General features: G+C 39.0%; 2 protein-coding genes across 3 annotated transcripts; both read left to right on the forward strand.

Moving 5' to 3' along the window:
* The first annotated feature begins 38,430 nt into the window (after nucleotides 1-38,430).
* Nucleotides 38,431-159,657, forward strand: MEGF10 (multiple EGF like domains 10). The gene is made up of 24 exons (XM_058539742.1): nucleotides 38,431-38,551; nucleotides 45,780-45,881; nucleotides 47,215-47,315; nucleotides 77,733-77,825; nucleotides 99,847-100,093; nucleotides 101,628-101,748; nucleotides 105,908-106,044; nucleotides 112,415-112,627; nucleotides 119,022-119,196; nucleotides 120,500-120,620; nucleotides 121,359-121,522; nucleotides 123,705-123,807; nucleotides 136,177-136,323; nucleotides 137,830-137,964; nucleotides 138,505-138,633; nucleotides 139,987-140,115; nucleotides 142,329-142,457; nucleotides 144,630-144,758; nucleotides 146,955-147,191; nucleotides 148,252-148,379; nucleotides 149,730-149,853; nucleotides 154,120-154,164; nucleotides 154,986-155,192; nucleotides 156,474-159,657. The coding sequence occupies exons 1-24, from the start codon at nucleotides 38,436-38,438 to the stop codon at nucleotides 156,656-156,658; spliced, it is 3,417 nt and encodes a 1,138-aa protein (XP_058395725.1). The 5' UTR covers nucleotides 38,431-38,435; the 3' UTR covers nucleotides 156,659-159,657.
* A 46,805-nt stretch (nucleotides 159,658-206,462) lies between these two features.
* PRRC1 (proline rich coiled-coil 1) lies at nucleotides 206,463-243,987 on the forward strand. Of its 2 annotated transcripts, none has more exons than XM_058539766.1 (9): nucleotides 206,463-206,586; nucleotides 211,345-211,467; nucleotides 212,354-212,743; nucleotides 214,437-214,597; nucleotides 217,691-217,793; nucleotides 221,521-221,684; nucleotides 227,769-227,872; nucleotides 233,361-233,463; nucleotides 243,455-243,987. In XM_058539766.1, exons 2-9 carry the CDS (start codon nucleotides 211,365-211,367, stop codon nucleotides 243,515-243,517), a joined length of 1,191 nt encoding a protein of 396 aa, XP_058395749.1. In that variant the 5' UTR covers nucleotides 206,463-206,586; nucleotides 211,345-211,364; the 3' UTR covers nucleotides 243,518-243,987. The 2 variants fall into 2 exon arrangements, with proteins under 2 accessions (XP_058395749.1, XP_058395743.1); XM_058539760.1 differs by lacking the exon at nucleotides 243,455-243,987 and adding an exon at nucleotides 240,588-241,158.
* The last annotated feature ends 44,371 nt before the right edge of the window (nucleotides 243,988-288,358 follow it).

Genomic DNA, 288,358 nt, shown 5'->3' on the forward strand with positions numbered 1-288,358 from the left:
ATGATAATAATGCTTACACCAGAGGGTGGTTCAAAGGATTAAATGAACTAATGCATATGGAGTGCCAACAAGCCTGGCAGATAGTTAGCTGTTACGATGATGCTGATGTAGCTAACATTATTAACTCTGGTTGTGTCACTGTTATATAGCGAAGTATTAGCTATTCTTCCTACTTAGATGGGTTTGAAGGCTGCGCTTATGTGGGCTTCACTCCCACCTGGGACGAGACGTATTGTCAAACTTAGCTCAGTCATGATCTTTGTTCTGCTTTCTGCTGGAGCCCTTTCGGAGGAAAGAAAGGTGCGTGTGCCAGGGCTGGGATTTGTGGAGGAGGGGTCATGGTTGGGTGCCAAAGGGTGCTTGGGACAGGCTAGTAGGTGGGAAATCTATACTCAGTTTACAACCTGTACCCTAACTTAGAAACTGCTTGCATTAATATACCTGCTTTAACCTGTTTTTTAGAGGTCAATCATTCGTTCAATAAATAAATATTTATTAAGCATCTATTACATTTCAAGCACTGATCTAGGTTCTATAGTAATTAGTTAATATGCATGAGTATTTGCTTTATGTCTCCTCCTCCCTCATTTCAAGCATTTTAGGGCTTCATGTGACACTAACACTCTGTAAATTAAATCCCAAATACTTTTCAGCTATCATGATTTTAATATCTGTTACAATGAAGAGTACTTATCATTGAGGAATTGAACAAAATATGCAGTGTAACCTCTAGCAGGTTACTTCTCCCATTGGCTTCATTGGGTATAAACTTATGTTGGGAGGTAGGGAAAGAGCTGGATAATCTCTGTGTTCCTTCTGTCTCTGCAATCCTTAAATTTGGTGCCTTACTTCATTGGTGGTTCTTTTTGAACTTCCTTTTTTTTTTTTTTTAAACATTTGTGTTAGGTACATAAATTATGTCACTTCCATCATTGCATATTAATCAAAGTGAGTGTTGACACCGATAATTAATAAAAAAGGAAAAGCATTTAGCTTGCTTGTATTTCATCAGCTGGTCTCAGCTTTGGTTAGATTGAACTGTGAGAAATTGCCAAAATTTGACCATTTTTGACCTAAATGGTCAATAAAATGGTGATTTCATATAGTTCAACCTGATGTAAATCCTCACCTGGTCCGCTTGATGCACATGCAGTAAGTCTTGGGTGAGGTGGGAAAAGTCTGCAGTGTTACAAGTTCCCCAGGGGATTCTGTTGCAAACACAAGTCACATGCCCATTTAGTAGCAGTGGATTTACCTTCAAGATTCTCTGCTTGGTCTAATAGCATATTTCTAAAATACAAATCTGATCATGTCTTTCCCTTGTTTAAAAATCTTCGGTGGCTCCCCAGATGGTGAGCATCAGAGTCACCCACGTACTCATTGAAAACACAGATTCCAGAGCTTCACCCCAGATGCAAGGGCCAGAAATCTGCGTTTGCGCAGATCTGGTGGAGGTGACTTCAGATCACAGGTGGAGAATCACTGGCGTATAGCATAAAGCCTGACCTCTTTACCAGAATTCACAATACTAGCCTTGTACTGTCTTTCCTGGGTCCTTTCTCTGCTTCCCTGTTCCCCAGGCCTAGCCCCTCCGATCTTGATCTTGTTACTGTTCCTCAGAGAATACATTGCCTGCTGCCTCTCCTCCCTGACCTAGCTGTGTGCTGTACCCTCTGCTGGAAGGATATGTCTTTGCTCCTCTTTTCAATCTAATCAACTACTTACTACTCATTCATCCTTCAAGATACAGTTCAGATAAGACCTCCCTTCTGAAGGTTTTCCTAATTCTCTCACATAAACTTGGTAATACCTCATGTGATTCATATTCTACTTTTTGGATAGCTTTAATATAGCATCTATCATATTGTATCAACTGCATTTGCTATCTGGATGTTTCTCCAACTGATTGGTGAGTTTGTCATTCCTTATTCTAAGCCTTTCTCCAAATGGCTGGCACATAGTAGTTACATAATAAATGCCTAAAGAACGTGGCAGTAGGGGGTTTCTGTGGTGTAGTGATTAAGTTCGGCACACTCTGCTTCGGTGGCCCAGGTTTGCAGGTTTGGATCTCGGGCGTGGACCTACACCACTGGTTAGCCGTGCTGTGGTGGTGACCTACATACAAAATAGAGGAAGACTGGCACAGATGTTAGATCAGGGCTAACCTTCCTCAAGGAAAGAAAGAGGAAGATTGGCAACAGGTGTTAGCTCAGGACGAATCTTCCTCAGCAAAAATTTAAAAAATAAAATAATAAAATAAAAAATAAAAGAATGTGGGGGAAGAACAAATGAATAAATGCGAATTGTTGTTTTCTTAGCACACCAAGTGTTTAGGACAGTCACTATGTATGTACTAAGGGTTGTGGTGAACCAGTCAAGAATTTGCAGTTTGGCTAGAAATAGTCTACAAAGTTAGTAACGTGGAGTGGAAAAACGACAAGATAGAATATCCTAAGAAGAATTATGAAACACAAATGCCACTGAATTAACGTTACATGTTCAACACTATGGCAGCACTATGATACGAGAGCTGAGTTTATCATACCTGGGATGGTTTGGGTTGTGAATGACAGTGTCAGGGCGCTGGAATGGAAGTGCCAATGCCAATAAAAACAAATAGATTTCCCCTTATGCTTTTCAGTTTATAAATACCTTTTTATTTGTTTTTGTATTTGATCAGAAAGACGGTGACTGGTTTGGTACTGTTTTTCCTACTTTAGTACAGAATGCATTTCTAAAAACAGGTCCAAAGGTTGATTGTGCAAAAGCCTACATGTTAAAAGGGATGCTGGCCCTAGAGAGCCAAATATATTGTAAAGTGTCTAATTATATCTTGCCATTTAGACACAGCATTCAGTGCTTACTCCTTTCTTTAATTTTTCTTTCTTTAAACTTTCCATAATTTTGGTTATTTCCTCCTCACTTGAACAACAGTTAACCTGTTCAAGTTCAATAAATGTCTGATTCATACTAAAGATTTGCTATTTTGGGCGTGTCTAATAACTTTCATTTTTGTCTCACTTATATTAAGTTTAGGAGACAAAACTTCTTGTAATTACTATTAGGTTTTTAATTTTTCCATTTCTCACTCATTATTTTTAATAATGGAAATATACAATAATATTTGAAAAAGTCAACAAATAAATCACAGAGTAATGACAAACATGGTGATGCTGCAAAAATTGAACTTTTAGCTCATGGACAGTGTCCACTGTGAAATAAACAACAAAAAATGTTCATTCATAGGCTGCTTTACGAGAGTTCCAGTGACATAGGGCAGGAAGATAGCGGCATCAATGCATGAAGTACAAACATCCAGATTGTTTGGACTTCAAACAAAGCAATATTAAGAACTGCCTGTGCTCTCAGTTTCTTAAGGATGTGTACCCAGTATTTCGTTTTAAAAATTAACTTAGTTTTACAAATTACCTAAGATTCATTGGGTTCTGTTGATTTGTCTTCTTTTTAGTTATGTTTACAAAATGAACGTTTTCTACCTTCATTTAAGCTTGCACTGGGCTGTACTTTTGTAAGTCTCTTAACTAGTCTCCTAATCTCTTTATTCATTCAGTCATGCACTCATTCTCTCTATCTGAATTTCCCAAGATTTTGTATTTATCTCTTATCTCTCTTTTCTTCACAATTTAAGATTATTTTTCACTGTGATCATTCTGACTCTTTTTAAAAATAGTTATTGCAGAGGATTAATTTATAGCACTTAATAAAAGGATTTCTCATACTATGAGGAAAAAAATAAGATACAAACTAGTGTTATTTTACTTTCTATAACTTTATTTGTAGAGCTGCAGGTTGTCGTGTGGATGTTATTTGACGATGCATACTCTGTGCCATTGGCCAGCCTGGAAAGTGTGAATGTGTTAATATATCCTGTTGTTATCAATGTTCATTTCTAGTGATTTCCTCTCTTGTTTCATTTCCAGTGATTTATACTCCTAGATAAAGAAACTATGTAAAACATTTTCCTACTCAGGGCAATAAATTGTACTCTTCCCCTCTTCTAAGACAAAGAAAACAGTGTTTCAGTATGGAAAGCCTCATCTGGATAGGTACAGGTGCAGGATATTGGCATCTGTTAAGGACATGTTATCTTTGGGAGCAAGGAGACACTATCCTAGAGGGTGACTAAGTGCCTTGTCGTTAACATCCTGGTCTACCTGGATGAGCTGCACAGATTTGGTTAGTTCTAAAACCTCACCACAGGTGATCCTTCCCATGATGGATCTTTTAAACACCTTCTGGTAAAGAATGATGTTTGTCTTTTTTAAAAAATAATTTTTGATGGCAAATTGAAAATCAAAACTCATAAATTTAACTTGTTCCTCATGGAACAAAATAGAACTATGAAATCTTTGTTTTGGGCCCAGGGGACTAATTTTACAGTCAAAATGAAAAATTTTAAATATCTACCTCTATTGATTTCTTCAGAAGGGTACCTTATTTTTTTTTGGACAAGGAATCAATGACAAGATGTGACTTTTGTGTTCTTTAAAAAAGCAATTGGTTTGAGTTTTATTTTTGCTTCTTCAGATATTTATTAGATGTATATGGCATAGGGATAAATACTATGTGGAATTACCAAGATGCTTGCCTTAAAAAAAAAAAAAAGATAAAAAAATACAACATACTTTGTGAGGTTGGGTGAAGTGAGGGCCAATTGGGCAGTTCTGAGAGCTGTTCTGAGAGCTCGCCCTGGAGAGAGGGCTCAGTGCTCACCAGAGGTGTCCTGGCAGAGGGGGGGTCTAATAGGAGAGAGGATTTGCGTGGATGGGGCATGTTAGGGGAATGAGCTCAGCAAACATGTGGCTGCAGGGATTTGCAAGACATCTTCAAGCAATAGTGACTAAACCATTCCATGGGTGTGGTGAGTTAACATTTGAGAATCGTTTGATGATAGCCACACATGGGGCTCTAGGCCTAGATTCTGCCTGCTCCCATAGCACTATGTGCGTTAAAGGAGCCCATCATAGTACACTGCCACTATCTTACTATATAAACCAGATGTGGTTTGAGGCACCCTATTGAGAGTCAAGTAAAAATTGAACTCCCGTTCCATGAGAAGGTATGAAATGAGAAAGCTGTTATTTCTTTCAACCACTATGGGGCATCTTGGGGTGGGGATGGGGCTCATGTTTCTTCTGGCATCATCTAGATTTGAATTCCTATTTTCCCTTAAGAAGTTTAATTTAAAGATTATCTTGCCACACTACTGTACTGTCTTTTTTTAGCATGAAGTCATCCACTCGACCATGGATATTGCTTCATATCTCCTTCACTTCATAAAATATCATCAAACATGTGGCTCTTATTGGCTGACTTATAAGACTTGGGGCTATGGAGGAAGTTCACATCTTAAAACTTTAAACATTAAGCATGCTTGTTTTTTAGAAGCCCTTTGTCCAGCTCCCTCCCCCCTTCCCCTCTGGTAACCACCAATCCAATCTCTGTCCCTATGTGTTTGTTTATTGTTGTTATTATCTACTACTTAATGAAGGAAATCATACGGTATTTGACCTTCTCCCTCTGACTTATTTCACTTTGCATTATACCCTCAATGTCCATCCATGATGTCACAAATGGCTGGATTTCATCGTTTCTTATGGCTGAGTAGTATTCCATTGTGTATATATACCACAGCTTCTTTATCCATTCGTCCCTCTTTATGCTCATTGCTGACCCCACCCCCAAATTCCTGTTATCTTCTGAACAGCTGTTATTGTTTGTTTTAATTTCCTGTCTCATTCCCCACATTCCTTGGCAACCTTGTCTTTCTCACCTGTCTTCTCCCCAGGGGTTTTCCCCCACACTAAGGTTTGATAACCATGGTATAAAGCATTGGCCCTTTCAGTATCCCCCCATCTCCTGCACATCCCTAGAACAGATCAATGTGCAAAATCAGGCCATTAGTGAGGTTAGAAATGTTTGAGACCTCTGTTTAGCCTCTGTTTTCAAGCGTCAGGGGCCTGAGAATCACTGGCAGATATTAGCTCCCTCTAATGATTTGGGCTCAGCAGGTGTGTAGTGGGGCCCAGGGATATGTATTTTTGAAAAGGTATGATGTAAGTGGCCTGTGGATACACTATAAACCTTCTTAGGCTATACTGCTCCATTCAGAAGGCATGACTTTTTCTTTTTTTTTTCTTTAATATTTTAGTGACTTGGTCAGAGGGAGTCACAGAGAATAGCTGATCTGTGAGAACCCGTGCCTCTCCATCTCTGCTTGAAGGGACAATGGCTGTAACACAACGCTGTTCATGTGACAGCCAGAGAAAGGGGCCCATTGTTTGGGGGTTGGCTGTTGCTCCATTCCGCTCTGGCCAGCCATCCAACTGAGCTTGGTAGCCCCAAGGAAACAGACACACTTGAATCAGAAAGACAAAGAAAGGAGGTCAAGGCCTTTCACAGTTAAACTACTTGCAGCAATGTGTCAGAGGTAGGATTTGGGGAGGAAAAAAGCAATTCTGTGGAAGCATCATTAATCTGCTGGTTTGGGAGCATGAGACATGGCGTTAGGGGAACACAAGTCTATTAGAATTCCCAGTTGATCTTTGCCAAGGAAGAACTGTTTCCTACTATGTCCCTCTGACTTATCTTATTGTAGGGTGTTACTATTGATTTTAAAAATAAAAAAGACCTCCCTCTGTCCATGGTAGGCAAAGGCACATTTCTCTGCCTCTTTTCCTCAAGCTCATCAAAGACAAGTATGTGATCTGAAAGCCCGCCTAATGGAGGCCTATGACCTCAGAGAATGATTCTTTGCTCTGGGGTATGGTGACTGTATATATGATGTATTAATAATTTCCTTCCAAATCTAGATTCAGATATCAGTTTTGAAGCTGAGAATTTTTTTGAGTTTGAAATACAGTTAAATCCATTGGAAAGTTATTGATGTATTTGGACAGTTATGAGATTGGGGGACTTCCCAGATGTCCTTTAGATACTACCCCTCACCCCTAGCTTCTAAACTGGATTCTAGCTTGGAGGGAAAGTGTTGCAGACTTCCTGTAAAGATCTAATCAAGACCATAACAATTGACTACATTCTTTGTGTCAGAAGAAGATTCAAATTCAAGGTCATAGCCTCAGCAAAGGTCGCAGACTTTTCACACAGGATTGTTCTTTTAGCCTGATTACTCCCTTTATGAAAAAGTATGTCATTCATTCTGCCTTTGCCTCTGGGTTTCTTTCAAAGGGAAACTTAGTCCCTAGTTCTTGTGCATATTTGTAGGCTATTTTTTTTTTTTTTTTAATTTAGGCCCCAAATACAGCCTTGACTGATGCAGAATGGGAAAAGCCTTTTCTGGATGTAATGGGTTGTGGAGAGCCCATTAACACAGAGTGTTCAGGCAGCTGGTGCTCATTGGCCAGTAGGAATCCTTTTGTCTCTGAGATAAGAGGTTTCCTGACTGGGAGTATTCGGCTTAACAGGTTTGTACCCCGGAGAGGGCAATATATGATTTGCTTGAGGTCACTTAGAGCTTCTCATAATTAAGTCCGTCATTGCACCGTGATTATAGACTATCATTGTAAATCCATTAAAGAAGGAGAAGCCAATGGATTGCAGAGAGGCAAGTGGCTTTATTTTCTCCATTATATTTCCACTCCCCCTCCCCCTCCCCTTGCAGCTTGTTTATACTTGACTAAGTGGATATTTGGTTTTACCAATGATATAGAGGCCTTTGAAGTGGAGAAGGGGAAGAAGAGACTATTCTTTGCAGGTGGCAAGAGGATTGTGTTAAACATGCTCCTGATTAGTTAATTAACTTTCAATTCATTGTCATTAGGCCTGTTCGTTTGGCTCCATTCCCATGATGCAGAGAGGTTCGCCCTTCAGTGCTGTGAGGGATGAGTACTGTGCTCAACTTGAAGTTCTGTGTAGTCATATGTTGCCTTTTATTGTGGTTGCATGTTTAATACCAAATGCTTTTATAGGCATAAGATGCTTGCAGGGACTTAGTTTTGTGTCAGAGTTAAAGCTGTGCCCAAGGAGGGCCTCTGGGATGCTAACGTTGTTCTGTTTAATCTGGGTGCTGATTATATGGGCGTGTTCATTTTGTGAAAATGTATTGAGCTGTTCCATTTTGATTTGTGTCCTTTTTTGGTTTGTATTTTATACTTCAATAAAAAGTTCAAAAAATTTTTAAAAGCATCATGTTTAATGTAGAATTAAAGCTGTAGCAGTGATGGAAAACAGTAAACTCTGGGAACCCCAACTGTCACATAATTTGGATCTTGGTGGGGCTGGGAGGGCCTAGAGCTTTAAATATCCATGGATTCGCCCTCACTTCCATAGCCGGAAGAGCTGTGTGTCAGAAAGTAGTGGAGCAGCACCATCAGAGTTGATTGTTTCACTTTTCTAGGCAGCAAATCCAGTGCCTAAGAGGTCAGCAGTGTTGGCAGAACCCCACTCTTTAGAATCTCAAGCAAAAGCACCCCTCCAAGTTGGCAAACTAGCAAATCTGATTCCCACTCTCTGCTCTCCTCCTGTTCATTGTAATTTGTCCAGAAAAATAAGAAAAGGACTCTATGGATCATGGATTTTTATCTGGATCTTAGATGACATCTCTCCTGAAGTCGAATATTGGAATGCTTTTATATTTTTCTCCCATTTTTCTAAGTGGGACAAAGTGATATGTGGTGTGGAATCTTTGGCTCATCTCTCTCACTTATTTCAGCCATCACTTCCTGAGCTCTACAATGAGCTCCAGGAGCAATACCTGTAAGGTGGGACAGTCCTATAAGCAAAATGTACACTTCCTTTGGGCATTGGACCTAAAGGTTAACTGTTGGTTTACACAAACACATGTGATTAAAGTCATGAGTTAAGAGCCAAGATTTTGATGGTCTGGGTCTACTCCTGGCTGGCCCTGTCATTTACTGCATGAAATGTGACAACTAAGTCAGGACCCATCTCTACCCTTAAACCTTAGTGATCTTGGACAGGCTACTTAAGCTCTCTAAGCCTCTTTTCATCACCTGTGAAATGATAATGGTATATACTTCAAAGAATGTTACATTTAGCATAGTGGTAGGCACATAGTGAGCTCTCAATAGTTTTATCATTATTTAACACCAAATAATGTTAAAATAGGGAAGAATAATTAACATGTCTAGGAATAAGGTTTGCTTATGCTTTTTGTGAAAGACTCATCCAAGTACTTAAGTAAGATCCTATTAATTAAATACAGAAATTAGAAAGTATAATCTCTGATATAAAATATAAGCTAAAAGGAATTTAAAATATTCTGGAGTACAGCAACAGTTAAATTTACTCATGGGCATGAATATTTTTTAATGAAGATAGTATTTTACTAAAAGAAAAGTTATTTATTTCTACTACAGAATCAGGATGAGACTTTTAATGATTTTGTTCTTCCCTAGTAAGATGTCAGCAGAATTGAAAAGAAGTGTTCAAACAAAAACTTGTGCACAAATGTTTATGGCAGCATTATTCACAATAACCAGAAGGTGAAAATAACCCAAATGTCCACCAACTGATGACTGGAGACTAGATAAACAAAATGTCATATAGCCATACAATGAAATATTATTTATCCGTAAAAGGCATGAAGTACGATATGTGTAGGACGTGGATGAACCTTGATAACATAATGCTAAGTGAAAGAAGCCAGACACAAAAGGCCACATATTATATGATTCCATTTATATGAAATATCCATAATAGGCAAATCCATAGAGACAGGAAGTAGATCAGTGGTTGCAAAGGGCTGGGGGGAGGGGGAAATGGGGAGTGATTGTGTTATGGGTATGGGGTTTCCTTTTGGGGTGATGAAAATGTTGTGGACCTAGATAGTGGTGATGGTTGCACAATGTGGTTAAAATTATGAATTTTATGTCTGTGAATTTTACCTCAATTAAATTTTTTTACCTTTATTTAAAAAAAAAACACATCAGCAGATATTTTGCATTTGGATGAGATGTATCTGCATCGGTCAGTCGATCTCTGTTAATGATGTTCCTGTTATGACCAAAGCCTTTACTGCATGTTGGGGAGAATACCAAAATTAACAAGGCCTGGCCCCTGCCCTCAGCACACTGCTTGTTTGTGAAGACAGGAAAGGATGAGGAAGCAGGTGATATGTTCCAGGTGAACCCATCTTAGAAGAGGGAGAGATCCCTGTGGATTTGGTGATTAGAGAAAGCTTCTTAGAAGAGATGGGACTTTGAAAGATTAGTGAGCTTCATGAAATCAGGGAAGAGGGAGAGAGCACCCCAGTTGGTAGAAATGTACACGGCTGGGGTCGGGGGGGGGGCGGGGTGTGGGAGAAGGCAGGGGCAGGCAGAGATGGCCAGAGTGGAGTGTTTGTATAATGGAATATCAAGAATATCAAGAAATAAGGTTGGAAGTGTAGATTGGAGCCAAGTTGGAAAATCTTTGAAATAGATAGATATATAGCAAAGAATTATCTATCTGTATAAATAGATAGCAAAGAATTATCATTGATGGTAGGAGTAGAAAATAAAGTAGAAATGGGGGAGACAATAAGAAGACTATTGCAATAATTTCACTAAATCTAACACAATCTGTTATTTATTGAATAAATATTTGTTGAGCACCTGTCATGCTCCATGGGATTTTGTATGATGGAGACAGGGCAATTCCTGAGATAAATAAGGTCCCTGCACTCTTGGATTTGCATTCTAGTAAACATTCTAGCATTGACTGCTATGTCCAGTGGACAAATGTAGTTGAAAAGTTAAAGCATAAGTGTGCTATAATGTAGTGGTTTGGAGTGTGGGTTCTGGAACCAGACTTCCTGGATTTGAATCTTGGTTTGCTCCATTGTTTACTAGATGTATGACCCTGAGCCAGTTACTCCAGACTCAGTTAAGTAGGGATAATAATGGTAGCTCTCTCATAGAGTTATGAGGATTAACTGAGATAATAAATAAAAAGGACTTAGGACACTATCTGGCATATAGTAAAGGCTCAGTAAGTTTTATTTATTTGTTTGTATCTGATTGATTAATTTCTACTCAAGGATTTGTCTAGGTCACTTCCATTTTTAGTTCCATAAGGCTATGGCAGAATCCTGATGTGTTGCATCTCAGGTCTAACCTCTCTTTAATATGCCATACTATTTTGGATATTTAAGTTGTTGAATTAATTAGCATAAAAACTCTGCCTTCATAACTCAGGAAAACCACAAAATTCCTCTCTCTGACAAACTATAGCCCTGATCTTGGCTTGGACAAAAGCTTCCAGATAACACTCCGTCTACGTTCTGAATCAAGAAGTCTTTTTAAACATCTTGGCCTGATAGGTACTGCCCTTTCAGTATTAGGAGTCTGGTGATAAGGAATATGGTTGATGCCCCAGAACTTAGCACATTCAGTCTCCCTCTAAAGACACAGCTTCAGTTTGAATTTAATTTCTTTGTGTTACCACGTCTCAAGTGTTACAGGCCACCTCAGCTCTCTGTGCCTGTGTCCCTTTCTGTGAATTAGCATGAAATAGCCAACTACCTCATCAGGAGGTACATTCTTAGAGTGTATCTAGAAGGAATCCTTGGAGCTTGTGGGAAGAGAGTACGTAAACTTTGAGGGCCCTTCTCCTTCTAGCATCAATTGATTCTAGTATGTAAGCTCTTTGAGCACATAAGATCTGTCTTATTTACCTTTCAGTCCCCAAATGGTCAAGCATAGTGCTATGGACTGAATTGTTTCCCCCAAGATCCATATGTTGAAGCACTACTCCCAATGTGATTGTATTTGGAGATGAGGCCTCTGAGGGAATGATAAAGGTTAAATGAGGTCATAATGTGGGGCTCTAATCCAATAGAGCTGTTGCCCTTATAAGAAGAGGAAGAGATACCAGAGATTTCTCTTTCCATCCTGTAAAGACACAGTGAAAAGGAGGCCATCTGCAAGCCAGGAAGGGAGCTCTCACCAGAAGCTGAATTGGCCACCACCTTGATCTAAGATTTCCCAGTCTCCCGAACTGTGAGAAATAAATTTCTGTTGTTTAAGTCACCCAGTCTGTGGTATTTTCTTATGGAAGTCTGAGCAGACCAAGACACGTATAATTTTTCTTTCAATAGAACAGGAACTTAAGTATTTGTGGACCTGACTAATTTCAAGATTATTCAGAACTATGGGGTCATAAGAATAATATGAAAAAGTGAACCTGACCAACAATCCTAATCCTCATTTAAATGGATAATCTTGACCTTGTCTCCCACTATACACCAATGAGGCCACAAGGTAGCATCATTGCTGGATTAAAACTTCCTCAAGACCCTATTTTTCCTCCAGTGGAGGTGCTAATGAGTGGTGAACCAATCAATAGTGAGTAAGAACCCTTGTCAGGAGGATATGAGGTAAGAGAAGAGCCTGGACAATTGATACTTTGGACTTTTGGGTTTTGAACAATTGACTCCTAGCTATTCTTTCATAGGATGCAGCAGAATTGAAGTGGTGAGAGTGTGAGGGAAGGGTAAGTAATGGAGGCTGTACCAGTGGGGCAACACTTCGCCTGGGCCAGGAGAGCTGAGGTGGTTCCTTCCACCAAGGAGAAGAAATCCTCCTTCAGGAAGGGTGATAACTGTGCCTGAGCCCAGCCAAGAATTCAGGGGCAGAGAGCCCCTGAGTATAGCTAGACAGAAGGTCTACTTTTGTTTTGGTGAAGACCAGCCTGGAGCAAAGGCACTTTTCTTCCGCCCTTCAAAAACAAAAATACAACCAAAAAAGCTTATAATGTAGAGCTCTGCCAAGCTAGGGCTGGAAAAAAGAACTCCTTGCCTTTCTTTCCAGGCAGTATGTAAATGATGCTTTGTAGTTTTATTTGTGCCGCCACTGGGAACTGTTCAGAGGGCCTCCCCGCAGCCCATCACTGCTGTAGAGTTTAATTCTAGCGATCATGATCAGCCTATAAGGTAAGCCTCTAAGTCCAGTTGTTACCTCCCAGCATAGTTGTCTTTGATTGAGGGTATTGTATTGTTATGAAATCCAGAGATCTTCTGAAAGCAATCCCCCAAATTTACTTTTAGAATTTCAAGTGTGTGCTTATGTGTAGCCCTCTCTCTACAGGACAAAACTCTGATCTTTTTGAATTTGTTGAGTTCAGGTGTGGCAGACAGAGACATTAATTCTCTCTATCTAAGAAGGATTTCTTACAGCTTGACCTAAGGAAACTCCTATCTAGCTGGAAAATTTGGAAGAGCATTTTTCATTTCTTGGCCGGGTTTTGCTATGTGTGAAAAGGAGGCAATGTAATTAGGGCCCCAATGGCATGTAGATTCATTCACTGGCACACAGAGGAGACCACAGTGGGTTAATGGCTGACATGTCCTCCCTATTTCCTTTGATGGTGAAAGTGTTGGCTCCACTGCTGAGAGAGATGGCAAGCGAGGCCTGACTTTCAGAACAAAGTGTCAGTGAGTAAAGAAAGGGCAGTAGAAGCCAGGCAGGTGTTGTCACTGAGTTCTAAGAACCAGTTCTGTAAGACAAAAGCAGCTTCCCTGTCTCTGTCTAGGAGTTGGATCCATCATAAGTAAGATCCCAGGCAGAGCAAACCCCCTTCAGTGTATACTGGGAAGCACAGTGCAGTTTCTTCCTTGGTGTGCTCCCTGAGACGTGAGGAGACGACCAGGCCTCTGCCTGGCTGTGGCCACTGTGCCCACAAAGAAAAAGCTGTGTGCAGTGGCCGTCCCACCCATTCTTTTTGGCCCAGCAGTTGTTGGCAGCTGAGCAGCTAGGGAAAGTGAAGATGCTTGGGAGAGGTCAGGATCAGGCCTCAGATTCGTTGTTGAAGGCCCAGTGGGGAACCCACGATTAGAGGAAGAAGTCCAGGTGAAGCGAAATTATTTAAGGAGAGATGTACTTTTAGGGAGTTTCTCTTCATTGACTCAGTTCAAGTTTTCTCTTAAATGTACTTTATGCTGAGTTGCGGGAGGGGGTGGAATCACCCAAGTTTGAAACTCCAGCATTACTCATGATTTTAGCTGCCTACTTGTAGAACTGCATCGATTAGAGGTAATTTTTTTGTTTTCTAACCATGGTGCTAATGGAAAGTATTGACAGTGACGCAGATCTCAAGGGCAATGTCACTAATCCCTTTTACTTTGTTGAATGAAACAAATAAATGCTTCTAGAGTGAAACAAATAATGCTTCTACAGTGAGGGAGCATACTTGTTCCCCTAGAGCTCTGTTGGGTAACCCAGAATGATGGAAAGAGCACTGTGTCTGGAGACACAAGACCTTGTCTTGAAATCCAGCTCTGCCACGGTTTGACCTCAGTCACCTAAAAACTCCTTTGTGCCTGTTTTCTTATCTCTAAGATGAAGAGATCAAAAAGGCCCTTTCCAACCCCATGAACCCCTCTGGGGTGTCTGGACTGTAGGGGTGCAGCTGAGTGGGCGGGCGAGAATAGGGTGGGTGAGGGCTCACTGCTGACAGCACCTGGAGCGGAGCCACAGCCTTGCCTGAGCCAGCCCCCTGGCATGGCCACGGACCTAGATGCCAAATGGAAGAAGCACAACTGTGTGACATAAAGAGCGTGCTTTTTCTGCTCCCCTCTGTGCCCTGGAGAAGCTGAGTGTGAGTTTCGGGACAGCTGTTTTCTTGGGGGCTCTTCCACTGTGTCAGCTCACAGTTAGCACACAGCCTAGCACCGACATGTGGAACTCTTTCCTCTTAAAGCATCGCTTTAGCTAAGTCTCAAAATTTAGCTAACTTCAGACCAAATCCAAACCTTCTTCTCTCTGTGATGGTTACATTTTCTTCCACTCCATTATAGCAGATCTTTGGGAAAATGTGTAAAAATGTATTGTTTTCTCTCTTTTTTAAATTTACACACAAAATTAAAAAGAAAATTGCTAGCTTTAAAAATTTTGTGAGGTCTGATATCTGCTTCTGTTCCCCAAGAGACCTTGAAAAGAGTGTCAGGTGATGGCGCCGAGCCTCGATTGGGGAGTGTGGTGTGTGAACCCCAGTCCTGCCCCACTGGGTAACAGAGAACCAGGACTCTCTAATCCACGCCACATGCAGTGACCCGAGCAGACCCTGCAGGACAACAGAAGTCTTGCTGTCTCCTCGCGGAGCAGTTGCTCAGAAGCCGTTGTACAGCTGTGGCCTGCTTTGTTGGGAAGTGCAGCCTGACTTGATCTTTTAATCTCTTTGCTCCCTGTAGGTATTATAAATAACAACTGGTCTGTAGGAGTACCTGCCAGAAGGGATTGAGATCTGCATTCTGTACTCAAAAAACCATTGTTTTGTGTAATCTTAACTTCATTAGCAATTGGGGGGGCAGGAATAAAACCCCAAAGCAAAGCAAAGCTACTTTGTTATGACCCAGAAGATCCAAATTGAGGAATTTAGAATTGAAATCGAGAAAGAGAATTTCCTCTAAAACCTCAAATTCCTTAGAACTTGTCTGAGAAAGTCAGAAGCACCCACAAGTCCAGATCCCTAAGTCTGTTTGTTCCAAGTTAAACAATCGAATCCAAGGTTTGAATTCCGGCAGGCAGCAGTGGAGAGCTGGAATTCTGAACGTTGCACGTGGCTTCAAAATGTTGGATGACCTGTGGTTTCCGTTTGCTTGAAGTTGAGAGATAGTTAAATTGCTCTATTTTGGTTTTTGTGTCTCGGTTCTGGAGGAATTGTCATCTGCTTTACAGTGCTCCTGGAGAGCAGAGAGGTAACATTCTGGCCGACTGTCCCACAGAGGAGGCAGTGATGGGACTGGGCTGCCACAGGATCCCACTGTTGTTACTACGTTTGCTGACATTTGCCTCCTTCACCCTCAAGTTCTAGTGATTAGATTAGAAGTCCATGCATGATCCATGGGAGAATATGTGAATGTTTGTTTTAATCATGCAGACGGGTAATAAAAACAAGCAAACCTACCTCATAGGGAGACATCTGTTACTTACTCTTTAGAACTAGGCTTACTTCTAGATATTTCTTTTTTTTTATTGTGGTAAAATAGACGTAACATAAAATTTACTATTTTAACCATTTTTAGGTATACAGTTCTGTGGCATTAAGTACATTCACATTGTTGTGCAACGAACACTGCCATCCAGCTCCAGAACTTTTTCATCCTCCCAAACTGAAACTCTGTACCCATTAAACAGTAACTCCCCATTCCCCTTTGTCCCCAGCCCCTGGCAACCACCCTTCTACTTTCCGACTCTGTGAATTTGACTACTCTAGATACTTCATATAAGTAAAATCATACATATTTGTCCTTTTGTGACTGACTTATTTCACTTAGCATAATATCTTCAAGGTTGGTCCATGTTTGTAACATGTGTCAGAAGTTCCTCCCTTCTTAAGGCTGAGTAATATTGCCTTGTATGTATGGACCATATTTTGTTTATCCATTTATCCATTATAGACATTTGTGTTGTTTCCACTTTTTGGGTGTTGTGAATAATGCTGCTATGAACATTGGTGTACAAATCTGTTTGAGTCCCTGCTTTCAGTTCTTTTTGAATGTATACCCAGAACTAGAATTGCTGTATCATATGTAATTCCGTGTCTAATCTTTGAGAAAGCCATACTGTCTTCCACAGCAGCTGCAGCATTTTACATTCTCACCAACAGCGCACAGGGTTCCAATTTCTCCACATCCTCACCAACACTTGTTATTTTCTGTTTTTTCTTTGTTTGTTTTGTGTTTTGGTAATGGCCATCCTAATGGGTGTGCAGGGCTCTCTCTTTGTGGTTTCGATTTGCATTTCCCTAATGATTAATGATGTTGAACATCATTACCTGTGCGTATCGGCCATTAGTATATCTTCTGTAAAGACATATCTATTCAAGTCCTTTGCCCATTTTTTAATAAGGTTGTTTTCTCTATTGTTGTTGAATTGTAGTTGTTTTTTTTATATTCTGAATTTTGACGCCTTATCAGATACTGTATGATTTGCAAATATTTTCTCCCATTGTGTGGATTGCCTTTTCACTCGGTTGATAGTTTCCTTTGATACATAAAAGTCTTTAATTTTTTGTGCGTGTGTGAGGAAGATGGCCCTGCCCATCTTCCTCTACTTTATATGGGACGCCGCCACAGCATGTCTTGACAAGCGGTGTGTCGGTGTGAACCCCGGGCTGTGGAAGCAGAGTGCGCGCACTTAACCGCTTGTGCCACCACGCCGGCCCAAAAGTTTTTAATTTTTGTGAAGTCTAATGTATCTATTTTTTCGTTTGTTGCCTGTGCTTTTGGTGTCATAGCCAAGAAATCATTGCTAATTTGCTTTTAGATATTCTAACATGTAGCTACTTTCTCTGTAACACCACAAAAACCATTAGTCGTGGAAGTTTCCCTTTTGAAGGAATTTTGCTTCGAAATGGCTCTTTTTTACTTGTGTGGGCAGTGGCCTTTATATAATTTCAGAATTGGTTGATTTCACGTTCGCCATGCTCTACCATCTTCCTTCTCTTCTCAAGGGATCACAAAGGCTCATTTGTGGATAAGAAAAAAGAGGGTGAGGGAAAGGCTGAGTTTGAAAAGAGCCTCAATCACTTATATTATAGAGGCTGAGGAGAGGAAGGCCAGATTTAAGAAGTCTGGGGAATGTGAGAGGGCCCTTTAGCAATCATGACTTGCAGGAAGCGTATGACACCAGACTGGACTGCCATTTGCCTGCAAAGGCTGAGATCTATTTCCTAAAGCCCTTTTTTCTCCCTTAGGCTGGAAAGATTGTTGAAAAATGGGCAGGCCCTAGGGACGCAAACCTCGAGGACACTGCCACTCAGTCTCCAGCCCAAGGACAGAAAGAGTTGTTCCACATACACTTCTCCAGTAGTGTATAGACAATGGCTTATATAAATGTTCATTCCTTTTTTAGAAAACACCACATATTTCTTTTATTTTTATTAAATGCTGGTAAGACTCTTCTAATATCTTAGAAAATCCTTTCCCTGCTTGCCAATTTCTCATACTTTACTCGTTACGTTATTATTTCTGGATTATATTCTGTGCACAAATCAACATTAATAGTAGCCACACATTCCAAACACCATGGATATTGCCTGGGATAAAAAAGAAACTGGAGAGTGCATCGTAAATTTATACAATCTCATCCTTGAAGAGCAAATTAAATACAAGAGAGAATGCCTCAAGGACATTCTGCTTTACACTTGATTGTTCGAGAAGAATATGTTTACAAGGTATCTATGTTTTAGTCTTTTCTCATTACTTACATTGCAACCATATGTCACCGGTTCCCTGGCCTTGTTCTGTTCTTTGCTTTAGACACCCAGAGTTGGGTGAGTATCTGTGTGTTTCCCTGCTGGGCATGTGTTCAGATACGAGACTGTTTGCTGCGGCTTTCCTGCTTATACATCTGGTCTGAAGAGTGGTCTTCTGTGCCAATGATTGTCCCCGAACTGCTGCCTGCACACTAATGTGACTTATGGATACAGAGAGCTGAGGGTGTCTGGATTTTTGCAGTTTTAAAAAGTTGAATGATGGCCTCCTTTATAAAAGCAGCCCTTTTCAAAAGAACTGCAGTTTAATTAGTAGATCCCCCCACTTACCTACATACACAGACTTGAAGGAATCAATGGACAGCTTCACTGGGGACAAGGAACAATGGCAATAAGTTTCTTTAATTTGTATGTCACAGAAGGAGACATTAAATTTCTAAAATCCAATTTCGTGGTTGGTTCATAAGGCCCAAGGCATCCGAGGAACTAGGTATCCTGAGAAACCGGCTTCCTGGTGTTGGGTGCTAGCTGCACTTTTTAAAGTCATAATTACCTCAGGAGCTAGAAAATGCTTTTCATCTGCAGCATCCCGTTATAACGCCTAATTTTAATGTCTGCAAGTAGGCATCACAACAAAACCACAGCTCACCCCCTCCTAGACTCCCTTGCTCCTTCCTCTCACCACTGTCTGTTTATGGTGGGCTGCGGGGAAGAGTGGGGGAGCCGGAAGGAGGGAGAGAAGCAGAGTCAGAGCAAGCAGCCCAGGCCCTGCTCCCAGCTTAACTGGCACCAGGAAAAAAGTGCCTTCAGCTGGCACCCGGGCTTGTGTCCACCAAGCTTGCTTGTTTGCCATGAAAATCTTAGTTGTAACAGAGACTGATGCCATTCAGACCTCGAGCGGGAAGCTGCTTTTATGGGGAGGCTTTCTTGGCACCATGTCCGACATACACTCCAGTCAATCACAGTAAAGTGCCTAATAACAGATGTGGTAATTAAGCCTGAAGAACTCTGTCTCTATTTTTTAATTTTTATTGCAGGGAATAACAAAGTGCCTCATTATACCTCCAATCACGCTGATTTTTGAATTGGGCATACCGATGTCGTAAAACATGACATCTCTGCAAGGGCTTTCTTCCTAAGCCCTTATCAGCCGTAGTTGCTGCCAGGGAAAGGTTGGATCTGTTTTGGGGAGAACAGTTCTGTTCTTTCTGGGCTGCCCTTTGCACTCCAATACCAAAGCACATGTAGCTTCCTGGGGGTACAGTCAGGTTCCTTTAAGTACTTTGGATATAAATAAACAATTTTAGCTTTTACGTGCTTGTGTGAATATAAAATGTACCCTGATTCTCTTAGGTTCAAATTATACTGCTTATAGCGAGAAATTAACTTCAGCTTTCTATTGTAGAAAGGTTTCAGATAACCCGAAACCATGGTAAATTACCATATTTTAATAGGATAAATCATCTTGGAAAAAAATTTAATTACGTCTGAAAAGGTCTGTCTTTGATTGTGGCAGTTTCTAAGGCAAATGTCTTCATTAAGGTTGTTTCTCTTTCTTTTTTAATGATGAACATGAGTCTGGCTCATCATTAAAGAAAATGAATCTAAGAATTTAATGACTTGGGACAGGTAGAAAAAGTGTATGTCCTCTATAGGAAGAGAACATGACTTGAAACTTTCTCTGGAGCTCTTCCGGATTGTCCAGAACTGGTTCTGTGTGACGGCGGTGCTCTCGGGAAAGACAGCCAAGTTTCCTGCCCGTTTCTGACATGTCTCTACATGGCTCCGCGGGATAGCATAGATGTGGAAGCTGCATTTGTATCATGGAGATGATTTTTTGTTTGTTTCTAATCCAGCGTGGCCATGAGCATAGAGATTTGGGGAGATATTTTGGAAAGGCCCTGGATCCCATTTTGTAAAATTATTGATTCATTTCCTTGTCTCCTAATGCATAATTTTGAGTATTTCAGGATATTTCCAAGAGAACTTCAAGTTGACTCTATTCTTAAATTTAGCTCTCTTAATCTCACCCAATGAAGCAGAGGATTCCTAGAGCATAATCAAGATTTAACTTTATTTCAGTTCTTGTATTAATAAAGCATAAACTTGACCTGCTCGTTTGATTAGCCCTGAACAAGTAATTTGTGTGTATTTAACATTTATTAAATGTTAACATTTAACACACACACACACACACACACACAATACATGAACGCGTACCAACCTTGATGGTACTCCATATTTGTTTACTCATCTAACACCTAATATTTATAATTCACTTTTTACCACCTTTATCCATTTAGACGTTTTCCGCCATTGCTGTCAAGCATATTTCTTGCCATATATGAAAGTAGGCGTGTGCAGACACAGATTTTACCACATTAAAATTTGTTTTAAGAAACTCTCTCTATATATACCTTGCATCAAAAAGTGAGACCTCCTCGGGGCTGGCCCAGTGGTTAAGTGCCCGCGCTCCGCTTCAGCGGCCTGAGGGTTCGCAGGTTCGGATGCACCGCTTGTCAAGCCATGCTGTGGCGGTGTCCCATATAAAGTAGAGGAAGATGGGCACGGATGTTAGCCCAGGGCCAATCTTCCTCGGCAAAAAGAGGAGGATTGGCATCAGATGTTAGCTCAGGGCTGATCTTCCTCACACACAAAAAAAGCGAGACCTCATAGATACGGTAGGAAAGACCCGTGGTTCAAGCAAAGACATTGTCATCAGGATTATTCAGTTGCTGGAAAAAGAAAGCTTTTATTTAAATAAGATTCAGATTAGTTTTCTTATATTTTCCCTAAGAATAGCAAGATCTTCTGGAATGATACAGCTTATGTTTTAGATCCAGTCCCAATGTTGGGAGAATATTTCTATAAATTCATAGAGATGCCTTTTAGATGAAGTGGAAACTTGGTCAACCAAGAACGGTCCTGAGTTAAAGCGCTATCTCCTGGCAGAACAGATCACTTCAGAGATCATTTCTCAAAGTTCCCCAGTCTCCAAGCTGAGTCATTTGTTTTTGCCAGATATGGATCCCATTTTCAGTTATTAATCTTTCACCTCAAGCCTCTGGACTCATATCAACTATCTGCGACTCACAGGATACGACCCCCTGACTGCCCTTCAACCTCTCAGATCACTGCCCAATACGATGTGAATGTTGTGTGCCCTGTAGCTACAAATTTTGATCTAGCTCAGTTAACAGCCATTTATTGAGCATCTGTTATATTCTTGGAGATGAGGAGAGAAGTAGAAATCAGGGAGAGTGGAGTGGAAGACAAGACCAAGACATGGGCTCTGCTTTCAAGGAGCTTCTAGCCTAGTTGAGGAGATGGGATTGGGTATGTCAAATGATGACCAGCAGCCCAAAGTAACATACACACGTCAGAGGAAGGATGTGAAGAGCTGCTTCCATCAGAGATTTCTATGCAGTTTTTAGTGAAGAGGCTAAAGAATATTTTTACTTATGTTCTCAACACTTCATTAACTAGATATAGAATGAAAGAATAAATTATTGCAAAGAGAGAAATAAGTTGACAGGAAGCTTATGTAATGGTTTTAATTTCAAACAATTAGGGAGGCTTACACGTTGACCCAAGGGAATCATAGAAATGAATCATAAACGCTTTTAAATTAGCAGGGCAGGAAAAATGTAATCCATGCAGGAAACTATTTTCATCCTACATAGATTCTTCAATTGAGATAATCTTCATGTATAGTTTAAATCCATTAGATTTTATTTTTCCTTTTTAAATTAAATGATTAGAGAGTTTAAAATCTTGAACAAATGACAGTAATATAGTTTATAGGAACTGTATCTTCTTAAGAAGGAAATTAATGTATTCAATGTGATGAGGTCAACTTAATTTTGAATGCTTTCTGCTACCTGTAGTTTCCAGTATTTATGATAAAGTGAAGATATTGCTATTAGAGATTTTGAAATTAAAAAAAAAAGAAGAGTCAAGGAAGAGAATTTATAATAAAGGCAAAGGGAAACGACATTTAAACAGAACAAGAATGGAAGAAGAAAAGAAATTAAAGAAAATATCGTGAGTTGCAAAGCCTATGGCCCTGCAGAATTCAGAACTCATGGCTTTAGTTTAAATACCTTTAGCTTCTTTGATTCAAATTGCCCTGAAAGAGTTATCAGAATCTGTTTAAAGGTAAAGGTGTTAGTCACCATGAAATCTGTAATTATTTTGATATTAATACTACAGTTTATTTATTCTTAACATTATACTTGGTATGCATTTATGCCCATGTGTGCTTTTCATTTCCTTGCCTTATTGGGTAATGTACAAACACTTATGTATATTTGGGGTCCATTAAGATGTTCCTTTACTTGTAGTCACAATGTGACCTTCATCAAAGACCATCAGACCTCAGTTACTTCTCAAAATTAAACCCTAAAAATATATGAATCCGTTTCTTTTCTTTTCTGTCTGTATTTCAGGCATATATTTTAAATCACTTTATAATATAATCTTTCCCTTTTCTAAACTGTATTTATATTACACTTCATGAACACGGAGCAGGGTGGTCCTTCAGTTACTGTAGACTGTAATAATCTTCTAATTATTGAGAGTTCATTCTGGGGTGTTCCCAGACATTGTTTTTCTAGTGATATTGGCTGATGGCTGAGATGGGTCCCTGTACCAACCCCCATAGGCATGCCTTAGGAATTGTGCTTTTCAGCCATGGGGACTCAACTCTTCCAAAGAGTTGTTAGCACAGCAAAAGGCTGCCAATGAGAGTTTGGTTCCGTCGCTCCTTTGCTCCTGACTCCTGTACCTTCTTTTGTTACTTCCGTTGCTTGACCCCCGGCCCATCCTGGACCCTCCTTTTGCTGCTCCCAAACGTGTGCTCATGACCACCTCACTTTGCCCACAGCTGAGATGAATACCAGGTCCACAAGAATCATGACCAAATGTAGCCATGTTTGAGCAGGGCCACTTACCGAGAATAAAGGAATGCCAAAGAAAAGAAAGCCTTAAGCTTTTACATGAATTTGCAGAATAACCAACTGTTAGTTAAGCCTTGAAAGCATCCATAGGTTCTATTCAGAAACAGTGTAATATTTTTCTCTAATTAAAGCAAATTTTTTTCTAGCAAAGCTTTCATTGTTTTCTATATTTATAATCACTAGTATTGCAATCATTTGGTTCAACTCTGGGATTTTCCTTTGCATTTGTATAATCTAGCAATTAAATGGGATAATCTTGACCTTCCATGTCTTCCTTTTTATATTGAGAAAAATATTTCAAGATCCAGAACAAATGATTTTCATATTCTGAGCGTTACTTTTCCTATGGGTCATTCATTCAGTCAGTCAGTCAGTGGTCAAGAAATATTATTGAACTCTCCATACGTGATAAGAACATGGAGAGATGAACAGTGTACTATTTTGACATTAAGGAGTTCACCAGCTGGTGGAAAGATGAGTGATAAAATGGTGAACAAAATAGTGTGTGTTACTCTGACAAAATCTGCATCATCTACTCCCAGGACGCCCCAGAGGATATGGGAGCAAAGAAAAAGGATGTTTAGATTGGCCTGGGACCTCATCTAAGAGGAAGTAACATTTGATTCTTGAAGAATGAGTGAAAATTAAGTTGACTGCATAGTTAAGGGCATTCCAAGAAGAAGGAACAGCATGGGGAAAGACATAGAGGAATGAGAACGTGTAATATTTTGGGAAATTCAAGTAGCAAGAATTGCTCAAGTGATATATAGATAGAAGTGATACATACCTGTGAGAACTTGCTGAGTGACAAGGCTGGACTCAGATCATCTTGAGTGAATGAAGGCCAGTTTGGACTTGACCGCAAAGGCAAACTCTCGAGAGCTTTTAAGTATAGAAGTATGATGTTCTGATTTGTGTTTTGAAAGAATTAGTGGCAGAGTAGAGGATGAATTGGAAGTTGATTGGTAAAAAGGATAAATTGATCAAACAGAAAAACTAGTCAAAAGTTAGTGTTTCTAGGCCTTGGTTTTAAAATTCGCTATCAGTAAAACTTACTTTACCTTTGCATTAGAAAGTCAAACTAAAGGATTGATACTACTTAACTGTTTATTGCTATAGTTAGAATGAGGAATAAAGCTAAATTAATGATAATGATATATTTCTCAATTCTTTGTTTCATATTCCAATGTTAAAATAAAATTTGAAAACTTAATGACTCTCTCAAGAATAGCCAACCAAAAATTGGCCATTTTCTCATTCCCGATAGAAGTCTTTGCTAAAATATAAAAGTGAGAAACAATTTAAAATGATAGGCCCATACTAAGTAGGTACAGTTGGCACCACTGGTTGAAAATGAATTTGAAAATACTTTGGAAAGCAGATAAAATTGCCAAATGATAGGTTAAATAAAAAGTTGTAAAATCATCCTAGAATATACAAAGCTTATGAATACATGAGGTAAGAGATGACAACTAGTGCAACAATTTTGCCATTGGAAAATTGACTTAAGACTGAAAAATAATGAAAAATAAATTAATGAAAAACATTTCCAATAAGCACATCAAACATATTGGCTGAGAATGAGACAGAAAAAGACTAAAATGCCCATAAAAGTTTTAAAACTATGCCCTATTTCGAACCAACAAACTCAATGTCGTCCCCTGGGACTTTTAAAAAATAAAAAAAGAGAAGTATTTTAAGATACTTTAAAGTACATAAGGGAAGCACAACTGCGTCATGGTACATAAAAATTATTAGTTCTTAAAAAACCTATGACTTGAAATATATATTTTTCAACAAATTTTTATTTGTCCAATTCACCAATTCCAAATCTTGCTGGAGAAGTCTTACTAGACCCAACCTTTTTCTTCTTTAAACTAGTTTTTATTTTCTTAAATTCTTCGTTCAAGTCCACATACTTGACTCCTCTCTATACATTTTATTCTTTAAATTCATTGATTCATGTATTCATTCACTCATTCATTCATTCATTCATTTGCCCTCCTCTCTGCCAGGTGCTGTTCTAGGTACTAAGGATACCACAGAGAACCAAAAAGACATCATTATACTGAGGAAATTGGGAGATGTCCATTTTTCTTTCATCAACTGCTTTGCCATAGCCATTAACAAAACTTTTATGAGGCCTGTGTCTAATCTGCCTCTTTGATGCACAGATTGAGTAGACATAACTCACTGTGAGCTCCTCCTCCTTGGAATGAAAAGAATTCACAAGTTGCTTTAGTAAAGTCCTGGCCATTTCATCATTATTTTAGTGTTAAACTTTTATAAAAACCCTATTGCCTATAATTTGTATATTTGTATTCTATTAAGACTGGCATCAGCCACAGGAAAAAAATGTAATTGCATCTTTATTATCTTTGTGTATAGCAATTCATAATATTGTGCAAGACAAACTGACAGGATCTTGAATTTTGGCCCAACATTAGCCTAAAGAGAAGCTATTTATGAAATAGCTTTGGGAACTTGGACATACACTTAATTTCTCTGAACCACAACATCATCATCTGTTAAATTAGATTATTGGGCCGGCTTTCTGCTAAAGGCTCTGTTCACACAAAAGTCGATGAATCTTAGGCATTCTGGAGGCTTGTAAGAAAGGCCAATGAAAAATACGACTCTCATTATAAGTTTGCTTGCCCTTAAAGCTGCTTTTCTGGCTGATATTTGTGAAAGGGAAATAAAACACAGAAAGAATAAATGACCTGTCAGTGATCAAAGTTTGATGCCAAGACAGACTAGAATTACCTCAGTCGCTATACCTTCCTGTCCCCACGGCGTCCAGACCCTAGATTTCCCTAAAAATGGCAGAGAAGGACAAGTAAGGAGACGCAGGGAAATCAGAAGAGAGAATTATGGATAATATGAATGAAGGAAATAGTATGGAGAATGACTCTTAATTTTCCTATCAATATGAGATTGTTCTCGAACTATTATTCAGGGTCAGACAGGGTCGCTGCTTGAATAAAAGATCTGTCTAGATACCACAGGAAGTGGTGTTGCTACTTCAGCATGTGGCGCTTTATTTACTAAAACAAAGCCCTATTTTAAGAGTCATAAAGTTGGGGTTTGGGTTGTGGCTTCTTATATTTGCATACATATGCGATTGGTGAGGAAGCGGGTGTGGGAGGGAAGGCTGCCCAAGCATTTTCTCCTTAATGTCCTGGCCAAATGCAACTTTGAATAATTAGGTTCTTTCGCCTACGTAGACTTCCTCAGCAGTTTCCTCACATTTTGCCTCAAATCTTCAAAGCTTTTGACCATGTGGGCTTCTAACTGTGAGGATAAAAGTGTCCAGACTCTTCTGTGGCAAGGCCTGCTGCAAGATGTCTGTGGTTGCTCTGCATCCTGGTCTGGGTTAGTGGTTCAGAACTAAGTAACTCTGGGAAGAATGGCAGCTGAGTCCCGATGTCACTGATTGTTTGAGACATCTGTACAGTATAAATGTGGAAATACCTTATGTACTTTCTATTTCACATTCTTAGTTTTGACCAGGCATTTTCTTAGCCACTTGGAGAATCTAACTTTTAATGAATTTGCATTTCAAGAAGCATTTATTGCTCCAAGACACAGCTGGTGTATTTTTTAGAAAGACTACGACTGTTTTACCTGATGGAGAGGTGATTTGACTGGAGTTAAGAGACCTGATTTCTGGGTTCTAGTGTTGGACCACCCACAAACTAACTGTGTGATCGTAGTCAAGTCATTGTAACTTGGAGCTTCAATTATTTCATCCATACAATGAAAAGATTTCTATTGGATCCCATAAGGCCTTAAACTATAACTTTCTGTTCTATTTTTTAGCACAAAAGCTCTGTGGAACCCAGGACATGTGTAGTTCTGGTGACTTTTGGAAGCCAAATGAATGTTAAAAACCTTCATTATATGGCCTGTTATAAAGTATTAAAAAATAGAGATATGCTGTGTGTGCATGTGTGTGTTCGCCTTGATAGAATCTGGATAGATGCAGTTGACAGGAAAATTTCTAAAACCTTGGTTCCGTAGAAATTCTTTTCCTCATAAGGTCTTTGTTCCTTTGTGTTTTCTTCTCTGAGAAATGACCTTTGAGGAAAGGAAGGGTGGACTTGGATTGCTCAATTGTGCACTAATAGTGGGTATCTCAGGAACTGAGGGTTAGTTAATGATCCAGAGTTAGGAGAGCAGGTGACATGTAGGTGCCCCTTGTCATGCCAATGATGGGGGCAGAATATGAGTGTTGTCATCCTTCTACTATAGTAGCATACATCACTGAGAAAGACCTTACTGAGAGAGGGACCATGCAAATACTTAGGCTTCCCATTATTGTCTCCATCCTCCCCCTACCCCTGTGTGCAAGGAAAGACCTAAGATTCTGATGACACTCAAGTATTCTGCTGCACATCAGAGAATTATATTTTCTCCTCTTTCCCTTTATTATAATTTGAATTTTCCTTTCTAAAGGAAATTGCCTTCTTTTGTCGCTTATTCTTTTGTAGTTGAATTTTTTTTCCTGTTTGTATTGTGTCGGGGGATTGGTTAAAGTGTTCAACTTCTTTAATCAGTATTGTTGGTTGAAAGAAAAAAAAAAAAGCAATAAGTCTCCCTTTGTTTCTGGGCTGATCAAATTCTATTTTCTAATTAATTTTTCTCAAACCCATTCACTGTTGGACTGCCTGAGGTCTGATGCGGTGTTTGAATACTTTACCATGAGTAAGTATTAAATCATGATCATTCCTGACCTGGCTCTAAAATTCCTCTTCCACTCACTCACTTTTCCACTGTGTGTTCCAGACAATCTTGCCCATTTGCCTTTCCATCTGGGAAGTTGCTTTCTCTTGCCTTTGCTCCTACTGGTTCCTCTGGGTGCAACCTCCACTGCTTTATCTACCCAGCAAAATCTTCAATAATGCTATCTCATATGCTCACTCACTGGTTGGAAATACTTTCTGAACTCCCATGCATGTTTTGTAACCCTCTTTCAACCCTAATCACATTTTACTTTGCCTTGGTATTACCATCTACACAATACTACTCTCACATTAGATTGTAAACTCTTTGAGGACAAAGATGGCCTTCACCAATGTTTGCTGATTGAAAGAACAAATGTTCTTTAGCAAAGGCTTTGAAAAATTTCTATGATGTGAAAGATTGTCAAAATAATTACATTATTAGAGCACTTGATGAAATTTGAATTAGGTCTATAGATTAGATGGTAGTATTGCATCAATGTTAAATTTCCTCATTTAGATAGTTCTACTATAATTATATAGGTGAATGTCCTTATTCTTAGGAAATGTACATTGGAGTATTTAGAGGTATAGGGGCATGATATGTACAAATTACTCTCAAAAGTTTAAAAAATATGTATATATTTTGCATATATATATGTGTATGTAGATAGTGATATAGTAAATGTGGCAAAATGTTAGCAACTGGTGAGTCTTGGTAAAGGTCATACTTTGTTCTATTTTTGTAGCTTTCAAATAAATTTGAAATTATTTCAAAGTAAAAAGTTAAAAAATGAAACAGTAATTAAGTTTTATATACCATCTAATCAGAGATAGTCATAGGAAACTAGTTCAAATGCAGGAACATAAAAGAAACATTTCTTTGTAGATGAAAAAGTAACCCAGAGAAGAGTTCAGAATCCATTCATTTAATATTTTATAAATGACCTGTAGCACAGAGCGCATGATGAACTCTCCAAGTTATTGCGAGGCAGGTCAATTCTTCTGGATGGTCAAATGCTAAATTGTTAAGAATAAATGGCAGGATAATCTGGGACAGTACTTTGTGTGGAAAAGCAGCAGATGCACCTCAAAAGGCAGGCATTGTGAGGTCATGCCTCTAGGAACAAAGCAACTCAAACTGTAATCGGAAGATCATGGGCTCTTGCCAAGAGCTCTAATGTAGGGAAAAGATTTCAGAATCATTGCAAGTGGTATCTTCTGTGTGCTATTCCTAGTGAAGATGCCAACAAAATGGTGGGCATTATTGAGAGCTATTTTGGAAGTCAAACAAAATATTTTTGGTATAGACATATTGAAATGTAGGCATATTGGTTATCTATTGCCATGTAACAAATTACCTCAAAACCAACAAACATATATTATCTCACAGTTTCTGTGGGTCAGGAATTTGGGAGAAACTTAGCTGGTGTTTCTGGCTCAGGGTGTCATGAGGTTGTAATCAGTATGTCAGCTGGGGCTACGGTCACCTGAAGGCTTGACAGGGGCTGCAGAGTCCATTCACACGGCAGTTGGCGGGAGGCCTCAGTTCCTCAGTGTGTCTATCTCTCCATAGGGCTGCTTGAGTGACATGGCACTTTAATGACATGGCAGCTGGCTTCCTGCAGAATGGTGGTCCAAAAAGCAAGATGGAAACTGTAATGCCTTTGATGACCTAGGTTTGAGAGTTATACTCTGTCATTGTCGCAACATCCTATTGGTTACACTAGTCCATTGTATTCATTGTGAGAAGTACTTACACAAGAGAGGGATCATTGGAGGCCATCCTGGAGACTGGCTACCACAATAGGGTGTAATTAGGGCTGCCAAAGCATGGTTGTTGAAAAAAGGAAAGAAAGAGTAAATTTTATGAAAGGGGTATGAGGGCTTTTTTATTTGGTGGACAGGCCAAAAAGATTAGCACTCTTCAGGTTGAGAAGAATGAGTAGGAAGGTTATTGAGGAATATTAAATCGTGAGACATTTAGCAAAATAAATATGATTTTATTCACCAAATTCTGGAATGAGAAGTAGCGTTTGAAGTTTCTATTTCTGATAAAAAAAGAGATGTATTGTTTTCCCAGTTGGAGGTAAATAGACTGAATAGAGAAAATATAACTGGGATTCAGAATGGTTTCAATTCAAAATAGCTTTCCCTGATATCAACCCTATTTTCTATTATTTCTCCTACTCCCGCCAATTCTTTCCTTCACTGGTTTCTCACATACTTCTCCTTCCTTAGGCTACCACCCTGGGACAGGGAGTTCCGCCACACACCTGAATGCACTAACCTCTACCCACTATCTTTACCTCCAGTCTCTGTTCCCTTGGTTAAATTTTGCACACCTTCTCTGTGTTAGTCTCCAAAACACCTCTTTCGTCAAATAATGCACCCTGCTTAAAGACTTAAGTGTATTCTACTGCAGGCAAGATAAAATCATTTGCACTCCTTAGCCTGGTGCTCAAGACCCTTCCTCTTGGAGCTCTGCCTACCTTTCTAGCACTGCTTCTCAGGCTTCCTTACAAGACCTCCTGCTCTTCACCTTCTAGGCTTGGCTCACACTTTACTTTTGCTTCCTGAGCCCTCCCCATGGTTTTCATTTACCTAAGCCTTCCTTTTATCCACTGTGATGCTGAGGGCAGATTGCAGACGTTGTAGTCATCAGCCAGACTTGTTCAAATCTCTGCTCTGTTTTAATTGTCTGATTTCAGATGAAGCATTTAATCTCAGCCAATGAGATTGCAAATATGAGGTATGAGGCATGAGGTAGGCGCTCAGCGATTTCTAGTTCTTTTTCCTTTGAAGGCTTCTGTTCAGATTTGACCTCTTTTATGAGCCTTCACTGCTCACATTGATTTTTCCCTCCTCTTAAAACTCTGGCAATTTATTTCTACATTAAATCATTTGGCAAATAATCATATTTTATTTATAATTTTCCTCCCTAGTAGATTTTGAACTATTGAGGGCAGAGACCATTCCTTATAAGTCACAAGAGTCCCCACAGTTGCTTGCACTTAGACCCTTAGTGAGTATTATTTGTGGGTTTTTTCCTTATGTTGTGGATGACGGATTCATAGGGATGTTGTAGAGTACTTCCCAAAGTTGATGAGAGGTGGGTGCAGGGTCTTTCCCAAATTACTCCATAATGCTACCTAGATAATGACTGTGGGGTTCGCTGGTTAGGTAGGTGAGGCTGTACCTCTGTCTTCCCACAGCAGCCTCTTCCCATCTTAATCATGGCTGCATCATGCTGTACTGGAATGCATGTTTGTGGCCATTCTCCATGTGGGCCAGTGAGCTCCCTCAGGGTAGCTCAGCCCCTGGCATCCTTAGGGCTGTGCCCACTTTTTTGCTTGATGTAAAGTACCCAGTGAATGCTAGAATCATTATTAAACATTCCATGCTAATGTTTAGGGATTTTTTTTTTTTGGTTGTTTATAAAACCATTGTAAGTGTATAAAATAGGATTTGAGGATTTTTTTTATTAATATTAATAGCCACACTCATTTAACATATTCTTAGAAGCTTCCAAGGAATGTTGTGTGACTGCCATTGCAACATGATTTAATTTGAGTTAGAAGAATATCCTTTTTGCGGTATTTGATGTTAGCAAAATGACATGAGGCTCCCCCAGAAAAAATATATATAGCAGTTGTACTGCTTCAAATGAATAGTTATACTTGCATAAAGTAATAATGCTATTATAATAACTAGCTTTGCATGGTGAAAATAGAAATCATGACAGTGCCTCAAAGATTTCTTTTATCAGCAAAGTAGTATTTCCGTGGAAGGCCTCATCTGAGGTTGTTCTCAGAGCAACCAGCGAGTGTTACTCTTTTGACATCTTTAATACCCTGAAGCTGGACCTTTGACGCTCTATTCACAGTCTCAGAGCTCCAGGAAGAACACAGCACACTACCTTCTGCCCGACCTGGGCAGCCTCTCTGAGTAGTTCAAGGGAAAGCTAGCATAGGCTTTATAGATAATATGATAGACGGATCAAGAGAAATAGGTGGCTCTTGGTATCTAGGGGAGAAATTGTGGAAATGTGGCTATTCTTTTTTTGCTTATTATTGAAATATAATTGACATAACATTATATTAATTTAAGGTGTACAACATGATGATTTGATGTTTGCATAGATTGCAAAATGATCAACACAATAAGTCTGGTTAACATCTCTTACCACACATAGTTACAATTTTTTTCTTGTGATGAGAACTTTTACGATCGACTCTCTTAGCAGCTATCAAATATACAGTGCAATATTATTAACTATAGTCACCATGTTGTACATTACATTTCTAGGACTTATTTATTTTATAACTGGACGTTGGTACCTTTTGACTGCCTTCACCCATCTCACCCACCCCTGTCTCTGGCAACCACCAATCTGTTCTCTGTATCTATGAGCTCATTTTTTTTAGATTCCATGTATGAGTGAAACCATACAGTATTTGTGTAACCACGGGCCTACTAGGACTAGTTCAACTGACCCCATCTTATCAATGGAGTAATTAAGAGTTGTTTTTCAGGATCTGAGAGACCCCTTTGTCCAGTTCAGGCCGGTCGAGATCACTAACCCATCAACTGGGCCTGTGCAAATGTCCAGTAAGTGACCCTCTTGACATCAAAGGACTGAAAACTCCACCCTCAGATCATGCTAACACCAGCGTTTTGTGAACATGCATCCTATGAAGAGCCATGAAGCTTGACTACGCTTGTGCAGATCATCAATTACCTCACTTCTCCTTACCTCCAATCATCTATCTCCACGCTTCAGACTGCCCTTCCCTTTATCCCATAAATTTTGCTGCAAGCCCTGGATGGGGGAGACAAATCTGAGAGCTGATGCCTCCTGTCTCCTTGCTGATTGATCTTGCAAAAAAGCTGTATGCTTTTCTCAAAAGCTGATGCCATAATAATTGGCTTTTTTTTATGCTCATCGGGTAGGAGAACCCCATCTTTGTGCAGTAACATTTGTCTTTCTCTGTCTGACTTATTTCACTTAGCATAATGCCCTCAAGTTCCATCCAATTTATTGCAAATGGCAAGATTTCCTTCTTTTTTATGGCTGAATAATATTCTATTGTATTTCTATCTATCTATCTATCTATCTATCTATCTATCTATCTATCTATCTATCATCTATCTGTCTGTCTATCTATCTATCCATCCATCCATCTATCTATCTATCTATCTATCTATCTATCTATCTATCTACCACATTTTCTTTATCCATTCATCCACAGATGGACAGTTAGGTTGTTTCCTTGGCTATTGTAAATAATACTGCAGTGAACATGGGGGTGCAGATATGTTTTCAAGTTAGTGTTTTATTTTTTTTTGTGTGTGAAGAAGAATGACCCTGAGTTAACATCATCTGTTGCCAATCTTACTCTTTTTTTTTTTTTTTTTGGTATGTGTGAGAGTCTGAGCTAACATCCATTGCCAATCCTCCTGTTTTTGCTGAGGAAAATTGGCCCTGGGCTAACATCCGTGCCCATCTTCCTCTACTTTATATGGGACGCCGCCACAGCATGGCTTGACAAGCAGTGTGTTGATCCACAGCTGGGATCTGAACCTGCAAACCCCAGGCCACCAAAGCAGAGCGTGCAAACTTAACTGCTAAGTCCCTGGGCCAGCCCCTCAATCTTACTCTTTTTGCTTGAGGAAGATTGTCCCTGAGCTAACATCTGTACCAATCTTCCTCTATTTTGTATGTGGGATGCTGCCACAGCATGGCTTGATGAGCAGTGTGTAGGTCCTTGCCTGGGATCTGAACCTGTGAACCCCGGGCCACCAAAGCAGAGCACGCAAACTTAACTACTATGCCACCGGGCCAGCCCCATCAAGTTAGTGTTTTTGTTTCCTTTAGATAAATACCCAGAAGTGGAATTGCTGGATTATATGGTAGTTCTATTTTTAATTTTTTGAGAAACCTCCATACAGTTTTCCATAATGGCTGCACCAATTTACATTCCACCAGTAGTGCACAGGGTTCTGAAACGTGGCTATTCTTCATCAAGAAATTAGTTTTCATTTAGAGAACTGTGAGAGGATTTTAAGGGTAGGAAATGAGCTTGAGAAAAAACTGGATGAGGGCACCCAAGTTATTTCTATGTGTGCACTTAATGATTTGAGGAAGAGAATAGATTTTAGAGCCAGAAAGAATTGTCTGGAATCATTTATCCCTCTGTTGTTGAAAAAATAAATTGAGTCAATGCTCCATTATTTATTTCTCCCTAATACATTGATAAAGAAACTACTCCCTATCATCAGAACCCAGACTCATCCACTGTAAGGATTTTATTCAACCTGATTATTTATTGAGGTTTTTGTGGTCGAATAAGCAAAGCCTGCCTTCCTAGTAGGCAGCAAGAGTTAACTCTGCCTGCTGTGTTTCCTCTTTCTAATAGGAGCGCTTTAGCAATGCTAATCAGGTGTACTGATTTTCTGTTTTGACTTTTCCATAATGATTAAGTGAATGATATGGAATGCAATCAGGTTTGGCACTAGGGGGTTCATGCAAATGACAGTTTATTTTTTTACCTTTTAAATTTCCTTAAATGGAACCGTACGGAAAGTTATTTGAAGAGGAAGACTGGGTGGGTGGGGGTAGCTTAACACTCAATTTAGTTTTGAGTATTTTCAAAATGTCTATTTTAATGAAGTAAATCAGCACTGTGTTGCCTTTTTTTCCAACTGAGATAACACTATTTTTTAAAGATTGTGTTTTGTTTTCATTTGTACTCTAAGTGGAAGATTATAATGTAAGACAAGATGACACAGCTTAAAAGACAAAAATGAGGAAGAAAAATGTATTGAACTTTCTTCCTTCAGGGTAGACACAAATGATAAAAGGTACCCACAGGTACTCATCAAAACCTGTAGAAGAAAGCAAATAAAATAGGGAATGAGTATGTGTAATGCCCTATCCACTTCTTATTTGGATTGCCTTTCAGTGCCTTTATTAAACAAGACAGAACAAAAGGAAGGGCCACCCATGTTTCTGAATATAGTGAAATGTTGCATTTCTGTAGTTCTGTCCAGCTCATTGGCATATTTCTGAAATATCTTCTCCCCCACCATATATAATATTTGAATTATTTTCTCAAACAGTTTTATCCAGTTTATGTGAGTTTGCATGATCCCTGCATCTGGATCTAGCAATTCTTTTTGCTTTTGACATTTTATACTTTAATGTAAATTATTCTAGAACTTAGTTAATTTCATAATTTTAATTTGGAAAATGCTTTGGGAATAAGAGACCAAGTGACGTATACATACATTTTTAAATGCACATCAGTACATATTTTTTGAATAGTATATATTTTGCCTTCCGTAAACACTGCCAGCAGCTTTGCAATGCAGTTTGATTTTTCTGTATGCTGAGTTTCAAAAGCAATAAGGAGGTGACCAAATTCTGCTTTTTTGCTTGCCATTTCCGAAAAGAGGTTAAAGTCCTCACAGTGCCATGTATCAAGTGTAAAGCAAGAAGGGACACCAAAAGATTAGTGGTACAATTTTTACATTAAAAGAGAACACACAGCCTCTTTCTTTTTCTTGGCAGTTTGAGTCGTTGCTTGCAGCAATTTCTAACCTTACAGACTAAACATTTCTAATTGCGAAACGGAGGGTTTGAGTCTGAGATGGTGACTCAGGATATAAACTTTCTAATTTGGGGTAGTAATTTTTTGTGAGTAGATGGCAAATTACTGCTGACCAGCACTCATTTTGTCTTTGAGGAAAGAATGAAAGTTAATATACATATTTCACACTTCACTGAAAGGACACAGTTAAAGATAACGATAGATAAAGCAATGAGACAGAGAGATATTTGCCATGCTTGTTTGCTACAACCAAATGTATTAAAGCTTTTCTTTTTTTGATGGATGAGGAAAACACTAGCAGTATATTCTACGTCTTCAACTGTGAAATGGGGATATTAAAAATACCTACTCCTTAGGTAAGTTACTGTGAGGATTAAATAGATGATTCACATAAAGCGTTCAGCACTGTGCCTGGCACGCAGTAATCAGTTAGGAAGTGTTAGCTGTTATTGTTCATCATCATCATCATCATCATCATTACTTTGTATTCATTTCTGTTAAGTGGAATAGCTTCTTTAGTTATATAAGATTAAGCTTCAGATTTTACAACTTCATGATAGTTAGCCTGTGAGAAACATCAATAATTTGAATTAATTTATAAGCCATATTTTGGTTCCCCATTTGTGCTTTATATGTTGGAATTATTTTGTAATGATTGAAATCCCCTTTTTTAAAGATTTCACAACCTCTGGTAGCGGCTTACACTACCTTTTAATTATCTTACAAATTTATGATATTTTTTCCTTATTCCAAATCAAACATTTTCTTTTGTTTTAGCCTTTGTAGAGATAGAGATAGTTAACTTGCCATAATATACTTAATATACTTGTCTTGAAAAACAATTTTGACTTTAAAGAATTTAATACTTCTTCATTTGATCTATTTTCTTGAATTTGAAGGATAAACTGTTTCCTAAGGTTAGGTTTTTGCTGGTATTGTTGTTTATTATTTGTTTTATGATAAACTGAACTTTTTAAACCACAATGTTATTATTCAATAAATTTAGTTCCCAAATACTAAAACTACTGGTAACCTCATGGTATGGAAAATCAATATAACTTATAAAAATGCCAGCTTTCACCCAGAAAATGCTTTGGTCACATAATTTGGCCTATTGTTCCTAGTTTCATGAGTTTACCAAGAAGCAGGTTAATGCTTATTTTCTTTATAATTAGTGAAAGGATCAGCTATTTCTAATTCCATGTCCGTTTTTATAATGATTACAGAAAATCATTTTATGTAACATGACAAACTTTTCCTTCTTACTAAGCACTAAGTTCCTGTAGGTGAAGAGAGGGGTATGATTTCCAGGCACATGCCATTACAGTTGTTACTCACCCAAGCTGACCAGTGCCTGGCACACAGTAGGTGTTCAATAAATGCCCACAGATGACTTTGTTAGAATGTCTCATAGGAGCCTCAAACTTGACATATCTGAAACTGAACTAAAGCTTCCTTGCCCCAGAGGAGGAGGGCTTCTGCGCTTCCCATCTCAGTGAGGGGCACGCTGTGAACCCAAGGGGCTATACCACAAGTCCCTCCTCTCTCTTACTCCCACATTCAATCACCAAGTCCTGTGGATTCCACCTCCTAAAAATCTCCCAGATCCACTCAGTTCCCTGCAACCCCAATGTTACTTCCTTAGTTCACCCAGAGTCATGTCTCACCTGAACTCCCTCGAATAGTCTCCACTGCAGGTCACTCTCCCCCTGCAGCCAGAATGATCTTTCAAATGTCACTGCACCCTTTACTAGCTCTGTTATCTTTGGATGAAGTTCACATACTTTGCAGTGGCTTATAAAACCCATTGTGATTTGCCCCCTGTCCCTTTCTCCATCTGAATTACAGTCATGGTTCACTTAACGACAGGGATATGTTCTGAGAAAGGCATTGTTAGATGATTTTGTCATTGTGCGAACATCATCGAGTGTACTTACACAAACCTAGATGGTATAGCCGACTACACACCTAGGCTGTATGGTACTAATCTTATGGGACCACCATCGTATATGTGGTCTGTCGTTGACCAAAACGTTGTTACGTGGCACGTGGCCATAATCTGAGCTCCCTAAATGTGCCTGACTCTCTCTGACCTCCAGTTCCTTTCGCCTGAAACATTCCTCCCTCTTCTTCTATCTCCTTTGCCAGCCTGTTTTGCAAATATGTTGCTATTTGTTTTTCCCTTATGGTCTGTCTTCCTCTCAAGAATACCAGGTTCATTTTCTTTATCACTGACCTCCAAACAGCTTTACACCTTTTTTTTATACACCTATGTAGAAACCTCTATAAGATAGCTGGTTTTGTTTCTACTCAGCAGATGGGGAAACTGAAGCACTAAATATAAGAAACATATGTCATGATTATTGAATTATAAACATCTTAATGGGCAGGGATAGAAACTAAATCTGTAGTTTATGGCCGGTTTTTGCAGTGCCTAGGATAGAGTGGGCTCTCAGTGCACACTGAGTGAATCTCAGTTTGATCCTGAGGTGCGTCCCTCTCGAGTCAATGGAGCTTCTGTTTCATCATTTATCCTCTAGGACAAATGAGGCCAGATTCCTCTGTGAGCCCTCTTCTTCCAGAAGGGAAATATGCCTGGTGAGAGAATCTGGAAGTCTGTGTTGTTCTGAGTTGGTCAGTAGATTCCTTTGATGTTGGCTGGCATGGATGAGAAGGGCTTTTGTTGTGGTGCAATTAATGACGATTTGCACATTTTAGGAATTTACAAAATGGTAGCCACCCTGCACAACAGAAGAAATACCTCTCTCTCCTGGACCATGAAATCTGGTGACCCGTCTATTTAAAACCATGACTTGTTATGCATGTTTCAGCCCTAGTGACAACTGGTACTGAATGGTTGCTGTATTAAAAAGAATTCTGTTTGGGTCATTTTAATTCATCTCTAATTTGGATTTTTTTTTCTTGTAGGTTGTTCTTCAGAAAAAATGGTTATTTCTTTGAACTCATGCCTGGGCTTTATTTGTTTATTGTTATGCCACTGGATCAGGACAGCATCATCTCTGAATCTTGAAGACCCTAATGTGTGTAGCCACTGGGAAAGGTAATAGTTCTGAAAGTAGTCTGAGAAATAATTTCTGATAAGTTTCTTTATATATCTTCATTATCAGTCTGATCTATAAAATTAGAATTTGAGAAGAGATTTGTAAAATTACTTTTATGTGAAAATCATTAGTTTTATGTAATAAATTAGATAGTATTATTCACCTTGGTCTTATAGAATATATATTATGTGATAAAAACTTGATTCTAACACAGGTTGATTCTAACACAGGTGCAATTGTAGGATCCAGGGAAAACGTTAATAGCTCAATTAAAATGATCTCCCTAAGGTCTTCTCCCTGCTCTTAATTTATTTGCAATAATTTGATAGAGCTGGGCTTATGTGTGGGAACCAATGAGTGAGCAGTGGAAGACAGTATGGAATAGTGTACTTAAGTGTTGAAATGTATGGCCTAAAAAGGTTGTGCTGTAGGTGGCCTGAAAAGGAAGACATGATTTCTGGAGGAACTGGCAAGACTGCATGGAAGTGGTGTCACCTGAGATGTTCTCGAAGACCTGAATCAGGGGAGTGGATGGCAGTGATTGGGAGGGGTTCTAGGAATGGAAGGTAGCTTGAAACCAGTGCCACACAGACCACTAAGGGCTGTGCCCAACAAGAGTAGAGTCAGCACAGGATTGGAGGAGGGCAAGATTGAATAGATTATATAAAAGCGGATGGTACAGTGTCCAGATCTGGGCAATTTGCAGTAGGAAATACAGAGGAAGTAGAAAACAATAGGTCATTCTCAGGGATCTTGTAGTCTTTTTTAGAACACAAAAATAGCACAAACCATCTAGTGATATTGTAGTACAATTAAATGCAGTCTGCACTGCTCTAATGTGCTATTTGCATTCTAGGAAAGTATCTTTATCCGAAAATAAGATTGCAAATACAAGTTTTTCAGACAAAGAGAAGATATCATCCTTCTAGTAGTCTCAAGTACTAGAGAGTAATATGTATTTTTAATAGTTATAAGGCAATGACGTCAAACTCTTGGTCTCTTTCTCCTGTCACCCTCAGCACCATGATTAGCACACCACGGAGTACACATTCTAATCACAGTTGTCACCCACTGGTAGGATGAGCAAAGCTCAGAGCCTTGTAAGCACAGTAGCTGTATTATTCTAGGGGCACACTGTTTCCTCACTCACAGCATTATTTTTCTGTGAGGGCTCTGCCCCATCTCCATTGGCAGTATTACAATCGGTAACAAAAACATATTTCCCTGATCAATCAATGGAGTTACATACCCTTATGAAATGTTTAACTGTAGAGGAAATATGTGTGTGTAATAAAGTTCTCTATATTTGTGGTATTACCTATATTATATAGAATTTAAGGAGAGGGACCTCCTATTAATTATTTTTATAATCTTCATAGTATCTCTTGTAAAACATTTCACCCACAAAGAAGTAAGTATTTATTTAAGTGATAAAAATGAACCAGTAAATACAAGAATGGGTACATATCAAATTTTAAATAGGGAGAGGCCATTGGTGTTTGGACTTCTTGGAGAGTGATAGCTTTGGAATGGGAGGAAAAAACCAAATTTGTAAGATACTGTGAGATAAGAATCAACGGGTCTTGGTAATACATTTACTGTAGGATGTGCAAGAGGCAGAAAAGGCTGAGATTTAGAACCTGCTGTGTGAAAGAGTGGAGGTGTCATTGCACATATGGAAAAATAAAAAGAAGAGAGTTGATTTGAGAGGGAGGAGATTAGTATGGTTTTGCCATGTTGTGTTCATAAGGTCAATTTGAAATAGGGGCCTGGAAGTGTTTGGGAATATAGATTTGGGAGTCTCCAGCATGATGAGATGTGAACAGATAAACTCTCTGAGGGAAAGGCTATAAAGAGAAAAAAATCCAAGACTTCAATAATCCAGCACCCACTCATACGTACACATTTTGTCCTGATTTCTTGTTCAATATTCGGCCAAACTTTCCCACACATAATTGCATCATTTTGTTCATCATTGATAATTTCCAGTATCTAAAACACTCCTTGCATATGGCATGTGCTCAAGAAATAATTGTTGACTAAGTTCACCTTCTGACAGGAAATGAAATGACTAAATACAGACATCAATGGGGGAGGTGGGAGACAGAAAGACAGACAAGGGGCACATTAGTATATAAACCTAATATAATTCCACTGCTGCACAAATGATTAGAGTAACCTCTAAAATACTCACTAACGGGGAGGAAAATTGAGTTTGAAAAAATAGGGAAATGGTGGAGGTTTTTATCCTGACTGTATTTTCTCTATGAACTGCTAGAAAGAAGAATTAACAGCTACAATCTTCTTATTGATAAGTTTCCTGTTATAAGGCTAGATTATAATTCTTCGAAGAAAGGTAAAAGAAAGTGGAATTGTTTTGACAAGAATGGGGAAAGGAGTGTGAATTAAAATGATCAAATAAAGGTGCAGGTGACAGATTCTCAGAAACTGAAATGGGCTTGAATTGAAATGGGGGAGAGGAAGATTAGCTTCAAGAACAAAGTTCTTGGTGGTAGGGCTGAGGAGAGCTCATTGTAGTCTTTCCTTATACTAAGACCCACTTGTACCCAAGGATTCCAAGCCATTTAATCAGCTGGATCCTTGCTTCTCAGAGTGTGGTATGTGGAGTTTTGGCATGAACATCACCTGGGAGCTTGTTAGAAATGCAGACTCTCAGGCCCTGCCTCAGACCTACTGCATCATTTCTTTTCAAATAAAAATATGCCTCATTTTAATGCAGTAATTGTGATTCTTAGAAGTTGTACATAAAATGAAATTAAGGAAAATTAAATCATTTAAAATACACAGGAGTGCTTGTTATTAAAAAAATTCTGCACAGCATCCTTTTGGAAAATGAATAATTCCATGAATCATTTATTCCTTCTCCCATCTCCTTTCCTTGTTCTGTGAGTTTAAGTGTTTCCATCTGTTGGGGTTTCTTCTACAGAAACCAAAAATGAAGAGAGGCCATTCTTTCCCCAACCCTTTGGGGGTGGAACACAGAAGTGGTAGTAATTGAAGCAGCAGTCCTGAAGCAGAGATGAGAAATGATGATTGTTACCATAGCTGGTGAAAGTAACAAGATAATTTTGGCAGATAAAATGTAATTAACCATTTTGGAAGGTGTCCAAGTTATGATGGCTTTTTACCCTCTGTTCTTTGACCTTAAATTAAATCTTGCTGGAGTTTCTCCCTGGATAATACTCAATAGGTTAAATCACAGTGATGATACATTTTCAGTGTGTTTGAGAAGATTAAACAAACAAGCAGGAGATAAAGAGTTTTGCATCTTGATGCTGAAAATAGTGTAGAATTGAGGTCTGATTCCTTTTATACCGCAGTTTGCCACTCACTGTCTGCTTTAGAAATTTTAGATGTTCTAGTGACATCTGAGAGGGGACAGAAGGGCAGGATGGTGTCTGAGGATCCTGGTGTTTGTGCTGGCTGTAGACTGACTCCTAGCACTGGGAGCTCAGTGTTGCTCATTTGTGATGAAAGCAGGATTGGACTAGACAGTCGAGAAGCTTCCTTCCCACTCTCTGTCTTTAAGAGCAGCTGCTGACGAAAATGCAGGTGTGGACTGTTAGCAGAGGGGCGGATTAAATTAAACAGTAGCCCTGGAACTGGCCAAAGAAGCAGTGATCAAGACCAGAGCAGGCCGGCCCATTCTCAGAGACATTTCCCTTCATGATGCAAGCATAAAGCTTCCATAAAGTGGCCCCTTGAAAAGTGACACCAACTTAATTGTCTACAGATAGGTGGGTATTGAGCAAATTAGGTGTAGTTGCTTATGGAGTATTTGGCAGTCATAATTTGAAGACTATTTATTACCAAAGAAAAAATGCTTATGATATACTTCTAAGTTAAAAAAGAAGGTTTCAAAATTATATGCTAGCATAATTATAATAATATAAAAACAAAAAAACTAAACTAAAACCCCCTAGAAACTGTAAAGAAGTACAGCAAAATGCTATTGGTGGTTATGTAAGAGTTATGGAATTCTCTCCCTTTTCTTAAAAATTTGTTTTCCAAATTTTGTACCATTTTATTATAATTTCTATCAAATTATAATATCATTAAAAATGGAAAAAAAAGAGAAAGATTGTATGGAAAAGAAAAATAGTATAAAAAAGAACAAAAGAAATTTGGTGTGAAAAGGCTTGGAACCCTTCTGTAAACTTAAGTAGAAGCCTCAGTTTCTGATCAACGTGAAAAGTAATTTATATTCAATCAGTTCTGAAATGAGTTTGAACTTCTAGATAATTTTAATAAGAGTCAAAGTTGAAGAGAAATGCTGAAAACATAGTGAATTCTATTCTTCTATTTTCCCAAAACTGTATAGATTTCTCCATTAAAGCCATACCACTTTATTTTTAGCATTTACCTGCTGGCCTCTCTTGAGAGCTCTTTTAGGGCAAGAATTGCATAGAAGTTGTCCCATAAATGTTTGTTCAATTGGAATCCTAAATGGTTTGATTACCCTTTTATAGAGTATAGCTTTTTTATTTCCTAAAACCAGAGAAGCATCTGCAGATGTATGCTATTGGTGAACAGCAAGTGACAAGAAGAGGAAATTCATGTACTTGAACATTTCCTCTTATTTAAGCAATCTTCCAGGCTGTTAGAAATTAGTGAAAACATTTTCATATTTGCTTGTGGAATCAGTTCCCCCATCCACATCAAATGTTTGTGTTTCGCCAAGATCCATTTGTTGATTATCACTTTTGCTCTCCGGGGCATATAGACCTTAACATCATATCATGGCCTTTGAAATTTTATGGGAATAGTTCATCAGGTCTAGTTCCAACAAACTAATTTAGTTCAGCTAAATTAGCGCTGTAGAGCCTGGTAGGACATATTTTCTTGCCCAATTGGCATTAATTTAGAGTGGTCTCTTTTTCATTCCTATAGCACATATGGAAACTTCTCTGTTTTGCTCCTGGGTCATGTAGGACTGCATCTACATGGCAGTTCCATACACAGAAGACATTCATTCGCTTTGCTCTCCACTAGGAATGGAGAAATAATGCTGTAGGCCTCAAGATTCAGCTATCTACAAGCAGCTGGATAGGAAGGAAAAAAAATTGGTGAGGAAATCTTAGAATTTGCATTGACTTGAACCTCAGGACACTGCTAGGGGTCTGAAGAAAATATTAATACCTTAATGTAATATTTCAGTCCAAGAACATGTATATTTTAACAGAGGCCCTTTGCTTTACTCAAAAGGAGTTACATCACAGATGTAGGCAATTGCATACTCTATGCTCATCTGAACCTGTTCTTGCAGGTAGCAGCAGCGTCATCTATTGGAGTAGAAGGAAATAGTTATCCTAAATATATGTTAGAAATTCAAGTGGGAGGGGATCTTCAAGGCCATCTCTGACCCTGGTTTTAAGATGTAATAATCAAAACCCAGGGAAGTGAGGTTATCTGCTGAAGGTCACCCAGTTTCTCAGTGTCAGATCAGGATTGTTAAACTCAACCATAAATGAAGACTAGACTTAAATTCCCTGAGCAGACAAAACTAGTTAGTCGAACAAGCAAATCTTAATTTAGCTTGTATTTCAAGATAAGCGAGATTAATTTAACTTGGGTCACTTGTTGCTTATGCCTCTAAAAATCATAGGTGAAACTTAAATAGTTCCCCAAAATTGATATGACCACTAACCAGTTCCCTTTTATTTAATAAAATTCTAATATTGTAAGCAGTCACTGTGAAGATAAACACTCCCAGCCTTTACACGATATAAGCTGCCTTATACCAATACACCTTGGAGCCTCATTCCATGTTTTGGTTTGAGCGCTCCCAGTTTGCAAACTGTCTTTTTGGCGTGTGCACAAAAAAACTTTTACTAATTTCTATTAAGTGATTCTTTGGTTTTACTTCTGTTTTTTATGAACTTTTGACAGGATTATAACCCTGTCTTCTAATCAGTGATCTTTTCAATAGGGCCTATTGCATCTGCCTAAGAGTTGTGGAGGATCCCTAAATTTACCTAGAAATCAAGTTGCAATGCCCCAAAGAATGAAATACACAAAAATGTGAATAGTATGATTATTTCATGGATGTCCTATTGAAGCTGAAGTACATAATGACTAACAGAGACCAGCTAGAGAAAGAAATCCCACTGTTTGTGAGGTCAGCACCGCACAGCTTTCCAAATGAGAAGGTCCTGCCCTGTATCTCACCTGAATTCTTCAGGCAGAAATTTCAACTTCGTTCCTTCTGTACCTTTTCTAGTTGATAGTTCCTATTAGTGAACTTGGGCTATTGATTTGCAGCGAGTCTGTGATTGTGGCCCATTTTGTTTGTTAATTTGAATTAAAGATTTTAGCAGAAATCTTTAAAAAACTGTTGATGAAAAGAGAATTGTTTGGAAGGGAGGGTTCTCCAGATTTTCCTGTAGGCAGGAACTCTAAGCTCTTGAGCATGTAATAGACTGCTTTAAAATGGAGAAGTATGGCATTGGACATTGAATGTTTTTTATGTTTCATGGATGTTTTTCACCCACATTCTTAGGGCCATAGGATTGCATGCTTTTATTTTAACAAGAAGCTGCTAGTGAAAATGCATTGGAAATGCAACAGCTGGCTGTTGGTATGATTATTTCAGGCTAATTGTCTCAGCCATATGTTTAGAACCAGGTTTAAAGACTTCTTTGTTGTTTTTATTTAGAGGTTGGATATATTCTTCCACTGTATGAGAAGTAGGGCAGGCACGCGAAAACAAATGATTCTAAATTCCAACTTGAGAAATATGCTCTTTCTGATTTTCCAGAATCAGTAGCAAAATGTACTCTGTAATGAATACTCAAATTGTCTCTTTGCTGATTACCCTTATTATTTGCATGCAGACTTAGACTGAAAACTTTTTGTGAAAGATCTTGGTTATCCCTAGACCCCTGGGGTGAGGAGATTTAAATACAGAAAAATACATGGTGATATGTTTTTATATTTAGGAATATCAGAGTTTACGGTGAATAATAAAAGATTTCTTTTGGAAATTTACAGCGTGAACTCTTCTCTTTTAAATATATTATTAATACTGGTCCTTTTGGGGTTCTGGTTCAAATAAAAATCTTTAAAAACATGGAGATTCTCTGTTAAAAGTCAGTGTGGCATTGCAAATGGAGATAATTTAGCCTACAATTGTTTTTTTTTGTGCATAGTATATCATTAATGTAAGAAAGAAAAATATTGATTCCTTATCTTTTCTCTTCTTTTCAGCTACTCAGTGACTGTGCAAGAGTCATACCCACATCCCTTTGATCAAATTTACTACACTAGCTGCACTGACATTCTGAACTGGTTTAAGTGTACACGGCACAGGTAAGGGAAGCTCAGATATATTTATGAGTTTGGATAACTGGGAAAGTCTGATACAGAGACAGTAAATATTTGAGAAGTTACCTCCATTCATCTAGTGAGGAGTTGTGGGGTGCAGGCTGTTGTCTTAGCCTTGTTCCAAATCACGGGAGATACAGAAAAGCAATAAGATTGTCTGTGCCCTTAAGGAGCTTACAGAGAAAATGTCTATTGGTTACCATTGTTTAGTTAGCAAGAATTCATCCAGCTTTTGTGTTGTGTGTAATTGGAGGAGACACTCAAATATGGATATCACCAGATATCAAGAAACTCATATCTCAGTATATGTTTCAATTTGAACATCTGACTCAATTTAGGCTGACTTAAATTTGACCTCTACTTAAGTAAAATAAGCCACATATTTTTTTTTTAAATATGAAAATAGAAAACAAACAACATATTAAATATTAATGTTAATATGGAAAGGAACCATGATACCTTAATTTTATTTATAAAATACTTACAGTAGTATGAGTCATGGGTCTAGTGTGGCACCTGCTGGTTTATGCTGCACTAAATGATGTCATGCTCCGTTTCATTTCTTCAGCTTTCCTTGGCCACTCCATCTCAACTAGCATCCCTTTCCTGTCACACTCTCTTCTCTTACTCAAGCTTTATTTTTCTTCACACCATTTAATCATTACCAGTCATGATATGATATATTTGTTTGTTCAATGTGTGTCTTTACTTAAATTCTACAGGTCTCTCTTCCCCAGTAGAATGTATGTTCCTTGAGAGCAAGACTATGTTTTTTTGCTCATGCTGAGCTATTTCCCCAGTGCCTAGATTATAGTGAATGTTCAATAAACATGTGTTATATAAATGAATTAGTGATTGAATGAAGCTTTAGTTAAATGTAAGGGTCTTTTGTCTATAAGCCTTCTATTTTATAGTGGGATGAGACTGCATTGTCATAGATTTTTAAAGGAATTCTTCGAATTTTTCCTTTAAAACACATGTAAGTGAATGATGATTAGGTAAGTATCATATATGATATTAATCAATACTTTTCAAAATATCTCAAAATAAGTGAAATAGAGAAGTCACGAAACTTCTGATCCCTTGAAGTAAAGTGTAGATTGGCTTAAATGGACAATCTTAATATATTCTTAGCAAATTGATAAGAGCATAATATTGGTCAAGACATATATTCTATGTTTCTTAAATATTTTGGAGTACTTTGCTTTTCATACCTTTATTATATGTAATAGCTCTATTGTATTAAAATATAAATTCTTTATTTCTAATCAAATTGCAGGTCAAAGAAGTAATAATGTGCTTTTTTCCCTCTGTATAGAATCAGTTATCGGACAGCCTATCGACATGGGGAAAAAACTATGTACAGGCGCAAATCCCAGTGTTGTCCTGGATTTTATGAAAGCAGAGAAATATGTGTCCGTAAGTAAGACCTTCATCCCTTTGAGGTTCATTTATTTTTCCCGGTGCTGGTTGGCCTCTGTTAATGGCAGCCGAGATGGAGGCCTGGGGAGATGGGACGTCTTGGATCATGCCCTTTCACTATCAGATGCCACTGTCTTGGTCTTTGTAATGAGGAAAGCATTAACTCGGTCCTTCTGTTCTATCAGAAATCTCCAAATGAATGTTGCTTGAGGAGAAAACAGATGTTATAGAAAGATGATTCAAGGCCAGATGCAGCAATGTTAATTCAGTTCTTCAATAAATGTCTTTTTGGAAATTGGTCAGGGAGTCATTAGACTTAGGGTTACAGAAGAGAACAGAGACAGAACTTTCCCACAGCAGCTGATCAGAGTCCTGAGTAAACTTCTGAGAGGCCAGCGTGTTCTTTCTGGTGCATAGAATGGTGAGGCTTATTAAAAGTTGAAGAGCTTTCACAATAAGAAATGGCTGTATGTCTGGGTCACAAAAATAGGCCTTCTTATTTTCTCTCTCGCCATCTCACCAATTCATTCTGAGATGTCTTGAGAGAAGTTTGATATTTTATGATACACTTCAGAAAATCCTAGAATATCATGTGGGATGCAGTTTGTAATTGAGGTTTCTTACTATTGTGTAAAGAACATGTAGAAGAGAGATCATTAACAACGATTTTATTCAAATATTTTGGTTCAACACATAGCCAAAGGGGCACCTTTGCTTTCTGAACTGAGACACTGATGTTGAGTAGCATGGGGAGAGACAAGGTTCTGCTCTAATTTATAGGGACTGGGAGTGATTGGACACATCTGGGCTTAAGAATCTGCAGAGCCAGGTGATAGCACTGGCTCTGCCGCTGCTCAGCTGGGTGACATCGGATAAGCCATTTATACCTCTTTGAGGCTCCTTTGCTCTTGAGTAGAGAAAAGGCTTGGACCAGTATGTGTCCTCTTCCTTCCAACCCCGTACTCTATTCTTTCTGTAGATAGGGGCGATTCCTCAACTTTGGTTCAGAACCAGGGCTATATATGATAATAAATGTTCACTGAAAAAATTAGAAAATGTAACTAAACAAAAAGAAGAAAATAAAAACACATGGTGAATTGTATTTTTGAATTACAATAGTGAATCACAATATTTTGAATTACATTGTCAGTAAATGTACTTCTGTAACATATTGCAAATGTTGGTGCGTTATTGCATTATAGATATTTATTTAACCAATTTCAACTGTTGAATATTTACGTAATTTACGTGTTTTACCTATTATGAGCTGCTGTAGAAGACATCATTGTGGTTAAATCTTTGTTCATACCCTTAATTAATAGATAAGGATATAGTCCTAGAAGTCAAATTGCTGGGTCAGAGGTATACACGTATTTCTGAGATGTTTGGTGTGTTTCCAGTTTCTACCCCCACCAGCAACATTTGAGAATGCCTTTTTGCTTATACCCTGTGTCAATTTTGCCTTTGCTAATTTTTTGTTAATTTGCATGTCTTTTAATAATGATGCTGAATAATAAAAATTACATGTTGATAATCAAAAATTTTAGAGAATAGTTGTGAACAGATCTCTGTGGCCCAGGCTGATGGGCAGATTTCAAAAGAAGGCACTGAATGCACACAGAGTGAGACTGGGGAGGCCGGGTTTTGGGGTGACATCATCTTGGTGCCCTTGCCAAGATTCAAACTTACAAGCACAATTGTCAGCACACTGAGAGAGTAGTTCTATCCCCCAGGATTCATTTCCTTTAACGCAGGTCATAGGAATGATGTGTAAAGCCAGGATGCTAATTCATTATGTTACACAGAGCCTGGAGAGCTTGGGCTGTGTTCTGGCTATAACTTCTTTCCTTGTAGGCCTGGCATGTGGGGATCGTGGATCCAACCAGTCAGAGAGTTTCAGTGCTTCATGGGCCCAGCCTTCCATAGGCCAACACCTCTCTCATTTTATTCAATAGTGCAGCCCATATCAGAAAGCTGGGCAATTCCGCTGGCGCCATCATACCTGAAAATTATAAGGGTGAAACTAACTTTTCCTTTATCTCACACTAGACAGGTTGCAAGGTATCCTCCTTCCTGACTGCTTGGATAGACATGTCTGGCATTTGCCTCTAAAATTCTCCTTTTTCTAAGCCTTCTTGGCTGACCAACTGCCCCTGGAGGCTGAAACATTTTTCTTTTAGATATGTTACTATATTTAATCAGCTTACTGTCTAGTCTCAGAGGCCTGGGGGCTGTTTGGTCTTGAAGGGTATTTTGCATCTCTCCACTCTGATGTCTTGATTTCATAGCTTATCCCCACAGGAGGATCACGCTTCCCTTACTTCCTTGTTCTTGGGGACGCCTCCCGTAAATCTTCTGTACTTTCAACAGCTGGCACTCGTGAGGCACCTTTGTGGATAGAGAAGGAAGACAGAACACGTGATTCGTGGTTCTGCTTTCATAATCTTTTTTAGCTAGGTTTTGCTGCCAGGAACATAGCACAGTCACCATTTTGAACTGTTTCCAGTTACCAAAAGGAATTGAAACACAGGAGTCAGTTATAATTTTAGTTTAATTTTTGGTAGTTTACCTAGAAGGCAAAACATGATGATTTCATGCAAATACCTGTATTTGAAAGAAGTTTCTTTTAGGTAGCTGGAGTAGATCCTTCTGGAGAGCAAGTCCCATCCTCCCATTCCTCCCCACCCCTGCTTCATCCTGCCCAAGATTATGCATTTCTGCTAAACTCTTAGGCTGTGGGGAAGCTGCTGGTCCACGGAGCACGCTTTGAATAACAAGGCTCTGTGTCCAGAGGACAAATGTATGTCGTCAGGCAGGAAGAACGAGAACAGGGTAGAGGGAATAGTGTGGTTAGAAGCCTTCGCTAAGAATCTGCTTGGAAAAAAAGAATGGATTGGAAAATTTTCCATAAAGAAAATATTACTAGACATGAAGATGTCCGTGATTCCTCCATGAGGTTTTAGCCTGTTCATAAAATTAATTAAACTTTTAAGTTTATTCATCGTTCAGCGTTACGATTCTTGCCTAATCTTGTGTTTTATTACTTTTGATTTGGAGAAATTCAAATATTAATGAAGAAATGCCAAGAGGAATGGTTTTAATGCGCGTGTGTACATTTATATCTGTCTATATGTATGTAGTGTGTGTGTTTGTGTGAGGAAGATTCACCCTGAGCTAACATCTGTGCCAATCTTCTTCTTTTTACTTGAGGAAGGTTCGCCCTGAGCTAACATCTGTGCCAGGCTTCCTCCATTTTGTATATGGGACACCACCACAGCATGGCTTAATGAGTGATGTGTGGGTCCACGCCTGGGATCTAAACCTGTGAACCCTGGGCTGCTGAAGCGGAGTGCGTGGACTTAACCACTATGCCACAGGGCTGGCCCGTATGTCTTTTTTTTTTTTTTAAGTTAAGAGATAATTGACATATAAGATATTAGTTTCAGATGTAGAACATAATGATTCAATATTTGTGTATATTGTGAAGTTAATTAACGTAAGTCTAGTTAACATTCACCACCTCACATAGTTACACATTTTTTTTTACTTGTGATGAGAACTTTTAAGATTTATTCTCTTAGCAGCTTACAAAATATACAATACAAAATTATTCACCATAGTCACCATGCTGTACATGACATCCCCAGGTCTTATTTCTTTTATAAAACAGAGTTCGCATGTTTTGACTACCTTCATCCATTTTGACCACCTCCTACCTCTGGCAACCACCAATCTGTTGTCTGTATCTATGAGTTCACTTTTTTGTTTGTTTTTTTGAGATTCCACATATAAATGAGGTCATATGGTATTTGTCTTTTTCTGTCTGACTTATTTCACTTAATCTATGTGCCCTCAAGTTTGATCCATGTTCTGCAAATGGCAAGATTTCCTTCTTTTTACAGTTGAATAGTATTCCATTTTCTGTATATATACCACATCTTCTTTATCCATTCATCCATCGATGAACCCTAAGGTTGTTTCTATGTCTTGGCTATTGTAAATAATGCTACAGTGAACATGGGGGTACAGATATCTTTTCAAGTTAGTGTTTTTGTTTCTTTCAGAAAAATACCCAGAAGTGGAATTGCTGGATCATATGGTAGTTCTGTTTTTAATTTTTTGAGGAACCTCCATACTGTCTTCCATAGTGGCTGTGCTAATTTACATTCCCTCCAACAGTGCACAAGGGTTCCCTTTTCTCCACATCCTCGCGAATACTTATGTCTTTTTGATAATAGCCATTCTAACAGGTGTGAGGTGATATCTCATTGTAGTTTTGATTTGCAATTCCCTGCTGATTAGAGATGTTGAGCATCTTTTCATCTGCCTGTCGGCCATCTGCGTGCCTTTTCTGGAAAAACGTCTATTCAAATCCTTTGCCCATTTTTTAATCAGGTTGTTTGTTTTTTTGTTTTTGAGTTGTGTGAGGTCTTTGTATATTTTGGATATTAACCCCTTTTCAGATAAATGATATGCAAATATTTTCTTCCATTTGGTAGGTTGCCTTTTCATTTTGTTGATGGTTTCTTTTGCTGTGCGGAAGCTTTTTAGTTTGATGGAGACCCATTTGTTTATTTTTGCTTTTGTTGCCTTTGCTTTTGGTGTCAAATCCAAAAAATCATCACCAATACCAATGTCAAGGAGCTTACTGACTATGTTTTCTTCTAGGAGTTTTATGGTTTCAGGTCTTAAATTCAAGTCTTTCATCTGTTTTGACTTGATTTTTGTGTATGGTGTAAAATAATGGTTCAGTTTCATTCTTTTGCGTGTGGCTGTCCAATTTTCACAGCACCATTTATTGAAGAGACTGTTCTTTCCCCATTGTATATTCTTGGCTGCTTTGTCATAAATTAATTGACTGTGTATGCGTGGGTTTATTTCTAGACTCTCTATTCTGTTCCACTGATCTATGTTTCTGTTTTGATGCCAATACCATGGCATTTTGATTACTATAACTTTGTAATGTAGTTTGAAATCAGAGAGTGTGATGCCTCCAGCTTTATTCTTCTTTATCAAGATTGCTTTGGCTATTTGGGGTATTTTGTGGTTCCATACAAATTTTAGGATTGATTGTTCTATTTCTGTGAAAAATGCCATGGGAATTTTGATAGGGTTTGCACTGAATTTGTAGATGGCTTTGAATAGTATGGTAATTTTAACAACATTAGTTCTTCCAGTCCATGAGCACGGAATATCTTTCCCTGTATTTGTGTCTTCAATTTCTTTCATTGATGTCTTATACTTTCAATGTATAGATCTTTTATTTCCTTGGTTAAATTTATTCCTAGGTATTTTATTCTTTTTGGTGCAATTTTAAATGGTATTTTTTTCTTAATTCTCTTTCTCATAGTTTGTTATTAATGGTAATAATTAATTTTTGATTTACTGAAGTTATAAATCCAAAAACCTAGGTGTTTCTTAAGCTAAATTCAGCATATAGATGTTTTATTCATTAGTCTAACAAACTTGAACAAACACAATAAAGGGCCTTTGACTAATGCTTTACAAGTTTAAACACTGTCAAGTTTTTAAAATGGAATTTATATATTTAATAAATTCAATTTCCATTTCAAGTAATCCAGCTTCCAGGCTGACAAACCCATGTGCTTAAATAATTTTTGTAAATCTAATAAGTTCAACTTCTTAATAATGTGAAATCTTAAGTTCCCTTAAATGTTCTAACATTGTCTTTCTAAGATTTCAACTTTAAAATAACGTTTCTCATCAATTATGCCACGATACATTTAAAAAATAGACTGTCCTCTTATTCTAACAGGACACATTCTTTTAAGTATTACAAATATCTTCTTAAAACTAAAATTATAAACACAATGGTTTTTGATTCTCTTACATGTTTCTATATTAAATTCAAAATATTCACAAGGCTGAAAGATAGTTACACTCTAAGCAAATAATTATGCCATCTCATGTCTTTTGGTTTACTTTTAAATGAAATTTAGGTGGTCTCTTTCCAGTTTGCCAAAGTTATTTATTTATTTATTTAATTGTAGTAAAAATATATATAACATTAAGTTTACCTTAATCATTTTTAAGTGTATGGCTCTGTGGTGTTAAGTATATTCACATTGCTGTGCAACAGATCTCTAGAATTTTTTCATCTTTTAAAACTGAAATTCTATACCATTAAATTCTAATTCCTCTCTTCCCATCCCCCCAGCCCTTGGCAATGACCTTTTCTTTTTTTTTTGGGAGGAGATCAGCCCTGTGCTAACATCCGCCAATCCTCCTCCTTTTTTGCTGAGGAAGACGGCCCTGGGCTAACATCTGTGCCCATCTTCCTCCACTTTATATGGGACGCCGCCACAGCATGGCCTGCCAAGCAGTGCGTCGGTGCGCGCCCGGGATCCGAACCAGCGAACCCCGGGCCGCTGCAGCGGAGCGCACGCACTTAACCGCTTGCGCCACCGGGCCGGCCCCGGCAATGACCTTTTTACTTCTACTTTCTGTTTCTAGGATTTTGACTCCTTTAGATACTTCCTATGAGTGAAATCATATAGTATTTGTCTTTTTATGGTGGACTTATTTCACTTAGTATAGTGTCCTCGAGCTTCATCCGTATTGTAGTCTGTGACAGGATTTCCTTTTTTTTTTTTTTGTGAGGAGATCAGCCCTGAGCTAACATCCGCCAATCCTCCTCTTTTTTCACTGAGGAAGACGGCCCTGGGCTAACATCGGTGCCTATCTTCCTCCACTTTATATGGGACGCCGCCACAGCATGGCTTACCAAGCAGTGCGTCGGTGCGCGCCCGGGATCCGAACCAGCGAACCCCGGGCCGCCGCAGCGGAGCGCGCGCACTTAACCGCTTGCGCCACCGGGCCGGCCCCAGGATTTCCTTTTTTAAAGCTACATAGTATTCCTTTGTATTGTTTTCTGATGTTTTTTAAATACTAGAGAACATGGTCCTTGATTACTACCTTCATGGAACATACTGAGCCCGTTGTCTATTGTAGATGTATCCTGTATCCCTTAGATTTAAGGCATATTATTTCCTAGTCCTAGTTTTCAAGTTAGGTTAGAAACCCTCAACCCAGTTGGCTACCCTAACTGATTGAATTTTGCCTATCTGTAGCTAGTAAGATATATAAATGTATTTTTTTTGGCCTAACTTTAACTGCCATGTTAATTGCTATAATTATGTCTTCTTTTTCATATAATTCTTATTTTTTATGACCACTTATCTCTTGTAAATATTAAAACAATATCCAATTGCCTTTTGCAAATCTCATGGCTATATTTGCTTGTGAAATGATAACCTCTAAGCTCATCTTGTTCACCCTCTTCCACTCTGCCTTGGTGCTGGTCCCACGTATAATCTGAAGTTACAAGAATGGCAGTGGTGTGGCTCTTCTTGCAGGGCACTAATTTTCTCTACAAGATCAGCGGTCTCCAGACACTTCCCATCTTCCATCTTCTCAAACTCCCTCCTCCCACCCACGATTCCACATAGTTCTTTAGTTTAGAATTTTGATCTTGTTCCTGAAATGAAAAGATACATAACACAAATTGACCTAAATGTAGTGTGTTCCAAGATTGTCTGTTAGCATCTGTTTCCTCCTTACCTTTTTGCCTACCTCACTTACCCTTCCTTCCCTCCTTCCTTCCTACCCTCCTTCCCTCGTTCCCTCCTTCCCTCCTTCCTTCCTTCCTACCCTCCTTCCCTTCTTCCTACCTACCTACTCTAAGGTTGGACAATTAAATAGTTTAGTGGCTACAGTGAGCATCATTTTATACCTCTCTTTGCACACGTGAGCAATTCATAAGTGGGATTTATGAGACAAAGGATATGCATGTTCTATCGGTAAGAATTAGGTTCGGCTGTGAGATAAAAGTTGTTTATTTCTCACCTAACAGTCCAGAGGTGGGTAAACCAATGAGGGACCCAGGCAATTTCCACCTTTCCGCTCCACCATCTCTAGGGTGCGGCCTTCATTTTCATGTACCATTATTGATCTCTACATGTCGATCTAGGTCCCAAGGAATGGATGGAAGATGTGGGAGAAAGAGGCAAATGGCAATGCCAGCTGTCTCCTAAGGAAAGTTCCTAGAAGTGATCACATTCCATTTCCACTTTGGCTAGAATTTAGTCACATGGCCTCACCAAGCAGCAAGGGCATCTTTATTCTGGGTGGTCAGGGGCCCAGTAAAAATATGTTTCTGTGGGAAGGGAATAAAGGATATTGGGAGCAGTCTGAGCCACATTTTAAGACTTTTGGGTACAAATTGCCAGATTGCTGTCCAGATTGGTTGTAACAACTTGCATGCCCACTCGTAGTGTATGAAGGTGCCCACTTCCCCATATCCTCACCAACACTGGGTATTACTATTGCTTTAGTTTGCATTTCCTTAATTAGTAGTGATGCTGTTCTCCTCCAAAATATATGTTTATCAGCCATTTGTATTTTGGTTTCAAGGACAGAAACAGACTAGGGGATAAAGTGAGACTACTTTGTTCTTTGGAGAGTCACAGAAATGCTGATTAGAAACAACAGGTGGCAGTGGAGAAAGTAACAGGATGATTTCAGGGCTGGTAAAAGAAACTGAGACTTGAATAACAGATGCCAGGGTCAAACCAGCAGAAGGCCCAGGCCCTTCAGAGCTCCTTACACTCACCAACATCACTGGAGTCCATTCTCGCGTCACCCCAAAATTCCATACGTCCCCCTTTCTCAAGACCTCAACTGTTTGCAGCTCCAGGGATGGTTTGGAGCCCGGACAGCCTCTTCTCTTCTCCCATGGCCCCCCGTCGTGAGCACTGAGGAGAGAGAAGTAATCTTTGGTCTCGTGGCAGTGACGGGAGCCCCAGGCAGCCCAAACTGAAATGCAAACACTCTGGTCCGTGGAAAGGAGTTGAGACCCAGACTCGTGATCTCCACAGTACTGGAGTTGTAGAGTAAATGAGCATTTGAGGCTGCCCTAGGCACCAAACCATTATTTACAACATTAGAACTCCAGGAAAATGTGTTTGGAGGTACACACAACTGATTTCCAAACACTGGTTTGGAACCTGGCCTCGTAGTAAGTGGGAATCACTTATAGATTTGATCTCATGGGACTAGGAAAACCTCACAGGAAAAGCAGCAGCAGGGTGGGAATTTGGCAGCTATCCCTCTGTGGGAAGGATTGGTTAATCCCAAGACGAGACTAGCCATACAGTCTCACTCCAACGTCCTTGGCTTGACCGTGGCAGATGACAGAGAAAGCAGATCATTGTAAGAAGGGCCACTTGCGGCAGAATGGTGAATGGACAAAGGGCATGGCCAGAGCTCCCTTCTCCAGTCCAGCTCCCATCCCTGCCCCAGATGCCCCGTCTTCTGCTGGATGCTTCTGCAAAGGAAGGGGCTGCTCTGGTGAATGTTTCCTTTGCGGTAGACTTAACTCTGTTACTCTATTTTTGTTAGATGGAGGAGGTCAAATGCTAACTTCAAATTAAAGCTGTAATGGGGGCGTTGCAGGCAGTGTGACTCGCAAGGAAAACATAGGAAGAGGTTTGGGGACTGGGTCACCCACTCTATTGCCTTGTAGGCCAGCTCTGATGGTAGAAGATCAGTTCCCATGGATGTGCCCTGCCTGTCTTTGGCATTCATTAAGAGAACTTTGGAACCGTAAATAAGAAGTTTTAACTCCCACACACTGAACTGTATATGATTTCCTGTTCTTAGCAGTGAGGAGTGTGACAATTGATTACCAGAGCAGTGAATGAATATTCACAGCTGATTTTTAACTTGGCCGGTTTTATGAAAAACTGAACTGGCTGTAGGCAAATAAGGAATTGGAACTGTGATTGGTGTTTATATAAAAAATAATTCCTGCAGATAAACTTTATTCTTCTTTGAAGGTCATGCTTCAGTAAGCAGTGGGTTTTAAACCCAAATTTTGGGATAAGGGCTTAAAAACATCACTTACCCAGGATTATTTTCCTCCCAGGAGAAAGCCACACAGGGGCACTTTAGGGGGCCACATTAGGCTATTTGCCATATGACCTATACATTTCCCCCTGTTTCTTCTTTTTGTATTGGAATATTGTTTTATTAAGCTGGAGTTAACAAAAAGCTTCCCTATTATGAGATAGGATACCATTTCTTGGAAGCGGCTACCTGGAACATTGTGCTTAGAAGGATTCTGAGGCTATCCATGTCTGTGCTAAGAGAGAGAACAGAGTGACTCATTAGTGATTTCTGTCACGGTCATTGGGTGGCCCAAGTGCCCCGCATTTGCCATCCCTGTATTGGACTCTTGCTGGCATCCTATGGCATTTTGGACCTCTTGAGTCATGGAGATATCCATCGAGGTTCCTGAGTCATGCACCTGGCCATGGGCTCCTGTTGTACCCAGCTTCTTCATTTAACTGGGAAGTCAAATGTACTTTTCCTGCTCTTGTCCCCAGAAAAAATGAGCTTCCTCTTCATGAGCTGGAGTATTTGCCAAGCTAACTCAGGATTATATTGTCAGCGGTTTTGTTTAGGGAATGGGAAAAGATTTTCACCAGCCACATTTTGCCTCAGTGTTGCCCATAGGAGGGTCTGATAGGAGGGCAATTGCAGGCTTGGGCAGATTGGCCAAATGGGCAAGACTTTTGGGAAGAGCTGCTCTGCAGGCACTTGTTTCCCCACCTGGAGATTATGGAAGGACACATCTAATTCTTTATCTAGGCTTCATGTCATTTTGGCCTTTGCTGCTGAAAAGTTTGGGCTCAGATTTTCCAGGGTGAGAAGAGCTGGAGTACAGGGCAAGATGCCTTGTTTGGGGCTATGATGATGCCGCCTTTGGTGGAGGGCTGTGTATGGGCGAGCTGAGCTTCTCTGGGGGATTTGGGGAGCGTGGTGAGAGCTTAAGGAGACAAGGAACACCTCTCTGAAGTTGAAGGCAGCCTGAGCCTTCTGCTCTGGATTTGTTTGACTCTCACAGGCTTGTTTAATAATAAAGTTGCGATCTTGTCAAATATTTCCAAACAACCTTAGTGTGTAGCCTCTTTTAAGCAGACCCTTTTGAGGACAGATAAAAGTGAGACAATCCTGTTAGGCTAACCAAAGAGACCCTGAACTGACAGCAGGCAAATGGTACGTTCCTAAGCATACCTACCCAGGATGCCCTTTCTGCCACTGGCAGTGGATTTTTTCATGTTTCCATAGGGACCCTGTATTCTGTTGCTATGGAGCCCGACTTGGTTCAGAGCAACCTACCAGTAAATACTGGGAAAGGCCCTTTGTCCACATACTGCACCAGCAGAAATTCCAATTTTCCCACACATCTCTTGGAACCTAAACTTCTCTTTTCCAGTTTTGGTCATTGGTCCCTGCTAGTAGGGAAAATAGGAAATCCGATAAACAGTATAGGAAACCTTTTTTGCTTTACTCATTGCCAATGCTTACTCACTACTTAGGATTTTATAAATAAAAACCATGAATTTAATAGTGATAGAAAAAACACTGTGAATTCAAGATAGCCCCAGTCTAATAGATGGAAATCATGTCTGCTGCCTGTTTTTTGCTTAAGAAAGCCTGACTTTAGACTCCCTTGGAGACAGGGCCAAAGGGAAACAATGCAAAATCCTTGCCTTATCTCTAGAAAATGAGTTCCTGCAATTTCCATCTTTGCAGGATAGGTAGAATTTTTACAGGCCTAATAATTTGTGCAGTCTCCTTGCAAGGATAGATAATAGCTAATATAAAAGCACAGAACTGAGAAGCAATTTTTATTGCACTATGGTTCAAATCTTTTTAGAACAAAGTAATTTAAAAGTAATGGAAAAAACACATTTTGATCTAAGTGACCAACCACAAAACATTGACATGACCAGATGGGGACGGAACTTGAATTTTTCAGTCTGGCTTAGTGACTGTCAGCACTTTTACAGATAATCCAGTGGTAAACCTGGCACGTCCCTCTGGGCCACACACAGAGATGCTAAAGGGAGAGGGAGACTGATGCACCGACACAGGCAGTGCTGCATTGACACTGTTCTTTCCTTAAGCTGCAGCCATGTCCCAAGTTCCAGATGTAGCTGTTTTCTTGATGAATAATTCTAAAAAAGGTTTGAAAGAAATCAGCTAGAGCTCCAAAAGAACCGCCACATAGAAAAGCAGTCTTCTTAGTTAGGTCACAGAGGGCGGCATGATCTGAAGGTGGACCTCCTTGGCCAGCTGGGCACATTGGAGGGGCAAAAGCTGTTATGGCAAGTCTAAAGATAGGGCACCCACACTGATGTTTAAGCTTAAAAGCAACTCAGTTAACTTATTGTACTTAGTGTACAATTGAGGGACAGAAAAGGAAATGTGCCACCTCAAATGAAATCTATTCGTTGATCCAGGGAGGAGAATAGGTCTCCAGAAACTTGGACTCTGGGCGTTATCTGTAGTTGTGTGCCCCTAATGTGAGCTACTGAATACTTGTCCTGCAGAATTCACTGTTGCATTATCCAGTAAGATTGAGAAATGCCTTGTGCTGGATCCCCTCTCTCAAAGATGTATGTTACTCTGGTAAAAGTTCAGGATGCTTGGAGTAAAGGCATGTCTCAAACTTATTTGACCATGGAATTCCCTATTGCCTCATCCCTTCTTTTTTTTTTTCCTCCCAAGAACATGACAGAACTAATAGTTGTCAGAGTCTACTTATTTGAGAAACAATGCTTTAAGGGATTCGGTTTGCCTTTATATAACCTTAGACTGGTAATTGTAAGTATTTAACTTCATTGGAGATTCTTTGGATCTTTAATGTCTTCTTTTTCTCAGCTTTATTGAGATATAATTGACATGTAACATTGTGTAAGTTTAGTGTACAACGTGATAATTTGATGTAATTATATATTGGAAAATGATCATCCCAATAGAGTTAGTTAATACTGCCATCATCTCACATAATTACCATTTCTTTTTTATGGTGAGAACATTTAAGATCTACTCTCTTAGCAACTTTCAAGTATACAATACAATATTGTTAACTATAGTTGCCATGCTGTACATTGGATCCCCATAACTTATTCGTCTTATAACTGGAAATTTGCACCCTTTGACAAACATCTCCTCATTTCCCCCACCCCCCAGCACGGACCATTCTACTCTCTGTTTCTATGGGTTCAGCTTTTTTAGATTCCACATATAAGTGATATCATACAGTATTTGTCTGTCTCTCTCTGACTTATTTCACTTAGGATAATGCCCTCAGACCATCCATGTTGTCACAAATGGCAGGATTTTCTTCTTTCTTATGGATGAATAATATTTCATCGTATGTATATACACCAAATTTTCTTTATCAGCTTATTTGCTGAAGGACATTTAGGTTGTTTCCATATCTTGACTATTATGAATACTACTGCAATGAACATAGGAGTGCAGATGTCTCTTTGAGATTCTGATTTCATTTCCTTTGGATATATACCCAGAAGTGGGATTGCTGGGTCATATGGTAGTTCTATTTTTAATCTTTTGTGGAGCATCCATACTGTTTTCCATAGTAGCTGTATCAACTTTCATTCCCACCAACAGTGCACAGAGGTTCTCTGTTCTGTACATCCTTGCCAACGCTTGTTATCTCTTCTCTTGTTGATGATAGCCATTCTAACAGGTGTGAGGTGATATCTCCTTGTGGTTTTGATTTGCATTTCCATGATGAGAAGTGATGTCAAGCACCTTTTCATATACCTGTTGGCCATCTGAATGTCTTCTGAAAAATGTCTATTCAGTTCTCTGCTTATTTTTTAATTGTTTGCTTGCTTTTTTGCTACTGAGTTGTATGAGTTTTTATGTATTTTAGATATTAACCCCTTGTCAGACATATGATTTGCAAATATTTTCTCCCATTCTGTAGGTTGACTTTTCATTTTGTTGATTGTTTCTTTTGCTGTGCAGAAGCTTTTTAGTTTGATGTAGTCCCACTTATTTATTTTTGCTTTTGTTGCTTGTGCTTTTGATGTTATATCAAAAAAATCACTGCTAAGACCAGTATCAAGGAGATTTTTCTCTATGCTTTCTTCAAGGAGTTTTATTGTTTCAGGTTTATGTTTAAGTCTAATCCATTTTGAGTTAATTTTTGTGAGTAGTGTATGATAAGGGTCCAATTTCATTCTTTTGCATGTGACCATCCAGTTTTCCCAGTACCATTTATTGAAGAGAGTATCCTTTCCCCATTGAGTATTCTTGGCTTTCTCATCAAAAATTAGTTGATGGTATATTCAAGGGTTTATTTCTGAGCTCTAGATTCTGTTCTATTGGTCTATGTGTCTGTTTTTATGCTGATGCTACACTGTTTTGATTACAATAGCTCTGTAATATAGTTTGCAAGCAAGAAGTGTAATGCCTCCAGGTTTGTTCTTCTTTCTCAGGGTTGCTTTGGCTATTTGGGGTCTTTTGTATTTCCATACAAATTTTAGAATTGTTTTTTCTATTTCTGTGAAAAATTCCATTGGAATTTTTATAGGAATTGCATTGAATCTATAGATGGCTTTGGGTAGTATGGACATTTTAGCAATATTAATACTTTGAATCCATGAACATGAGATATCTTTCCATTTAGTTGTATCTTCTTCAATTTCTTTCATCAAATTCCTAGAGTTTTCAGTGTACAGGCCTTTTAGCTCCTTGGTTAAATTTATTCCTAAGTATTTTATTGTTTTTGATGCTCTTGTGAATGGGATTGTTTTCTTTATTTCTTTTTCAGATATTTTGTTGTTAACGTATAGAAATGCAACTCATTTCACAATGTTGATTTTGAATCCTGCAACTTTACTGAATTTGTTGATTACTTCTAAGAGTTTTTGGTGGAGTCTTCATGATTTTTCATACAAAAGATCATATTACCAAGAAGCAGAGATAATTTTACTTCTTCTTTTCCGATTTTGGTGACTTTTATTTCTTTTTCTTACCTGATTGCTCTGAATAGGACTTCCACAACTATGTTGAAAAGAAGTGGTGAGAATGGGCCCCCTTGTGTTATTTCTGATCTTAGAGAAAAAGCTTTCAGGCTGTCACCAGTGCGTCTGATGTTAGCTGTGGGCTTGTCATACATGGCTTTTCTTATGCTTAGGCACATTTCTTATGTACCCAATTGTTGAGAGTTTTTATCATGAAAGGATGCTGTATTTTGTCAAGTGCTCTTTCTGCATCTATTGAGATAACGTATGATTTTTATCTGTCATTCCATTAATGTGGTATATCACATTTATTGATTTGTGTGTATTGAACCATCCTTGCATCCCAGGGATAAGTTCTGCTTGTTCAAGGTGGGTGATCCTTTTAATGTGCTGCTGAATTTGGTTTGCTAATATTTTGTTGAGAATATTTGCATCTATATTCATCAGGGATATTCACCTGTAATTTGCTTTTCTTATAGTGTCCTTATCTGGCATTCATATATGGGTAATGCTGGCCTTATAAGATGAGTTTGGGAATGTTCTCTCCTCTTGAGTTTTTGGGAAGAATTTGAGAAAGATTGGCGTTGATTCTTCTTTAAATGTTTGGTAAATTCACAAGGGAAGCCCTGGTCCGGGGCTTTTCTTTGTTGGTAAGTTTGATTTCCTTACTCGTCATTGATCTGTTCAGATTTTCTATTTCTTCATGATTCAGTGTTGGTGAGTTGTATGTTTCTAGGAATACATCCATTCCTTCTACGTTATCCAATTTGTTGGTGTATGATTGTCCATAGTAGTCTTTTCTGATCTTTTGTATTTCTGTGGTATCTGTTGTAACATCTCGTGTTGCATTTCTGATTTTATTCGAGTCTTCTCTCCTTTTTCTGTAGTTAGTCTAGCGAAAGGTTTGTCAATTTTGTTAATCTTTTCAAAAAATCAGCTCTTAGTTTCATTGACCTTTTTTATTGTTTTTATGGTCTCTGTTTCATTTATTTCTGCTCTGATATTTGTTATTTCCTTCCTTATGTTAACTTTGGGCTTAGTTTGTCCTTTTTTTCTAGTTCCTAGACATGTAGAGTTAGGTTGTTTATTTGAGATCTTTCTCTTTTCTTAATGTGGGCATTTATTACTATAAACTTCCCTCTTAGAATGCCTTTTGCTATGTTTGATAAATTTTGGTGTGTTGTGTTTCAATTTTTGTTTGTTTCAGGATATTTTTTTGATTTCCCTTTTGATTTTTTTTGACCCATTTGTTGTTCAGGAGTGTGTTATAGTTCTACATATTTGTGAATTTTCTAGTTTTTCTCCTGTTATTGGTTTCTAGTTTCATACCACTTCATTGTGGTTTGAAAAGATACTTGATATGATTTCAGTCTTCTTAAATTTGCCAAGATTTGTTTTGTGACCTATCATGTGATCCATCCTGGAGAGTGTTCTGTATGCACTTGAGAATAATATGTATTCTGCTGCTGTTGGATGAGAATATTCTGTATATGTCTGTTAGGTCCATTTGGTCTAAAGTACAGTTCTAGTCCAATATTTCCATATTGATTTTCTGTCTGGATGATGTATCCATTGTTGAAAGTGGGGTATTGAAGTCCTCTGCTATCATTGTATTGTTGTCTATTTCTCTCTTCAGATCTGTTAGTATTTGCTTAATATATTTTGGTGCTCCTATGTTGAGTGCATATGTATTTACAATTGTTATATCCTCTTAATGAATTGACCCCTTTATCATTATGTAATTACCTTCTTTGTCTCTTGTTACAGTTTTTGGCTTAAAGTCTATTTTGTCTGATATAAGTATGGGTACTCTGCTCTCTTTTGGTTTCTGCTTGCATGGGATATCTTTTTCCATCCCTTCACTTTGAGCCTATGTGTGTGCTTAAAGCTGAAGTGAGTTTTTTTTTTTAGGAAGCATATAATTGGATCTTGTTTTTTTAAATTCATCCAACCACTTTATGCCTTTTGATTGGAGAATTTAATCCTTTTCCATTTAGAGTAATTTTTCATAGGTAAGGACTTACTAATGCCATCTTATTAATTGTTTTCTCACTGTTTTGTAGTTCTCTTGTTCCTTTCTCCCTCTTTTGCTACCTTTCTTTGTGAATTGATGATTTTCCATGTGATATGCTTTGATTCCCTTCTCTTTTGTGTATCTGCTGAAAGTTTTTGCTTTGTGGTTACCCTGAGGCTTACATAAAACATCTTATAGATATAACAGTCAATTTTACACTGATATCAACTTAACTTTGATCACATATAAAAACTCTTTTACTCCCCCCCTTTTATGTTTTTGATGTCACAATTTACCTCTTTTTATTTTGTGTATTGATTAACAAATTATTGTAGCTATACTTATTTTTAAAACTTTCATTCTTTAACCTTTATACTAGAGTTAAGTGATTAACACACCCCACCATATTACATTATTAGAATATTCCTTCTTTTTATTGAATAAATTTGATATGTAGCATTCTATAAGTTTAAAGTGTACAGTATGTTACTTTGATATACTTATATATTATAATATGATTACCAATGTAGTGATTTTTATCGTATTACATAATTATAGTACAATATTATTCTCTATATTCATTATACGGCACATTAGATCTCTTTGGCTTATTTACTACTTGTTACAAGTTTTTAATCCTTAAACACCATCACTCTTATCCCCCCATTCCTAACCCCCATCCCCTGATAACCACCATTTTACTCTCTATTTTTTATAGGTTTAAATTTTTTAGATTCCACATATAAGTGATATCTATAGTACTTGTCTTTCTCTGTCTGACTTATCAAATTTAGCATAATATGGTCAGGGTCCGTCCCTGTTGTCACAAATGGGAGAATAGCTTCCTTTCTCATGACTAAATAATATTCCATTGTGTATACGTATCACATCTTTTTATCCATTCATCTATTGATGGTCATTTGGGTTGTTTCCATAGCTTGGCTAAAGTGAATAATGCTGCAATGAACATGGGAGTGCATATATCTTGTCGAAATCCTGTTTGTATTAAAGTATTCTGAATTTGACTATGTACTTACTTTTACCAGTGTGTTTTAGCATGAAAAAATATGAAAATATACTAATTAGCATCCTTTCATTTCAGCTTGAAGAATTCCTTTTAGCATTTCTTATAGGTAGGTCTAGTGGTGGTGAACTCCTTCAGCTTTTGTTTGTCTGGGAAAGTCTTTATCTTTCCTTCATTTTGAAGGCCAACTTTGCTGGATAGAGTATTCTTGGTTACCAATTTTTTCTTTCAGAACTTTTAATATATCATTCCACTTTCTCCTACCTGTAAGGTTTCTGCCAAGAAATTCGCTGATAGCCTTATGGAGGGTTCCCTTGTAAGTTACAGGTTTCTTTTCTCTTGCTGCTTTTAAGATTCTCTCTGTCTTTGGTTTTTGACGTGTTTTATTATAAAGTGTCCTTAAAATAGCTATTTTGGGGGCCGGCCCCGTGGCTTAGCGGTTAAGTGCGCTCCACTACTGGTGGCCCAGGTTTGGATCCCGGGCGTGCACCAACACATTGCTTCTCTGGCCATGCTGAGGCCGCGTCCCACATACAGCAACTAGAAGGATGTGCAACTATGAAGTACAACTATCTGTTAGGGGGCTTTGGGGGAAAAAAAGGAGGAGGATTAGGCAATGGATGTTAGCTCAGAGCCGGTCTTCCTCAGCAAAAAGAGGAGGATTAGCACGGATGTTAGCTCAAGGCTGATCTTCCTCACACACACACACAAAAATAGCTATTTTGAATTCTTTATTGGATAAATCACAGATCTCCATGTTTTTGAGGTCAGTTACTCTAAGATTATAGTGTTCCTTTGGTGGTGTCATGTATCGTTGATATTTAATCGAAGTCTTTTGCTGCTGTCTTCACATTTGCAGTAGCAATCACTTACTCCAGTCTTTACTAACTGACTTTGAGAGATAATACCTTCCATCACCTCTGCTAGGGATTCTGAGGCTTTCTCAGACCTTCTATTGATATTCCTGCTCCTCACTTCTTGCTCCCTCTTGTGGCAGAATTCTTAAATTGTACGCCTTCTCTCCATCCTGCAATGCACCAGGCAAGGTGATGACAGCCTCCCTTTTGCTGTCTCAAAGGTGGAGCTAAAGCTCAAGTTTGTGGTCTTTCCCTGTGCCACAGACTCAGGTGGCCTTCTGCACATGCTCACTAGCCATCTGCCAAAGCTTGCTCTCACCACTGTTGGGAGTGTACACAGACAGCTGGACACAGAGTGGGGGTGTATGTGGGTGAGGTACACAGAGTGTTGGGAGTGACCGTGGGTCATTTGGAAGTATCTACAGGCTAGGCATCCCCAGTGGCTTGTGGGTTGTGGGCTTTTTGATGGACTCTGCAACACGGGTAGTAGGATCCACGTTCCTTTAATGCCCTCTGAGATTCTTATCTGCTGTTCTCCAGCCTCTTCCCTCCCCCCAGTCATGCAGCTCACAACTCCATACTCTGGATGTGGCAAGAGAAATGGGCCTCTTTGACAAAGTCCTACACAGCTGGGGAAGCTGTGTGCTCACTCACATGCTCTCACTTTCCCCTGCATGAGAAATCACACGCCAAGAAGGGCTGTCTTGGCACTGAGTTGTGCTGCTTTAGGGGAGGGGTGATGTGGGTAAAGTCTAACTGTTCCTCTTACTTTCTCCATTGTGTCCAAACTTGTTTTTTTTTTGTTGGCTCCAGTGATGTACTGGAGCTTCTCTGCTGGAAACCTGGGCTTCCACAAAGGCTCTCTCATCCATGGGTGATTGTCTAAGACAGTGTATTCCAGAGGCTCCTGGACTGTGGCCGCGATGGACTGGAGACAACTCATGGGCCACTGCAGGGTCCACAGCTGGGACCAAGGACTGTATATCTATTACCTGATGCATGGGTGGGCAAGACTCCTTCTGGGTCCCTTGGCATATGGTGCTGGACCCCACAGCTCCCACAAAAGCACTTTGTCCATGGATGGATGCCAAATTGTTGTTGTTGGGGAGGATACCATAATGGATGTCTTTTTCAGACATGCTGCTGATGTCACTTCTCTTTAATTTCTCCTCTTTAATCTTCTAAGGACAAGCATAATGTCTATTTTAACAACTAAGAAAGGGAAATTTTTGGTTATCATGATAGGATATGGCAGACACTTCTTCCCTTCACCATGACAGAAGATGTGCCTATTTACTGATTTCACCAATTGGGACAGCATTTGCTGGGCCTCTCCTCAAGTTTTGAACTATTATTAACAGAGATATTTTATAGCAAACAGTTGTTCACCAAAAGTAAAGTTGTCAGTGACTATGTATATGAAGTAGATCTTGATATTAAATTCAAAACAACTGTATAAATAGATTTGCAGTTGATACAGAGGCAAAAGCTATAATTAAGAAAAAAGAACAGTTAAGTTTAAAGTGTGATCTGTGAAAGAACTTAAAAGCTCTTTATTCTGAACATTTTAGGACTTTCACTGATGTTTTCATAAAGCAGGCTAATAGTCTATGCCAGAGGTGGCAAACTAGCAGGCTGGATGATTTGATGGATAATCATGTTTTTTTGGACCACATGGCATTTTACATTAAAATTTTTTTTTGTGTGTGAGGAAGATCGGCCCTGAGCTAACATCTGCCAATCTTCCTCTTTTTTTTGCTGAGGAAGACTGGCCTTGGGCTAACATCCATGCCCATCTTCCTCCACTTTATATGGGACACCTGCCACAGCATGGCCTGACAAGCGGTGTGTAGGTGCACACCTGGGATCCGAACCGGCAAACCCCGGGCTGCCTTGGCGGAGCATGAGCACTTAACCGCTTGCACCACCGGGCCGGCCCCTAAAAAATTTTTAACGTAAAAATTAGGACTTTCATCTTCCTTGAAAAAATCAGGAGATTGGTAACACTGGCTTGACATTCTTATGTGGCAATAGACAGCAGATGGTGAAGGGGAGCTGTCCCTTTAATTTATTTATTTTTAATTGAGGAATAATTGACATATAACATTATATCAGTTTCAGGTGTACAACATAATGGTTTGATATTTGTATGTACTGTGAAATGATCACCACAACAAGTCTAGGTAACCTCTGTCACCATACACAGTTACAAAATTTTTTTTTTCTCATGATGAGGACTTTTATGACTTTTCTTAGCAACTTTCAAATATGCAATACAGTATTATTAACTATAGTCACCATGCTGTACATTACGTCTCCATGACTTACTTATTTTATAACTGGGAGTTTATGCCTTTTGACCCCCCGAAGCTGCCCCTTTTAGATGAGCAAGTGCTCTCTGAGTTTTCCCAGGCCTTAGCTGGCCTGCTTGCTCTTCTCGTTGATCCTATCTGGCTCCTGGAGGCATTTGAGTTTGTGTTTTTGTGGGGCGTTCTAGTAGCAGAAGTCCTGCTGCCAGCTTTCTGTTGGACCCTTGATCCTCTGCTTTGTGAAGAAATTCTACCACTTAATTTATACGTTTGGCTTAAGGCTTCAATACTGAAATGCAATGTCCCTGACAAGGGAAATAACCTTAGCTGTTATTATTAGTCACTGATGCTTGGGTATAAGAACTCCGTTTATTCTCAAGCTAATGTAGACAGGGAAGGAGAGTAGAAAGAACATGAGGGACCAGAGTTCAAAAGGAAATGTCCAGGGACCATCCCTGAGGAGGGAGGAGGGGTGAGGACACTGAATGTGAAAAATGGTAACCTTAACTATGACCACACTGCCCTCTTAACTTTCCCTAGGGCTGGCCTTTATTATTCACTTGTGATTCAGATGAATTGAATAACCGGAAACAAAGTGTCTGGAAACAAGTGTCAGCAAGATGAAATAGGGCAGACTGAGGGAAATGCCATGTGGTGGAAAACACGCTGTGGGAAAGAATATTTGTGAAAGAATTCTATGGCTCCATCGAGAGTGGTTGGACCAAGAGGAATGCCATTCTAAAAACAGAAGAGCCTGATATGGTACTTCCTGTAGAATCATCATGCTTTCCTTACAGACATAAACATGACAGGACCAGGAGGGAAATAATTTATCCCAAATGAAGGTATCATCCTTCTGGTTTTTTCTCTAAACCAGATGCTGACAATTTTGCAATCCTTCTCAAATTGAATCAGTTTTCAGTTGTATCATCAGAGCAGTTGTAGGCTGAGTTGTTAGGAATCTGTGCTTAGGATAACTGGAGTTTATTTCAGTGCTTGTTAACTTTTTGAAACTATGGTCCATTAGGATCATGCTACTTATATTACTTAAATCTGATTTAACCTAAAGGGACACAATGCGAGAGTTGTGGCCAAAATAGATAATGCCTGTATATTTGTGGAATTAAGCTAAAAACTTTCCATTTTCAAATAAATGAATAGGATTATGTGCTCCACGGATGGTATTTCAATCCCTTGTGTGGGATCCATTACAATAGTCTATTTCAACACAAACATTTTTTTTTTTTAATAAGTCATTCACTTTGTAGGGGAAAAGCTTAGTAGAATATTGCATTGTGAGTTTTTAGTATTAGCATTTCCTCAAATAAATATTTCTTCAGCGGGTCTAAAGCCAATGACTTCACAAGCATTTGGAAAGCCCATCTGTCAATGATTGCAGACTCTTTTTGAAATTGCCAAGTGTATACAGTATTTTAGTGTTAGCTCAGATTTTTTTTTTATCTGCCCTCTTTTGTATAGAGAGAGGTCTCTGCCTCTCTCTGGAAGTTCTCCTCACATTCTAGCTTTTTTGTTTCTTTTAACAGCTTTACTGAAGTAAAATTGATGTGAAATAACTGTACAAATTTAGGTGTACAATTTGATAGGTATTGGCATATGTATACAACCATGAGACCGTCACCTCAGTCATGGTAGTGAACCTGTTCATCACATACAAACATTTCCTCACACCCCTTTGTAATTTCTCCCATCCACTCCTCCTTGCCCCCAACTTCCCCAGGTAAACACTGATCTGCTTTCTGTCACTCTAGATTAGTTTGTATTTTCTAGGGCTTTATATAAATGCAATCATGCAGTGTGTTCTCCCTTATATCTGGTCTCTTTCACTCAGCATAATCATTTTGAGATTCATACATATTGTTGTGTGTATCATTAGTTCCTTTTTATTGCTGAGTAGTATTCTATTTGTATGGATATACCACAGTTTATTTATTTTTTCATGTGATTATGGACATTTGGATTGCTTCCATTTTTTGGCAATTATAAATAAAGCTGCTCTGGAAACTTGTGTACAAGTTTTTGTATGGACATAAGCTTTTATTTCTCTTGTGTAATACCTAGGAGTGGAACGGCTGAATCATTTGGTACTTGTACACAAGTGTTGAGAGATGCTTTATTTGTAATAGCCAAAAACTGGAAACAATCCAAAAGTCCATAAACATTTTAAGAACTGACAAACTTTTCCAAAATGGTTGTTCATTTTACATTCTCACTCACAATGTATGAGATTTGCAGTTTTTTCACATTTTTGCTACCACCTGATACAGTCAGTCTTTTTAATTTGTCATTTGAATGATATGTAGTATTTCTTATTGTAGTTTTAATTCATACTGTTCTAGTGACTAATGATTCTGAGCATCTTTTCATGAGCTTATTTGCCATTAGAACATCTTCCTCTGTGAAGTGTTCAAATCTTTTTCCTATTTATTTATTTAACTGTAATTGAGCTGTTTTCTTATTTAATATTCTTTATATAGTCCAGATACAGGTTCTTTATCAGATAATATTGAAAATATTTCTTCCATTCTGTGACTTATCTTTTCATTCTCTTAATGGTGTGTTTTTGAAGAGCAGAAGTTTTTAATTTTGATGGACAAATTTATTAATTTCTTCTTTTGCAGATTGTGTTTTTGGTGCCTTATTTAAGAAATCTTTGCCCAACTCACAGTCACAAAGGTTTTCTCCTATGTTTTCTTCTAGAGGTTTTGTACTTTTAGGTTTTACCTTTAGGTCTATGATTCATTTTGAGTTAATTTTTGTATGGTACGAGATTATGTATCCACATTTATTTATTTGCATATGGATATCCAATTTTTACAGCATTGTTGAAAAGACTGTGCTTTCTTCACTTAATTGTCTTTGTGCCTCTGTCAAAAGATACTTGTCCATATATGTGTGGACTTATTTCTGGACTCTTTTCTGTTCCATTGATCTGTTTATCTATATTTATACCAACATCACACTGTCTTGATTACTGTGGCTTTATAAGTCTTTAAATCAAGTACTATTGGTCCTCCAACTTTGTATTTCTTTTTCAAAGTTGTTTTGTATTGTAGGTACTTTGAATTTACATATGATTTTTAAAATCAGCTTGTCAATTTCTACCAAAAAAGTTGCTGGGATTTTGGTTGGTATTGTGTTGAATCTATAGATCTATTTGAGGGAGAATTGATATCTTAATAATATTGAGTTATCTGACTCATAAACAAGGTCTCTCTCTCTACTTAGAGAGAATATGTATATTCTGCTGTTGTTGGGTGGAGTGTTCTGTAAATGTCAAATAGGTGAAATTGGTTGATAGTTTTGTTCCATTCTTTAATTTCTCTCAGCAATGGTGCTAGTTTTTAGTGTAGAGGCCTTGCACATCTTTGGTCAGCTTTATCCCTAAGTGTTTCACATTTTTGATGCTATTGTAAATGGCTTTTAAAATTGCAATTTATCATTGTTCACTGCTAGCATATAGAAATATAATTAATTTTTGTATACTGGTTTTTATCTGCAACTTTGTTGAACTCTCTTATTATTTTTAGTGGCTTTTTTGTAGATTCCATCAGATTTTCTATGTACTTAGATATGTTTACATAATCTGTAAATAAAGGCAGTTTTACTTCTTCTTTCCAAATATGGATATCTTTTATTTCTTTTTTCTTGCCTTATTATACTTGCTAGAACCTCCAGCACAATGCTGAACAGGAGTTGTAAGAGCAGACATCCTTGTCTTGTTCCTAATCTTAGGGGGAAAGCATTCATTCTTTCACTATTGATAATATTAGTAGCAGGTTTTTCTTATTTGCCCTTTATAGAGTTAAGGAAGCTCCGTTTTATTCCTAGTTTGCAGAGAATTTTTATCAGGAATGGAAGTTGGATTTTGCCAAATGCTTTTTTGACATTTTTTGCAATAATCATTTTCTGCTATTATGGATTTTTTTTTTAATTTAGGAACCAACTTACCTGGAAGACCTCCCAAAGGGGCACCGTGTTAGTTAGGAATCATATTTGGCTGCAATAAATAATATCTGAAAAAAAGAAACATATACATACTAGAGGGTTATTATCTTTATGTAATGAGAAGTCTGGCGGTGGGTGGTTTATGGCATTCATTCATCCGTGCAAGGAATTCAGAGTGCAGGGTTCTGTGACTCCCGGGGCCCCACCCTCAGAGTTGTCTGATGGTATTTGCAGATTCAGCCATTTTGTCCACACACCAGGTATCAGGAAGAGGAAAGAGAAGGGGCATTGCACTTACCAATTAAGTCTGTCCCCCGGCACTGTTTTCCACATGGGCACTTCAATCCAGAAAGAGGGCTGGGAAATGTAGTTAATTGCTGGTCCCATTATTGTCCTTGGTGAAAGTGGGATTCTGTTACTAAGGATGGAGGGAAGGATAGACTTTAGCTATACAATCAGCAATGTCTGCTGAAGACACCTCTAGTAATTGCTCTTTGTACCTGTCCTTAAGAGCCGTGAAAAGCCCTATCAGGAATGGAGGGAAAGGAATTTTAGATATGGATTTTTTTTTTCATTACATTTACTAAACGCAAATTTCTAGGCTCCCAGTGTTTTCTCACTCTCCATGACTGATCAGCCATCTATGCAGATCACATATATGGTCCACTGGTGGCTGTGGGGCAAGAGCCCATGACCCCAGGCAGTGGGTTATGCAACTTTGGGGATGGGATGGACGAGAAAGGGGTATGAGGCAGCTGTTGTTGGCCGCTCTTTCTCGCAACTTGGTTACAAAGGTGTCCACTTCCTCAGTTCAGATGTTCTCTTTCATAAGACTCTCCTTGGTCTTACTCCAGTTGGAATTAATTGCTCCCTTTCCGCAGCTCCCACAGTGTTCTTATTGAGATATAATTCATATACCATATAATACAACCATTTAAAGCGTACAATTCAGTGGGTTTTAGTATAGCCACAGAATTGTGCAACCATCACACAATTAATTTTAGAACATTTTCATCACCCCAAAAATCCCATACCCGTTAGGCATCACCCCACTTTCACCCCTAGTCCCTCCCAGCCATAGACAACTACTAATACACTTTCTGTCTCTATAGATTTGCCTATTTGTACATTTCATATAACTGGAATCACTGAATACGCTCTCACAGCATTTTGCCCACACCTCTGATATTACCCCTGTATTTTGCTTTGTGGTTTTTGGGTTTGAGGGGACTATATTTGACTTCCTCTGCAGAATAGGATTTCCTGGTCTGCCATCTTTGTAGGCACAGTAGCGCCTAGCAATGTGCCTGCTACATCAGTAAATATTAAATTGAAGGAAAAGAGAACTCCATTCCCTTTTGTAAATAAACACAATAGGGTAGGCTGTAATGTAATGTTTGGAAATATGAAGACAAAGTTATTTCTGTCTGTCCTTGAACACTGCAGTAGCAATTAGATTTTATAAAGACTTTGCAAATAAGTGACCTCAAAGAAAAGTATGGAGTGGATAAAATTTATTTTGGAAGTCAGCTTTCTGCTTCCACTCTCTTCCTCATTTGAATCTTCTTACTTCTGACTCTTAGCCATCTAGTACACTTGCCCTAGTATCTGACCCCACACAACCTTTATCATCCTTTTTACCCCTACTCTCCACTTTAAAACTCATCCTACCTTTTGGTCCACTGAAGTCAAGTACCAGGGCTTAATCCTACTTCTGCCTCTAATACCAGCAACCAATATTGGGAAAATCATTCCATTTTCCTAGTCTCAGTTTCCTTGTCTGAAAAATATGGGAATGACATTCAGTAAAGGCCCCTTTAACTCTAAAATCTATGTTCTTCTTCAGTAACTCAAAATAAATGAGTGAAAATAAGATTTGTGACTTATGCTCTTTATTCATAACACCAGATAAAAGGAAATTCTGAGGAAACATGGATTAGCTGGAAGATTTGTTTTCAAGAGATACTTTGATCATGAAAACATTTTTCAACTTAATTTAAATGAATTGATTATATTATATCTTTTAGGACAACAGAAATTGTGCTCACTCTTACTTTCACCTTTTTTTGCCGTACCTTATATGTAAATCCAAAGGGAAATGTATGTGGCAGAAGAGAAAACTATTGAGTATAGTTAGTGGCTCTCAGTATTAAAGCCAAGTATTTACAAGTGAAAGGAATGAGGTCCATGGCAGTGGTAATGGGATTTAAATGGATTTAGGATCTAAGGCTGAAATAGGAGCCTAATTAGAGAAGATTCCAGGGTCTTCATGTCATTCTTCACCTGTCCATCAGACAGACAGGCTGTCCACAGCTTTCACTTCAAAGATGTGGCATGTTCTTCTCATCAGTGTCTCTTGCCTCCCAGTTCTTGAGGGAGAAGATGCCTTGGCTGTCCCTTGCAACTTGATGTGTCTGCAGCAGTGTACTTAGTGTGGGTCCAGAGATTCAGTTTACCTCTGGTCTCTAAAAAAGACTACTGAAAACTCAGAATATGATATTTAATGATTTTTTTGTGTGTGTGAGGAAGATCGGCCCTCAGCTAACATCTGCCATCCTCCTCTTTTTGCTAAGGAAGACTGGCCCTGGGCTAACATCCATGCCCATCTTCCTCCACTTTATATGGGACGCCTGCCACAGCATGGCCTGACAAGCTGCGCATCGGTGTGTGCCCGGGATCCGAACCAGCGAACCCCGGGCTGCCAGCAGTGGAGTGCGTGCCCTTAACCGCTTGGACCACCGGGCCGGCCCCTTAATGATTTTCTTAAAGAGAGATGTGAAAAATACATCATATTGGATAGATCATCTTTGCTAGCATTTTCTTGGTTTTAACTGCCCTTTAAAAAAATAAGAAGAAAGGACATGAATAGGGAATAAAATGACTATCTGTTTCTATTGATGCAAGAGCCACACTAATGATGGGTCTTCTGTACCTGTCCTTGAAATCTAAGCTATTGAGCATTTGCTAAGGGGGACCTCTGTTCCCTTTCTCTTTTCTAGTTCACTTTGGGATTTTCTACAGAACAAATTCATGTTGTTAACCTACCTTGGTTTCTCACGTGGAAGTTGTTAGTTGTGGAAGCTCAGCACCCAGAGTAAGTGGCATCTGAAGTTGAAAGAAGAAAGATGAGGCTGGGGTAGGGATCTAGCTCGGTTGATCTTCTAGAGGGAAGGTCTATGCCTGTCACCACATATGCCATAGTTAGTGTTCCTGCAATGGTGAGTTGGGACGTCAGAGAACACGGAGAGTTCTATAACTGACTCTCTTCTCCTCTGTTGTCTCCCTTTGCCCCTGCTGGTCTTACAGGTACTTGGTGAAGGCTATTGCTAGATGTGGAGAGTCCAGAGCTGGTGGGATAAGCGCATGGAGCAGAGATGGCACTTGTGTGACAGAATCTAATGTTGTGAAGATTCTACACCATGGCAGTAGAATTTTCTGTTTTTTCCTTTTAAAATCCATACCAATGATATTTCTCATGATTTAGATCGTTATTTGACTTTAGGCTTCAATACTCAGGGGTGATTCCATTGGCTTTAGCTTTAATTAAGGAAAAAAAATCATTAGGAAAGCAGATTTCCCCTTCTAATTCCTAATTAACTTACAAACAAATTATCTATTTGCTAATTATCTATTCCCATTTTGCTTCAGACTTTGGCCAAATGTTAGTTCAAGGTTTTCATAAAAATAATCTAAATTTTAAAATTACCGTCACAGGATTATTTTTTTCATCTATTATAATTGACTGGACTTCTTGCTGTTCATCATAAAACACAAAGTTTGGGGGCTGGCCCCATGGCTGAGTGATTAAAGTTCCATGCGCTGTGCTTCGGTGGCCTGGGTTCGTGGCTTTGGATCCCACTCATTGTCCATGGTGCGGCAGCACCCCACACACAAAATAGAGGGGGATTGGCAGCAGATGTTAGCTCAGGGTAAATCTTCCTCAGCAAAAAAACAGAACAAAAACCACAAAGTTTGTATCATCAGGAATCAAACATGAGAGCATTCATATAATTATTCAGCAATCTCAATGCATTCTGAAACAGATCTCCTTTGATTTTTACACATAGAAATTCACTTAATATCCTTTTTCGGAATTAAAACAAGAGCAACAAAAAGTAATCGACTAGGATCGAAGCATACGCAATTCTGATTCTTAATTCTCCTGGACACATGTTTAAGCTTTCATGTATTTTTTTACCCATTTTAGTAAAGATCATCTTGATATTGGAGGAAAGGTGATAGAGCTGCTTGCTCAATCTTACCTTTCTCCCTAGTTGATTCAGGTGGGTACAGTGGAAATCATTTGGGATGCCCCTGGGGTTAAGAGCCAACACAACTACAAATCTGCAGCCTTTGCGATAACTGTGCATATCAAAGAAGTAGTTTGTGGGGAAGGAAAGATGAGTGGTAAAAGAAGGCAAAGAGGAAAGTAAAGAGTGAGAAAATGAAAGGAGAGAGAAGAAAAGGAGAGCAACAAATTGAGACCTGCCCATTGAATACCCCAAAACCTCCTCTCATGGCTACTCCCTCCCAGGTAGATATGAAACCCCAGGTTACTTGGATCCAATCCAAGTAAGTTCTCACAATTGCTTATATATCCAGATATTTTAAAGAATGTTTAACCAATGTGAGTGGCTAAGGTTGAAGGTAATGCTAATGTTCAGCACAGCATATTTTTGATGTCCCTTTCTATCAGCCCCCTGAACTTTGTTTTGGAAATCATCAGACTACCCACCCACTCATGTTTGCAATGATATCCCTTACCTCCATGGGTTGGGTCACACCTAAGATAAATTCACTAAAGACAGAGGAATTGAGGTTTACTGTTTCCTAAAGACCTGGATGACATTTTTTGAATATTCTCCTCAATAGAAAAGGGGCATCTAATTCTGCTGTCATAGTTGTGAATAACATGTGCACAAAGAAATTTGACTGTTGTTTCTGGTGAAGGTATTATGTCAAGGGGATACCTCTCCGTCCACTCGTCACTCTGGAGTCCTGATATCATGCTTAGTGGTCTATTTCTGCATCCACATAGGCTCCTCCCGAAACAAAGAGGATATATTTGGTAGTCACTGATCATTTTTTAAAATGTGGATTAGGCAATTTTCCTTGAAACTTCTTTCCTAATTTAGCATGAAGTAGAATTAAATAGTAGAAATGAAGGAATTTATTTGGAGATATCAAAATAAGAAGGGGAATTGTTTGGTTAGGCAGTGGACTGTAAGAGGGCTGGAGAATGGATTGAAGAAAATTATCAAGCATGCATGTTGTTTTTAAGTGATACTTGAGACTGGGATGTGAAACAGCTGTGTTGCTGGGGTTTTTTTTCTTGTGCCAACTTTCCTTATTTGATTGATTTTCTCTCTGACAGCCCACTGTGCTGATAAATGTGTCCATGGTCGCTGCATTGCTCCAAACACCTGTCAGTGTGAGCCTGGCTGGGGTGGGACCAACTGCTCCAGTGGTAAGTTCCCACCTGCTGCTGTCTGTCTCAGGATGTTTTTGCTCTATGAGCTCCCTTGTCTGCAGACTACCCTGAGCCACGGGTTTCCCTCTTCATCCCTGTGCAGAATGTGGTGTGGATTCCTGATCCAACTCATTAATACAGTTTCATTTAAATCTGTACATGCATTATATTCAGAACTGTTGTTAATTAAGTATAAAGAAAGGAACTTGGAAAGAAGGAGATTTCAATAATCTGATGCTGATACTTCTGTAAATATGAATGTATTTTCCAGAGTAGGGTCCAGAATTGAGATTCCTTAGCTCAATAAGGCAGTTGTGGTAACATGGCAGCTATTGTATTCTAACTTCTGTTTTTACTTGTTGATTTATCTAAGATACTTTCTTGGTAATTAAAATTTACCAGCTGTTGGTTATATCTGAATTTTGAGACGCAAATAATGAGCACTCATTCAGATAATTTTGGGGAGAAATATTAGTGATGAAATTCATGAACATTTTGGTATCAAATCAAGTTGTAATATAGTATATAATTTGTCTCCATTATGTTAGAATTATAATTCTAACGTATTCTATAATTCTAACATTCTAGAATTATAATTCTAACATAATGATATTTTGGATTATAAGCAGGTTGCACTTGAAATCTCGTATCCTTTATTACGAGGATTAAATGATGGAATGTCATGTAATACAGTTGCTTTTCCAAATTTCACAGTTAAAACTTAAATTTTCTGGCTAACTCATTGCTGTGCATGTAATTGTGTATACTCTCTGTTCTTTTATACTTCTTTTTGCCTTGAAAAATGTGAGAGGGAATCAAAATGTAACTAAATTGTAATGCACAAAATGTTACATTTAGAGAAAGGAAATAGTAGTTTTAAAAATTAGCAGGCTGTCATGACAGCACAAATTTGTCCTCACTGCTACCAAACAATTTTCTGAAGCTAGTCCGAAAGGACTTCAAGCTGTCTAGATAAACTGGTTTCAAGAATTTTCACTTGCTTACACTTGGAATTGGGGAGATTACCCTTTATCTTGTTAGAACGTCTTGTTGTCGCCTTGTGATCTCTTGGCTTTCCCTGAAACAGCATCTCCAGGGGAAATCCTTGGGCTCTCTGTGCACAGAACATTCTGTATGAAAGAGCCTTTTTATTGTATCTTAAACAGGGAGTGTGTGTGTGTGTGCGTGTGTGTGTGTGTGTGTGTGTGTTTCTGGCCCTGACAGGCTTCCAATTCCAGTGATGACTGTCTTGCAGGGTTTTGTTTTGCTTCTGTTGGAGATCAGGAGGAGAGTGGGCATTTTGTTCACATGCTGTTGGGGCAAAATGTTTGGGATGTGGGATTTGGCTCATGTCCATTTTTCTGGCCGACTGACCTCAAATGCGATGTTGCTTTCATTAACTTTTTCAGCTTCAAAATCAGTTGTGCCTACACATTTTGAAGAAAAACAACATTATGTATAAACTAGTGGGAAAGAGAAGAGTGAATGTATTCTTCATTTGAAATGTTAGGTTTGTTACTAATTCCAGGGCAAGAATGCTGTGGAATAACTTCAGTTGTATTCATACTCTGTCTCTTACGGACTGCAGACTGCCTCAAGCTAAGAGATTAGACCAAAGAGAGTTTGTGTAAACGAAACAAAAGTCTACATGGATTTCAGATGCTCTAGAACTGATTTAGACCTGCTAGAAAACAAACTTTGCTTTCTTTTGGAGTTGACTGATTTTTGAATGAAACCTCTAGAATTCTGAGAACACATGTTCTTTTCAATCCTGGAAGATGATATGAGGCGACTTTTAGTATATTCTCTACTACTCATGTTTTGGCTTTAAAATGACAAAAGCATAAATAAACGTGGACAGGTATCTGGAGTCTTTAAAGATGTTCTGAGAAAAACATTTCTGACACGTTTAATAAGCACATAAGAAAATGCTATTCTGTGCTGGCACACTGGGTCTTGTTACATGGGTTTTGTCTGTGGCAATTACTCTAATATCACTCATTAGGAGGTGTATAATTTAATTACTGTTGGCCAGAAAATTCTCGAAACAAAATTCATGCTCTAATATTCTACTAAGTAGCAGAGTTAAAATGGCCTAATTTCCAAGGATTTTATTTCTATGTCTCTCCTTTCTGGTTATTGTTATGCATATATTTGCTGATGTATGTTAGGTCCATACAATGATTGCTTTGACAATCAGACTAGTTCCTTGTATCAGTCAGAGTCCAATCAGGAGACAGAAATCACAATAATTTCTTTTGTGTAAACCTTTTATTTTGGAACAATTTTAGATTTACAGAAAAAGATGCAAAGATAGTAGAGAGTTCCTATATACCCACATCCAGTTTTCCCCCTTGTTAACATCTTACCATTAGTTTGTCAAACTGAGAAACTGACATGAGTATATTACTATCAAATAAACTCCAGACTTTATTTGGATTTCATCAGTTTTTCCATTAATATCCTCTTTCTGCTCCAGGGCACCACCCTGCATTTCATTATCATGTCTCCCCAGTCTCCTCTCGTCTGTGACAATTTCTCAATCTTTGTTTTTTATAACCTTGACAGTCTCAAGGAGTACTGGCCAGTTTTCCTGTAGAGTGTCCCCCAATCTACATTTGACTGGTGTTTTTCTCATGATTAGACTGGAGTTGTGGGTTTTGAAAAGAACACCACAGAGTTGAAGTGCCCTTCTCATCACACCATATCATGACGTTCATATGACATCACCCATGATGTCATCGCTTGGCTAACCTTTACCACTTGCTGATGTGGAGTGTTTGCTAGGTTTCTCCACATAAAGTTACTATTTTTCCTTTTCCTTACTCTATTCTTTAGAAGCAAGTTATTAAGTCTAGTCTACCCTCGAGGATGAAGGGCAGGAATTAAGCTCACATCTTCAAGGGGGAGTATCTACATATGTTATTTGGAACTCTTCTGTAAGTAAGATATGTCTTTCCCCCATTTATTCAATCATTTCTCTATATCAGTATGGACTTGTGTATATTTAAATGATATTTTGGGTTATAAGCCAATATTATATTATCTTTTTGCTGGAATTGTTCCAGGTTTGGAGATTGGGAGTTCTTTTGGGTGGTTCTTGTGTCATTTTGACATGCCTCTATCTTTTTTGTTTTTGTTTTTTTGAGTACTTTCTTACTTTCTGGTACTACAGAATACTCCAAACTCATTTTGTGTTTTTCCTGCCTCAATTCTAGAATTAGCCTTTGGAGAATGGTATTTAGAAACCAAAGTCTGGGTGCTGGGTATGCTCATTGCTTCTGGGACACACAGTATCTCGGACAGGGAAAGTTTATTAAAAAGAATGAACTATAACAGGAGAATGAAGTAACAAGGGATAGGCCAGTAAGAAGTAAATAGCACTTGGAAGAATATAAGAATAGCAGATGTAAGGAGAGCCACTACTCCTAGGGCTGAGATAGAATGCCCAAAAGGAAGCCCCAGTAGGGGTGTGATCCAGACCTTGTTAGAGAAGGCACAACCACAGCAGAGAAGCTGGCAGAAGAATGGCAGAGAAGCTGGTGAGGTACTACTATATAGCAGAACTTGCTGGAAATCTGCCCTCTGGAACTTGGTAGATATCTGCCCTACAGAACACTTGGGAAAGCTGTTCATGGAAAAGTGTCTTACCAGAAGCACTGTGCTACAAAAAGCCCCAGGGTCATGCCAGGGAAAGTTGCTGGCTGATGGGTGCTGCCAGCCACAGTGTATCTCAGGAGCTGGAAGCTAGAGAAGCTGCCCATGGTCTAGGAGCCTGGAACTGGGCTGGAGAAGCAGCTTGCATTGCAGAAACTGGGAACTGTGAAAGCTGTAGGTGTTACGGAGCCAGATGCTGGAGCAGCCACTCCCACTGTGCTTACACAGCAGGAGCTGGGTGCTGGAGAAGCCCCGGGCACTGCAGGAGTCAGTTGAGCTTGCACACTGGAACCCTGATGGAAAACTCTTTCCTCCTGCAGTATCTCTCCAGGGTGCTCTACAGAAAATGCTTAACATTCGGCCACCTGGCGAAGGAAAAATATTTAAAGGGCCCATATCCATTTTTATAGAGCAGGCAATGAAGGATAAATTTAGCCTTGAGAGGCAATAAAGTGGTAACTGTTGCAGGCCATTCCTTTGGTTACTCAGCTCCTCTGTGCACATTTCTACACTTGAATTCTTGTACATCAACAAAACAACTCTATGTTTCCACCTAATGAGATACAGCTATCCATCTTACAAGTAAAAATGTTCCCACTCTTGTCTCAAAATCAGGAGATACAAGTCCCACCAGTTGTGTATCCATTGCTGGTTATATTAATTTTTCCTCAAATTCAGTCACAGTCCCACTGAATATTCTGTTACCTGGATACTAAAGTTAACATCCAACAACTTATATATAAAATAAAATAAAAATAGAAAAAGAAGAAAAAAGAAAATAGCATCTACAAATAAACGCATACATATAATAAACAATAGAAAATATTAAAAACAACTTCAGGTCCCTTTTCTGTAATTAGTCACAAGGCTGTAATTGTATGTATGGTTTCCTTCTCCCCGCCCCCCATTCCGAATTTCCCCCTCCTCAGCCCACCTCAGCTGCTTGGGGTTCTTTACCTGGTGAAGTGACTTAAACCCTTATTCCTGAAGGATCTGAATTCTCAGTTGTCCTGCCTTTTTTTGGTTGATGTTTTCTGTTAACCTTTGCTACTGGGCATGGAAGTACTAAGAGATGCCCCATGGAATCCCTTGGGTTCCAGACACAGGTCCTTTCTCCCGTTGTGTGATAGTGACCCAATTTCCCCTTGATAATCAAGATCAATCCTCCAGCCAGAAGAGTAACTCCTTTTATTTACATTAAAAGCCTGAAATGACCAGAGGGCAATAAGTTGATAACTGACATACACAGCTATCTCTCTGTATTTTTTTTTCTTTCTTAATGTACCTGGGAGATTAAGGGACTAACAGATACCTTCACATGAACAGGTTTACAAAGGCTTCCCTTGGAGATTTCATCTGACTGTTTACCTTGTCAGTGGAGAGGAAGAGTCCTATATGTGATATACAGTTAGTGTTCCTCGGTCTCAATGTATTCTCTGTATAAAAAACCAGATGTGTCAGAGAACTGCACAAAGTTTGTTCCTCTGGAGTGAAATCATGATTTATTTGACTAGACTCAGACATATTGCTTCTTTTAAATTTGATTAAGTGATTTTTTAAAAAAGCACACACATATTTTACTTTTATTGGCATTCTAATGTATACCCTAGCCTACGTGATATTAATCTATTTTACCTCCATCTCTCTTCCCCACTCTCTCTCTGTTCCTCCCCTGCGTCAATCTCTCTGTCTGTTCATCAATCCTCTATTCCGTTTCCTCCCTCTCTGGATGATAAACAGCTCCTGGAGGGCAGGGGCTGTGTGTTATTAATCTCTTTAGCCTCCATTGTGCCTGGTATGTGGTTGGAGCACAGTAAATGTTTGTTCCATTTAATCAGATTGAATAAACTGTATGATTCGGAGAAGGTCATTCATGTGTTCATGATACGAACTTTCACTGAGTGATTACTGTATGCAAGGAACTGTATTGGGTGCTGGGGATAAGGAAACAAATGTGGAACAGTCGCTGGTCTGACAGAGCTCATAGCTTTGAGAAAAGTAGACAGAAGTGTAAACGTGTCATCCTGAGAAAGAGAACAGCCTCAGTAGAAGAGGTGGATTGAGGAAGCTAAAAGTGGTATGAGAGGAAGGTATGACAGGTTGTCTAGGTGGACAAGGGCAAGAAGAGCCTAAGGTAATGCTGGAGACAGAAGCAGATTGCTATGGGGTAAGGGGTAACGAAAAGAAGATGATCAAGTATAAACTACTTGCCAGAAAGAGCTGAAAAGCCAATGAGAGGGAGCAAAGAGATAGAGAGTTAGTAAAAGGCTCAAGAGAAAGTTTTGTGTTTGTTTGCTTTTGTTTGTGTTTTAAGGTGAAAAACACTTAGAGTCTGAGAGAGTGGGGAAAAAAAGGGGAGAGACTGGACACTCAGTTGCAAGAGGGGATCAGTTAATCGGGGGAAAAGGCTCCTGGGAAGACACGTGGGGGATAGGATGGGATCCCGGGAACTAATTAGCAAGAAGTACTTCCCATTCCCAACAGAATGAGGAGGATGGAGTGGCTGGCAGGGATGTTGGTAGGTTTCTAGTATCAGGGCTGCTAGTGGGAGGAGACTCTGAGGGAGTTCATATTTGATGACTTTTCTCTCTTGGTAAAGGGGGAGGAGAGAGAATCTGATACTAAGGGGAGCAGAATGATGATTCATGTTGGGTCGTGTTGATGATGATGACAGTAGTAGTTCTCCTTCACTGAGCACTTAGCCCGTGCTCAGCATCATGGTAAGAGCTTTACAGGAATTACATTTAATCCTCACAACAGACAGCGAGATGGTTACAATTCTTGTTCCTGTTTTACAGATGAGGAAACGGAGGCACAGAAAACTTAAATGACTTGCCTAAGTTTATACATTTAGTAAATGGTGGAGATAGACTCACATCTCAGTCAGAGCTAGTAAATTTAACCACAAGGGCATGGTGCCTCCTGATTGGAAAGAAGGTTTAGTGACAGCGACAAGGGTCAAGTGACGCTGAGGGGAGTGAGAGCAGGAGGCAGGACCTGACAACACCAAACAAATATTAAAATACATTTCCTGAGAGATAATTGAGAGCATACTACCAATAGACATGATGAATTTAAAGTGACACCAGTTTGGTTGGACTCATTTGTAATTTTTAATTTCCTTATTTGTAATATTAAGAATGTTGGCCCAGATTATATTTATGATTCCTTTTCAGCCCGTGCGTCTATGTGTGATTTACTGAAATACATATATCCAATCCCTGAGATCTTTCTTTGTGTTGGAAACCCTTTAAACCTTTTGTATGAGTAGCAATAACACATTGGTTCTCTCAACCTATTGAATCCTACTTATGGTTTTCTAAACATCTGTAGACAAATTTATCTCTCCCCTGGCTGTAGGGCACATCCAAGACACATGGGAGAGCCCTAAATCAGCCAGCAAATAGTTTTGAAATGCTTGTTCCCCAGACTTTTGACATTAGTACCAAATAGAAGCAAAAAGGAAAATTAATTTTGGTCTAGAAAATCCAAACGGGTTTATTTAGGCACCAATAACATTTCTGATTAAATGTACTTGAAAGTAGTGAAAATATGCCCAGGAGGCAAGACTAGCGCAAACATTTTCAGGTACAATGTTAGGAACAGTGATAACCTTTTATATAAAGCAGGCACACTGTGCAGCATTGAGTAAGTAATAAGACTTTGCCTGCGGGATATTTGAATTGAGGAATCCATTTGAAGGATATTACAAGCCAGAAATCGTAAGACACAAAAAGCTGACTTGTTCCCCAGCAAGTTCTGCCGTAAAGGTCTATTGACTGGACACAATAGTTGGATCGATGCTATCTGGGCAGAGAAGACACGTGGAGCCCAGTCCTCACGGCAAGTTGTTAACATACCCATCACACTGTCAGAATTACTTTAGAAATCAGGTTGATGGAGCAGCAAGAATAAGAGGAGATCATTTGGGTTCGCTGGCGTGGGGGCAGGACATTGATGATAGGTGAGAAGGATGAGCTCGGAGCGGTTCATCAGAACTGCCCAAAGGCAATTTTACTGATGGACTGCCCAGATATTTTGATAGAGGTTTTGATAGATATTTTGATAGAGAAAGCAGAAACTGCTGAGTTTGCCTTTCCGAAGGAGTCTGAGATCTGGACTGTTCTTCGTTACTCTCTAGAGGGGAGGAGAACCTCATCCACTCCCTTCTCCCAAGCACCATGTTGGAATTGAATTGCAATGGTCCTAGCTGCTCTCCTTTTTATGCTGTTTCTGGGCCTCACTTTTCTCAGGCTTAAAATAAGACTTAAAGTATTTACTTCATATGCTTGTGAGGATTAAATGACACAACACCTGTTAAGTGCTCAGCACTGTGCCTGGCAGCATAATGATGATGGCTCAGTAAATGATACTGATTTACAATGCCTTGTGTGACAGATGAAGCTTCTACTAGACTTTGCATCAGTCCAGTGTTTGGACTAGACAGCAGATGAGGTGACTCTTTGTGGACAACGCGTTTCGTCCTGCAGGCCACACCCTTCTTTAGCAGAAGCCTCTTTCTGTCCACAGTTGCTACCAGGAGGCTCCCCACACAGAGCCCTCATGCAGCTTTTTGCATTATCCTCAACCTTTGATCATGGATGTCCTTACCAGGTGAATTCCTTTCTGGTTTCCATTGCTTCTGGCACAACGAAAACACTGTAGACATTTACGTGACTTGTGCTCGTCAGTTCACATGCAGTGGCTGTAATGACAAGACTGGGCTATCTTGTTATTTGACTCTGTTTCACATCATTTATTGATTTTTTTTTTCTTTTTACTTTGTGTAGTATCCCTCCACATCCATTTATTAGGAAAATCTTGGTTCAGCCTCAAAAGATAACAAAATCTAACCTTTTCTTGCTATCTCTACTGCCGCCACTCAAATCCAAGCCACTGTCCTCTTTTAATTGGTGATCACAATAGTCTCCTTGCTATTGGGTCTCGAGTCAGTGCTCTGTAGTGAGACCAGAACAAGCTTGTAAAAATGTACTTCAGAGCGTGCTGCTCTCCATCTCAAAACTCGCCAGTATTTCCTCTGATAGTTAGAATAAACTCCAAAGCCCTGACTATGATCCACCCAGCCCTGGTTGATCCATCCCACCCGAGCTCCCTGATCCCTTGTCATCCCACTACCACTGTGGGTATTGTCCAGCTCAGCCTCTGCCTTCCTTTCTTGGAACACGCTAGTTTCACTTCCGCCTTTGCACTTGATATTACCTCTGCCTGTAATACTCTTCTCCCTGGATCTTTACGTGGCTGACTTCTTTAGGTCTTTTAGGTCTCAGCCTAAGTGCCACCACCACGGGAGGCTTTCCCTGACCTCCACATATAAAGAGTGTTCCCCCATTACTCTCTATCGCATCTCCTTTTAAATATTTTTTTTTTTTTTTTTTTTTTTTTGTGAGGAGATCAGCCCTGAGCTAACATCCGCCAATCCTCCTCCTTTTTTGCTGAGGAAGACGGCCCTGGGCTAACATCGGTGCCTATCTTCCTCCACTTTATATGGGACGCCGCCACAGCATGGCTTACCAAGCAGTGCGTCGGTGCGCGCCCGGGATCCGAACCAGCGAACCCCGGGCCGCCGCAGCCGAGCGCGCGCACTTAACCGCTTGCGCCACCGGGCCGGCCCCTAAATATTTTTTTTTTTTGGCACTATTTGAAAATATTTTATGTGTTTACTTTTTTTTGGTCTGTCTTCCCCTCCAGGATGTAAATCTCATAAAAACATGGATTTTGTCTGTTTTATTCACTACTGTCTAGCTGATTTATTCACCTAATATCTAACACAGTGCTGGGCACACAGTAATGCTCAATAAATATTTGTGGAAGGAAGGAATGAAGGCATAAATGTTCCAGGAGAGATAATGGATATAAAAGTGAGATACGAGAGATGAGTAAGACTCTTACTCTTCTTTCAAGGTGCTTTCAGTTTAATGGAGGAGTTGGAAGTCCATACACAAATATGTAAGCAAAGTATCCAGAGACGTTAAGGAGGAGGTGGTCAAAGGCCTTCTAGAGAAAGATCGTGACCTAAAGTCTTTCCTTCAGTGGCCTTAAGGTAGCTCAGGTGCCTGTGACTTCAGGATTCACCTTGGCTATGTGCAAGGTAGGCCCATTCATCCTTGGTGACTTAGCAGAAGGTTCCTTGCCCATAAACTGGTGGCTACAATGAAATTGTAGAAGCCAGGTGAGATGAACTAGATGTAGTTTCCATGAACTTTGAGGAAGATGTGGGTGTGGGAGCTCCTTACCCTCAGGAGAGGAAAAGTTATAGTATTTGCATCAAGGTTGTTACTCATGTGGGGTGCGACTTCTGAAATGGTGGCCCCATGACTAAGAAAAGGTGTTTGAAAGTCAGCCCTTATTTGAATGGAGAATGCTTAACAATTTAGCCATCTAAACTTCCACACATTAGTTCTCAAGGTGGAAATTATGTATGACAATATAGAACCTGGCTGTTATTTTGTACCAAAATGGAGTATGAACAGTAAGAAATTAGGCAAAGAAATTCAGACTACAGATTATTTCAAATCACATAGCTACCATTTTCTGACAGCAATAATGTGCTTCCTGGCTGTTCTGCTTAGAGTGAAATGATGATATGTATTAGGTGGTCCTGTAGCCTCACTTGTTACCGAACCTGTAACATTGGGTAGGCTGATACCCGATTTTAGCAGTATATCTCATTATGGGGTTATATTATTAATTGGCTGAAATTAAGTGCTCTGGTTTATTATATAGTCCAGTATCTTTCATGACTATACCTGGTTTCTTATTGTTTGTGATTGTTGTCAAAGAATTTTTTTAAATACTTGAAAATTTCCTCAGGGCAAATAGGAAAAAAAGCTAATCACTGTTTTTCCTTCTTTGATCAAAATATCTTTTAATTCATTGACAACCTAGTTGATTTTTAAAAGTTTGAACATTTGTACCTGTATTATGGAAGAAATTAATCATGTTTGATGTGTATGAAACTAATAAAGGGTAGAAAGTAATAAAATGATAAAGACTCTTCCAATGGAGTAAATAGTAGAGGTTACGAGAGCCTAGCTCTTGGACCATAAATGAGTGGTATCACCTTAAAATTCTGTGAAAATCTAATGGTTTTACTACTCACTACTGTTGCACAAAACTAGTGAAAGTAACTTCCAAAGAAAGTTTAAATTTTAATGGAATTGATTTGAACTTGATATAACTGTGCATTTTTGTTCATACATTAAAGAAAAGCAGCCACTTAAGAAAAGAATCTTACGTTGTAAAATTATTATTACGTGAATCAAATTATCCATGCTGTAAATTAGTTCTTAGAGTAACTAGACCACATCAAAGTAAAAAACATCTGTAAGACAGAGGATACCATAAGCAAAGTTAAAAGAAAAACAAGAGAATGGGAAAAGATTTTTGCGACATATAAAACAAATGATTAGTATATAGAATATGTAAAGAACTCTCACAAATCAATAAGAAAAAACCCTCAACTTTAGAATAGGCAAAGGATACGATAAGGTAATTAAGAGGTAAGAAAGCCTGATTGGCTAATGAGCATTTGAGAGTATGCTTCTCTTTGTAACAACCTATGCACTGTGTATAAACTATGCACTTTTTATGATGTGCATAGTAAAGGAACAAGATGTCGTTTTTCACCATTAGACTGGCAAAAGTTAAGAGGTCTGACAATATCAAGTGTAGGCAGGGATGTGAAAGGAAGCTTCCATACACTGCTATTGTGAGGGTACATTGGCAGAGTAACTTTAGAGAGCAATTTGGCTGTCTTTAGAGTAAAATTTTAATTTGTGTACACCATGTGATCCAGTAATTTTATTTCTGCTTCTTCATAGTTTGTCTGTGTACCTTGGAGAAACCCTTGCATACATGTACTAGAGGATATATTCTTTGTATCTTTGTAACAGTGAAAATTTGGAAACAACTAAAAATGGCTATGAATGTGGGATGAGATAAATTTATTGGAGGCTGTTAGTATAGTGGAATGCTGTATAGCCATTCATTCCTATAAACTGCTATATAGTGTTACACTATATTAGCATATGTATCAATATTAGTAGATCTCAATATCATAATATTGGGTGAAAAAAGCAAGATGCACAGTGATATATACATTTTATGTAAAACTAATAAGTGCATAAAATAATATGATATATTATTTTTGGACACACATAGACTGGAAGGATACATGTTAAAATCATGACACTGGTTACCTCTAGGGAAGGAGAAGAGAAAGAACTGGGAACCGGGCACAAGGAGACAAAGGGGACTTTATGTGTAATGTTTTATTTCTTGCATTAATGATGAAGAAAATGTGATGCAGTGTTCACAACAGTTAATTCTAGATTGTGGGTACACGGGCCTTTGTTATAATATTACTTGTAGTCTCCTGTAGTTAAAAAAATTTTTTTTCTCGAGAAAACTATATTAAATCTTTCAGACCATTCAGTTACCATCGAGAGTTTGGAGCCTAGTTTTCTTACTGTGGGATTTTAAGCAAATCATTTAAGGACTGTGCCCTTTGGCCTTTCACACCCGGAATGAAGATAATAACTATTTGCACAATGGGGTTCCTGAGTACTTGTCCTTCAGCGCTCATCTCAAGCCCCGCCTCCTCTGAAAGCCTTCTCCCTTCTCTCCTCTGCCCAAAGGTGCGGTGCACACAGGTCCTCTGTGTTCCTCGAGCATCCGTGCACTGTAACACTTAGCACGTTTTTTGTGATAAATCTCACTGTGGGCCCATCTCTTCCAACAGATAAAGAAATCTTAGCTGTAGAACATGTCTTAGGCAGGAGCAAGTATTGAGTGCTCAACAAACAGAACTTAGTAGCCATAGAAGATGCTTAATACATTTTTAATGAAAGAATAAATGAGCAAAAGAACAAAAATATGGTGAGACTTTCATAAAGCAAGACATCCTGAAATGGCTCCCAGTGTTGTTAGGATTCTTTTGACTTTAGTGAATAAGTGTAATCCCCCCAAATCCCTTCCTTAATCCCAGCCTACAGTTTATATCCTTGAGATTTTCCTGCACTGTGAATAGGGTCATCAATGTGCTCTCATAGAGAGACATCAACGTTTATATTTAGACACATTAAAGAATAAGCATTTCACGCCCTCTTTTCTGGTTCATAATTTGAGATAAGCGTACACTGAAGTTATAAAATGACAGTTCATGCTTTGAAAATTCATTTAGCAAACATTTTTTTAAGAATAAAGGTTCTCTCTCAGCCACTGAATAATATTAACATAAACAGCACTGGGTGGTTGTCCACAGTGATTTTTGGCACTCCATCAGCTCTCCAGCGGGTTTTTTGACATGTGAAGGACATGAGGTTTTAGTGCTTTCAGAGGGTCTGGAAAATACATTTTTATTGTTCTTCTCCATGGATGGAGAAGCTTTACTAAGTTGTTTTATTTTTAAAGCACTTCATGTTTTGAATGAGGATCTTTTCTTCTATAGGAACAAAGGGAATGACACACCATCGTCTTGTTAGCCTAAAGCACAAGGAATGGAATCACAGGGAGATAAAAGACCCCGAGGGAACCGAGGCTTAGGAAGAAAGAGTGTATATTTCAGGAAGAATCGTGTTTTTCTATCCTTTGAGACAGCGGAAAATTATTTTGGTCTCTTCTAAAAGCACTCATTCTATAGAGATATTTTCTTAAAATGTTTCTTATATGTGCTTTGTCTATATATTAGAATTTGAAGGGCTGAATTTTCTTCCCTGTTATTTTCTCTCATAGTCATAATTTCCTATGTTTAAAGTCAATGGAGAATATCACAGCAAAACTCCATGTAAAAATATATTTTCAAGTCAGCATAGCTGACTGATGATACTTGACATTTATATGTTAAGGGCACTTAAAGCCTTAGTTAATTCAAACAGCAACCCTGATGTGGGTAATTATGTATTACGCACTGACATCAGTTTACCTATGATAAACTTGAGTTTCAAGATTCAGTACGTTATCCCACTGTAAGTATCTGGTGGAGATGTATCCACAAGGTTCTTGAACCCCACACAGTAGTTCTTATATCCCAGAAGTATTAAACCATGACAAAAAAACAAAGAAAGAAAAAAACCCCAGACTGCTCGTTCAGCTAGGGTTTGTTTAGACCTAATACAAGCACACAGAATTAGGCACTTTTGTTGTTCCCTGTAATTCAGAACCAATTGCTTTAAAAAAAGCATCTTATACCTCAAAATGTGTTTCAAGGCTACTTCTGTGGGTCTTAGTGGACATAGATAAGCTGAGGCAAACTCAAGTCAGTGGGATTGGTGCCTACTGATAAGGCAAGATTCTCCAGATTTCACTTATGACCATCTATTTCTTTATGCTAAGGGGAGTATGCTAAGAAGTTCATGTGATTGTTTCTGAGTTTCTCCTTTTACGTATCTGAACCCCACGTACAAACCTACCTATACTTCTGGACACATTAATCATCAGCAAATGGGAAATTTCTAAATCCAGTTTTTAATTGTCAATTAAGAATAGGGTGTAAGGTAATGCTGGGTTTCATTGCAGCCCTAAGCATTTTCCAACTGGCTTTATAAAAATGGATGAAAGGGGTGATACCAGGGCTTGTTTTTTACTTTGTGGAGTTACTGGGCAATTTACTTTTGAAATTTGCATTGTGAGAACCAAGCTGTTCTTTTTGGCATGAATGATTCAAGCAAAACAAACAAATAATACAAACCAGTGACAGGCTTGTTATTCCAGCTTCATGTACAGCTGGAGGATGTTTTTCCAGGGTGTTCTTTTTCCTGGGGTAGGATGTTCCAATGTGCCAACCATGGAATAAAATTTCTGCTGCTACTAGATCTGTGCCGTGTCACACATAACAACAAGTACTTTTTTGTGTAATTAGTATGTTCCACCATCCCCGTTTTACAAAAAGAAAGTTAAGTATAACAAATGTCAGGGACTTGTTCAAGGTTCCATGGCTATGAACTGGTGGTGGCCCGGCTGGGGTCCAGGTCTGTCTAATACTGAATGATTATATGCCCGCCTCGAGCCAGCTAGTGATTGATGAATTTTGTAACAAGGTGAACTTCATGGTAAACATCACTCTTTTCTCTGAGGGAAAAATGATTTCATCCTTTTCTTCTTTTTTTTTTTTTTTTTTGCTGGAGTCCTTTGGATGAGACAATATATTAACATGCCCTTATTCCTTCCTCCGGAGCATCTCTCAATTTGGCATTTCTGTTTATCTCTAATTGTGCTCCTTTCCTTATTCTTTGTCTGCACGAAGACAAGATATTTACTAAACTATCTCCTATTTGTTCAAAGATTTTTTATAATGCCTTGTTTTTGTCAATACATGTGTGGCTGTAGACATGTTGAGACATTTCTTATCAAAACCATTCTGATGAAACTGCTGCTAACACATTTTAGGCAAGCATTATTTCTCAAACATCTGTGAGACTTGTGTCCTAGAATGTTCTTTTATGAAAACCATCTGGAAGCAGTTAATGTGCACTGATATCAGGTCTTGTAAATGACAAGCAGAGCGTCACCCTTGGGATGGTCTGCACAGTGTGGGGGAAGAGTGCAGCTTTGGCGGCATTGATAGATTGGGGTTGAACCCTTGCTTTGGCCACTTGAATGCTAAGAGACTTTAAGCAAATACTCATCTGAGTACATTTTGCACATTAAATGTTGGAATAATTATACCTATCTTATTGAGTTATTGTGAGGTTTAAATAAAACAACTGCATAATGTTGACACATGTTTGAAACTCAATATATCTTAGAACCTCTTCTCTCTCCCCGTCCTTTGCATGGAAAATTGAACTGAGGGTTTGAAGTGGGTTAGGAGAGAAGAATGTACCTAGAATTGTTAAGATGATTTTACAGGTTTCTCTGCTTGTGAAAGTTAGTTATAGTGCTCTACATTCACAGTCACTTTCATTTATTCACCAAATGGATATTGAACAACAGCCGTGTGCCAGGTACTACATGGGCCTAGTTTTCAGGTCAGTGTACTCCTAAAGCTAATGACATCAACACTGCTTTCACAGTGAGTGTACTGACTTTTTTGTTTGCATAGTATCATTATCAACTACAGAAGCTCTTCAGATCTGACCATCTCCTTAATTTTAATTTCCCTTCGAGAAATGCCTTATGTTCTCACTACTGAGATAATTTCCTATTTTCAGTGCCCCTAAATATTGAGTCTTTCGTGGACCCCATAGGCTTGTTCAGTGAAAGATCTTAATCATTTGCTGCTCTGCCCTAATGGATCATGTTAGGTGAAAAACGTAATTGCATGATATTATGTTTAACCAAAATATGTAATTTCAGTACTTCAGGAGCAGAACGGCCTTGTGATAAGTGCTCGGACTTTTGTTTGCAGAGAGTCTTGAGTTTCCATACTGATGCCACCACTTACTAGTTGGGTGTTTTTCGACATTTTAGCTAAATATTCTCATCCTAAATATCCTCTGTGTACTAAATGTGATAATGATACCCATGTTGTTGTAATTGCTGTGAGGACTGGAAAGAGGTGTGTAAAGCATAGAGCACAGATATAAATGCTTGGCAGATCGAACCATTTAAAAAAATAATGTTTTGCTTGCTTTTCTTTTACTGCCAAAAGGACACACGTTGATTGTAGACAATTTAGAAAATCTAGTTAATCCAAATTAAGAAAAATCACGTACATTCTTAAGACCCAGAGATACCCAATGGTGCCATTTGACTGTAGAACCTTTCAATATCTGTCTGTCTGTCTGTCTCTCTCTCTCATTCTCCCTCGTCTCCCCTCTTCCCCAGATATTAGGTTCAACCATATACAATTGCTGATATCTGGCCATTTTTGACCTAAATTAACAACTTCATTGGTTCATTCTAATGTATTGCTAACATTGGATTATGTAGTACATATTGTTTTATAATCTTTTTACAATTATGATATTGCTAACATCTTTCAAGTTCATTACATATTCTCTGTAATATCACTTTTAATTGATGCATAAGTATTTCATTATGTGATTATACCAAATTTTTTTTCACCAGTCCTCTATTACTGGAAAATTAGGTTGTTTTCAATTTTTTATTATTGTAAACAGTGCTGTGATAAGCATCCTTATAGCTTTGGAGGGAGTAAAGTATAGTGGTTTAGAAAACAGACTGAAGACAGGAGGTCTGTGCTTCACCACTTACTACCTATGTAACTTTAAGCAAGTCACCTTGATTTCAGTTTCTTCGTCTATAAAATAAGGATAACAACAGTACCTCCTTCAGAGGGTCACTGTGAGGGTTCATCTCTCTCAAGTGCTGAGAACAGTGTCTCTGGGTACACTGTGAGTAGTATTAATGAGTTAACTATTGTGAATTGTTATTGTCTTTACACACATATGTTTATTTCTTTTGGAAAAATCCCCAAGAAGAATTTATGAGTAAAGGGCAAATGTTACACTTTTCTGGATTAATCTCTAAAATGGATGTGGTAATCTGCTCTCCACTAGTAGTGCATTAGAGTACTGGTTTTCATAAAAAGGGAGGGTTATCATCATCACTGTGAGTATTAGTCTCATCATTCTTATTACCCTACTTCAGAATTCAGGGTGCACAGTTTTTCACAGTTTAATATCCCTGAAATCAGGATGCTTCTAACTATCATTGTCAACCTGGTGACTGCCATGACGTGGTTGTACGAAATGTTCTGATGACAACTGCTGAGATCAAGAAAGGGTGTCAGTATGTCTTAACACTATGAAATTCAGTTTTATTTGAGAGACATGAAATGAGGCAAACATATAAAAATTACAATCTAAGAGCAAATTGAGTGTCATGGAAAGTATGTAATGTCTTTTTCAGAGAGCATCTCAGATTGGCTCTGAGGGACAGAGGTTTCTGGGCTGAGCTTGGGAGACTGGGGAGGACTGATGGAGGGAGAGGACATGTCTGATATCTCTCCATCTTTACTTATTTCTATACTTCTTTTTGTTGTGCACGTAGCTAAGAAAGATGATAATGGCCATGATGCAATAGCATGGAAGCCCAAGAAGGCATTCATGGACATTTGCTATTGAAAAGCCTTTTGGTTGTGACATGTATCATTCTCTCTGAACGTAATACCTCCTGCAACCTCCCTCCCCTGCCAGTCCCTCCTCTTTCTATGTATAGATCCTCTACCTTTTACCTAAATAGGGCATATCCTGCCATTAGGTCTCAGCTTAGACATCATTTTAGCTGGTAAGCCTTTCCCAACTCGCCAACACTGGTTAAGTGTCATCCCATGTTCTGTTGTATGTAGTCTATATCCTTACCTTACTGCTTCTCACAGGATATCTTATTGCCTAGTAACTTGATGCCTCAGCTCCTAAACTTATAGAAACTTCTAAGCTCCTAGAAGCATGCATTCATATTATTCTCCTTTGAACTCTAGGCCTAGTACCATGCTGGCATATGGCAGGTACTTAAGAGATATCAGCTGAGTGAATTTCAGTACCCAGCCCATGAACGTAACCTGTGGTTACTGGCGTCTTTGGAAGTTATAGCCATAGGGTTCCGGGTGAGTCCGTTGTCTTGAGAGGGTCCAGTGCTCTACTAGTTATCACTAAGGGTTGTAGCATGGACCATATACTTCTGATATTATGCAGTAGTTTAAAATTCCTTTTATTTCCAGCTTATTATGAGAGCTTGTTAGAGCAAGCTGTCCATGCTGTCTGAGACCCTCGTTAAGCTGTCTCCTGAAACACTGGCATGAATCTGGGTACCTTGCATCTGATAGCCCATTTCTAGCTGTTAGCACGGTAAGAGCTGAAACCAGAAGCTGAAAATGACTCATCACTCCCTTACTAGGATTTGGGTTCTGTTTAATCTGAAACAAAATTTTGTTCATTTACCTTTCGTTATTAGGATATTCAAGCTGTGTTTCCATCTTAACTACATTTTTTTTTTAAGTTGTCAGTGGGAGTAACCAACCTAGTCACTTCTTCTTGAGGAGGGAAACACTTTCCCCTTGAGATTAGGGGGAGGTCTTAATTAAAAGATGTCGGATGATTTGAGTTCAGGCTCTCTCTAAACTGTCTTTCCAAACACAGTGCTTGAATTCAAGATAATTGGTCAAGCTTGGCACTAAACGTAAGGAACAAAATTCTCTCTCTTGTCTAGACAGTCAATATACCCTTGCATTTGTAGTAATCAGAGAAGAAAGCTGGCTTTTGTGTGATAAACTGTGTAACTCACTGGGATACATTTACAAATGGGTGAGTTGAAGTAGTTAAATATGACAAATGAAGAGAGGAAAGGAAGTCACAGTGATTCCTAAATTCAAGCCAGGCTTCTGTGTCCTACTTGTTCCACTTTCTGCCTATTTGTAAACGTCCGTATGTGGATTTTTCCCCCAGCATAGCGCATGTTGGTGCCCAGTATTCATAATGTGAGGCCCATGTATCAGTGGCCTTTTAGGGAAATATAGCCCCAAGGGGAGAAGCTGTCACTTCAAAGCATGCCACAGTGCCTAGTTATAGCCAGGAAATTAACCATGTCAGCACGATAATATTTCTTTAAAAGCCTGAAACCCTTTCTTTGACGCTGATAGTTATCGACTTCTGCTATTAACTTGTTTCAATCATGAGGAGATACTTTAAGGGTTTTTTTTAATCTAATCCCAAGAAGATAGAAGTGGTCTCTGCTTGACTGCTCTACTGGGAGAGAAGTTGTTGAATGGGATGTGGAAATGGGTTGTGAAGGAGAGGAGAGACCAGTGCTGTCCCCTCAGCACCTTGACTTCTTCCAACCACTCTCCTGTTGTTGTAAAGCATATTCTCTAAAATGTATGTGCTCCTGGGGCTGGCCTGGTGGCTTGGCGGTTAAGTGCACGCGCTCCGCTACTGGCGGCCCGGGTTCGGATCCTGGGCGCGCACCGACGCACCGCTTCTCCAGCCATGCTGAGGCCACGTCCCACATACAGCAACTAGAAGGATGTGCAACTATGACATACAGCTATCTACTGGGGGGCTTTGGGGGAAAAAAAAAGGAGGAGGATTAGGCAATGGATGTTAGCTCAGAGCCGGTCTTCCTCAGCAAAAAAAAAGAGGAGGATTAGCACGGATGTTAGCTCAGGACTGATCTTCCTCACACACACACAAAAAAAAGTGTGTGCTCCAGCCCACTTCTCTCACAGTCTCACAGTAGGGGAAAAGAACTTTAACCCATCATGACTTTTTTTTTAATGCTTTTGACATGATCTTGATGTCCTTATCAAGGTAATTTTATTAGCTAAAATCGTTTTCTGTGTCAATCAACTAATCCTCCACTATACATAAGGAAAAAACAGATACGTAATTTAATATCTGAGGCTTCCAGAAGTTTAGGGGGATATGGAAACTTCAGAGAGGGTTCAGTAAAGAAAATGAGTGGACTTGAGTAAACTTTTAAAAAATAAATATAAGTTTTGGGGTTGTAGTATTTAGCAAAGAGCTGGGCCAAGGATGCATCCACGTTTCAGGAATAAGATCACGTATAATGCAGAGAACAGTGATGAACTGGATTTGACTGTATTGTTAGGAGGACAGGAGAAAAAAGGATCAAATTATAGCATAATGGATTTGGCTTACATGGGGTGAAGATTTTCCTTCCTCTTAGATTTGATGAACCAGGGAACAAGTTACAAAGGACTGTGTAATTTACTTTGTTGGACCTTAAAAACAGGACAGATTTTCCTCTACCTGGGAAAGTTGAGAGAATTTAAAGGAACATACTATGTAATATTTTTTTAAAGAATAGTTCCTAGGTTGAAAGCGTTACGATTGAAAAAAATTTCTTTGTCCTTATCCATAGGCAATAAAAGAAATAACTCATATGAATAACGATTAGACTTAAATCTCATCTTGGAACTACCACCTGATCTTATTTTGTGAAAGTAGATTGTGAATTCTTAGGTAATTGCTTTCTTGATCTGCTTTAGATTCAATAATTCTCTCATTGTTTTTTATTGTATTAAAGTATGTTTGTTAAAGTACTAATGAGACCAAAGCCACGTTGATTAAAAACAGAATTATTCATTTAACCTTTCGATATTATGAAATGGTAGGTAGGTTCTAATATTGGAAGGTGAATCCTGCACGTCTAATAAATTGTTTGCTGTGTGCCTAGCTTTTTTTTTCAATAGTTTATTCTAAATCTGTTGAAGTTACAAAATTTTTATGAAATGAAACTTTTCTTTTTTTTATCATAAAAGCAATTTATCCTAAGAGCTCTAGGCAGGGTGCATCTTCCCTAGTGATTTTTATAGCATCTAATTAATAAATAAGCGTGCGGCTGGCTGGGCAATGCATATTAAGAGTAAGTTTTGCTTATCGTCACCCTTTATAATTTTCAGAGTGTTTGAGATTGAGATTTTTTCCTTCCCTGCTCCTCTTTTCCTACTCCTTGACTTGAATTGCAGCCACTCTTCCTTTTCTTTGGAACTGCACTTCTAAATCTGTCTTTCAAATGCTTTTTTCTGCCTTTGTCTTACCTGGTTTCGTGTGCCTATTATCTTTTTATTTGCTACGCAGTTTCAGTTTCAGGTTTGTCTTGTTTTTAAGTAAGTCAGTGAATTTAAACATTTTAGTCAATTTTTTTTCTGCCGTTTCTGACTATCTCCCAATCACATGTATTTTGACTGATATCTTGAAAGCAGATCAGCAGTTTCCTTTTAGAGTGTTCTGGCCCAGACCTGTAGCAGCGTCAGTCCACTCCTCGGTAGCTCTGCCTCTGAGTCCTGTCTCGGTCTTCGTGATCACTGCCCGCGGTCAGGGCTCCTCACTGATCTCCTGAACTCCCCGTTCTTCTTGCCCAGTCTCCCTGCCTCTCGTTGTCAGCCTCTGCCTGCCCTTTCCTCACACTGTAGCCAGGCTGACCTTACTAGGAGGCAAATATGCATTGTCCTTCATTGCTTAAAACCCTTTGCTACCAATCCTTTGTCCACAAGGTGCAATCCAAACTCCTTACTGTGCATGAGAGCCCCTGCATGAACTGACTGTTCCCATCTGCCTAGCCAGCCTCCTTTCACTGCATACACAACTGCTCACACCCTCCCCTAGCCAATTACTCTAGCAACGTCAACCTCAACACTTGAGGGCCAGGGAAGAGGCTGAGTAAGGGCATGGAGTTGAGAAAATGTAGCGATGCTTAAGCAAGGAAGTGATACAAAGTGGCCCAGTTAATACCAAGCACCAATTTGTGAAGCATTGCCATGGATTGGCACCAGAGCCTCGATGCCCAGCTAAGGAACGGTGATGAAGGGGTCATCAAGCCACTTTCTCCAAGGGGAGAGGAAAGGTGGTTCTGAAGAGCTTGCTATTACCCACACCCATGCTCTGGTGCTCTCCACTGTTTCTTTTCCCATCCTCAGCCTGTGACGGTGATCACTGGGGGCCCCACTGCAGCAGCCGGTGCCAGTGCAAAAACAAGGCTCTGTGCAACCCCATCACAGGGGCTTGCCACTGCTCTGCGGGCTTCCGGGGCTGGCGCTGCGAGGACCGCTGTGAGCAAGGGACCTATGGTAATGACTGTCACCAGAGATGTCAGTGCCAGAACGGAGCCACCTGCGATCATGTCACCGGGGAATGCCGCTGCCCACCGGGATACACTGGAGCCTTGTAAGTGACATGCTGCTTAGCAGTGTGGTTGACCCCACCCACCCTCTCTGTTCATGCTGCTGCTGCCATCATACTGCTGTGCTTCTGTTTCTGTTGCTGCCTGAAGAGTTACTGAGAGGGCGGGACTCCTGGCACAGATGTGGAGACCAGCAGTGATAGCCAGTAGGTGTTCCTGCTGTTCGACCCTTGAGCATCAAAGCCCAGGCACAGTCTCAGGGCCAGCTTCTGTGCTTTTCTTTGGGCAGGGCAAAGCCAGAGAGGGCCAGGATGTTGTGTTGAATGGCAATATTTGGGGGTTGTTGGGGCAGATTTGAGGTTCTGCTTTGATTCTCCTGCAGTTGCATTCATTTTGCACTGCTGGCTGTTAATTGTCCATGTTGTTCTGCTCAGTGTGGCAATTAATTAGCTGGATAAAGCTGGGTGGGTTCACTGTCTTAAAAACAAGGAAAGGGGGAAGGCATTAGAAACAGTCCACGATAAAAAGATAAAAAGTTAACTCGGTTATTTGATGCCCCTGGATACATATGTTGCTTTGTGAATATAAAAGTATATGTATGACATCTGTGTAGAATATGTGCACACAGATCTTTACATTCTCTCCGGAGAACATCGAAGCAAATACTTCACCTCTACTACTTTCCTTATTTTGTGGGAAGGACACTCTTTGGTTTGCTTGTATTAGCAAACAGAATAAGAGGCAGAATTTGCCAAAAAAGTAAGAGATAAAAAAATCTTATTTCCTTACTGAGAAAATTACAATTGTAAATCACAGAACTAAAACTTGAAAAAATGTGGCTGATTAGGTAAATACTTCCTGCCACCGACAGTATTAATGGTTGTAAAAGTGGAGCTAAAGAAGAAATTGCATTAGCTTAGAAAGCCCTGATTTTCAGAAGAATGGATGATCATTTCAAACTATTTAATTGTTAATATTGCTTTTATGGGTTTTTATCAAGGCTACAATTGAATAGGGCTTTGGGAAACTCGGAGGGATTTCACAGGAGAGAAAAAAGACAGAGAGAAAAAGGCTTAGAGAAGAAGGTTCATTCATACAATATGGGAGGGGAGTAGTTAAAGGCATGGAGACTCGTCAGTCTGAAGATTGATTATGAAGAATATGTGCACAAAGCGGGTGATGTGCAAATGTTCCCATCTCCTTTGAAGTTAGAACAAACGCACAAGCGAAAGTAGACTTCAAATGTAACACGTGGGCTTTATAGAAGTTACATGGAAAGTTCCTGTCACCAAGGCATGTTTGGCCAACAGTCGTCCTTGGTGCTCTCAGATAGGAGAGATTCTCTTTACACTGAAATGGTTTCGTTAGAAAATGCCCGAAAACAAAGGGAAGGACAAGGTGACCCCTCAAAGACCCCTATGGCCAATCTAATTAATGCTCTTTATGTTAACGAAATGAACAATATTGAACAGAGAAATCTTGTCTGTTTTAGGGCCCTTGGTGCTGTTGTGTCTGTGAACCTGAAGGTTGTGTGGTTGGGTAAATAACGGTGTCCTTTGTCACACGTTAATCCCTCAGCTGTGAGGATCTTTGTCCCCCTGGCAAGCATGGTCCGCAGTGTGAGCAGAGATGCCCCTGCCAAAATGGAGGAGTATGTCATCATGTCACTGGAGAATGCTCTTGCCCTTCTGGCTGGCTGGTAAGCTCCCCTCCTCCCTCCCAAAGTTACCTGTTCCAGGAGACTCAAGTGACAATGCATGTGGAGGACTTGAGCACAAAAGAAATTACGCTCATGGTTCAAGATTCCCGAATTGGAAGTGCCTGACCATTTCAAAACTGGAATTGTTCAGTCCAGAGAAAGCAGGAGGTGATTAAATCCTGAATTTGAAGTGCTCTAAGGGTCCTCCTGGAAAAAATAGTAGGCCATCTGTCCTGAATTTTCCCTCAGGATATAAAAGGGAAATATCTCATCTTACACATGACAGCCAGAGCTGTTAAGCACTAGATATATTTAAATAATCATTTTCATAATTATGTTCTATGGGTCACTATTGTTCTTTGAGAACATTATTCTCAACAAAGTAAGTATTATGTGAAAAAGTCATCTGGTCATATAAATCTGAAGACACATTGAGGTAAACCATGTTTCCCAAGTATTGCAGAACTTCTCAGAGCCTTAAGTATGATAATCTAAGAGGAAGCTATAGCTCACCGCACTTCCCAAACTTTGACCAGGGTACTCTTCTGTATGTGGTATCTTACCGGCTTACTGTTATGTGGAATACACAGTGTCAAAGCTGGTTTACTAACTAGATTTCTCTGAAATCAGGAAATAATATTGGTTCTTACTTCTCTGAGTTGATTTGTGCCTAAGTCTGTTGTATCTTCTGCTTGAAGGCAGAAGAGTGAATGATCAATGTCTGTTTCTTTCATTAAAAAACAAAAATTAAAAGAGCAATTTACTTCAAGCCAGCCCTGGTGGTCTAGTGGTTAAGATTCAGCGCTTTCACTGCCACAACCCGGGTTCGTTTCCTGGTCAGGGAACCACACGACCCATCTGTTGCTTGTCATACTGTTACTGCTGCATGTTGCTGTGATGCTGAAAGCTATGCTACTGGTATTTCAAATACCAGCAGGGTCACCTATGTTTGACAGATTTCGGTGGTGCTTCCAAACTAAGACAGACTAGGAAGAAGGACCTGGCCATCCACTTCAAAAAAAATTGGCCATGAAAACCCTATGAGTAGCAGTGAAGCAGTGTCTGAAATAGCACCAGAAGGTAAGAGGCTGGTGCAAAAACACTGGACAGGGTTCCGCTTTGCTGTACACAGGGTCGCTAGGAGTCAGAATCAACTCTGTGGCATTAACAAAAAAAACAAAAGAATTTACTTCAAGATCACCTTCTATCTCTGTAAGCTGTAGTGAAGCTGCTCTTGCAGGGTTACAAGTGACTTCTTAATTGCCAAATCCAGTGATGATTCTTCTGTTGTCATTCTGCTTCATTTTCCCAAAGCTTTTGACACTGTTCTTCATCTACTTCCCTTTCTTAATCTCTTTTCCCTCCACTTCTCTGATAACTCCCTCTCTCCTACCTCTCTTACCAAAGATCTCTTTTCCTAATCCCCCTTCTTCTACATACCACTTTATTACAGTATTTCCCAGGTTTCAGTCTTGTCCTTTTTTCTCACCAAAAATCTTCTCTGGAAATCTCATCCAGACCCCTGGCTTTAACAATCCTCTGCTGATTTTCCCAAATCTTGACCTTACTTCACCTGAGCCCAGACGTTTATTTGTCACTATCCTGTTAGACACCCCAACCTAGATTGGCTCCAGACATGAAGACATCGTCTCTCTGGGCTACACCCAAGCTGGAGTCTTAGGAGCCAGACATCAGGTGGAAATGGTCTGGAATTGCCCTTATTGTAGGTATGGAACAAAGGAGAACTGGAGTCTGCTTCCCAATGAGGGTCATGGGAAGTAAGGGAGAGTTCAAGATGTTAAGATCACTGGGGCAAGTGGAAAGCAAATATCAGACCCAAGGTGAGTGTTGGAAATGGTAAGCAGGCAGCACAAGGTCCAGTTCTGGAAGCAGAGCCTAGAGAAACGCCATGAAGCAACGGAGTCAGAGCGAGGGGGCCTTTTACTGAGTGCCTGATGAGGAGGTGAACAGGGAGGAGTACTCAGCCACTGCAAGCAGGCCCGTCAAAGTCAATGTTAATAAAACCAAACTTGTCATGTGCCCGAGCCTTTCTTAAGGCTACTCCTCTTCTCCCTTTTTTATTTTAGTTCAAATCAACACTTCTCTCTTAGTTGCCCAAGGTAGAAAGGCTGACTTATCTTTGACTCCTTCTGTTCTTTCATTTCCTATATTCAGCCTTTTGTCAACACTAGTCATTGCTGAGTCCTTGGCAAGGGAAAGATTTGCTGGAGTAGCAGAGTGTCCAGACAGCTCCATGTCCTTTGGATGAGGAGCTGCAGGCATTCTACTACTAGGACTTTTGTGTAGACATTGTTTGTAAAGTTGGCTCCTCTTGAGATTGAAGCTTTCTTCTTCTCAGTTGGAGTGGTCATGGTGTGGGATAGCGGTAACCACAGGCTTGGCCCATGAGTCCCAGTAGGTGGGCAGATGGCTCTCTCCATCAGCCCAGTGGAGCCTCCTGTACTCTGGGCCCACTACCTTGATAGATGTTTCTTACGGAATGCTTCCAACTTATACTTTGCCTTTGCAACATTTTATTTGTGCTATCATCCTAGGTGCTTTTCAAAGATGAATACATATTCTTATTACACATACACACACGTGTATTTCAACTAATCCATGTAATGTCCTACTTAAAGTTGCTTACTCACATTAATCCTTATTCATAAACAATATTTCAGCAGCATCTCTGAAGCTTATGTGGGACCATTCCAAAATGTGGCTAGAGTCCCTGAAAGAGTGAAAAATTTCACCAGAATCCCTGCTTACCATAGATCGACCCTTGGCACGTTATTCCTTCAGTCATGTGAATATGTTGTGCATGTTAGAATGGAGGGATTAGAGCTATTTTTACATCTGCCCCCCTCACCACATTGCGAGCTAATTAAGAGTTGTGACCTTATCTTTGATTCTCAGAGCTTAGCACTACACCTGGCACATAGATGATTCACCGTTAAGTGTTGATCTGAATCATCTCTCAAAGGCTTTTTCAGTTCCAAGAGTCTGTGAAAGAACTTTCCCCGTTTGTAGATAGCTAGAAACCACCAGAGGAGACTTAATTAGCACACCAACTGCCTTTGTGGGTAGCCAGGAGTTAGAGGAAATGTATTTTCTTATGCTTTCCAGAATAAACATTTACAAAACCATCTGGTGTTCACTAGCCTCCAATTTCAGAGTGCCCACAGTCTGCCTTTTTTTAGAGAGGAGGAGGACAAAGCAACAGCTTCCAGCAGTTAAAAACCATTTCAAAAATCCCTGTTATTTGGGATATGTTGTTTGGTCTAACAGTCACTCCAATAAATAGATCGGAAGCTACAAGCCCAAGTTATGGAGCCAAGTGAGGTGGAAAATAGTAGAGTATTTCATTGACATATTGGTACAGTATCTTAATCTTATCCACATAGGATTGGAATAAATATAATGACAGTGTCTGATAAGATGGACAGCCTCTAGGGTGAGGAGACATGTCCAAGTTACTCTTTTGATTTTTCTCCCCAGGAAATAAGCTTTCCTATTGTTCTTGGCCCAGGAATGTTTGTTGAACCTGCTGAAAACAGAAGTGTTTTCCTTCTAAAACAAAATATCTAGGTTCATTCCTGTGGAAGTACTTCTTAGGCAATGTTATTGTTAATTCAGGTACACAAAATTTCAGTTTTATGTTAAGCTACGTTATAAGAAATAAAGCCAATGATAATGTGTATTTTCTCTAGAACATGTGGCAAAGCATTTGGATGTTCCATTTGCACCAGATGTTGCCGGTTTTATGTAATGACTGCTCAATAAGTATCATTGACTTATTGTACATGTAAGACACAGGAAAAACGCTTGGGAGGATTTATAAATTCCTTAGGTTACCATAATAATTTGATGTAGCTTTATCCTAAGCTTCAGTTTTTTAAGATGGGTATTTCTTAAGATTACTGTTCTGCCATCTTGAATGTATCTTAAGATTTAGGCCTACCAAGTAAATAAGTCAATTTAAAATTTCTAACATTTTTAAGATGAAGAGAGTTTATGTGTTCTAAAATCCCCTTCATCTAATTTTCTTGCAGCGCTGTCCCCATATCCCTCCTTCTCTTTATATTTCCTCTTTCTTGGCCTCCTCTGGTCCTGCCCTGGCTGGAGGCCCATCTAATTTTCCAAGTCTCTTTGAATGCAGGGCACAGTGTGTGGCCAGCCTTGCCCTGAGGGTCGCTTTGGAAAGAACTGTTCACAAGAATGTCAGTGCCATAATGGAGGGACGTGTGATGCTGCCACAGGCCAGTGTCGTTGCAGTCCGGGATACACAGGGGAACGGTAAGGGACAGTCTTGTATTTCTCTGCCCATTTGTAATGGCGTGAAAGGAAAGCTGGGAGGGTCCAGAAAGCACCTTCGATACCGTGTGTCTGTGACTATTCTATAATATTCCAGAAGTGTCTATTAGGTATCAATTTGACAGATTCTATCCCAATTCAATGCATAGAAACTGCATCCAAGACAGCAATGGTGAATTGAAGATACAGAGAAAGCGTTAAAATATAATAATATCAGCTATTCAGAACCCATGATGAATCTGTCATTCTAAACAGCTGAGTGTTTATGACACCCATTTCAAGCACCCAAACTTTTTACCTTTTAAACATTTTGGATAGATTTGTTTTAAAATGGAATGTGTACCTTAAGTATCTTTAAAAGGTGTGTTGGGCGTGAAGTTGCCTTCACATGATTCAGTATTCCATTAAGAATATCCGTCATTTTATTGTGTGGTAGTGATAGAGTAAGATCCGATGGGACTTATAAGGCTCTCAGGTTCCTGCATGAAATAAGAGCAAATGGCTGTGCTCCTGTGGTGCTTGCATCCTCTGTTTGTCATGTTTTGTATTAGATGGGAAAGTGTTACCCCAGAGGGCTTTGTTCTCCCTACATCTTCTAATTTGCTCGTCAATCTGTTATATCCTGGAAGACTAGATAGCCAAGCTCATTGGATGTGTGTGTAAAATTAGAGAAAAGAGACTTGAAAGGCAGAACAGTATAATGGTTAAAAACAAAGATTTTTGGAAGCTGTGTCCTTAGAAACACTCTCATCTATAATGTTCAAATAACAATTGTACTTTTCTCTAAGGATGTTATAAGGATTAAATAAGTTAGAACATTAAAACATTCAGAACGGTGCTGAAACTTATAAATATTAGCTATTATTATAGTTGAATGATTTCTATGAAGTGTATAAATACTAGCGATTAAGGGATGTCTAGGAACTGTGTAAATATTAGCTATCATTATTTTTTGGTAATATCTGTGAACTAAGAATTCCTTTAACCTTCTTCCCTAATTTTCTTAATTTCTAAAATTCTGTTCTAGTTTTATGACTTTTAATAAGATACTGGAGGGTGTTTTGTTTTCCCACCACTTACACTCTGCACTTTCTTATTAAATTTATTTCTAAGTATTATGTAATTTTTGAAAAATCCCATTTCAGTTTCTAATTGAGTATTTCTGGATTGAGAAAAACTTGCTTTTGAATATTTGCTTTTTTATTTAGTCACTCTACCAAACATTTTAGTTAATTCTAATGTTATTTTTAACAAACTCTAAAGTTATTTCATCATCTATGAATGTTAGTCTGGAGATGTTAGACTAAAGATGTTAGTCTCTTTTTTTCAATATATTTAATGATTATTTCATTTTCTTGAATTATTGCATTAATTTAAACCTCTAAATCAATGTTGACAAACAGAGGTAAAAGTGGGAATTCCTGTCTTGTTCCTAATTTTATTGGAAATAGCTTCAGTATAGTTGCATGTTTGTTTTTGGTTTTTAGGGAACTGTCTTTTTCATGCCTTAGTTTTTCTTTTTAGTCTCAATTTTTGTTAGGAACTTTTGTTAGTAGTAGCTGTTTAATTTTACTAGAGGTTTTATCATCTTTTGTTAATAATTATGTATTTTTCCTTTAATTTTTTGATGTTATGAATTATTGACACCTTTAGTATATGGTTTTTATCACACATAATTGGCTATTCAGAAAGTTTTTGTGACCTCCATTCTGGCTTATGGTTGTATTTTGGATAGATGAGGTTGTTAGATGAGTTCTGGATCCATGTGGTATTGACGTCTTATTATAGAAAGATGAGTTAGGAAAGGAGAGGCAAGAGACCAAACAGAATCCTAAATAATAGTTTTGTGTAATATTTTAGGGCACTGAAAATTTAAATATAATTATTTTCTTGCCCTCTACGGATTTAAGTCTCAAATTCGAGACAATATGAAAACAACAAACATGTAAGGCAAGCTTACGCTCATCTTATTTAGAGTGCAGGGAAAGGAATAACAGCTAATTGTCAGGTAAATTTTAGATTTGAGGCAAAGAAGGCAAAAAGCCAGAGAAAGAGAAGGAAAGTGAAGAAGGAACTTGCTTCTTGAGTTGTTCTTTTCTGATGAACTGATGGCATGATTCCTGTTTTCAATTATGCTATCCGTATCTGGGTTCTAGAGTTAACACATGCACACACACACAATGACAACAAGCACATTTGTCACTAAAGGGAAAAACTGATGGCTATGGGGCAATTTGTGGCAGGGGGTATGGGGAAAGCAGCCTCAGGGGCCTGGGGTCTTGCCATTTCCCTGTTCTGAGAAGTCAGCGTAACTTGATCACTGAGGTTAGGCCAGAGGGCTGCTGCCTGGAGGAGCAGGTACCACCACAGGCAACGACCAACAAAGCATTCCCAGGATGTGGGGACGGCCCTCCCAGCCAGAGAGAAAGCAGAACAAACAAAACAGGCACCTTGTAGGCAGGCAGAGCAGCTCATGGGATGTCCAAATAATAGGCTTTGGGGTTTGTAGAAAGGTTGAGAGGACATTGTGGTGAGGTAATGTAATGTGACACAGCCAAGCAAGAGTGAAGAAAGAATGGTTTCCAGAGCCTCACAAAAATTCTTCTGAGAGGGTTAAAAAAAGTTCTTTTTTTTTTTTATAATTTTATTTATTTATTTTTTTCCTCCAAAGCCCCAGGAAATAGTTGTATGTCATAGCTGCACATCCTTCTAGTTGCTGTATGTGGGACGCGGCCTCAGCACAACCGTAGAAGCAGTGCATTGGTGTGCGCCCCAGGCCGCCAGCAGCGGAGCCCGCGCACTTAACCGCTAAGCCATGGGGCCAGCCCCAACAGTGTTCTTAATGCTAATGAAGTGTCATGGAATCATTAGCCTTTGGTGGCCTAGCTGAAGTCCATGCACATTATTGGTGCTCCATAAGTGTTAGCTGGATGAGTAGATCCGTGGATCAATTACGGACTCTGCTCAGGTGAAGCCCAGCACTGTCCTGCTGTGCCTGGGTTCCGTATTACCCTGAAAATGAAGAAGAACGGGAGTGAAAGGAGGGAAAGTCAGAAATTATAGAGAGGAATTGGGGGGACCCAGCCTTGGTCTTCAATGGAGGAACCCTTTCCTGTATCCAAGACTGTAGAAGAGTTGGCTCTTTCCCAGCACTTTTCATATTTCCCCCAGAGCAGCAGTTCCAGATGTTAGAAAGGCAGGCAGCTGATCCATCGATTCCATGTTTAATGAGGAATGTGACTCTTTCACACTAAATCATGGTTTGGCCCAGTTATTCCAGTTGCTCTAGGGAGGGACATGCTCAAAAGGATGAGGGAGAAAGAGGGAGCTGCCACTCGTTAGATGCTAACTCACTTATTTTCCATAAGCTCACAATGAGATGCAACATAATAATTGAAATGGTATTAAAACAAGCCTGTGCCCCTTGTTGGTTTGAGAATTGGTGTCATGTTTTATTAGTTCAACTCTACTTAATGCTTATTCATTTTCCCCAATTCCAGGGCATTACTCAAAATCAAAAAAAAAAAAAAAATAGAAACTCCAAATTTCCATATTTTTCTACTGTGGCCAATATTTATGGCTATATCTCTAACTGCCTTCTCTCCTGAGAAAATGTTTTTCCTCTTTTACTGATTCCTGAGATAGCTTTTCTTGTTCCATTTGGGATCACGAAAGCAACATTAAGGGCATAAAATTCCTGGGGAAATGATGTTTATTTTGGATAAAGAGGCCCAAAGGGAGATAAGACTGATTGACAAAGACTTTTTTTTTTTTTGTGAGGAAGATCAGCCCTGAGCTAACATCCATGCCAATCCTCCTCTTTTTGCTGAGGAAGACCGGCTCTGAGCTAACATCCATTGCCTAATCCTCCTCCTTTTTTTTTTCCCCAAAGCCCCAGTAGATAGTTGTATGTCATAGTTGCACATCCTTCTAGTTGCTGTATGTGGGACTCAGCCTCAGCACTGCCGGAGAAGCAGTGCGTCGGTGCGCGCCCGGGATCCGAACCCGGGTGGCCAGTAGCAGAGCATGCGCACTTAACCGCTAAATCACGGGGTCGTCCCCGACAAAGACTTTTAATTCAGCCAATCAGAAAGGTTTAAGCTACTTCATGATTATGTTTATTTTCAAGACGGAAAATGTCTACTTCTAAAAAGATATCCTACCATTTTGGTTTGGTAGATGGAAATAGACGTAATGATTATTAACAGGATTCTCTTACAAGTGCAACATTGACAAAAAAGAAAGTGGGAATATGAACCAAGCTTTACATAACGGCTACATTAGTAAGTAAAATTCAAATGGCTTTTTGCCATTTATAATACAAACTAGTAGTATGTTTAATTTTAGGTTAGAAAGGTAAATATGGGCCAGAACCAACTATTATGGATTTTGTTTTCTCAGAGAAAAAGAAGTCTCTGCCAAGATAGGATAAAATATGCACACTGGTTCCCTGTCATTTCGTAGCAGACACTTTTCCAGGCTTCCCGTTTCTGCCCTGTTCACCCACTTTTAGAGCTGTACTTTTTACTAAGTTAAAATCATAGAGCTTAACATTTGGGTCCGTTTCAGTGATATTATTTTATGTTGTTTATCTTTTCCTTTTCGGTACTGACTTGCAAGTAAATCTGGACAGACAGGTTGCAAAGTTGTCGTGCCAGCCTTTAGCAGAGCCACGAGGAGGCCAAATTATTGTACTTCAGCATTTCTTCCTCTAAAGTCTATATCTTTAAGGAATAAACTAAGCAACTTGGCTTATTAAAGCTTCTTACAAGTTAAAAATAGAGTACCTTTTAAAAATTCTCTGGTCTAAAAATAGGTATACTCGTGTAGCTTTAAAACACATATCTGATTTTGTGCTAAATGTGAGTTCAATTACTCCAGAACTTTTCTAATGGTTTGTTGAGCAGTTGATTTGAAGACTCTGCCTATTAACAAATGTACCTAAAGATGTCTAGAGTCTGTGAAACCAAATTTGCAAGAGGCTCTTTTCTTTGTCTCTATCACTAGCTCTATCACCAGAGCCAGAGTTAACCAGAAAAATTATCAGAAGATTCTCAAGATGTATCCTCTACACTTAAATAGAATCCCACCCTGCCCTGGTATTGTTGGTAATCACACTCTATCATTAAAGATATGCGAAGCCTTGTGGAAAATAATTGCTTTTCAGTCCCTTTGCTGTTGCTTTTAAGTATGCCTGAATGTGTTATCATGCACTTGCTGCTTGCATTATACCGATCTGAAGAATGCAACGCTGACCTACATTTTTGACGCTGGGTCTGGCGTGACTTGAGAGACACATAGGCAGTGCCTGCTGAGACTCACAAAGTGTACCATACTTGTGGTGAGTGCTCAGCTAGAGGAGACCCTGTCTCCCTCTGTCTTGGCAGAAAGCACTCCTTCTGCTGCAGAAAGCCACATTAAGTCACCTTGCCTGGTCCAAAAGAAACTTGGCTGGACCGAGAGCTAGTCATGATTTCCACGAAGCGGTGATAGTTTTCTCTTCTCTATCATGATGCCCTCCAGCAGCTCAGCTTCTCATCTGATCTGGTTTACCCAGAGCATGTCCTTCCTCTGGGACTGAGCTCTAATGTCATTTTTCAAAAAACAATAAAGTGATTTTTGAGGTGTGATATTTTTTCCTTGCTGTTTGGCAGCCCTTCTTCTCAACAGAGGACAATATCCCACTTCACAAAAATTTTGCATTAGAGACCTCCAAGCCTTCCTACAACCCGCTGGCAGGAGCTCCTCAGGTTGGAATCGAGGACACCTGATTTCAACAGCTCAGACATCCCCACATCTAAGGAGGACTTTATTTATTAGATACATAACTTTCTAAATGAGGAGCAATGATTACCATTCACTTTTGAAAAGAGCAGATGCATGGCTGAGATTAAAAATTAGTCAACATGAAAGCCAAAGGAATTAAAATTTAGTTTCAAATTTGCTACATAATTTTCTCTTTGGAACAGAGAAAGAATATGTTTAAATTTCCTAATGATGAGCTGGGACTAACATTTGGACAATTTCTTTTCTCCCTTTCCTGATATCTGCTAAAATGCTACATATACCCTTGACAAGCACTGGGTGTAAAACATGCTCCACGTCTCAAGCTCATAATTTTATTTTGCTTTTGTTTTTATTTCTTTGAACAAGTCATAATGTTGTTACCTCTATCTGTAGCCAATGTAATTCATCTTCATACTTTTCATGCCTGTGAAGGGATAATCACTAAATAAATATCAAACCCAAAAAGCAGTTTCAATTTATACATAAGAAAGCCTGTTTGAATTGACCTTTTATTTTCACATGGTACTAACTCATCCATCTTTCACTCCCACCTCCTGCTTGATAGATGCCAGGACGAGTGTCCCGTTGGCACATACGGAGTTCGCTGTGCTGAGACCTGCCAGTGTGTCAATGGAGGGAAATGTTACCACGTGAGTGGCTCATGCCTCTGTGAAGCAGGCTTTGCTGGTGAGCACTGCGAGGCACGCCTGTGTCCAGAAGGGGTCTATGGCATCAAATGTGACAAGCAGTGCCCCTGCCACCTGGACAACACTCATAGGTGAGGGTCGGCTGCCCCTGGAAGGATGTGTCCTCATAAAGCTTTAACCACAGTGTCCACTATTTGGAAGGAGGGATTGTCGGAGAGGTCTCACCCAAGACCCTTCCTGCCTCTGGATCGTCCTGAGCAGGAACCGCTAAGTAAACAGAAGACTTTTTCACTGGGTGGGTGATGGTCCAAGTCAGGAGTGCTAAAATTATTAGATGGTCATGGGTGGATATTAAATTCTATTTGCTACCATTTGCCACTGGCAAAAATTAAATTTGCTGAGGTTAGTAGAACGTTTCCCTAAGGAAGGGATTCTATGACATTCCCTTAGAAGCAAAGATGCAGTGAGAGACGTGGGTTAAGTCCAGTTTAGTGTGTAAAAATATCAAAATGATTCTCACTGCAACATCTTTTACTTGACAGCACATCTGTATAGAGAGGAAGTATACTGGTGGAAGTTTTGTGAAAGTGCTTCACATGTGGCTGTCACATGGGAAATATGTTTTCAGAATTGATTACTCTGAAATAGAACTCACAGGGGTCTTTTAGTTCAAAAATCTCACGAAGAATTTAAGAACAGGAAACCATGATCCCACCCACCCTACTATACCTTGTCTGCCCCTGAAAATATCTTTCTACTGCCTTTCTTCCTTTCCCTCCCCCAAGGACCAGATAAATATCACTTCGAATTCTGGACTTCGTTTGCAAACTGCTGGAAAAGTGGAGTCTGACACAAATGTAGTACACTATATAGCAGCTCAGATGTTATGAGAATTACTTTGATTTGCATTCAGCACGGCTGTTATTTCATTTATGCCTCTGAAAGATAACTTGCAGCCACATCAAATCTCAAATGCACAAAAGTTAAAAGTAAACAGAAGCCTGTGGTTGGTCTTTTCTTTAAACAATTGTTAACAAGGAATAAAACAATGGACTTTGCACTTTGTGTAAGTGTGTGTGTGTGCACATGTGTGTGCTCACGCTGGAATACATTTTAGTGGGACTTACCAAAAAAATGCATTCTTCCTATATCTCAAGCAACTTTGTAAGCTGTTTCAGTCAACTTTTGGTTTTCTTCATTGGAAAATATTGCTACTCCTTACATGACAAGGTTAAATAAACATTTGGGGAGTAAAAATGAATAATCTCTGTAGGATTTTGTTTGTTTTTCAACTCTCCAATGTTTAAGGAGCTGGCAGGATTGGAGACAAGTCATGAATTTGGCTGCCTTTCCTGCAGCATAAGGCTTGTCCCAGCAAAAGGTAAGCCACATGTAGTGATAGCTATGAACTTTTTAATACCACTGTGCTGTTTCATTGTGTGTAGACACAGCCTGAAATCAAGTAGATTAATAAACCTATACAAAGGAGCTCTATTATGAGAGGAACTGGACAAGCAGAGAAAATATCGATTTTGTTGGAATTGGGTACCATGTTAGTAGTGTCAAGGTGCAAGTGGACGGTTATTTGATTGACATCAATACCATGATAATTTTGACATAGGTCATGTGTACCTAAGCATCTATGCTTTAACAAAGACGTTCGTGAAATTATTTGACAATCATGTAGATCAAAAGAACATGGAATCTATCTAATGACGTATGTCAAATAATCAGAAGATTAAAAAATAATTAGCCTAAGTACTTCCCTAAATAATGAAAGCTATTTTTAAAAATTAGCTTTTACAAATTTCTCTTGAAACCAATTGGATGTTGATTATGTGACTGTCTCGTTGAATTCACAGTTGGAGCTATCCATTTGATTCTTATATCTTGAACTTCCATGTAAAATTGTTGGAAACACACATTTCCTTTGAACCAAAAGGCATAAAATGTTTGTATTAATTGAAATTCTAGCTTGTTCATTTTACCATTTAATCAAACAACTGCAGCTTGCTATTACATAATTCATGATGTATATTTATCCCAAAACCTTTCATTATAATTAATAAGATAACTAATGCAAGTAAATTACTAGTTTACATTGTACATAGGTAAATTTTGAGTTCTGTGGATGTACATAATATCAACATATATCGCAGCCATATATGTGGGCAGAGGTTTGTATCGGTTAACTATGGCTGTATAAAAAGAAAAAACTACCCCAAACTCAGTGGTATAAAACAATAATTGTTTATTAGCTGATGACTTTTTGCTTGACTATTTGGGTTAGGCTCAGCTTGGTGGTTCTTCTGCTGGTCTCCCTGTGTTCAGCTGGCGGATCAACTGGAGGCTGATTGGTCCTGAATTCCTCACTCACGTATCTAGCATTTGGCTGGGTGATAGGGGCAACTGAGCTATATATGTCTCCAGCGTCTAGCAGGTTAACCTGGGCTTCTTTACACGGTGATTGGCTTCCAAAAGCAGCAAGAGGCAAGACAAGCTGCAACATGCAAACACTTTTCAAACCTTTGGTTATGTCGTGTTTGCTAATGTCCCTTTAGACAAAACGAGTCACACGACCAAGTCCAGATTCAATACACTCCACTTTTTGATGGGAGGAGTTGCAAAGAATTTGTAGCTATTTTTATTGTAGTCTATCACAGGGTCAAAATGAATTCAAATATACTTGTAAGTGACATTAGTATTTTTAAAACGGTGCTATTATAGACTCAAAGACATTCACTGTGACCTGGACTTTTCAACTGAAAACTAACTTTTATGGTGGAAATGATTTTGAACAGGAAAATAAAATTCGAGATTTAGTAAGATGCCACATGGGATACGTATATTAACTCTTGTTAATAAGGACATTTAATAGCTGTGGGCAATCAAGATGGGCCTATGTACAAATGGCACCTAATTGCCATTACAGTTGAGCATTAATAACATCTATGGAAATGAATGAGGGGAAGTTCAACGACTCATTCTGTTTTAGCCAATATTGTATTGGACTCCTATAATAATTTAACTCTTCAATTGAAAAATTTTACTAGAATATTTATATCTATTTGTATATGTGTATAAAATGATAGATACTCCTATATGTGTATAATCCTATTTTCATATACACAAAACAATCTGTTCTTTAGAAAGAAAACAGGTAGGAGTATATTACCCTTCAACCTCCAACCTACTGCTGTAACATCAACGCGTAAATCTCATTACCAATTAAGCTGCCTGAATGAGAACCCATCAAATGCGTCCAAAGTGCTCTGGCTTCCTACATCTAATTACAAATTGCAGAATACTAATTTTGGCGTCAATCAATCTGAGAACCAGTGTGCTGCACTAATTCTCACTAGGGGGCATTGAATATCAATTTCTCTGTCTGTCTCTAGCTTAGTTCAATTCCCTGTCCCCAAATTGTCTGTTTTGTTTAACATTTATGTCTACGTTATGAATATTATTTTCTACTTTTTATTGTAAAGTAATATTTTCTATTAAAAGATGTCCTTTTTTTAATAGTATGTTAAGAAAAGGTAAACTACTTTAATGAATCCATCACCTGAAATATTTCTTTTCCTTTTCTCAAATGTAGGGCCTTCCTAAAGTAAATTTAAATTTGTCCCTGCTTTTTGCACAATACAGGCTTTTATTGGTCCTGCTAACCTTTTATTTGTGCGAAATCCTAAATTTTAGCAATTGTTTTTCTTAGCTAGCCCTCCTAGCAAGCTGCTATCAAACTTCCTTTTTCTTTGGTGTAAAAGCAAATAAACAAATCCGGATTCAAGTTTGATTCTGCCACTACTTGTGTAAGATGTTGAATAAATTACTTACTCTTTCTAGGTCTCCGTTCCCTCATTTATAAAATGGGGTCACACCTAACACTTAGAATGGTTGTAAGAGAAAATGAAATAATGCACATGGATTGCTTAGCATGGTGTTAGCACACATTCAGTGCTCAGTAGATGTTAGCTGCTGGTCTGTGCTCTCACTTACCATGTTATCATAAACGTCACATAAGTGAGTATTCCCTGCAATTAATGGTGATTCTCTTTAAGCCATGACTTTGACATTTTAAAAACTAATTTTGGGGGAAATCTTGCCTTTGTATGCAGTTATACAGTTTATAATTTAACACAGCTGGATGACTCAGAGATATTAGGGGGAAGCAGATTAGTGTGGGAAAGCAAGATCCCTGGAGTCAGACCCCACTACACGTCAACTGTGAGATTTTCACTTATTCACTCAATCACTATTTACTGTGGGCCTACTGTGTGCCAGGGACAGGTAACAAAACACACTCAACTCTTGCCCTCATGGAGCTCAAAGTCTAGAGGGGAAGGAAGACTTTAAAGGATTGTAAAAATAGACATGAGATTATAGATTGTGATGAGTGAGATGAGGAGAAAGAGCAGCGTGCTATGAAATATAGTAACAGAAGCGACCAGATTTAAATGTGAGTGGTCAGGGAAGGCCCCTTTAAGAAAGATATTTAAGCTGAGATTGGAAGGCTAAGATGGAGAGTGCTAAAGAGTGGCGAGACAGCATTCTAGGTGTATGGAATAGGCCACGTGAAGCCGTAAGTTACAAAAGCTCAATGCTTTCACAAACTAAAAGAAATCCATTGCAGCTGAGCATAGAAATAAAGAGAGAATGACAATGAAAGAAGAGGTTGGCAAGTAGGCAGTGGCCAGATGATGAGGCTGTATTGAGGGTGATCATATATCTGGTGTTACAGGGACCGTTTGGTTTAGGCCTGTTGTCCTAGTAATAATTATTAGTAACTCCCTCTTCACTCTTAAAAATGTCCTGATTTAGACAATAAATTATATCATCACTCTACCTATATTAAACAGAATGGATTTTATTCTAAACTGTAGTGGGGAGCCTTTGAAGGATTTTAAGAAGAATGATATGATGTGATCTATTTTCAGGTGATGACACATGAGTGAATGCAGGGAGAAAAGTTGGAAGGCTATTCAGGAGTTTAGGAGATAGGTGACATTGGCTTGGAGTAGGATGGTGACAGTGAAGATGAAGAGATGTGGATGGGATTCAAGATATATTTTGGAGCTAGTGTGGTTAGGTCCTAGTGATGAAGCAGATATGGGAGATGAGAGAGAAGGAGTTATCAAGAATAACTTTGAAGTTTCTAGTTTAAACAACTGAGTTGCTGGTGGTGCCGTTACTTCAGTGGGACAACTGAGAGCCAACACTGAATGAGGGTTGAAGAAAGGGAAGAACAAGGGCTCCATTTTTGACATGTGAAGTTTGAGATGCCAGGTGTTTGCCCAAGGATAAATAGCAGATAACTAGATCGAGTAGATCTAAGTAGATCTGAGACTCAAACCCTTGTCTTCCGAGTCCAAACCTTCTATACGCAAGAAACCATCTTAAATGTAGAGTTGTGCGTGGATATTTCTTTCCTGCCATGTTTTCTGAGTAATGCTTGTGACAGATACCTAGGCCTTTGCTTGTGGGCACTTGGTTGCAGCGGGGGCCTAAAAGTATGTTTACATAAATTTCTGAAAATGAGTAACAAACTGTCCAACCCATGGGCTTTTTCCTTTAAAAAAAAAAAAAGAGGTAGGAAATGAGATTATGGGGTGTCGCTAATACCCTCACTTGACAGACTAGGACATCAGGCTCAGGGATGTTATGTGCTTTCACTAAGGTTGACCAGATAGTGGGAGAGCTGGAATTACCTCCTCAGTCTTCATCCCTTCCAGGTCATTGTTCTTTCAAGAGTAGAAAATCGATGAATGGTCTTCTGATGAGAGGTCATTTAGCAAATGTCGTATGCAACACTGGATTTTGTTGTTGGCCGTAGTTAAGGGGAGGGTTTTATCTCCATCAAGGGAGGAAGACCATCTTGAACAGTCTTCCAATTGTGAGCAGAGCTAGTTGGAGTGTTAAGATTTTCCTCTAGTGAGAAGCACATGTGTTTTGAGGGCCACAGAGTGCCCTATTGTGTCAGCCCCACTAACGCGTGCCTCTTAGCACAGCTGATGTGTCCATTTGCTATGGAGCAACAGCTGGCTGCCTGGCCATCAATGTGGCTGCTGTTTCAGGTAGAGACAGCTGCTCCACCACCAGGTATGGGGAGCCGAGAGAAAGAAACAGGCTGAAAAGGACGCTGCTGTTGGAGTTCCTTGGCTATCACCCTGGTTAATTGATTTGGTATTGTTCATTGGGTGGAGTTCTTTAGATTTTCTCTTCTAGTTGATCTCTTATGGAATTAGTGCTTTCAATTCATGAAAATTAAAATGAGTTTCAGACAAAAGGACACAATTGTAATAGTTGTCCTGTTAGAGCATGACACTGATTTCATGCAACATTTCTGTAGTACCAATCAGGTTTCAGCCAATTAATTAAATCATACCAAGCCTGAGAATGAAGTTTAAATTATCATGCATAGAATTACCCACACGTTTAGTGATCATGGCTAAAGCAACATTTGCATGGGCCTTGGGTGTCATGTTTACCCGAGAGTGACTTGCTCCTTTCATCCACATCTCTCAGCTGTCACCCCATGTCTGGAGAGTGTGCCTGCAAGCCGGGCTGGTCGGGACTCTACTGTAATGAGACATGTTCTCCTGGATTCTACGGGGAAGCTTGCCAACAGATCTGCAGCTGCCAAAACGGGGCTGACTGTGACAGTGTGAGTGGAAAGTGCACCTGTGCCCCAGGATTCAAAGTGAGTGGCTTGGGCTCTGGAGGAATAAGGCGAGGAGTGCAATGTGGAGCATATTGATACCATGATTTATATGACCTCTTCTGAAGCACAAATGTGCTAAAATCAATCACATTGTTAACAAGAAAGAGAATTAAGAGAAAAGTAGTAATGAGAGATATAAGTAATTACCTTAGAATGATGACTAGGAAAGCTGGTAAAACTATAAATGTGGCATTAATATTTAATTATTTAATTAATATCTGTCATGGAGTATGACATATTTTAGTTATTTCTTACGTAATTATTTTACTGTGTTTTACAGGCAACAAAAAAGTTACTTTTCCAAGTAGGATATGTATTATTGTCAACAGTTTTTGTTTTAATTCCCTGTAATTTGAAGGCACATAATATATCAAGTTAGCATTTATTATGTGTTTACGTTCAATGGTTAGTAGTAAGTTTTTCGATTCCTTTGAGAATCTATACCTTACAAATATGCCTCTTGGCCAATAGAGCAGAATTTTGCCTAGTTTCTAGGATTTCTTAGCTATAGTTAGGAATCTTTGTTTTAAAGGAAAATGGGTTGTTCTTGAGTTATTTTCTCCCATTTTAAAGAGGAGAACATTAAACTATGAAAAATGTGGATGATTATTCCAGAGCACACAATGTAGAACGAATGGGTCATAAAGTCCCAGAGCTGAGAGAGTCTTTACAGGATTTTCTAAACTATGTCACAGTTCTTTGGTCCAGCCCTTGAATTAGCCTTGTCTTAAGAGTCTCTTCTGTTTTCAGAGGAGGTGGCCTCCAGGCACCTTTAGTAACTGACTTCTATGTTTAATGCTCACTGTCAGATAATAAATTGAATCACGCTTCACACTTCTGGCTGAGTGTGTGTTCTGTTCTTTGCTTCACCCACTAATCATATTACATATTATACAAGGAAGTCTATGAAGCATTGCAATTTAATGTATAGTTCATATTTATGCTTATTTATTGACTCATTTTACAGCTACAGTTTATTGTTATCTATCTACTTGTGTGAACGAGGACAAAGGGTTTTGTATTTGCTACAAAGGAAAATTAATGAAGGCAGCAGGCTTTTTGGGGTCTTATTCAATCCTGTATACTAAACATAGCCAGCTAGCATTGCCTTTGAATCTCTAAAATTTGTAGAGTGGTGACATTATGCAACTTTTTAAAATATAATGTGTTAAAATTAGAGAGGGAGTATAATTAGCTTTGCCAAGATAGATTTTTGTTTGTTTGTGTTGGCCTTATTTCAGTTGGTAAAATTGCACACATTTCCCTATTTGCGCCTGTCTAGGGAATTGACTGCTCTACCCCATGCCCTCTGGGGACCTATGGGGTAAACTGTTCCTCTCTCTGTGGCTGTAAAAACAATGCTGTCTGCTCTCCTGTGGACGGGTCTTGTACTTGCAAGGCAGGTAAGTGGGTGAATGGTCTGATCCTGGTCCTGTTGTCTCCTAAAGTCACAGGAAAGAAACCTTGACTAGGCTTCTAGCTCCAGCTGAGCCTGAACTCAGCAACCCCTGCTCTCGTGAGTCAAGGGGAGAGGCTCACATGAGATGATCTCTGAAGTTGCTACCAGCTCCAAAAAGTCTGTGAGTCTCTGTGCTTTGGGGACGAGTAAGCAAGCAGACATGTACGCGTGCCCCTAAATTGGCCTGAAGTCATGACAAGAGATGCAGCCAGGCACCGATTTTGTGTGAGGGCCAGAACGTATGTATCTGTTGTTGCTGCAGCAGCTGGGACTCTGGGTACCACTGTTCATGGTTAATGTAGTTCTGCTTTAAAGACGGCGTTGTTCTTTTAAACATATATAAATATTTCACTTTCCTGACCTGAACAAAACTCAGCATTCCACGGTGTGCATCACTACACGTTAAAGGTGCCCCCATTCCATATCTCTTCCCCCAGTAGCCCAGTAATGCTTCTCAGTGTTGGCATCCTTGAGGATCACACAGCACACACAGCTGTTGGGGGGCTTTGGTTCATTTCTGATGAAGGCCTTACGTGAAAGAGCCAGTGCTCTCTGTGTTGGGGCTGGGGGCACTGCTGTGCATCTCCAAGATCTTTCTAAAGGGAAAGGTGGCTGGCAAAGGCTCGGCAGACTCCCTGCTGCCTTTGTTTCCTCATATGCTCTGGCGTTCTTGTCACGGCAGGCTGGCATGGGGTGGACTGCTCCATCAGCTGTCCCAGTGGCACATGGGGCTTTGGCTGTAACTTAACATGCCAGTGCCTCAACGGCGGAGCCTGCAACACCCTGGACGGGACCTGCACGTGTGCACCCGGATGGCGCGGGGAGAAATGTGAACTTCCCTGCCAGGTACGACTGAACCAGTGCCCCAACTGGAAAGGGCTGGGAGGAGCTGATGCCAGAGGGTTAGCTTATTTTTGTGGTTTTCCTGATTTAAAGTGTCTGAGTGTGAACCAAACCTCAGGAACTATTAGAAGAATTGAGGTGCTTGAACTCAAATCCGATATAGGATTGGAAAAGGGGTAGACATCGAAATTGTTTAGGTGGCTGTGTGAGAATCACTTCTTTCTTTTCCTTCATTTCTACCTCGACTTCCCCCACCACCCCCCTCTATTTTCTCTATTCTCATACACCCATCTCTCTGTGGCAGCCAGTCAACAGCATTTGTCAAATACCCAGTGTATGCCTGTTAATTCTCCAAATATTGTGTTTCCAGTATAATGGAAACCCTCCCGCCTTTGGGGTGGAGAGTGGCAAGGAATTGAAAGGGGAGTGTGATTGTGTCACAGAAATGCTCATCGAGGTAGTGAAAGAAGATTTGGAAACAGCCGTCTTTTAATATAAATATCTCTGGAATCACAAGAATCTCCAAAGATTTCCCTAGTTCAGTGCTGACTCCATTCCCTTGACCTGCTTTGGAGATATTCGTCATACAGGACATTAGAAATCCTGTACTGTGTCTACCGTAGGCTGACAGAGGGTGCAAAGGGGAAGGGCATTCTATAGTACTGTGCTGATTTCTCTCTCTTCCTGAAGCACTTGTCCAGTTTCTTTCCATCTCTCTTTCTTCCCCTATCACAATTCTTTTCACCCGAGCCATTAAGCATTCTCTCGGTGGTGTGTGTTCTCTGCCTCCGGGAGATCATCTGATGGCATGATGACACTATGACCCCCTGAACAGGGACCCTCGAGAGGGGCCTTCCATGAAGGTTCTTTTCTCCTTAGGCTTCCTCTTCATTAAGTACAACCCAGTTCCCAAGGCAGAGAGGATCTTCCCTGGGCTATTCCATGCTCTCCAAACCCCTAGGACACAGTTAAATTAGTTTTCTGCCTCTCATCCACCAGTGAACAAATTATCAGTGCTCTGAGATGGGCTTGAAGATCACCTTTCACTCAATCTGATTGTAGACCAAACAAAGCCTAGGGTACAATCCTGTCCTTTTTCGTATATTAGATGCATTAGTAAATCAGCGAAGGCTGATGGTTTAGTGGTTCATATTGTAGTGAAGCTAAGTCCTCTGCAACCCTATCAAACATTAGTGGGGCCTAAAAAATGGTTTATTTATTTTATTTTAGTAAGTTCTAGACAAATGATTATGCCATCTAATACCCACTGCCTGTTATGCTGGTTCTCAGGTTCCTCCCTCTTGGTAACTGTGCACCCCATGTATTTCTTAGTGCTTAGGTGGTGTAGGAGGTTTGTGGTGCCCTCCCACAGTTCATCAGGATCTGTCGTGAAAGAGCTGGCCTTGTAAATGCAGAGCTTTCCATTCCTCTCCCACAAACTAGATGATCATGTCCACGAAGAGTCTCATCTCCATTGGACCACCAGTGCTGATGTGCATGTGAAAACGTTAAGGTCTGGGAAGGGACTAGTGAAGAGGGTGTGCCCACTCGTACTCCAAGCTGTCTTAGGACCTTGAATCAGAATACTTCACGTTATCTAGACTTCATTGGAAGGAATATATTAGTTAGGAAAAGTAACAAAAGACTTTCATTTTTCCTTATAGTTCCACATATCCCATTGACAACTTATAGAAACAAACTTAATTCAATTAGAGCTATGATACTTTTTTAATTTTAGAGCTTCTCTATGTGGATCAGAGTGCTCTTTTTCCACTAAAGAGTAGAATGCCTTTTAGGGAACATTGAACTATTTTATAAAAATCTGTAGGAGCAAACCAAAATATTTTTATGAGTTGTGGCTTATGATAAGATAAAAAAGATTCTTTTAATTAATTTGCATATTTACATATATTTGCATATATGCATATCAACATATTGGCTTAATTAGTTTCACCATTCTCCACCATTATGTCAGACATAAACTAAGTTTTGAGAGATTTTAAAGCACTGACCTCCTGGAGCCTACATTTGAGGGTGGTGAGAAGACACGGGAAGAGGTGATTATGATGCGTGTCACTGAGCGGTGTTTGAGAGAGGAGTGTACCGTATCTGAAATGGCTGACTGTGGCCCCTTTCATCCCCCATCGTGGGATTTCTCATGTCCTCATTGCTGTCTTCCATGCAGGATGGCACATATGGGCTGAACTGTGCCGAGCGCTGTGACTGCAGCCACGCGGATGGCTGCCACCCCACCACGGGCCATTGCCGCTGCCTCCCCGGATGGTCAGGTGAGAGCCAAGGACCACTACTGGAAGTGGGAAACACGCCAATTTACACCTAGTGCTGTTCCTTGCTATTTCAAAGAAACACACAGGTCGACTTTTCAGAAAAAATGAAAATACAGTAGTCTCCAGTAAGATGACACATTTTTACCCAACAAATATTACTGTTAGGTCTAATTAATTTGTAATCCAGGAATGACTTTTTGTTGAATCGTGCAGGGGCAGTTCTCTTGAGCCTTCATGTAATGTCCCACTGTCAGAATTCAGCCCAGCTAGAGGGGAAAAATGTGAATTTTGTGAAGAATTTAGCAAGACTTCTGTGGTATTTTTGAGCACTGAGGAAAGAATGATTGAAATAAAAACCATAAGAATATAATTAAGTTCACCTTACTGAGGCAAAAATATGAAATATTAATATTAATATGGTTAATATGCAAATATGAAAATATTCATTACTAGAAATAAAAGTTTTAAAACTTTCTGTTTCTGGTAGTTATGTTTAAGTCATAAAAATTCATAATATGGTTATTAATTTTCTAACCACAAGGTGGAAGTTTCTCCTTATTTATATGACTTTATGGTTTTAGCCAGGAAACTTATCAAACTAACAGTGGTCTTAGAAGAAGAACAATGTTTTTGTTCATGATGTACAGACTTGGGAAATGCACCAAAGGCCCAAGCAAATTGGGTTCTTCTTCTTCGTTTCTTTCTTAAAGCACTTTTTTTTTTTTTTTTTTTTTGCTGAGGAAGATTTGCCCTGAGCTAACATCTGTGCCAATCTTCCTCTATTTTGTATGTGGGTTGCCGCCATAGCATGGCTGCTAACCATGTAGATCCCCACCCGGGAACCAAACCCAGGCTGCTGAAGCGGAGCGTGCCAAACTTAATCACTAGGTCACGGGGCTAGCCTTTGTTCTTCTTTTTAATACTTCAATCAATTCTATCCTAAAAAAGACAAAACAAACAAAAAAACATGGAGTTTTAAATACTTATTAAGAAAAATTACCAATGGAAATGCAATAGGAAAGTTATTGAACATTGGGGTGAATGAACTGGATATATTGACGACCATTTCCACTGAAAGTAAAATAAAATGTTTGATTGCTGATGTGCCAATTTAGAGTGAAACCTTGTTAAACTAGAGACTGGATTAGAAATAAATAACTGAACCAAAACTTTCTTTTAAAATTGTCTTCTCCTTTGAAGTCTTTTGTGTGTGTATGTGTATTTATATATATATATACATATACATGTATTTTATTTGTAGCTAAATATATTTGTGTGTGGAGAGAGAGAGAGAGAGAGAGAAAAGAGAAGGACATTTGTAAGACAGAACTGTTTTCATATTGATTCTTCAGTATTCTTCAAAACGTTTTTTAACTTGTCCTTTAAAACAGAAATTGATAGTAACAAACCAAGAATCCTCTTTAGTGATGGTTCATATTTTTAGAAGATGGACCTTTCACAGGAGAATCTTCTGCCTCCATACTATAGATGTCACATTTAGGAAATCATAGAGTCAGACTGGTCTTACCTTTTAGCGAAAATGCATACAAAGAAGACTCTAGAGACATAATAGTATGCTATGCTTATTGAGAGCTTACTGCAGGCTCACAACAACTCTATGAGTTAGGAAATGTTATTTTCTCCTTTTTACAGATGAGGAAGCTGAGGCAAAGAGAAGTTAAGTGGCTTGACCAAGGTCCCAGAGTCAGTAAATGTGAGAGACAGGATTTGCACCAATGCTCTCCCGCCACGTAGCCAGCGCTGTTAATTGCTGCACCCAACTGCCACACACAGACTTATTCCAGGAAGTGCTGGGGGAGAGGGCAGTTATGCTGAGATTTATCTTCAGCATAGATGAAGACTTCTGAGAATTATGCGAGAGGACCATGGTGATCAGTGCTAATAACCAGCAACCTCTCTTTCTATATATAATATACATTTATTGAGATGTAACTTCACACCATAGAATTCACCTATTTAAAGCATACAATTCAATGGTTTTTAGTATAGTCGAAGAATTGTACAACCATCACCATAGACAATTTTAGAAGATTTTCATCACCTCTCAAAGAAACCCCGTTAATACTCATTAGCAGTCATTCCCCATTAACCCCAACTCACCAATCCTCCCCTTTTCCTTCTTCCCCTCCCCTAGGCAACCACTCATCCACTTTCTGTCTCTATAGATTTGCCTATTCTGGGTATTGTATGGACTCATACAATATATGGTCTTTTGTGACTGGTTTCCTTCACTCAACATAATGTTTTCAAGGTTCATCCATATTGGAGCATAGATCAGTACTTCATTTCTTTTGACTGCCAAATAATATTCCATTATATGGATCGACCACATTTTATTTATCCATTCATTAGTTGATGGACCTTTGGGTTATTTCCACTTTTTGGCTATTATTAATAATGCTGCTATGACCATTCTTGTACACATTTTTGTGTGGATGTATGTATGTTGGGTATATATTTAGGTGTAGAATTGCTAGGTCATATGGTAATTTTTAACCTTTTTAAGAATTAAAAAGAATTGCTAAACTGTTTTCCAAAGTGGCTGCACCATTTTACATTCCCACCAGCAGTGTATGAGGGTTCCAATTTTTCCATATATACTATCAATTGTTATTATCTGCCTTTTTGATTATAGTTATTCTTGTTTGTGGGAAATAGTATGTCACTGTGTTTTCGATTTGCACTTCCCCAATGAGTAATGATGTTGAATGTCTTTTCGTGTGCTTATTGGCCATCTGTATATATTCTTTGTAGAAATATCTATACAGATCCTTTGCTTATTTTTTAATTGGGATATTTTTGTCTTTTTATTATTGAGTTGTAATAGTTCTTTATACATATATGGCCCTTAGATATATGACTTACAAATACTTTCTCTCATTCTACGAGTTTTTTTACTTTTTGATGGCACTCTTTGCAGCAGAAACATTTTTATTCTCATGAAGTCTAGTTTGTCTATTTTTTCCTTTTGTTGCTTATGTTTTTGTTATCAAATCTAAAAAACCATTGCCTAATCCAAGATCAGAAAGATTTATGCCTATGTATTCTTTTAAGAATTTTATAGTTTTTAGCTTTACGTTTAGGTCTTTGATCCACTTTGAGTTCATTTTCATATATGGCATAAAGAAAGTGTTCAACTTCATTCTTTTGCATATAATATCTAGTTGTCCCAGCACCATTTGTTGAAAAGACTGTTCTTTTCTCCATTGAATTGTCTTGACACCCTTGTCAAAAATCAATAGGCTGTGAAGGTGAGAGGATTTATTTCTGTGCTCTCATTTCTATTCCATTGATATATATGTCTATTCTTATGCCAATACCATACTGATTTGATTATTATAGGCTTGTAGAAAGTTCTAAAATTGGGAACTGTGAGTCCTCCAACTTTGGTCTTCTTTTTTAAGATTATATTGGCTATTCTGGGTTCCTTGAATTTCCATATGAATTTTAGGATCAGTATGTCAATTCCTGCAAAGAAACAAGGTGGGAATTTAATGAGGATTGAATCTATAGATCAATGTGGGGAGTATTGCCAACCTAACAATATTAAGTCTTCAGATCCTCATCGGTAACCTCTTCAGTGTTGTTTCTCAGTCCTTTGGAATTTGTTGAGAGCTCCTTTGGCTTCTGACAGGAGTAAACTGAGACCAACTGCCGTGTGCTTGATTTCTGGTGTCTGAGAGGTCCCTTGAGAAACAAAGCAAGGCTGGTGTAATGGACTTTATTTTCTGTCAATAGGAGCTACCCACAGACACAAGGACTCCCTAGCTCTTTAGTTTCTCCTTGACTTGCAAAAACTGAGATAATTCTTACTTCAAATAAGAACTTTTACCTTCCCATGTTTCTGTTTCGCTCTCAGTTACTAAATGTTGAAACTGCATCACACCAGGGATTAAATCAGATTTTGTGACTTCACAAGCGTTCTTGAAGTTCTCAAACGGAGTGACCAGTACTAAGTTCTCAATGACCACAATGAAGCAAAATAGCATTTTTAATCCCCTGGCAAACTCAGAACTTTCCTAATAGGCCATATCATTTGTTTTGGGCAATACTCCATCAAATCTACCTTTGTCTTATGAATATAGAGGAAATGTGAGGTGTTCCTGAACACACCAGACCACCTGCTTTGATGCTTTAGAACCAGCCTTTGAAAGACATACTCTAGTATACATGAGAAAAGCAGGAGATATGATTTGGCCTGAAGCCAGCAGGAAAATATGTTAGTTGCATTCCACAGTCTGGGTCATGGGGTAAGACAAATTATCCCATCTGGCCTTAGACCCGTGGAACTCCTGCAGGAAGGCAATGGCTTTGTCACACAACATAATTTTGTAATCCTCTGTCCGTCTGTGACTGGTCTGCTTCTCCAAAGGGAAGAAGCTTTGCTGCTTCATGTTGCTCCATCACTTGTTGCCCACTGTCTCTTCGCTTCGTGGCTCCAATGTCTTGTTTCTCTGGGTCTTCTGTGTGGGCTGTTGGTCTGCAAGTATCTGAGGCTGCTGGAAATGTTTTTTCAATCACGCCATCCCCCACACTGACAACATACTTGGTGTAAGCAAATGTATGTAGAGGAAAAGAGAGTTCCTAAAATTCCAAAAAAAAAAAAACACCCTAGAATTGGGCCTAGAATTGGCTTATTTTTCTAAAAGGAAAGAAGAGTAGACTCTATTATTTACACAGAACACCATTTCATTGTCAGCACTTGGATAGACTCATAATTTTTCCTCACAAACTTGTTTTGAGTAAATACTTCATAAGGACCTTTCTCAATGTAAAGAAAGCTTTGCTTTTCATTTAGAAAACAGGGTTGGGGCCAAATAAATAACCTAAGCCAAGGCAAGCAAGTGATTCTGTTTCCTTTCTCCCTGTTGCTGAGATTGCTCTAGGTGAAATGTTAATATCTCAGGACAGGGTAGCAGTGTGTGGGGTAACAGTGAGGCTTTTGTGAAGAAATCAGTGAAAGCTAACACCGGGACCTGGGCTCTTCCCCTGACCAAATCAAGAAGATGATGTAGAGGCACCAAGTGCTCAGCCATTTGAGGACACTATGGGGAGAGGCTGATCAGGCCTCCGGGTTTGGAGCCAGGGATAAGGGTGGGGAGAACTTTATCGCTCTTTACAAGGAAACTGACACACCTAAATGGAGGAAGTCCTGTGCTAACCTGATATACTAAGGAAGTCAGCTTGGTTTCTTACCATGGGGCTCATCCCCCTCTTCTCATAACTTCACCTTCTTTTCTAATGTTAGACTGTCTTTTTCTCTTAAAGGAACTAAGACTCTTGTTTATTTCTTCTATAATTGATAGTCCCATTTTACCTAGTCATAAAAAAATGCTTTAAAATGTACTACCATACAGATTAACCAAAACTTAAGTTGCATGTGGTATCCCAGATATTATTTCCAAAAGAAATGTACTATTTTTCAAAAGAAAAGACATGTACATTTATCATATGTGGTTATTTAGAACCTTAATTTATTGACACTTTTAGCCAAAAGATTACTTATCAAAAAGAGACAGATTGCAGGAAAATAATGGAAAAAAATGAAACACCTTCCAGGATATAGGCTGTGTCCTGGGCTCCTTCTCCTACACCTCTGCTACACACACACACACACACACACACACACACACACGCTCTGCTATAAAATGAGACTGGCTTTTCAAAAATCATTATTCTGAAATTCCAGATGTCAGTGAAATATAATTAGTTATGTGTGTGTATTTCCAGAGTAGTGGAGTGATACGCTTTATAAAGTATTTTCCAAAAACAGTAGAAACATGCTGACTTTTTTTTCTTTCTTTCTGCTCTGACTTTAGTCAGCCAGAACACCTCTTCACTGTGTTACAGCTAATCAAGATTCCACTCCAGCTGTGTGGGAACATATGCAGTCTCCAGCCTGGTTCCCAGCCCTGGCTAAGATCACTGTCACCTGGGAACTCTTTGAACTTGCATATTCCTGGTCCCCACCTCACACCTACCGAATGAGAATCTGGAGGGTGGGTGAGGAGGAGGACGGAGTCATTGCCAGCCCATAAAGCACCTTCTGTCCAAATTTGGAAAAGGTTTGGAAATCCCTCAGGGTGCACTTCTTGCCAGGTGGAGTATGAGCTGGATTTCTGCCCCGACTTAGCCATTTGGTCAGGGGCTCTTGTGTAGTATACAACCTGTACAATCTTACATGGTGGCCCTGTCTGTCATTTCAAAAGTTGCCCCAGTGGCCCATGTAGGGGCAGTTATCAGTCTGTAGACTGGCCTCTGCTATGCCTTGCTACTGTCATTATTGAAGAGGTGGGGTTCTGGGGGAGCATTTCTGTGACAGAAACCTCATAGCCTGTGGCAAAAGACTAGAAGAGGCTTAGGGATGGTCATGCCAGAAAAAAAGTTAAATGCTAAACTGAGAGAAAAGAGATTAGGACACTAAATCAACCTCTAGGAGTCTTGGGAAAGAGAGAGGGATGAGCAAGACATGGTATAATGGTAAGGAGGGGAAAGGAGAGTAGGAAGAGAGGCGGGATGATTATCTGAGCCCAGCCAAGAAGGGGAGCCCACTGGAAGGAGGAGAACCCACAGTCAAGTTTATGGGAACTTCTCTCCTCTTCCCGGCAAGCAGACCTCCGCCTTCAAGTGGTTCCAGCCCCTCTCCAAAAGGACAGCCCCCCCCTTAATCACCCCCCAAACACACCAGGTTTGACCAGCTGAGTGAGTTGCTACTTCGGGTACTGATCTGTCCCCAAGTGATCTCTCCTGCAGCTTAGTGATGCCTGAATTATTATAATAGGGGGAGACCTGCCTTTCTTTGTCCAGTGAAACATAAGTGCAAATTCAAGTGCAAATGAGTTTTAATTAACATGCATGAACCCAATCAGCCACAAGTGCACGTGATTTGCTCACTATCTAACCCTTTAGGGGACTGAGGGGCAGAGAGCATGTATGCATACACATACATCTGTCTGTCTACATGGTCTTGGGGGAAAGGAGTCATATAAAAGCAGAACGCGGGGTCCCTGAAGTGGGGTGGAGAGAGGGGCTTGCTCTCCCAAAAGAGAGGCTGCAGAAAAAGCCAAAGCTTCTGGATCCCCCAACCTGCCTAGCAGTCTGACCTGCTTGCTTTTATCTGGGTCCAGACTAACGCAGGCCATGCTCTCTGCTGTTTTGTCTTGCGGCTGCAAGACATCTCTGATTTGTATGACTTATCAAGATGTTTTTTTCAACTTGTTTACCTATATAAAGCAGATCCTTTTTAATAGATCTTTAAAATTCATAGTATCCATAGAAAGATTTAAATTAACAACCATTTGTTAAGCGTCTCCAAGTTGTATGCAACCATAGTGCTTAGGTGCTGGGAACATGGAGATGAAGCGGCACCAGCTCCTGGCCGCAGAAGGAAGCTCACGTTCTCTCAGGGCAGACACTGAGTAGGCGGAGGTGGATACACCAGGGGATAACCTCTCTACATGACAGCATGCTGCCGCTTATGTTGGCCAGAGGATTAGAAAAGCAGAAAAAGTGTTATGACTAAATACTGTAGTTCCTCTCTCCTATAATCACCAAGCCCAATGATTATTAACAAATCTCTCTCTTTGTTCTAATATGTGTTTAATACCTTGTTGCTCAGGAGCAAGACATTGAATCGAAATCATTTCCTTCATTCACTAACACCCCAAATATTGCAATGCTGGCGTAAGGAATAGAAACAATTAAGCAAGACAAGAAGGTTGGGTTATATCTCTGAGGGGGGAAATAATGACACCCCAGATGATTTATTTCCTGCATTCATGCAATCACAAATGCCTAGTGAATGCTGATTTCACATTGAGGCTGCTGGCATAATGCATCAGGCATTAAATGCATGAACATTTCTTTAGAGCTGCTTAGCTGAAGTTTATCATGATCATTCAGCCATTGCCTAGCAACTTGTGAAGGCTATCAAAGAGCTCTTTGTCCTCAGTTCTGGCAAGAGCAGTCCCTTGCAGATCTCCTTATCAGCATTAGAGCATTTATCAGGAAAAAATGCTTCCATTCAACTAGAGATTCCTTCAAATTTAAAGATACCCCCTTCCTATTTTGTCCCTTCTTCCAAATATTTTAGGAAGTTGTTTCCTGAAGTAACTCATATTAAAGCCTTTATCTGTACTTTGGTAAATATTCCACAAGAATTTCCTCGAGATGTCCCATAATTCTGTGCTTTATAATCTGGGCTAACATTAAAAATCACAGACCTGAGCTCATGAAAGTATATCTTCTTCTCAAAAATAAGCAAGGCAGACACTTCCACCCCCTTAATTGGGAAGGGTCACCATTTTAAAGACATAAAAAATAAATATGTTGGGCTTCCTGGTTTGAGTGCATTTCTCATCACTTCTTCAGGGAAGCAAATAATGATATGGTTGCTCCATCCAATTGGAAAATTGTCTTGAATATCATGTTTGAAAGAGGAACAGTGCCTATTGACTCATTCAACAAATATTTATTTAACACCCTCCATGTGCTAGGCACTGTAGTGAACAAAAACAGGTACCATCTCTCCCTCATGGAGCTACCTGAATTCATAAATTACCCTGGGTGGACCATGGAGGGGTGTGTCTTTCATTTGCATTCTCTCCTATATTTCTCTAGAATTCTTCCCCTGCATCCCAACTGCCAATGACTTAGTTCAAGACTTTTTCATTTTTATCATTTTTTAATTGGGTAACCCAAAGTAGCCACCTGATAGGTCTTCTTTCTTCTAGAATAATCATCTTCAAACCATCATCTGCCCTCCTACAAAACACAAATTTAATTATGCCCCTCTCTTACTTAATTATCTGTTGGGTCCCTGTTAACACCAGGAGGAAGCTCACACTCCACAGCATGGCGTTCTTGGCTCTTCTCTATGTGACCATCGCCTGGCTGCCCTGATGCCTCTCCTCTTCCCAGTACCAATTTCAGCTGTCTCCAATACTTGGGGTTCCTGAAGGATAGACACATAATTCTTTGGGCCTCTGGACCTTGCACCAACCATTCTGTTAGCCTAGAATCTCCTCTACTTTCACAAGCTACTTCCTTGATGGGGAAGCTGGGGGAAGTCATGATCCCCAGACAGAGGTGGGTGTGCCTGTTCTGGGGCCATTATCCCTCTAGAGTTGGAGGTCTTTCTTAGAGTACTTCTTACCAGCAAGCCTGCAGCTGCCAGACCCCTTGAATGTTTATTGAGTTGCTTTCTCTTTTCTGCCTTTGACAAAGAAGGAAACAAAAAGATGTCTTGTAGGACTCCAGCAAAGTTGGCAAAGAGTAAGATGGGGTCAATGGAATAAAACACACATACACAAATAGCCAAAAAAAAAAAAATAGTTAAAGCAAACTTACAATTCCCTATCCTGGAGAAAGTTTCACTGCAGAGTTGGTCTTACATGGAGGTCACATTGATAGCCATATACCTAGTGTAACCTAGAGAAGCACCTACCCTGGTACTCCCTCCATGAGCTTCACTACCTGAAATTCCACAATTAGAGATTTATTTCTCAGTCTCTTAATATGTGTGTTCTCTTAAAATATTAATATTCTCTAGAGAAGATAACATGTCAGCAATAATAAATGTATCTTATCCTTTCCTGACAATAAGATGAAGGGAAAGAAAACAAGAGGGCACAGAGGTCTGAAGGGGAGGAGTAGCAATAGGAGAAAATGGTGCAGCAGGAGGGAAAAAGACAGCTTCACGCTTTCCCTGGAGTGGTCCCCTGATTGAGACATACTTTGTTATTTGTCTTCAAATAGATTAGGCATTAATAGCTACAAAATGATGACTGATTTTTACTGATGATAGAGAAAAAGAAAAGGGCTTGAATCTGTAGGGGGAGTTGGTAATAGAATTGTTATTATTTACTTTCCAAGGAAAGACTTCACTGCCATCCTAAAATAAAAGTTATTTAAAAGTAAGGTTGGTTGTGTTGACATATGCTTATGTGACTGGAGACAGAAGGTGTGATAGAAGATCTCTAGACTTCCCTGCGATTCTCTGGAAATGAAATGATAGGTGGAGCATGTGAAACAAGCTTCTGCAATGGAGCACTTTGCTGTGTTGTGGGCCTTGTTACTTATGTGAAAATTACCTCAATAAAGTTGCTTATGACTGGTGGTTATGATAATCAGCTGGACAAACCTATTAGGGAAGGGGAATCAGGTAGGAAATAAAAGATCACTTTATTCAGATTTGCCAATCTGCCCAGAGTCATTTTTCTTAACATGCTCTGACTGAGAATGTGCCAAGTCATACATAAATCATGATCATCCATAATGTAAAAAAGCAGCATTTACTTTTTGACCTAAAGTGTACTCCATTCCATCTTAACTGCATTTATTAAGTGTAATATAAAGTAGACATTTGGCAAGTAGCAGATAAATTAAATCATCATAAATGGCTGAGTATCCTTCCTTCCCCAAGCTCCTAGCCCACAAAAAAGTGGCAAAAATCAGGACTAATTTTCAGGATGATTTTAACTGGATAATTACTCAGTTTCTACTTCTCCAAAATCCTAACTGGGATTTGCCTGATGGCTCCAGACCAAAATGGCTAGGGTTGTCTGAATCTCTATGGAGCAGGTGTCCCCATTTTTGCTGCTGTTAAACAGGAGTGCTGGCTCACTGTCAGAGCTCAGGACCTGAATACTTCACATAGAGAGTGAAGCCGGTAGCAGGTTACCCTTGTTGGTACTTCCTTCAAATTCTCAAAACAAACTAGTTTTGCAGCCTCCTTTCGAAGTGGTTTATTCCTCAATACATTCGATGCTTCTGCCTAGTATAGGTGTGAGTAAAAACACCAGATAAGACTGTAGCTGTTGTATCACTTTTGGGGAACATAGAATTTGCAATTCCATCTCAGTTTTTTAAGAGATTTGGAAAAAATACCATATATTTGTGAACTCAAGGGGAAAAAAAGATCATAATAGGCCAAAATTCCATATTTTATTCTTTGGGGAACACTTAACCCCCAGTGGGCTTCTAAAAAGGCCTGATCTCCGTTTTTAGCCAGCAGTCCAAGCAAAAATAATCGTCTATTGTCGGCTCAAGCTAGACACAATGAGGTCTGTGCCCTTTCAGGCCTGCTTAACAGCCCTCACCGTGTGGGAGACTTTCAGAAGGAGAAAACAGGAGCAGTCCACGGTGGAGCTCTGGTTCAGCAGGAATGACTGCATACTGATTAGCAACGTTCACGTTATGGTTTGGGGCTGTTTCTGTGTTAAGGTTTGGGCCATGGTAACTTTTCTCCTAATCAATTTAGAAGCAAAAACTGTAATACAAAAACGGCCTTCTCGGCCCTCGCGGTGCTGGGTGGTGGTAGTTTTCTGGAATCTCAGAATGTGTGTGTGCGCTTGTTCTTACCGTGTGCTCACTTGTCTGAGGCTGGCAGTCGCCCTTTCACTGCTAATTATGACTCATCCTTATTGCCTCTCAATGCAAAGAGCATTTCTTTGAGTTGTGAAGAATTCTGACTTACAAGAAAGAGGCCCCTGTTGTATTTCAAATAGTTATTTACGAAAGAGACTTCCATTTACCTCAAATAAAACCTGGTTTTATTTTTATTTTTGCAACTTTGGTTTTTCCTTATGTTTCCTTTAGGCATATTTGTTCATTCACGACTGGTTTGAAAGTTTCTCTATTTCCAGAATGAGAGTTAAGCACCTACATATTGTTTCATAATAATCAATAGCTTGAACAACAGCAATAAATAGCATCAATTGTGATATTCTGCCTGTATCTGCCCAAGGTGAAATTGAAGTTTTAAAGAGGAATTTGGTGGCACAAGTTAGTGTATCTTTCTGTCCTGCACAATGTGTCAAAATATTTTAAGACTGTGTTTATTTGCTTGCTCTAGGGAAGAGTTTCTTTATGTAAAATAATTTAACCACTTTTAGCTTCTCCTTATCTTTTTACATTTTGTCCATTTCTCTGTAAAAATAAAGAATGGGGAGGGAAGAAGTCTCTGAGGGCTAAATGAGACTATATTTTTGATAAATTTTGCCTTTAATAGACAGAGCCCTTGGGCTTCCCTTTTGCTCTGTCCTCCTAAAGAAGAAAAATCAGTATGACAAAACTGTTTTGTTCTTTCTCTTTTACGACTCTATAGAAAATAGTTCTTGGATTGTTTTAATGTTATGATCATGTGATACATGATCACACAATATATGATGATGGATTGATGTGGATGATGTGACAAGTGGATTTTAAACCTTGTACTCTCTCTGTTCATTGCTGCCTGTGATGACTCAGCCTGGATACCATGACCTTAGTCCCTGTCTCTGACCTAGCATCCCAGAGGCTCCCAGCCACACTGCCCCTCACTCAGCTTTGCTGTGTGCGTTGTTTCAGGTGTCCACTGTGACAGTGTGTGCGCTGAGGGTCGCTGGGGCCCCAACTGCTCCCTGCCCTGTTACTGTAAAAATGGGGCTTCGTGTTCACCCGACGACGGCATCTGTGAGTGTGCGCCAGGGTTCCGAGGCACCACTTGTCAGAGAAGTAAGTGTGTCATTAGGCGGCAATTTCTGCCTTCCCTCCTCGGGGCGCCATGTGTAGAATTATTATCTCTGTTCATCACCACCAGTTCCTAGTGATGTTCTGTTGCAGTCGAGGGCAGAGGAGAGTGTGGTCACCCTGTCCTGTGCAGAGCTGTCCTTGATAGCAGTTTCCCAAGAGCTTTATTCTGTCCAGCCTTCAGGACTAACCTAACAGATGGGGCTTTAGCCATTTCTTCTCAGAAATGATTTCATTGCCTCGTTGGCATCATCATCAAGATAGGTTTCTTGATCCTGCCTTAAATCTTGCAAATGGTGTTCCAGAAATTCATTGACCTGTAAATATTTTATTCAGCAATTTTGGCATTGGCCTTACCTCAATTACCAGAAGTCAACATCAGCCAAACCCTGCGGCAAATCATACATCCTGTTAGTAGCCGCAAAGTCAGTGCTATGGGGAAAATAGAACTGCAGAGTTAAAAATGGGGACTGTTGACATTGGTCAATAGAATTTTTAAGTTAGGAAATGATCCATAAGATTTTACTAAATCTATTATAAATATAATCAAGAAAGGAATATATGACTAACTATAAGATACATTATCCTAATTTTTTAATTAATTTTTTTTCATTAACAGCTCAGTGGTCCTATATTTAAATCCAAATAATGTCTTGGGAAGAACATAATTATGTAGCATTTTGCTTACTCACTTTTCAATCACAGTCATTAACCTGGACCATGTTGAGGAAGAATAATCTTTTAATTCTGACTGTAGATCTATTTATTGCCAGTAATGACTCTTGTAGAATAAAAGATCAACATATGACTTGAGAGTTTTTATTTGGGCCTTGTTAGAATTTGAAATTTTATTTCTTTCCATCATTTATTTGTTCAACAAAAATTCTTCAAGCCCCTGCTCTATGCCAAGCCTCGAGCTAATTAGGGCCATAAATAGGAAAATAAAGAGGACTAAGACATTTACCTGCCCTCAAGTAATTCAGAGTTTAGTGGCTTCTTTTCATTACAGTTGTCCCTCGATATCCTCAGGGGATTGGTTCCAAGATTCCCCCCCAGACCTAAATCAGAGGTTGCTCAAGTCCCTTATATAAAATGGCATAGTATTTGCATATAACCTATGCACAACCTCCCATATACTTTAAATCATCTCTAGATTACTTATGATACCTAATACAATGTCAGTGCTATGTAAATAGTTGGTATACTGTATTGTTTAGGGAATAATGACAAGAAAAAAAAATCTGTACATGTTCAGTACAGGCGCAACCATCATAGGCCTTTTGATCCGCAGTTGGTTGAATCCATGGATGCAGAACCGTGGATACAGAGGGCCAACTGTATTAAAGGATACCCTTGCCCCTTTGTTGGTGGTTGTTTTATACTTAGAAAATTCTCAGTATCGTTAAAAAAAATTTTTTTTGACCCGAACTTGAACTAGATCCTGATGTGTAATATGAGATAATTGTCTATTTTATTCTATTCTATTTTCAGTCTGTTCCCCTGGTTTTTATGGGCATCGCTGCAGCCAGACGTGCCCACAATGTGTGCACAGCAGTGGGCCCTGCCACCACATCACAGGCCTGTGTGACTGCCTGCCTGGCTTCACAGGCGCCCTCTGCAATGAAGGTAAGGCACACAAGCATTTTGGAGAGAGAGGTGGTGATGAGCAGGCCCCATGGAGTCTGTCCTCAAGCTTCCTCTCGGCTTCCTGAAGGACATGTTTTCAGCTCTCAGCTATTGATGCCTTCTGGTATGCTGTGTTTGCAGCTTCTGTAAATAAGACTTTGAGCTTTGGAAAAACTGGCTTGCCACTCCAGCAAAATCTCTTTACTCTCTGAGCTGTGGTACTCTTCCGTTTTAATTGGAAACAGCCTCCCATGAAAAATCAATATGAGGAAGAATTTTAACTCCCTGAGCGAGAAGCTATGAAGTCAGATTTCTAGAAATGTGATGATGTCTCCCGGGTTATGATACCTTAATGAGGGTCTTTGGCTTCAGGTGTTTGTAAAAATGAACCCATTCAAAATGAGGGATGCTGTTGAGTGGAGGCAGCTACTAAATGGGCAGCTGGGTTGATGACGTTTAAAGTGATTTCCTGTCCCAAGAGCCTAGAGTTCAATGAGATGAGATGTAATTGTGAGTTACTGACCTATAACTTGTTCACAGTGTGTCCCAGTGGCAGATTTGGGAAAAACTGTGCAGGAATTTGTACCTGTACCAACAACGGAACCTGTAACCCCATTGACAGATCTTGTCAGTGCTACCCGGGGTGGATCGGCAGCGACTGCTCTCAGCGTAAGTCTTGTTTGAAAACAACTGGCCAACCATTTACGTTTATTTTCAAATTCTTTAGGATTGAAGTATGAGTGTTTATATAATCAAGAAAGAATATCTGAAAATTGTAATATACGTTGCTTTAATTTGTAAATGACTTATTTCCCATTAAGAGCTCTATGCAGTGGTCCTATATTTAAATCCAAATAGTGTCTTGGAAAGAACCTAATTAGGTAGCACTTTGCTTATTCACTTTTCAATGATTCTTCACCTGTAAAATGAGGATATTTTACTCAGAAAATCCATTCTTAGATTCATACTGGACTTCAGGTGTCAGCTATTATTTTTTCTTTGCTCTTGGGCAAAAACAGTACACACAATTATGGGAGAATTTTTTTTCATTTTTAAAATTACTTTGGATTTATTTATTGTCTCTATTGGCCCACATTTCCTTCTGGGTAACCATACTGAAATTATAGGTGGTCCTCCATTTAAGCAGTTATGTTCTTGAAACATTCATATGAATAAGAAGTTTTTTTTTTGTTTGTTTGTTTTTTTGTAAATCAAGTCATTTTACCCCATAATCTTACATTATTTCACAGATAATTTATCTCAGGTTCTGATTGCTCTTCTGTGGGCAGTGACCCCTAATGATTTAGTTTCATTATTTTCTGCTTCTTTCAATTAAGAGTTTTTATGAATAGATCAATTCTTACATACAACTGGCAACCTTAACATTTAAAACAAGCCTCTAGTGACAACTCTGGAGTAGAGTGACAAGTGCAGGTTTTAGAGATCAAAGACATGAATTGCATGATCTTGGGTCCCTCGAGTTGTGTCATTTTGCCCATCTGATCTCTGCTCAAATGTCCCCTCCTCAGAGAGGCCTTTTCTAAAGGAGTAGTTCTTTGTTGTCTCCCTTACCCTGTTTTATTTTTTTTTGATAGTACTTACCACCATTGGTTTTTCAGTTGGCTGTTTGGCTGGTTGGTTCGTTGGTGTGCCTGCCTCGTCTACTAAAACATCAGCTTTCAGAGGGTGGTCTGGACCTTGTCTTGTCCTCTGCTATCTCCCCTGTTCCCTAGACAGTGCTGGGCTCATAGGTGCTAAATGTGTATTTGTTAACTAAATCTATAAACTTGAGATGAATTTTGCTCTGCGTCACTCTGCAGTCTGTGAATGGATATGGTGTCAATGATGGTTGCTGTTGCATCCAGCGTTGCCATCTGGGTTTTGGTCAGATTTGGAGCAGTGTGCTTTCTTAGTCCCAATGCGTCTCACATGCAAGGAGAAGTGGAAGCGTGGATGGACTTCTCTCTGCTAGATGCTGGACTCACTATCTAACAGAGCTCTCCATGCCTGCTGTGATTGCAGCTTGTCCCCCAGCCCACTGGGGCCCGAACTGCATTCACACGTGCCACTGCCACAACGGGGCCTTCTGCAGCGCCTACGACGGGGAATGTAAATGCACTCCTGGCTGGACGGGGCTCTACTGCACTCAGAGTAAGTGAGCAGCCGTCTGAGGCTCACCCAGGGGAGCCACACCCTACAGGAAACAACCTTACCCCTTGCATGCGCGAGCTCAGCTCACCATGGGGTCCTGGCATTGGAGGTTTCCTCTACCCAATGACCTCTAGATGTGTAAATTTCTCTAGGTGGTGAAGAGCTGCCACATTCCAAGTTTTCTGTCTCTATGTCGTGTCAGGGTGTCAGGGTGTCACTGAGGTGAAGCAGTGCTATAACGCGATGGTGTGCAGTTTCTTTCTCCACTCTCCTTCAACCAGACCCTATTTATATGGGTCAAATTCCCTGTCCTGTATTCTAACAGCATGAACTTCAGGGTAAGTGACAGTGTTTAGAAAGGTAGTGAAGACGACAAGCCTCACACCCTCACTTGCTGTGCGCTCTTGGAGAAGACTGAGTTAACCTTAGCGAGCTGCAGAATCACCTAGAGGGCTCGGTAAACACAGACTGCTGGCCCCACTCCCAGCGTGTCTGATTCCGTAGGTCTGGGGTGTGACCGGAGAATTCACATTTCTAACAGCTACCCAGGTGGCGATGCCAGTTGAGGACCATACTTTAAAAACCGCTGCTCTAGGTCTTCTTTCCATTTTGTGTCCCCTAGGGCCCTAACCATTTCTTCTTCCATGAGGTTTTTAGCATCATGTGATATAATGTGCAAAGTACTCTATAGCTCAGCACCACTGGAGAAAAAACAGACTGTTCTCTGCCCTCTTGCCTTCAATTGAATAAAGGAGACAAGATAGGAAAGCATGTATTATGGTTGTCATTAATAATAATATATAATTTTAAATCATAGAAATGAGCTGAGGAAGAAAGATGGGTCAGAAATGAGGCAATTCTTGTTTAATACTAATTAGAGAATATAATTAGAGAATAGGCTGAACAAGTCTTTTAGAACTTTCTAGAAGGGTGTATAGACTGTGAGCCATGATTTGAAAGGGAGAATTGGCAAGAAAGGAGGTTGTCCCATGCACATTCTGTTGAGATTATGTATATATATGTGTATATATATGTATATATATATAAAGGTTTTTGAACTCCTTAGAGAAAAGTACTTATAAGTTATTATTTATCATTCCAAACTGAGGGCCTGCTTCAAAGAGAGGACCTTTCTAAGTGGAAATAGCACAATATAGTGGGAAGGCCACGGAGTCTGGAGCCAGACCCCCCTGCATGTGTATTGTGGCCCTGCCATCCTGCCATTTGCTAGCTGTGTGACTTTGGGCACTCAGAGCTCAGTTCCCATCTGTAGGGTGGGAATACCATCCCTGCATTTCTGGGCTATTGTAAAGATTCAGTGAGAGGATGCATGAAAACAATCTGGCAGAGAGTAGGTGCTAAATAAATACAGGGCACTGGTGGTTGTCACTGCATGCTGGCATCTGCGCTCTGCCTCTGTTTCTTGCAAGATGAGCTTTCATTAAAACCTCACTATAAGAAAAAGGGAAAATAAAAAGCACATGTGATACCTGCAAACAGCCATCAAAACCAGCCTGTATCGAAGCTTTCATTATGCCAGCGAGCCCTGAAACGCTCTTGCAGCACAGCTGCTGGCCCATGAAAGCCAATAGGCCTTGTGCGTGTCCTCAGCCCCAGGGCCCCAGTGGTCTGGGTCTTGAAAATTGTGCAGCAGTGTGAAGGCTTATTGCTTTCTTATAAAGCACTGTGAAGTGCAGGGATTTTTAAGTTCAGCATCTACCACATGTCTTTGGTGAAGGTGATATTATCTAAGTAACAGATACAGTGGACAGGGCTAGTAGCAGACTTGGAGACATTCTGTACTATAAGTAAAAGCATACTGGTAATTTTAATATGGACTATTCATTTCAGTCCGTGGAATTTGAGCCCAGGATTCAAGTAGTTGAGTGGAAGAATGAAAGGAAATGCCCCCACACTTCTGCGGGGTTCAAGGGATGCTTTGTTAGAAGGCATTAGTCTTGCCTCTGGGGGTACCAGTAACATTAAACTGCCAGGTATGGGACTGTTCTGCCTCCTGCTCATGAATTACCGCCTCCTGCAAGAGCCCCGTCTTGGGACTTCAAAGAAGCCTTTGTGACAAGCTGGGATCTGCATTATTGTCTTTATTCAATATGGCTCAGCATCCTCCAGATTTGAACACAAACATGTTGGAGGCATGAGCTGTGTTTCTCCTTAGCAGCCTCTTGACTTCACTGTCCTTCCTCTGCACACAGGGTGTCCTCTGGGGTTTTATGGAAAGGACTGTGCATTGATATGCCAGTGTCAAAACGGAGCTGACTGCGACCACATCTCTGGGCAGTGTACATGCCGCACTGGGTTCATGGGGAAGCACTGTGAGCAAAGTGAGTATGAGCACGTGACATCTCTAGGTGCTATTTTTTTTTCCCTAGAATCCATTTTCCTAGATGCCTGAAAATATTAAGGCAGAACTCACAACTTTTAAGTTATTTGAGCTGATGGCTGGTCACTTCCCAGCATGGTTGACTTCCCCTGCCAGAGACCTGGCCACCTTGGGCTGCTTGCTGGCTGTCTTTTCCCTCAAAATTCTTCTAAGTAACTCCTCAGTGCTCTGGGTGGAGGGGATGCGGCTACAAGGATGAAGACAGAATTCAAGTTTTCCATCTGTTCATCCTGGCTCTCTCTTCCTCTCCTTCTTATTTTTGGAACGTGGCTGCTCAGAGCTTTAAAAGAGCCAATCAAGTTTTCTTCACTGCTGAGGCAGAGCCCAGGTCTCACACTGGAGGAGAGTGCATGTGGTGGGGCCAGCTGGGTGTGCAGGAGGTAGAGGGCCTGGGAGCAGGGCCGGCCCCACTGTGGGTGAGGGAACAAGTCCGTGCAAATGTTGGCACCCCTCTGACAACCTTCTCTGGATGGTACTTTTATACTGTTTCCACTAACAACTTCTCATCTTAGTCTTAACAACCTTCAAGACAATATATTGCCTTAAATTTTGTTTTAAAAATCCCACTCGGGGAGACAGTGCTCTGATGGAATTACCCATCCTTCTTTCTCCATTTCCACCCCACCAGCTACTCATCGGCTTGCAGGGCTATAAGAATATTAGTATTAGACTGAGTATTTCAAATTAGTTTATTGTTCCTTTCCTCTGTGACTTTCATTCAGTATTCAAGATGGATAAATAAGGTCTTAGAGGTATATGGGGCTCACTCTCTTATCATAAATGGCAGGAAAATGTGTGGGACATTTCCTGCTCACCAGAGGGTGTGCTCTTGGGAAAGACTACATGGCTCTCGGAGCAACGTGAGCTGGAAAGGTTGATCAGCATAGCAGGACTTTGGCAATAAAGCATCACTCTCCCTCCATCCCACTAGCACCTCACAGCACCACTGGGCAACCAGGTTGTCTCAATCTTATGTGCTAAACCCTAGAATATTTTTGCATATCCATCTATCTAGGAAATGTAACAAGAATGACATCCAGGAATCAGCCGGGTCAGAGATAACCCAATTTTAGTTTTGTACTGCTAGTTCATTTAATCATGGAACAGACAGTGAGTAACACACTTGCCTGCACACCCCTTTGTGTATTTAAATATTGAGTGTATGTGAATAAATGTCTAAACATATGTGCACATACATATATGCATAGAAACCAGAATAGGCTCTAAACTGACTTTCTCTTGAATGCCAGACTGGTTATGGTCTTATTAAATGAAAGCCTCTTAAGTGCTCTCATGGTTACTCTGAACATCAAATTAAAATGTCCCTATTTTTGGAGACTTCTCCCAATGCTCGTTTGTAAACAGAAATCCTATGTTTGACAGAGAACTCTGATAGTAATAGCACGTTGCCCCCTGCTGCTCACTTTACAAAAAACATCAGTATTTTGTCATGATTTTTAGATTTAACCTGCCTATGCTATTCTTTAAAATTCATGCCCAACTCTTACTAAGACTACGTCATAAAATCTCACTACTTTAGTCTCTCAGCCTTCAACCTGCAAATCCAAATTTTGAGGAATTCGGTGGTAAATGAAGTTCTTACCTAGAAAATTAACAAAAGTTGCCTCTTCCCTCTTCCCCTACTCCCAGCTAATCCAAATCAGAAGGTGCCTTTGGGGGGATCCCTGAGCCTACAGTAAAATGTGTTCTCAAGGAAGCATCTCTAGCTTACACTTTTTAGTCTAGTCCCTTCCATCCCACAGTTTGGCCTGGTGAAGTCATCTCACATTGCCCTGAGTGATGATCCGCATCAGTTCAATTGGGATTCTAGAGACTCTGCAAGCCCATCAGGGAGATGGGTACCTAGAAGCTGAAAGTGTCAGCAGCTGTAATGAGGGGCTCATTCTCTGGCCGTGTGTCACCTGGCCTGTGAGTCTTACCATGATTTGGGGAATGCTGGCCAGCTCTAAGACACCCTGGGTGGAACAAGTCTGCCCAAACAGGGATCCCCTGCAAGGGCTGGCCCCGACACACAGGATCATACAGTAAGAGACAGCCTTGTCTCAGATTCCCAAGGCTGGAGAACTACATTGGACTTTCATCTCCTTCTCAGAGTGCCCTGCAGGAACATATGGCTATGGCTGTCGCCAGATATGTGACTGTCTGAACAACTCCACCTGCGACCACATCACTGGGACCTGTTACTGCAGCCCAGGGTGGAAGGGGGCACGCTGTGATCAAGGTAAGGATACTAGTAAATGATAAGTACTACTTCGCATTGTATGACCACTACCTACCACCCAACATTAAGTACTTTCACCTATGTCATCTGATGTAATCCTCATCACGACTCCGCAAGGCATAGCTGATTGTTTATCCATTTGCCAGATGGATGCCTTATTGTTGCTGTCCTATAGATGGAGAAACTAAAGCTCAGAGAGGTTGAGTAATTTGCCCAAGGTCACATAGCTAATATGTAGAATATGTCAGGGCTTTGATGCCGGGTTTTCCAAAGCTCTTGAACTTTCCAGTATGCCTATAATTTTTTAAGCTTTACTGAGGTATAATTAACCTATAAAAAGCAACACGTATACAATTATCCTATATATATACACACACACACACAATGTATATATATATACATATATACTACACATATGTACAACACAAAGTATACAATTTGAAAAAATCCGATATATGTATATACCCCGAAACCATCACCACAATAAAGGTAACAAATGTATCCCTCACTCCCAAAAGTTTCCTCACGCCCCTCCCTGCCACTGCTACACCCTGGGCCCCAAGCCATCACTGATCTACTTTCTTTCACTATATATTAGTGCATTTTTTAGGATTTCATATAAATTAAGTCATACTGTATACTTTTTTGTGTGATTTTGTTTACTCAGCATAATTATTTTGAGATTAAACCATGTTGCTGTGTATATCAGTAGTTCGGTTCTTTTTATGACTGAGTAGTATTCCATTACATGGATATACAATAGTTTGTTTGCCCATTCACTCATTGATGGATGTTTGGATTGTTTCCAGTTTGGGGCTATTACAGATAGTGTATCAAGTGTTTGTATGGACATATGCTTTCATTTCTCTTGGGTAAATTCGTAGGAGTGGAATGATTACATCATATGGTAGACGTATATTTAACTTCTTAGGAAACTTGTGCCTATGGGTTTTAACTAGAGTGTCTATCATAATCTCCTGGGAATACTTGTCATCTACATAGTCCCACTTGGACGGTTCTGATTCTGAGGTGGATGGGACCTTTGAGAAGGTGCTTCTGATGGTTCTGGTGCACGTGGTGCTTGTCAGTAGGTGATAAGTACGTGGGTGTAAGGGCTTTAGAAAATTCGTAGTGTTGTAGGTGGTCATCTTAAACTGTAGACTAGGTGGGTACTCCGATTTCATTTTATTTCATAAAATAACTTTTACATGCTCATGATTTATATTTGATTATGATAACAATAAGATGTTATACTCCACAATCACATCATTATTACAAATGTGTTGTAATCACACTGCCCTGGGCTTGGTGCTCTGCGTTTCAGGGCAGACTGTCTTATGAGAAGGTCTAGCATTTAGCATCATAAAGTCATAGGGACGTTTGAGCTGGAAGCACCTTCATGGAAGCCAGTGTCCTCATTTTCAGATGATGAAACGGCAGCCTAAGAGCTTAAGGGAAAGTTCAGAATATCTGGATCAACTTTTTTAGACGCCAGGTTTTTTGACTCTTAATCCATATCTTTAGCGTCCTTGCTTGATGGAACATGAGGAAGAACTATGGAAAGCTGAATTTAGAACTTTAGTGAGTAAACCTTTTGGGTGATGTTTCAGGTACCTTTCCATCATACAAAATAACTGCATAGATCAATATCTTCCGGGGTAAAAGTCCTGTTGAAATTAGGATAAGGTAGATACTGATCTTGGACTAGATTTATAATGGAGATATTCTTGCTTGGAAGGAAAATTACTGTTAGAGATGCTAAGAATAGACATAAAATTAAGTTAAGCAGTTGAGACATTTAGGAGTCAGCCCTTCATAAGCTTAATACTGTGTAATAATTAAAGCACAATAAATGTTAGGTATATTATTACTCCCAATTAATTGCCGGTCTAAGCGTTTAATCTGAAAAATGTGAGGAGCTCTCAAACCCTACCATTGAATCTTTGGGTTCAGGAAATCCTGTCTCTTTTGAGGCTTAGAGCAGCCTTTCTCTGGGCACAGACAAGCCAACAACATCTGAAAATAATGAATGTTTGTTTTTAGTTCCCACTCTGTTTCCAAAAGTTTCCAAATTAACATTTCATGAACTGAAAATATCCAGGCACTAGCACGGCAGGAGATTTTTGTAAATAGAGATCAAACATTTATCCAGCACATTGTCATCCTTACTCAAAGCTCTTTTTCTCCTTTTTCTAGCTGGTGTCATAATAGTTGGAAATCTGAACAGCTTAAGCAGAACTAGTACGGCTCTTCCTGCTGATTCCTACCAGATCGGGGCCATTGCGGGCATCATCATTCTTGTCCTGGTTGTTCTCTTCCTCCTGGCGTTGTTCATTATTTATAGACACAAGCAGAAGGGAAAGGAATCGAGCATGCCAGCTGTGACCTACACCCCTGCCATGAGGGTCATGAATGCAGACTATGCCATTTCAGGTAAAACTGGAGTCGTTAGACGCATTATACTCCTTGAAAAGTAAGGTTTCATCCTGGTTCTTTGAAACTGGGTGTTTGCGTGTGTTGTCCGTTGTTATTGTCAGTTATCCTTGAGAAAATTTTATGTTGGGAAAAGATGTGTTTCTAGAGTGTTTTGTATGTCAACAGTAGTAAAATCATCGCTCTTGTCTTCTATGAAGGTTTTAAAATTAAATTTATTATGTGGTTACTTTAGACTTTGGGAATTTCAACCTGGAAGATGCTTTACTGGGCACCCAGTCCCAAGCTTTTGTCATATGTGGGGGACGGGGTGGGTGGGGGGAGTGGCCGTAACTTTACCAAGGTCATGGGGGACCAGGTCTTCTGTCTCTGGCTTTGGGTTCTTTCCACAATGCCTTCCAGCCTGTCCCTGGGCCCACACAAATCATTATCTGCCCAGAAACCAAGTTATATAAGAAACAGTTTTTTAGTATTAGCAAGAACCAAGGCAGTTCTTTAAGAAAACTCTTTTGAATCTTCCCTTCTATCAGAAGTCCCCATAAAAGTAAATTTTTAAGTGACACATTCAATCATCAGAAGTAACCCCTTAAACTGAAGAATTTGGAAACTTGAAATATTTATTAATTTTTAGGCAGTTACTAATGGATTTCAGCTGGGTTACATGTTTATAAATACACTGATTCTGGGGAAATACATAAAGTAGCTGATTTACTTAGTAGTGCATTGCTAGTGCAGAATATTGTGTTAAGAACTCAAGTGTTTAAATAAAGAGAAAAGTTACAGCAGAAGTAGCATCAAAACAATGCCTTCCCAGCTTGTACCAGCCTCGAAGCAAAGAGAAGTTGTCTGTGGATACTTGCACGCTTTTCCAGGAGGCCAGTAGGAAGGCAGACACCTGCTGCTTCTAGAAGTTTTGCTGAGGATGCTGGGCAGGAGAGAGTTCTGCCCAGCTTGTGATATGGAAGCAGTCCAGACATTTGTTCTTATTATTTTGCCTCTCTTTTCTCCACACAGACTTAGGGGAGCCTGCCGTCTTAACCATTTCCTTCTCTTCCTGCAGAAACCCTTCCTCACAGCAGCAGTGGAAATGCTAACAGCCATTACTTCACCAATCCCAGCTACCACACACTTACCCAGTGTGCCACATCCCCACACGTCAACAACAGGGACAGGATGACCATCGCAAAGGTGAGAGGGAATGGCTCAGGACCTTGAAGGTGGTGGGCAGGAAGGAGAGGAAGGAACAAGCATGCGTTGAGGGCTGCTGCTTGCCAAATGCAGTTCTAGGTACGTTATATCTATTATCTCACTTATTCCTCTAAACAATCCTCTGGGTGTGTATTAGGATCTCAAGTTTACTGACAAAAAGCCTGAGTAATGGGAAGTTTAAGTCACTTCCAAACACAGCTCCCTGGCTGGTGAGTGAGGTGGCTGCGAGGTGAGTCAGGTCTCCCTGTCTCTACGATTCATAATTGTCCATTTTCCATTGCACCTCTTTGGAAAAATGCTTCTAATATTGCATGAGGTTTCAAAATAATGTCTCACAGCAGACCTATCGTAGACTCAATCCTGTACAAAATTGCCCAGTTTGTCTTTTCTCACCACCTGTCTTCTAGTGCCCTTTCCTGGCCACCTGCACTTTCATAACAATAACAGCAATCCTATGAATTTATTTGGGTTGAACCACATGAAATTGCATTTTTGTAGGTCAAAAATGATTGAATAGGAACTATGTGCCAAGCATTTCTAATCATTTTACAAATGTAAACTGATTTAATCTTCACACCAATTCTACGAATCCAGAGTGGTTATTATCCCCATTTTATAGATGCACGGAGAGGTTGGAGACCCAGGGCTGCTCGTCTAGTACCACACAGCTCACCCCCAGGTCTCTTCCACAATGCTCTGAAATCTCAAACATTTCTCTCTTCCAACTGTACCCAAAGTATATTTCCAATCTCCATTGTCTAACTCCAGCTCTCTATTAGAAAACCAAGCTAATTAAATTAATTCAGTTGCAATTAAACTAATGCCGCTGGATTTTAATTATAGTGCCTCATGGTTAAATAGTGCTTCACATTCTCCAGAGACTTTCATATTCATCATTCCATTTGTTCTCATTCACATTCAGGGAGGAAGGCAAAGTAGATAATCTTCTCTTCATGTTCATAGCTAAGAAAATTGCTAAGACTCACTTGTGACTCATACAAGATCATACAGTATTTGGTGGGAGAGCTCAGACTGAGAATATGTTTTTTTTCAATTCAAAGTTCCATGTATGTAAACGTAATTCGCACAGTGTGACAAAGTGAAATAAAGTTGAAGTAATGGGGAGATAGTTGGTGCCAAGGGTCGTGTACTCCTGCTGCCACCTAAGTCCCACCAGGTCAAAAGTGGTCACTCTGCCCCTCGATACAGCCTCCTTTAAGAACCAGTCCTTGATACATACCATGGGCATGCTCTCCCCAGATCAGTAACACTGTGCTGTGTCACATTGTATTCTCTTTTTACATCTTTTATGGTTTATATTTTTAACAGTCAAAGAACAATCAGTTATTTGTGAATCTGAAAAATGTGAATCCTGGGAAGAGAGGCCCTGTGGTAGACTGCACAGGTACACTGCCTGCGGACTGGAAACATGGCGGCTACCTCAACGAGTTTGGCAAGTTCTCCTAACTCCTGTCCTCAACAAGCACCTGTGTCTTTTAGTGACCTTAGATAGTTATAGATTTATGTCTGTGCCAAAGTGATCTATTGAAAATATGCATCGAAAAACAAAATAATAGAATTATACCTACATGGGACTTATTACTATCCTAAGTGCTTTGTTTATTCAACAAACATTTATTGAGTTCCTTCTATGTGCCAGGAATTGATAAAAAGAGACAAGGATCCCTGCCTGCTTGTAGCTTACATTCCAACTCTGCATATATTAACTTAATTTTCTCACAAGTACCCTAATCGGTAGGTATTATTATTATTATCATCATCTCCATGTTACACTTGAGAAACTGAGTCATAAAGAGGTTAAGTAACTTGGGCAAAGTCTCAAAGCCTATTTAATGGTAGAACTGGGATTAGAACCCAGTCAACTTGGTATCAGGATGTGTGCTCCCCTTTGCTCTCTTTTAATATGGGGCACTTGTACTTGAGGCCCCTTTCCCCTTTTAGGGGAGGAAAGGGAGATATCAACAAGAATATAGTAAGTCAGCAGTTCTCATTGGAATCAGAACCCTTTCATACACTCTTCGAAGTTATTGAGGACCCTAAAGAGCTTCTGTTTCTATGAGTTATATCTATTGATATTTACAGTGTTACAAATTAAAACTGAGAACATATTAAATAGTTATTTATTAATGTATTTATAATAACCTCATTTCATGACACCCTAAAATGCATTTTTATGAAAAATAACTACATTTTCCAAAACAAAACAAAAAAATTAGTGAGAAGCGTGGCACTGTTTAACGCTTCTATAAATCTGGCTTAATGCAGGACAGCTAGATTTTCATATCTGCTTCTGTGTTCAGTCAATAGTGATCTCCCACTTGGTGTAGCTCCTGGAAAACTCCCCCATACACTTGAGAGAGAATGAGAGTGAAACAGGCAAATGGTGTCGTCACATTATTCTGAGAATAGTTTTGATCTTGTGGCCCTCCTGCAAAGGGGGTGGAGAATTCCTGGACCACACTTAACGAACTGCTCTGATACCCCATTGAGCATGTGGTGCCATCTCCAAGCATGTGTACCTTATTTTCAGGGAGAAATTTGATGATAGAGTAACTAATATGTGTGCAGTGCCTTATGGTAACAAACCTTTTCATGTGTGTTTATTTGGTGGTAAGGTTGCCAGGAACCTCAGTTAAATTTGAATTTCAGATAAGCAACAAATATTTTTAGTATATATATATATCCCAAATATTGCATGGGGCACACTTAGAGTAAAAATGATTTGTTGTTTCTCTGAAATTCAAATTTAACTGGCCTTCCTATGTATTTGTTTGCTAAAGCTGGTACCCGTACTGGGTGGGTCCATCCATGAATCTTGTTTTATGGAGGAATAATCTGGGAAGCACAGAGAGGTTAACTCTCTTGTCCCAGATTTTGTAGAAGGAAGGAGGTAAAGCTTGGTCTCAAAGTTGGTCTTCTGACTGCTCCCCCTCTGATCCTTCTGTGAACACCATATACGTCAAATCTCCTGAGCCAGATGTAGGAACCAATCCCTGTGGGCTCTGGGATCCTCTCTTATTATATAAATGCAAATGTTTAAGTAGGAAAATGAGTACAAATTCTTAATTTTTGTCTGCATTCTACACCAACATTATCAAAAGGATGTGTATTTCTAAACACAGGAAAATTATTTATATAGCAGATTTGCAATATACTTATTGGTGAAATCATTTAACATTAGAGAGATTTTTTTTTAAGTCTAAATTACATTAATAATTTAACTTAAAGAAGTACATGAATTGATATTCAGTAGACTACCAGCTGGTACCAATGAGGGAAAAATTCTCCCATTTTACCCTCGCCTACTGTAATTTGTCCTGATTCCAGAACACGCAGTCAGTGCAGTGGTCACATATAAACTTTTCTGCTTTCTGTCTCAATTAGACCCAAGGGACTGAATGTTGGAAACAGAAAATCTTCATTGGAACTTCTGAATCTGCTTGGTTTGTTCCATTCCGAGAGTAATTCTGTATTTAATGTCCTTTTAAAGTGTTCACACAGAAAAAGTCTTTCCTTACAAATAACAGAGTAAAGCATTTGTGGATGTTGAAGTGTGTAGGTGTTTTAAATGATAGAAAAGTTATGATGTTGTCTGAAACAGCCCTAAACTTGACATAAAAGCCCTGAGATCAATTCCTCATTCTGTTATATGACACCGAGCCAATCACCCTCTCAAAACTGATTCGTTTATTTATAAAATAGGGATAAATATCATGTTCTGGCTCAATGTATGAATTAGATTAAACTGAGCATTTGAAAGCACCTGTCCAGAGATTGGGTCATATGGGAGTTTATGAGGAAACCCACCTGCTCCCTTGTTAATATAGCACCCCGATCTTCCAAAGCAGTGAAGAGAGGATCTGGCAGGGGTAGCTGATCTCACAGTCTCAACTCTTGTTCCCTAATTTACTTTCCACCCCATGCTTCTCCTCTCTTTAACCGCCTTGGGGAAGGCTAGCTATTGCACAGCTAAGACAAACGGACATTTAACAAGACTTTGCTGCAGTTTGGAGGTGGCCGAGGGAATTTGGCAAAGAGTAACACAGACAGAGTTCTTTGATAGGGAGGTCTCAGAGGCCACAGGTTCTGCCCATCTTCATAGGGTACCTTTACAAAGTCTGGGAATCCCCAAGACCACTCTCTGTTCTGACACCAACTATAAGTTTGAGGGTCCCCAAGACCACCCTGAGGATCAATAATTTGCTAGAAAGACTCACAGAACTCACTGAAAGCTGTTATACTCATGGTTACAGTTTATCACAGCAAAAGGGTACAGACTGAAATCAGCCAAGGGGAGAGACACAGGGGGCAGACTTCAGGAAAGTTCAAAAGATGAAACTTCCAGTTGTCCTTTCCCAGTGGAATCATAGAAAGTGCTAACTTTTCCAGACAACAGTTTGTGACAGTACACATAGAGTTCTGCCAACAAGGGAAGCTCACCTCAGCCTTGGTGTCTGGGGTTTTTATGAGGGCTTGGTCATGTGGACATGGGGTTGACTGCCCATATGGTTGACCTTTAGTCTCCAGCACATCTGGAGGTCAAGCTGATACCAAGTGGCCCAAAACCCCTCCCATAAATCACTTTGTTAGACTATTCAGTGTAACTCTAGGCCCCCAGGTAAACAAAAACACTCTTACTGGGCAGGACATTCCAAGGACTTAGAGATCACCTCCCAAGAATGAAGGGCAAAGGCCAGCCCTCTCTTTGGTAGGGTTAATTCTTCACTACACATCCTTATCCTGCCTCCCTGCGTAACTTGGCAGTGCCTTTCCCACCAGCTGGGAGCTTGGCTAGACTTCACAACTCAGACCCAAGAGAGTGTGCCTGAGAGAGGAAAACCTTCCCATTTCCTGTCCCATGACAATTGATATTAGACACGCTGTCTCTCTTCAGGGGAGTCTCTCTCCACAAAAGTGTGTCCCCATGGGACATCGCCATCAGAACTTGAGTTCAACATCACTCTAAGAAATGTGTGCACAGTATCATTTTCATATTCATTTGAATGTTCATCACAAGTCATTACTTTACTCTCTGTTTTTCCCCTAAATGCATAACATCCCTTTAAAAGATAATTGGAAAGGCCTTGGAATGCTTAGAGACAGACTGAAGCTGAGGGTAGCATGACATATTAAGTGTCACAGTAATTGAAACACTGTTCATCTATGTGGCGCTTCAGAGTTTACAAAGCCTTCTCATATGCTCTGTTTCACTTACTGGTCACAACAACCCTGTAAGGCTCGGAAGGCAGGTTTTGTTTTCCTCATTTTAGAGATAAGAAAATTGACATCCAGAGAGTTAAATATCTTGCCCAAAGTCGTGTGGCCAATAAATGATGAAATCTAAGTCCTTTGTCTCAGTTCTAGTCCTGGCTGTGCCCTTTCCACTGAGCAACCTGCAATCAAATGTACTGATTGATCTGTGCCTCTGTTTCTACCCCATATGGACCAGCCTTTCCCACAGTCACTGTAAATGAGCATAAGGATAAGAATGATATGTATGTGTCTTTAATTCTAAGCACTGGGGACATCTGGCATGAGTGATCTGGTGTAAAGGTTTGAAAAGCAGCAGCCTCAGCCATTTCTTGCACTGGGGAGGCAGTGGGTACCCAAAGAGTCTTCCTCCATGACCTTGGAATATTAGATGGGCTTTCTCTTCCTTTCAGTTCTTACTGGGTATTTTTTTCTGCCTTTATCACAGGTGCTTTTGGACTTGACAGAAGTTATATGGGAAAATCCTTGAAAGGTATGATGTAAATTTGAGGAAGAAATACATTTATCAGAATCACATTTTTTATCTCAGAGATGGAAATAATTTGTTAAACGAGTAGGAGTGGCATTGTAGAGAAAATGTAGAATTGTTAGTGTGGTAAATTACTCCAACAAATATACAAACACATTTGGCTGACATCAAGAGAGTGACCATAGGTGGATCTTGCTAGAGCACAAGTCTTGGAGAACAAAAGTTTCAATTTGCTGGGGAAACACTCATATTTCCTTTGAAAGAAACATGGCTTATAGGGAGAGAGAAATGTAAAAAAGGAAATAGCCGGGAAAGTAGGAAGAGATCAGCATGGTTACATGCTCACTGAGGCCTGCTCCTCAGGAGGAATTTGAGCAATAACGTCAGAGGCCCAGTATCCAGATTTTACAAGGAATCCTCACAGCACAAATGCCTTCCTCACCATGATAATAGAACCTTCTCCTGCTCCTGGGACCAGCAACAACTGGTTTCCTGATGGAAGCCTTTGAGAATTCAGAGACTATTAATAAAATAGAGCGGAATTAATTTTATTTGAGTGTGATAATCAACATGAAATCAAATCTATGGTGTTTACATTGGTACTTACCTTAGAGAGGAGCTCAAATTACTTTATAGATGGGTAATTTTATAGCAAGTTCTCTCCAAAGTAAGTGGAAAATGTATAGTATTATTTTCAGTAGATATAAATAGAGAAAACCAGCTACAAAGAAAAAGAAATCTGCCCAGGTAAATTATTGCCAAGAAAATAAATGACATTGCCCATGAAATAGCATTTGCTTTTTTCCCCCCATCTCTCCTCACAGACCTGGGAAAGAATTCTGAATATAATTCAAGTAACTGCTCCCTAAGCAGTTCTGAAAACCCATATGCCACTATTAAAGACCCACCTGTACTTATCCCCAAAAACTCAGAGTGTGGTTATGTGGAGATGAAGTCACCGGCACGGAGAGATTCCCCATATGCAGAGATCAATAACTCAACTTCAGCCAACAAGAATGTCTATGAAGTTGGTGAGTTCTCCTAACCAAAGAAAGAACCTAGTGTATAGGAATTTTTTTAAACAATTTCAAAGTCTTTGAGAATACAATAATTTCAGTTCAAATAAGCCTTATTGAAAATAATGGCCCATATTTTAAATGCAACCTGTGTTTACAGTGATCATATTAGTTGGTGTCAAATGAATTTTTCAGGGAAAATGCCATTCAGAAAATTTAAGGTAAGTTTTCCTTCTTTCCCACCTGGTCATCCATCTTTTGTTTTGTAACCGTAGTGAATATTTTACCACACTTGTGGACTGGCATATGTATCATATTAGCTAATATGTTGAGTTAACCAAAACAAATGGTTCAAGTGCATTAAACAGGTGTTTCCATTTCCTGGTTGCATTCATTTTATTAATGTAATGCTTTTAGCAGCATTGAAACATTTTACTTTTAAATTTGTCTAATATGTCAGTAATATTCTCAGATGTGACTGTGTGATACAATTAATAAAAAGTCAATTTAAAATTAGAGTTATTTTGATTGCCCCTTGTAAAACCATTTGGAAAAAGTGAAAACAGAGCTATCATGGCTAGATAGTAGGGCTATATGTTTTAATTTTTCTTTCTCCCTATCTCTCTGTCAGTATTTGTGATTTAACTTTAAAAACTTCTCTACTACTTGTAAACGAAGTGGCTAATTTAAATCTAGTAACTAGTAATTCATTCATAAATTCACACGTCACTGAAAAGATACACAACTATTTAAAGAATTAAGACAGCTTTTTTAAATGGAAGGTTGTAGTGAACTAAATTTATTTTTGAAAAGTCAGTAACAATTCTCTTTTAAACTGTGGTGTTAGCCCACCACTGTAAGATGGTAACTCAACTGAGAGACTGAGTTATGAGTCCTAAAGTTGTCAACTTGTTAGGTGTTTCCATGAATTGAGTTAACCTACAAGGCCCTCAGTCTTCTCACCTATAGAGTAAGGGATTTGGATTAGATTATCTCTAAGGTATTTTTCAGACAATGATTCATATTCAGGGTTTCTGTATATTCCCTTGATGTCTTCATCCCAACTATACAGTCATCTTTTTTCTCTGAACACCGTTTGTGTATGTCAGTGGGTCTACCAACCTCAGAGTAGCCACCTCTATGTGATTATAAAAGGATCGTTTATTTTTAAAAATAATATTTCCTTGTATTTTTAATAAAGCTCTTTAATGTGTTTGATATTTGCGAGAAATGCTATATTCTATTTTTTTAAAATTTTCCATTGCTGTTAAATTAATATGTCCCTGGTTGTCACAGAACCTACAGTGAGTGTTGTCCAAGGAATATTCAGCAATAATGGACATCTCACCCAGGATCCATATGACCTCCCAAAGAACAGTCACATCCCTTGCCATTATGACCTGCTGCCAGTCCGAGACAGTTCATCCTCCCCCAAGCGAGAGGATGGTGGCAGCAGCAGCAGCAGCAGCAGCAGCGAATGACACCAAAGGAGCACTCGGTAACCGCTGGAACCCTTTCCAGAACTGCGGTTCGGTTCTTCTCCATCCTCAAGTTTGCCACCTTATGTGAATGTTAATCTACTTGGTAGGCAGTTGTTGGACGTAAACCAGAAAGCTCATAGCTGAGGCTGACTGACCATAGGTCCCTTTTGTCTAGGTGGCTCGGAAGGAGATATCAATGTGATTTCCCATTCTCGTTAGTTTTAGAACTGCACCCATGAGGCATGACTTATTGTAAAAGCTTGGCTAAAAGCATGAACTTGCAGAACTCCTTCAGAGTCATGGGTTGCAGTGGACATCGGTATTATTGCTGGAAAAATTTAAATTTAAATATTTTCTTTCTCATTTGCGTCATAGAGCTGTACCTACGATTGTGCAGTTTACCATAAAATTTAGTCTGAATCACTAAACATGCAGAGGAAAAAGGGCATATTATTGAGTCCCTATCGCCTTGTTTATTTTTTTTCAGCTGGACTCAGAATTGTAGGGACAATATGAACCCAGGAGGAAGCATTCTGTCAAGTGGTATACCTGGATAGACTTTGAATAAACTCTAGAAGTGGATAGCAAATTTAAATATGAAAACTCTAGACTTCTTTTAGGATGAAGAAATGCACCATTAGAATGATTTGAGAAATACTAGAATTATTTCAAGAATCAACATACAGATGTGCCAGGCAGAGGTGATTCTTCTCTCTGTTTGACCCTTGGCCCACTTTAGATCCGTGACATTATTCTGATCCCCATCATACACATTCACCACTTGAGATCCATAACATATCAATAATTATTTCATAAATATAGAAATGAAATAATTTTATTTTTGACAGACTGGATTGAATGAGTGTATAATAATTAGAAAAGGTTGTAAATTTTAAGTGTAAGAAGATGCTTAAGTTTTGTAAACCATTAGTAATACATGTTGTAATATAGAATTAGCAGATAGTTTTGATTAATTTTTCCCTAGAAGTGACTGAAATATTTTTGTGCATATTTGTGAAAAGGGCACTTTCCTTTTATTAATCATTGATTTAGAGAAACTATGCTTAAGCTGGTCTTTTGCATTGCTAATATGACATGTACCCCATTTTTTCATTAATTTGTATTTCTGTTTCTAAGTTGTATATTCTATGTTTTGTAGTGTTTGGATTGTTAATGAAAAAAATTATATTATGTTCATTGTTTCTTATATTATTGCCACTTATCTTTTTGCTTGATAAAAATACATTGTTCTTTTTTCTTTTGGAGGGATGAGATGAAAATATATAAATCAAATCTATTAAAATTGGTCATTATTAAAATAGTACAGTAACCGTAGGTGAATGACTTATAATTGAAATAGGGAAGCTTTTTAATATACCAAAATGGAGTTCCTTTTGATCTGTGGGTTCTGAGTCTCGGTTAAACCAGAGTAAGGGGAAGCAGGGAGCCATTGGTATTGAACAAGTACCACAGACTGATCTTACTCAAGACCTTCGTTAGAGTGATCACATAATTGATCATCCAAACTGGGACACTTTTGAGAGTAAATGAGGGCATTAATAATTATCTTGCAATGGGATTAAATCTGGACTGTTCCAGGCAAACCAGAATGAATGCTCATCCTGTGCATATTTATCATGCAATAACATTTTTCACTCCAATGTAGCAGTCTCAAGAGAATGCCGATATGACACAAGAGAGCCAGTTTCTCTTTGACATACCTGAGCAAGCTGAAGGATGGAAAGGCTGAATGAGGAAGCAACTTCATGAGAGAAAACAGTGGTCATCAATCTTTTAAAGACATGAAACCCTATGTGGTCTCCTGTCTCAGTGATTCGATGAACAAATACATATCATGCTCCTGTTCTGCTAGGAGTATACATAAGGCATTGTCCTTACCAGTTATTGAGTTGGGATATCCTGTGATTTCATGTCACACCTGCACCTGTGATAGTGGTTTGGTCAGGTTGGAGCATTCACTCCTTTGATGGCTCTTTCTTTTGGGGAACCCCAAAGTTAATTCAAGGAAATATGAAATTGCCTGGAACACATCTTAGAAACAACTGATTTATTCCAACAATTAACCACTGGCTGACCCTTGACTTTAGGGGGTAGGCATCTAATTGAGACACTTGTGGGTCAGTAGCCACAAAGAGTCCTTTTTGGTAAGAAAAAAATAAGACATTTTTCCTCTTCCTTTTTTAAGGGTTATCTCTTCAGAGCTCCATGGTAAGTCTGAGTTTCCCATTACTCGCTGGAGCTAGGTAAAAAAACCACACCTGTTTCTTTTCTCATTCCACTATAAAAAAATAATGAAAGCTTAATGTACAAAGGCAACAGCAACTCAAGTAGAAAACCAGGACAGCAGATGTGGACTCTGAAGGGGCAGTGCCGTCCCTCCCTGCACGTCCTTTCTGACGAATCAATTGCTCAGGATAGCTGCTCTCCTGAATCAACATTTGTACCTGAGGCGATTCTTACTTATCAGGGTTCACTCGGGACTTTTCAAACATCAGAACACACATAGAATTTTGGTATTGTAAAACTACATGTTATAGTTGGATAGTTGAGAAGTCAAAATTTTCTAGATATTTTGATATACATTTGTGTAAAGAGAGAAATACTTTCGTCAGAATGAGAATTAAAGAAAAGGCAAAAGGACCTGATGAAATTTTCTCCCTGAAATTACTACCTTTTAGAACTTTTCCAGATATATCAAATTTAATTTATGGTGATGTCATTCTTCACACATAGTGAATCTGTTCTCATGACCTTTAAATTCATGTTATTATGGGACCCTAAAAATAATTTCTTCCCTGTATCCTTTAGTAGTCAAAGCAGTGAATGACACCCAGCAAGAGCCATTCATGTAGGAATGTTAGCCAAACTATTATTCTTTTCCTGGAGGTTGATATATCAGAAAATTTATAAACTGTTTGTATTCATATATAAATACATCAAAACTGGCCCAAATGATAGCTCACATGCTTGCTTTAATATGGGGAATATGTTATTTGTAGTTAGTTCTGTGATAAGGAATATTTCATAATTATTTACAATCTTGATATAAATTCTCTCTCATACTATAACAGTAATGTTAACAGAGAGTTTAATGTGTTTAGCATTATCTCTATGGAAAACTGTATTCACCAATTTCAGGAAAACCAGTGGAGAATTTTATAATAGGACAATTATAACCTGTTCCAACCAAATCCATTAGCACAACAACGGTGTGTTGTAAGAAATGCAAACAACTTTATGAAAATGTGGTCACCTGGACTCCAAAGAGCCACAGAAGTTGTCAATTACTGGGGATTTGTAAACTGTAAATATCGCAAAAGTTGCACAAGAGTGTCACGATACCGTTTAGAATTCATGTCGATATTAGAAGTCCATTTACCACTTAAAATAAGATGAAATCATAAAAAAGTTTTAAGGCTACTTTTTTTAAAATAATAAATTTTCTATCTTTGGGTAACATGTCTTTATTATTCAAACTAAACATTTAAGAGATATTTTGGTCTTAAAGGTTTTATGTCATGAAAGTGTACATAGATATGCAAGTGTGAATCATATGGTGTGGATGGGTGCTTGTTTCTTAACTAAAGATATGCGGCAAACTGCCCTTTTAAGGTCTTCTTAATATTGGTGTCCTAACACTGGGGCTGCTTATTCTAGTTCAGCATTTAGTCCAGGCTTCATTTTTATATGAACAAATCGCAATATATATTTTTAAAAGGAAAAAAAAATCAAACTACATTAGGATTTTCTTGATTGTAGCAAACAAAAAATCTTTTCAGTGTTAAAATATCTCTATTTTCCAAAGATGATAAACTTTCATCAGTATTAGCCTAAACATTGTCATTTATATCACCAAATGAGTTTATAGATTAATGCAATAAACTTTCTAGTAAAAAACGTTAACGTAGTGTCTATTTCTATGTCTGATTCTATTGTTAATTAATGAGAAGAAAAAACTTATAATCCCACTGGAAAAATTAATATTTTTTTTATGTGCAGCCCCTTGGCACTTTATATATACATTTTAAAACAATTACATTGTATCATATTTAATCGTTCGTGTATCTGCTTTCCCTTCAGACTACTTGTTCTTTTAAAGACCCAGGCAACATTTTATTCATATTTGGATCCCCGGAACCCAGGTTAGTGGCTGGGAGTCAGGTCTTTTGTAAATAGCTTTAGGTTGTCTTATAGGGATTTGTTTTTTAAATCTCAGTAGCCTGTTAATACTTCTTTTATAATTAAAATATTTTGAAGCATTCACTTATAGCCTGTGTTCTAGGGATCAAATATGAATAAATGCTTTTTCTCTCAATAACTGTTTATTTACTGAGGGCCTGAGTGCCAAGCACAGTTGGGGATGCAGAGAAATATAAAACAAGCTATTTTCAAGTAGCTCATTATTTAATTAGGAAAATAAAGCATCTTACTAGCTATATGACTTTGGTAATTTACTCAACTTCTCAGGGCCTTGGATTCTATATTATAGTATGTTGGAAATAATAGTACCTATTTCATAGGGTTTTGTGAGAATTGAATAACTTTATACAAAACATTTACTTCAGTGCCTGACACATAGTAGATAGCTGGTAAATGTTAGCTATCATACTATTTTGAAAAAATAGCTAATAATATGAGCCAGTTTGCAATAACCAGATGAGTAATGAGACTGGTAAATCAGAAGTGAGCATTTAATGAATATTATAAAAGCTACATGTTCACATGACCACATCCTGACCTATTTTTGTACTATCACAAAATTCCATACATTTTATTTCTAGAGTAGTAATTTAGGAAAGCAATAATAATATGATTTCATCTTCCAGTAACATGTTATCTTTCTAAAAACCGAGAATGCTTCTAAAACATTTGGATGTGGGTTTCTGGGAAGAAGGTGACCTGGCCTCACATTCCCATCCTGGAGAATACAGCCAACCAGAAAAGTCAAAGGCTGACCTTGGCAACATGAAGAGGTTCCACACACAGTGAGACTCAAGTCCTTGAAAGAAGGGGCAGATGGGGGGCAAAATGAAAATGGGAGTTGCTGGGGGTAGACTGTGGAGAGAGTGCCTGGGGAGAGCCAGCTGACCTGGGGAAACACAAAGAGAAAGCAAAGGAAGAATGTCACTGCTATTTGCATGACGCAGCAATGAGAGAGGCTCACTGTCTCTTGCGTGATGGCATCTCAGGAGGGGTAGTTTCCACATTGGGCTAAGGTCAACCTGTCCCTACTTGGACTTGTGAACTGAGAGGCCTTCTGCCTCTACATCCACAAAGGGGCCAAGGGGATCCCTGGCTGCCCATTGAAGGAAAAAATCCTATCCTGAGTGTCAATACACAAGAAAGAACCAGAGAGATCCACAGAGGTGTTGAAAACCAGCACACTGCCAACATGAATAGGCAGAGAAAGATCACAAGCCACTTGAAGAGAATATTGCAGCCCAGATAGAAGGAAAAGAGGCTAAACTGGAAAACTATAATAAGCCTCTATTATGGAGGTGGAGCTAATGTAGAAAAATGGAAGGAAACCTAAATAAAATATGATTTAAATTCTTAAAGGTATATAATTATAGGACCAGGGAGTTTCCTGGAACTTAAAATAATGACTTCCTAGTTGAAAAATTCAATGGAGGAATGTAAAAACAAACAGAGTATGGAAACTGCTGAGGCTGAATTCGTGTTTTGGAAGTTGAAATGCAATCAAGAGAGAATTCCAAAAATGGTAATCATGAGTGAGAAAAACAGGAAAACTAGTCCAAGATACCTAATACTGAAACAATCACTAATCCACATGGAGAAAAAAGAAACCATGGAGAAGTAGTAATCATAGAAATAATAGAAGAAAACTTCCATAAACTATGCCCTTCTATAGTGTGAATCTTTCAGATTTTTAGGTCTTTCTTTCAGATATGAAAGGATCTACTGGACTAATGAAATGGAATTAATGAAAAAAAATACGGAGACAAATCCTGGTGAAATTTCTGAACTCTAAGGCTAGAAAAACAAACTTAAAATGGTACAAGCAGAATTAACAGATTGTTTACAAAGGAAAGATACTTAGATTGAATAGAGAAAGTATTGGGGAGGGAGCAGGAAAGGGCGGGGGACTGCCCAACAAATTAGATTGTGTAGCTGCCTGCTATTCTCCTGCTGCAACATCAGCTGACCCTCTTCCTAGGACAGCGTGGCTACTCGACAGCAGATTGTTAAATAGCCCCGGTTCCGTTCTGTTTGAAATCTCTGACCCAATTAGCATAGACCGGGAAACGACAGAGGCAACAGGAAAAGGAGCCTATGGGATAGACGGGTACAGGATAAGCTAGAAATACCAAAGCACCAGTTTATCATCTTGTGTTGAATTGGTATAAAGGAATCAATAAAAATGTGATCAAGAACAAAATTGGAAGCCTTGCATGGCTGTTAGCTTATGGCAGTTTGTACTTCCTCCTATGTTGATGACGTGGACTTCTTTTTTTTTTTTATTTTTTTTAATTTTTTCCCCCAAAGCCCCAGTAGATAGTTGTATGTCATAGATGCACATCCTTCTAGTTCCTGTACATGGGACGCGACCTCAGCATGGCCTGAGAAGCGGTGCTTCTGTGCGCGCCCGGGATCCGAACCCGGGCCGCCAGCAGCGGAGCCCGCGCACTGAACCGCCAAGCCACGGGGCCGGCCCTGACCTGGACTTCTTTGCTGATGATAGAACAATTGGAAAATCCACATATTTCACAAAGTGGCCAGTCTGCCATGGTATATTTGATGATTGGCATATGATTGAGAGGTTTACGGAACAAGTGCTCTTAAGAGCAGAACTTGAAATCCATTAATTTCTTATAACTTTCCAATAAATACTCCACAAAACAGAGACTACACTGCAGAACTAACATTTGAGCCTTCCTATTTTCTAGGCTTCTATCTAGTAGTACAGGCTAGTTTCGTTTTAGCTTCATCTTGGACATTAGGACAATTAGAAGAACAGACAAGATCACTGTCCTCTCTGAAGGTCCAGCCATGACTTGAGACACTATTTCCCAAGTGTTTAGAAGAGAACTGTAGATGGCATACTGAAATTAAGGTAAAGGATTCAGTGATTGTAGACAAAAGCCAAAGTGTATCAACACAGTAGTCGTTACATATCACATGCAGATTTGGAGGCTCAATGCTGAGTTCCATGCCTCAGTTCTACCAAGCATGCTATACCACAAAGGATTATGAAGAAAGCAGAGCTAGTATTTGTCATCAAGTTCCAATGTTTGGAGTCGTGTCGTAAGACTGATTTTATAGTTAATGGGAAAGAGACAATCTTTCTTATTACCTGTTTTGTATAGATGGCTGGTAAACCTGGCTTGACAATAATCTATTTTTATGTTATATAATAATTAAATCAGTATATCAACATGTGAATGTGGAGGAAAGCCAAAATGATTATTTTGCTTCAGATTAAATATCTAAATCTTGTGTGTAACAAAAAAGAAGGGGGTTTTGGTTCTTTCTGGGCCCTGATGTTTTGTATATTAACAAATTATCCAAAATTGGATGGAATTTAATAATTCAAGATAATAATACTTGAATTGTACATATTTAAATGTGCAAGAACTTGTTTGTTTTTCACACTTAGCATAATTTAAGGAGAAAATACAAAAGGAAAAACCGTTTTTTAAGAAAAGTAAAAATTTAAAAAATATCCTTATGGTCTTTCTTATACATTCATGGGATTCTAGTTATTATCATTTTTAAAAATTTGCTATTATCTCCAAAAATATTGGGAGGATTTTTTTTTAAATAAATGCTTTTGGAACTAAGAAACTAGTACAGACTACTCTGCATCAGCGTGTTTATCTAGAACATCTGTTAGCTCTTGAGCTGATGGTAAGTAGAAATGAGTCAATATAAAGTTGAAGTTGTATTAGTTTGCATGCAACTTTTCTTAGGCAAAAGGAGCTAAAATAGTGGGAGTCGAATTATAGTCTTCAACAGAAAAAGGGAAAACTCTAATCTCGGCTGCTGCTCAATCATCACTTCCTGAGAAAGGCCTTTCCTGACCACCTGTGTGGGGTAGCATCATCATCCTATATTCTATTACACCCCTTGATTGTGTTCTTGAGGCTTAGTATCTGAAGTTATATTATTCAGTCTTTTTGTTTATTCATTTATTGTTGGTCTTTCGCAACTAGAATGTAAGCTCCATAAGGGCAAGATCTTCTCTGCATGGTTTACGCTTCATCACTGGAATACTCAATAGTATCTGGCACATGACAGGAGTTCAATCAAGATTGATTGACTGATTGATTGATTGAGTGAATGAATGAATGAAATAATGGCTTCTGCTTACTTTGACAATGTCAGGTTTGCCTTTGTTCTTCCTCAGCGTTCTTGTTAGGTGGCTTGCAAATGTTGCTCCTTCTGTTCCATCCTACAATAATTGTAATAATTCATGATGAAAGCTGCGAGTTCAGGAAGCTGGTAACCTAAAGGGGTACAGGGTAACAAGAGCCTGGCTGTCTAGCAAAATACTTTCTTCCTTTATTTCAAACCTCAAGTCAGCTCTTTGATACTTGACCCACAAAACTGAGAGCCCCGGCTCCAGAGGTTTTGTATGTCAAGAGTATTTCCGTTGTATTTTTCAATAGATATTGCTAGGGTGTGCATTTTAATTGGAAATGTTACACTCAACATCTCCCACTCTTTGCTTCCATGAGTCCTATATTATAGCCAAGTCATACTATTTGCTGGTCTTTATTCTCCCTCCAGCCCCCACCATCCTCTTCCCTGCACTTCCCCTGTCTCTGCCTTTGTCCCTGTGGCTACCTCCGCAATATTTGTGCCAAGGTCATGCTTTTGACCGGCTGCTCTCAGGCAATGATTGAATGCAAGAGGGAAACTCAGGAAAGCCCTTTTCTGTAAAATGAGGGACTCCTTTGACAGGTGACTTTGGCTCAAAGGCTCCCATTGGTCCAACCTAAACTTTCTTAGAATTGCACTTGAAATTAAGACTCTTCCTTCTCTCTCTTCCTCATGGGACCAGACTTGCATCAGGCTAAAGAGAATATATGACCCAGGTGTACCTAGGTAAAAATATGCCTTGTGGAATCTGCTTTGTGGAAACATGTGTAGTCTGCTTTGTGGTGGCATGCTGAGGCTCTTACTTAAATCCACAGCTCTCTCCTTTCCTTAGTCTCAGCCTGGTGACCCCAGTGGTATGCAGGTCAATGTTTAAACAACCAGCAATCCGAAAAAATTAAAAGGCACTGATTTGTAGCATTTTCCCATTTCTGTGGTGTAAGTACTCCCACCATGGCCAATTTGAAGCTACCAACATGACGTCACTGAATGTGGAGTTAGGAAGAGATGCTCAGTAGCACACCATTATATAGTGTTTCTACAATATAGACACAATAGATGTAAATGACCTCAAGGGTATAACTAACAGTAAAAAGTAGTAAAATAATTAAAATTGCTAAATTTTGAGTATTTATTACTTTTTAAAATATAACATTAAATTGTAACTTTATATACTTTAATTTTAATAATGGTTGTGTTTAACAACGGGTTCACAAAATTCCTGAAAATTTAACAATTGGCTCTCACAAGCCCGTATGAGCTGCTTTGGCACCTCACTTGGTTACCACAACCCTGATTTCTGATCGTCCAAGCAGGGGACCATGATCTCTACTCAAAACACGGCCATTGACTCATACAATGTAGGAGCTGGGAAGGAGCTCAGAGCACATTTTCTACCATCTTTTAATTTTAAATCCAGAAAAACTGAGGGCCAGAAAGGTTATACATTTAAGTGAGCACTTATTTACTGAAAATTCCATGAGCTGGTTCTCCTCAAATGTATAGATTTCTGATGTACTCATTTTACCAGAAAAAACATGATAGGCACTAGATTCCTTTTTTCTTAAAAGATCCTCAGAATAATTATTGGGCCATGAAAGAGTCCTCCTCATTTGTGCCTTTCCAGTGAAGCATTGAATTGGAGGATGACTTTACTCAAGGGTCCTGGGCTCCATATAATACATAAACTCTTAGCACGAGGATTTATTTATGAATTGCCATTCAGAAAAAACACATTTATACACAAAGTTATTTAATCATGCCATTGCTTATGACTATACCCGGACAGGGGTCCCTTAACTTTGTAAAAAAAACCCCTTGAGACTTTTTCCAGGATGGATGCCCAGCTAATAGAAACCATTAAAAATGAATGACTATGTTATAAGAACTGGATTGACTGCTTTCTTCATATTGCGCTAGTTTTAAAAAGATTCTCTTTAACATTTCCACTCACTAAAGAGCTAGGCATTGATAAATAGCAATTGCTGTCCTTTATGTTTGAATTGTGGCTGTGAATTTATTTAGTAAAAAAAAAAGTCCTGAATATTTTATTTGTGTTGCAGGTAGATTTCACTTTTGGCAGAAAACAAACTGGGGTTGAGTTACTTGACAAAGATAAATTTAAAACACCAAAATGAAAGGCAGGATTTTTCTTCCTTGCCTGAGATGTTGAAAGCGAACCTTGACAGGCTAAGCTGAAATGTTGATCTCCAGAAAGAATATATTATTTAGAAAGTGGAGAAAAGGAGGGAAAAAAGCTATGAAAAAATATACAGAGCCTCAAAATATTGGTACTTTCCCTCGTAGAGACACGTGTAAGGTGATTGCCAGTGAATACCCTTAAACCTAGAATGAGGAATCATGTGGCTGTATTAATTATGAGAAAACGCCTTTTGGTTACTAAAAAAAGTGCCATATCCCTTGGTAGGGCAACTGATTCTTCTATGAACTTAGCACCTGGTAAATATAAAATAGTTTTCTGTTAATTGATTTTGACTGAATGAACAAATACAAGAACATTATGTACTTCGTTAAATACTTTAGGCACTTTTAAAGCAAAAGTCAGTATTAAACATCATTAGTAAAAAGCCACAGCACCATTAAACAAAAGCTTAAAAATTAAGCATAATGTATTAAAACATGGTCATATAACTCTATATGTTACATAATACAAGACAAATTTTCTTTTTGACTGTTACTGGTTTCAAAGGCAGACTAATTTAAGCAAGACAGCATCTCTTAGAATAGTCGTGTCACCTGCCAAGGTGATGACTTCAAGGAAAACATTTACTGGGGTGTCTACATCCTGAATTATTCATTTTTTTAAAAATAAGACTCACCACTGTATAGTCAGAACTCTTACAATGTTAGAAACTGGTTCAGAGGCTAAGGGAAAAACAATTCTCCGAGGAAAGCCTCAGAGGAGTCTGAGAACACCAGCAACTGCTTTGAGAAGCAGTGGCCTTTTATCTAATGACAGAGCTGGCTGGTGACCTCAGCTCTGATGGGTGTGATCAGCCAGTACCCAAATCCTCTGGTCGCAGTGGATTTCTTCTCATTTTTATTCACAGCTGTTCTCAGCATCTTGTTACTTAAAGCTTGCACATAGTTATTACTTTGTTGATTAGAATAGAAGGCCTGTAACATTCCTAAGTAGAACTTAAAGATGTTGATTTGATTCCTCTCTGCTGGTCTATGGGGATCACTTCACCCTTCCTTGTACCTCCTCCCCACTTTCCTCTCATCTCACCACATACAGACCACACTCTTCCAAGTAACATTGCTTTATAATGCAAAGAAGATTTTGCAATGATATTTAAGGAATTCTGATCTCTATTTTACGGTTAGTCACAGTCATTATTTAAGTCTCCATCCTTCTGTCTATATACCTTAATATCTTCATTGTCTATTTTTGCAGTGCTGTAGAAGTGGCTTTTGTTTATACTACTTCACAATCTTTCTAGGATTGAGAGGAATATACTCTAAATCATTATCATTTGATAATGATAGAAACAAGAGGGAATGTGGAGTTGGCAGGACTGGTGACAGATTTCCAGTTTGACACCTTGTGTGGTCTTGATCAAGGTAATTCATTTCACTTGACACGTTTACTCACCTGAAAAGAAAAGATACTGACACTATTCTTCCTCATAGAATTGGCATAACTTGTAAACTGTATAATATTTGAAAACTCCAAATGAATGTGCTACCTACTAGAAAATTATATAGAGTAGCTTTAAGAGTTACTGAAATATTTTGTTGAAACTCGAATTTACCAAAATTATTATTGTAGAAGGATTAAGAAGGAAGAGACATAAATGTGATTTTCTAGGGCCGGCCCTGTGGTGTAGCAGTTAAGTGCGCACACTCCGCTGCTGGCGGCCTGGGTTCGGACCCCGGGCGCACACGGAGGCACAGCTTGTCAGGCCATGCTGTGGAGGCATCCTGTATAAAGTGGAGGAAGATGGGCACAGATGTTAGCCCAGGGCCAGTCTTCCTCAGCAAAAAGAGGAGGATTTGCATGGATGTTAGCTCAGGGCTGATCTTCCTCACAAAAATAAATAAATAAATAAATGTGATTTTCTAGAATTAACAGAATGACATAAAATTCATTGCTGGGCTGACTACTCACTCAAAAGATTCTTACAGACTGGAGTCATGGGTGTAAACATGGAAAGGGTAAATTAGTGGTCTCAAATCCTGATTTAACCTGTTCAGCTCTAAGATGAACCTTCTGGGCAGCTCTGTTTAAATCACTTTACTTTCCACCATATAAGTGACATCCTGGCATTTCCAGCAGCTGACCACGTCATAGAAATAAAGATGAGGAAAAAAAATGTCCATGAGATAATTTCTGGAAAAGTCCTAACCTTTTTGGGAAAATGCTGCTATAAAAATAGCAAATATTATTTTTAATACAGGGATAATCTTATGTAAGTAAAATATCATATTTTTATAAATTTATAAACTTTATTTTTAGAGTAGTTTTAGCTTTACAGCAAAATTGAGCAGAAAATACAGAGAGATCCCATATACTCCCTGACCCCCACATGTGCAACCTCCCCAATATTGACCTACATCAAACCCTGCATCAAAGTGGTACATTTGTTACAACTGATGAACCTACATTGACACATCATTATGACCCAAAGCCTATAGTTTACATTAGGGTTCACTCTTGGTGTTGGACATTCTATGGGTTTTGACAAACGTATAATGACGTGTATCCACTATTGTAGTATTGTACAGAATAGTTTCACTGTCCTAAAAAGATCCTCTGTGCTCTACCTAGTCATCCCTTCCTCCCTGCTAATCCCTAACAATCACTGATCCTTTTACTGTCTCCATAGTTTTGCCCTTTCCAGAATGTCATATAGTTGGAATCATACACTGTGTATGTATATGTAGCCTTTTCAGATGGGCTTCTTTCACTTAGTAATATGCATTTAAGGTTCCTCCGTATCTTTTCATGGCTTGCTTGATAGCTCATTTCTTTTTAGTGCTGAATAATATTCCTTGTCCAGATGTATCACGGTTTATCCATTCACTTACTAAAGGACATCTTAGTTGTTTCTAAGTTTTGGCAGTTATAAATAAAGCTGCTATAAACACTTATGTGCAGGTTTTGGTGTGGGCAGAAGTTTTTAATTCATTTAGGTAAATGCCAAGGAGTACGATTGCTGGATCGTGTGGCAAGTATGTTCAGTTTTGTAAGAAACTGCCAAACTGTCTTCCAAAGTGGCTGTGACATTTTGCATTGTCACTGGCAATGAATGAGCGTTCCTGTTAGTCCACATCCTCACCAGCATTTGGTGTTGTCAATGTTCCAGATTTTGGCATTCTAATAGGTGTGTAGTGGCATCTAATTGTTTTAATTTGCAATTCCCTAATGACATATGGTATTGAACATCTTTTCGTATGCTTATTTGCCATCTGTATATCTTCTTTGGTGAGGTGTCTGTTAAGATCTTTGGTCTATTTTTTAATCATTTGTTTATTTTCTTATTGTTGAGTTTTAGAAATTCTTTGTATATTTTGGATAACAGTCCTTTATCAGATGTGTCTTTTGCAAATATTTTCTTCCGGTCTTTCTTCTTTGTCTTCTCATTCTCTTGACCTTGTCTTTCATAGAGCAGAAGTTTTTGATTTTAAAATACTCCAGCTTATCAATTATTTCTTTCACAGATCCTACCTTGATGATCTATCTAAAAGTCATCATCATGATCCAAGGTCGTCTAGGTTTTCTCCTATGTTATCTTCTAGGAGTTTTATATTTTACACTTAGGTCTATGATCCATTTGTGTTAATTTTTGTGAAGGGTGTAAGGTCTTTGTCTAGATTCGTTTTTTTGCATGTGGATGTCCAGTTGTTCCAGCACCATTTGTTGAAAAGACTGTCTTTGCTCCATTGTATTGCCTTTGCTCCTTTGTCAAAGATCAGTTGACTGTATTTATTGGGTCATTTCTGAGTTCCCTATTCTGTTCCATTGGTCTATTTGTATATTCTTTCACCAACTTTCTCTGTTTCATCTGTGGTTTAGTGTCTGACATTAATTTGGGGAAAATCCTCAGTCGTTGCTTAAATATTGTTTCTGTTCCTTTCTCTTTTTTTTTCCTTCTGCTTTCCCACTATGTGTATGTTATACATTGTGTAGTTGGCCCCCAGTTCTTAGAAATTGTTTTTTTTCTGTCTTCTTTCTCTTTGCATTTCAGTTTTAGAAGTTTCTATTGTCATATCGTCAAGCTCAGAGATTCTTTCATCAGCTGTGTCCAGTCTACTACGAGTCCATCAAATGCATTCTTCATTTCTGTTACAGTATTCTTGACCTCTAGCATTTCTCTTTTATTCTTTCTTAGAATTTTTATCTCTGTGCTTACATTATCCACCTGGTTTTGTGTATTGTCTACTTTCCCATCAAATACGTTAGCATTTTAATCCTAATTCTTTAAAATTCTTGGTCTGATAATTCCAACATTTGCGCCATATCTGACTCTGGTTCTGATGCTTGCTCAGTCTCTTCCAACTGTGTTTTTGCCTTTTACTATGCCCTATAGTTTTTTGTTGAAAGGTGGACATGATGTACTAGGTAAAAGGAACGAGGGTAAATAGGCCTTTAGTGATGTAGTGGTGAGGGAAGAAGGGAAGCATTCTCTGTTCCTGTGACTGGTCTCAGCTTTTCATGAGCCTGTGTTCCTGGGCTGTGAACTTCACAAATACTTCTCTGTTTCCTCCTCCCTCCTTTTAGGTGAGACAGCGTGGCTAGGGGGGCTGGAGTTGGGTATTTCCCTTGCCCCAGGTCAGTTAAGCTCTGATAAAAGCCCAGCACATTAGGCTCCGGTTAACTAGATTCCCCTGAGATCAGGCCTTGTTAAGAAGAACAGAGCGCTCTGGCATATTACAAAATGGTTCCTTGTCCCCTTGCCCTGCCGGAAGCATGAGAGGATTTGATATTCACTGTGAGAAACTCGTTTGAGCTTCTGGAAGTAAAACTCACAATAGCATGGGGATCCCCTATGACTGGGACCCGCTGGAGGTTCTAACTCGCAGGCTTGTCCACAGTAAGCCTCCAACAATTCATTAATTGCAGTTGTGGTTTTCCTATCTTAGCACTGGTTCCTTCAGAGGTTTCTGCTCAGGTAAGTTGTGATTCTCTTTATTCTCCTGTCTCTCTCTTAAATTTTGGGAGCAGTGGTTTGCCCTGTGATCTCAATTCTCTGAGGGATCTAAGAATTGTTCATTTTTCAATTTGTTCAGCTTTTTACTGGTTGTTAGGATGGAGTGGCAACTTCTAAGTTCCTTGCATGCTGAACCAAAAACTGGAAGTCTGAAGTATCATTTTTATGTCAAGTAGCTAATGACTTCCTAAAATTATGAGTGTGAAATTGCATTGTGGAATAAATGCCAAATTCTTTCTTTCTCCTTGAATGTGCAAAAGACCCTTATTCCTGGGTTCAGTACCACACTTGGGTCTACTTTGTATTACTGGAAATTTTCAATGATTAACATTTCAGCTCTTTTCTTTTAATAATGGAAGAAATGTGCATTTTGATAGTTTCTTTTTTATCATTTCATGTAATGGTTTTCATATATATGGTGCAGTGTGGAATGTTGTACATTTAAAAAAAAATGACCCTCACCCTTTGGGTGCTTCTAGCCTAATTTGAATTCTCTTCCTTTTATGCAGCAACGACTCTTTCTGGTGAATGATGACAAAGCCAGGAGGAAAAGTATTAATGCCTTTCCTCAGTACCTGTTAGTCTCAGAATCCATGAAAATTTCTAAAATATTAAAATGCAACTCTATATCCTAAGAATAAGGTTCACAATATGTATTAAAATAGTTATTAAAATAAATGGAAGCAGACATTCTTTCACTGCTTGAGTCAGACTGCTGCTTACTCACTTGCAAGACTCTAAAATTCATTCAGACTGCCCCATTCTACACTATTTTTTCTTTCTGTTTTTCTCATCCAAACATGTATGGAATAATGGCTAAATCCTTTTCTGTCAAGATGCTGCTAGGTAATAAATCACTTTCTATTTTAAGCAATAAGTGATTTCATTTATCTCTGATCAAGGTATCCAAATAGTTGCATAAATTGGTAAGACAAACCCAAGAGAAATAGGAACTGGATACAGCTGTTAACCTTTTATTTCTTTGCAATTATTTTCAGATACCTTGTTCAATGGTCTCATTATTTTTCAACACTTGCTATCATCTCTGCTTCTGCTATCAGAGAATGTTTTGCCCAGATTCAGCATCATATATGATCTATCCTAAGGCTGTTTTTTTTTAAAGTATTTCCATGGCTTAAATGAAAATGGAGTACGCTCATTTATCACTTCTGAAGGCTAAAGATTTTTTCACAATCCTTCAGCACATCAATGAGATGGGCTAGGCTTTTTCACAACTAGTCCACAGCTCAGAGCTTACATTGCAGTGTAATGCATTATCATGTCCACCCAGATATAATGCCCCTTGGCTCTGCTATTTGTTTTTTCTTAGCATCATAAAGTTTCTGTGAGGCAGCCAACATGAAATGCAGAAAGTCCAAGCTCATGGTAACTTGGCAGTTTCCAAGGTAGGGCTTTGAATTCTCCTAGATCAAGGCTTCAGTCAGAAACCAAATGGGTTACTCAAGAAGTGGAATTCTGCCCCAGTACAGACTCAGGAAGGAGTAGCAATCCTTCCAAGTTTAGAATGAAGAACCTAAGTTCCTGTCATAGATTTGTATCCAATCAGAGGAGGAAATCGACGTGGATAAATCACCCAATTTGCAAAGGTACGCCTTGAACATCTGCTGAGTGCTCTCTAACCCAGCAAACATTCATATGTGTGGATGTCCGGGTCAGAGAAAACTCAGAAAGGTAAACAGCAATTTGCCTTGAGCCTTAGCTCAGCCCAGTTCTGGCTTCGGTACAAGCATGTGTCTGAACTGAGATGGGTTACTCTTGGATCTGAAAAGTTTCTTAGATGTCTAGCCTCATGACAGCTGCAAATTTTCTTTAACTTGAAAATTCAATAAAAAAAAATTTTATTTTCTTAGTGACCCAAGTGCTGATATAATTAATAATGCAGCATTTTATTGCACATAGTATATGGGGATTGATTTCCAATTTCATTATAATTCCAATTTCATCAGGTATAAACAAATGCACATTAGATGGCTTTCATATGGTACAGATTTAACTGAAAAATAATTTAGATATTCTGGTAAGTAATCTTTTTTTTCTCCCAAATTCTTTTTTTGTTTACTTGAGATATAATTGACATATAACATTATATTAGTTTCAGGTGTAAAACATAGTGATTTGATATTTGTATCTATTGTGAAATGATCATCACAATAAGTCTAATTAATGTCCATCAGATTTTGTGTGTGTGTGTGTAAGAACTTTTAAGATCTACTCTCTTAACCTCTTTCAAATATACAATACAGTTTTATTAACTCCAGTCACTGTATATTGTACAGTCACTGTATGCTGTATATTACATCCCCATGACGCATGTCTTTTATAACTAGAATTTTGTATCTTTTGACGCCCCCTCACCCATTTCACCACCACACCTTACGCCTCCAGCAACCACCAATCTGTTCTTTGTATCTATGAGTTTGCTTTTTGTGGGGGGGAGGGGTGGATTTTTAGATTCTGCATGTTAGTGAGATTATAAGTGTCTGTCTTTCTCTGTCTGACATTTCATTTAGCATAATGTCTTCACGATCCATTCATGTTACTGCAAATGGCAAGATTTCTTTCTTTTTTAAGTCTGAGTAATATTACATTGTGTAGATACATATATATACACCACCCACATGTTCTTTATCCATTCATCTTTCAGGGGACACTTGGGTTGTTGCATGTCTTGGCTATTGTAAATAATGCTGCAATGAACATGGGGGTGTATATATCTTTTTGAGTTAGTGTTTTTGTTTCCTCTGGATAAATACCTAGAACTGGCATTGCTGGATCATAAGGTAGTTCTATTTTTAATTTTTTGAAAGACCTCCATACTGTTTTCCATAGTGGCTGCACCAATTTACATTCCCACTAATGGTGTACGAGGATTCCCTTTTCTCCCCATCCTGGCCAACGGTTGCTATTTCTTGTCTTTATAATAACAGCCATTCTAACAGATGTGAGGTGATATCTCATTGGGGTTTTGATTTGCATTTCCCTGATGATTAGTGGTGTTGAGGACCTTTTGATATACCTGTTTGCCATCTGTGTGTCTTCTTGGAAAAATATCTGTTCGGATCCTTTGCCCACTTTTTAATCAGTTTTTTTTTTTTTGCTATTAAGTTGTATGAGTTCTTTATATATTTTGGATATTAACCGCTTACGAAATATATGATTTGCAAATATTTTCTCCCATTCTGTAGGTTGCTCTTTCATTTTGTTGGTGGTTTCCTTTGATGTATAGAAGCTTTTTAGTTTGATGGAGTCCCAAACTAAACTTTAAGAAACTTTGTTTATTTTTGCTTTTGATGCCTTTGCTTTTGGTGTCAAATCCAAAAAACCATTGCCAAGACTGATGTCAAGGAGCTACCGCCTATGTTTTCTTCTAGGAATGGTTTCAGGTCTTACGTTCAAGTCTTTAATCCATTTTGAGTGGATTTTTGTCTTTGCTGTAAGACAGTGGTCCAGTTTCATTTTTTTGCATATGGCTGTTCAGTTTTCCCAACACCATTTATTGGAGAGACTGTCCTTTCCCCACTGTATGTTTTTGGTTGCTTTGTCGTAAATTGATTAACCATATATGTGTGGGTTTATTTCTGGGATCTGTTTTCTGTTCCATTGATCTATGTGTCTGTTTTTATCCAATACCATACTGTTTTGATTACTATAACTTTGTAATATAGTTTGAAATGAAGCATCATGATGCCTCCAGCTTTGTTCTTCTTTCTCAAGATTGCTTTGGCTATTTGGGGTCTTTTGAGCATCCATACAGATTTTAGGATTGTTTGTTCTATTTCTGTGAAAAATGTCATGGAATTTTGATAGAGATTGCACTGAATCTGTAGATTGTTGAATCTAAAGAGCTTCTTAGATGTCTGGTTTTGTGAAATTTGAGATTAAAGTTTTTGCATAGAATATAAATGTTTTAACCACAACGTTGAAGTAGCAATATGACTAATAAAAACAGATTGGTAGAATGAGAAGGAAAAGGTGAGACATAACAAACTTACTTTTGTTGATTGAAGCATCTTCCACAGTGGGGGGGTGTTAAACAGATATTGTCTCTAGGTGATAGCTCAAGAAAAGGATATTATAACATGTTAGTTAAAGATATAACTGAGAAGAACTAAAAATAATAATATAATGAGCAAAAATTAGACGGCGCAGTTGGGGGAATGCCTCGTCTCAGTGGGAGTGAGAGGTAGTATATTAGTTCTTCATTTTTACAGTGGAAAGTTGATAGATGCTGCCTAAAGGTGACAAATCAAGTTATAAAGGTTACAATTCATTGGAAGAAAAAGCAAATTTCCAAATTATTAGAATGAAAAGACAAACAAAAGTAAACAAAACACATTCTGTGGAGCAAAAGATTAAAACCTAATGAAGTATTAAAAATAAAAGGTTTAAAACAAAATGGCAGAAAAAAATATATATTGAGGATATATGTCATATACAAATGTAAATAGTATAAAATATTTGTTAAATAAAAGACTTTTTGTTAGTGCCATTAAGTCGATTCCAACTCATGGCCACCCTGTGTACAGCAAAGCAGAACCCTACCTGGTCTTTTTACCCCATTGGTGTTCCATCAGACAATGCTCTGCTGCTCTTCATAGGGTTTTCATGGACAATTTTTTCAGAAGTGGGGGGCAAGATCCTTCTTAGTCTGTCTTAATCTGTAAGCTCCGCTGAAACCTGTCTATCATGGGTGACCCTGCTGGTGTTTGAAATACAGGTGACATGGCTTTCAGCTTCACGGCAACACACAGCTGCCACAGTATGACAACCAACAGACAGACGGTATGGTTCCCTGACCAGGGCCACAGCCATGAGAGTGCTGAATCCTAACCACTAGACCACCAAAAGAAAATTTAGGAACAGATAAAAAATAAAACCCAATTATCTTTAATATACACAATACACATTGACAATAAAGGACTCCAAAATGTTACAAGTAAAAGGATAAGCAAAATAACTAGGAAAATATTACAGAAATCAATAATTTTGATATTAATATCAGAAAATGCTTAATTCAGATGGAAAGCATCAAATATGACAAGAAAGAATTTATATCAAGAAGTGCTTCAATAAACTATTTATGAAAGCAAATATACCATCAGAATTCATAAATCAAAATAAGAAATACAAGAAAAGGGGAGAAACACAGCAGTAGCAGGAGACTATTCTTCCAGTCAGTCCATGACAGACCAACTAGATGAATAGATAAGGATATAGAAGACCTAAAGAACTTAATGAGAAGACACATTCAACTCTATACTTTAAAAGCAGGGAAAAACCTTAAATTCTGCCCCTCTGATATTTTATAAAGCTATTTACTATTATGCTACAAAATACCTTACAAATACAAATGGCATATGTACATATACTATGGACCGAATGTTTGTGTCCCCCTAAAACTCGTGTGTTGAAGCCCTAATTCCCAAAATGATGATATTTGGAGGTGGGGCCTTTGGGAGGTAATTAGGTCATGAGAGTGGAGCCCTCTTGAATGAGATGAGTGCCCTTATAAGAAGAGACATGAGAGAGATGATCTCTCTCTGCCATGTAAGGATATACCAAGAAGGTGACCATCTGCAAACCAGGAAGGGGGCTCTCACTAGGCACTAAATCAGTCAGCATTCGATTTTGGACTTCCAGACTCCAGAACTGTGAGAAATAAATTTATGTTGTTTAAGCCACCCAGTCTATGGTATTTCTGTTATAGCAGCCCAGGCTCACAAAGACGACGTATTTTTAAACATTCAAATTCATCCATAATTTTTAAAAACACAAATTTAGACAAGATGCCATGTTTCATTTATCAGATTGGAAAAGGTCATCGTGTTTAGTAGTACACAGCATTGTCAAAGATGGAAAAAGAGAATATTCTACACTGTTGATGGAAATAAAATTTAGGAAGCTGTTTTAAAGGATGGTTCAGAAATCTCTTCCCAAATTTAAAAGTCATATTTCTTTTAATGTGAGAATTCTGTTGTAGAAATTTAACGTACAGTTATATTTAGATATGTACTCAAAGAAATAAGTAGGATGTTACTTGAGGCTTTCTTTTAAGAAAACAACTGGAAACCATCCAAATTTCCATTCATTAAGAGACCAGTTAAATAAATGTCATATCCATTAAACGGAACGTCATGCCATTTTTCAGAAGGAAGAGGTTGATCATAGGCTCATGTGAAAAACTTTGTAAAAAATACTGTTCAAGGAAAATAAATAATGCTCAGAATAGGTTTTGTACCATGCCATCATGTTACAAACATTTGCATATGCACAGAAAACTTCTTGAAGGACATGCACACAAAAACCAATCATGGTTACTTCTGGTGAAAAAAGTGGGAAGGAAATTTGTTTTTCATTACATACACTTCCATACTTATTTTTGTTAACCATGTCCAAATATTAGTTTTGTAAATTTTAAAACAGAGTAGAAAACAATGAATGAGAGAAACATGAGGAGCTTATAGGCTAATGGAGGAGACAAACATTTATTTCAAAATTACAGTGCAGTGTGAGAAATGGTAAAATAGATTTGCGCAGATGGAGCATAGTGAAAGTGCTTAACTGCAGTAGCTATTTTCTTATAAAAGTAGGAGAAAGTATTGCATAATGGTACAACCTTTCCTTTTCTTCTTACATTGTTAGCATCCAACTTATTTGGAAAATAGGCCTCATTTACCAATTTGAAACATGAATTCTGTTGTGCCTAAAATGGCCAGATTCTCACAAACAAAGGAAGCAAATGCAAGCAAAACCCAAGAGGAATTTTTTCTAAATAGAATATGCCATTCTCGCTGTGGGGAAGAATCATTCTTTAATACAGTCTTCTCTGATTATTTTTCCCCATTCTCTGCTTTTATTTCTAGTCATCTTTCAGGCAAGGTTGAGAATCATGTTCTGGGTTGCTACTATCAGTAAGTAAACGAAAAAATGTCCCATGAGTTTAGCTACAGACTGTGTTTGTATTTTAAGTGAATTCTCCCATCTGGGGCGATGGCTTGGTCCAACGGCTCCATATTCTCTGTGGCACTGGCTTTGCCGGCATGTGACACAATGGTGACAGTGCCATGGCAGTCAAGCTGAAGGCATTTGCACAGTGTGACATGCCTCCTTGCTTTGTGCACTTCCAGGGGCTTTGATGATGTGATCCATTGTTAGAAACAAGGGGCCACTTCATCTTGACATGGACAAAAGCGGTGTATTACTGAAAAGCTTGAAGGAGTTAAGTTTCTCACAATAAATAAACAGTCTGGGAAGCGTTGGCAGCAATATAATCCTTTAGAAACACATTGATTTGGGTTTCTGTTCATTGTCTGCTGAAGTTCACAATTCCATGCTTCTGGCAGAAAAAAATGGAATGTTTAAATGTATGAAACATAATAGCTTATTATATTATAAGGGTGAAAGTACTGTGTAGGCCCCCATTTGACAGATTTCCCTTGAAAGTTTTGGAAATCTCATGTTGAACTTGGATGCCTTCAATTCTAAAATGTACTTCAACTCCCAAGTCACCGCATTTCTGCACTGTCACAAAAAGATGCTTGATTGGTTTTTATGTCTCTGCATGTCTCATCGCTTTTATTTTCTTGCAGTCTAAGAAATATTTGAAAATGAATTTATTTTCTATATTTAGAGTTTATATCAATTGTTACTAAGAAAAATAATTCCATGAATTAATACAGTCAAAATGAATAGGAAAAAAATCCAACTATCTGTTAGATGAGTTCTTCCATGATCTTTTTAAGCTTTCTGGTTGGTAAAAGTGGAAAATAGCCATTGCAGGCAATTCATACACTATTTCACTATTATTTAACAGCCAGTTTGCAACAAAAGCCAAATGAAAAAGAGAAATAGAGTAAATAGGGATTTACAAATCATCTGAATGAATATCAGATTTATTTCAACATTACATTCTATATTTCCAAAAAGAATTTTCACTTAAAATGAAGATTATCAAAATGACAAACACAACTTAGAAGTATTCATTATTCTGTACTTTAGTCCTGTTTTCGATCTTTTACACTACAATTTCTAATATTAGAAAGCTTCCATTTCAATATGAAACTACAGCTCTTTATGTATTCCATAGCAGATAGAGTTTAGACAGTGTTAAAAAACCAAGTTATTGTAACATTATTTTATCATCATTTCAACTATCTACTAAGAGCACATACTGTAACAGTACAAAGAATGTAACCTAACCTGCGTTAAATAAATTTGAACTTCATTCACATTAAGAATTTAGTTTAATGCAATAATAGAACAGGTTCTTAGATTTTAACCCCTCTTTCTATAAAAATGATTTTACACTGATGTTGAATTACTATTTCATTGGAGAGAGTTTATTGATGCTGATTTTCCTCTATCTGTATTATACGCTTTGTGAATTCTCTGCAACCAATTAATGATCCAGATTGGCTTTCCCTTTCCAAGCTATGTGCTAATTCCTTCTATGATGGACTGTTGTCTTCATAAAATGAAGAATCATTTTAATATTGATTTCAGTAAGACAAATTCCCCCTAATGAAAAACACCATGCTCTTCAAAGCCAAATGGAAACAACTTTCAGATTATCTTCTGTTTGTGGTTATCAGCACCACTGCTCCTTTCTTTCTATTACTATAAGTAACAAGAGCTAAATGTACTTTCCCTTAAATGTATCAAATGTAATTTGACGTTTTACATCAAGATTTTTGCCACATTTTTGTGGTGTCTGTCCCTACCCAACCGTTAATCTATGCTCTCTGACAAATGTTGAGTTCAAGATCAGTTTCCTAACTTCTTGTTATAAGAACTCTGTTCAGCTTTGTATTCCCAATACTTAACCCAGTGCCTGGCCAGTAGTAGATGTTTATCTTTGTAGCTACCAGTATACATGCCAGATGTTGTTCCAAGCTCTACATGTATTAACTCATTTAATACTCACAACAAGGAGTATTACTGGTAAGAAATATTGTTATCCCCATTTTACAGATAATAAAACAGAGAGGTTAAATAACTTGTCCAAGGTCCTATAACCAGAAAGTGGGGGAGCCAGCTCTTAAACTCAGGCAGTCTGGCTCCAGATCCTGTGTTCTTAACCACTAAGCTGTGCATACTCAAGCAATATTAATTTCACAGAACTGCCCGATTCATTGAGTACTTTCACAGATACCATGACCAAAATGCCAAAGGGAGAAGAGGAAAATTGCTTGGCCAATGAGATCTGATAACTCAAGAGAGGTGGCAGCTAGATTATGTTCTCATTCATCTTCCAATTTATTTTATACTGCTTTAAGTAAAATACCAAGGAAACATTTCTTTTGTATGTGTGTGAAATACTCTCAGTTTATTAATTCTCCTGGAATATCACATGCAATTTAGGTTTGCCATTTTCGTCAAGTTTATTTCTCTTTAAATGAAAAATTCGTTTTAATTAACATCCAAGTCACATCCTCTTCAAATGTTCTTTACTGCATTTCCATGAAATCATAAAAGTATATCCTTTCAAATGTTTTTTGATTAAACAAACACTGATAGACTATAAAATAAAAATATCTTAGATTTGTATAACTCATTGAAGTTAGTGAAGTTCTTCTATGTAAACAGTTTTTACTTCATCCCCTTGAAATTCTGCAGGGTAAGTAGAGCAGATGTGATAATTCATTTTATGGAAAAGCACAGTGAAAAGAAGTTAAGGCGCTTAGCAGGTGAGTAACACATAATGCAGTATCTTTTTCCACTATACTGTGTATTTATAGATAGCACTTGTTGGGTGCTTGGTAGTGGATATATGTCCTTTTCCTTAAAATTCTAGGTAATCCAATAGCTATTATGAAAGGGGCCATGCTGTGACATAAGGCATATATTTAATAATGCAGTATTATTGTTCAGAGAAAGGAGTGATTATTTCTGGCTGAAGGACTAGGGTATGGGAAGCAAGACTCAGAAGAACATCTCTCAAGATGGATCTTGAAGGATGAGTAGAACATGGACTTATACAAAAGATGCAGAAGACCATTCCTGGTAGAAAGAATAATCAAAGAAGGTCTTCTCTGTTTCCCCAAACATGGTAGACTCAGCTAAAATGGAACCTCTCCTAGCACAAACACCTGAAGATCTTGGGGAAAAAAATAGAAGAAAAATATGTAAATACATGGCTGATGTTTCAAGAGGAAAAAAAAAAAAAAGAGGTAGGAGAGGGCATTCCTCCTGGTATCAGAAAAAAAGTGTTCCTTGAAAGCCAGAGCAGTAGAAGAAGAGGCTAATATGCTGTGGTCAACAGATGAGATATCAGACCCACAATTAGGTCTTATAGGCCTAGAAGCTGAAGACTTAGCGTCCACACAGAAACAGGAGCCAAAGCTTTTGCTCCCCATAAAGATATGAGCTGGAAGTATGCATAAAGATAGGAAGGGCTGCTTGCTCCATGAAAGGAAGCTAGAAAAACTACATCTTCAGGATCAAAGATGGTAAAGAATGTCCAGAGCAATGCATAGAAAAAAATCTCTCAGAAAAATGTATAGGGGCCGGCCCCATGGCTTGGCGGTTAAGTGCGCACGCTTCGCTACTGGCGACCCAGGTTCGAATCCCGGGAGTGCACTGACGCACCGCTTCTCTGGCCATGCTGAGGCCGCGTCCCACATACAGCAGCTAGAAGGATGTGCAACTATAACGTGCAACTATCTACTGGGGCTTTGGGGAAAAAAAGGAGGAGGATTGGCAATAGATGTTAGCTCAGAGCTGGTCTTCCTCAGCAAAAAGAGGAGGATTGGCATGGATGTTAGCTCAGAGCTGATCTTCCTCACCAAAAAAAAAAAAAAAGTATATAATTCATTTGGTAAAACAACTAAGACAAAAATTTGACATATTTATTCAGAAGCTAGTGATATCCCTAGGGTACCAGACACTGTAAAAATCAATACTATTCTGGAGTGGCACTTCCACAACCCAGGCCACATAGGATTATCAGAGATAATTCCTATTAAAGATGAGCTCACAACAAACATTACAAAACATATAAGAAAATGATACACCATAGGTGAAAATCAGCAAACACAGTAAAAAGAAGAGTAACACCTTCAAGAATTTGAGATAATAAAGCAATCTGAAAAAGAAAACAAAATAATTATGCTTATATTAAATAGAGGGATAAAAGAAGGAATGGAATCTCTAAGGCAGAACAAGACACCAAGACAAAAGAACAAGCAGATTTGAGAAAGAATAAAATGAAATTTCTGGAAATGAAACATATAGTCATTAAAATTATCAGAGTTAAGGAGCCAATTATGCACAGTTGAATAGGAATCTGTGGCAGCCATGAAATTGTGTCACTCAAGATCTGCTGTGGGGAGTGTAATTGATGGATGGCCCCAATGGCTTTGCTCTGAATCTATCACCACGTTCATGCTGAGGCTGTGCTTCCAGCAGCCTGATCCCAACCAACGACTGAGTGTACTGGGGATACTAAGGCAGACATAGTCCTTTGAGACTCAAAAATCCTCTGACGAATGACTTTACCCCAAGACTTCCCATTGGCCTGGCTGAAACTTTAGTAGGCAGTTTAAGACACTGCTTACCCAACACTTCTTCCTTCCCTCTCTCTTTCACTGGACTCAGACCTGCGTCCTAGTCTGACAGCTCCCCACCTCCTGCCGCTCCCTCCCTTTTGTCCTCATGGTCATTGCCCTCAATAGATCTCTTGCAGTCTAATCCTGTCTTGATGTCTGCTTCTCAGGGGACCCAAACAAATTCAGAACAAGATCTGAAATACAGATCTGAGAAAAATTATCCAGAATGCAAAACTGTGATAAACTATCATCTAAAAGTGAGAGCAAAAGAAAAAAATTTTAGTAAAAAAACAAACCCAAACAAGACATTTTACTCACAAATCCTTGCTAATGTAGTTCAGGAATAAGAACATTGAATTAAAAATGAAGGAATGGGTCCTAGCATCAATAGTGATGAATATATGGATATTTAAAAGTGAGAGTTAAATATAAAAACAGCTATAACAAATGATATAATTAATGGCATTTTTTTTTTTTTTGTGGGGAAGATCAGCCCTGAGCTAACATCCACGCCAATCCTCCTCTTTTTGCTGAGGAAGACTGGCCCTGAGCTAACATCCGTGCCCATCTTCCTCCACTTTATATGGGACACCACCACAGCATGGTCTGACAAGTGGTGCGAGGGTGTGCGCCCGGGGTTCCGAACCCAGGTCGCCAGCAGCGGAGCGCGCGCACTTAACCGCTGTGCCGCGGGCCGGCCCCAATGGCATTTTTTTAAATAGCCATTTAAAAAAATTTAGTATTTAGTATTTTTTTTAAATACTACATCATAATAGCATGAAAGACAGACAAATAGGTAGAGTTAAATCATTCCACAGACTTTTTATTATTCAGGAAGAGGGTGGATATATTTGAATAAATTTACCCTTTTTAAGTCAGGTAGGCATAAAAAATAAGGGTAGGTTTCTTATAAACATGCCAGATTGAAGATACATGTTTATCACCATTTATTCCCCAAATCCAATTAAAACGGCAGTAAATCAATGAGAAAGAAGTAAGCCCCAGAAGTAAGAAAACAGAAGAGGGAATGAGAGCAGATAGAGCATCTTAAAAATTGGCAACATAGTGTATAAACCAGAAGAATATATTAGAGCAGGGAAAAAGGAAATGCAAGAGGCTTTAATGAGTGAAGCTGATAAGAAATAATCTGATTCATGCCACAGAATCAGGGAAGGCTGAAAATTGGAGGCAACAGGTTTTGCTCAAGTTGGCGGTGGGAGTGGAGTAAAATAGGAGGATTGATGGAAAGACTGTATAAAAGACAGTTTGAACCTTGAACAACCTCCATGCTGTGAACAAGGTGACTGCCCTTTCCTCACCACAGCAAAAAAATAAGAAGTTTATTGTCTGAATAAACTGAACTAGAGAAGTTCTAGTGCTATGGATACTGGCTATAACTAAGAGCTGAGGTGAGAGGCTAAACTAAAGAGAGGGAGTTAAGTTATGCAAGCTCCCTCTTCAGCCATCTTCTATCTCTGGGCTCTCAGAAGGCTGAAAGCCAGGCTGATATTCCCAGATAGAAGACACTAAGACTCCTCTCTGATGAAACTGACCGGCCCGAGAGAACAAAACAAAAACCAAAAAGCAGAAAAACAAGTATGGATCCTCTAACATTTGGGGATGTCAATGAGAGAGATACAATTCCAGTTAGCTTTTAAGGGCCTTGTTCTTACAGCCAATGATCATTAGACATTAAAGGAAAACCTCCAACAGGAAAGAGAGCAATATAAATAATTGAACAAACAGAAAAAAAGGAACTTGGAAGATGGAGCAAATAATTTGAATATAACTGTGATTAATAATCTATGAAAGATAAAAGTTACTACATCCTTGAAATAACAAGAATTTTCCTTGAAAAATTAGAGAATATAAACTTGTGGAAGGGAAAAACACGATTGCAAAACCAAAATTTTTAATGGAAGAACTGGAATACCAAGTTCAAAAAAGATTCCAGAAAGTAGAACAAAAAACTAACAGATCAGCAAAAGGAGAGAAAGGATAAGAAAATTAGAGGACCAATTCAAGAGCTCTAACATCCACGTAATAGGAGCTTCAGAAAGAGAGAAAAGAAAACCTAGGAAAGTATCAAAGACATAATACAGAAGAATTTGAGGACCAAAGGACGTGAGACCCAGACTGGAGACACCCCGCCGAGTGCACAGCAGAATGAATAAACAAAAGTCTCTTACCAAAGCACATGACTGTGGAATATCAGAACATGAGTGATTAAGAGACAAACCTGAAAGTTTCCAGGAGAAATCACAGAATTACAGAGAGAATGGCATTGCACTAGTCAACAGAAATATATTGGAAGGTATAAGGCAATGGGAAAATGCTGTTGAGATTCTAAGGGATAATGATTTTCAATTTAGAATTTCATACCCACATACCCAGCCAAATAATCAATCAAGTGTAAGAATAGGATAAATATATTTTTAGCCATGCAAATTCTAAAAAAAATTTGCCTCCCAGGCACCTAGTTATTAGTAATCTACAGAAGGATGTATTCTCTCAAAACAAGCTAGTGAACTAAGAAATAAGAAATCATGGGGTTTAGGGGGCAGAAGAGCCAATATAGAAATACCAGGATAATTGTAAAGAGAAAAATCCTGGGAAAATATCATAGTAGTAAATCAATAGATAGTGTCTAAAATAAAAATTTTTTTAAGTAGCATAAAAATATTATTTAGAAATATTAAGATAATTATTAGAAGAAAGAGCTGAAAGTGTTCAAAGAGGTTGCTTCTGGGGAGCGGGATTTAAGAATAGGAAGGCTGGGCCTGCTCCTTTTCGTCCTAAGTCTAAGCATAAAAGCTTTGACTTTAAACTTCTTGTATTACTTTAAGAAAATCAACTTTTTCGATTAAGTGAACCTACAAAGTATATAAATAAAGTCAGTATGGGAGTAGTCAGTGGAGTGGAAAAAAGGAAATATGGAAATTTTGATTAACTGAAGAAAAGAAGGGAGAAAAAATGAAGCATAGAAAAATCATAAAAATAAAAGCATACAAAGCAAAATAAGATCATAGAAATAAATCTAAAATGTAAAAATAATAAAATGGATTAAACTTGTCAGATAAAAGTCAAAAAGTCTCATAGTGCATGAAATAACAAAATCCATCTCTCTGCTATTTAAAAGAGACATACTTAAAGCATAATGATGCAAGAAGATAGAAATTTCAAAGATAAGAAAAGCTATACCAAGCAAACACGAACCAAAAGAAAGTTGTGGTCATTATATTAATGTCAAACAAAATAGACTAAGATTTATTAGGGAAACCTAATTCTTCCGTATGGATAAAATAATTTACCTGGAAGACATAATTCTGAATCTATGTGAGCCTAACAATGTAGTCTCTAACTATATAAAGAAAAATTGAAATAATTACAGGGAAAAGTGGAAATTGTCAAAGGTGGAAAAAGTATAACATGTTTTAAAAATGTAATTCATAATCTTGGGCTAACATATATGAGTGTGTGTGTGTGTGTAGATATAATATAGATATAGGTATAGATATGGATAAAGATATAGATAACTTTGTGTCTTTACATATGATTTATTGAACTATCAAGCTGGTTGTTGTAAAGTGCAAGGAGAAACCAGCTAATCTTTCAACTTCTAAGGACTTTGCTCCTAAATGTAATCTTGACAAGTTCAGCTCTTCCAATCACTTAATAAAAATCTAGTCCAGTCCAATATAAACAACTCTATACTCACCCAATTTTAGATGATTCTCCTTCCCCAGCTCAGCTATCATGGGTTCCAAAGCCCACCACAGGGAAGCAGGGGATGGTTGACTTCTTTCCTCTTCCTTGACACACTCCCTTCTTCACTTCCTCCGTGTGTTTTTGGCCAATGGAGAGAAAAGGAGGGGCATAAAAGGGGGATTAAGGGAGGGGAACAATCTTTCAAGGCTCACAGGGTTACAAACTGGTATGAACCTTTGTTTTGCATACCACACCCAAATTCTGGTTCTTTCTTTTAAGAGACACTTCTGTGAATTTTAAAATTTTTTTTTAGAGACTCTCTATTATTGGCAGCTTATAAATCCCCAGCTTGGCCACTAGCTTCCAGCAGTCCACCCTTCTGCTGTAGTCACCTCATCCTTCCCAAGTCACTCTCTTAGAAGTGTCTCCCTCTCAAGCAATCATAAAATCTTGAAAGAATTGTGCGTCCACTTTTGGCCTAACAGACTCTGAAAGTGCATTCCGTCACCAGGCAGACCACTTTAGCCAAGGCTCTCAACTTTAAAATATTCATTCATGAGTCAAGTACCAATTACTGTGTCCACAAATTCTAGGGAGCACCTGTCTAGCTTTCTGATTGGTTCTTTTAAAATGTGCTCCTTGATTAAAATGAGAGTAGCATTAGCACCACATCTGGATGGAGAGGAGAAACATCATGGCTCTCCAACTCTTTCTCTAAAGAAACACATGCTTTCTGATCTCTTTATCATCACACAACCAATCCCCTGGGCTAATCTCATACGACTTCAAATAAGTGATAATCTAAGGGTTGTAACACCAGTTTCACAATCACTTAGAGTGCCTAGCAAAGATGTACATTGACAAGCTATGTGACTTCTGCTGAAACACCAAGACAACAAACAAAAGTCACACTTAACATCTTGTTTCACATATCCACACACACTACCCTGCACCCACAATTTAAACTCTTAAACCACAATGCAAGTCTCAACACACTCAACACACAGTCTATCAAAGAACTGACATGATACAGACCACGTTCTTGTATCTTAACGCAACAAAATTAGTAATCAATCAATAAAAAGATAAACAAAATATTCATATATTGGAAAATTTAAGACACAATTCTAACTGTCATAGGTCAAAGAAGAATAATGAAATTAGAAGATAATTAGGATGGAATTACAAAGAAAATCCCCATGTATCAAAACTTGTGCATCTAAAACTTAATCTGAAGGGAAATGTAAATGTATATACTAGGAAAAAATTTACCTGTATAGAGTAAGGATTTTAACCTTTACTAAATGCCAGTAGGATGTTGCTTATAGATTTTATTATATTAGATCATGTATACTCTTTGTGCTTTTTAAAAAAATAATTCATTCTTATTTTTTCATTTTAATATTTGAGGATCTCTAAAGTAATTTCTTATCCTTTGCATGGTTAAAACGAAAACAAGTAAATTATTCTCTAAACACTATGACACTGATATAACATTTTCATATTATTACAATAAGTAATTCCTTAAAAGCAATTTAGTTTCTTTAACCAGGGAGACATATGAGGGCAAATCTCCTGTGTTTCAATTGATCATAAAAGAAAAAAATTTAGCAAAATTTATAGTCAAAGATGGAGAATTGTGGTAATCAAGTGCTGAAAGCTCAGAGAGAAAAGAAATTTTTTAAAGCTTTGAGCTCCCTCTACCGGCCCATAGAGAAAATTACCAGAAACAAGACAACTTCAATTAGGTAATAAATCGCACGCAAGATACTTAGAAACTCTCCTAACTATTCAGATTGCCTCTTCAGTTTAAGCAGAGCAGCGGTGGTGGTGAAGGACTGACATGTACCCAAATGTTGCTGCGGGAACAGCCTATCCTTTTCACCTACATTACTGATGAGAGACATGTTATCTCACCCCCTTGTGGGTCTTTACAAAAGTGATACAAAGATATTTTCAAACTAAAGGATTAAATTATTACAATCACAGAATTTGGATAGTGCTTGATGAGACTCTCAATACTATTTAGTCCAATCTGGCATTTTGTGCTTGAGGAAATGTAACTAACTTACTTATGACAAGAAGAGAATATCTTCTCAATGTATATATGTTGATGAATATTCATTATTAAAACAACACTTTTATGTTTCTAAATTCTTTTAGATGGCTTATTTAATTCGCATATGTTTTATTAATAAATGAATTCAATTTTTCTTTTAATGTTCCTATAAGGTGTGTAATTATTGGTAAACTGTCATGATCTCATTCAGTTCAAATCAACAAATATTTATTGAGCACCCAGACACTTGAACTGCAACAATAAATAAAGTCAAGTCCTAGTTATTGTGGAGTTTATAGTCTAGTAGAGGGAGACATCAATTTTTTAAAATTCCATGAAAACTGAGAGAGGAGTGAAGAATAATATTTTATAGTGAGTGTTCTTGTGGCCAGCAATGCTTTCCTTATCAATAACTCGGTCATGCCAAGAGATCATGAGAGCGGGCTCTGGATTCAAAGGGCTTAGTTGAAGCCTGGTGCTGGTGACATGTGCTCTGTAACCTGGGAAACTTACTCTTTCAGTGCCTCAGGTACCTCTGCTGTAAAATGGGGATAATAATAAGACCCTCTTCAGAGGGTTGCTGTGACAGGAATATCATCTAGGTAAAAATGCTTAGATCAGCACCTAGGAAATAGTAAGTATACAACAAATATTAGTTGTAGCTATGATCAAATTGTGAAGTAGAGTGCTCATGAGACCATCTTAGCTCACAAAATCTTTATTAGTAGCTGAAATCAGGACAGAAAAATAAGTACTGCACATAATCAAGGAAGCCTGATATCATGTGTAAAAAGAGACTGGGCTCTGGTCTGACATTTAAGAAGCTTGGAAGTCATCACTCCTATCCTCACAAGAAAAAAGCTTAACAAACCAAAAATCAACAACTCTTCTTAAATCTGTCAGAGAATTGGAGTCACAGGGCAAATGGCTGCCCCCAAAACTGAAAAGAGAGGAGAAAACAGAGAATCACAGCTTACCAGGAATAGAAACCCACCCTGGAACCATTACTGGTAGGAAATTAAAAATCAAAGACTAAGAAAAAATCTTAAAAGAAGCCATAGGAAAAAAAAAAACTTTATGTATAGAGGAGCGAAGATTAGAATTACATCAGACTTTTCTTCAGAAACCATGCAAGCAGGAAGAGAGTGGTATGAAATATTTAAAGCATTGAAAAAAAAAAACCTACTAATGTAGATTTCTATACCCAGAAAAGTTATCCTTTAAAAAGTAAAGAAGAAATAAAGACTCTCAATGAACAAAAATTGAGGGAATTTGTTGCCAGTAGAACTTCCTCGAAAGAAATCTTAAAAGTTCTTCCTAAAGAAAGAAAAATGATGTGGATTAGAAATACTGATCTACATAAGTAAAAGAAGAGCATTAGAGAAGGAATAAGTGAAGGTAAAATAAAATATTCTATATTTCTTATTCTTAATTGATCTAACATATAACAGTTTGTTCAAAATAATAATAGCAACAATGTATTCAGTGACTATAACTTATGGAGAAGTGAAATGAATAACAGCAATGTTATAAGGAATGGGGGAGAGGAATTGAGAATACTCTGTTATAAGGAACTTGTATTACTTGTGAAGTGATATAGTGTTATTTGAAAGTGGACTTGGATTAGTATACATTGCTAACTCTAGGGCAACCATTACAAACATAAAAAAAGTAAAATTATATACTAACAGAGAAGAGAAAATAGAATCATATAAAATGGACAATTAAAATCACAAAAGGCAGAAAAAGAATGGAAAACAAAAAAAAGAAAGAACAAGGATAATAAACAGAAAACAGGAAAAAAAGATATGATAAATATTAATCCAACTATTTCAATAATCACTTTAAATGTCGAGGGTCTAAATACACCACCTAAAAGACAGAGACTATCAGAGGGAATAAACAATAAGACCCAACTATTTGTTGTCTACAGAAACTCACTTTAAATATAAAAACACATGTAGATTAAAAGTAAAGGGATGGAAACAGATATACCAAGCTGACACTAAGCAAAAGAAAGTAGAAGTAGCCATGTTAATTTCAGAGAAAGCAGACTTCAGAGCAAGGAAAATACTCAGGGATAAAGAGGGTCACCTCTCCAAGAAGACATAAGAATCCTTACTGTGTCTGCGCCTAACAACAGAGCATCAAAATAAGTAAGGCAAAAACTGATAGAACTGCAAGGAGAAATAAATGAATCTACTATTATAATTAGTGACTTCAACATCCCTCTGTCAGAAATTGGCAGATCCAGCAGGCAGAAAATCAGTTAAGGACCTAGGTAAACTAAACAGCACCATCAGTCAACTGAATCTAATTGACATTTATAGAATACTTCAACAACAGCAACATACACATTCTTCTCAAGCTCACGTGGAACATTTACCAAGGTAGACCACATTGTAGGCCATAAAACACACCTTAACAAATTTAAAAGAATATAAATCATGAAGAGTATGCTCTCAGACCATAGTGAAATTAAATTCAATCATAAAGCAAAATTTAATTATATTTTCAAATTCAAGAGACACGCCTAAGATAAAATGAGTCATAAAACTTGAAAATCAAAGGGTGAGCAAAGGCCTATCAGGCAAAAGTGAAGAAAATGGTAAAGGGTACAATGCACTTGGATGATCTCATCATTATGGATGCCTATGAGTCAAATAACTTTGTATCAATATAATTAAAGCAAAAATTACCAGAAACACAAGAGGAAATAGAGACACATTAGGTATTGGAGATTTTAATTCCCATATCTCAGTCTATGACATAACAAGTGAATAAGAAATAAGTTTGTCAATGGAATACATAAATAATGTAAGTAATAGGTAAGTATAATTGCTTTGCATGGAATTAAGTTCCATGCCTTCACATTCTTTTCACATACCCATAAAACATTGCAGTTAACCGACCAGGTCAATTTAAGAAACCTTGGTCAATTTAAGAAAATTAGATGATAGAAAAAATAAGAAGTTTAAATATTGTAAAGGATGAGTAAATAAAAGCAAATCAATTCATTTCCTGTTGGAAATAAGCCAATTCAGTAAGGTGACTGGTTACAAAATTAATCTGATGAAATAAATAGTCATCCAATATACCAGCAAATTAATTAGAAAATGCAATAGAAGAAACGACTCTATTGACAATGGCAAAAAAAGATAAAATACCTAAGGAAAACTTATGAAAAAATATTTAAGTTCTATATTTTTAAAAATTCCAATGCTGTTGGGGCACATAAAAAGAGTTTTGGGGGCCGGCCCTGTGGCTTAGCAGTTGAGTGCGCGCGCTCCACTGCTGGCGGCCTGGGTTCGGATCCTGGGCGTGCACTGACGCACCACTTCTCTGCCCGTGCTGAGGCCATGTCCCACATACAGCAACTAGAAGGATGTGCAGCTATGACATACAACTATCTACCGGGGCTTTGGGAAAAATAAATAAATAAATAAAATTAAAAAAAAAAAAGAGTTTTGGATAAGAAGATGTAACATTATAAAGATGTTGATGCTCTGTAATGCAATCTATTTATTTAATAGGATCTCAATAAAAAACATCACCTGAGTTTTAATATGGAAGAAATGATTGTAATGATCTAATAAATGTGACTCTAGAAAGACCAAAAATTTCTGCGTGGTAAAACACACACACACACACACACACACACACACACACATCCACAAAGTCAAAATTCAAATTACAAAGAAGGTAGAATATTTGCAATATGTATTGCATATATAGGTCTAATTTCTTTATTATATAAAGACCCCCTATAAACTAATTTTTCAAAATCAATAATGTAAGATAGAGCTCACATGAGAAGAAATACAAATGACTTTTACATAAAATGTTCAATCTCACTTTTCATAAGATAAATGCAACGAGATAACTTTTCCACCTGTAAATCAGCAAAGATTCAAATATTTGATAACAAACTATAGTAGAGAAGAAGTAGAGAAGTAGGCTTCATACTTCACTGGTGCGAGTTTAAATTGGTACATCCTCAGTGGAGAGCAATTTGGCAATATCTACCAAAATTCCAAAGACACATACCATTTGATCAAGTAACTCTACTTTTGTGAGTTTATTCTACAGATAGGCTTGTATGTGTGTAAAATGACATGTATCTAAGTAGAATCAATATAGTATGGCTGGTACAGTCATGTGCCGCGTAATGACGTTTTGGTCAACAACAGACCATATATACGGTGGTCCCATAAGATTATAATGGAGCTGAAAAATTTTTATCACCTACTGACATCATAGACATTGTAGCCATCATAACATGGTAGTGTAATGCATTACTCATGTGTTTGTGGTGATACTGGTGCAAACAAACCTACTGTACTGCCAGTCATATAAAAGTATAGCACATACAATTATGTACAGTACATAATACTTGATAATGATAATAAATGACTATGCTACTGGTTTACATATTTACTATACTATACTTTTTTTTGTTATTTTAGAGTATACATCTCGTGTTTACCACACCTCTTGATTGCATCATTTTCTCTTGTGCCTGATTTAATCTCATGTTGTTTCATTCCTCATGGCCCCTAAGTGTACAAAATCCACTGCTAATGTTGCCAGTAAGAAGCCACATTGATTGACCTGGACACACAATTAAAACTGACTAAGGACTATGAAGGTGGAAAATCAATGATGGTCATTGCTCATCAGTCAGTTTTTTATTGAGATCCTATTAAATAATATCCCATTCCACCATACCTATGATCTTGAAGAACAAGAATGAAGCGATGGAAGTTGTTAAAAGATCTGCTTCATTGAAGGCAAGAGACTAAAAATAATTTGAGAAAGGCCTATATCAGACATCAAGAAACTTCTAAAGACCTGGATTGAAGACCAGACACAGAAGCATATTCTTCTCAGCACTATGACTATTACGGCCAAAGCAAAAAGTTTGTTTGCAATGTAGAAAGAAAAGTCTGGACCCAACTACAATGTTGAATTTACTGCTAGCTCTAGGTGGATTAAATGATTCAAAAATCGTTATTCACTATATAATATGAAAGTGAGTGATGAGTCTGCCAGTGCTGATGTGAAGGCAGCTGAAGAATTTTTGGAAACTCTATATAAGCTAATTGTGGAGAAAAATTACTTGCCAGAGCAAATATTCAATATGGATGAAACCTCCCTAATCTGGAAACAAATGCCTGAAAGGACTTTTCATCCAAAAGGAGACCAAGTCAATGCCAGGTGTCAAGGCCTTTAAGAACAGGATAATAGTTTTGATTGGGGCAACATTGCAGGCTACAAATTGAAACCCTTTGTGATCTGGCACAGTGAGAACACCAGGGCCTTCAAGCATATTAATAAGCACACATTGCCAGTGTACCACAGGAACAATAAGAAGTCATGAGTGACCCAGCTCCTCTTCCAAGGTGTGCTTCTGAATTGCTATGCCAGTAAAATGGAGGAGTACTTTTTGGAAAATAGCATACCCTTTAAGATGTTGCTTATTGTTGATAATGCTCCTAGACAGTCTCCTTTTATTAGTGATCTTCATCCCAACATCAAAGCTGTGTTTCTCCCTCCAAATACCACCTCCTTGGTTCAACCAACAGATCAAAGAATTATAGCAGCTTTTAGGACCTACTACCTAAGGAGCACTTTTGCCCAGGCTATTGCTGCCAGTGAGGAAGACACTGATGCAATTCTGGAAGGATTACAACATTTATGACTGCATCAAGAACCTTGCTTGGGCTTGGGGTGATGTCACCAAGGAGTATATGAATGCCATCTGGGTGAAAACACTCCAGGTTTGTCCATGACTTCAAAAGATTTACCAAGGATGAGGAGGCTACAAAAATCAAGAGGGCTGTGGTTGAGATGGCAAACAACTTTAACCTGGGTGTGGATGAGGAAGACATTGAGGAGCTCCTAGAGGTGGTTCCCGAGGAATTGACTAATGAGGAGTTGTTGGAACTGCAACAGGAACACAGAGCTAGAGAACAGGCAAGAGAGAAGGAAACTGCAGGAGAAGAAAAAGAAGAACCCCCAAGAAATTCACAGTGAAATGTTTAGCAGAAGCTTTTGCAGACCTCAACAAGCTCCTTAAAAAGCTTGAAAACATGGACTCCAACACCAAAAGGTTTCTGTTAATAGAGAGGCATTTTTATGGTGCATTATCTGCTTGCGAGCAAATCTACGATGAAAAAAAGAAACCAAGCAAACCACCATGCACATACTTCTGAAAAGAGTGACACCTCCTCAAGAAGAGCCTCAGGCAGATCCTTCAGAAAGTATTCTGAATCCCAGAAGAAGGGATTGCTATCATAGGAGATGACAGCTCCATGCATGTTACTGCCCCTGAAGACCTTCCAGTGGGATAAGATGTGGATGTGGAAGACAGTGATATTGATGATCCTGACCTTGTGTAGGCCTAGGCTAATGTGTGTGTGTGTGTGTTTTAGTTTTTAACAAAAAGTTTAAAAGGTAAAAAAAATAAAAAATTTTAAAAATGGAAAAACCTTATAGAATAAGGATATAAAGAAAAAAGTACTTTTGTACAGCTGTACAATGTGTTTGTGTTTTAAGCTGTGTCATTACAAGAGTCAAAAAGTTAAAAAAGTTAAAAAGTTTATAAAGTTAAAAAGTTACAGTAAGATGAGGTTAATTTAATATTGAAGAAAGAAAAATATTTTTTATAAATGTAGCATAGCCTAAGCGTACAGTGTTTATAAAGTTTACAGTAGTGTACAGCAATGTCCCAGGCCTTCACATCCACTCACCACTGACTCACCCAGAGCAACTTCCAGTCCTGTGAACTCTATTCATGGTAAGTGCCCTATACAGGTGTATCATTTTTTATCTTTTACACCGTATTTTTACTGTACCTTTTCTATACTTAGATACACAAATACCTACCCTTGTGTTACAATGGCCTACATTATTCAGTACAGTAACATGCTGTACAGGTTTATAGCGTAGGTGTGTAGTATGCTATACTGTCTAGGTTTGCATAAGTACACTCTATGATGTTCGCACAATGATGAAATTGCCTAACGATGCATTTCTCAGAACATATCCGCATCATTAAGTGACGCATGACTGTATTAGCAAAAGATGTGAATGAACAAAATGTTCAGGAATTGGTACAACTTAAAGAAATTATCGCCAATCTAATCCGTTCAATGGAAGCGTATGTAGCTCGTTATAAATGAAGTAGCATAAATATATTGACGTGGAATGAGCTCCAAGATATATATGTGTGTGTATGTATGTGCATATGTGTGTATATTTCCGGTTGTGTAAAAAACACGATAAAGAATATGCATATACATATGCTTGCGAGATACAGAGCAGTAGTTGTCCCTAAGGAGGGGAACTATGAGGCTGGGAACAGGCTTGTGAGAGAAACTTGTCACTACACACTTTTCTGTACCTTTGAATTTTGTGCTGTGTCTGCATATTAAACATAACAAATCAAATAAAACATTAAAAAAGTGTTTAATATCTGAAATAAAATCTGAATTTATGCTTGCTAAGCAAGGGAGAGCTGTGCTCGTAGGATCCAGTCTCTGAAAAGAGCAAACTGCTGACTTATACAGGCTCTGTATTTGACCACACCCCCTCCATGCTACTGTACCAGCTTAGCCCTGACGTCATCGACGCTCACTTGAAAGTCTTTGCCAGCTTCCTGTGAGCCCACCTGCTTCCACTCCTGCCTCCATGGTACTTTTCCACAGAGCTTCACCATGGTCTACAAGGCAATAGAAAGCTTTAACAGGTCTGGGGGGCTTGATGAATATGGTTGGTGGAGGAGGGAGAGCTGTCAAATAGTATTTCTGATGACTGGATAATAATGATGGTATTAATGAAATTGAAAAGGCAAAATCTGAAAATAGTTTCATGGATATGGTGATGAGTTGATCTCTTACCTGATTGAATTTGAGAAGATGGTGAGCTTTCTAGGTAGTTAAAAATTGTAACTGAAGTTTTGGAGAAAGATTAGAGAGAGATATGCAGAATTGAGGGTTTCTGTTAAAGCTCTAAGAGTAGATTCTTTCTCTTGTCTATAAGGAGGGAATGTACAAGTGGGACTGGCAGTCTTTAGAAGTGATATACCAAGAGTCTGAGGCCTTTCCATCTAATATATTGGGAGGGGGTGCATGGAGAAAGACAGAGGCCATGAGGGCACTGGCAGGGGACACACAGTGACTCTTACAAACCAGAGGGTGGAGATTTGTTGACTATGTGCTGGTTTCTGCCTTTCTCAATAGGAGGAATGTGAGCAAAGTCCATTGTTGGCTCTCATAAGCGTGTGTCTGGGGACAGCAGGAATAAAATGTGATAGAGCCAGTGTTTAAACCCTTGTTAAATGACTCCAGTGTGTGATCTCCATGTGAAATAGGTATTTCTCAAATAAGAAGACAGGAGGACCTAAAAGAAAATAATACATTTTGTAAGCAGAAGTAGTAGTCAGAAGGGAGTAGGAGAAAAGATTAGTGCAGCCTCATGGATCCAAGGGAAGAGAGAGACTCAAAAAGGGATGGCCTATTTCATAAAAGTAATGGCACATGATCAAATATATTGAATAACAAAACCACCACAGATCCATTTCCTGATCGCCAGGCGCAATTACTCTTATTCCAAAAGCTGTATTAAAAGGTCAGGCGTTTTCCACACAGCACATAACCACAGTTTGTGTTCTCCTCTAACATTTTGTGTGTATTTCTTACAAGACCCCAAATTTCCTTCCTCGTGTTTTCATGCTTTGGATACATATCTTTCCTACAGCCTGTGATCTCTATTTTAGGGCAGGAATTAGTTTATGTCATTTCTTGTCCATGGCTTCTAGCGTAGTGCTTTAGTCAATAAACACTGGTTGAGTGAATATTTTGAAATGTTTCCAGGAATTGTGACACCTAGAAATTTAAGCCATGGACAATGCCACATGCCTATGCTTCTAAACTATGTAAGAAATCTTAACTCCCACCTTAGATCACATTTCTGAGACCAAGTTTAATTGACTAACACTAAGTAAAATGCATTTTATTTATGAGGAAAATGAAGAACAAAATTATCTCTGCAAAAATATTTTTGATTTGATGAAATCGAAATTATGAACCTTTTGAAAAAGAATGATAAGAGCACTTTACTGCACTGGCTTCATAACCCGGAGTACATTCACTTATTTATTCATTCATTTAATAAAGGTTGGCTGAGTGACTACTAAGCACTTGGGAATAGCATTTGGGGATACAGCAGTGAACAAAACAGAAAAAATTGTCCTTGAGCTCATGGACACTTACATTTGTAGTGCAGGAGATAAACAGTAAACAAATAGATTTACATGGTAATGTCAGGAAGTGCTAAGTGTAATGAAGAAAAATGAAGCAGGGAGTTTAGGGAAGGCCTCTCTGGGACTCAAATGACATGAGGAAGAAAACCAGTGTTCAGCAAGAAAGAGCAAATGCAAAGGGCCCAAGGTGTGAGTGGGCTGGGTGCACTTGAGCAACAGTAATGAGGCCAGTATGGTGGAGCAGAGCGAGGGAGGGGAACGGTCATGAAAAATAAGGGCAGAGAGGTTCCAGGGGCTGGGTTCTGTGGGTTCTGGGTAAAGCTCTGTGGAAAAGTACTGTGTGGAGGCAGGAGTGGAAGCAGGTGGGCCCTTAGGAAGCTAGTGAAGACTTCCAAGTGAGAGATGAAGAAGTTAGGGCTAAGATAGTATCAGGAGAGTGGAGGAGGTGTGGTCAAATACTAAGGATTTGCTGAAGGATTGGATGTGGATGGCCAGAGAAAATGAGGAATCAGGGATATCTCCAAGGTGTTGTTGGGTTTTTTTCAATAAGTTTTATTTTTTAGAACAGTTTTAGATTCACAGAAAAATTGAGAAGATAGTACGGAGAGTTCCCTTATACCCCACACCCAATTTCCTCCATTATTAACATATTACATTAGTATGGTACATTTGTTACAGTTAATGAACCAATATTCCTCTATTATTAACTAAAGTCCATACTTTTATTCAGACTTCCTTAGTTTTTACCTAATGTTCTTTTTCAGTTCCAATATCTCATCCAGGATGCCACTGAGAGACTGAATCTAAAAACGGACAATGGCCAGACCACATAGAAAAATAAAATTCTGACCCACAATCTGTAGTAACCTGCCAAAGAAGCCTAATATCAACCCCTGTAGCAATCAGCCCCAAATGGCCAGGACTTGATTAATAACTGACAGCTTCCAATTTAGGACCAACCAGAGAAAGCCAAATGTGCACCCCTAGCCAATCATAGAGAATGCCACGCTGCTTCTAGGTAGCTCACCTACAGCTTCCTCATGCCAACAGCCTCTAATCAGGGCACACCTGAAACCTTCCCTTCTTTCCACTATAAAGCTCTATCACTCCACTGCCTGCCTTTGAGCCTCTGCCAAACACAAGTGGTGGTGGCTGACTCCCTGGCAAACTCTGAATAACTAGCCTTTTCTTCTTCTCATTTGGGTGGCCTTGGTTTATTTCCACACCACATTACATTTAGCTATCCTTGTCTCCTTAGATGCCTCGTGGCTGTGACAGTTTCTCAGACTTTCCTTACTTTTGATGACCTTGACAGTTTTGAGGAATATTGTTGTACTCAGATATGTTGTAGAATATATCTCTATTCTTATGAGTACACCAGGATTATGGATTTGGGGGAGGAAAGCGCCATTTTCATCACATCGTATCAGGGGCAGACTCTATCAACATGACTAATCACTGTTGATGTTGGCTTTGATCCAAGGTGTTTTTTACCAGAGCAATTGGAAAAGCAGAGTTGCCCTTTACTGAACAGGAAGAGTGCAAGTAGAGCAGGATTAATTTTTTTTTAGACATTGAGAGTTTTAATTAGCCTCTTGATTAGACACCAAAGTAAAGCTATTGAACAGTTGTAGAGTTTAGGAGAGAAGTTATGGCTGGACATGTAAATGTGGGACTCATCAGGATATAGATGTTGTTTAAAGCCATGGACTGGGGGAGATCACTAGAAAGTTGAGAAAAGAGGGGCAAGGATCATTTCAACAGGAATTTTTACTTCAAATAAGAATAGTTTTGCTTTTTCTTTTCCATGTTAAAAACTTTTATCTCTTTACATTGTTACTGACTTTAAATGAAATTCTTCTAATATCTCATAATTAAGTATGATATTGCTATGTCATTTTGTAGATGTTCTTTATCAGATTAGAGATTCCTTCTATTTCTAGTTTACCAAAAGTTATCATGAATAAGAGTTGAACTTTATCAAATGCTTTTTCCTGCAACTATTGGTATTATCAGATTCCTTTTCTTTTAAAATTTATTAAATCACGAGTAAATTTTTCTGAAGTGGAACCATCCTTATGTTCCTGGGGAAAAAACCTATTTAATCACCATGTTTATCATCATCATCATCATCATCATCATCATCATCATCATCATCTCCTCAACTGCATTTTCTAACATTTCATCTAGGACTTTTCATTTATGTTAAGTATTTATCTCTTTCTTTTCTTGCCTTGTTAGAAAGTCAGCCATAATTAACATCCACTACAGAAATCATTTAGCTCTACTTCACTTGTCAGGAGAGGAAATTAAAGCTCAGAATAGGTAACCCCAGAGTTGCATTGTTAATTAGTGGCAGTACTAGATTCCTAATCCAGTGAGTTTTCCACCTTCCCCTGATGACCTGATGATGGAAGCAGTTCTCTGAGATGGCAAGTGAGAGGATACCAAATGGCTGTTTACACACATTTGGGTTGATATATGATCATGTGAATTGGACCCATTCATCTCCTAGGCGGTCTTTCCCAAATTTCTCTTCTAAGCCTTAGAGAAATGCTGAATTGCCAAAAGAATGAATACAATTTCTGAGCTTTAAACATTGTTTGTAAATGAAAGTCTTTGTAATAATAATTGTGTTATGTTTCCTAAACTTTTCTTTTCTAAACTATGATGTAAAACCTAGAGGGGAAAAATGGAGCGTTCTGTGAAACTGAATGCTTGAGAAATACTATCATAGGTAAAATATTTAGGAGTCATGATGCATTGGGACATATTGGCTGAAGTTATGCAAACTTTTAACTTTGTAAAAACACAAAAGTAGAAAAAAAATTTAGAATCCTTTGTAATAAATTATTGCATATTAACATTGTTTCTTTGGCCACAGAACTAATTTTAGTTGCATGGTTTCTTATTCAAAGTAAAATTTCAAATTTTCCAAAGGAAGCATATTTGTTCTGTCTCCTACAAGATTATTTTTAGTAAAATCATATTTAGGGGAAAAAAAGATGATTATGAGGACTTTTTGTAATGTGTATACTACACTTGAATCTTCATAGGAAATTCAAATCAATTCAAAAAGTGTTCCTAGAGTACTCACTCTATATAAAAATTGGAATGTATTGAGATTTTAAAAACAAGTTATTACCATCAAGGAGCTCAGAAAAGAATAAGGAACACAGACATGTACAAGCAACAAAATGCAATGTGAAAAGGTTTTATGATGGAAGAAAACTTTGATCTGGTCCTTGAAAAATGAGGAGTACCTATTAGCAGAAGGTGAGAAGGGAAAGATGCATTTCAGGCAGAGGGACTGCTAGGAGCAAAGGCACATGCTTTCAGGCTTGGAGGGGGCAGATCCTTGCCATTGGTGCCCGGGGAATATGCAGGAAGATGCAGGAAAAGGAGAAGAGTCTAGAAAGTAACAGTAAATTGAATTTTTAAGATTTTAGCATGCGGGCAATGAAGAGTCATAGAATGTTTTTAAGAATACATATTTTAGAAAGATAAGCTAGTTCCTCTTTGAGGCAAATTGAAATGGACTCTCGTAATGATGATTATGTGTGTGCAGGCGAGGTGCAAGTATTGGCATTGGCACACTATAACTCACATCTGCAAAAAGAGTAACTTCTTGTTATCTCTGTAACTAGGATGACCATAACATTGACTGTCCAAACTGTAACACTTTTGAGAATAAAATGTGGGTTCTTTTAATAATTATGTTGGGACAACAGCCCTAAATTTGTCCTAGGCAAATTGAGAGGTAGAGTCACTCTATTTGTAACTAAACTAAATTTTCTTTAGTTGAAAACAAACAACCTTGATTTGGAAACTGAGACTCACTTAAATAAAAGTCTTTTTGGTTTAAAACAGTCATTGTCAGATGAATATTTAGACAATTTAACAGTCAAAGAATAAAAGCTTATAATTATATAGAGAATACTATGAGTTAGGCACTGTCCTAAGCACTTCACACATATTAAGTCATTTAATCCTCAAGCAAAAAACTGAGGTAGGTATTAATATAAGTTCTCATTTTATAGGTGAAGAAATAAAGACACAATGAGTTTAAGTGATACGCCCAAGGTTAGCTGTTGACCTAGCAGGTGCTAGAGCCAGGATTCAAAACCAAGTCGTCTGGTACCAAATCTATGTACTAATCTAGACTACATGGCTTGCTTGCCTCCTAAATTTGAATTACAGATAAACAATGAATAATTGCTTAATAAAAGTGTGTTCCATGCAATGTTTGGGGCAACCTCTTTTCTAGTTGCTGAAGGAACTTACATATCCTCTTTGCATGGGTTGGGTGTGGGTATGGGCCCCTGACCTCTATGTCTTGGCCAGTACCCTTGATACACCTGCTGAAGTGTGCTTTGTAGTTGTATAACTCGTGGACTGCTCTCTCAGCAGAGCCCGTTGTCTCTCAAACTAGATTCAGCTGGGCCTCTGGTCCTGGTTATGCTGCAGATGCTCAGAGTTTCAGCCTTGCTCCTCCCCATGTGGAAATAGTCAATATTCATACTAACATTACAAACTTTTTGGACTGTTTTAAGAATTTTTAGTATTGACCTATTCACTCTAGATTGAGTTAGGAAAAAAAAGCCTCAACTCAAGTGGGAAATAGTTTTGTTTGCCTGTGTTCTTGAGCAATAAAAGCAAAATTCCACTCTAGCACTGTACTGCTCATTATAGCTCACAAATGAACTCAATTATGTATTAGAGACTTCCTATAAGGAAAAATGTGAGGAGTTCTATTAGCAACAACTGAAAAAACTAAGCAGTTATTTGCTCTGACATTAAGCTATAATTTTCCATTGACTCCCTCATTGCCCTCCATCTAAGAACACATCTTCTTACCCTACCACCCCAAAAGCAGGCAAGCAGTTCAGGTACAGCTAAAGAATTCTGGGTTCCAATCCCAGGTCTACATACAATTCTCAGAGCCTTCGTTTCCTTATTTCTAATATTGGAATAATAATAGCACCAGCCACACAAACTTCTTTTGAAGTTTAAATGAAACGTGGTAAATAAAACATAAAATATTGTAAATACAGATGAAGGTTAACTTCAAAACTCATCTTATAATACAGCTTATTTGGTTGACTCTTGTCTCTCATGGCCCATAGTGAGTAGAATGGTGCCCACCCCCTCCACCAAAGATACGTCCACCTGGAACTTGTGAATGTGACCTTATCTGGAAATGGAGTCTAGACTCTCAAGGATCTTGAGATGAGATCATTCTGGATTTATGGTGGGCCCTAAATGCAAGGACAGGTATTCTTATGAGAGAAAGGTAGAGGGAGATTTGAGATACAGAGACACAAGGGAGAAGGCCATGTGAAGACAGGCAGAGATTGGAGTTACGCTGGCACAAGCCAAGGAACATCAGGATTGACCACAAGCTGGAAGAGGCAAGGAAGGAGTCTTCCCTAGGGCTATTGGAGAGGCTCTGCTGACCCTTGATTTTGGACTTCTGTCTCCAAGAATCGTGAGATAATACATTTCTGTTGTTTTAGCCAACCAGTAGTTGTAGTTTCAGCAGTCTCAGGAAACTAATACAGCCCACATCCAATCCATCACTAAATCATGACAGCTCAACCTTCAACATATGTCCAGACCATGTACCACCTCCTCCTGCCACATTAGCTATTCTAAGCCACCATTGTCCCATTACTGGTAATTCTGCTTTAATCCTTGAGCCCCTTATAGTCACAGCCATCAGAATGTTATTTAAAACTGAAGTCAAATCTTGCCAGTCCTCTGCTCAAAACCGCTCACCTGCTTCTCGTTTCTCTCAGACTATAACCTAAAGGCCTTATCACAGCCTTCAAGGCTACGTATGATCTGCCCCTGCATCTCTCTGACTCATTTCTCACCACTCTCTCAGTCCTAGTTTCCTTGCTGTTCAGCAGATGTACCGAGCACTCTCCCTCAGAGCCTTTGCATGCTCTTCCTTCTGTCCAGATAACCACACGTCTGCTTCCTTATAAGTCTCTGCTCAACTCCCGCCTCCTCAGAGAAGCCTTGCATGTCCCTCCTGTCTGAAGTGGCCTTCCCCAATTACTGTCTCTGTCACATCACCCTATTGATTTTCCTCAAAGTGCCCATCACAAACTGTACTTAGTTTATTTTCCTGTTCGTAGCCTCTCTCTCCTATGAGAATGAACGCTCCCCAAGTATCTTGCTCATTCTACATTTCCATTACTAATGCTCAGTACATTGCAGCCACTAATAAATATTTGTTGTATGAATGAAGAAACTAACGGCTTTATAGCTATTAAGGGTGTCAACTAAAGAGGACAGAGATAATAACTATTTTCAGCACCACCCCAAACAGCACTTTCTGGAGAGTAACCTAGACAGTCACCTACACACATTCTCAGTGGAAGGAGTAAGAGTCACCACCGAAGGGAACAACCCATTGTAGTTGCAAAGCGAGATCTGAAGTCAGGGCATAGTTAAATAGCATTAACTTTTCGGTGAGGCATTTTAGAATGCTTACAACTATCAAGTCTAAGAGATATATTGATGTTAAATCTATGAATGGGTTCCTGAAAGAATTTGGGAAGAATAAAAACAACTTTTTATGTGTTTTAACAGTCAGCAGTTTAAAAAGTGCTTTCATATACCTTATTTTGTTTGACTCTGTTACTTGCCCGAGTTAGAGTGGCAGATAATATTATTCTCATCTTACAGATGGAAATATGGAGACTTAGTGACCCGTACAGGGTCACAGCTGCGCAACTGGCGTTAGGGTAGTCTCAGACCCAAACCAGGACTTCTGATTTCAAATTCTTTATTTTCCTCCACCGCATTCCATTCACTGATCTATTTAATGTACCTTATTGGACACAGACTGTTTCAGATACTGTTTTAAGTGAAAGTACATAAGGTTAAGACAGTTCAGGGCCGGCCCCATGGCTTGGTGGTTAAGTGTGCGCGCTCTGATGCTGGTGGCCCAGGTTCGGATCCCAGGCGTGCAGGGAGGCACCACTTCTCCCTCTATCCTGAGGCCAAGTCCCACATACAGCAACTAGAGGGATGTGCAGCTATGACATACAACTATCTACTGGGGCTTTGGGGGGAAAAATAAATAAATAAAATCTTAAAAAAAAAAGTTCACAATCTTTGTCTTTAGTTTTTCAATTAAAAAAAAAAAGAATATAAAATACATGTACTTAGGGAAAAAATCAGTATAGTAGCTGCTACCTTTTCCCCACCCCGCTCTCTCTCTCTATCCTGGTGCAACTGCAGTTAGGTGGAAATCTTTGAAAACACATAGGATAAGTCCCCTGTCTGGAGCGAGGTCCTGCCTGGAGGCGGGGTCTGGACTAGACCTAGGCTGGCTCATCTCTATACCCATGGGCGGCCGCGGCACAGGATAAGTGCGAGACACCTGGTAAGAGAGTGCGATTCGCGCGTCTCGGGGGGTGCGGAGGAGAAAGGAGGGCAGTCCTACCGGAGAAAGCTTGTGAAACCGGCAGCGCCACGCCTCGGCGGGCAGCCGGATCTTTGGACCACGGCGCTCGGGTTTAATCTGCGCCCTGGGGGCGGGGCTCCCAGCGAGCGGGGCGGGGCGAGGCGGGGCGGGGCGGGGCGCGGGGCAGGGCGGCGCTCGGCCGACGTGGCAGCCGCAGGGGCATGCGCCGCCGGTGGCCATCTTGGAGGCGGGGACGCGCGGTGGCGAGTTCCTGTCTGCATCTTTCTCCTCGTGTCCCAGCGGTAGTCTTAGCACCCCGATCTCCCTGTCCCCTCCTTTTCAGCTGCCAGCAGACACTCTTGCTGGTCCCCAGGTGAGCGTCAGCCTGGCAGCAGCGCCGATGCATGCGGGCGGCGGTGCCGGGCGCCTAGGGGTTCAGTCCCTGCAAGGTGGGCGGGCCGGCCGGCGCCACGGGATGCCAGGGTCGTGTCGGAGCCCCGCAGTCGTTCGGTCTGGGCTTGGGCGGTGGGAGCATGCGGGGTGCGGCCCGGGCACACGTCACAAGGCGCGCAGTCCCCGCCGCGGATCGCACTGCGGGTGCGGTTCGCGGGTCTTGTTCCGGCACTTCGCTCCTGTCCGGGGACCGAGGCCCGCGCCCCTGGCCGTTTGGCTCCGCCTTCCAGCGCGCTGGCCCGGGGAGAGAGACCCGCGGCAGGCGCACGCTGACCTTAGCCCGGCCCAGCCCGGCCTGGAGACGTGGCAGACGGAGCCCAGGGGGAGGCCGCTCCCGCCTTGGAGGCTCCTGGGTCAACAAACCGGGACCGGCTATGGGAAGCTTACTTCCCGTACGTTCCCCCATCGGTGCCTAGGAGGGCGTTTTCATTCTGCTGTCTCTTTGTTCGTTCCTGGGACCCGCTTGAGGCAAATTTGCAGGATAGCCTGTATCCTAGATTGGCAGAATTTATATCCAAGAGTGTTTTTATCATTTAAAGTAGTTATTTTGAGAGACAGCATGTGTATTGTGAACGTGACACATTTTGGCATTCCAGTCTTTCTCTTTACAGCCACTACTTAATTCAGTGAACATTTATGGAAGTTTATTTTGGGATCAGAGCTGAGAATACAAAGATGAAACTCAGACTCTGCTCCAGCGCTCACTCTCGGGTAGTAGAGACAACCTCTGCGCTAGTAGTACATCAACAATAAGAATTGCTTTTAATGTTTTTACGTTTATCAAAGCTCCATTATTCCGTTTCTTTTCTTGTGTCCTTACAAGTAGCCATTCACTTGTTAACAGGAAAAGCAAGACTCAAGCAAATTGAAAGAGGAGGGTTTGGCCAGAGAGTGAGGACTCAATAATCCAAGCCATTTCCATCCCTTTTTCTTTAGTGTTGATAATTAATACTACTTGTTGTGCTGAGACTTGAGCATTTAAAACATTTACTGTCTTTGACATTTCACTGTTACCTTATCACAATAGCTTTTCTTTAGCAGAAGGTATTATGTTTATGTATAAAACATTTACCCAGTATTGTCATTATGCCAATTCTCAATTAGTATAGCTTTTAAAGACTGAAAGAAGTTGCCCAATTATTCCATGTTGTGGGTTGTATTCATTGTACAGGTTCTTTTGCCAACACATTCGTTAATATTAGGGATCAGGATTCTCTTTAAATCTGACTTCCACTAACTACTATAAGGATTTGGTAGCATCTGAAGGAGGAAGATGAGTGACCAATAGAAAAATGGGGAGATGAAGAAAATTTCAAGGTAGGTTTGGCAGGGAGTGCTAAAGTCCCCAGACGGCCGTTTCTCTCTGAGGTTATCTACCTTTGGTGTATAGGTACTGAATGAAAGGATTTTGCCTCCCTGGATCCCTGTTCTCTGCTTATTGCCATAGATCTTTCCTCTACATTCACAGCCGAACTTTTTGAAAGTGCTGTACATATTTCCCTCACCTCTCAACCCTCAGTCCAGTTAAAACTAGCTTCTATCCCCACTCCTTCCTGGAAACAGCTCTCACTAAGTTCATCTCCACTTTGGCAAGTCCATTGAATTTTTCAGATAACATTCCATTTGGTGTCTCTGCAGCAGTTGATACTGTTGTCCGTTCCTACCTTGAAACACTCTGGCTTTTGGATGCCACAGTCTCCTGGTTTTCTTCTTTTCTTTTTGGTCATCTTGCATTCTTCTTTGCAAGCTTGTCTTCTACCTGGCTGGCTGTTCTTCAGGGGTTGTTTGGATCATCTACTCTTTTCACTTGGTATTCTCAGATAATCTCATCTCTGAACATGACTTTAGGGACTATGAGTAAACTGATGCAAGCCACACTTATGTGGTTTCTAAGCTGCAGACCAAGTCAGTGTGTCTACTTGGATATTTCAAGGAGCTTAAAGTCAGCATGTCCATTATTAAACACTGTGTAGTCCCATCCACCTCTAAGATGTTAAACAAACATCTTGACCTCTTCCAAAGTGAATGGCTCCACCATCTATCCAGTTGTGCAAGTTATGCCTCTCTCCCTCATTGCCCCCACATACAGTCTATCACTGAGTCTTACCACCTAAACATTTCTTGAATCTATCTGCTCTTCTCCATCTGCACTATCATCACCTTAGTCTAGGCCAAAGTTTCTCATCTTTGGCATTATTGATATTTGGGGCCAGATAATTCTTTCTTGTGGGGGTGCCCTGTACATTGTAGAATTTTTAGCAGTGTCCCCAGCCTTTACCTATTAGATGCAAGTAGTACCCCCGCAGTTCTGTCAACCAAACATGATGCCTGGGGGCAGAATCGCCCTCCTCCCCCCATTTGAGAATCACTAGTCTAGGGGTGTTATGATTTTCTATTTGAACTACTTTGATATCCTTCTTAATAGTCTCTCTGCATCTACTCTGACTGTCCTGTGGCCCAATCTGCGTACTGTGGTCAAAGGCATCTTTTCAAAACATAAGAATTGCAAAAAGCTGGAATCAGTCTAAATGTCCTTCATCAGATAAATGGGTAAACAAACTGTGGTATGTCTATAAAATGGAATATTATTCAGCAATAAAAAAGAACCATTGATAACATCCTACAACTTGGGTGGCTCTGAAAAGCATTATGCTGAGTGAAAAAAAGGCAATCTCAAAATGTTGTATACTGTGTGATTCTATTTATGTAACATTCACGAAATGAGAAAATGACAGGGAACAGTTGGTTCCCAGGGCTTATGGTTGGTGGAGGGTGTGACAGAGGAGCAGCATGAGGGAGTTTCTTTGGGGTAAGGAAACAGTTCTGTATCCTGCTTGTGGTGGTGGCTACATGAGTCTGTGCCTATGATGATACTTCATAGAACTACACACACACAAGTGAATGTTAAAACAGGTGAAATACAAATAAGGTCTATGCATTAGTTACTTACTATACCAATGTTAATTTCTTGGGTTTGATCATTGTAAGATGCTATTATTGGGAAAAGCTGGGTTTAGGCTACTCATGAACTCTGTTGTACTTTTGCATCTTCTTGTGAATCATTTTAAAATTTCCTCGAAAAAGTTAAAACAAAAGACAAATATGTCACCCCAAGCTTGAATGCCCTGCGTTGACTTTCTGTTCTTAAGAAACCCAACTCTTTAACCTGGCTTATAAGGCTCAATATGGTCTGGGCTCCTGCCTATGTCTCCAGTCTTCCTTTTCTGCTCCTGCCACGTGGGTTTTCTTGAATGTGTCTTGTTCCCTCTACCTTACAAGGCCTTAATACTTCCTTTATATTCACTTTTTCTTGGAATCTGCCCTTCTTATCTCCTTTCCTTTGCCTAATTAAAATCTAATCATCCCTCAGATCTCAGCTTATATGTGACTTCCTGGGGAACCCTTTCCTGACCTCTAAGTCAAAATCATATTCCTGTCAAAGAGAGCTGTGTTCTCACCCTCAGAGCACATAATTCAGGCTACAGTCCATTGTACATTGTTATTATTTGATCGTCTCCTATGCTGGACTCTAAGTATCTTATTTGGTTTTGCTTACATTGTATTTCCAGAGGGAGTGGTGCAGTGCTTGGCAAGCAGTTGACCATCACTGAATATTTGTTAAATGAGTAAAAACTTCAGAAACAAATTTGGTGTATTTAGAAGTTTTGATTTTGTACTTGAGACAGGCTTGAAAATATGTAATTTCTAAGGAAATGTTCCCATATTTTATAATCCATTTTCATCTGTTAGGACATTGCTATCTAGTAGCATTTTTGCTACGGTTAACTTTTGTTTTTTTTTTTTCTACTTTCCTTTTTTTTTTTTTTTTTTTTTTTGTGAGGAAGATCAGCCCTGAGCTAACATCCATGCTAATCCTCCTCTTTTTGCTGAGGAAGACCAGCTCTGAGCTAACATCTATTGCAATCCTCCCCCTTTTTTTCCCCCAAAGCCCCAGTAGATAGTTGTATGTCATAGTTGCGCATCCTTCTAGTTCCTGTATGTGGGACGCGGCCTCAGCATGGCCGGAGAAGCGGTGCGTCGGTGCGCACCTGGGATCCGAACCCAGGTCGCCAGTAGCGGAGCGCGCGCACTTAACTGCTAAGCCATGGGGCTGGCCCCTACAGTTAACTTTTCTAAAACCTGAGACATATCATTTAGCCATTACTGGTTATGTTTTAGAATGTGAACTAGGAAAACTGAGAATTGAACACATTTAAGGTTTTTTTAATGTTAATAGGAGTAGCCCACATACAGTGCTTTATGAGGAGAGAGGAAGTGTTTCAAAATACTTTAAATAATTTATTTTTATTTTGAATGTAATAATGACTGGAATCTAGATATAAATCTAACATCTATTCATGTGGCAGAAATTAAATTAGTAATTTACAATGTGAAGTATATTGGGTAATTAATTACATAGTTAACATGAAATTCTTTTCCAGTTATGAAATATGTATATGAAAATGTTACAGATTGTTTGCTTATTAAATATTCTCACAGACTGTTTTCTTACGAATTTTGACAGACTCTTCATCTGTAAATAAGTGGCATTACAAATAGTAAAAACAGATTCTCTGTCTTGATGATTATTTTTTAAAATTATTCTCTAACTATACCGGCTTTAAAAATATGCTTTTGATTACTGTGTAATATCTATTACATTTTTCTATTTTTATAGTATACCTTAATTGAATAAAAATGATGGAAGAGAGTGGAATAGAGACAACGCCCCCTGGGACTCCTCCACCAAATCCTGCCGGGCTGGCCACTGCTACAGTGTCCTCCACCCCAGGTCCTTTAGGTACGTGGAGGTGTCTAGTGTCTAGCGTGTCTTGAGGATAGTGAAGATACTGTTATCTTTTCTCAGAGTCATTCAAAAGAAGAATGCACATATTAAAACTTCTCTGATTTTTGCCAGGATGAAGGGAACTAGCCTTCTTTCTTTAAGCCCAAAGACAGAAAACATGTATGTTTTGCTTTAGGTAAACTTTTGTTCTTTATATTCATATTGCCTATAAATCACCTTTCTTGTGACAAAAATATCCTAAAAGGCATGGGTTAACTTTTCAAATGTTCCGTGACTTTGTGGTGATTAATCTTCTGACCAACGTTTTTTTTTTTTTTTTGTGAGGAGATCAGCCCTGAGCTAACATCCGCCAATCCTCCTCTTTTTTTTGCTGAGGAAGACGCCCCTGGGCTAACATCGGTGCCCATCTTCCTCCACTTTATATGGGACGCCGCCACAGCATGGCGTCGGTGCGCGCCCGGGATCCGAACCAGCGAACCCCGGGCCGCCGCAGCGGAGCGCGCGCACTTAACCGCTTGCGCCACCGGGCCGGCCCCTGACCAACGTTTTTGAGCCTTCAGTGTGTAGATTTTTATGCTCACAACAGCAGGGATGAAAAACGACTATTTTATTAAAAACATCAAAATGAACAAATGAAGTCACAAAGATCTACTTATGAACAATACCTTAATTTTATATAGCTGTCTCTTTTACTTACAGGAGTTCAAAGTCATTTGCACTTAATTGTATTCATTGTATATTTTAAATTACACATTTAAAAGTAATTCTTGGGATATGGTCTGTTAAATTTAAAAATTTTGCAAGAAGGTAATGAGATACTTTGAAAGCTAAGTGAAAAGCATTTCCAATTTTGTGTTTTCTCCTCCCCACCATTTTCTAGCTGCAGCCAGTTCCTTTTCTTCTCCAGATGTGTCCTCTCTGCAGTCCTTGCCGCCGCACGCCTACTCTACCCCCCAGCCGTCCCTCCCCCCTGTGAGGCCCTCTGCACCGATGCCTTTTGTGCCTCCCTCCCCAGTTCCTTCTGTTCCACCACTTGTTACTTCTGTACCACCTTCTGTGCCTCCTCCAACTGCTGCTGCCTTCAGTAATCCTCCCCTACCCCACTTCCCACCTTCAACTTCTGCCCCAAGCACTCTTTTATCTGCGCCCTCTGCGGGTCCTCCTACTTCAGGTTTTTCTGTTGGTTCAACTTATGACATTACGAGGGGACATGCAGGAAGAGCCCCCCAGACGCCCCTGATGCCATCATTTTCTGCACCTCCAGTAACAGGTAATTATCTCTGATACTTTGGAATAAATGGCTATAGCTAATGTTTTGTTTATTTTTTAATAACAGCTTTATTGAGATATAATTTACAGATATACAGTTCACCCATTTTACAGTGTGCAATTCAGTAGTTGTTACTGTATTTACAGAGTTGTGCAACCATCACCATAAAATCAATTTTAGAACCTTTTAATCACCAGAAAAAGAAACCTCATAATTATTAGCAATCATTCCCTACTTATTCCCAATCCTCATGACCCCAAGCAACCACTAATCTACTTTTTGTCTCTGAATTTGCCTATTTTGGACGTTTCATATAAATGAAATCTTAAATATGTGGTCTTTGTAACTGGCTTCTTTCACTTAGCATAATATTTTCAGAGTTCATCCATGTTGTAGCATGTGTCAGTACTTCATTCTTTTTTATGGCTGAATAACATTCCATTGTGTGGATGTACTACATTTTGTTTATTCCATTCATCAGTTGATGAACTTTTGGGTTGTTTCTGACTTTGGGCTATTATGAGTACTGCTTTTATGAACATTTGTGTCCAAGTTTCTGTGTGGATGTATTTTCATTTCTCTTGGGTATATACCTAGGCATGGAATTGCTAACTTTGAAAAACTGCTGGACTGTTTTCTAAAGCAGTTGCACCATTTTACTTTCTCACCAGCAGTGTGTGAGGGTTCCAGTTTCTCTGCATTAATGTTTTATTTTTTTAATTCATTTCTTTGATTTCCAGAGTTTCCTGTTCTCATGTTTTTGCCATTTAAATTATTAAAATAAAGTTGATGTAACTTAGTATATGATTTTTACATATTGTAAAATTTAGTATATGATTAGTATATGGAGTGTCAGACAAAATTGCAAAATTTCGTCCTAACGTCTTGTCCACTTACAGAGAAACATCAGGGTGAAGTCTGAGAGTTCTTTAAAGCTTTACTTAAAAAATTATTAGGACTGACTGGTCCAGGAAGTAGTTTTATTTAGCCAGGTAAAAATTCAAAACCAAATAAAAGCTTGTGTGGGCCATAAATTGGTGGTATTGAGCCATTTCCTTTTCTAGGCCAGTTATACCTACTGTTTTGTCTTCCCTGGAATGATTATTGGAAACCAATATCAAACTTCATCCTTGTCATCTTCTGCCTATTTTTCATTTTAGGAAAAGAATCAACTTTATTGTCATTTTTATTATCCAACTTTGCTTATCTACCTTAACCAATAAATTTTTTGTGGAGGACAGTATTATACCCATGTTTATGTATATGTGAATTTTCTTTTTTGAGTTCCAATAGAGTATATAGGGTATGTGTGCTAATTGTTAGAAGCTTTCATCTGATGGGCTTGGGTGCTCACTTCCGTTATTTTTATGCATTGAAGAGATTAGGACTAGAGCTGTCCACATCCAAGTGCTAAATAGGGCAAACATGAAGTCATTTTTGATATATATTTTTTGTGCATTTTCAGGGCACTTAGTGTAAGTCTCTGAAAAGGGAAAGAGATTTCTTTGGAATTTTAATTTGTATTTTTTAAAGGTTTAGGTGATTCTTTGAGTTCATAACTCAATCTTGAAATGCTGGAGTATATAGTTAACATTATTAAAGCTCTTTTGAACTGCTCATCTTGTATCTTCTTTTTATAGGAAATAGCTTATGGAATAAATTACATATATTACAAATTTTTGCCATTAACTAGGTATTTTGCCAGCTCCCATTACTCAGCAAGCCAGTTTGACATCTCTGGCACCAGAACCTGGAAGCACATCAGCCATTACTTTTCCAGAGGAACAAGAAGATCCTAGAATTGGTAGAAGTCAGGATGAAGCATCTGCTGGTGGACTGTGGGGTTTTATTAAGGTAAATTGTATTTACTTTAAAAACTATGCTTAATTTTTTAATTAAAAAACTAATAGATGTTCATTAGAATTTTGAAAATACAAAATGGTATAAGGAAAAAATAAAAATCCTTTTTATTCTTATTACCAGTTTTCTATAGTTCCTCTCAATCTTTTGTATGTGCATATCTATGTAGATGTATCTCTTTTTTAATAAAAATCAAATTCGGGTAATGACATGTGGACACTGTCTGTGTCTTTTCTTTGTCTTTACCTAGCATGTATCATGAACATCTTCCCAGTCAAAAAATATTCTTCTGAAATTTTTTCTATATGGCTGCTTTGCCTTACATGCCCTTGCATTTATTCCCATGTTTTATTTCACTAATCTGTTATTGGCATCTTCTAATTGTAATTCCTATCAATAGAACTGTGATGAGTGCTCTTGTATGCAGATCTTCATGGGCATCTCTGTTTTGTCAGAATTAATTCCTCATGAATGTCAGAGTGAACATTTTAAAAATTCCTAATACATATTGCTCTCCAGGCAGGTTGTACCAGAATACACTGTCACAGCATTTTTCACTTACCAGCGCTGATTATTAATTTGAAATGCAGTATTTTCTACTTTACTAGGCAAAAAAATAATACCTTGTTTTAATTTGCATTTCTTTGTTATTGAATTTGAACTCTTTTTCATGTGATTTTTGTCCATGTGTATTTTTCTTCTATGAAGGTCTCTATTCATGTTCTTTGCCCAGTTTTGGATTGGAATTGGAATGATTTTCTTCTCAATGAATTTGTAAGAGCTCTTAATGTAGTAAGAATATTTTATCATATGCTATTATATATTGCAGTTTTCTCCATTTTTACCTTACATTTTAATTTTATAATGCTTTTTTGACACAAAAGCTTCGAAATTTTCAAGAGTCCTTTCTATCGGTCTTTTTTATTTTTCAATTTTTTTAGGATAAAAATGACCTTTTACCACCATAAAATACGATCAGTGTTTTTCTATGATTTCCTCTAATTCTGGAGCTGATACTTACTTTACTGTATTATATGAAGTAGAAGTAAAACTTAATTACCGTCCAACCACTTAATGGACTGTTCCAGCATCTTATCCCGGTGATTTGATGTGTCACCTTTATCTTAGTTACGCAGTCGTGTGTTAATGTCAGTTTCTGGGCTCTGTATTCTGTTCCACTGCTCTGCCGTGGTTGCAATAGTACCACACTATTTTCATTCTTATAACTCTGTTTGCTTATTATACTAATATTTATTGAAAGCCTGCTCTCTGGTGAGGTGTGGATGGGGAGTATTCGTTGATGAATAAGAGAGAAAGGTCATTTCCCAGTCTTTGTGTTCATAGAGATATATCAGTATTTGGTTTTATAAGTTTGCTGATTTCTCTTTTCTTCAAAAGTTTTCTTTACTAGTCTTTTCCATTTATTTTTCTTAATGAATTTTGGAATCACTCTGTCAAGTTCCCCCCAATATTCTGCTGAGGGTTTGGCTACAATTTAATTATGTATTGAACATATTTTTAAATTAGTAGGTGGTTAACTGATTACAGTACTTGAGCTTCTTATTTCTGAAAAATGGCATTTTTCTAAGCTTACTTTTTTATATCCTACTGTACTTTTTTTGGGGCGGGTGGGAGGAAGATTAGCCCTCAGCTAACATCTGCCAATCCTCCTCTTTTTGCTGAGGAAGATTGGCCCTGGGCTAACATCCGTGCCCATCTTCCTCTACTTATATGGGACACCGCCACAGCAAGTGGCTTGACGAGCCGTGTGTTGGTGCGCCGGGGATCCGACCCTGCAAACCCCGGGCCGCTGCAGCAGAGCACGCACTTAACCGCTACACTACTTGGCAAGCCCCCTTGTGTACTTTTTAAAGGTTTTTCTTTTTCTTTTTTTTTTCTTTTTGAGGAAGATTGGCCCTAAGCTAACATCTGTTGCCAATTTTCCTCCTTTTTTCTTTTTTTCTCCTCAAAGCCCCAGTAGATAGTTGTATGTCATAGTTGTACATCCTCCTAGTTGCTCTATGTGGGACGCCGCCTCAGCATGGCTTGATGAGTGGTGCGTATGTCCATGCCTAGGATCTGAACCGGCGAACCCTGAGCTGCTGAAGTGGAGCATGCAAACTTAACTGCTATGCCACCAGGCCAGCCCTAAAGGTTTTCTTTATATAGGGACTATCACTGCTTTTCCTTGTTAAGAGCATGTGTCAGTGTGTTAGTTCCAGTTGTGATGCCCAGTTCAACTCTACAGGTCTTGTAAACAACTCTTCTAATATTTAGCGTAAGACTGATTGACAGTCTTAAATACCGGTGTTATGAACTCATCTCTTTTCTGAATCGCCTTAATTTAATGACAGGTTGGAAGAGGTGGAATCATGGCCTGTTAGCCAGATGCCATATCAGGAGGCACTGCTCTCTCTAAGTCTCTTTTATCTTGGGAGAAGTGTAGCATAAGAAGGAAATACTCAGCCCTGGTGCCTTCTGTTGACTAGTGCAGTTTTAAGAATTCAGGGAAATAGGTCTGGCTTAAAAGGGAGAATTTGGGAGTGAACAAAACAAACAGGAAATAGGAAAAAAAGAAGAAATTTTAGTGAAACATAGCAGAATATTAAGATAATAAGTAACTTCTAGGGAATAAAGATGACAAATGTTTTTATTGTTTCTATTTTTTTTATTAGGGAACAAAGTATGGGTCTATAGAGACATCTGATTAAAATCTTTATTGGGGACCTAGATGGACAAGTTTTGCCTAGTCTTTTATATAAATAAATAGAAATAAACTGTACGTATACATAGAAATAAAATAAATATATATACATACACACACATATGTTTATTCAGTATATACTTCCCAGGCTGATGCTACTCAAAGTGTGGTCTGCAGACTGCTGTTGGTCTGTGATGAGATAAGAAGGAAATTGAGAGTAAACATTTTGAAATTTAATAGCAATTTGATATTGCCATAAACTTGTTTTTCTTATATTTTACAAAAGTATAGCTCTGCGATACCCTGGAAACTAAAAAAAATTTCTTTCACCAACAAATGATCATGGTGTTCTTTGTATTTATATGTTAATTTGTCTTGTGCAGGGTGTGGCCGGGAATCCAATGGTGAAGTCGGTGCTTGATAAAACCAAACATTCGGTAGAAAGCATGATTACGACGCTGGACCCTGGCATGGCTCCATATATCAGTATGTACTGAAGACAGAGCAGCATCTGTCATATGACGTTAAAGTATGTGCCAGGGTTAGCCTCTAATCGTAATTCCACAGGTCTTGTAATTGGTGGAAATCCTCTTGTATTCTTATGTTGTCAGTCTTAGTTTTGGTATTATTAATTCATCTTTTCTTAGTCACTATTAAATAAATTTTGAAAACTCCACAGAATGAACTTTGGAGGAGTAAAATGATGTGAATTATTAGTATACTTACTGATTTTAATTGTAAATATGGTTAATGTTGCTTTTATGAATACTTCATTCACTCTTGACATTTGAAGTGATGCTTTGTTCATATTTGATTTTGACGTTTCTCCAATTAACTATTTTAATTGAATGTGTTTATGCTTAACTCAGGAATAATATTTTGGGGGGAAGTTAATCTGTTTACTAATAATATCTGATTACTTGGTTTGTTGTGAAAGCTATTTTAACTTCTTTTGAACCCTCGTTACCAAGAATCCTCCAGACAGTTGATAAAGACATGCTGTCTGCTGTTTAGTTTTTAATGTACATATCCAATATGTGAAAAAACATAATCACTTAGCAGACTCAGGGACCAGTTATTCTGTTGAAGATAACAGTTTATAGGCCAAAGCTGTGCACCAGGTACGTGAATAGAGATTTTCAGAAGCAAAAGACTTGATAGCTTTCATGAGTCTTTACTGTGTTGGTAGTGTACTGTCTAGTAAATGTAAAAGATAAGACTTGACGTGATAAGTACTGGTTATTAAATGCTTGCTCTGCCAGGCACTAATTTTCATAAGAGCTCTGCAAGGTAGGTATTATTGGCCTCAAGTTTTAGATGAGGAACCTGGGTTCAGAGAGATTTAATCCTAGATCACACAGCTTGGTGGAGCTAGATTGACCCCATGTTTAATTTTTTTACACTTAGCCACTTTGTTTCCCTTAAAGTAGAAAATCAAGTCAAGAATTAAATCAGCTGAATTGCTCTTTGTGTTTATAACTGCCAAAGATTTAGAAATTGGACCCTACCCTATATATCTATTTCATATATTCGTAATCAAGTTTGACATAATTAATGCATCTTATATATACTTTTGTTCACAAGCTCGTATTTTCAATGAGGGAAAGAAAGGAATTAGTGTTTTTGGCACTGTTGCTGTTTTAATGGGTTTTGTGTTAGACTGTGAAAGCCATTATCTTATTTCATCCTTAGAGCCAAGCCCTGTGAGGGGCAGGGATTCTACTCTGAAGAAACACACTCAGTGACCTCCCCAAGGTAACAAAGCTAGTAAATGATAAAGTCAGGGCTCAAACCCAAGACTGTTTCTCAGACCAGTAGTCTGCCTGACATCAAGAAAAAGGGAAAAACCAAGGAGAGAGGGAGAGAAAGGTAACAAAATGAAATTTGTATTTTAGAAAATATCATAACTGATATAATCAGTTAGGTATAAAAAGCAATAAAACTGAGTGTGAAAAAAGCTGACACCTTACTGGCAGGCAGCAAAAGCAAGACCATTCTGGTCTAACAAAACTCAAAGTAAAACAACGATGTTTTTACACAAATATTCCAGAAATCACCATAACAATTTCAAATCTATCGAGAAAGCACAAGAACTATTAGAAATGGATTTTAGCAGTTTAACTTTCTACATGCTTTTAATTCGTTATCCCTTCATTATCATGAAAGCCAGCACCACTCACCACAAAAAGGCTGAAAAGCTTTTGACCTGAAGTTTAATGGAGCAGTACTCAGCTAGGGTCAAGAGATATGTGCCACATGGAGAAAAAGATGAGAGAAAAGTATATTCTTCCTCTTTTCTCCTATGTGACCCATTGCTTTTAGATTTTAGTAACTTACAAAATTCCAGTAAAGACAGGATCTGTGGAACATTATGTCAATCGGGAAAAAAGAGATCCATGATAAAAAACCCAAATATTTGGAAAATATTTTCAACTATTCTATAAGTTATTTATTAGGGAAAAGCACAGCGTTGTTTCTGGGGCAAAATGTTTTACAATACGAACAGCTTTCTTGAGAAATCTCTTTACCGGGGTAGCCATTAATGCCAAGTAGCAAAATGTGGTGTGCTTGGAACCAGGCCTTTGAATTCAGTGTATCACAGCATGTCAGATTAAGATTTGAAAAATTAATTAGGCGTATTTGTCAGATTACTCTGTCTAAATAGTACAAGGTTTTTAAAATAAATAATTGAAATATTTAAAATGTTTTATTTCATATTGCTCTTAGCCCTTTTAAATATCAAGTTTTATGTACGTTGTATTTCAGTTTTCATAAATGCTTGAATATTTATATAGGACAGTAATAGATGTATAGTTTAGAAATAAATATCCATTTATGTGCTTTTCTTTTAAATAATGGGGCTGTATAATAGAAAAGTTTGGCTCCCACATTTAAGGTATTTTCTGGATAAAAAGCACATTTCATGGTAGTCCTTGTTTAGTGCAGAACTTCTGTGCAACTCTTTGACAAGTTATTTATCATCCGTTACAGTCTTTATTGTCATTTTCTATAAAGTGAGTGTCCTAAATGTGTAACTTATACTTCACAAGCCAGTTATTTAATTTCTGTGATTGTCCCTAGCTGAAGAACTGGAAACTGGCATCCACATGATGTTAGAAGTTTGTGTATAATAGATGTCTGTCTTTATTAACCAACCGCAGAAAAACCATTTTGGTTTGCAACCTTAAAAATGCAATAAATGTGTCTATCCAGAGTTTAAACTAATCAGAAAATGAAACTTGGCTAACTTAGTAGAGTGGTATAGTAGAAAAACATACTGTTTCCATAGCTGCTATAACATCATTTCCCAAATTGATGTCTATGGAACACTTTTTAGGAGCTGTTATTAGATGCTAAAAAAGTATTCCATGAACAGATGGAGAATACTGGTTTAAAGTTATGATTTTTAGTTGTTGGATTTCTCAGACTCTTTATGTTAATGTGCATTGTGCAAGAAAGATACATAGTATGCAGCATCTCCCAAGCTTGTTTGACCACAGCATGCTGTTTTCAGGGGGAGCTACTAGTATATTCTGGAACGGTATTTCATAGTATACAGAAAAACGTGTTCATTTGTGGCGGATATGCTATTCAGAACCATTAGAAGGTATGTACTATCTTCTGCTTACAAATAAGACTTCCTCAGGTATTGCATTAAATTCTCATTTTCAAACTCAGGAAAAGTTGGTAGTTCAGGGCTAAGCACTTGTTGGAATAAGATGCTGTTGATTAGAGGGTGAAAATGCCTCTGGTTGCATCAGATCGTGAAAAGAGGATTTCAGAGTCTGACAGACCTGGGTTTGAGTCCTGACATCATCACTAAGTAGTTATGTTACCCTGGGCAAGATCTTATCAGCCTCAGTTTCCTCAGCAAGTAAAAAAAATTAATAATCTAGGAGCTGGCCCCATGGCCTAGTGGTTAAGTTCGGCGTGCTCTGCTTTGGCGGCCCAGGTTTGGTTCCCAGGCACAGACCTACACCATTTGTCGGCAGCCATCCTGTGGTGGTGACTCACATACAAACTAGAGGAAGATTGGCACAGACATTAGCTCAGGGCCAATCTTCCTCACCAGAAAAAAAAAAAGGTTAATCCATATCTTGCATTGTTTTGTGAGGTTAGTGATAATTATGTAATAAAATTTTAGCATATGGTAGTAATTATGAGAGCTTCATTATTTTAATTTGGAATTGAAATTTGCTTCTGGCCTTTCTAGAATCTGGAGGTGAACTGGATATTGTAGTGACCTCAAATAAAGAAGTGAAAGTCGCTGCCGTCCGAGATGCCTTTCAGGAGGTCTTTGGCTTAGCTGTTGTTGTGGGGGAAGCTGGGCAGTCCAATATCGCCCCACAACCGGTGGGCTATGCGGCTGGATTAAAAGTGAGTAATAGCACCCGTTTTTCAGAATACAGAAACTGGAAGTTAATTTTTTTATAATTCTGATAATAATCCTATGACCTGTGTGGAGCTAATGGGTTTTTACATACTGACATATTGATCAGCTTCGTTTTTAATTGACAGCTCTGTAGTGTTACGAAGATATAGTGGAGTTTTAACTTAAAGAGACCTAAGATGGGTTTTGATTATTGGAAGAGGGGAGGAAACACGTGCAGAGAGGACAAAAAAGAGTAGTTAGTCCTAAGAGAGCTCTTCTTAACGCAGTGTTAACATTTCAACCAATTACTTAAATTATAATATCCTTTGAATCCCGTAAGCTTTTTATTACTATCACTATTAATACTACTTTACAGTTACGTATTTCTTCATGGTTTATGGGACTCTCCTGTATAGTAGAGTAGTAATGGGGTTCTAGGAAGCAGGTTCTGGATTGACCCTGCAAGTCTTCCTTTTCTCTTGTACTTGGTGAGGGGACTCAGCACTCAGCTGAAAAGCTTTTCTTAGCTCACTTGCTTTGATTCTTCCCCTTGCCTGTCCTTTTAACTCTCTTGCCTTAAAGACCTGATGACCTGGCACCTTATAGGCACAATGCCTACATATAATGAGAGTTTGCTAAGGTCTCATCGACATATAGAGGCCTGTGAAATCTTATTACCAGTAATAACCCACTTATCAAAAGGAAGACATTGCCTTAGTTTTTCCATAGTGAGGGAAGAGGATCTCGTGATTGAGTCTATAGATAATCCCTACGTAATAGGGGCAGATGGTAGAATGACTTATTTTGAAGAGAAATTTCACACAACTGCATACTGACACCATCACTTGAACATCACATACTTTGTCTTCTGACCTGTTAACCATTACAGAACTCATCATACATCTACATAAAACCAATTCCGTTACCAGTGTACTAGATCTGGTCCCTTCTAGCCTATTCACTGTTCAAGTTCCAAGAATTTTGCCCTCTCTCTCATACAGTTCTTACCATCAGCATACAGACATACAAACATCTCTCCCACCTTAAAAAACAAAAATAAACCAAAGAAAACCGTAAATTTTTTGACCCCACTTCCCCTATCACTTACCACGTTAGTTTTTTGCTTCCTTTTGCAGCAAAACTCTTCCAAAGAGCTGCCAACAGTTTATCTCTAATTCTTCCCTGCATATTCTCTTAAACCCACCCATTCAGGCTCTCACCCCCACCACTCCACTGAGAATGCTTTCAAGGTCCCAATGCTCTACATCTTATTTGATCTTTCAGTGGCTTTTGAGACAGTTCACCATTTACGCTTCTATAATGTTTTTTCATGTGACTTCCGAGATACCACACTTTTGGTTTTTTCCCTGCCTTGCTAATTGCTCACTCCTCTGTACTTCCTTTGCTGGTTCCTCCTTTTCTCTCCAACCTCTTGATGGTCTCCTCTTTATCCACATTCACTCCTCTGGTCATCTCATACTGTCCCATGGCTTTAAACACCATCTGTGTGCTGACAGTTTCACATTTGTATCTCCAGCAGAGACCTCTCATGTAAACCAGATTTATGTAGAAGTTGCCTTTTCGACACCTTCACTTGAATGTCTCAAACTTAATATGTCTAGTACTCCACTGCTTTTCTTTCCTCCCAACCTGCTCCCCGCAGCCTTCTCCATCGCAGTTGATGGCAGCTCTGTCCTTCCATTTTCTTGGATGAGAAATCTGGGAGCCATCCTTGTCTTCTCTTGTTACCATATCCAATTCATTGAGAAATCTTGTTCGCTCTACCTTCAGAATGTCTTCAGCATCTGACGACTACTCACTGTCCCCACTGCTGCCTCCCTGGTTGGAGCATCACAGTGTCTTGCTGGAATCTTGCTGTCACCTCCTAACAGGTCGTTCAGCTTCAGCCCTTGTTGCCTTATAGGTTGTTCTCAACAGAGGAGCCAAGATAACCTTTCAAAACATAGGTCAGGCCATGCCAGTCTTCTTTTTAAAACTTTATATTTCACTCAGTGTAAAACCCAAATGCCTGGGGCCGGCCTGGTGGTGTAGTGGTTAAGTGTGCGCACTCCACTTCTTTGGTGGCCTGGGGTTCGCAGGTTTGGATCCCAGGTGCGGACCCACGCACTGTTTATCAAGCCATGCTGTGGCAGTGTGCCATATAAAGTGGAGGAAGATGGGCAGGGATGTTAGCCCAGGGCCAATCTTCCTCAGCAAAAAGAAGAGGATTGGCAACAGATGTTAGCTCAGGGCTAATCTTCCTCAAAAAAAAAAAACCCAGATTCCTTACAGAGGCCTCTACAGCCCGACACGACCTGTCTGATAGGGCCTTCTGGTTTATTCTCTGGCTTCATCTGCTAGTCTTCCCCCTTTGCTCACTCCACGCCAGCCATGTTGGCCTCCTTGCAGTTATTCATACTTGTCTGGCACGCTGCTCTCTTCAGTAGCTGGTTCCTCTCTCTGGGACACTCTTCCCTCAAATACTTACTGATTGACTCCTTAACCTCCTCCAAGTCTTCCCCTAGATCTTCCCCCCACGGTGAGGGTGGTCCTGACTGCCCTATTTGAGGACCACCCTCTGCACCTGCACTGCTGATCGCCCTTACCCTCCTCTGTTTTTTCCTATAGCCCTCAGTACCTTCTGATATACTATTTAATTTACTTTTATATTATTTTTATTTTTTTAATGCTTTTTCCCACTAGAATTAAGTTCCACAAGAACAGGGATCTTTGTTTTGTCCACAGATGTGAACTCTCAGAATAGTGCTTGGAGTTCTTTAAAATGAGTATCCAGCAGTCTTATCAAGTTATCTTGGTATAAAAAAATTCAAAATGCTAGGGTAAATTTTTTAAATTAATACTTTATTTCCTCAAGTGAGCAGTCTAATACAGAAGACATTTTCATTCTGGGATCTATTTTGAGTTTTGATGTAACACTCAGTCTTTTGAGAATAGATATTTTTCCCTGAACAGAACTCGAGCGGCCCACCTGTTGCTATACCTTGGTAGAGTACCTTTACAATCAACTGGTGGTCTTCAAACTGGTGTTTGAAGTACCTCTGGTGATACACAAAGCTTTTGCAAGGTCTGAGTAGACTCAGGTAGTGTTAAGGAACTCAGCTACTTCCTCAACTTCCATGTGTACTCTTTCCTAAAATTTTTCTGCCTGAATACGTGCCTGTGATTGTATTCCATGTCCCTTTATAAGCCATTCTCCTGTTCCATGTCCCCTTAAAAAGCCCTGTTCTCTCTGATTAGAAAATAAAGACATCTCTCTCACCCACTGAGTCCTAATGTGATACATTGCCTCAGAACATAAAATCCTCCTGAATGTCATTTGAAGGGATAATTCAAAATACTGTTTTAGCTATTGAGAGGGCAAATGACGTAATGACTAGGTAAAGTCCTTTTGCAAGTTGTGTAGTTCCCGATTGTTTGTTCTCAACAAAACTGAAAAAGGACCAGATAGAGTTTTCAGCAGATTGGTCGTTCATAATTTTTGATGATAGATCACCGTGTGATTTTTAGACTATGACTCAAAATTTCATGGTTTTTAAAACATGGGTCTTAAATATTTTATGTTGAATATCATTACACAGAAGATATTTAAAATTAGATATTGGACTTGAGAGGCTGATGGAGATTTTTTTCTGCAAAAACACCTTATTTTGTGGATATTATTAGTAGTTAGTTTGTGTTGTGATTTTATTAGTATTTGACAGATTTATTTTTGCTATGGATTTTTGTCCTTCAAATTTAGACATATGGGCTCCCTTTCCACAATCTTCAGTACAAGCTTAAAATTAAAATTCGTTGAAACTGATATTAAGTATATATAGGAAAGGAATTTGCAAACTTATCAGATGTTTATTTTTCTCAAACAGTAGGGGGAGCTAACGAGAAGAAGAATAATGTAGAATCCTAGAATATTAAAATTTCAACCCAGTTTTTTCTCCCCATCAAATTTTATTGGAAAATGAATGGCTTTTTTTTGACTACAGGTTTCCTTTAAACGTATAAAATTGTTTAAGGAAATAAATCAGCCTTTATTAAAGTTAGGAAGCTTCTGAAGCTTCTCCTATGCCAAGTATTAATTTTATTGAAAAGCCAATCATAGTTATGACCATTGTTTTATAGCTTATATTCAACAAAGATGTAGTTAATAGCTACAAGCACTTATCAAGAGGCATGGAATTTTGATTATCTGAACCAAGTTGCTTAGTATAAGCTCCTAGAGTATAGTGTAAGTTCAAGGGACCTTTCTCTATCTTACTTCAGTTCTGAGGTAATTACTTCAGTGTGGCCTCTAAACTTCCTAATTCTTGATCCCCTACATTGCTGAAAAATAAAGTTAAAATTCCATTGTCAAAACATTGGTATGGACTAATAATAAAGTGTCTGTATTCGTGACTCCAAAAGATGCCACGTTTAATTAATGTTGTAGTCAGAGGAGAAGAGAGACCAATATAACCCCCTCTTCATTTTCTCTTCTGGATTCCATAAACAAAGAATTAAAATTGTCTGCCTAGCTCATTACTTATAGGTGCTAATTAATTTTAATTAAATATTTTGTAAACCCTATGAAGCATAAAGCCGTATGCTGTAGGATGGTAAAAAAATGAACAAACTTAGTTTTTGTTTCCTAGAAGCATAAAATCGAGGAATATTTCATTGTAGTGCATAGCCGAGATATCACCTTCAAAGAGGTGGGGATGAATCTGTAAATATCTCACTAATCCCCTAATAGCTGTTACCGACTTAACATTTATTTAAACTTCATTATAATCAAAATTTATCTGTAACTCCCTCTTGGGAGGAGTGAATTAGGCAAATTTAAATTATCCAGTATAAAAAGTTAAGTTCATTTTATCTGTTATATTTTCTTTCAAATGCAACAGCTGCATCCTCATTCAGTATTACTGGATTTGGTGATGCCATATTGACACTATTCAGATTCTTAACATTAGCAATGTAGGGCTTCAGAAGCCCTGTATTTTTTCCTTCGTTTAGTTTTTCATGTAGTAAGTTCTTATTGAATGCCTATTAGGTTAGGCATTGCTAGGTACTACAAATATAAGAGTAAGTAAAGATACACAGTCTTGATTTTATTGTGGTTTAAATCTTGTCTTCTTTTCTCCTTCATCTTTGTAAGCTAATGTCTTAAATTGGTTTACCCATTCTCAAAGTTGTCACTTTCTCTTCATTCAGTTGTCTCTGAAATAAATTTGTCTTAAATGTCCTAGCTTTCTTAATTTTCACTTGAATAAGGCTTGACCACTTAATCTCATTCACTACTTAGCTCTGCTGTCTATAATAAAAACAGGTGTATTATCCATGGCTAGTTTTATTCAGAAATAGTTTTATCTTGCTTTTTTAATATATTCTCAGCAAATCATTTATGATCACTGTTTATGAAGTGAATCAGATAAAAGTAAACAGCAACCTTGCCCTCGTTAATCCAGCTTGTAGTTTTGTCTTATGATGTATATTTAATTAATCTATATAGTGTTCTCAGCCCCTCTATTTTGTTTCATAAGTGGTAATAATTTTCCTGCATAAACTTTGGTGTAATGTATACATTTTCAGTTAAAAAAAAAAAAAAAGCTCATTTTGGTACATATTTAAGGCTATATTTAAAGGGGATGAGAGGAAAAGAAAAAAACGTATTTACTGTTGATATGATTGGCTACCAAGAAAATTCAAGAGGGAATCAACTAAAAAACTGCTAGGACGGATAAAAGATTTTTATTTAGTAAAATGGCCTCTTGCCAGATCAACATTAAAAAGTACAGGGTTTCTTTATATTGGTAATAACCAATTAGAACATGTAATATAAAAATAATCCACTTCACAGCAGCAACCAAAATAATAATGCATACGGGAATAATTTGGCAGGTACACTGCAAAGTTAATACTGAGGGGAACATGATTGGACTTTCTCATGTTTTATTCTCTGTACTCTTGTTTGAATGTTTACAGTGAGTTTATTTGTGTTTGTGTATAAATGTATACATCTGTTACTTATATAATTAGTATATTTATTACTGAATAATTTGAAATGGTTTCTAACCTACACTGTTGTTATTCAGGGTGCTCAGGAACGGATAGATAGCTTGCGTCGAAATGGAGTGATCCATGAAAAGCAGACTGCTGTGTCCGTAGAAAACTTCATTGCAGAATTGCTACCCGACAAGTAAGAGGCTTTTTTTTTTTTTTCTAACATAGTTGCAATTTTTTTTCTTACAATGAGAACTTTCAAGATCTACTCTCTTAGCAACTTGCAAATATAAAAGACAGTATTATTAACTGTAGTCACCATGTGTACATTAAATCCCTATGACTTAATTTATTTTATAACTGGAAGTTTGCACCTTTTAACCCCCTTCACCCATTTTGCCCACACCTCACCCCTCTGGCAACCATCAATCTGTTCTTCGTATCTATGAGTTTGGATTTTTGTTTAGATTCCATATATAAATGAGATCATACAGTATTTGTCTTTCTCTGTCTGACTTATTTCACTTAGCATAATGCCCATCCATGATGTTGCAAATGGCAAGATTTCCTTTTTTTTTTTTTTTTTTTTTTTTTTTTTTTTTTTTTTTTGTGAGGAGATCAGCCCTGAGCTAACATCCGCCAATCCTCCTCTTTTTCTGCTGAGGAAGACGGCCCTGGGCTAACATCTGTGCCTATCTTCCTCCACTTTATATGGGACGCCGCCACAGCATGGCTTTACCAAGCAGTGCGTCGGTGCGCGCCCGGGATCCGAACCAGCGAACCCCGGGCCGCCGCAGCGGAGCGCGCGCACTTAACCGCTTGCGCCACCGGGCCGGCCCCAAGATTTCCTTTTTTATGGCTGAAAAATTGTCCATTATATATACCTTTTTTTTTTTTTTGCTTGAGGAAGATGGTCCCTGAGCTAACATCTGTGCCAGTCTTCCTCGACTTTTTTTTTGTATATGGGACACCGCCACAGCATGGTTTGATGAGCACTGTGTAGGTACATGCCCAGGATCCGAACCCCGGGTCGCTGAAGCAGAGTGTGCAAACTTAACCACTTTTAATAGATGGCTTTTTTATGGGAAAAAAAATTTTTTAATGTACTGGATTGATTTATATTGAAATAACTTCCCAGTTGTTGAAATCTACCTTCTCTTGTAATCACATTGTGGTTTTGTTGTTCTTTGAACTTTTTGTTTGTTTATTTAGTATTGAATAACACTGTGCCCAGTACTTGGTGGCTATAGTATACAAAAAATGTTCTCCCACTTTGGGGGTATATTATAGGCCAGTTGGGAGAGAAAATATATACACAGATGAACGGTTTTAAATAATTACATAAGAAAGCATTTAATTTTTTGCTGACTGGAAATCTTATATACAATATCAGTGGAGGTAACTCAGTGTGGAGGTCATGTCAGATGAGATTCGTGAGTGATTGGGACTTGAACTGGATTTTGAAGAGTAGGTAAAATTTGGATAAGTGGAAAAGAATAGGTAGGACATTCTGAGTAGAGGAAAAGTTTGAAGATGATTAAGATGTATTCTGAGGTCTGTGATTATATCAGGATGGCTGAACTTTTGTTGGATAGGAAATGAAGTGATTTGGGGACAGATTGTGAAGAGCTTTAAATGCTAGTTTGAGAAGTTTGAACTTACTGTGTAAGCACCAAGGAACCATCCAATGATCATTATTTCATTTCCCCCTCTATTAACCTTTTACTGTTTAATGGTTACCTTAGAGATTGATTACATTCTGCCTTCTTTGATGTATTACGTAATTTTTATTATACTGAAACCTCTCTTAATACCATTTACCTCCTGCCCCTTCATCTTTTACAGCATTGTGGTCAAGTATCTTACTTTTGCATGTATTGAAAACTCCTAAGATATAACTAGTATTGTTCTGTGCAGTCAGTATTCATTTATGTTTACTCTGAATTCCTTCCTGCATTTTTGTTTTTCCTTCTGCCTAGACAACTTCCTTTGGTACTGCATTATGATGGAGGACTGGAGCTATGAATTCTCTCAGCTTTTGTTTGTCTGAAAGTGCTTTTAATTCACCTTTATTTTTGAAAGATATTTTTGTTGGATATAGAAGTCTAGGTTGGCAGTTCTTTTCTTTCAGCACTTTAAAGATGTCATTGTATTGTTTTCTGGCTTCCATCATTTCTCTTAAGCAGCAGCTATCCATCTTATTGTTTCCGTGAAGATAATGTTTTCTGTGGCTGCATTTAGGACTTTCTGTGCTATTTTATTTTTGCAGTACTGTGGTACACCTAGGTGTCTGTGTATTTGCTTGCTTTTGTATTTAAATCTTTGTGGATTCACTGAGCTTCATTCTGTCTTTCATTGGATTTATGTCTTTCATCAGTTTTGGAAAATTTATGGCCATTATATCTTCAGAATTTGCTTCTGGCCCATTGTCTCTCCTTTCTCTTTCTAGGACTCTTAATTACATGCTTGTTCACGTTTTGACAGTGTTTCACGTTGCTCACATTGTCGTCCCCCCCTGCCCCTCCCCCACTCTGGTTTTTCTCTCTCTGTTCTTCAGTTTGAGTGTTTTCTATTCACAGCTTCAGGTTCAGTAATCCTGTCTTCTGCTGTGTACGGTCTGCTGTTAGCCTATATGTTGAGTTTTTTTCCCTAAATAGTTCAGTTTATCTATTGAATATCTATATATTTTCGTCTATTTTGACTATCTTCACCTCTTTTTTCTTGAATCTTTGAGTCATAGTTATTTTAAAATCCTTGTCTACTAACTCCAGCCTGTGGGTCACTTGTGAGCCTCCTTTAGCATCCTTTTGGTGTGATGATATATGGTGCTGTCTCTCTGAATGCCTAGTAATGTTCAAAAGCTAGACATTGTTTATAAGGAACTGTCGAGTCTTCAGGTGAACTTGAGAAGGTTCACCCTTTCCTCTATTAAACAGAGTTGTGGGGTGTGTGTGGAAATGGGTAGTGTGGTGTACTTGAGTCACAGACTGAGCTGAGTTGAGGCTGGGTTGCACCCAGGCTCAGCTGCAGGTCTTCACCTCGTCTTTGACTGGTCTGGTCTCCCTGTCCAGCGTGTTATTCCTTTTTGTCCTTCTTGCTTCTGTGTCTCTTTGATGCCTTTAGATGTGTGACTTGTGTAACTCATCCGGCTTTTCATTGGGAGTACTGGCCTCCATCGTAAACTGCTCCATTATACCTAGATAGGGTAGTTTTCCTGCCAAAACCTTTTGAGCAGAAGAGTAGCATATTAGGAAGATTAGGAGTAGTAAATAGTGTTCGGAAGTCTGTTGGTGGTTTCTAGCATGGATTAAGGAGGAGAGAAGATGGAAAGGTTGTGATAGTAAGATACAGAAGGAGGAGAGACAGAGGACATAAGAACAGACAGCAGATCCAAGATCCAAAACACTTGATAGTTCCTGCTTTGGCTAATTCTCTCTGTGGTGTTCCTGTGTGAAATAAATGTACAGAAGATAAAGTCAAGGAAGTGCATGCTTATAACTAAGACAAGAAAAGACCAATCCGGGAGAGCAAGTCAGCCAAAAGAAGAAATCCCAAATGTGTTTAGCCTCGAATATCGAGTAGAGCCGTTATAGACCTAATTGTCCTTGATGAACTTTGTATCAGTTCATGCTACATTAGAAAAATTAGCATGATGTATACTGTACGTGGAAAAATGCCTGTGTAAGCATGGACTGCCCTTATTCGGATATTAACCTATCAAGTTTAAAAACCTTGGGTTCTGTGTAAAATGTGCTAAAACGTCTTTAAAATGTCCTTTCTTCTGTGAATTGACTGGTGGTAGTAGATGATGGTCTATCTTTGGTAAAATACAAATTGGCATACCTACATCAGTTCCCTAGATTCTACTTTGAAATTTTTTCTGCTACATAAAATCTAAATATCTTGGAACCACAGTTCTACTTCAGCTCTTTTTAAGTTAAAGCAGCCTCCAGATAGGATTGGTCAAGTCCATCAGCTGACTATCCTTGAACATGATCAGCGGAGGTTACCCTTCTTCCTCCATGCCGGGGTGGGGAGTGGACGTGGAGTTGAAGGACAGTAGGCAGGAGAGGGAGAAGAACTGCGAGTTTACTCAGCCAGAGGTGAAAGAAATGGACGAGGTTTTGGTGGGCATGACAGGGATCGCAGTTTTAGATATTGAGTTGGAGAGAATGGGATATCCAGGTTGATATGATCAGGACCATGATAGTATTTTAGGGAACAAAGGGGACCCTGGAATTCTTCTAATGTGCATTCACTGGTATCATAGAAGACTTTTCTCTTACCTTCAGTGGCTCTGCTTTTTAGGACATCCGTGCCTAACAGCTTAGTCACTATAATTATGCTCTACCATCTGCATTATACAGAAATCATGCCAAATGAAATGTACCGAAATACAATATTGACTAGTATACCAAATAAAATGAATACTATTTCATGTTCTTAATTTGAAACGTTTTATTATATGACTATTACAAACATTACAAACTGCCATTTTAATACTCCACAAAGTTGTTTGTTATTCTATATTTTACTTTGTTGTTTCTTTGACTAGGTAAATAAAAGTTTCCTAATCCATTTTGTATTACATCATACTGTATTAGATCTACATATTTTAAAAAATAGACTTTGAACATTTTCTTGCTCCATATCCTCTTGTTATTTAAATTCATAGCTTCAGGGCATCTGGATTCATGATTCTGGTTAGCTAAAATGCTGATGGTGTTACAAATGATTTCACTTAAGTTAATTTTAAAATGTATCACTTTTTATAATGTCTCATTTTTTGTAATTTATAAGTATCTTTAAATGGAAGAAAGTTTTCTTGATTTCATGAAGCTATTTTCAAAGACTGATTCGTTGTAAATAGTTCAGAAAATGTGAGTAGAACGATTTATCAGGAATGAGGAGAGGATTTATTTCCTCTGAATGAGCTTATTTTTTTTTTTTTTTTTTTTGTGAGGAAATCAGCCCTGTGCTAACATCCGCCAATCCTCCTCTTTTTTTGCTGAGGAAGACGGCCCTGGGCTAACATCTGTGCCCATCTTCCTCCACTTTATATGGGACGCCGCCACAGCATGGCTTGCCAAGCAGTGCGTCGGTGCACGCCCGGGATCCGAACCAGCGAACCCCGGGCCGCCGCAGCGGAGCGCGCGCACTTAACCGCTTCCGCCACCGGGCCGGCCCCTGAATGAGCTTATTTTTTAATTTGCTAATAACTTTGTTAGTTGGCTACATGTTAATAATACAGATGGCAATATAAAATTTCCCATATTTTAACAACTGACATTTTAAGAATATTACTCATGACAAACTATTTGCACGTTCAAATGGGCAAATTTATCTGCTGCATATTCGAGTACTCCTATTCCCATTCTTATCCCCCATCTTAGCAAGAAAGGGAACTTTACATGGTAAGTAATTTTCAGAGTTTGTTTTTGTTATTCTCCGTTCTCGCCTCTTGTAATTAAGCCAACAGGAATTAAGCCAACAAGAAAATTTTAGATATTGTTTTTATCGATTGTCCTTTTGAAAATTGATTAGAAAAACATTTCCTTTTTGCAATCTGCTCATGTTCTATCTGAATGATGGTACCTGGTTTTTTTGTTGTTGTTTGTGTGCTAAATAGAAGTTATAGTGAATAGACAAAAAACAAACAACTTGAAACTCCTATTCCATTACAGGTGGTTTGACATTGGTTGTTTGATAGTTGAAGATCCCATCCATGGCATTCACCTAGAAACGTTTACACAGGCCACACCAGTGCCTCTGGAATGTGTGCAGCAGGTTCGTCTCCTCCTTTTCTTTTTATTGTGCTCCAGAGAAACTTGCAATATTGTTTTCAAAATAAAAATTTGTGTCAGACTTTTCCTTGGAAATCTGATCTATTCTTGCTTTTGTTTCCGTCTTTTCCCTTTTAGCCTTTTCTGTTGGCTTTTCAATTTTCTATTCCTTCCATCTTGTTTTAGTACCTCCTCACTTTGGGTTTCCAGCTGTCTTTGAAAAGGTAGTACGTTACATAGTTAATCACTATTTTCCTCATTTTTTCTTTGTTGTTATGATTGTGTTGACTACCCTAAGATCTTCTGCTGGCTTTATGTTCACCTTTCATTTACTTTCCAGTTTATCTCACATTTTATTGCTCTGTTACATCCATTTCCTTTTTCTTTGTCTCAATCATCCTCTTAAGTTTGTTCATCTTTAGTAACAAGTAGAAACCTATATAGCAAAAAGTTTAGAAACTTTAGATGAGAGGTCCGTGTCTTTAGGTTTGTTGAAAAATGTAACTAATAGTTTACCTATCCACAGAGTTCCCAGAAGAATGTAAGCATAAATGTATAATGATTTTGATTCATTCTATATTTTTGTTACATTTAATCTTTTTTTGAGCAAAATGGAATGTAAATATATATTTGCATTGTAATCTTTATACTCTTAAATGGTACTTTGTTGACTTTTTTCTGTCCTTCATCTCATGAAATTTATCACATTTGTACTTACGTGCATTGTTAAATGCCATTTCAAAACTGTCTCTTTAAGTTATTTGGGACTTCAGGCATTTGAGAATCTGATAAAGCTTCTGGGTTCTCTCCTAAGAAAATGCATGTATGCAGTCACATATAAATTTGGCATACGTGTTCATAGAATCCCTGAAGGCAACCTGTGGCCCTCTTAGGGGTTTATAGGTTAAAGAGAACTAGGAATTGATCCTTGGGATTTTGAAATTTTATTGAATCTTTTACTTAGACATAATTTTTATCATATTTTCAGAAGTTGAAGAAAACATTTTTTAGGTGGTAACATTAAACTCACTCTAATATAAAGGTGATTAAAAGATTGTAAGCAAATACTATGGATACTGTTATGCCAATAAATTAGAAAAATTGGATAAAATGATTAAGAAAATATAAATTGCCATAGTTGAATCGAAAATAAGTATTAGGTTGAACCATATGAAATTGCTGTCTTTGAAGTCAAAAACAGTCAAATATTGGCAGTTTCATATGATTCAACCTAATTACCTCAATGAAGCATTACATTCAACCTAATTACCTCAATGAAGCATTACAGTGGAAGAATTTCATTTAGCTCCAAAAATATCACTTGAGTTCTAATGGTGTTATAAGTGAGGTCTGCAAAATATTCAAAGAACATGATTCTCATGCTATATAGAATGTCAAAACTCGAGGTAGAAAGTTTTCCATTTCATTCTGTGAGACTAGCCTGTCACCTAACACCAAAAAAAATTATAATACAGTATCACTTAAGAACTAAATGTCAAAATCATTGGTAAAATTAATAAAATTTCTGAACTGTATTAGAAGAACATTAAAAAGCGTTCTGGAACCAATTCCAGTGTAGGGGGAGAGTCCCCGTCCCCCCCCCCCCACCCGCCACCCAGCAATTCTCTGATACCTCCTGGAGTCGTACAAGTCAACTCAGCGCTGACAATATCTACCCAGACGTGGTGCCAGATCCCACAGGGTGTTAAGGGCTCAGTCCTGTAAGACTGCCCCTGCCCCCCAGGCACTAGTCACAAGTCCAAATTGTTACCTGTGCGCTTCTGACCGACTGGCTATAAATCAGAGATTCCCAAGGCCCTCTCCTTGGGTTCAATTAATTTGCTTGAGCAGCTCACAGAACTCAGGAAACCCACTTACTCACTAGATCACAGGTTTATTATAAAAAGATATACCTCATATAACTCAGGAACAGCTAGATGGAAGAGATGCATAGGGCAAGGTATGGGGAAAGGGCACGGGGCTTCCATGCCCTCTCCAAGCTCACCACTCTCCCCAAATCTAAACATGTTCACCCACCTAGAAGCTCTCCATACCCCATCCTTTTGTGGAGGCCTTATTACATAGGCATGATTGATTAAATCATCGGCAATTGGCGATTGATTTCAACTTCCAGCCTCTCTCTGGAGTTGGGGGATGGGTGGGGGAAGAAACTGAAAGTTCCAACCATCTAGTCTCGTGGTTGGTTTCCTTAGCAACCGGCCCCCATCCTTAGGTTACCTAAGGGCTTTCCAAAAGTTATGTCATTAACATAACAAAAGACACCTTGTTCCAAGGGTCTTAGAAGCTGTGTGCCAGAAACTGAGGTAGAAGCCAAATACAAAGCCAAATACATATTTCTTAATGTAAATCACAATGTCACAGTCCACCCCCTGGTCTTCGAATACGGGTCCTTTATAGCAAAACAATCGTAAAGGTCAAAAGATACTGGCACATTACGAGAATCCCATTCAGTCATTAATAACTATGCAGTCCATCATCATATCATATGAAAATGTCTCAGGGCAAGGCCACTCAGGTTTGCAGGCTTCCATTTGATCTTGTCAGGTTCCAAAAGCAGAGTGCCGTCAGCAATATATGGCTTCACCCTTTCAGGCATCTGTTATAATCAAGCTAAGAGACCATATCACCTCTTGCGCTGAGCCTCTTTTCAAGGTGTTAGTGTAATATTCCATTTCCTTCATTACATAACCCATTTATTCATTCCTTTAGCCGTAACTACTGTTTTTCCTTTTCTCCATTTGTATCCAAACTTTTCTACCTTTGAATGGGACACTAGGTTCGGCCACTGTGCTGGTCTAGATTGATGCTAGTCCAGCAAGTGCCTCCCCCTCAGTCCACTTCTGTTCAGATAAGGTAAGGTTACACAGGTGCAGAACTAGTGGGCTGTTTTTACCGGCAGCAATATAGCCACATTCACTGTGAGCCCCAATTTTGCCAGATGGAGTGAAGGCACATCCTATGCCCCATAGGCCCTTGGGAGTTTTAACATAAAAGTTAAAAACATAGTTGCAGTTTCTTGCTTAGGAATCATCCTTGTTTCGGGCACTTGTATTTGCAACTCTGGTCGTGTGGCCACTACGTCAGATGGGGGTGTTGGGGGCAAGTCATAACAGCATCCTAGTGTCCTCCCTTGGCAAGAATTGCATAATCATACTAGCATCCTCCCCCACCCCTCTTCCCCAGATCCACCAGAAAAAAACGGGAATCTATCCAGTGTGGACACTCCTTTAGTCCCACTTACGTTGAGTGTGAACACAAACTCCTGAGGAGGATATCTCTCTGACCGTTGTTGGGCTGCAAAGTGTGTTCCTTGCTCTGAAGAAATGATGCTCAGCAGTCCAAATTGGTGCACTACCTTCTGTTCTGGTTCTTTTATAGCTCTCTGAGCATTTGCATCTACCACTGGGTAAGAAAAGCCCAGTCTGGAGTCAGTGTCTAGTCCTGTCAAGACCCGTTTGTAGCCCCCTAGGGCTACCAGCATCAGTCTCACTAGTCAACTATGTTCATGGCCCTCCCACCAGGGAATCTGCCACATAGCTGTTTGCAGTCTCTCTCTCTCGCTTATTGGCAGACAGTTCTTATTGGCATTTTGTGCCTCAGAGGGTGCAAGAGGAATATGTCTCGATTCAGCCCATCTCTGCATTGCTGCAGTATTCCGTGTTCACTCATTTCATGGACCCAGGTGGCCATCTAAAGGGAGCACATGGGGATATCTGCTTGTCAATTCCAGTCACCTTCCAAACCTGGAAGCAAGTTGTTCTGATGGTCAACATGTCCTACTTTAATGTACCCCTTAAATTCTCCTAGTGACTTTCACAGCGTTGAGCCCCAGGTGGGCATTTTTTTACCAAGCCAGGTGTCCGTAGTCCTCCTGCCTTACCATATAGCCAGGCCATTGCCCACTGCCCATGAGTCAGTAAAAAATGAAACATGGGGGATTTTCCCACTGTTCAGTTCTTTCATCACTGCTGGGCAAACAGCATGTGGTTCAGCCCACTGAGCTGATTTGTTTTTACCCTCTTCAGTCAGAGTGGTGGCCTTCCAAATAAGATGTCCATTCACCTTGGAACTGCTGTCTATGCACCAAGCAGCTCTTTGTTGGTCAGTTGAGAGCTGCTCATAGGGCACTGTCCATGTGGCAGTCAGTTCCTGCAGCTCCTCAAGTGCCTCCCAAGTCAGTCCTAGAGGACAAAAGGCTCCCTGCTCATGAGTGTCTCTTCCTTCCACAGGCTGCATGGTCCTTTGTCGATCATTTCCATATTATTAAGGAACTCTTCTGGGCACTCCCATCCGCATTAGGGCATTTCTCCAACATCATCCTAGACATTGTGCATATTTCACATTTCAAGATCATTTTATGTCCTTCAGTCGTAGGAATAGCTTCAATTAATAGTGTCTAGTTGCTAGGTAGTAAATGCCCCTCGAATGGGAATTCTCTAATCCAAGGTTCTGGTGGTCATCACTGGGAGGCATTTGAAGTTTTTGCCATAAGCTCAGCCTGTGCTGTTGCTGATTGATTTAACCTCCAAGCCCTTCTCCCCTCCCTGGAGTTGAGGGGGTGGGAGGGAGGAACAAAAAGTTCCAACCTTCTAATCTTGTGATTGGTTCCCCTGGCAACCAGTCCCCATCCTTAGGTTACCTACCTAAGGGCTTTCCAAAAGTCAACTCATTAACATAACAAAAGACACTCGTATTGCTCTTATCACTTAGGAAATTCCAAGGGTTTTGACAGCTCTGTGCTAGAAACTGGGGATAAAGATCAAATATGGATTCCTTATTATAAATCGTAGTAACACAAACATTATATCCCGACCAGGAAAGATTTGTCACACGAATGGCCAAATGGTTCAAACAATAGCAAATCAATTTACCTAGTTCAATACGTGAACAGATTAAAAGAGAAAAGGATCTCAGTAGAGTTGAAAGGTATTTGCTAGAAATGATAACCCATCTTGATAACTTAGCTGATTAGAATTAGAAGGGTATGTGTCTGATTTTCCAGCACATGCTGGAAAATCAAAGCAAACGTCAGACCTAATGATAAAACATTAGAAACTTTGTAATTATAAAGATGCTTCTGTCATTGCCACTCTCGAACATTGCTCAAAATCAGAGGTCAGCAAAAAAATTGCCTTCAGCCTGTTTTAATAATGAAGTGTTGTTGGAACACATCCTTGCCCATCTGCTTACATATTGGTTACATGTTGTTTACAGCTGCTTCTGTATTACAGCGGCAGAATTGAATAGCTGCAATAGAGACTATCTGGCCCACAAAGCCTACAATATTTATTATCATGGCCCATGGCAGAAAAAGTTTGCTGACCAAACTTTTTTGTGCTAGATGTCTGACCATTGCAAAATGACAGTTTTTATTTTATTTTTAGGAATATATTTCGGAAAGAAATATGCATGATGCTCAAAGAACGCAGCATCAAAACTATATACGCTAATAAAACTATATAAACCAATAGCAAAATTTATCTATGACATTGCTAAAAAATAAAAAACTGCGTTTAGTATGGTCCATATATACTTTAAAATGTATATAAATGAATAGGGGGAAAAAGGCCTGGAAAGATACACAACAAATTGTTAATGAGGTTAACTCTGAAGAATGATGTCATTTGCTTTTTACTTTGCCTTTTTTTCTGTTGTGATTGTTGTATTTTCTTGTCACGAGGTTCAAAATTAAGAAGATGCAAAAGTGAGTGTATTAAGATGCCTTCCTCTTATTCCTGCTCTTCAGCTCTCCTCCCTGTTTCTTTTTTATCCACCTTGAGACGTTTAATTCTTTGTCTCTTTATTGTTGGAATTTAAGAGAGCAGAAATTAGCCCTTTAGGGAATTATAATCAGCATGTATATTAGTGAAAATCTGGAAAAAATTTCACATAATTTATGCTTGTTAAACTTAAATAAAAATGACCCCCCCCCCACAGGTTCCCCCCCATTAAAAACCCAGCTATTCTAGATCTTTGCAGATGATGTAGAATACCTTGTTCCTCAAAGTATGATCCTAGGCCTAGCATCATAAGCATCACCTGGGAACGTGTTAAAAACATAAAACATTTGACAGACCGTGTTAGTTGTTGGTCAGATCCTCAGTAACCCTTTCTTTGCCCCGTACCCATTTCACAGTGTCTGCTGTTTCTCTTCTTTGAAACATAGTGTAGTGCAGTGTACATTGTAGAAGAGAAGACTTAGAGCAGGGTCGCCAACTGCTGGGCTGTTTGCAGCAAAGTTACTTGGAAGCTATTTTATAAGTAATGTACTCTTTCTCTTGGAACCTACTGTGGAGTTTCCAATTCAGTGGTCTTAGGTGGGGCATAATAAACTGGTTGTGTTCAAAAAAAAAAAAAAGCGTCTCAGGTGATGGATAGTACATTTGGGAAACACTGTATAGATCCATTCTACATATGGATATACTCCTCTGGACTGTACCTAACACTCTAAAACAGAAAAACCACATCGTTCTTGGATATCAAGCAATGAGTTTATTCTTCTCTCATTTCCATGTAGATGAATAAATGATTTGACTGGGAGCAGATATAGGTTGGGTCAAGTGTGAATGATTGATGCCGTCCTGGAGATTTTTTGATATGTGTTAACTTATTCAGATGGAAATGAAGTTTCCGGGATACTCTTCCACAAATTAATTGAACAATTCTTTTTGAATGGGTTGAAGCCTTAATATGCTGTTTCCCTCTTTCTGGTAGGAATTTTATGATTGTAAAAAGATATAAGCAATATTTCTATTTTAGCACTAATTTTATTATTAACCTGAATTGACACTGAATATAGATAGAACTAGAACTTAAGCCCTCTGACCCTGAACTCTGTTAGATGGAGTCACTGGACTTAAGACTTAGATTATATTTGAACAACAAAACGAGCTTAATGTGAACATTTTAAACAAAGTAGGTGTGTGCAGTATTGCTTTGACTCTTTTGTAGCCTTGTCACTTCATACAGTTGGCAGCATAACTGTGTTTCTCGGGGTTTGTCATAATCTATATTAAAAGTAACCTGAGAGACTTTGAAATGTCACTTATAACTTGTTCCAATGTTTTTTAATGTATTATAAATAGTAGCAATTTCATTTTTCCATAGGCTCAAAGTCTAACACCCCAGGACTACAGTCTGAGGTGGTCAGGCCTTTTGGTGACAGTGGGCGAAGTCCTGGAAAAGAGTTTACTAAATGTCAGCCGGACTGATTGGCACGTGACTTTCACTGGCATGTCTCGTCGACAGATGATCTACAGTGCAGCCAAAGCAATAGCGGGCATGTATAAACAGCGCCTGCCCCCCAGGACCGTGTGAGAAAAGACTGCCCCGGGGTGCTGAGACTTCCCCACTTGGAGCTTGGTAGTAAAGAAGAGATCATACCTTCTAAAATTGGATAGCTTCAATGAATCCAGCAGTTTTGATAATTTTCTTTTAGGCTGCAGTTTTTTTTTTTTCTTAGGCATGGTGTCATTCCAGTAGATTAAACACATCCTTTTTATGATCATATAATTTCATATACCATAGTTCTCAAAAGAGAACTTATATAAATATTTTTATAGGACAGTTTGATATATCAGATTTATAAGGTGCAAAATTTATGTGCTAAGACATTTAACTTAATGATATGTGCTTGATTTTTTTAAGACATAGTTAATTAAAGAATATGTTTACTAAATATTCTTTAAAAGCGTTGTTTCTTTTAATTCATGATTAATCTCTTCCCTGTCAGTCTTTGAAGCTTTTTGTGTGTGCATGTGATCTGAGGCCTGATGCCGAGTGGTGTGCTCAACAGTTTACCTTAAGACACCTACTCATAGGGAGATGGCATGTGTGTCTACACATGTTTTTAACATGGGCCAAAGTAACAGAATTGATCATTTTCTTTTTGGTTATCATGTACACACAGTCTGGAAAAATTCTACTTTTTTTTGTTTTTTAAAATAAGTTTTGGCAGTTCACAGATTTATACTATGAACATTGGGGTAATACATTTTTTCATTGCTCTATGACAACTGAGTGGCAAATGATTTAAGTATATTTTAAATCAGAAGCATCTGTGTTATTTTCATATAATACTATGCAGTACGTCCAAGTAAACTCGGACAACAGCCATTGTTTGTGCTTCTACACATATTTTCCCAACTGTAATGGAGAAATTTGAGAGGGAATTACTTTGTTGTTTATGGAATTGTCTGCCTCTTATTTTAGTTAAGGTTACTTCTTATTTAGTTTGCCTTAAACACTGCTTTTCTAACTTTGTGCCATTCTGCCTTTACTTTATATGAAAGTTTTCAAAGAAACTTTTATATTCAATCTGGTTTCTTTAGTCCATAATGTTTGTATCTAGTGAAAGCTTGTTTTTCCCCCAAATAATATATATTTCACTGTTTTTGGATTTATACAAATCAAAATTAAATAGCTTATCTTATACTTTTGAACATCTATATATGCATTCAAATAACTTTTTTAGAATAGTTTCTTATATAAATGTAACTTAATTTTTGTTTACTCTTTTGTACAATTCTCTAGATGTGAAAGAATTAGTACAATCTTATAAAGGGTGTTGAACCTCTTATCCTGCACGGGTCATCATTACATGTAATGTTTGCTTTGTGTTAATATTACTTCAAGTACTTATTTGATTTTTGCTATTTTTTTACCTGAGGATGAGAATAATAAGTATTAATTTTTCAACTATGGTATATGTTAATTTCCAAGCACTGTGTAATGAGTGTTCAGTGAAATTCAGACTTCTGCGTCAGTAAAAGAATGAAAGAGAGAAAAGAGATGTCACCAGTCACAGTGGCATAATAGGGACAGTATACTTTTCCCCTCTTTATGGTATTTATGGAACACTTCATCTGTGTTTTCTCCATCTTTCACGAATAAGAAAGAGAAGCTTTTCTCCACCATTTGCTTCTCTCCTTTATTTTTAAAAAAGCTACCCTTTTGTAGTGATATTTTATCATGGCTTTGGCCTGATGACAGATCACAATTAGAGATGAAGGAAAGTATGCAGTATGCCCTACCTAAAATATTTCTGCTACTTTCCCTCCTGTTATAGGGAAATTTTACAGATCCTAAAAATGTCTGAGTTTTAATTTTCTTTTCATTTTACCAAGTTTCAAATATCTTATTTAATATTTTTGAGTCGTTTTCATAGAATCACAAACTGACATCAAATTAGACAACGATTTTCCTAGGATCCTCATGACAGTGGCAGAGTTATTCGATGGCTTGGCTGAAGGGAGATAATTTCCCTGCACCTGGTAATTGGATAAGCCTTCTGTTCCATGGAACAGTGTGAGTGGGTGAGGAGGATTAGGAAAGGACAGATGGAAAAGATAAAAACGTGATCTGGTCTGGCCTCTCTGATTCTTGTTTTGGCCCAGAGTTATTTTTGAAAGGCGTCAGAGCGTGACTGACTGCACATGCTCAGCTTTCCCAACCTCTTGTTTATTTTTTCATCCTTCGATTTCCCCGGGCAAGAAAGGGAATTCATTCTGTCTCACAGGCCGTGGCAGCTTTAGCCAGGCAGTCTTGTAATGTTGGTATTTTGGCGTAAGATATGCTGATCATCAATCTAAGGCCACAGTTCCCTTCACCAGTCATCCCAAGCTACCCCTTGTTCTTTTCTCTTCCTATTCATTTCATTATAACTCCCACATTAGCATTCTTTAGGAAGAGTTGGACTGGGGGCTGTTGGCTTCCTTCTCCCTCAAGCTTCTTAGGAAAATCTGTCTTTAACTCAGTTCTTTACCACTGTTGTTTTGGTCGTGTTTGTGATATTTTTTTTCCTCTGAAGTACTCCAGGAACTATTTATTGAATTTTATAAGCTTGTACACTTTTTAAAATTAAGTAGTGTGAAAAAGAAGAGGAAAAATGTAGGAAGAGTAATTTAACATCGACCTCAGTTGATAAGAAGGCACTCAGATTATTCAGTTCAGGATCCTCTTATTACATTTGTCAGGTAACCCTGGACCTAGAGCTGTGCCATGGACTTCTCGAGTTGGAAAGCTTCAGACAACGCTAGTGGGTTTCTCTTCTGAGTCTCTTATCCCATTCTTCGTTCCTCTTTCTCTTGAGGATTAATGAGGTAGAAAATTGAGATGAATGAATATAGACAAAATGGTAGTATGATAGTAAGTATAAGTAGATAAGAGTACAGATGAAAGTAATATGTACATCTATTAAAAATTGTGCAAATTAATATACTCAGGGTCAACTAAATTAATTTGTTGTTGAATTTACTTTCTCGGCTAGAAAAAATTCTAAACTGGACTTTGTTCTGTGAAGCCAAATTGATAATATTCTATGTTCTAAAAGATGTTGGGTTATGCATAAATTATTAAGAAACTCGGATTTTTACTCCCAGAATATGGTGTTCATTTTTAAAATACTATGCAGAATGATGTATTCAATAAAACCAATTTTGTAAGTGTGTAAATGTCATAAATAAATAATACCTTGACTTATTTCTCAAAAGATGTATAGTGATTTTTTTAAATGCTAATTCACATTAATATATTAGAAGGACCCAGATTCCTTTTTTGTCTAAACTGGCTGCTGGCTGCCAAGAATTCTTATGGAACGGCACCTTCAAATACCATCTTTCAAGTGGAACTGTAACATTCAAATATGCCAGAGTTGATAACTTAAAGGTTAAAGAACTCAGAATATTTAGAGGAGGGGATGCACTGGAAGTAGATGTAACAGGCAAGAAGTGTTAAGGCCTATGTTCATGAGGAGACCTCTGTCTGGAGTGTTGTTTAATTTACCCTTGACCTCCACAAGTATCTTCTTTAAAAATAAATAAAATATTTGTTACCATATTTGCTGTACTGAGCCTGTGATTCCAGGATGAGATTTTTGTTTTGATTTGGCAGAAGAGATGCTTGCCAAAAGACAGAGTATTGATGTAGGGTGTGTGTTTGCCAAGAGACAAGAATACAGGCATACTTCATTTTATTGCAAGACCCTCCACCAGCAAAAAGACTCGAACTCACTGAAGGCTTAGGTGATCGTTAGCATTTTTTAGCAATAAAGTATTTTTTTTAATTAAGATATATACATTGGTTTTTTAGACATAATGCTATTGCACACTTAATAGACTACAGTATAGTGAAAAAATAACTTGTATATGCACTGGAAAACCAAAAAAATTGTGTGACTTGCTTTATTGTGGTGATCTGGAACCGAACCCACAATGCCTCCGAGGTATGCCTGTATTGTTTTTAATAGACTAGAAAAACACCAGTTTGGGGTCCAGGAAAAGACCAGTTAAATTTATACTTGTGTTCCAGAATTAACTGGAGGAGAAAAAAAATTTTGGCAAGGCCCGTATCAAGGAGATATAAAAATTTACAGAGGAAGGAGATCTTTGAAATTATCTTTAACTAGTTTTAAGAATTTAAAGCAGTAAGAAAGAAAAGAGAAAGTAACATGATACGTACCTATTGTTGATTGGGCACTGGAGTGGGAACTTTTTTTATAGATGAGTAACAAACAGCTTAAGCTACTTAGTATCATCACAACAAATGAGTTAGAGAGATAGAAGTCAAACTGTGTGTGATTTATTAAACCATTCTCTTCCACAGCATCCTGAATATTTGCTTCAGGAAGTTATGGGTACATAATTAATCCTAGTAAATATTTGTTGAATTCAAATAATGGCATGAGGACTTTACCTTAGTATAATTTTCCAATATTATGTTTAAGGAAAACGATTTTTACTCCATGTTTTTCATTTTAGTTTGAAAGGGCTGTTTTGGTCTTTGCTTCTGGTATGAAAATGTATTTGTGATACTTGAATATTCTGCTCCAAAATTTGAGAAAACATAAACTAGATTTATCTTTTGACTATCATTTTTAGGATAAAAGCCAGAAATGTTTTTGTTCAACTAGTTTTCAAGGAAGGTGCTGACCACATACCTTTTAAGTTTTTTTTTGTTTGTTTGTTTTTTTGGTGAGGAAGATCAGCTCCACGCTATCACCCAATGCCAATCCTCCTCTTTTTTTTTGACAAGGAAGGTTGGCCCTGAGCTAACATCTGTGCCCATCTTCCTCCACTTTATATGGGATGCCGCCACAGCATGGCTTTGACAGGAGGTGCATTGGTCCACGCCCAGGATCTGAACCTGCGAACCCTGGGCCGTCAAAGTGGAGCACAGGCACTTAACTGCTTGCACCACCGGGCCGGCCCCTTAAAATGTTTTTAAAATAATTTGTGGCTGCTCCAGGGACCATGCTTTGAGAACCACTGCTGTAATGTGAATCGTGACTCACTCTGCATATTCTAAGATATTTCATAGTGATATAACCAGATAGCAACATAGATCATTCCTAACTTCACTCCTCCTCACAAGAACAACGGCTAACTACTCATGGATGAGACACCACTGAGAGAATCCTAGAACATGGGGTGAGGCGGAAGCACCCACCCCTGCACCAGAGAGACCGTGACAGACCACTTCAGAAGGGTAAGAGGAGAGGCTGCACACTGACCTCATTGCCCCTACCCTAGGCTGGTGCAGCACCATGTCAGTCTGCCCCGAGCCTGCATTTCCTCCAGTAAGAAAAGAGAGCCCAGGATGGACATCCAGCTCCCCTAGGGTTGTGTGTCACTTCTTGGGAGCCCCTACTCTGGTCTAGCCCCAGGGGGATTAAGGGAGAATCTGATTGTGATCAAGAGGGGAGGGGCTTCCAACAACCAGCACTCAGATCTTAGCAGATTGAGTTCCTACCTGCAGTGTCCAAGTAACAGTCCCAACCAGCGGCTTTGCTCATCTGCAGAACCAAATCAGTGAAGCAGTCAGACCAGGGGACTCAGCAGGGTGCAAGTGTACCTGATTTGGGTCCTCAAACGAAGAGCCTCACCAGCCCTAGAGCCTGATCTTACCCCACCCAGGCAGGAGAGCTGAGTCATAGCACAGCCCACTGCTGGCTGTAGTTCACAGCACATCCTGACCAGAAAGCCTGATCAGGAAAACCTGGGAGGCTGCTCGGAGTTGGCCCTCCCATCAGGGGAACTGAGTCATAGCCCCATCCACTGCTGAGTGAAGCTCCCAGCCCCACCCAAGAAGAAATCCTGGCGGAACACCTGGACAGCTACATAGCCAGCAATGCTCAAGCACAGAGGGAGGCAGGCAGAGCTGATAGTCTACAGAGCAAAGCCAATGGCTTGTTCAGTAGGGAACATGAGGCATGGGTCAACTGGAGTCCAGTAAGAGCCTTACCAGCCTTGGAGTTGTTTCTCCTGCTGCGCCTAGACAGGAAACTAATTTATAGTCCTGCTTGTTGACACAGTCTTAAGCACACCCAACCAGGGAACTTAACCAGAGCACACTGGAAGCTGTGTAGCCCATCCAATAGCCCTCCTTACAGTGGCACTTGAACAGAAAACACAGCCCGGGGCTTTCCCCATCTGCAGAGTGAAACTGGTGGCTCTGGCTAGGGAATTCAGTGCACAATCTTGCCTGATTCAGGCCCCCAAACAACAAGGCATGCAGGCCCTGAGCCCCGTCCTGCTGCCCTGCCAGGGCAGGGAAGCTAATCCATAGTCTTGCCTGCAGCTGAGTATAGTACCCAGTCCTGACTCTGGTAAGCCTGACCATGGACTCCATCCTATCACCTCACTTGAGTGGAGAACCAAGCCAGCAGTCCTATCCAACTGTTCTAAGTAGAAACACCCCCTCAAACTCAGAGCTCCAGCAGTGGCCTCACCCCAGAATAGACCCTGGTAGCCCCACCTGCCCAAGGACGTTACCAGCAGACATATCCAGAAACCCAAACTGAGCTGACTGATGAAGGTCTGTCTCTGCCAAAGTGAACCTGTAAAGTCTGAAAGAGGAGACCACTTGCTCAAATGTGTAGATACCAATGTAAGGAGTCAAGCATCATGAAAAATCACGTAAACATTATACAACCAAAGGAAACTAATAGACCTCCAATAACTGACCCTAAAGAAATGGAGTTCTGTGAACTGTCAGACAGAGAATTCAGACTAATCTTCTTAAAGAAGTTTAGTGAACTACAAGAACACACAACCAAATGAAATTAGGAAAACAATGCATGAACAAACCAAGAAGTTCAATAAAGCAATAGAAACCATCAAAGAAACCAAACAGAAATACTAGAGCTGAAAAATACAATGACTGAACTGAAGAATTCAATTGAGAGCTTCAAAAGTAGACTCGACCATGCAAAGAAAGAGCAAGTGACCTAGAAGACAGGACATTTGAAATTATCCACTCAAAGCAGCAAAAAGAAAAAGGAATAAAAAAGATTGAAGAAAGCCTATGGGACTTGTTGTATCAAAAGAAACAATATGTGCGTTACAGGAATTCCAGAAGGAGAAGAGAAAGAGAAAGAGACAGAAAATATACTTAAAGCAATAATGGCTGAAAATGTCCCAATCTTGGGGAGAGAAATGAACATCGAAATCCATGAGCCTCAAAGGATCCCAAGTAGGTTAAACTTGAATAGGACTACACCAAGAAACATCATAATTAATTTGTCAATAGTCAAAGACAAAGAAAGAACTTTGAAAGCAGCAAGAGAAAAGAGAGAAGTTACATTCAAGGGAAACGCCATAAGACTAAGGGCACATTTCTCAACAGAAACATTTTAGGCAAAAAGAGAATGGGATGATATATTTAAAATATTGAAAGAAAAATATGTCAACCAAAAATTCTATGCCCGGCAAAGCTGTCCTTCAGAAATAAAGGAGAGATAAAGACTTTCCCGAAGAAACAAAAGCTGAGGGAGGTCATCACCACTAGACCTGCCTGACAAGAAATGTTAAAAGGAATTCTTTGAGTAGAATTAAGAGGACACTAATTAACATCATAAAAACATAAGGTAGCATAAAACTCACTGGTAATGGTAAATACCCCACTTTAATACCCCACTCTCAATAAGGAATAGATCATCCAGATAGAGAATCAATAAGGAAACAGCAGATTTGAACAACACTATAGACCAAATGGACTAAATAGACATATACAGAACATTCTATCTGACAAGAACAGAATACACATTCTTCTCAAGAGCATATAGAACATTTTATAGGTTAGACTATAGGCCACAAAACAAATCTTAGCAAATTCAAGAAGATTTAAATCATACCAAGAATCTTCTCTGACCACAATGGTATGAAACTAGAAATCATTAACAGGAGGAAAATGGAAAAATTCAGAATGCATGGAAATTGAATAATGCTGTACTCAACAACCAGTGAATCAAAGAAGAAATTAAAGGGGAAATAAATCATCTTGAGACAAATGAAAATGGAAACACCACACACCAAAATTTATAGGATGCAGCAAAAACAGTTATATGAGGGGTGTTCATAGCAATAAACACCTACATTAAGAAACAAGAAAGATCTCAAACAATCCAACTCTACACCTTCAGGAACTAGAAAAGGAAGAATAAACAGCCCAAAGTTAGCAGAAGGAAAGAATAAAGATTAGAGCAGAAATAAGTGAAATAGAGAACTGGAAAACAATAGAAAAGATTAACAAAACTAAGAGTTGGTTCCTTGAGAAGACAAATAAAACTAACAAAATTTTAGCTAGACTAACCAAGGGAAAAAGAGAGAGGAGACTCAAATCAATAAAATTATAAATAACAAAGGAGACATTACAAACTGATACCACAGAAATACAAAGAATATAAGAGGCTACTATGAAAAACTATACTCCTTAGAGGGCACCAATGTGGCTGTTAAAACCTTTAAGTCTGCCAGCTGTTTTTGAAATACCCAATGACAATGACACTGATGCAATTGCAGAAAATAGCCTTCAGATGTATGTTACTTATATTACTTAACATGGCTTCCATGTAGCTCTAGCCTTAGAGCCAATTCCACAGGCACATACTTAGGCCAAGTTACAACATATATACTATTTACTGTTTTATTTACTGCCTGAGATGTTTCTCAACTAATAAGTGTTAGAATTATATTTATAGGTCATAGTATAAGTACCTATAAACTTTTCTATGGGTTCAGTGTCAGAACTGAATTACAGACACCTGGGAGACAGGGACCATGCCTAGGATTCCTTTTGTGCACTCCTCAGTGTCCAGCACAATGGTACTCACATAACTGGTACATTAGTTCAGTAAATATTTACCAAGACTTCCTTAGGCATTCCGTTTGGGGATTCTTATAGAAACAAGCCAATTTTGAAAATTTTCTAGGCTTTAAAAATTTAATAAATGAAAGGCACTTGCCATTACTGATCATAATTCAAAAAAATGGTGATAAGGTTGGAAGTGGTAATTGTTCCGTATGTGCTCACATGTGTCAAGTAGAATCCAAGATAAGGAGTTAACAGGTTCCACCAGCAAAACAATACGGAAGAGAATATGAAGAATAGGTTTGAGTTGAAAATGAGCAAAGTCTATTACTTTTTGTATAAATTGCAGCTATAAAATAATAAACTTTATGAGGAAATATTGGGGACAAGGGCAAAGTGATATTTCAAAATAATAAAACTCTTCCGATATAGTAAAGCATAATCCTAATAGATTTTTGGGAAAATTGAAGATTGTTTTTTGATTTGGTGACCTCTTTTGATCAATTGTGATTTTTACCATTCCATACACTCTGAATTATAACTAAACAACTACATATTACTCAAAATGTTTCATTAAAATGCAAGGAAAAAATTTTTGGATTCTTTGAGTCTGAACAACCCGGAAACTAAAAGATCCCATCCCTAGATTTATATACTTGGTTTTCTTACAAAAATGATTTCAGTTATTATGGCAATATTTATCTGAAAAAGGCAGCCTCTTACAGTAAATGAATAATTGGAATAACCAATTATTAAATAATTGGTTAATATATATATTATATATTATATATATATTATATATATATTATGTTATATATAATATATAATTATATATTAAATAATAACCATCTCGTACAATTATTTTGGTGCACATAAACAGAATTTCTGTTGGAAATATACGTTAAGAGTAGAATTGCTGGGTCATAGAGTATCATTATGAGCTTATAGCAAAACAAACCTGCAAAGTTACTTTTATTATTTGAATAAGGAAGAGATTGGACAAAAGTGAACAACCACAACTATGAAGAAAAAAAGGCAAATGTAAATAAAGGATACACATCAAAACAGAGAAAGTCTAGAAGGCAAAAACATAAATATTAGTAAAATACTTCAAAAATCAACCACTGTCACAGGGAAATTTTTTTTCTTTTTTTTGCTGAGGAAGATTCACCCTGAGCTAACATCTGGGCCAGTGTTCCTCTGTTTTGTATGTGGGTCGCCGCCACAGCATGGCTGATGAGTGGTGTAGGTCCACGTCTAGGATCCAAACCCGTGAACCTGGGCCACGGAAGCAGAGTGCGCCGAACTTAACCACTATGCCACGGGGCCAGCCCCTCACAGGGAACATTTTTATGATAGCAGTTCAGAAAATAAATGAACACATCTATCTTTAGAATATAGAACCATAATATTTGATATATTTAGGACACACTACAATGCCAAGTTAATTGTTGTAAATATTTTTTCCTCAGGTTTTCCTGGATGTTGTAGAAATCTATAGGATTTGTATACTTGCTGTTGCAAAAATTTCTCAATTGTGAAAAATTAAAATCAATTTCTATACTTTTACAAAGGAAAGAAAAAGTAATGGAGAATCTTTTCACTATAATATAGCATGAAAATAGAGTCTTTATTTTATGTCATGTGTTAAAAAATTGTTATTGACACATACATACAGAAAAGTACACAAATAACAAATGAATTGATGAGTTATCACAATGTGGATACACTCATGTATCCACTGCTCTGTTCAATAAATCCTTGAAATCACAGTCCTCTACTTTCTCCACAAAGGTAACCACTGTCCTGAATTCTAACACTATAGTTTTGCTTGTTGCTGAATTTTCTATAAATGGAATTACATAATATGTATTCTTTTATGCCTGACTTTTCTTCAAGATTAAATTTGTGTCAATCATTTGTGTTTGTATAGTAGTATTTGTTCATTTGCCTTGCTGGATAGTGTTCTATTGTCTGAACATACCACAATTTATTCATCTTCTCTTTTGTTGCTAGAGAGTTGGGCTGTTTCCAGTTTTTTTTTTTTTCTTTTACTATAATGACTATGCAGCTGTGAACATCTCGTACAATTATTTTGGTGCACATAAACAGCATTTCTGTTGGAAATATACATTAAGAGTAGAATTGCTGGGTCATAGAGTATGCATATGTTCAACTGTAGTATTACCAAAATGTGTTCCAAGTGATCGTAACAATTACCTTCCCACCATCAATATGTGATATTTCTTCTTGCTCTACATCCTTGCCAACACTTGGCATTATACATATTTTTTATTTTGTTGTGGTTTTAATTTGCTTTTCTCTGACTTTAAAGATAATAAAGCTGAGCAACATTTTATGTGTTTGCCATTTGGATATCTTCTTTTGTGAGGTACCAAGTCTCCTACCCATTTTTCCATTGAGTTTTCTGATTTTTAGAAGTTTTTTTATATACTGTAGGCAGAATATGTTGCAGATATCTCCCACTTGTCTTTTCACTCCCTTAATGTTATCTTTCAAAGAACAAAAGTTTAGATTGTAACATAGACAGATGGTTACCATTCTCTTCCTTTACAATTAGTGTGATTCACGTCCTGTTTAAAAAAAGTCTTTTCTTACCCCAAGTTCTTGAAGACATTCTATGTTGACTTCTAAAATGTTTTTTATTGTTTTGGCAGTAAACAAACAGTATTGTTTTTTTTGAGATTGACAGTACTTCTGGAATTATTTTGTATGTGTGTGAATGGTGTGAAATACGGGTTAAGTTAAAAGTTTCTCCCCCACAAAATGGGTATCCACTTGTCCTGACACCATTTATTGAAAAGACCACCCTTAGATTTGTTGACCTTGGAGCACTTTAACTGGATTGACATCCTTCTACCATGTGTGCTTTTTTTTCTGCTTGTTTTTAAAATTCTACATATCTAAAATCTCGGTATACATTATTGATTTTGTTTGTAGAGTCAACATTCATTTACATTTACCTACAATTTACCCTTTCTGTTGCTCTCTATTCCATTCTGTATTTCTGAGCTTCCTTCTGTGATTATTTTTCTTCTTCATCCTGATGTTTTACTTCTGATGTTTAAAATAGAAATTTTAAATGAAATGTAACCCTTAAATGCTAGCCAACTACTTAAGATTATCTGGCCTGATGCTGGAGAATTAACTGTGTTGGACTTCCTGTGAGACACATCAGTCTTCACTATGGGTCCTTCTGAAGGGATTTTTTAAGGATGGTTTTGACCATACAGGCATTTCTATTTTAATTTGATATATATATTCCCCAAAACCTTTACCTTCTGTATAATTGTATGCTGGAAATAACAGAAGTTATGGGAAAAGATAGAGTTAGGGACGGATCATTGAAAACCTACACAACTTTGAAACTAAAGTACTAACAAAACCAATGACAACCTCAACTAGAATACCAGCACAATTCTAAAAACATGTTATATTCCTAATAAATAAAACAACAAGTCAACTTTTCGTTAATGAAAAAAAATGTGATTCTGGTTCAATGTGGTTACCCAGGAGGATCCTGAACTCATGCTGAATCTACAGCTACATATGGGACAATTTACAATGAAAATAACCCAAAACTTACCTGAGTGATTCCCACACATCAGGCCAATGAGAAAATCACCCACATTGAAGCTGGCAGGAGAGGATGAGACACAACTTGCCATAAAGCACACTCCTGACTCTACAGCCCACAGTTGGGAGGAAACTCACAAACCCGAGCGTCTCCCTGAGCATCAAAGGGTTTGAACCCCACATCTGGCACCCCAACTTTTAAGACCTGCCCCTGAGAGATGAGCTCCAATACATCTGACTTTGAAAGCCAATAAGGCTTGTATCCACAAGATCCAAAAGGCAATAGCAAACTGAGAAACAGTTCATAAAGGGCTTGCACGGACTCACCCACCCCAGTGCCCAGTGCAGAGGTAGCTGATTGAAAAGCATCCAGAATTTCTGTGAAAGAGGCCAATTTGCTCATCTTAAAGCATCAGACTGAGGGGCAGGCATCTAATTTAACACACATTTAGGGAGCTACTGACATACTCTCCAAAGATGGAGGCTGGTGGGCACCATCTTTGCATTCCCTCTCTGCTTTGTTCGAGCTGTCTGGTATCTCCCAGAAAGGAGATCCTATCTGTTCAGCACCCTTAGTTTTGCAGCTGCTGCCAAGAGGACACATCTAGATCACCTGGCTATGGTGGCCAGCAGAGCTGACACTTGTGGGTCTCACAGAACTGTAACTAATGGAAAAAGTTCTTAACCAGCTATCACCCTCAAGGCACAGAAGAGAGGCAACAGATCGAGGCACCCAGCTTTTCTGTGAAAGAGGCCTATTAGCTTTTCTTCATAGCTGTGCCTTGAGGGGCAGGCTTCTAATTAAACACACATTGAAGGGCCAACTGTAATCCTCTCCTGAGACCTTGGAGGGTGGGCACTATCTTTGCCCTCTCACTCTGTCGTGCTCCAGAGCACTGGTATCTTCTGGAAGGGAGCTTGTATACATGTCTGGTGCCTCGGTTTTTGTGGCTGCTGCCCAAGGGACACCCCTTAATCATTTGACTCTAGTGGCCAGCAGGGCTTGTGTTTGTGGATTCCATGGGACCAAAGTAAATGGAGAGACAGCTCTTGACTGGCAGCCACCCCAAGGGCACAACAAAGAGACAGCAGACTGAAACATATCCCAATCTTTCTGTGAGACAGGCCTATTAGCTTATATTTATACCTGTGGCCTGGGAGGCAGGCTTCTAATTAAACACACATCTAGGTACTGACTATAATCCTCTCCAGAGTCCAGGGAGGCTGGTGGGTGCCATCTTTACCCTCTTCTTCTGCCGCACCCCAGATCATTGGTGTCTCTGAGAAAAGGAGCCTACGTACCCATCTGGTGTCTCAGCTTTTGCCACCCAGAGGACACATCCCTTGATAGCCTGTCTCTGGTGGCCAGTGGGGCTTGTGTTCATGGGTTCAATGGAATGGCAGCAAGCAAAGAAACAGTTCTTAACTGGCTATCACCCCAGAGCTCAGTGAAGAGGGAGCATACAAAAATGCCCATTTCCCAATCTTCCCCTGAAAGATGTATATTTGCATACTTTAAAAGCTACTGCCTGAGGGTCTGGGTTCCAATCATCCTGAATCTAGGTTCTGACTGAGATCCTCCCCACTGGGACACTGAGAGGTCTTGGCACACCCTCAACTACTGGAAGCCACTAAAAATAAAGTCCGCTGCATGGACAATCAAAAAGATTTGAGAAGCAATCAAGAGCTAGGACAGGATTCAACAATAAGATTTATTTCCTACACAAGACCACTCCTTCAAGACTGGGAGAAGTGGCTGTTTTATCTAATCCGTGGAAACCAACACAAAGTGTCAAGGAAAATGAAGAACCAGAGGAATATGTTCCAAACGAAAGAACAATATAAAACATCACAAAAAGACCTTAATGAAATGGAGATAAGTGATTTACCTGATAAAGAGTTCAAAATAATGGTTATAAAGATGCTCACTGAGCTAAAGAGAATAATGGATGAAGAAAATGAGAATTTTAACAAAGAGGTTGAAAATATAAGAAAGTTCCAAATAGAAGTCACAGAGCTGAAGGATATAGTCATGTGTTACATAATGACATTTCAGTCAATGCCAGATTGCATATATGACAGTGGTCCCATAAGATTAGTCTAAGTGTGTAGTAAGCTATACCGTCCAGGTTTGTGTAAGTGTACTCTACGATATTTGCACAATGATGAAATCACCTAATGATGCATTTCTCAGAAGGTATCTCTGTCATTAGGGATAAATGACGCATGATTGTAATAACTCAACTGAAAAATACAGTAGAGGGGTTCAACAGAAGACTAGATAAAGCAGAAGAAAGGATCAGTGAACTTGAAGATATGGCAGTGGAACTCACCCAATCAGAGAAGCAAAAAGAAAAAAGAATGAAAAAGAGTGAAGACAGCTTAAGGGAGTTATGGGACAACATCAAGAGGACCAATATTTGCATTATAGGGGTCCCAGAAGGAGAAAAGAGATAGATAAAGGTGCAGAAAACTTATTTGAATAAATAATAGGTGAAAAGTTCCCTAACTTGGGGAAGGAAACAGACATCTAGGTCCAGGAAGTCTGGAGAGTTCCAAATAAAATGAACCCAAAGAGACTAACATCAAGATATATTATAATTAAAGTGTCAAAAGTTCAAGACCAGAGAGAATCTTAAAAGCAGCAAGAGAAAAATCTTGTTATGTATAAGGCAACCCTATAAGACTGTAAGCAGATTTTTCAGCAGAATCTTTGCAGGCCAGAAGGCACAATATATTCAAGCTGCTGAAAGTAAATAAGTGCCAACCAAGAATACTCTACCTGGCAAAGTTATCCTTCAGAATGCAATGAGAGATAAAGAGTTTTCCAGACAAGCAAAACCTAAAGGAGTTCATTACCACTAGACTGGCCTTACAAGAAATGTTAAAAGGACTTCTTTAAGCTGAAATGAAGTTAAGCCAGTTAGTGATAGAAAAACATATAAAACTAAAAATCTCTCTGGTAAAGATAAGTACATAGTAAAATTCAGGATAATCTAATGTAATAGAGGTGGATTATTTAATTATAAAGCTAGTATAAAGTTAGACAAAAGTAGTAAAAATACTATAGCTGCAATAAATTGTTAAAGGATGTAACTCATGACATTAAAAACATAAAATGTGGATGGGGAAGTACAAGCATAGAGCTTTAGAATGCATTCAAACTTAAGTTGTTACCAACTTAAAACAGACTGTTGTAAATATAAGTTGTTTTATATAAACTTCATGGTAACCACAAAGCAAAAACCTATAGTAGATGCACAAAAAACAAACAAAAGGAATCTAAGCATTCCACCATTACAGAAAATCATCAAATCACAAAAGAAGAGAGCAAGGTAAGAAGAAAAGAACAAAGAAATTACATAACAGCCAGAAAACAATTAACAAAATGCAATAAGTCCATACCTATCAATACTTATTTTAAATGTAGATGGACTAAATTCTTCAATCAAAAGACAGAGTGGATAAATAGATTAAAAAAAAAACAAGACCTAACGATATGCTGCCTACAAGAGACTCACTTCAGCTTTAAGGACACAAACAGATTGAAAGCGAAGGGATAGAAAAAGATATTCCATGCAAATGGAAATGAAAATAAAGCTAGGATAGCTATACTTATATTACACAAAATAGATTTTAAGACAAAGACTTAATGAGAGACAAAAATGTCATTATATGGTGATAAAGGGATCAATCCAACAAGAAGATAACACTTATACATATTTATGCACCGAAATAGGAGTACCTAAAGGTATAAAGCAAATATTAACAGACATACAGGGAGAAATAGACAGTAAGACAATAATAGTAGGAGACTTCAATATCCTACTTTCATCAATGTATAGATCATCCAGACAGAAAATCAATAAGGAAATATTGGACTTAAATGACACATTAGACAAGATGAACTTAACAGATATTTACAGAACATTACATCCAAAAGCAGCAGAATACACATTATTCTCAAGCACACATAGAACATTCTCCAGGATAGATCATATGTTAGGCCACAACACAAGTTTTAATAAATTTAAGAAGATTGAAATCATATCAAGCATCTTTTCTGACTACAACAGTATGAAACTAGAAATCAATTACAAGAAGAAAAATGGAAAATACACAAATTTGCAGAGATTAAACAACATGCTACTGAACGATCAATGGGTCAAAGAAGAAATCAAAAGAGAAATTAAAAAAAACTTGAGACAAATGAAAATGCATCTACAACATACCAAAACTTTTGGGATGCAGCAAAAGCAATTCTATGAGGGAATTTCATAGCAATAAATGCCTACATCAAGAAAAAGGAAAAATCTCAAATAAACAACTTAACTTTACACCTCAAGGAACTGGAAAAAGAATAAAGCCCAAATTTAGTAGAAGGAAGGCTATAACAAAGATCAGAGTAGAAATAAATGAAATAAAGACTAAAAACATAAAAGGAAAAAAAATTGAAACTAAGAGCTGCTTTTTTCCAAAACAAAATTGCTACCCATACCCTCACCAAGAAAAATAGAGAGCACTCAAATAAATAAAATCAGAAATGAACATGGAGACATTACAACTATACCACAGAAATACAAAGGATCATGAAAGGCTAATATGAACAATTATACACCAACAAATTGGACAATCTAGAAGAAACAGATAAATTTCTAGAAACATGCAACCTAAGAAGTCTAAATCAAGAAGAAATACAGTATCTGAACAGAACAATTACTAGTAAGGACATTCAATCAGTAATCAAAGGCCTCCCAACAAACAAATGTCCAGAACTAGATGGCCTCACTGGTGAATTATACCAGACATTTAAAGAATTAATCCTTCTCAAACTCTTCCAAAAATAGAAGAGGAAGGACAATTTCCAAACTCATTTTGAGGCCAGCATTACTCTGATACCAAAATCAGACAAGGACACCACAAGAAAAGAAAATTACAGATCAATATTCCTGATGAACATAGATGCCAAAATCCTCAGCAAAATATTAGCAAACTGAATTCAATTATACATTAAAAGGATCATACACCAAGATCAAGTGGGATTTATTCCAGCGATGCAAGGATAGTTCAACATCTGCAATCAATCAATGTGCTACATCATATTAACAAAGCAAAGGACAAAAATCGTATGATCATCTCAATAGGTGCAAAAAAAGTATTTGACAAAATTCTACATCCATTTATGATAAAAACTCTCAACAAACTGGTTATAGAAGAAAGGTACCTCAACATAATAAAGGTCATATATGACAAACCCACTGCTAACATCATAGTCAATGGTGAAAAGCTGAAAGCTTTTCCTCTAATATCAGGAACAAGACCAGGATGTTCACTCTCACCACTTCTATTCAACATAGTGTTAGAAGTCCTAGCCAGGGAAATTAGGCAAGAAAAAGAAATAAAAGGCATCCAAATCAGAAAGGAAGCAGTAAAACTGTCATTATTTGCAGATGACATATTATATATAGAGGAACCTAAAGACTCTACCAAAAAACTGTTAGAACTAATAAACAAATTCAGTAAAGTTGCAGGATACAAAATCAATATACAAAAATCTGTTGCATTTCTACACACAAATAAACCACGAGGAAGGGAAATTAAGAAAACAATTCCATTTACAATTGCATAAAAAGAATAAAATACCTAGGAATAAATTTAACCAAGGAGGTGAAAGACCTGTACACTGAAAACTATAAGACATTGACAAAAGAAATTGAAGACGACACAAATAAATGGAAAGATACTCTGTGCTCACAGATTGGAAGAATTAATATGGTAAAAATTTCCATAGTACCCAAAGCAATCTACAGATTCAATGCAATCTCTATCAAAATTCCAGTGACACTTTTCACAAAAATGGAACAAAAAATACTAAAATTTGTATGAAACCACAAAAAACCCCAAATAGCCAAAGCAATCCTGAGAAAGAAGACCAAAACTGAAGGTCTCATGCTCCCTGATTTCACAATATATTATGAAGCTGTAGTAATCAAAATGGTATGATATTGGCATAAAAACAGACACATAGATCAATGGGACAGAATAGAGAGCCCAGAAATAAACCCAAACAGATAAAGTCAATTAATTTACAAAAATGGAGCCAAGAATATACAATGGGGAAAGGACACTCTACTCAATTTATGGTGTTGGGAAAACTGGCACATGCAAAAGAATGAAACTAGACCACTATCATACACCATACACAAAAATTAACTCAAAATGGATTAAAGACTTGAACGTAAGATTTGAAACCATAAAACTCCTAGAATAAAACATAGATGGTAAGCTCCTTGACGTTAGTCTTGGTGATGATTTTTTGGATCTGATACCAAAAGCAAAGGCAACAAAAGCAAAAATAAGCTTTACTACATCAAACTAAAAACCTTTTGCTTACCAAAGGAAATCATCAACAAAATGAAAAGGCAACCTACTGAATGGGAGAAAATATTTGCAAATCATATCTGATACAGGGTTAATATCCAAAATATATAAAGAACTCATACAATTTAATAACGAAAAAACAATCCAATTAAAAAATGAGCAGAGGATATGAATAGATATTTTTCCAAAGAAGACATACAGATGGCCAGCAGGTACATGAAAAGGCACTCAGCATCCCTTATCACCAGGGAAATGCAAATCAAAACCACAATGAGATACAACCTCACACTTGTCAGAATGGCTGTTATCAAAAAGAGATAAGTGTTGGCGAGGATGTGGAGAAAAGGGAACCCTTGTGCACTGTTGATGGGATTGTAAATTAGTGCAGCCACTGTGGAAAAAAGTATGGAAGTTCCTCAAAAAATTAAAAATAGAACTACCCTATGATCCAGCAATTCCACTTCTGGGCATTTATCCAAAGGAAAGAAAAATACTAACTCAGATATCTGCACCCCCATGTTTACTGCAGCATTATTTACAATAGCCAAAACACGCGAGCAAGCTAAGTGTTTCTCGATGGATGAACGGATAAAGAAAATGTGGTATATATAAAATAGATTATTCAGCCATAAAAAAGAAGGAAATCTTGCTATTTGGGACAACGTGGATGGACCTTGAGAGCATTATGTTATGTGAAATGTCAGACAGGGAAAGAGAGGAAAGACTGTATGATCTCACTTATACGTGGAATCTTAAAAACAAAAAAACCACTGAACTCATAGATACAGAGAACAGATTGGTGGTTGCCAGAGGTGGAGGTTGATGGGTGGGTGAAATAGGTGAAGGTCGTCAAAAGGTACAAACTTCCAGTTATAAAATAAATGTCATGGTGTTACAACGTACAGCATAGTGACAATAGTTCATAATACTGTATTGTATATTTGAAAGTTAAGAGAGTAAGTCTTAAAACTTCTCATCACAAGAAAAAAAAATTTCTGGTATGTATTGGTTGTTATGGCTGTTAACTAGACTTATTATGGTGATCATTTTGCGATACATATTACATCAAATCATTGTGTTGTACACCTGAAACTAATATAATGTTATATGTCAATTATATCTGAAATAAAAAAGTGGTGAAGGTAGCTTGATGGAAAGGGAGGGCAATAATAAAGGGTTGAAGATGCCAAGTTATGGAAAAAAGACAAAATCAGAATGCTTATAGAGAACTATGCAATGAGCACTTCCAAGTCAGAGCAAGGGTCTCATTTAAACCAAAAGAACATGGGTCAAATGGGAAAACAGTATAGTATTCCAGAGCTTCCTGTTCCCATCTGTGTTTGTGATTTTGCATTTAGATGCTGTTACTTAGTCACATGAGCCAATAAGACTTCTAGTTACACAGACGATATCTACCCATTTACCAATTTTGTTTAAGCTAATTGCTACAGAAATGTGTGTTGTAGCAGAATAGACTGAACTTGATATTTTTCCTACTCATAATCTTTAGAAATGTTATGAGCTGAATTGTACCCCTGCAAAATGTATACGTTGAATCCTAACCCCTGTACCCAAGAACGTGACTATATTTGGGAATAAAGTCTTTAAAGAGGTAACTAAGCTAACATGAGGCCATTAGGGTGGGTCCTAATCCAATATGACTGGTGTTCTTATAAGAGAAGATTAGGATACAGACCCACAGAGGGAAGACCTTGTGGAGACACAGAGAGAAGACAGCCATCTGTAAGCCAAGGAAAGTGGCCTCAGAAGAAACCAACCCTGCTGTACCTTAATGTTGGTGCTTCTAGCCTCCAGAACTCCTAGCCTTGAGAATTGTGAGAAAATAAATTTCTGTTGGTTAAGCCACCCATTCTGTGGTACTTTTTTATGGCAGCTGTAGCAAACGAACACATAAAATAATTACCACTGCAAGCAAAAAAGCCCTTGTAAACCAACATAGGCCAAGTCAAATGCCTGCAGGGGTCAGGAAGGCAATAGAGGTGAGGTGGAAGGGGCTGCCTTGGAGAAGACATGACCCATCCACAGGGGGCAGGTGCTCTCAATTTCAGCTGATTTGGCTGTGGCCTTAGTGTGGCAAGATCATTTGGTTTTTTTCCAAGAGAATCCATATGTCTGGATTTTTATATAAAATTGCCCAATTCTTAAAACTCTGACCAAAGAAAATATGACAGAGGGTTGGGATCCAGCCTTTGGGCTCCCACTTGTGACCTGCTGGAAGGTAACAGACTGTACAAATCTTTATGTCAGTTCCCCAGGGAGCTTTAAAATGAGGCGAGTTGTGTGATGGTTACGTGTGGTGTGGTCCCAAGATGTGCGTTTGTACCGAATTCAAGATATGGTTATTGCTGGAATTGCAAGGGATCTACATAATGTGTACTGTAGACATTGAGATCAGAGTTAAATTCAAGTGTCTGTCACTTAGATTTACTATTATTATTTTATTTTCCTATTTTTGGGCTGTTTCATCCACACTTTCCCCCAAAGTATAAAGATGAGTTTCCTTCTGCCTTTGTGAGTTGGTATATCCAGGACAAATCCCAACACTTTGTGAAAAATTAGGACCTAATGCAACAGCCTAAAACTTTTCCTCTAACTTTCCTCCTTATCACTACTTTATTTAACATGAAAAAAATGGGTAGAAAAAAATTCAAGTGTTTCTAACAAACATAGCTAATTGGATTCTTAAGTCTCTTCGGTAACATGAAACTTGAAATAGTTTCGAAGCTGAAGCGCCAATTAGCAGGGCTTCTCATGGAAAGAACACTCACAGAGCAAAACCTAATGCCACATTTTTAGATTTGCGTAATGGTTTGTTGGCAAGCCAGGTCTTTTTTCCCCCCTTTCTTTGCCTATGTTAAATGCTTTCAAAGGGTGTAGGCAAGTATTCTTGTCAGCAGGGACTTGGCAACTAATGTCTCCTTCCAGGACCTTCTGTGCCTTGCTTCACTCTCAAGACAGTGAGACAGCCAGCCTCCCAGGCCATGTTTTATGGATCTGATGCTATGAAAAGGGGGGGGCAGTAAATTAGGGGGAGCTGGAGTCCATCTGTCTCTTTCAGAACACCCCACTTTGCATATATGAAATGTGTGTTGCCAGCGGGAGTTTCTGAGACAAGATGATGAAGTGAAGGTCTGCTTATATGATTTTATTATTTTTTCAGCTGACTTGGCCCCAGTGGCCATATAGAAGGTGAGAGGGGAAAAAAATGATTAAATTGCCTAGTAGTAAAAACACACTTCCACCTGCTTCTCAGTATGAAACTCAGGAACGGTACACAAATATTTCCATGAAGTAATAATTGCCCCTTGGATAAGATTCTATTAGTTTAAAAAAAGATCAGTCTATGCCAAATGCAAGTGAAAGTGTGCATGGAATCATGGTGGAAAGTATAGATATATTCAGCATGAGATCAGAGAGACAATTAACTAGATTTTATGAGTTTCCACTGTTGCTGCAGGAAGATCAAATCTCTTTAATCATATGCATATGTATATTACATATCAGATGCACAGATAGAACTCCATTCAGTGAGTGTCTAGTTCCAGGTACCCCTAGGTACTTTACATACATTACTTAATTTAGTCTTCACTTTGTATGGAAGGTACTATTATCTCCATCCTACAAGTGAAAAATGGAGGCTCAAAAAGGTTAATTACTTGCCTAAGGTCACACAGCTAGTAGGAGGTGGCAAGAAGTCTCAAACCCTTTCGTGTCAGGTGCTGAATTTCATGCTCCTTCCATTTTTACTGGTGAGATATAGATAAAATGAAGCTGGTGAAGGGGAGGAAGACTATTCTCTACCCACTCTGGGTCCTTTCTGGCTGGGCTACAAATTAAATTGACATGAGACCAAATAGCAGGAGAAAAATCAAACAAAGCTTTATCACATGTATACATGGGAGAAACTCAGAAAATAGAAACTGAGCAACTCGTCATTCTAAGTTGCTCACTTAAGTATTTTTCAGCTCAAAATAAGGAGGATGTTGGGGTGGTGGTTTGGGATTTCAGAGGGGAATAAGACAGTTCACATGGAGATGGAAATGCAAATGTTTTTCAGACAACTCTTTACAGGGCCACCTATAGAGAATGTGGCTAGAGAGACAGAATTTTTGATAAGATGGGCTTGTTGGTGCCTTTCTTATCACACCTATTTTACGTTATACTACAGCTATCATATGGTAGTGGCTCCTTCCTGGAACAGGCCTTCTATGTTAAGTTCTTTAGGCAGTTTTGGAGAAGAAGGTCAAATGTCCTTCAGAGAAAATATTCAAGGTAAAGAGACATATTTTGAGGTGGCCAATTTTGATCTCCCACGCTTGCCTTCAAAATTGTCTAAAATTTATATATATGTGTGTGTGTATATATGTGTGTGTGTGTGTGTATATATGGAGTGTGTGTGTGTGTGTTGCTACATGCTAGGTAACCCTGGGGCATATGAAAAGAATAAGCCTGATTATACTAAATGAAATGAGTCAGAGAAAGACAAATACCATATGATCTCACTTATATGTGAAATCTTGGGAAAAAAAATTGAGCTCATAGATACAGAGCAGATTGGTAGTTGTCAGAGGTGGGGGTGGGGAGTGGGTGGAATGGGTGAAGGTGATGAAAAGGGACAAACTTCCAGTTATAAAATAAATAAGTCATGGGGATGTAATATACAGTATGGTGACTATAGTTCGTAGTACTGTACTGTATATGTTGCTAAGAGAGTAGATCTTAAAATTTCTCATCCCAAGAAAAAAGAATTGAAACTATGTCTGATGATGAACATTAAATCTTATTGTGGAGATCATTTTACAATACATACAAAAATCGAATCATTATGTTGTACACTGGAAACTAATGTTATATGTCAATTATATCTCAATAAAAAATACAAAAGCATGGGGACTGGCCTGGTGATGCAAGCAGTTAAGTGCGCGTGCTCTGCTGCAGCGGCCTGGGGTTCGCCTGTTTGGATCTCGGGCACACACCGACACACCACTTGTCAAGCCATGCTGTGGCGGTGTCCCATATAAAGTGGAGGAAGATGGGTATGGATGTTAGCCCAGGGCTGGTCTTCCTCAGCAAAAAGAGGAGGATTGGCAGATGTTAGCTCAGGGCTGATCTTTCTCACCAAAAAAAAAAAAAAATACAAAAGCATGTTCCGTTATATCTCTCTAGTTTTAGCCAATTTTTATGCATAACATTTTTGTGTATTTTATAGTATTAAGAAAATAAAATAAATTTTAAATTAAAAAAAAAGATTGAGCCTGGAATTTTGCCTTTAAGGAGGTCAAAGTGGAGACAAATGCATAAGCAAGTGATAGCAAAACTCCTGTGACCAGCACCACTGTCGAAGAAGAAGGTGTGGGATCATGGGTGGGAGCTATTAGCATGTTGGGGATGCTTCCTAGAGGAGGTGACATTGGCAGGTCATGAAGGATGGCCAGGACGTAGAGGACAAAGCATGTGCAACCACAGGAAGATGAGTGTTTGACTGATGTGCTGAGCAAAGGACAGAGTGTTTTGTGTCTGAGGAAATGGAAGAAAGGGCTAAAGAAGCGGGCTGGGGTCACTTCGTGTTATAGTTCTCTTCCGTAAGATCACCAGATAATAAAGAATGTTTTTTTAGAAAAACAGCTAGCAGCAGTGTAAAAGATCAATTAGCAAGGGAGAGGGAACCAACTTGGAAGATACAAAAATAGTCTCAATGGGAAATGATCAAGGCCTGAATTAAGGCAGCGGTGTCCAGGACAGATGAATGGAAGACATCCCATAGCTAGGTGATGCCCCTAGCTCGGAATGAGTGTGGTCTCTGCCCCGGAGACGAGGTGGGTACCAACTGCAAAGATGGTCCTTCAGGCCAAGGAGCTGTTTTGATGGGAAGAAAGGCTTTGGATAGTGGATGATTATGTAGGATAACTAGGCAGATGATATCTTTGGTCCTCTGCTGGCTTGAAGGGATTTCAGTTTACGAGAGGTCCACGTCTTGTTCTGGCTAGGGATTGTGGAATGTTTGACTTCTGCCTCATTATTCCACAGTCTCTCAGAGCCAAGAGGAATTGTGCGATTTTTGGAGCGTAACTGAATCTGAGGCAGCCTGGAAAAACTCAGTTCCCATGCTATGGAGATTTCCAGAGATACCTGGCAGAAGACTGTCCTCATTTCTGGAAGAAGCGTGAAACTTCCAAGGCATTTAATTTTATCTTGTAAACCCAAGGATGACTGCTGGGATTTGCCTTCTGAATTACAAAGGCACACCTTCTTTCCTTCCAGCTTCTCCATTTTCTCTTCCTTCACAGTAAATCTGGGGTAGGATAAATTAGGAAGAGTGGATATCTTGAACTTGAAAGTGTGACAGTGCATGGCTGGAGATCACTCCCCCGTCGCTAGAGGGCACCAGTTGCACGTAAAATGTTTAGGTATCAAAGTCCATAAACACTCTTCAAATACAGCAAAATGTCCCACGGAAATGGCTTACAATATGGTAACTTCCCCACTACCGCATCCTTATTAACTCCATTTCTGCTACTGGGTAAAAGGAACATGCTAACATTGACTTTATAGTGTTTTCAGAATTTTCTTTTAATTCAGAAATCTAATAAATTGGAGATATGCAGAACATGTTTTTCACAAAATTACATGAATACATTGTCTTTGCTACCACTTATTTCTTACCATGTGCCAGGTAATGTGTAAAATCTTAGATGAAGTTTGCACGTGGTTTTATTTCGGATCCTGCAACAAATGAAAATGGTTGGTATGGGTAGAATGTCTCCCCAGGACAACAAAATTGTCAGATAAAATTCACCACACTACACCGTAGAGTATAGGTGTCTCTATAAAATCTAGATGTTAAGTTCTATTGAAAATTTAGGAAGAAAGACTGCTCAGACATTTGGTTTATGTCACCCCGCGTGGGATCCCACAGAAACGAATTGTCATGAAGACGCTGCCAATAGTCCAGTCCACTGGTTTTGCCTAAGGGGACTGACTCCCTGTGCTGAGACCTTGCGTGAATTTATACAAGCAAAACTGGGTTCGTGGTTTCCCATCTGTGATGCGTTCCCTAATCTAGTCTTGTGCTTTGGCAAAAAAAAGGAAGTGGCATTCACCACGGAACTGTTTGATTCCGTGGAGTGCTGACAGGTACTCTGCCTACCCCAGGCATACACAATATCAGGTCAGCTGTAATTGGCACCTGGTGAGAGAGAGGTTGTAAAATTCAGGCTGTGGGAGAAAGTGTATGAGGGGCTCCATGTCAGCAGTTGCCGTGCATTTCTGAGTGGTGTCAGGCAGGATCTTCAGTCACAGCGAGCTTTGTGCTGTATACTCTAAAAATGGAAATTAAACCACCAGCTCCTGAGCAGACTGTTTGAGCCTTGATGGATGAGCTTAGTGAACCCAGGAGAAAGGAATTAGCCCAAATAGAAGATAAAAAAAGGATTAAGAAGTATGAGGTTTTCTTGCCCTTGGAATCTGTGCATCTTCTCCAGGACTGAGGCCAGTGATTTGAAGGCAGGGCTCCCAGTGTGAGGGCAGGGCCTGCCAGAGGACAACATATTGGGAAGCCACCGAGTGCCTGCCACTGGGCTAGGTTTTATGTCAGCTCAACAGTCTTATGAAGAACATTTTTTCCTGTTTAATAGGGGAAGAAATGGGGCTACCCCAATTTTTAAAACTTTTCCAAAGTGATACTGCTCATTCTAAGAGGTAACAGGATAATAAGTAACAGCCACCATTGACCACACACATACCCCGTACCAAGTGCCATCCTCCTCTCTGATCCTCACAACACTGCAAGGGATATTATCATATCCATTGTGTGAATTAGAAATCCGAGGAAATCACTTACCCACGTTCACCACTACCTTCACCTCCTCCCGACTCTCTCAGCCCCGTCGCCACCCTTCAGTCATTCTCTGCCACACCACGTCCTCAGATTTGCTGCTTCTTTCTAGAGTTAAAAAAACAAAGAAGCCTGATAAACTAATTCATATGCGTACACTGAAAAAATCGGGTTAAAATCCGATCTCCAAGACCAGAATCTCCCAGGCATTTGGCAGAACAATGACCCTGTCCTTCTATCCACACGGAATCCCATGGCCAAACACATCTGGGAAATTGAACATGTGTTTCTTCCTCTTAGAGATTCCTAACCTACCATATGAAATCCGGGAACACAGAAGAAACCTTCTTGATCAAGGACAGTGCCTTTTGTTTGCACAAACCACTTATGCCTCAGTTATGTGACCTCAAGCCTCGGCCTCCTCATCTGTGAAATGAGTTAATCCACGTAAAAGCGGTTAGAGCATGTTCTATATAAGCAGTGATGATTATTGCTATCATCATCTTCACCTGTAAACAAGGCTCCTGGAGCACTCAGGCATGCGTTGGCAGCTGCATTCATGATTGTGGACCAGCCTTCCAGAGTCCCTTTGGCACAAGGGAAAGTATGGTTGGGGAATAGATATGGATTTTCCATCAGATAGTTATGGGCCATGCTTTACTTAAACTTTCTGTGTCTCAGTTTGCTCATCAGAAGATGAGAATAAATAGTCCCTTCCTCTTATTTTTGTGACCAAATAGCTCAACAGGTGTGAGTTGTTATTATCGTTAGAAGGCTGACAGAGAGCACCTCATCAAACACGATGGTGTGAAGCCACCCAGGAGAAAATTAACTTCCTCAAATGCATCTTAGAAGCCATTTAGGTAAAGAGAAAAACTTTTTTCACTCTAGAGTTTATTCAGAGTGAAAGCATATTTGAAGGTTAATCTTCTCATTCCTCCTGGGGAGAAAGTATGATGAAGCGATAGAGAAAGAAATTGACTGGTTTGGAAAAACAGAGAAGAGTGAACAAAATTTCCAGAAAATAATTCAGACTTCTCCTTCCTCTTTGGAGTAGCAAGTCTGTGAAAGGACATTAGATTCCATCTGTTGGAAGGCCACAGGCTGCCTGGGAAGGTGTGCAGGGGGTACGGGCCAAGTGAGGCAGGGGTGTTAAGGTGAAAATGGGTCACTGTCTATTAATTTCTCAAGATTCCACGTAATCCTCTAAGTAAATTCAACCTGTTTCCATTCGAGTAACTGTCTCATTCCATGGGTGTTTAATCTGAAGGAATAATAGATATTCCTCTGGAAAAATACTGAGTAAGTACAGGCCTCTTCCTTCCTTCCTTAGACCAGTATCCCTTACTCCTCTCCTGCCCCGTGTAGGATGGAGCACCAGGTCTGTAGACCTCAGCCAGGGGGAGCTGAGTCAGACAGTGGGTGAGGGCCAGGAGGTGGCAGAGAAAGGATAAGTTGGGGAAGGTCAGAGAATGATATTGAGAAGGACAGAGAGCCTTCTTGTCTCAAGACTGCGTCAGCTGCACCTTATCCCCACAGGCTAACCAAGTCTTGTAGTGGGAGAGAGAGAGAGAACAACCAACAACGAAAATATTGCATACAAATTACAGAACAAAAAGAAAGAACATGTATTTGTATGTATGTGTGTATATTTGTGTGTGTGTGTGTTTTATACCAAAGCCAGGAAATATATATTCTGCAAATCACACAGATGGGGAAGCTTTTTGGATATGATTGGATGTAGTAAGTCATTCAGAGGACTTTGACATCTTAAAACATTGCACTTAATAAATTGCCTTTTTTGTTTTTTGGTGAGGAAGATTAACCTTGAGCTAACACCTGTTGCCAATCCTCCTCTTTTTGCTGAGGAAGATTGGCCCTGGGATAACATTTGTGCCCATCTTCCTCTATTTTATATGTGGGATGCCTGCCACAGCATGGCTTGATAAGTGGTGCGTAAGTCCCCACTTGGGATCTGAACCTGCGAACCCTGGGCTGCCAAAGTGCAAATTTAACCAGTATGCCACCGGGCTGGCCCCAATAAATTGCCTTTTTTACTTTAAAAAAAAAAATCTCTGTTAAAAATGAGTTCACTGGAAAGCTGGAGGCATCACAATCCCTGACTTCAAAACATACTACAAAGCAATAGTAATCAAAACAGCATGGTACTGGTACAGAAACAGACACACACATCAATGGAACAGAATTGAAAGCCCAGAAATAAAACCACATGTATACAGACAGCTAATTTTTGACAAAGGAGCTAAGAACATACAATGGAGAAAGGAAAATCACTTCAATAAATGGTGTTGGGAAAACTGGACAGCCACATACAAAAGAATGAAAGTGGACCATCTGCTATTGCCATTCACAAAAATTAACTCAAAATGGATCAAAGACCTGAAGGTGAGACCTGAAACTATAAAACTCATAGAAGAAAATATAGGCAACACGCTATTTGACATTGGTCATAAAGGAATCTTTTCGGATGCCATACCTACTCAGACAAGGGAAACTAAAGAAAAAATAAGCAAGTGGAACTTGATCAGATTAAAGAGCTTCTACAAGACAAACTAAACCAGAATCAAGATGAACAGACAACATACCAGCTGGGAGAAAATATTTGCAAAACATACATCCGACAAGGGGTTAATCTCCATAATATATAAAGAACTCACACAACTGAACACCAAAAATCAAACAAGCTGATCAAAAAATGGGCAGAGGAAATCAACAGACATTTCTCCAAAGAAGATACATAGATGGCCAACAGGCACATGAAAAGATGCTCAACATCACTAATCATCAGGGAAATGCAAATCAAAACAACTCTAAGATATCACCTCACACTCATTAGAATGGCTATAATCACCAAGACCAAAAACAACAAATGTTGGAGAGGATGTGGAGAAACAGGAACCCTCATACACTGCTGGTGGGAATGCAAACTGGTGCAGCCTCTATGGAAAATGGTATGGAGATTCCTCAAAAAATTAAAAATAGAAATACCCTATGATCTAGCTATCTCACTGCTGGGAATCTATCCAAAGAACCTGAAATCAACAATCCAAAGAGGCTTAGGCACCCCTATGTTCATTGCAGCATTATTCACTATAGCCAAGAAGTGGAAGCAACCCAAGTGTCCCTCACTGATGATTGGATCAAGAATATGTGGTATATATATACAATGGAATACTACTCAGCCATAAAAAAAAAGACAAAATCGTCCCATTTGCAGCAACATGGATGGACCTGGAGGGTATTATGTTAAGTGAAATAAGCCAGAAAGAGAAAGACAAACACTGTATGATCTCACTCATATGTGGAATATAAACCAACACATGGAGAAAACTGTATTGTGGTTACCAAGGGCAATGGGGGTAGGAGGTGGGCACAAGGGGTGAAGGGAGACATGTATATGGTGATTGACAAACAAAAATGTACAACCAAAATTTCACAATGTTATAAACTATTAAGACATCAATAATAATAAAAAAAAATTAGCTAGAGAATAATAAGTGTTCTTCGCACTATAGAGATTAGAGGGGGGAGACCCTGCCTAAACACCTCAGGCCAGGTGTGTTTGGGTGAGTCTGTGCCCCAATTCCTGGGTAAAGCCTGGGGAAGCAGCAAAACTCCAAGGTTCCCCACATCTCCTGTGGTGAACATGCAGGAGAGAAGGCTGTATGAGGTAGGTTGGCAGTCTTCAGATGGTGTCCTAGAGATCCCTGTGACACCACGAGGCTCAGGAGCACAAAATGCTTCCTGTGTTCCCAAGAACAGTGAACTAGCTGCTTGGGAAAGGAATAAGAAGGACCCAGAAGTTACCACCAAGACCAAAGAGGAATGATGTCATTCCATCAGATGCTGATGAGAGCACCCAACACTATAAAGAGCCAATGTAGTCTCCCAATGATTTGGCCCTATGAAAAGTCTCCTGGAACTTATATTCAGCCCCAGATAAAGGTAGTTAGTGAGAAGGAATGCCACATTGACTGAAATTATGGTTCTATATTTCCATTAAATTGAGTCTTGAATTAGAAAATGTAATTCTTATGGAAAAATAAAATTAATATTCTTGCACACACACACACACAAAATGAGTTCACTGGAAGCATGACAGGATTTTTCAGATTAAGCCAAGGGAAGGAATCTTTATGGTTGCTGGATAATACACAGAAAACACTTGACATCAAAGTAGGTGCTCAATAAATGTTAGCATCTTTCGCTTTCCTTTTCTTTGTAAAAAAGGGATGAAAAAAACAAAGGCAGGTAGGAGGCAGAAGAAATAGGGAAAGAGAGGAAAGAAAGAAGGAAGAAGGAAGGTAAAGAAAGAAAAGAACAAAATTTCTCCCCAAAAGACTGTGCTAGCTAAGATATGGAAGAAGTTTGTGTGTTTAAATATTGAAGATTTTTGTGGACGTTTCTGGATGTTTTCCACAGTACATCTTGCAGGTAAAATCCTGTAGTAGAGGAGAATTTTTTTATTAGACTTTACAGCCAATTCACTACACAACACAAATTGCACATCTTAAAGAGATATGACCACCAATCAGAATGGACATTTCCTCCTATGCTTGTTTCTACTGAGTGTTTCTTTTAAAGGTAAAAAAAATTTTAGCAGCAATTGTGAACTGTACCTTTAAAAACTAATCTTTGAAATCAGGCTGTGATCATCTTGTTGACCTTGGTTGGATCGTATCATTCTCTTGAAGTCCAAAGGCATGAATAGATCTCTTTGTGCACTCAGCTCTCATCCAAGCCAAGCCAGCCTGGGTTTTGTTTGGGCATGTCTGAAAGACTGCCATGGACAAGTAGCTTTTGATTTACAGATACACATAAGCAGATGTGATTTCCTTTCCAGGAAAAGGGCACGATGGCTAATGTGCTTTAGTTTATACACACAGGACTCTTTTAGATGCCTGTATTGTAGTTGGGACTTGGTCAAAGTGGGTCCTTCAGCAGGAAGCATTGCTCCCAAATGCTTACTGGTAGATAGGAAACCTGGAAAACCATCAGGGCAAGGAGGTGGTAGGGAAGACTTACACATAAAAAGAAGTTTGGAGACAGGAACCTAAACATCTCACTGTAAAGGTTTCATAAATTTCACATGCATCCAAATTTTATTTCTCTGGATCTGGTTTTCTTGTTTCAATTATTTCCCTTTTTTCAGGCACGGGTGGTCTTTTTGCCGGGAAACACCGACTGCTATGTTTTTTTCTAACACATGGTTTCCTGTTAGCTAAGATTTTTATAATAAATGAGGTTGATTTGGTCCAGTCAGCTTGGTATCAATTTTCCAGTTGTGTACATGGTTCTTTTTCATCTCATAAGCAACAGCTATAACTTAGCCATCCCCAAAGCTCAATAACATTTACAGCAGCCCCAGAACAATGGCTGTCTGGTTAAGTGAACTTCCGTAAGTTTAGCAAAGGGATAAATCGGTAGTGCCTTTTAAGCATCAGGCCTCTCCTCCGCTAAGAGGCCACTCAGCCAGTTTGACAATCGTGCTAAAAGAGGTCAAGGCTGCCTCAGTTTCCAGGCTGGCTAGTTTGCACAGACAAAAATTGTTGCGTGGCCACAGGTTGGCCCCTAAGCCTAGAGAAATGTCTGTGTTGCTCAGAGGGGGCATTAAGGAAAAGTGTTTTTGTAGCTTTTCCAGCCCTATTCTACACATTTGTCCTTTGTTCCCTTATAACCCAGAGAGACAAAGAATACCTCTGTCCTTTGGTTGGCCTCTCCTTTGCGGAGCCTTCCGTTCCCTTTCTTATTCTACTCCATTAAGACTGTTCTTGTGACCGGAAGGTGATAAAAGAAACATTTTGAATAGTAAAAACAAGTGTCCAGGAAGGATCTTGCCATCAGGTTAAAACAAATGAAAAAGCCAAGCCTCTATTTTCTCCCCCTGGATCTGGAACAGCTGAGGGAGATGTATCAGCAAGGCTCTGAGCAGTTGTCAGCAGGTGCAGCCGGCTTGGCCATTCCACTGTGCACCTCAGAGGCTGGACTATAGCGGGCAAGGAGACATGTCCGGGGCAGCTGCTCCGTCCACAATATGGACCGTTCTTGCTTCTCTCTGTCCCATGTCAGTTTTTTTCCTCCCCCCTTTTTTACACTCTCTCTCACCTTCCCTCCTTTCCTTCCTTTCCTTGTCATTTTTTACCCTCTGCTCAAAACTCTCGACTTCTCTCACCTTCCATCTATCTAGTAAATCCTCTGAAGTCCCACTCTATAGTGTGTCCCCCTCTATATATCACGGTAGTGATAACCATGGCTATCACTTATTGAGGGCTTATTATTTACCTCACTTAGGTGTTCCAGTAACCTTTGAGGAGGTGTGTGAATCAGGACAGGCTAAGTGTTGCAATAAGCGGTCCCAGAATTGCAGCGAGACTGCTTCTTGCTGTCACGCAGTGTCATGCTCATGTTCCTGTCTGGGCAGCTCTCCTGGGAGGCTCACCTTCACACAGTGAGAGCAGGGTTCAAATTTCCTTTCCTAATGTGCCTTAATCATCCTGATGTCTTGCACAGAAGGGAGAGAGTGTATGGAGGATCACAGGGATGTTTTATGGTCCGGGCCTCTGAGGGGGTATCCCACCACTTCTCCCACGTTCTATTGGCCACAAGTCTGACATGGGGTCCCTCCTAGCTGCAGGGGAACTGGGAATTGCAGATGAAACTGCGAGGTGGCTGCAGCATGGTCTCTTCCAAAAGTGGGTGCTGTCATCCCCTCCAGGTGAGGGAAGTGAGGCTCAGAGATTCCGAGTCATCAGCTAATACACTGTAGAACCTGGATTCCAACTCTGTAAATCTGACTTCAGAACTACACTCTTAGCCTTGTGTTCTGCTTTCTGTCTTCCAATAAAAATTTATTCCCTCTTCTAGGCTAACAATTTACCTTTTACAAATCCTTACTCCCCTTCTTATCACACTTATCACAACAGGTGTACTACACCTGTTGTACCAGACTCTGAATGCCCCAGGGAGAAGGAAAGCTCTTTTTCATATCTGCATCATCAGCAGATAGCGCAGTACCTGGGACACAGTGGGGCTCAATAAACATTTGATGAATGGAGAATAGCTGCGGTTTGTGTGGAGGTTCATGGAAGGGCATCCAGAGCACTTCGGAGTGATGGGATTACTTCACCATACAACTTCTCTCGATTACAGTCAAGGAGTCTGGATTATTGCAACAACGACCCCCATGTAGCTATTTTCAACCCAGCCATAAGACTGATCCTTTAAAAACGTTAAATCAGAGCATCTCTCTCTTCCACCCAAATCTGTCCAATGACACACTTGCACCCAGATCTTGGTTTCTTAATGCCATGCTCCAATAAAAGGAACCAGGGATCCTAAGAGAAATGGCTAATTCTAGTGCTGAGACAGGGAAAATACAAGATGGGCCTGGAGCATCTTGTGGTATGAGGAGATGAGCACATATTGAAAACAAAACAAAATAAAAAACAGGGGCATATCAAACGGATGCAAGAGCCAACCTGAAACAACTCCTGATGTCCAAATCCAGAACAATTGGAGAAATAAAATACATGATATTATTGGATTATAATCCAAACAACAAAATAATTATCCATGAGTCTATATTGATATAAATAATAGAGAAGAGACAAATCTTCCTTACAGAGGAATTCCAAATATTAAACATAAGAGGAACAAAGGAAATAGAAAATCACCACGAGAATACCACTTGCTGCAGTCAAGACCCACTGACAGATTCTAATATTAGTGGGCAAAACTTTAAGGAGAAGCAGGATATTTTCATAGCTTCAAAGAATCTCCTCCGAAATACTCATTAATTACTGTGGCAGTTTTCACATATATCCACAATTTCTTTGATATCCCTCACTCCAGGAGGTAGAACTTAATTTTCCTCCCCTTGAATGTGGACTGGATTTATGATTCGCTGCTAATGACTCGAGCATGAAAAGGAGAAAATAGTAACTTTGCAGTGGAGAAACCCGGCAGACACCACTTTTATCAAGTGATCAAATTTAACATCACCAGTAGTAAATTATGGTGATAGCATGTACCCCATGATAGGTGATGAGAAGGTCACTTCGTTTCTGTGTTCTTCTTCCCCAAAACCTATAACCCTAGTCCCATCATGAGAAATCATCTGACAAACCCAAATTAAGAGACATTTTACAAATACCTGACCAGTACTCTTCAAAAGAGTGAAAGTCATGAAAAACAAGAAAAGAATGAGAAGTTGTCACAGATTTGGAGGAGAGTAAGGAGACATGATGACTAAGTCCCATGGTATCCTGGATTGGATCCTGAGACAGAAAAAGAACACCAGTGGAAAAATGGGTGAAATATGAATAAAGTCTGTAATTTAGTCAATAGTTTTGTACCAATGTTAATTACTTAGTTTTGATAAATGTGCTTTGGTTATATAAGACATTAACATTAGGGTGAACTGAGTGAAAAGTATATGGGAACTTTCTGGATTATCACTGCAATTCTTCTATAAATCTAAAATTATTTTAAAATAAAATGTTTCTAAAAATACTGAAGGAAAAAAAATCCCTCTCCATTTCACGCTGAGTCAAATCCAAAGTCTGTTTCAATAGCCTACAAAGTCTGACATGATGCTCACCGGTCCCTCTCTGTCCTAGTCTTCTCTCATTCCCTCCCTGCCTCAGACAGCTTTAGCTACATGGGTTTCCTTCCTTTTCCTCGACACTCCTAGCATGCTCCCACCTCTGGGCCTTGACATTTATTGTTCCCTTTGCTGGGAAAGCTTCCCGCAAAGATATCTTCACAGCCAGTTCCCTTATCTCTTAGAGATCTTCACTCAGATGTCACCTAATCATGAGACCTGCTCTGAACAACCTATTTAAAAGAACACACAGGTCTGGCATCCCCTCTTCCCTCTCCTGCTTTACTTTTCTCCGTTGCTCTTCTCATCATCTGTCACGCAATATATTTTATTTTTTCTTATCTATCTTCCTTGTGGTAGGCAGAATAATGACCCCCAAAGATGTCCAGGTTCAAATCCTTGGAACCTATGAATATGTTAGGTTACATGACAAAGGGAAATTGAGATTACAGATGGGATTAAGGTTGCTAATCATCTGACCTTGAGTTGGGGAGGTTGTCCTGGATTATCTGGGTGGGCCAAAATAATCACAAGGGTATTTAAAAGTGGAAGAGGGAGAAGGATAATAAATAGGAGAGATTCCATGTGACTCAACCCTTGGTTTTGGAGATGGAAAGGAGCCATGAGCCAAGGATTGTGGCAGCCTCTAGAAGCTGGAAAAGATGAGGAAACTCTTTCCCTAGGGCCTCCAGAAGAAATACAGTCCTGCTGACATTTTGATTTTAGTCCAATGAGACCCACATCAAACATCTGCTTTACAAAACTGTAAGATAAAAAATTTCTGTCGTTTTAGGCTACTAAGTTTCTGATAATTTGTTACAGCAACATAGAAAATTGACTCATAACACGAACAAAATCAATGACCCATTGCTACTGACTATATGGGATCTCAGGTCTGATGAGTGCTGTCATTTGCCCAGTGTGGGAACTGATGTGCAAGGCAAGGACTGTGTTATTGTAAATTCTCCAGTGGTGATCAGCAAGTCAGTGAGACTCTATGAGCACAGGTGTGTCCAAGGGTGTGTGTGAATGTGTGTGAGTGAGGAGGGGCAGTGTCTGTTGTGTGGAGGACCTGCCGTACACTCAGACACCTCACAGGCACAGTCCTTATCTTTGAGGCAAATGCTATGAGTAAGGCCTTCCCATTTCTTGTGCTCAAGATTCAGAGTCTCTAGGTGAACTTGGAAAACATTTCTGTTACTGAATCAGGTTCATTTTGCCAGCACACGATTATGCCAATCACTGAGATGACGAGTTTGCGAAGAGAAGGGATTTAATCACAAGGCAGCCAAGTGAGGAGGCAGGAGAATCAATCTCAGATTTGCCTCTCGGAGTACGGGGACTCAGGGATATTTATGGGATAAGGGGACAGGGTGGCCTGAAGTGTGGGAATAGATGATGGAAGGGAAGGAGAAGTGAGGTAATTGATGATCTGCGCAAGTGTAGTCAAGCTCTGTGCCTCTTCATAGGATGCATGTTCACAAAATGGTGGCAATCTCATGATCTGGGAGTGGAGTTTTTGCTCCTTGCTGTCAAATGGTCACTTGTTGAGCATTTGTGCAGGCCTAGTTGATGGGCTGGTGGTTTCAAATGGCCTAAACTGGACAAAAGGTCTTAACTCCTGAAAAACAGCTCAAACATCCATTATCATGGTGATCCAGGCACCAGGGAGATGTTCTCTATAGGAATCTAGTGGGAGTTGGATAGTATATTGCCTAGCAGCACAGTTAACAATGGGAGGGTGAAGAACTAAAAGCTATAAAAGCTATAATTATTAAATGCAAAAAAACACTTTAGTTTCTAGCTACCTAATCATAAATGGCTGTCTACTGGGTTCATTTCCAGACATTTTGCCTGAGTTCCCTGCACTATCCTGTCTGCTCTAGACAAGAGAGATAACATTGGCCACGGCATCCTGGAGCTTTATGTTTAGGGCTGACTCTGAGGCACTAAAGAAATCTTACAAGAAGTTGATTTCGGAAGGCAGTGCAAATGCCTCTCTTGTTTTTACTTAGAGACCTTCTCAACTAGAGTCAGATCTTTGAGGGGTTATAGATTGAAGGATAAATTTGCTTGTTTTTATTATGTAAAATAACAGAAAAGCCAGAAGCAATATAGCCAAAATACAAGAGAGCTTTATAAATAAAACAGGAATAATAGATACTTGAAAGATAATGTCCCCAAGCACTTCAAAAATGACGAAAGTGTCCTAGAATTTTTAGATGAATGGCTATGAATTCACTTTGGAATGGGCTTTGGTTGTTAAATTTCCTTTTCTGAGTAAGTCAGCAAAAGTTTTAACTGGATATAAAACACAAATTGAACACCAAAAGCATCCACTATCAAGTGTTCATCGATGTATTTAATACAGCTATAATCAAGTTGTATCAGTAGAAGATTTTGGTTTGCACGTGATAAGAAAACCCAACTCAACTTGGCTTAAACAGTAATGGGAATTTACTGGCTTATATAACCATAAAATCCCGAGGTAGGGCAGGCTTCCGTGAAGTTGATTCAAAAGTTTACAATGTCACCAGGACCGTGATATTGTTCCCTACAGTTCTCTCAACTCTCCACAGTTTGTTGGCTTTTTCCTTGGACTGGCTTCTCTCCTCTCCTGGCTCCCAGAAGAGTTGACTTCCTTATTCACATTTGGTGGACAGAACCACCCTGGAGCTCCTACTCAAATCACTCGGCTGGGATATTCAGGGTTGATAAAAGTAGGGCAGAGGTCACAAAACAAGGCCTGCAGATGAAATCCAGCCAGCTTCCTGATTTTGTAAGTAAAGTGTTACTGGAAAACAGCCATGCCCATTGGTTTACGTTTTGCTTATGGTTGCCTTCATGCTACAATGGCAGAGCTAAGTGCTAGTTACCACAGAGACCTTACATCATGCAAAGCCTAAAATATTTACTATCTGGCTCTTGACAGAAAAAGTTTGCTGGGCCCTGAAGCAGAGTAACAGGGAATAACTCCAAGGTAACACTCAGCCCAGAGGCTGTTCTCTTCTCACCAATAGCAGTTGATTCATTCTCATTGTTTCTCTTCTTTTTCCCACCAGAGCACAGAAGGAAGATTTTTCTTAGGCAAGTACAGCAAGCAGTTTTCAAAAGTCATGAGTCAGACTTCCTGATGTTTTAGGTTTTACATGAATCCTCACAATAACTAATAGTAACAGCAATAGCTATAGTTAGAGAAATAGAATCATTGAGGGCTGTACTATAAATTAATACAAAGAGCATGCACTAGAGGCCAGATGCTGTATAAGCACTTTACATACATTAACCTCTCACAAAATCTTATGAAGTGTGTTCTATAATTGTCCCTACTTTATAGATGAGGCACCGAGAGTTTAAGACATGTCCCCAGTTTACATAGCTGGTAAGTGGTGCAGCTGTAAGTGAAAGCCAGGCTGTGGGACTCCAGAGTCTATGATGTTAATCAGTCCCTGAGGCCGCCTCTCTGAACTGGAGTTCAAATTGAGCAAATGCAGAAAGAGGCTAAGAATTATCCACAGTTTGTGATGGCTCAACACTGAACACGAAAAGTGTGAGACATGCAAAAAAAGAGCAGAGAGCCTTCACATGACCAGACCAGGAAACAAGACATAGAGGAAGTCAGGAACAGAAAAGAAACATTTCCTTTAGCTGCCCCTTGCTAAAGGTTCAAGCAAGATCTTGATGAGGAGGCTTTGGAAGGGAACGCCAGAACCACACCAGCAACAGCTAGAATGAGTTCCTCGGAACATGCACCCTAGAACTTGCTCCGTAGAAAACTGGTCCTGTGGTTATCTCAGTTGTAGAAATACAGTGCACACTAACACACTCGGGGAGATTCCTGGTGCAAACATTATGAGACTTTGAGAGATGCTAGAGTAAGGAAACCTGTTTGCTTAACCCAGTATCTACTGAATTTATTTGACTACTGAACGTTCTTTGTGGGCATGTATGATGTCTATAAATATCCAAAGAACAAACTTTTGATCCATTTTGTTGTATAATTTAAATGCATCATTTAAATGCTTAGTAATATGATTTATTCCATGGCCCTTAATGTGAAACCATTGCGTCTTGAGTTATCTTTTTTGGTTGTCTTTTTATAATCTTAGTAAAAGAGCCCTTCCCAGGCAATTACAATAGGAATCTGAAGCAGATGGATCTCTGAGGGCCAGGTGGACTGACCATTCATCCAGGAGAGCTTCCTTGCCAGAAGGTGCTCCCACTGGCAGGAGGGCTTAGGTTCACCCATTACAAAGGCAGCATCATAAATAGTATTGTTATAATATACTGATATACTAAAGGGCTCAACTGTGCAAAACAACTAAGTAACCTACTTAGTTGTAAATAGTACAAGCGATAAATTCAAAGGAATTTAAAGACTGAGCTATCGGCATGGCATGGACTATTGCTGACAGGGGAGGGTTCAGGGGAGGACGGGATGCCTGAGCTGGACCTTAAAGGGTCTAGTGGACGTGGGCAGTTGGGAGAGGGTGTGTGGGGGGTGGTTTTAGACCAGCAGGAGCAGAGGTAGCCTGCATGTACACAGGGCTGGGGACTGGAATGGGTGGAGGGTATTGGCTGTCGTTGGTGAGATCCAAGAGATGAAGTGGCCAATGTATGGAAAACCTTGAATACCTGGCAGAGGAGTATGTCTTTAATTCAGCTGAAAACATTGCAGGTTTCTGAACTTTGTCAAAGTGAGTGTTGTTTGACATGATCTTGTGGGCTACAGCACAAAAATGGATTGGAAGGGAAGAAGCTAAAAGAGGAAGTAGAATTCCCTTATTACAGAGGAGGAAGAGACCACTAAGGACTGCTCAATCTAGTTTCATGCTTCCAAAAGGGCTAACTTCCAAATTACCAAAATCAAAATCATTGATTTTGTTTTTTGGAAATGTCCATAGACATTGATTCTATAAGCAATAGTAATTGACCTGACCCACTGTTTAATCACTGTTGTAATTAGGAAGATAATTTGCTTGATTTCTTTTAAAATAACACGTGTGTATGTCAAGGGACTATAACCATATATATTATTTGTTTATCACAGCATATTTGGAAAATATAGAAAAATCTATGGAAGAAAATAAATTATCCACAATGTCAGAAATGGTTGTACATTTTGGGAGTATTTTCGCCTGGAAACAATATAGTGGGACCTGTGTGAGTTTGTGGAGGTGCCAGCAGATGTGGCAGTGCTCGGTGGTCACTGCACTGATGCCCAATGGAAGCCCTGCCATCCAGTTGAGAGGAGAGGAGCAGGAGAAGGATACGAATGGAGGTCATGTGGGTGCTTATCAGTCTTGCTCATAAGCACATGTGGATTAGGGTTAAATGCTCTTGCCAGGTTTGGGCCATTTCAGTGACTTTTCATTCTCAAGGACAGAGCCTCAAGTACCATCATCTCATTATGTGATCCTTTCACATGCCACCCAAATTGTGGCCATCGACTCTTGCTTTAAGGTCCAGTCCAAGTCAATAACATGTGTAAAAGAAACACTTCTGCTTTCCACAAGTCTTGAAACATAATGTGAATCCTCAGTGAAGGCGTTTGAAGGGGGATCACATCATGTAACACACAACTAATCTGCCTTGAAGCCTCTTTACCTGTCCAGCTCTGTGAAGCCCCATGCTGACCAGTAGTTGCTCCTCCAAATCTCTCCCAACAGCCTCTATAAATCTCTGGGACCCACTGGCTTTCTCTTCATTGCTGTTGATTCTCAGGCTTGCTTCCTCCTCTCCTGGTTGCTTCTGGAAGTTTTCCTTTCCAGAGAGATCAAGCTTTTTCTTTCTTTCTTTCTTTTTTTAAATTTATGTAAATAAATATAGTGTCTCTAAATGTTTTTCTTCACTTTACCACCACCCTATCCATGAGACAAATGCTGGGAAGTTGAGCAGATCAGCTAAAAAATCGTTAGAAAGCTGAGGAGGGTAGAAGATGGTGAATAACTGTGTTTTCATAATATTGTACCTGCCACACAGACAGGTGGGGGTGACCCATTTTACTAAGAGGCTGGAACTCCTTAATCCAGATTATCTACTGATTAACTCTAGGCAAAGATGATTTCTGGAAAGTAGAAAGCTGATTACTGCTAGTAAATAAATTGACTCTAAATTCTAGTAGGTGCCTAAAGAAAACTCTGACTTCAAGTTAGTTGGCTCCTTTGTTGATATTTCCTGTCACTTAGAAGCAAATGTTTGGACATACTTATTTACAAGATGAAAAGGCTCACACTAGGCCTGGAGCCCTAAATGTTGAGTGAGGCCGCATTGCTTCATATGGCTGTAGTTTTATGTACATTTCAGAAACTTCTGGCTGTTATTTGAGGGCTGAAATGATGACTTGCCAGCCTCCTATTCTCTGATTGGTTATTATCATCAAACCCAAAGTATTACTATATCATGTGCACAGTCCAGGTCCCTGTGTTAGTGTCAGATAATTAAAAATGGCCAGATATGGTCTCACTTTCGATCATGTCTATGAGTCTTTCTTGGAGTTTCCAGGCATAGGTAGGGATATCTTTCTCTCCTACTGTTCCTTGGGTCTTTAGTTCTGTTCTCGTTTGGCCTCTCCTTGTTCCTCCATCCTTCCTGCAGTTGTATATACTCCTGGCTACAGGCACGTGTGTCTTCTCTGTTATGGAGCTTTGCCCAGCCTTGTCTTTGTGGTTTCTTCAGAGATCCCTTGAGCACAGAATAGAACCCTTCCCTTCCGCCATAAGAGGTGGATTGTAAGGCTGGCAATGAAATTCTACAAGAAGGATTTTGGCAGCTTATGATAAAATATTAAGAAACAAGAACCAACGAATGGGAAGAGATTAATTGTGTATTAAAATTATCCCCAGAAACCAGAGTGATTAGGTGGAGGATATATATTACAACTGAAAGTCAATAACAGTGACCAATAAGAATATGGCCCCTTCCTACTTTCACCAATAATTTGAATTTATGGAAAAGGCAAATTATATAAGTATATTAATATTGTGAAGGATAGTATTCTTGTATAGTCAGAAAGGACTTTAAAAATTATCCGGGGAAGCTCCCTGATTCTGACGATGAAGACCCAATGCCTAGAGCAGTGGAGTAGCTTGTTCAAGGCTCTTCTGGTCAGTGGCTGGAACTTTTTTTCTTAGGTGTCTAACATGTGCCAGATGTTATTCTAGGTCCCAGACAAGCAGCTACAAACAAGGTCAAGGTCCCTGTCCTCTTGAGATTTAAATACCAGTGGGGGAGGCAGATAATAAACAAATGAACAAATAAAGGAACAAGATCATTGTAAACAGTGACGAATGCTTTGTCAGTATCAATGGGGGAACGTGATTGAGACCCGGAGAGAGGTTCTGAAGACAGGACACTGGCGCTGAGTCCTCAGCAGTGAAGTGAGAAGAACCAGTCCTGTAAAGCTGGTGTCAATCTGATTGTGTGGCCCCCCACAGCACTCCAAACCTCCTCCAAAGAAAATGCCCGCAAAGTCTTCCTACATTCCATGAAAGTTTTGTCATCTCCTTGGAATGCTTTCAGAAAGAGAAGTGAAACACATATTAATGATGTTATGTAAATAAGCATCAGGTAGCAAAACCTATAATATGCAGCACACTGTCCTAGGGCTTTAAAAAAGACCTTTATGTAGCATCCATTCCCTGCCCTCAAGGAGCTTACAGCCTAACAAACAGCTTCTCAGTCACAAAGGCAACCTCTGAACCTTCACAATTGCTCTGGGATCTAGCCGGGTAGAAGTAAGGGAGGCAGCTAATTTGACTTAAACAGGATTCTGGTCAAGATCCTGTCCTCTTCTAAAGAGAGCTCTTAGCATCGAATCCAGGGCTTTGGCTTTATATCTTATGTATCACACACATTAGTGTTTAATTTTATTATTATGCTTACACAGTAAAAGAAAAAATGTCAATGTGTATATTCACAATATTTACTCTAAGAGTGATGTTAATCATTGGAAATAAATGAGAAGGGCCCATGAAATTTTACTGAGCAACTGACAACATGCAAAGCATTTTTTTCTTTTTAAAAATAAAATTTAGGGCCAGCCTAGTGGCGTAGCGGTTAAATTCCTGCTCTCCGCTTTGCCGGCCTGGGCTTCGCAGGCTCAGATGCTGGGCGTGCACCATTGAACCGCTTGTCAAGCCATGCTGTGGCCACGTCCCATTTAAAGTAGAGGAAGATGGCTAACGGGCTAATGGATGTTAGCCCAGGGCCAATCTTCCTCAGCAAAAAGAGAAGGATTGGCATCGGATGTTAGCTCAGGGCTAATTTTCCTCAAAATAAATAAACAAATAAAAATAAAATTAGCTAAATATATTGGGATGAATGTGGAGAATTCAAGCTACAACTTGATCATTATTCTTTAGCCTGTGACCATTTAAGGAGCCACTATGAGATGGATTAATATATATTTGATAGTAATAGGAAAAATACATTTTGTTGAAAATATTATCTCCATGCCTATCCTCGTAGAAAACTTTTCCCAGATTATATGGCCTTCACATTATCATTGAAGAGAAAAATAAAAGCCTTGGGTAGTCATATTTAAAGTTTGGAGATGAAGGCTAGACTAAGACAGAGGATTTTTTAAAAAAGCGGGTTGAATGGAGATCCTGGGATTCTTAAAGATATTTCCAAAGGATCTTTGAAATGATTATAAAATTGTTTTCAGTCCCACTGCAGTAACATTCCAGAAATTGTTGAGTGCGGTGGGACGACTCTAAAAAATTTAGAAAAGTTTCATAGCCTCAAAAACGTGAAAAATCCATGTGGTCTAATCTTCCCCTAGGCAGTGGGGGTATGTACCCAGTCATGACATGTGAGAGTCGGGGTGGGTACGCTGTTTGCTACTCAAGAACTTGACAGTACAAGGAGTTTTGATTATTGCAAAGCACAGAATTTCTGAGAAGGTGTAAGTGGTGGAAGAAAAGGGTGAGTATGTGAATGTGCACACTTAGGAGTGTAATAGCACTTCAAAAGCTTCTCTGCTGTCTGAGTTGAGCCTCCAACCTGAGAATAAAACATGCGTGCCAAAGATGTTATTTACCATCTGTGGGGCCTGCTAAGGAGAAGGCTGAGCTCTGTGAAACTGATCAACGGTTCATGAACATTTTCTTTGGAGGTGGTTTGGAGAGCTGTGGTACTTCTCTTCTCCCCTTCTCCTTCACCCCAAGACTGGTTATGGGGAAGGGGAGAGTGTTACCCCTTAAACCTAATGAAAGGAGCTTCAAGGGACCACTTAGGCAGTTTGACCTTGTGTCTGGCACACCCCATCCCCAGGCTTGAATCTGTGGCTTGATCAGCCTGGAGTTTGCAGGACAAAGGGAGAGTGCGTTTCCTTGGGAATGGACAAGTTGGCAGGGCAAAAGTGATTGTTTTCCATGGATCAGATGTGGTCCTCACAGGAGAGATCCAGCCTGTCCATGAGGATTGTCTGGAGGGGTGAAGGGACCCCACAGAGGTATATAGACTTCTAAAGCCCAGAAGCTGAGGGAATTCTAAGTGGCCAGACAGAAAAGATGCATTGCCTGTTCAAGGGCACTGTGGCCAGAGGGTGCAGATGGGTTCTCTGAGGAACCTGCCAACGTGCCCCACAAGAATAAAAGCCAACCTCAGACATCCCCATGCCCAGAAGACACTGACACCAATTTACATCTGTATTTTTTCTCCCTAAACTCTACCCCTGGGCCTAGTCACAGAGTGGTCAGAAGCAAACTGGTGGGAGAGAGAGGAGATGACGAGAGGAAAGAGGCAAATCATTTGCTCCTCCCCTTCCTCATGGCAGAATTCCAGGGTGGAGCAGACCTGGATGGAGTGATGGGGAGGGGAGAAGTTTTAACTTTAAATGAGTTTGGAGTTTGTTACTCTACTAGAATAGACTGGACTTGGTAATTTTCAACCGGACTGGACTCAATGTTTGAAGGTGACCAGAGGACTTTTCTTATCTAAGCAATATTAGAAACCAGAGGCATCCCTAAGATTTCATTTCAGGGTCAGGAAAGAAGAGGTGAGGGAGTTTAATAGGCAGAGAAAAATAAAATGAAATTGGTTTCTAGATCAATTAATAAACTGGTTCCATGACCTGAACACACACTGAGATTGTGGGGCTTTTGGGTTCCAAGGAAAAGGTCAAATGCTGATGACCAGGGATGGTATTTGCTTCTTGCATTCTTTCTGAGCCAGTGTCTGTAAAGTGCTTAGTGTAGTGTCTGGCACAGTGCATGCCCTCAATAAACAATAGAATTATTGTGCTAGTTACTTAAATTTTTATTACAGGGCATCTCATTTAAGACATATCCAACTAGACTCTCAGCAACTCTCAACCGGCAGGTTAAGAAGCATGGACAGCACCAGACCTCCGTAGAGGGTGCTCTGAAACCAGCCTTCCCAGGCTAAGGGCTGGTGGCGCCTCTACCAGCTGTGGCGTCCCTGGAAAAACAATGTAAGTGACGGGTCAGACTCCAGGGAGGTACCATGACAGAAGGATCAGGCTGTCTTGACTCGGAATCTTGGCTCCACAGTCAGTAGTGGGACAAATTATTAACTTCTCTGACCTTCAGTTTTCTTATGTTTAAAAATCTAAAAGTAGTACATACCTACCGTGGGGGGATTAATACCTATGTAATTGGGCCGTTGTGGTACTTAATGGATATTCAGTTCTTTTGCTTCCTTCTTCCCCTTCACCTAGCCGTGTTCCTCTTCTTTTAATTCTTAAAATCCCTTTAGGGAAGCCCAGCATTCTTAAATTTTCCTGCTCTGTGCCCTGTTTCCTCTGCTTATTTGGGAAGGTAGTCTAATAAACTAATCTCTAATAAGGTAGAAATGAGGGATAGTTGCTTAGACTGGAGATTACTTTTTAACAGAGGAATTTGGAAGATGGAAAGCAGAGAAGAAATCTCAGATCCTGAACTTTCTCAATTCTGTCAACCTGGTGGGACAGGTCTAGGGTTGGAAGGACAGCATTAAGTACCCCACTAGGCTGGTGCTCCACTGGTGGCTCCACTCTGCTTTTTTTCCAATGTGAATGTCCAACTCTTACAGCCAGTGACTGGCCATCTGCCCTGTACTTTTCTGAACTTGGCGCTAAACTCGGAGATTTGCAACAGAATCACACTGAATCTTTGTAACATCTGAAAGGGAAGAGATCATTAGCTGAGAGAGGTGACTCCTCAAACCCTAAACCAGACAGACTTCAAAGTAGTCATTCATTCATCCCAGACGCACCCCCACGAGAAGATGGTACTGAAGAGATTCAAGGAATACGTGTGTGAGTAAAAAGAAGACAAAAACTTTGCAAAGAGGAGCAGAGGAGGAAAAAAAAAGGATGGAAAGTCCCAAACTTTAAATGCTTGTGATTGTCCTTGAATTCTTCATCTTCCTTCCTTGTGAGTTAATACCCATTTCTGTTGGATCAGCACACAAGCTACTTCCCACAAATCTGCCAGGTACTCAACCGGTGACAAGAGGTCAAAGCCTAATGCGTGTCCACGCCCTTTAATCTGGATCTGGTATTTGGCTGCGTTTGTGGGGATTTAACTTTAATTAATTGACTCCTTAGTAATAGAGCTGACAGTTTCCCTTTCATGGATTTTAGAAAGTTGAATTTTTTTCCTCAAAGAAACTTATAGTGTTCTAAATCCCTGGGCCCACAGAGGAGGCTATCATAAAATAGAAATCTTCTCTCTTAGAGGGTCTCTTTCTTCACACAACAAATACACTGTTATTCATTCTTGTGGGAAAATGTAGGTCCTAAAGGATAAGCAGAGAGATATTCAGTGATGAAAATGAGGAGAAATAAAGATATTATAACTGAGTTGTGGCTCCTGAATATTCCTTCTCCTCTTCTTCAGGAAACTTTCTGGTGGCTTCCCATCTCATCACATTGAACTTTAGTGCCTAATTTAGTCCTTCTGAAGAAGCCTCAGTACCCCCCTCATTTCAACCTATCTTCAGAGATTCTGAACCCACAAGCCATCACTCACCCATAATCCGTAAAGTACATGTGGCCTCATGCTGGTAGCGGAAGTTGCAGCAGGAAGCTGAGCTGTGTTCACTCCAGGGTTCAGGCGTGTGTGAACATGTCTGGAGAACCAGTGGATGGGTCTGCCAGGCTCTGTTTCCCCGGATGACCAGGGCACCTGCTAGGCAAGAAGGTACCCTAAAAGCAGAGTGAGTCATGCTGTACATATTGCACAAAGTGAGTTCTGGGAAAGCACAAAGTGGATCCGTAATTGCCCCCAGGGATGTTGGCCTGTGTCCAAGGGAGAAGGGCTGAAGTGAGATGAGGTGAAGCTAAAGGGCTCCAGGAGACGAGTTGCCAGCAAGCCAGGCCTCTAGAGT

This window comes from Diceros bicornis, chromosome 1 (assembly GCF_020826845.1).
Source record: "Diceros bicornis minor isolate mBicDic1 chromosome 1, mDicBic1.mat.cur, whole genome shotgun sequence".
Classification (NCBI taxonomy): domain Eukaryota; kingdom Metazoa; phylum Chordata; class Mammalia; order Perissodactyla; family Rhinocerotidae; genus Diceros; species Diceros bicornis.

Excerpts from the sequence above, each read along its gene's own strand:
- MEGF10 (XM_058539742.1), top strand. The coding sequence starts at position 38,436 with ATGGTTATTTCTTTGAACTCATGCCTGGGCTTTATTTGTTTATTGTTA. Across the intron at positions 100,094-101,627 it reads CCGGGATACACTGGAGCCTT|CTGTGAGGATCTTTGTCCCC; the intron begins GTAAGTGACATG and ends TTAATCCCTCAG. Across the intron at positions 138,634-139,986 it reads CGGCAGCGACTGCTCTCAGC|CTTGTCCCCCAGCCCACTGG; the intron begins GTAAGTCTTGTT and ends CTGTGATTGCAG.
- PRRC1 (XM_058539760.1), top strand. The coding sequence starts at position 211,365 with ATGATGGAAGAGAGTGGAATAGAGACAACGCCCCCTGGGACTCCTCCA. Across the intron at positions 212,744-214,436 it reads TTCTGCACCTCCAGTAACAG|GTATTTTGCCAGCTCCCATT; the intron begins GTAATTATCTCT and ends GCCATTAACTAG. Across the intron at positions 227,873-233,360 it reads GCAGAATTGCTACCCGACAA|GTGGTTTGACATTGGTTGTT; the intron begins GTAAGAGGCTTT and ends ATTCCATTACAG.